This window comes from Hypomesus nipponensis, chromosome 17 (assembly GCF_054491055.1).
Source record: "Hypomesus nipponensis isolate SF chromosome 17, ASM5449105v1, whole genome shotgun sequence".
Taxonomy (NCBI): Eukaryota; Metazoa; Chordata; class Actinopteri; order Osmeriformes; family Osmeridae; genus Hypomesus; species Hypomesus nipponensis.
In genome coordinates, this window is record NC_140377.1 from 9,405,918 (window position 1) to 9,658,750 (window position 252,833).

At 43.1% G+C, this 252,833-nt stretch overlaps 13 protein-coding genes, 1 long non-coding RNA gene and 3 gene segments (V, D, J or C); 6 read left to right on the plus strand and 11 right to left on the minus strand.

The window, feature by feature from the left end:
* Positions 1 to 12,803: 12,803 nt before the first annotated feature.
* kdm8 (lysine (K)-specific demethylase 8) lies at positions 12,804 to 16,642 on the plus strand. The gene is made up of 8 exons (XM_084677129.1): positions 12,804 to 12,982; positions 13,568 to 14,064; positions 14,162 to 14,334; positions 14,421 to 14,553; positions 14,641 to 14,691; positions 14,849 to 14,998; positions 15,086 to 15,178; positions 15,356 to 16,642. The coding sequence occupies exons 2-8, from the start codon at positions 13,606 to 13,608 to the stop codon at positions 15,518 to 15,520; spliced, it is 1,224 nt and encodes a 407-aa protein (XP_084533255.1). The 5' UTR covers positions 12,804 to 12,982; positions 13,568 to 13,605; the 3' UTR covers positions 15,521 to 16,642.
* On the minus strand, positions 15,540 to 18,375 carry nsmce1 (NSE1 component of SMC5/6 complex). Of its 2 annotated transcripts, none has more exons than XM_084677128.1 (8): positions 18,262 to 18,375; positions 17,804 to 17,930; positions 17,600 to 17,647; positions 17,409 to 17,486; positions 16,942 to 17,088; positions 16,723 to 16,839; positions 16,487 to 16,613; positions 15,540 to 16,320 (listed from the first exon to the last, which is right to left on the minus strand). In XM_084677128.1, exons 2-8 carry the CDS (start codon positions 17,864 to 17,866, stop codon positions 16,232 to 16,234), a joined length of 669 nt encoding a protein of 222 aa, XP_084533254.1. In that variant the 5' UTR covers positions 17,867 to 17,930; positions 18,262 to 18,375; the 3' UTR covers positions 15,540 to 16,231. The 2 variants fall into 2 exon arrangements, with proteins under 2 accessions (XP_084533254.1, XP_084533253.1); XM_084677127.1 differs by having other exon boundaries at positions 17,600 to 17,721.
* On the plus strand, positions 18,297 to 20,404 carry LOC146253409 (uncharacterized). Its single transcript, XR_014731709.1, has 3 exons — positions 18,297 to 18,391; positions 19,565 to 19,728; positions 20,201 to 20,404. It is a non-coding gene; the product is annotated as an uncharacterized LOC146253409 (long non-coding RNA).
* On the minus strand, positions 18,872 to 23,783 carry LOC146253410 (UNC93-like protein MFSD11). 4 transcript variants are annotated; one of them, XM_084677124.1, is made up of 13 exons: positions 23,366 to 23,783; positions 22,904 to 22,929; positions 22,425 to 22,480; positions 22,203 to 22,310; positions 22,042 to 22,121; positions 21,737 to 21,833; positions 21,271 to 21,329; positions 21,038 to 21,182; positions 20,798 to 20,847; positions 20,638 to 20,703; positions 20,152 to 20,554; positions 19,929 to 20,064; positions 18,872 to 19,702 (listed from the first exon to the last, which is right to left on the minus strand). In XM_084677124.1, exons 4-13 carry the CDS (start codon positions 22,226 to 22,228, stop codon positions 19,550 to 19,552), a joined length of 1,215 nt encoding a protein of 404 aa, XP_084533250.1. In that variant the 5' UTR covers positions 22,229 to 22,310; positions 22,425 to 22,480; positions 22,904 to 22,929; positions 23,366 to 23,783; the 3' UTR covers positions 18,872 to 19,549. The 4 variants fall into 4 exon arrangements, with proteins under 4 accessions (XP_084533250.1, XP_084533248.1, XP_084533249.1 ...); XM_084677122.1 differs by having other exon boundaries at positions 22,904 to 23,081; XM_084677123.1 differs by having other exon boundaries at positions 20,152 to 20,326; positions 20,429 to 20,554; positions 22,904 to 23,781.
* A 21-nt stretch (positions 23,784 to 23,804) lies between these two features.
* On the plus strand, positions 23,805 to 26,960 carry ubfd1 (ubiquitin family domain containing 1). The gene is made up of 7 exons (XM_084677126.1): positions 23,805 to 23,958; positions 24,677 to 24,958; positions 25,045 to 25,253; positions 25,422 to 25,487; positions 25,696 to 25,801; positions 25,879 to 25,961; positions 26,264 to 26,960. Exons 1-7 carry the CDS (start codon positions 23,943 to 23,945, stop codon positions 26,372 to 26,374), a joined length of 873 nt encoding a protein of 290 aa, XP_084533252.1. The 5' UTR covers positions 23,805 to 23,942; the 3' UTR covers positions 26,375 to 26,960.
* Positions 26,961 to 27,940: 980 nt separating this feature from the next.
* LOC146253412 (adhesion G protein-coupled receptor E3-like) lies at positions 27,941 to 35,244 on the minus strand. Its single transcript, XM_084678830.1, has 21 exons — positions 35,154 to 35,244; positions 34,716 to 34,847; positions 33,988 to 34,134; positions 33,638 to 33,760; positions 33,316 to 33,459; positions 32,814 to 32,960; positions 32,518 to 32,664; positions 32,193 to 32,230; positions 31,767 to 31,847; positions 31,553 to 31,582; positions 31,227 to 31,392; positions 31,029 to 31,142; positions 30,730 to 30,905; positions 30,408 to 30,605; positions 29,849 to 30,052; positions 29,438 to 29,673; positions 29,195 to 29,261; positions 29,019 to 29,110; positions 28,764 to 28,923; positions 28,439 to 28,504; positions 27,941 to 28,185 (listed from the first exon to the last, which is right to left on the minus strand). Exons 1-21 carry the CDS (start codon positions 35,227 to 35,229, stop codon positions 28,117 to 28,119), a joined length of 2,613 nt encoding a protein of 870 aa, XP_084534956.1. The 5' UTR covers positions 35,230 to 35,244; the 3' UTR covers positions 27,941 to 28,116.
* Positions 35,245 to 38,473: 3,229 nt separating this feature from the next.
* gtf2f1 (general transcription factor IIF, polypeptide 1) lies at positions 38,474 to 43,719 on the plus strand. Its single transcript, XM_084678787.1, has 14 exons — positions 38,474 to 38,595; positions 38,983 to 39,032; positions 39,356 to 39,402; positions 40,024 to 40,096; positions 40,520 to 40,713; positions 40,833 to 41,003; positions 41,105 to 41,313; positions 41,557 to 41,713; positions 41,829 to 41,884; positions 41,973 to 42,104; positions 42,268 to 42,341; positions 42,431 to 42,572; positions 42,704 to 42,842; positions 43,044 to 43,719. Exons 2-14 carry the CDS (start codon positions 39,021 to 39,023, stop codon positions 43,246 to 43,248), a joined length of 1,611 nt encoding a protein of 536 aa, XP_084534913.1. The 5' UTR covers positions 38,474 to 38,595; positions 38,983 to 39,020; the 3' UTR covers positions 43,249 to 43,719.
* A 368-nt stretch (positions 43,720 to 44,087) lies between these two features.
* On the minus strand, positions 44,088 to 46,338 carry alkbh7 (alkB homolog 7, RNA demethylase). Its single transcript, XM_084678020.1, has 4 exons — positions 45,951 to 46,338; positions 45,666 to 45,839; positions 45,084 to 45,208; positions 44,088 to 44,615 (listed from the first exon to the last, which is right to left on the minus strand). Exons 1-4 carry the CDS (start codon positions 46,230 to 46,232, stop codon positions 44,495 to 44,497), a joined length of 702 nt encoding a protein of 233 aa, XP_084534146.1. The 5' UTR covers positions 46,233 to 46,338; the 3' UTR covers positions 44,088 to 44,494.
* Positions 46,339 to 66,132: 19,794 nt separating this feature from the next.
* cacna1aa (calcium channel, voltage-dependent, P/Q type, alpha 1A subunit, a) lies at positions 66,133 to 125,031 on the plus strand. 4 transcript variants are annotated; one of them, XM_084678723.1, is made up of 48 exons: positions 66,133 to 66,238; positions 66,505 to 66,644; positions 74,010 to 74,101; positions 74,253 to 74,405; positions 74,716 to 74,903; positions 76,297 to 76,400; positions 76,884 to 76,999; positions 77,239 to 77,295; positions 77,424 to 77,510; positions 77,619 to 77,825; positions 78,030 to 78,142; positions 78,347 to 78,459; positions 78,595 to 78,726; positions 79,048 to 79,120; positions 79,379 to 79,496; positions 79,793 to 79,860; positions 80,077 to 80,183; positions 83,643 to 83,693; positions 84,613 to 84,781; positions 85,166 to 85,833; positions 86,078 to 86,421; positions 86,573 to 86,705; positions 86,860 to 86,989; positions 87,079 to 87,138; positions 87,361 to 87,467; positions 93,634 to 93,733; positions 94,254 to 94,414; positions 94,622 to 94,762; positions 94,947 to 95,148; positions 95,283 to 95,447; positions 96,045 to 96,155; positions 97,775 to 97,858; positions 101,608 to 101,724; positions 101,830 to 101,895; positions 102,077 to 102,174; positions 102,267 to 102,417; positions 102,548 to 102,675; positions 104,310 to 104,406; positions 109,759 to 109,873; positions 110,514 to 110,621; positions 112,161 to 112,258; positions 116,340 to 116,452; positions 116,982 to 117,114; positions 118,716 to 118,829; positions 120,892 to 120,930; positions 122,790 to 123,006; positions 123,090 to 123,364; positions 124,216 to 125,031. In XM_084678723.1, exons 1-48 carry the CDS (start codon positions 66,146 to 66,148, stop codon positions 125,029 to 125,031), a joined length of 7,272 nt encoding a protein of 2,423 aa, XP_084534849.1. In that variant the 5' UTR covers positions 66,133 to 66,145. The 4 variants fall into 4 exon arrangements, with proteins under 4 accessions (XP_084534849.1, XP_084534850.1, XP_084534848.1 ...); XM_084678724.1 differs by lacking the exon at positions 120,892 to 120,930 and having other exon boundaries at positions 74,253 to 74,411; positions 109,759 to 109,864; positions 123,126 to 123,364; XM_084678722.1 differs by lacking the exon at positions 120,892 to 120,930 and having other exon boundaries at positions 66,146 to 66,238; positions 97,775 to 97,864; positions 109,759 to 109,864.
* Positions 125,032 to 130,321: 5,290 nt separating this feature from the next.
* LOC146253416 (histo-blood group ABO system transferase 2-like) lies at positions 130,322 to 146,209 on the minus strand. The gene is made up of 9 exons (XM_084676834.1): positions 146,144 to 146,209; positions 143,910 to 143,932; positions 139,765 to 139,800; positions 139,473 to 139,526; positions 139,318 to 139,356; positions 139,082 to 139,216; positions 138,571 to 138,622; positions 133,209 to 133,466; positions 130,322 to 130,755 (listed from the first exon to the last, which is right to left on the minus strand). The coding sequence occupies exons 1-9, from the start codon at positions 146,207 to 146,209 to the stop codon at positions 130,372 to 130,374; spliced, it is 1,047 nt and encodes a 348-aa protein (XP_084532960.1). The 3' UTR covers positions 130,322 to 130,371.
* A 14,868-nt stretch (positions 146,210 to 161,077) lies between these two features.
* On the minus strand, positions 161,078 to 171,640 carry nacc1a (nucleus accumbens associated 1, BEN and BTB (POZ) domain containing a). 7 transcript variants are annotated; one of them, XM_084677309.1, is made up of 9 exons: positions 171,504 to 171,640; positions 170,406 to 170,565; positions 167,937 to 168,092; positions 167,363 to 167,623; positions 166,591 to 167,227; positions 166,276 to 166,446; positions 165,913 to 166,018; positions 165,595 to 165,692; positions 161,078 to 164,712 (listed from the first exon to the last, which is right to left on the minus strand). In XM_084677309.1, the coding sequence occupies exons 3-9, from the start codon at positions 168,060 to 168,062 to the stop codon at positions 164,408 to 164,410; spliced, it is 1,704 nt and encodes a 567-aa protein (XP_084533435.1). In that variant the 5' UTR covers positions 168,063 to 168,092; positions 170,406 to 170,565; positions 171,504 to 171,640; the 3' UTR covers positions 161,078 to 164,407. The 7 variants fall into 7 exon arrangements, with proteins under 7 accessions (XP_084533435.1, XP_084533436.1, XP_084533438.1 ...); XM_084677310.1 differs by lacking the exon at positions 171,504 to 171,640 and adding an exon at positions 170,878 to 170,966; XM_084677312.1 differs by lacking the exons at positions 170,406 to 170,565; positions 171,504 to 171,640 and adding exons at positions 168,419 to 169,873; positions 170,040 to 170,393.
* Positions 171,641 to 173,900: 2,260 nt separating this feature from the next.
* On the minus strand, positions 173,901 to 201,036 carry LOC146253418 (uncharacterized). The gene is made up of 16 exons (XM_084676836.1): positions 200,985 to 201,036; positions 200,561 to 200,867; positions 185,249 to 185,301; positions 183,661 to 183,960; positions 182,255 to 182,608; positions 181,622 to 181,930; positions 180,879 to 181,281; positions 178,620 to 178,975; positions 178,153 to 178,455; positions 177,699 to 178,010; positions 177,287 to 177,571; positions 176,397 to 176,717; positions 175,903 to 176,214; positions 174,674 to 174,961; positions 174,280 to 174,428; positions 173,901 to 174,038 (listed from the first exon to the last, which is right to left on the minus strand). The coding sequence occupies exons 1-16, from the start codon at positions 201,034 to 201,036 to the stop codon at positions 174,030 to 174,032; spliced, it is 4,113 nt and encodes a 1,370-aa protein (XP_084532962.1). The 3' UTR covers positions 173,901 to 174,029.
* Positions 194,936 to 198,600, minus strand: LOC146253419 (immunoglobulin heavy constant mu). Its single transcript, XM_084676709.1, has 8 exons — positions 198,597 to 198,600; positions 198,198 to 198,254; positions 197,168 to 197,464; positions 196,712 to 196,990; positions 196,506 to 196,568; positions 195,997 to 196,323; positions 195,133 to 195,281; positions 194,936 to 194,947 (listed from the first exon to the last, which is right to left on the minus strand). The coding sequence occupies exons 1-8, from the start codon at positions 198,598 to 198,600 to the stop codon at positions 194,936 to 194,938; spliced, it is 1,188 nt and encodes a 395-aa protein (XP_084532835.1).
* A 519-nt stretch (positions 201,037 to 201,555) lies between the features above and the next one.
* Positions 201,556 to 203,092, minus strand: LOC146253420 (immunoglobulin heavy variable 3-30-3-like). The segment is given in 2 exon segments: positions 201,556 to 201,934; positions 202,042 to 203,092. Coding segments are annotated over 2 exon segments (405 nt in total).
* Positions 203,093 to 205,273: 2,181 nt separating this feature from the next.
* LOC146253421 (Ig heavy chain V region PJ14-like) lies at positions 205,274 to 206,577 on the minus strand. The segment is given in 2 exon segments: positions 205,274 to 206,353; positions 206,505 to 206,577. Coding segments are annotated over 2 exon segments (432 nt in total).
* A 16,460-nt stretch (positions 206,578 to 223,037) lies between these two features.
* On the plus strand, positions 223,038 to 227,772 carry LOC146253422 (uncharacterized). The gene is made up of 9 exons (XM_084677303.1): positions 223,038 to 223,172; positions 223,630 to 223,683; positions 223,762 to 223,874; positions 223,962 to 224,064; positions 224,286 to 224,870; positions 225,024 to 225,152; positions 225,274 to 227,226; positions 227,403 to 227,454; positions 227,559 to 227,772. Exons 2-9 carry the CDS (start codon positions 223,660 to 223,662, stop codon positions 227,669 to 227,671), a joined length of 3,072 nt encoding a protein of 1,023 aa, XP_084533429.1. The 5' UTR covers positions 223,038 to 223,172; positions 223,630 to 223,659; the 3' UTR covers positions 227,672 to 227,772.
* Positions 227,773 to 228,306: 534 nt separating this feature from the next.
* On the minus strand, positions 228,307 to 228,867 carry LOC146253423 (immunoglobulin heavy variable 3-30-3-like). The segment is given in 2 exon segments: positions 228,307 to 228,705; positions 228,790 to 228,867. Coding segments are annotated over 2 exon segments (357 nt in total).
* Between the last annotated feature and the right edge of the window lie 23,966 nt (positions 228,868 to 252,833).

The following is a 252,833-nucleotide window of genomic DNA, read 5'->3' on the forward strand; positions in this document are numbered from 1 at the left end:
ACCCATTCTATTATATGGGTTAACACTCTTGTAGGAATCACCTGAGACCTACCGGACTTCTTCCACATGCTCCACATCCTCTCATTCCATTGATGTGCCGGGGTAATATCTGGTCATGTGGGGGTGTAATGATATACTATACCAGTGGGGATCGTTCATGTTTGAAAAATGGCTGATATAAATCATGGCTCGACATTCAATAAATGTAGTCTAGGTTTAAGTCTACGGTGGTTTAATGGGTAATTACAACGGAATTAAGACTTAACACCAAATTTGCCTTACCTATTAACTTTTACATTAAATCTATTTCACATTCCACGTTTTCAACTGACATAAAAAATGACAGACGCTTAACAGTGAGTTCATAGAGTCTAACGGTAGTTAAACAATCATATTAAATCAAACACAGCAATGATCAATGGCCATTATCAAATGTGGTCTTAGTTTTGTCACTAAAACGAGAACTTTGAAAGTAGAAATGCATGTGAAGTCAGTTTCTTGAGCAGGACTATACAGTAAATTGTAAGACTAGATAAGTATGGGCGAAGATGACACAAATCACGTTGTATAAATGAACATTTAGAAGCTGAGTGAGATGCAATATGAACACTAACAGCTCCCAAATCTAAATGGGAGTGATGTTCACGATCCTCGGAAAGATGTCACCACTCCAGGTATGGCAGGGAGTGTACAGAGGCTGAAGTTCCTCAGACAACAAGACTGCAGGCCACTAATGGTGCTCTGGGAAAATGGGACATCTTGCCAGGGTTTCAACTCCAAACACATAAACAGTCCTGGAAGCCCCAGCAGCTTCAGGCCCAGGCAACATATTGCTTCAATTACAGCAAGCCTCACGCACCAGGGTCCCCCCTGACGCATCCACCGGTGTTCTGGAGTGTGCCTTGGGAAACAGCATGTTGCTCTGGAGTGCTGGGGCCAACCTATACCCATTCTAATCTGTATTCTATTTGAACTCAAAGACATCTCTTTTTAGCCCCGCTTTTGTTTCAAATTTGGTTCAGACCGGGTGTCTGTAGCCGCCAATTCATGTGATTGGCACCCACTCTCTGAATTTAAAACAAAATCAATTCTCCGACAGCATCCCTGAGCACATCAGTCTGAGGGAGATGCCACATCCCCCACCCACTCATTTTAGCTTCACAGGAGTAGTATGGTTTTAGATGAATCCCTTGGCATATCTACCCATATTGGCTCTGTGGATGGTGCTGCCTGCTCCTTTAATTGGCAGCATCAAGTAATGCACAACATGTTAGGTACCAGCAGCATTGGGAATCACTGTGTTAATTGAAGGCCGCAGTTGAACGATTGACTAATTGATCAAGGCCTTTACAGAGGTAGATAATTCATAGCAGCATCGCCAGGCAGGGAGGAGCCTTGTCACTGATGATTCATGTGTCTCTTGGAGGAGATAAGGTCTCTCTGGGCTCTTTTGTTCAGCAGTCCTGGTGTGAAGGGGATTGTATCATCAGCACCTCCGCCCAACCCCTCAGTTATCCCTCTAAATCTGAATTAAAAAGGTGAGCCCAGTGTTGATAGGTTGCCACAAATGATACAGTGTTGGATGTCTGTACACTCCCCTGGATGAAGGCTGGGCTCCCTGTACACCTACAAGAAGCAGGGAAGATGTATCGCTGTGCTTTAATGAAGTCATGAAGGGACCCGACGACACAGAGGAAATGTCTCAGTCACACAGGTAGGGCAGTAATCATGCCCTTGTGTACGTGATGGCAAATGAAAAGTGTGACAACATTGTGAAGCCTGGGAGAGGGGAGGAGAGGCTCATCTCCTCTATAGATTAAGTGCGCCAACTTCCCTCTTAAGGCTACCACAGAGATCAAGGGAGATTTCTTTTCATGCATCTACATTCAAATAAGAGGACCAATAGAGATGTTGTGTATGGTTTGGGTGTTTGCAAGTGGCTAAGCGGCTCACAAAGAGTTCCTTTCCAGAGACTAGAAGTATAGTAGTGACAGGCATTCAGAAAGACAACTTCTTCAGACCCTGTGTTCCTTGCAGTGCTGTGTGGAGTGTAATGTGTCACTATACAGTGGCTTTGGGATTTGGGGTTTGGTTGTGGAAGGGATGAGTCCAATCCAGTAGCAATGATATCACTGCACTGAGGTTATTAACAGTAACATGCTATATGCATGAAGAGTAAACTCTGTGATCAAACATTTTCATATTTTTGTCCTACATAAATTATTTTTAATTGCACATTCCTTTGTGATGGTCTTCTTTTAATTCCCTCGTCTTTATAGTAGATATCCTTTGTCCTTGATAAGATTATCTGACATCTCAGCAACAGAATGGAGTCATGTTTCTTTTTAAGATGCACTGTCACAATGTTTTAAAGACAGTGACTGGGAGCACATTTGAGATGGATACTGCAGATTCTTGTGATAAGGAACTCCTCAAGTCATGTTTTCTAAATAAAATTGATGTTTTTTCTCTTTCTCTGTTGTCTGAAAGAAGAGACATGAAGGCATTGAAAAATAGCTTGAGGGGTATGACTTGAATAATTTTCTTGGTTTTACACAGTCTACTTCAGCACTATATTAGCATTAATAAATCACACTGCATCTATGTTTTACATTACCATCTACATTACCATTCACATCAGTGGATCATCTTTAAAAAATATTTAGTTTATGAGGGGAAAAGTTTGCAAACGTCACACGGGTTAAGTGAATTGCCAACTCTTCATCTTCCTACGATATAAAGGATTAATCTCAAAGTTTTAGGGATGGCAAAGCTTTATGTGGGTTTGGAAATGTCTTCCATGCCCAGACACTGAGTCATGAGGTCTGCCTACTCACGTTTCAACACTTTTGACGGAGTGCATCAAGAAGTATAGTAAAGTCCCCTGGGTATTTTTTCAATATTCAGTACATACCAAATCATGAATTGTTCAGTTATAAACTGTGATCAAAAACAGAATTATTTACATGCTTATAGATGCTTTATAAGGTCACACAAAAACAAACTAGTATTGAAAAACATTTGTTATAGCAATATTATTAAAATAACAATAATTAAAATCAACTGAACCTGAAACAAAGTGACAGCTGCACACTGTGCCCAAACCAGATATCCACAAAAGTTGCAAGAAAATAATTAAATGGTTGGACTTTCATCTCAGAAGAACTATAAGAAGCTTATAGGCTAGTAAGATCGTTCAGCCAGTTCAATTATGTGTTCTCGCCATCAGTAACACATTCTCTCATTTTGCACAGACTGTGGAAACTGCAAAAGATTAATAGCACAACATTTTTAAGTATTATAAGGGAAACATACTTTCATCTGTTTCTCTTGAGCCTCTTACAGTGTGCATATGGTTGTGCAGAAATGGTCTACGGGGAGAGGAACATCAGAGGCCTTATCTTGCACCCAGCGCAATTGAGTTTGTCAACGACGCAACTCACGCAAGTATCATTCCTAGTTTGCACCCGACGCAAAGCGACTTTTCCCTCCACAGACGTACGTCGGTAAATTAGGGAATGACTGAGCTCCTGGCGGTTCAGCGAAAAAAGGAGTTGTGTTCCGGCGCAAAGGTTCACTGTTGCTATTTTGCAGTTTCAGAAAAACAATTCCGCCACTGACCAGGAAAAACTAAAGTCAATGGCGCGTTATTCAGATGCTATTTTAAGGGTGCAATCTTGGTCAGTGAGCACTGCTGGCGAGGGCAGGGTCTTCTTTCTGCGAAGCTACGTTACATTGTTTTGATTTATGGCGTGTTAAACTTCAATGATTATAAAAAGATTTTCATGAGAAATCTCTATGTAGCCTATGTGAACTTGATTTATAACAATTGTGGCAATTTCCTGGGGTTTCTTCTCCCATCTCCATCAGAACCAGAATCAGTATTCGGTGTGTCTATGGAGCTAAACGGCTAAATTCGTCCCTTTTGCCTGATTGTCGTTGAGAAATTTCCGATTTGATTGAAGTTTTTGCATGTTCAACCAGACCAGAGCTTACCGTAAAGCAGTAGCTCTGGTCGTACGATGTGTATGATGTCAATTAAACTTTCAAAGGCTTTTTAGAACAGGAAGGAAACTTTAAAAAATGTTAACAGCCATCAGTAAGGGTTTTTTTTTGCCTCCCCTTTCGAATTCAGAATTCAAATTACTAGACAAAAAATTATATCCTGAGAAAAGTGGATTTTGAGGGGTATAGCTCCATAGACCTCCATTCATTCTGCACTCGCTCGTTAGTGCCCTCACATGGAACTTCAACCAGTTCAGAACCCGGAAGTTTCCCGAGAGTGGCAGTTCTCTCTATATTAGACATTCTCTTGTGCAAACAATAAACATACAGGGCCTACCGTAAAAAAAAAAAAACTGCACAATAGTTAAATTAATTCTAAGAACTAAACAATTAAAAAATAAGACAATTTAAAAAATACAATATATATAGAAAAATAAGAATTTGAATGAGGAGCATGAGCAGGCAATTCAGTGCAATGAGAAAACTGCTCTGCCTTTCCCATACAATGTCACTTCTCTATCTTTTACGGCCCTGACGAGAACGTCGGTTCCCTCGTCTGTGAACCGCTCCTGGCGTGCGCCTGGCAAATCCGCCGTTATAATAGCAATCTGCCATGGAACAAGCGCTGGAACAAACCGAGGAATGTGAGATGACGCTCTGATTGGTTTATTGCACGTTATGCCCAAACCACACCCATTAGTAATGTAGCTAATTCAGACCAACCCATAGATTTAGTCATTTATCCCGCCGCCGCCGGTATAATAGCAACAGCGGCGGAGTCCCGCCCAAAAAGTTACTGGCTTTGCGTTTTGATACTTGCGTTTCAGATCGTTAAAATAGGGCCCCAGGTGTTTTGTAATTCTGTGCTTGCAAATCTGTATAGAATGGTGAAAGGGAACAGTGCAATTCTGTAAAAATTTTCAAAGTTACACCGAAGTAAAACAATTTAATTATATGTGTTTTCAAGTTTCCAATGTTTCCAAGCTTACCACTGATGCAGTTCCATTGTTGAGATCCCGGTAACACTTAAGTCCATTTGTGTAATGCATTATACAGCATCATACATATACTCGTAGTTAATGTGATAATGGAGTATAAGCATAGTAATAGACAGTCTTAAATACTCATGAAGAATGTTGTGTACCATTTGTTGTGTACCATTTATAATTAAAATGTCCTCTAATGTACAGAAACATTATACAGCATTATAATGATGATCATTGTGATTTATTTAAAAGATGGGGTCAATGACCACTTGATTATTTCTCTATTTACTAAATATATCTATCCCATATGCAAGTCCACTGTATCTACCACAAATAGATGGCCACCTTTCCCAAAGATACAGGCTTTAAGAAGCTATGCAGTACCTAATGCTGCAAATTACATATTTTAATTTTGATGTATTTTAAGTAATTTTGATTTCCCTTTATTCTAATGACATTGTTTGCTAGTTTATATATTTTGTATATATTATATTTCTAATAATAATTGATGGGAAGAAAATAAATCATCCATTTATTCATAAAGTTGTAACTAATTGTGATACAAAAAAGAAAGAAACATGGCAGTATGTTTCAACTTGTTATTCAACTTGTGGAATAAACCAGAGTATGAAAGAGTTTGTGTTGTGCCATGAAATGGGCATGTGTTTTCACTTAATGCAAGCAAGGATTACTTTTAAGTGACTCATGAGTATACTAACTCACCACGAAAAAGATTATGATGCCCTAATAGTGATTTGTCACTAACAGTGACCCCGTCTTTTAATTAGTTACAGTGTTGATAATTATAATGCTGCATGATCAGTATGATGCCGTATAATGCAATGTTTTTGTACAGGTCATTATAATTATAAATAGAATGCATAGTCTGCATAGAATGCATAGTCTTTATGCGTGTCTATAACTATGCAATAATTGCATAACCTGTTGTTTTAGATTTTTTGTCAGATGGAAAAACACAATAACAAATTACCCTATTATTATTCAGAAAATATGTTACCATTAATTTGAAGTGGTTTTCTTCAGTCACAAAGATTTTAAGGACTACTTTTCACATCACGTTCCCCTTTTCTATTTTTTCCCCTCAAAACTCTTTCTGGCGAGAAAGACTATGAAAATGAGAAATGATTTTCTCTCTCCACTTATTCTTTTTACTGATACATCTTAAAGCTTATTTTTTTGGCTACTGTTTTTTTTTTACATGTATTTATGCAAATGGTATTCATTTTGCAGATGTTCAATAATAATCTAGTTGCATGACAGGTGTATGGTAATGATTTATTGTAATGGCAATGAAATGGATGCAAATGATCTCCTTAAAGCCGAAAAGTGTCACAGTCAAACAGGCTTAAGTGAGCAGAGTGGCAATGAAATCGTCAAGCCACTCCTTAGATCTCCTAAATCAATAGCAAGTGATGGCCAACACTTGGCGGGGTTCTCCCAAACTCAGAATGGTGGAAGTTCACCACACACTGTTAGAAGTAAAAGTAAGACTAGTGTGACATAGTGCATCCTGTTCTCTCACCTCTGATTTGCCTTGGCAGTTTTGGTGGCACAAACAGAGGCAGGTCACAGGTGCCAGATAAATTATCAATTTCCTGCTTCAACAGAACCAGTGAGTACTCACCCACCCACGTGCAGCCAGACAACTGTATGCATGTATTCACACTGGGCATTCGATTTTACATTCGATTGTACAGCACTAGATCAGAGAATAGACTCCCCTTCACAAACTAAGATGACTGCTGACCTAGTTTGAGCCTGGGTCTATCTCTTAGCCAATCCCAAGGTTACACACACACATAAGAAAGGTTTGTTTGCCAAAAAGTAATTTTAACTCAGGTGTCTACAGGTACCTTGTGTACCATTACATATGTTCTGGTAGAGGTTTTTTGTAGTGTTTTTTTCTGGTGTAGCCAATGAGTAGCCAAAGCATTTTGTCAGATTTAGTAAAAGAGCCTTCATTGCCTGTGTCATTATCTGTTCATTTGTCTTTGGTTATACAAATTGAAACGATTTATGTGGATAATTACAGAAAATGCTTTGGTCTTAAGGACTGACAGGAATATGTGCAATATCTGAAACACTATACAACAATAGGTTTGTAATGTGAGGTGTAAACAACAATAGGTTTGGAAAATATCAAGGGACGAGAGACCCATTCTGTAGGTACAACAGCAGTTGAAACATTTTGTTTTTAATGATTGATTTTGAATGAGTAGGGTTTGCTGCCACACTACTGCCCTCTACTGGTAAAGAGACACAATAACAAAGGGGAAATAGAACCACTGTTATTCGGTCACCTCTTCATCCAAAGATGAGAACAGGGAGGGCATCTCCTTGTCATTATATCCTTAAAACAGAACATTAGATTCTGTATCCAGTCTTTGACACCCTTCTATATTACTAGAGTCTAATTTGGAACACACACATTTGGAATTTCTAATACAGCATGAGAGAAACAATCACATCAACATGATCACATTTTTAAATGTTCGCTTTCAAAAAATATATTATCCAGCTGTGTGAATTTGGGGCTTTCACTGTGTTTTCCCATGGAAAAATGTTGAGCAGGCACCTATGAAAGTCTGTGATCTGTGAATATCATGCTAAGAAATTTTATTTTATTTTCACTACAGTCACCCCATATATTTTCTTCATCATTCCTGTCTCACTACAAACCAAAAGGAATGCAAATTTTAAGAAGTGTATTCTCTTTATCTCAATTGCTTCAGCTATTACTATATGTGTGAGTAACATCAAAGCATGCCCACCTCTCACAGTCCCTTGAGGATATCTCCCACTGATAGAATGAGTAGGAGAATCCTGCCTCACCATTCCTCTCCTATCAGGCCTGGCTAGCCAAGTGAGTCTTTATTGTGAAGAGTTTGATACCCACTTCTTCCCACACAAGCATCCGCCTGAAAAACAGGTTGTCAGTGAGAGAAATATATAAAATATCACTGTTAGAAGAAAAGGAAAAATCCTTTCTTTATCTCACAACTGTGGCACACACACGTGCAGGGAGAGGCAGAACACATACACACCGGAGTGACCAACTGAGACATTTGTTTATGTGTTATTCCCATCCTGTTGTTCTTCCATCCCAGGGCCCCAGCTCAAGTGCTCACCCCATGTCTTGGTCAGGAACATGGGCAGGAGAGACAATCTGTTGTGCATGTTTTTAGAGTGGGGCTATTTTTGGAGGAGGAAACCTATGTGAGCATGGGGAGAGCATGCAAACTTCATACAGAAAATCCCGGCGTAGCACCAATAGGCCCCGTGCACATATTGAACCCAGGACCTTCTTCCTGTGAAGTGGCAGTACAAGGCACTGTGCCACCTTTCTGGCTTCTAAAGATAGTTTTACATGATGTATGGGCCCTATTTGTTTGGGCAAGGGCATTGAACACACTGTGTCTGTCTATGTGTCCTCTAGTGACTTTTACGTCTCTCACTTTTTTTTCTTCATGCCCTCACGTGATGTATCATGATTCAAACCAGTGAATGAGGTTGGGGAGCAACGTGGGACACTATCTCCCTCTGTCTATTTGGAAACAGATGTTTTAGCTCTAATTAAAGGGAAGTAGCAGGTGTCACCTTAGTCCCAACTGTGGGGGCACACCTGGTTGAATTAATTTGATCCAAAGTGGTTTAGACGGAGTGCCTGCACTCTGGCGTTTCACATTAGGCCATGGGAACTGAGCACCTGCCTGGAGTGAGCAGGCAATAGCACTACACTACAGTGTGGAGACATGCCAAGCTGAAGGGAGCGTGTCTCCTGAATGACCCCAGGGAGGGTTCAGTCATCTCTGCCTCTTGAGTTGCAGTAACATCTGTAAACGAGCAAGCCTCTGATTCAGACCTGTGGTCACACTGAGAGAAGGACTGGGTGTACCCAAGATAATTGGCTGTGTTAAAAAGCCACCCTGAGGCTGTAAATGCTGCTTGTTCCAGGTCTCCTCCTGATTTCACAGGACATTTAACTTTACACCTCTCGTTTGTTACATCTTTAGAGTGTGTCCATTACCAGTATCCATGGAACTAAGCAACCCTTAACCTCAAGTAGCTTTATGAATACATAAATTGCCTTTTCTTTGAGACATTTTATGTGTGTTTGTGTGTTTGTATATATATATATATATATATATATATATATATATATATATATATATATATATATATATATATATATATATATATATATATATATATATATATATATATACAAACACACAAACACAAGGTCACACAATGTACCAAGGTCCAGTGACATCTTGACAAAACCTCCAAAAGTGCAACTAGAGACTTATTGCGACTATATTCTGTTGTCACTTGGACAACCTTATTGTCACATAAAGTTTGATATTAACATCATCCAGGTATGCGACCAATTTGACTGGGTACTGACTGAGGTAACACTACTCTTTGTTGCAGTTTCTTTGTACCACAACAATACATTAATTTCATGAGTCAACAGGCTAAGACGGGCAGCGTGTGTGGAACTAAACAGGGGCTAATTGGATTCTGATCCACAGCAACACAACTGCAGGGTCGTTCCAGTCATTTTTTTCAGGAACACCTGGAGCGAAAGGGGGGTGATTACATTCCAACGATGGTGCCTTGGTGGTTCAGTGTAGCAAGCCCCGGGGAACGTTCTGTTGACAGTCACGCTCCATGCTGCCCTAATGCCCGGGCTGGGGCTTGGCATCCCTCACATCACCAGCGCTTAATGCTGCCACCGCTACTGGTGCTGCAGAAGGGGGACAAGCCTAGCATTGAAGGGATTAACCCAAAGGGATTCCAGAGACTTTAATAATTCCAGTGTCTGTGGTAGCTAACACAAGAAAGTAACCATACAAAGTAAATAAACAATAAAAAATGGGGTGGATCATGTGGAGCTGGAGCATGGACATGCTCCAGACATCATCTTTGACTGTTGTCAAAAGATGTTGTTAAACAAGCAGTTAAGTGATCTGTATCCAACACGTCCTCCTCACCATTACACATGAAGTGCAGCCTACAATACATGACTGAAATGGCGGCTATTTTCAATGCTGTACCTTTAACACGGGGTTGTGCAAATGTTGTATATCCATTGTGTTTGGAGGTTAATTATTTATGACATGTTGATCCAGAATAGATAAGAAGTGTAAATGATATGTGAGTGACACCAGCTAACGAGTCCCTGCGTTAAGCAGACAAGGAGATCTCCCTGCCCTGCTGTGTGATCCAGGGAAAGGTTGCCATCCCCTCCCAAAGAGGACTGGCGAGGAAAGCCAGCAGGTGATGATGTCAGTGTTGACAGCCCAGGGAGAAGCAGCGTAGCTGGGCCTCTGACCTTCAGTGTACCCCTGTACCCCCAGCAGCACCAACCCCCCCCCACACACACACACACACGCACACACACACACACACACACACTGAGTGAGACACATCTGAATAATACATTGTTTTCTGCTACAGGGACCACCCCCACCTCCACCAGACCCCGAGATGGAAAACACGGCAGCAACATCACAGTAGGAGCCATGTCTCCCACAGCACCCTCTGCAGAAACATAAACACAATATACACCCAGTTGGTGAGGCCAGGATCCAGAATCTTCATGTTACGCTTCTGCACGGAAAACACAGTTATGACATATTGTGACAAGTTGATGGAAAATGATGTAGTCTTGTTTGTTCTGTCAATATGTAAAACATTGCTCTAAATTAATTCACAACAAACCTGTAAAGCAAAGCAATGTTCTAAACCAAAATTAAAAGAGGCGGTTCCAGCATTATGGGGGGAAAATGTCCTTCGGCTAGAGTGAGTGAACAATGGAAAAAGCTGCCAAATTTCAGCTGTTTGGATAGGCAGAGTGAACAAAAATGTATGAAAAATTTGACAGTCCCTTGTGGTTTCTTGAAGAGCAGGCAGTCTTGTTTCCATGTACTTTACATATGAGAACAGCCCCATGGTTTGCATAAGGATTATTTGAATTTCATGGGGTGTTTGACTGTTGTGTAAGTCTGTATATTATTTCCTGGTGTGTGACATGTGATTCTTATCATGTTTATTCTGGTTTCCCAAAAAATCTGCATGAGATTAAATTAATGGGATTGTTTTAGCTTTAGGATTACTTTCTCACAGAGTAACACATTTATACATTCTGAATCATGAATAATTCCCTGTATTGTCAATGCCTACTATCAACAGAAGTAATGTGCTGAATAAAGTTTCAAATTGTATGTGATCATTCTGAATCAACATGGAGCAGATTTCCATCTGGAATGTCAAAGTGAAAGGTTTTTATACAGTCACCTCCAGAATTATTGGCACCCCTGGCAAAGATGACTAAAAAGTGGAAAGAATAACCCCCAAAAATCACCTTTTTGTTATTCAGATTTATATCATGTTGGAAAAATGTGAACAATCCAGCCGTCAATTGGAATAGATTTATTTTAAGAGAAAACAAACCTGTTTTATCAAGAACACAAAACATTTGTTTGTGAAACCATGTATGCCACCATTATTAGCACCCCTACATTTAATGCTTTATACTACCTCTCTTTGTCAGTAAAACAGCACAAAGTGTTCTCCTTAACGTCTATTGAGGTCGGAGAATACAGAGCTAGGAGTCTGGGAGCATTCCACTTTACAAAATCTTTCCAGATCATCCAGGGTTCAAGGTCCTCCCTTGTGCACTCTGTTCTTCAGCACAACTCACATGTTTTCAATGGGTTTTAGATCAGGGACTGAGATGGCTGTGGCAAAAGACTGTTTTTGTGTTGAGTTACCCCTTTTTGTATTAATTTTGACGTGTTTAGGATCATTGTCCTGCTAAATGGTCCAGCAACAACCTAGTTTTCTATTTTCCTTCAATGGGAAACCATTTCAGATTTAAAATGTCCTAGTATGTCATGGATTTCATGATGCCGTGACGCTTTTAAAATTCAATGACCCTTAAATGGTAGGTTTTCTAGGTTGTTCTAGTTATATCAATTGTGAAAAATAAATCCATTTCAAATAAGAAAATAATACTGTATTTTTTATTAATAAATATGTTTTTGATTTCAATATCAGTCATACCAAATCATACAAAATCAGTGTTGTTTATAACAAAGCATGTAGCCTAGGAGCCCCCAAAGAAGAAGAAGAAAAAAAAAGAAAAAAAAATACTATAGCCAGGACAAAAACTTATCAATTTGTTCATTTACAGAATAAATTGTTTCCACCCAATATCTTTCTGATTTTCAGAACAACTGTCCAACTACAAACGTCCAAAATAACTATTGCAGAAAGACACTGATAAAGCGATCCAATGAGCATATACAACTGGGTTGGCAACATTCATAACAGGGTCGATGTATTGTGAAAAACATTTATGTATTTCTAAATAGGGGGTATAGGCTTATGCCATGTAACAATGTTTTATAATCAGATTAGGCTACCACCAAGTGCACAATGTAGGCTGAAGAGCTTTCCTGTGCTTAATTGCTATATTATTATTAAATACTACGATAGTGAGAATACAACTGATTATCAGAATATTACAAAGTTGCTCTTTCTAAAGGTACAGTATCCAACAGACCGTTTAAAAGCAAAGGTACACCGTTGGCTTTCGGCAGCCTCACACCACAGTAGAAGAGAATCTCTTTGCTCACACTTCGATTGTTGCTTGTTTATTCCAAATAGTTAGTAGCCTACCCTCTGCTGGAGATAGAAGTCATTGCAGCTTTCTTGTCTGGTTGGCTATATTCTATTTAAAGTTTGTATTGTGCAACAAACTATATGTCCTTGTTTGTACGAATATTTATGTCTTTCCTACAGGTTAAAAGGTTAAAAGCAAAATCGAGCATGCGTTTTCTCTGATCGTTCTGATAACATGAGGAACATACGTGATATATGTAGTTTCTAAACGTACCGTTTTAAATGTAACACTTATGAAAAGTCGTAGCACTGCGGCGGTTTGGACACTTTTCAGTCAGGCAAGTGAACAATTAGCAACGTTAACAAAACCTGTTTAAACGTATTGGTGGCTACAGCCAATTCTAATTAATACGTAACGCCAGTATGTAGCTTTTCCGATGTTTTTAAAGTATAGGCCTATGTCATTAGTGAATTATTAGCGAGCTGACTATTAAACGAACAGTTCCCGGTGTTGTACCTAAATCTGTGACCTATCGAAAACTGTGACCAAGGGGTCGCTCTTATTATGGCTCGCCATACTCAGCAAGTATTCGAGTCCTAACCCTTATCCTAACATTGGAAAGCCATTAGATCTGCGACGGTGGTCACAGTTTTAGATAGGTCACCGATGTCTGCACAACAACTTACCTAACTTCTAGTTAGAGCTTTTAGACTAGCCAGTTAGTCAGGTTTATCGTTTGTGTGCAATCATTATAGGTCCTTCTGTGTTATAATACATGTTGGTCTCCCAACATACATAGTACAGGCAACATGCAGATTCATACAATGTAGGCATACTTAGTCGAGCCTAAAACTTGACTGACTCATTGTCTGCACTTACTTTTGTGTCCACTGTATAATCACATGTTACGTATGTTCCACAGAACGTTTGTAGCTAACTAAAGACACTAAGCACACTTTGATGGCTGAGTTGAGATCAACTATCATTTCTGCTTTGCCTCAAAGTGAAGCAGATTTTCCTCTGGAATTTAGTGACAAAGTGGAGTCCAGTGTTGTGGACTTGTTGAAGCGATCCCGACAGCAACTATACAGTGGAACTAAAGGCTCTCTCAGTGGACAAAATGCTCAAATCATTCTGGACTTTACATGGGAAAAGCTGAACACAGGAACCTGGCGTGATGTAGCTAAAGAGTGGAGGCATGTGTATTCATATGGCTGTCTGTTTAAAGTCGCATCCCTGTGCCTTGAGGATCCATCTCATACCATTATACAAGAGGCTATTAGGACCTGTGATATGGGCCTACTAATGGGATCAGCTATTCTGGACAATATTTTACAACGCTTTGTTAACATTTTACAAAATGAAGCAAGGAAGAGACACTTCATAGAGGAAGATCTAAGTACACGGGTCATTACCAAGGTAAAATGTATTAAATGTATAAAATGCTAGTCCCGTACATGTTTTACTCTGACGACATAAAATTTTTCTGAATATAAAGATTCTTTCTTTTCAACAGAAAATGAAGTCAGAATGCCTCTCCATGCCATTGGTCAAACCGACAATGGCCGTTCCAAGGAGACACTGTCCATCTTTAGAGAGTTTCAATACAAATTACCTTCTTCCCCAAACACCTGTTATACTAGAAGGGACTATAGATCACTGGCCAGCCTTCAAAGATCAACCTTGGAGGTATCTTTACTTTTTTTACCTACTACTTCATAGGCCATTTAGGTCATATGTAGATTAACTGTCTAATTTTGTGCTTTTCTACAAAGTATAGAGTACCTGCAAACAGTTGCCGGTTGTCGAACTGTACCTGTTGAAGTGGGTTCAAGATATACTGATGAGGAGTGGTCACAGAAACTTCTTACAGTCAATCAATTTATTGATCAATATATTCTTGTTAAAGTAAGTAAAATAATAATGTAAAGGTAAATTAATGAAAGCTATAGCTACAATTCACTATTACCATCTCACTGTTTTATACTCTCTTAGGATGATGTTAAAGGATTGGGATATCTTGCTCAGCATCAGTTATTTGAGCAGGTAAGTGCTCAAACCAACATATATTCATTCTTACAGATTGGAGCATTAACCCATTGAGCAAGTTATTCCTCTGAATACAGTAACATTGACTGGAGTCTCAAGTAAATAATTAATCAAACACTGTATAATTTCCTATGCTTTATGCAACCGCCTTGAGGTCCCAGAGTTAAAAAAAGACATCCGTATACCTGACTACTGTTCCCTTGGTGAGGGAGATGAAGATGACATCACCATAAATGCCTGGTTTGGGCCAGGGGGCACAGTGTCCCCCCTACACCAAGATCCACAACAGAATTTCTTGGCTCAGGTGACAACATTTGTATGTGAACATGGGGCCAGCAGTCTTTCACTCAGGACAAGGTGTGCTTATGACAAATTTACTTTTTGGGTTAAGGTGGTTGGAAGAAAGTACATACGTCTCTACTCACCAGAACACACATCTAAGCTCTATCCTCACGAGTCACCACTCCTGCACAACACCAGTCAGGCAAGTCAAAATCTTAATTCATGTCAATAAACTAGCCACCAGTACTTTCACATAGTATACTAGTAGTAAATGAAGCATAGATCTCATCTCTGAAGCAGAACTAGAGAAATAGTCTTATACAAGACATATGTCATGCTTTAACAATATTGCAATAACAATCTACAATCTTTGTTGTAGGTAGATGTTGAGAATCCAGACATGAGGCAGTTTCCAGAGTTTTCCAAAACTCCCTATCTAGAGTGTATTCTGCAGCCTGGAGATGTCCTGTTCATACCTGTCAAGTACTGGCACTATGTGCGATCTCTGGAGCTTAGCTTCTCTGTGAGCTTCTGGTGGTCATGAACCAAAGCATGAAAATACATAAACTTGAAAATCAACAAAATGTGTTTATTGCTGCATTGTGAAGTATTTTATCTCAGAGGACTGTGCAGTGTTGTACTGTGTACAATCAATTGTACAAATGTCAATACAAATATAATAGTTTTATGAATATCCTTTTACTTTATATTGGTGATTTCCATAAAATATGTGAAGCTGTTGCACAAGCACTGCATCTGTATGAAAAAGCGCTTTAAACTGTGTACAAATGTATTCCTGCATGTAAAATATTCAGAGTTGTTACCCATTTAATTTAATGGCGTATGCTTCATCAAATCAGCATATTTAATTATGTGTTTCCAAATTATCCCTGCAGATACTGTCTGAGATGATGGCTAATTTCCATAATTTATTCAAATAGGGAAAAGTTTTCTAATTTAACAACCTAATGAACCACAGGTACAAATGATGTAAACACAGCTTTACATTAAAACTGAAAAGGAAATAGTTCACATAAGAATTAAAACCCTCTGAAAGTAATTTAACAAGATTTTGATGATTGAGATTCATGAACGGAAATTACAGCTACTGCTCTCACAAATATGATCGCCATGAACCATTTAAAACCAACTTTATAAATAAGTCAAATTCAACCAACAATAGAAACATTACGTTGGTCCTTCCATAAACACAGATCAAATGTTTTGTCAGATAAGAGTTAGGTACACTGCCATTTTATCTTCTGGATCTCTTTGAATGAGTTGGTGCTGTGTTCTCCTTGGCTGATGGACTCTGAGAGGGCTGGGACTGGGATCGGCTAACCTCTGAGAGGAAGGTGCAAGTGTCATTTTCTGAGAACTACAGTATAATGCATATGGACTGGAGTGTGTCATCATTAAACCTGAGAAACCCATGCATGTAGCATTAACAAGATCTCCTGAGGAACTCTACAACATTCTAACATACATCATCTTCAGTCTACATTTTTACCTGGAATCTCGTGTGGCCAAAAATCCTCACAGGCAGGACATCGAGGATCAGTCCTGCCTTTGAAGTACCTGGCAACGCATGGGTTATGGATTTTGACCCCACAGGATGGATTATCACACGTTTGGCACTGCAGAATTAAAGAAACATGTCAATGAATCTCTTAATAGCAATAGGACTCACTGTTTTTATACCAGGCATGACAAGTTTGTCTAATTAGCTGAGGTTATCCTTATTACCTGTAAGGCAATATTGTGACAGATATGGCAGACTTTGACTTGGTCCGTGTACATCATACGAATGTATGTATCCATCTCCATAATGCAACGGGTTGATAGAGAATAATCGCCATGTTTCTGAAGAGCAGAGTATTTAAGGGTAGAATTACAGTCCTCTGTCGTTTGTAAGTAAATAAAAGGACCAGGTTATTGCATTCATTTCCCATTTTAAGATGGTACCTCGTTCAGCCACTTCTCCTGGACAAGCCTGGCCAGCACATGTTCTGTCTCTTTCTTCTTTAGCTTCTTAGTCTGAAGGCTGTCAGCAGAATTAAGGATGTCTGTGGATGATGCGGTTCCGTTATCAGATTCCACAATCAGATCCATCTGAAACAGTTCAGGGCACCATTCAATCAAAGCACGTTGACATAAACTAATGTCAACTTATTTGGCAACTGAATATCCAGACAATCTTGATACATAAGCATCAAGATAACGTACATACAAACAATAGTGCTAGGATAGGGGAAACAAACCCCAAAACATTGTGCACACTGAGTGAATTACTCCTTAAAATGTCTTAATTTGTATTGTTTTAGTACTGTTATGATTAGACCCATACTCAGGTCACCTGTACAAAATGACATTGTCAATATGTCAAGGGGTAATGATAAACAGCTGAATATAGAAGTAAATTGAATATTTACTGTTTTTCTGAATAACTCCAGTTCATTGTCTGCGTAATCTGATGACATCCTGGTGACATCCGTCTCAGCCATGTTCACCTGGAAGAAAACAATGGCTCCTTGTTAATTGGAAATTCTTAGTCACACAATATTATTCAAGTGAGATCCATACTGGACAGGGCATATTGCTTTCTTCTGCTTGACAGTCTCACCAAGGCATAATGTGTGAGACCATCTTCTTCAGACATCCCTTTTCTGATCTGCATGAACATGGGCTGCAGTTGAGCATTGATGACATCAATGAATTCATCAAGTCTATCGTGGGAATAATGTGCTGGATGAAAAATGGCAGCTGGTTATTGTTTAATAACACTTTTGTCTTTGCTCCAGTTATAAATGTGCTGTGTTCTTCTTACCACTGTGGGTCTCACAACAGTGCCTGTGAAGAGCTCTTGCTCGGGGACCATCAATAATTCCATCGACCATCAATGTTTGCAAGAATCTTCGATGGCTGTCTCCCATTGGTCGAGCCATTGCTTAAACCTTAAAACAAGAAAGACAGAAGGACAAGAAGCCGTATTAAAGAAGTGTTGAATGGTATCGCTTGATATGCTTTGTATCCATTAGCAAACTGATTCGTCAAGGAAATGTCTACCGTTGTCTAGTCATGTAGAAGTAGCTAGAACTAACTAGAACACATTTTCTGGAGTTACCTACTTGAGACTAGCTAACTTAAGTTCTACCGCGATACATTTACGCGCGTATGAAATGCTAGTAGCTAGCATAAATTCCACTCATAACTAGTCATGTTTTGGATATCCTTAAGTTAATAATATAGCTTCTTGATATTGTAAAGTGGCTTGATACAACATACCTCCTGTATTGGAAAAGATAGAAACACCTCCTCATCTAGCCCAACCATCGAACCCGCTTAATTCGTCTTATTCTATTGTTCTGACCAGCTATCTAATGATCGACCGCCCCCTTGCGGACTGCAGCAGCAGGTACGTTTTTCAAGAGCAGTCAAAATATATGTAATTGGTCGTTGTCAGGCAATCATTTTGCTCAGCAGTTTCTGTGTGAAGTGAACAGTGGATGGTGGGGGAATTGGCTGCGATGCAAGGTGCATCGTCTAAAGTCTTGCGTAGGGCACCAAATTGGATTGCTCAAGTAATATATGCAAATATGTGGAGATTGGGTAGCCTATTGCTTTCCGTAAACAGACTACACACACCAATTTTTGCCACCTGAAATAATATTTCGAATATCAAGCCCCCCCCCCCCCCCCCCATGTTCTAAATCCACCATCTTGTCACCCATTACAGTGTATTCATGGAATTTGTTATTTCTGCTTGTCAAACCAGGACACCAGGTCCTACCACCATCATCTGGTCAAAATTTGATTTTCTCTGGCACAGAAAATGCAATCCTAATTTAAGTGCCTCAAATTCAGGTCAAAATGAAAAACTGTGAAGACAAAGATATTAAAGTGTACTAAACTTTTTTTTTTATAGCTTTATTTATAAAAAAGAAAAACATGAATAGTGGGTATTACTGACAGGATATTCATAAAAATGATTTGCTATAAATTATCATTTATACATTGTTGTAACTACTTCTACATTTTAAAAAGAGGATTGTATCAAAGCTAAAAAAGATTTCCAAATAAGTCACAAAGTAGTGGCTGCATTGCAAGGCAATGGAGACGTGAAGGATTGGAAGCTCTGGTGCATACTTCTTAACAATATAAATGGTTTTATCGCACACACAACTGTACAATTGATAAATACACATTCAAAAAGTAATTCCAGTGAAATCTTTGGTGACTGCCACTTGTCAAACATTTTATCAATAAGCTGATATTGATTTATATTAAAGGTTTCTTGAGGAATCATGATATGTTTGATGAATAACAATTTTGCAAAAGTGTAAGGATATCTTATATATCAACCCTGAGAGTGACAGCAAAGGTTGTGTGCATGTGAATAGAATGTCTACATTAATATACATAAATAAGAGCAAGGTACAACTTAGTGTATTGTGTGCGGCATAAAAATGTAAGTTAAAACGCAAAAACCCAGGAAATTGAAATTGATGTTAAACAGGAAATTACTGTTTTACTATACTTAACTGTCAGTAGTGAAATTGTGATGACAAATCTGCTAGTATTCTTGCAGATCGACAGAGAAATGTTGCATTCTCTCCACCATAAAGAAGCAGAGTGTTCCAGTAAAGCCCAAGATCACCATTAGTAGGAGCTGCCATGTCAGAAGTAGATAGCCACTGTAGAAGAAGGCGATTGCTGCGAAGATGGACTAAACAACAAAAATAAAAGTACATGGTAATGGATATTTCATATAAATACAAAAATAAAGTATGGATGCACTTTTGGTGTCTAGTAACAAATGACTACATTCAAAACCCATGGCCTGGTAAACACAAGTACCAGTTACATCTACTGTATATTTAGAGCTTCCAAATGGACTCATGAGGTACAATTGGTATAATTGTCAGGGCGCTATTGTTTTCTTATATAATTACCTGAATGAATTTAAAGATGGCAAAGGCAGGTGCACTTTGCTCAGCATACACACGCCCCAAGATGCTGTATAACTGAGTGTTGAAACAACTGTCGCCAAGGCCCAACAAGAAACTGCACAGCAGGGCAATTGATACACTAGGACACAGCAACAAAAATGATTAAGTTTGAAGTCTATCATGTCAGTCAATAAGTTATATTATTGACCAGTTTTAAAAGCACTACCTTGGTGTGAGATATGGTTTGTGCTGTGTGTTGGTTTTTAACACAATAGGGGCATCTTCTGGGATGTTGAGGAAGATCAAGTAGAAGGCAACAAAATGGACGACCATTCCCAAGAAGACCACAGACGTGCGTCTGAAGCGGTTGTTCTTACATATTAGCCCAAATAAACCTCCACCTGGTTGAAACATTACATTGAGTAAAACACAGCAAAGCAATTCTTGTTGTATCAATGTGATTTGAAAAATAAATAAATTGAAGGCATTAACTGTAAGCTTACCAACTATTTCTCCAACTCCCACTACAATGCCAGAGATGCCAATCAACCCTTTAGATGCTTCTCCAAACTCTGATGTTGCTCCAATACATGTCCCATACACCCCACTGTAAAAGGATAGCTCAAGGCCTAGAAAGGGAAAGCTGTTACTAAAACATTTTAATGTAGGGAAGATTTCAACAGATAAACATGAACAAAATAAACATACTTACCACTGTACGCCATACAGCAGCTCAGGAGCAATATCGTTTTGGTTTTAAGCAGTTGTATAATTGTTTCTTTAAAGAAATAAAACATAAATAAGCAAAAGACAGTGATCAGGGAATTAAAAAATACATAGGTTTGATCAATCAAAGGACCTAACAAACTTACGGAATTCTGATTTTGCATCCTTTACAGCCGTGCTTGCCCTTTGCTTATACCTACAAAGAAAAACACAAGAAATATTTATTTGCAAAAAGCAAAATAACTTTCCCTTTAAAGACATGGAAAGCAGAAATCAAAGTCCAAGTTGTGATCAACTGACATTTGGTGAGCGTTTAAAATCTCGGAAATGCAACAACTGAATATCAAGTGTACAAAATGGGTGTTAGCAAAAATATCTTTACTTACATCATGCGAGTTGGAAGCAAAGACTGCCCTTCCTCCTCAGAAAGTATCTCTTCTGAAGGAAGAGTCTTCCTCAGTACTAGGAAACTAAGGGTTCCTAGTACAGATGTGATCAGCAGAGCAGTGAAGATCATCTTTCTGCTCCTGTCTGAAAGGAACAAAGATGAAGATGGAAAAACAGTAAAAGGTGTCCTTGAAACAATGACGTAACAAAAAAGTATTTCCAGAATCATTACCTGAAATGTCTGTACTTCCATTCCACTCAAAATAAATGTAGAGATTTCCAAACAACATGCTGAAAAAGAAAAACAATTATAAAGAAATTATACAAAAATCAAAGAATCCATTATCCAAATAGAGTACTACATTTAAATATCCCAACACATCTCTAGAACTAAAGCAGTCAAGGTAGGTGGAATGCTCATGTTAGAGGAACCACTGCATTGCTTGTCAGTTTTCATTTGCATTCTCCTGGCTCAACCTTGGGTTCTCTGATTTATGAACGCGTGAATCTTTACGTCAACCAGACAGCTTTCATACTGAGGATTCGGGTGAACCTATTCAACATGTTATGTTGAAAAAGCATATGAAGGTACATACTAATCCATGTTATGCAACATGCATGTTCAACATGACTTGTCATGTCTGTTCCATATACAGTATAGTCAGTGTAATAAGTGTTCAATCTACCACATTACATACCTGCACTGTAGAAGAGCCCAAAACATCCCTGTATTCCTATTAATAGTGGCAGCATCAGAGTTCTCCACAAGGAAGTGCCCTTGAGCTGTCCAAAGCACTGACAAAACATGAGAAACATCTCAGGGATGTTATTGACAATAGACATGAATGGTTCAAATGGAGACACATTAGTTTGATAGTCCTGTCTGATCCTTAAACTCAATGCAGCCTCTCAATGTCATCATGCAATGAAATATGTCATGACAGTATAAAAAACACGAGGACAAATTAACCAGGGAAAGAAGTCTCAGAACAAAGTGACTTACTGGCTGCTCCAATGCCGATTAACACTGAAGTTAAATAAAAGGACCATACTGATGGAGTGATGAATGCGGCTATGTAACCACTAGGAGGGGAAAAGGGATATTAAATACGGTATCTCTGACATAAAACCCCAAATAGTATTTTTACAATTCTTGATACTCACCTGTACAGAATTCCACTGAAGAACATGGTAATCTGTGGTCCAATTACAGCAACAACGGTTGGAGCAAGTACATTTGAGAAGGAAAACACTCCATAGATGATTCCCAGGCTATATTGGAAAATACACGTGTCATAACATGCAGTCATGTTACCGGTGTGATATAAATTAAATTATACTCAAGTGGATTGCGTTAAATAACAGTGGTTACACAATACAACTTACCTGTCGTACCCACTTCCAGTGAAACTACCATTATCCAAGCTCTTAATCAGGGTTTGCTTTAAAAAATAATGAAAATAAAAAAGTTGTTACATTGTCACGTTTTCCGATAGTGTACTGCTAAATTAGGTGGAATTACCTTAAAATACATGAATGTATCTCATTCATTCGTCTGGCATGATAATTTATGAAGCAAATTAGAAGCACGAGATGCGCCTGACTTGTTACAATGCCAGACTGACAGCCTTTTCAGCATCATGTGAGGTTGAATTGCATTGGAAAATAAAATGTAAAACTCAGTGGATCTTTATTTAGGCTCCAATCCCAAATAAGTTTGATGCACTTCGTTTTGGTTAAAACTCCTAACGTAACTTGAGTAGCCTACATGCAAATCTAGCCTCCATCTCCGGAAGAGAGCAATAGATGTTACGCACATGCATCTGATGTTTAAGAAGTCACACATATACTGTTTGTATACTTACTTCAATGTTTCCACACGTTGTAAATGCTGTAAAAATCAACAAAAATCCAACACCAAGAATCACAACGTTGAATGTTCTCAGGTCTGCCATACTTGCAGCAACTTTCTGCCTGGCTTTACGATGTAGCTCGTTATCGATAGCAAATTAGGAAATCATACAATGTTTCCCAATGTAACACCTGTTGCATGAATGAGACATTACCACGGCAACTAGTTACAACGAGTTCAGAAAAATTAAATCCTGCAATGCCTTTGCTAAACGAAATTCCCCCTATAAACTACTAGATTCAAGCGCGGGCAGCTTCGTAACTTGTCTTCTACAATACTCGCTCTTTGGACGTCCTGGCTATACTGTTGAATTGTGTTGGTGTGGCCATGAACTCGTCTATTGCTCTCGTACGCAGATCTTACTGATAATAGGCTACCTCGATTCGAAATTGATTAACATCCAGCAGCCACAAACCTCTTGGACATTGGGCAGAGTTGAGCAGCCATGTGACATCAGTTAAATAGCCAACACAGTTGTCATAAGGTCAATTAGTTTTGCTTCAGACGGACAATGACTAGTCTCGTTGCCTGTCGATTCTCACAGAAATGTGTCTCAATTTAGACTACAGACTATCGACACGGTAGTATATGCTTGTAACAGGCATTTAACAGATTATGGCGGTTGGTAAAATGGTCAGCGTGCGATAAAGGCCTACTACATTGTTCTATATGTAGCGAGAGGTGTAAGCCAACGACCTTGATTAGCCCTAACATCTGGCTGTAATTTCATATCAACAAAGGATTCAGGAATAATTCTAATTTTACAGTCTTGTTCTCAAATTAATTTAAAGTCAAGTACAAATACTATAAGTGATTTATAATAAAAGGTCTACATTTTTTGTTTGCGAACCCCGTACACCGTGGTACCACCCAGGCAAGCTAAACGATTGACAACTTTGATTTAACAATCGCGTACAAGTATGGAAGCCCAGTAGCTAAATCGATGTTTCCAGCAGCAGCCACAGACACTGATCATATTGTACACAATCATCATGGCGACCCAGGATGGTGGGTATCAAGAAAATTTAGTTTCATGCCGTCCCAACTAAATTTCCTGTGTTTTTTTCCTTTTTTACAAGGGATTAGGCGTTGTATTTAATTGGCTTGCAAATTATACTAACTAAAATTGCACTTGTCACTACGATTTTTACAAATGTTACTGTAATATCTTGCTGTGTTTGGTCGTTGCAACTAGCTTAGCTACCTTAGCTAGCAACGTTAGTCAGCCATAATGCGGTCCGCTGCTAGTAACCTAGCTGGTCCTTTCGATTTTGTTTTTGAGGTTACATATACTGTATCTACGGTTACATTAGTTGGCATTTTGTCCATAAATACTGGACCAATACACTACAACTAACAGTACCTAGATGCAATGTTAGCTGCTGTTGGCTAGTTAGCGTTGACAGTGTTTGCTATAATCGCTGACAAATTCCTGGCTAGTCCCAGTGTGGGTTAGCAAGCTAGACAACAGCAGCAGCCAGCTAACTTGCTAGGCTACCTATTTTGACAGCTAGATAGCCAATATCAGATGCAACTTCTAACAGATTGAACTGACTGTTTGGCCATTTCTGAGCAGGTGTCGGGACCTTGACTTGCCGAGATTGGACTGGATTTGTCCAACTTTAGCTACTGCTAACATTGTTTACTTTAGAAGAATGGCATGGGTAACGGTAAATAATGTTCAATTTAAAATGTCTGACATGAAGTGTGTGATCCTTTTTTATAGGGAGTGAAGAGATAACAATGGAAACGGAAGCCAAGCTTAAAGAGCCAGAACCACTGTGTGATTATGTTGACCGAGGTGATGCTGTAGAGTCTGATCACATGTCTCAAGCAGATGGGGAAAACAATTCAACTCAGGACCCAACTGTTAGCAATGGAGATGACACAGATGATGGGAAGGAGATGGTGGATCTAAAGATAATTTGGAACAAGAATAAGTATGACCTGAAAATTCCTTTGGATGGCACTGGTGCCAAACTTAAAGAGAGGATCCATTCACTCACTGGTAAGAGTAAGGTCAGCTAGTTACAACTTTTTTCAAACTGTAAAAGACAGTAGTAGCTCATTTAAAGTATGCTTACTTGTTTAAAGGTCTTCCACCTGCCATGCAGAAAGTGATGTACAAGGGATTGCTCCCTGAGGATAAGACGCTAAGAGAAATCAAAGTTACAAATGGTGCAAAAATTATGGTGGTTGGGTCTACAATAAATGATGTACTAGCTGTCAACACCCCAAAAGAGGTAATGCAACAGGAAGTTAAAGCAGAAGAAAACAAAAAAGAACCTTTGTGTCGGCAAAAGGTAAGACTGGTGTCTTATATATTGCTTTGTAAATGAGCCTACTTGGATGGCTTGGTAGAAATGAGCTTGTTTGTAATAGGATATCCGGTGCAAGGTTTAGGAAGAGGCTAAAATGTATTTAACAAAAAACAACCAAGATCTAACAAGGATTTTAAAAATCCCCCCTAGCAACACAGAAAGGTGTTGGACAAAGGTAAACCAGAAGACATAATGCCATCAGTAAAAGGAACAAAGGTAAGTGTAAACCATGAAGTAATAAAAAAAATATATATACACACGATTGTTTTGTCTGGTGTTCAGTTAGTATTTTGACTGCAAATGTTTCAGCTGGCACCACCACACTGTATTGCAGACTGAGGAGGAGCTAGGAGAGCAGTCGCTGTGAATCATTCCCTTGTTCGTCCACTAATGACCAGCAAGAGATCTTTCATTTGTTAAACAGGAACGCTTACCAACAGTGCCTTTAGCTGGAATGTACAACAAAACCGGTGGAAAAGTTCGACTCACCTTCAAACTGGAACAAGATCAGCTGTGGATTGGAACTAAGGGTGAGATAATGTCTTGGTTTGCCCTGCAGAAAAGGGGTTCATGTCAAGCAGTTCTTATTGTTGTTTGTCTCCTACAGAGAGGACAGAGAAAGTCCCAATGGGCTCCATAAAAAATGTGGTGACTGAACCAATTGAAGGCCATGAAGACTATCACATGATGGTAATGCATTCTCAAGCTGTTCTTGAGAAAAGCTTTAACAGTTGAATCGGATTTTTGTATACATTTGAACAGGAAGAAATTATACATGGTGCCATATATATAATTATATTGTGAACCATATTTTACAATGGCTTAGGGTCAAGGTCAAATGTAAAGCAGGGAATATTACTCCTAATTTCTTGCAGGAGGCCATGAACTAGTATGGATTCTGCATTTGGTAGAACTGTTTTGTAGACTTACTACTTACTAACTAATTTCCAAATCTCTGTGTAAAGCATTTACTGTATGCCCCACTTGCTTAGGCGTTCCAGCTGGGTCCAACAGAAGCCTCCCAGTATTGGGTCTACTGGGTCCCTATACAGTTTGTTGATGCAATCAAAGACACAGTCCTTGGGAAGTGGCAGTATTTTTAATGTGCCTCCATAATTGACATTGAAAAACTGGGATCTACAGAGGAGCACATGAACATGGAAACTGGAGAAAATGAGGAAATCTAAGGAACTTGATATTGCATATTTGAAAAAGCAAACTGAAGGATGCCTATGGACTATTCATATTCTTTTGGGTTTTAAGTGCACTAAGCGGCAGCATTATATTTCTCAGCCCAATTTCATCATTCAAGTTTTTGAGCAAACCCAAGGAAAACAATGAAACAATTGTACAGAGATTGCTAATGCTTTCCCCAGTTATTCTTAAAGAAATAAAACTTATTTAAGGAAATAAATGCACTAGGATATATTCATGTAATGTTTGTCTATCTGAAGACATGCCATCATTATTTTGGACTACATTACTTTCATTTAGTTGTGGCTATCTTGAAATTGGCTATACATGTATGTTCATGTTAAGAGGTCAAAAATAACATTTACATTTTTCACAAGTTTCAATAAGTACTAGTATTATAACACAATGATTTAGCAACTGTATTGATTGAGTGGAGCTGTCTTATGCTGTGAGATTGGCCATGGTATTAAACAGGGGCTCAACTCATTGCAGGAATATCTTGACAGAAATATTACATTAATTTCATCATTTGTACACCAAGCAGAGGTAATATGCCTCAGTAACCATGTGGTTACAAATGTGATCTGATTTTGCTGGGAGAGGGATAAGCAAATTCAATATTTTGCACAATCAACTACTTTACAGGTCAGTGGCAGACTATTGGATGAATAATCCTTTCAATTAATTTATAAAGTATGTCAACACGGCGTCAAGTAGAATCCAATCTAAAAACACAGACACAAGATTCATTTTTAACTACAACAATATTTCTAGGGGATTTGGTCACCATAAATTAATGAGATTCAACACTTCAGGTGACATTGCACAACGCTATCTTGTGAGCTACTATCACTGCTCTGAGACACCAGAGAGAGACAACTTGGCTCACATATGTGGGCATGGATATCCATTGCATTTTGATAAGAACCGGGCTAAAGCGCTTGAATTTTTCTATTGGCTCCACAATTCTGTTATTTAAAAAATTATGTTACTTAGTAACAGTGGATAAGACAAGAAGTTAAAAATAAGGATAGCAAATCTAGATTTTTTTAACAACCTTTGCTTCAGGTCATCTATCCTATGCAAATTTTATGTTTATGAAAGAATCAAAAAAGAAGCCAAGTATTACATATTAACTGGTTGAAAATATGTTGCAACCTGGGAAATATTTCTGCCTTAGACTTGTAATTGTCAATAAAGAAGATAATGCCATGCTTATACACTTCCTAGTGGTTACAGTGTCCAGTTATAGGCCGAGTTGAAGAGGATAAATAAGATCTGTGGGAAATTCCCCATTATTGACTACGATACATGTATTAATTTAGCAGACATGCATTGGTGATATTGCTGCATGTGGAGGTGTGACTTTCCCCTGGTCCACATACACGACAATGTCATGATTGTCATCCACATCAATTGTGTTTAATAAGATGTCTTTTGCAAACAACAACAAAAAAATACATATAATTATGGTACAAAACTTTCAGACAGACCATACATCGACAAAATATTCTACTGCAGTGTGACAATTTATGTATTTGCTGGTAAACTATTAACACGTTTCAGTTAAGCAAATACATGCAAGTACATACTAAAGCAAGGGTAAATATATCAAACACGGACGTTTCTCTCGATCTCATCTTCTATGGATTTAGTCCTTTGCTGTGTCTTTCTTTTCCCCTGTCTTGTCCAAGTCTTCTGAGGTTGAGGGTGTTTCTTTCTGCATTGACCCACATATAAATTAGTTTATTGTAGTCAGGTTTTTGTTTTTCATAGTTGGGAGGGATTACCTGCATTTTATAATATTCACTCTAGCCCTGAGAGTCATGTCAGTCCCATTGATAACCAGCAGCTTCTAGCTTCTAAGATGCAATGCTGTATTAATGTTATTACTTGTTGATGGTTAAAAATGGAAATCTACCAAACAATGACAGCATGGTGGTGTGCTGTAGTAGGAAGCATTAGGATCTTACCACAGAACCATGGGTGTTGGCAGAGCCGGATGAGCATGTGATAAACCTGTAGTACTCCTCTCGCACCTGCAGGGAACACCACAGAACCATCTTCATCTCCACACATATCCTACTTGCAGGCTTAAAGGGGCCCAACTCTAATGACGGAGCTTTCCTCCATCCCTTCCTCCCATCTGATATGAAATGTATCTGCTATGTAGACATGGGTATTATTTGTTCATGTCAGAGAGCACCACTAGGAATGGAGGAAGGAGAAAAGCTATTTTTGAGTATAAACAACCCCAGACCACAGTTAATGGATAGAAATGGGTGCAAAGAGAAGTACCTCTTTGTTGAAAAGACAGTGGACGATGTAGAGGAAGGTGCCCTGCTGGGAGTTAAGGAGGATGAAGAGGTACTGGGAGAATGTGCTTGTCTGGTAGAATCCCAGGATCCAGGTACAGCCCAATATGACAAACTGGGCCAAAATCTTGAAGACTATCAGTCTGGTAGAGAGAGAGAGAGATCGAGAGCACACTACATCAACAGAACATACTGTATTGTACGTTTGGTCTTTGAGACAGACAGAGACTACACTCACCTGGTGTCTTTGGACTGGGAGACATCGCTCCTCATGCTGACCAAAGTGGGTCGTAAACTCCAGAGTGTAACACAAAACAAGATCCAGTTCATCTGAAAGCAAAAAGCTAAGTAAAGTGTGTGTGTGTGGGTGTGTATGTAAGTGTGTGTGCGTCTTGATGGTGCTGAAGCACTCACAGCAAGGACAGCAATCACTGGTCCAGTCAAAGCCCATGTAAAGTTCTTCTCATTTGACAGCCAGCACCTGTTTGTCCACAAATGGTTTGTCCACGTTAAACAACAAATGGCCTCTACTGTTAACCAGAAGACAGAAGGGACAACTTCACACGTATGAGAGTACCTATTGTACTTCAAGTGTCTTTGTTACACCAGATACTCACAGTAGAACTAGATACATGTTTTTTCATAATTACGACTAACTTTGTTGGAGTACCATATCCACCAGAATTGACCCATGCAGACACGCCGACTATCACTGTTGGAACGCCATAGCCAATAAGGTAGAGGTATGGCCTGGGAAGGCCGTCCCTTTGGATGACCTGTACCCTGGAGAGCATCCTGACCAGCAGGTAGAGCTGCAGGGCCTCTAGCAGCATCCACACAAAGCTGGCCACCACCAGGAAGTGCAGAAGACCGGCCATGGCCTTGCAGATCAGCTAGGGACAGTAAGTATAGTCAACTTAGAGCTCTCCGATTGACTCACAAGCAGACTCATGATGCACACACACACGCACACAGCTCAACTATTTATTGATTCACACTTTTACGGACAAGTAACTCTTCAATGCATAACGTTTTCTAACGTTTCTCGTCCAAAAGACGATGCCAGACCTCGGAATCAACATAGGCCTTGTCCAACAGCAGCAGCAGATGGGTCAAGAAGAGACAGATACAGAGGTGAAGGCGGGCTGTGTTGTTGATCTTGGGGTTCCAGCTGCACAGTAGGAAGGTCAGGATGGCCAGAGCAAGAAAGACCAGGCCAATACAAACACAGACTTTGTTCACCCACTCTATAAACGGATCTTCAACGGCCACCTGAATAGAAATGCACAGATACATTTGGTTAAAGCAGAATACACACGTGCACTCAGTTAAAGCTTTTGGTCTACTAAACACACATCCATTAAGAATCTTGTTTCCCCAACCCCTAACCTTAACCATAAGATTCACCTAAAAATGTTACTTGAACCCTAAACCTAGCTCCTAACCCTAAAACTATCCGTAACTCCTAACCCCAACCCTTGATGTAAATCTAGCCCTAACATTCATTTTAACCACAACCCCTCTAAAAATAACAAATTTTCCTTTTTTTTTTTTTTTTACTATATTCTATATCTCTCTCTCACACACACCACACACACACCACACACACACACACAAACACGCGTACCTTCCCAGTTTGCAGGATGAGGGCAAAAGTGGAGAGATGAGAGCAGCTACACACTGTATAGTTCTCATCAGAGAATGCGACCCAGCAGCCCTCCACTGACCAGAACATTTTCATCTCCTCTCCTCCAGCAATTCCCTCTTTCTCTACACTCTTCTTCTCCCAGTATACACAGGTCACCAAGTCTGACTCTGACAACCTCTGAGACAAAAATGTATAAACAAGTTGTGAGATAGGGTGGAGAGAGGATATGCATGTACAGTGGATAAGGGCGATTGATGGAGTGATGGATAAACGGAGATAGGTAAATACAGAGAGACAGCACCCTCTTGTGTTGGATGGTGAAGTTGACCGGCTGGGAGAGCTGGGTGTTATTTGTTTTGGGCAGGGTGGCAGTGATGACATCTGAGTACATCTCTGTCTGGTTCTCAGTCTCAAAGAAGCTGTGGCTCAGGAGACTCTCCATCCTGTCGATGGTCATGAAGACTGCTGCCGCCGACCCTGCCGAATGAATCACACACACACCATTGAATCAATGTAAATGTGAATATACTCCCCACTCCATACCATACCATAATAAACACCTTAATCATACAGTACTGTGCATGCTCCTCTCTATTTTACCGTTGTTGTTTTGGGCCACAGCCTGCAGGTTGATCCTCATGGTGTTTCCCTTGGCTGAGAGAGTCGTGTTATCCCCGCCTTCAGTTTCAGGCCCAACAGCTTGAAGACTGATATCTGACACCACACATGCAAGGACAATATAATCAGTGTCCCACCCATATGAGTATCTTTAGGTTTGGTGTGTAACCCAATTCCTACCTATTTCGTTTGTCCTTAGTGTTATGTTGGTCTGGTTCCGGGTTGGATCCACCAAGGCAGACACCAGACGCTCTGAGATCCCTAGGATCAAACTGCCAGTGTTTGCTTTTACAGATGCACTCGCTGTCTGACTTTTCTTGGAGTCATCCTTAACTCCAGACACCTCCTTAGAGAATGAATAGATGGATGAACAGATGGATGAATGGACTGATGGATAATACAGAGAAAACAAACAAACGAGTACATGAGCTAATTCTTGATGCAGTTTCAGTAATACAATGAAATAACGATGAGATGGTAGAAACTGAGACAATGGTAGACAATACCAGAGTAGCAGAGAAGCCGTTAGTCACTGTCTGCAGAGAAAAACAATGAGAAAGGAATATGTGAAAATGTTACAAGAATGTATTGCACCTAGAAACCAATTAGCACAGTGAGTATGCCATCACTGATGCTTTGTCTGCTGTCAGAGTGCTTGACTGCCCTCAGGTCATCACCTATTTACAAGTACATTGAGAGTAGAACACTCCAAAGACTGACCCCGGTTGGTAGGATGGTTTCAGAATTGTTTTTCAGGTCTTGGTCCATATTATTGAGGAAGTAGGTCTCCTTAGTCTGGCCCTGTGGCATAGATACAGATTGTTAAAAAAAATATGTTCCATACTTCCATTATAATTAGTGACAAGCCTTTTTTCTTTCTTTCACAAAACTGGATAGGTAGACTTTTTCCCCTTTACACAGCTTAGACCTATACTTGTTGCCTGTTTTGATTTCTCAAAACAGGCGACAGAGGGTTGCAATGGGATTTGTATTTATTTATTTGAACATCCTCACCACAGTGTACATTCCAGGAAACACTACTGTAGCTAACCAAATCTACGTATGGGATTAGTGTTAAATGCATTAGTAAAACATACTAAACATGATTTAAAAACAAGACAAGATCAAACTTAAAAAAAGACTCACCTCTGGCGGATTTAGATGGTCCAGAATATCCTGAACACCTGTTGGATGTGAATGGAATATTTGGAGGGAAATATGAGGGCAGGAATTCTCATTACAGATGTGTCAAGGACTCACAGTCCACGAGTACGACACATTGTTAAAAACACATCACTAACACGGTACAATTGGCCTTCATCTGAACCACAAAGCCAGCAATGCTAGCAAAGCACAAAACTCAAATCAAAATATGTATCCTTTTGGCATTCACTGAGACTCATTTCATCTATGAGTGTGTGTGTGGTTAGTTAGGGGTGACAAGGCTGTAACGTTAACATGAACCACTCACTCTGACACACTGAAATGTCCATCTCCCACATGAGTCCGGTGGAGGGGAAGTATCCATCCTGACAGGAACAATAGAAGGTTCCGGGAACGTTATCACACACAGACGCTTGACCACATAAGCCCGGAGTCTCACCACACTCATCTATGTCTACAGAAGGAGAACACAAACGCACACACATACACGCCAGTCAATATGGAACATGCTGAATAGGAAATATATAAAATGTAGGATTTAATGTATTGCTGACACATAATTTTTTTAACACACATTGATACACAGAGTAATAGTTTACAAACCTAGGCATGGGTTCAAGATGCTAGATATAAAGTCTGGGTTGGTCTCACGGAAACCAAAGTTGCAGGTACAGGTGAATGCCCCAATAAAGTTGGTGCAGTTGGCATCTGGACCACAGATGGTGGTGTTTGTCACACATTCATCAATGTCTGTAAGAGTAAAATACAAGGCACTGATCATATAAAAGCATGTTGTGTAATCAGTTATCTAAAAATGACAGTCACCAACAGTATTCATTCATATAACTTCAGCCCCTAGATTCTGCTCAACCATCCATTTTCTCCACAGCAATCAGTACACATCAGGTACACTTACCAGTGGGAATGTGGGTTTGCTGATAAGTTGGACATATCGAGTAATGATACAGGCAGCCATTCAATATGTCCTAGATACCAAGCTTATTGACTAGTTTATTAAAGTTGCCATCTGTTGAATATACCATGCATTTATGGAAGAATAAACTAAATAAGGAAACTGTCTAGCTAGCATTAACGGCACATGTACCGTGGCAGATGTTGGTCTGGCTTGGTTCTGCTTCTAGGTTGGTAGGTATGTATCCCTGTAGACAGGCACAGCTATAGGCTCCAGGTGTGTTGGTACAGATGGAGTCAGGGCCACAGATGGTTGAGTTGAAACACTCGTCAACATCTGTGGAGAAGAACATTTAGCTCCCAACTGCACTGTTCTTTGATAGAATTAATATAAAGTTTGAATTGTTGGACATGGAGTGAGCAGCACACGGTTGTTTGACAGTGTTGATTAGCAATGAAGTACAAGTTTAAACTCAACATTGAACATTGTCTGACTGTAAGAACTATGTAGACACCTAAACATTCTGTGCTGTTTTCATTGATCCTGTAGCCATCATTGCAGGAACAGATGTAACTCCCGATGTTGTTTGTACACCTTCCATTCGTGCTACAGATGCCAGTGGAACACTCATCTATATCTGTATGAGAAAAAAAGAGGTGGGCAGTGTTGTCAGTGTGGGCAGACAATTCAGGTTTGTGCGTGTGTGTGTAAGGGACAGAGTGAGTGAGTGAGTGAGTGAGTGAGTGAGTGAGTGAGTGAGTGAGTCAGTCAGTCAGTCAGTCAGTCAGTCAGTCAGTCAGAGTAATTCTCATTCAAGGTTCCTTCAATCTGGATTCTCAGGAAGAGATACATTCTAAACTGTACCTTGGCAGGCGTTGGAGTTGCTTGGCTCTAACAAGGGGTTGCTAGGTGTGTATCCCTGCAGACAAACGCAGCTATATTTTCCAGGTGTGTTGGTGCAGTTGGAATAAGAGCCACATGCTGAAGTGGCATCCACACATTCATCTATGTCTGTAGGAAAAGGTTAGTATTAAATCATGCCTCTTACTTTCCAGATGACATTTACAGCTGCACTGTTAAAATGGCAGAATATGTATATTTGATGTCAATTCAAGTTGCCAGTTAAGTGTTAAAAACACCTTCATTGTATCATAGTTGTTAGAAATACAGCAAACTCATGATTCTCAAATCAAAGCATGATAATGTTTCTGTCATGTCACATGTGTTTTTACTCAGTACTGGTTGCCACCTCTGTATCTGTCTGCTTGGGACAGTCTAGTAGGCGTTCTACCACCACAGCGAGACATTACAATGATATGAGTTAAGAGTGACTACAGGTCATCAACAGCTAAAACAATTGCTACATCTAATTGCAATTTTGTTTATTCATCATAAGGACAAGCCCTCAGTTCATGTAAACTGTACTATAAGAAAACTGATATAGTGGTCTTCTTTGTGCTTATAGGTTATCATGAATACTCCTTGTCTCTGGACATCTTGAAACACATTTTGCCCCGCTTCCCAGTCATGATTTTAGATTAGGTCTGATCTCCAAATATATGATTGAGGGGTTATTCACAGTTCTGTTTTACCTTGGCAGCCATAGGACTCATTTGTAGGTTTGTAGGTTGGGGGAATTTTGTAGCCCGAAACACAAACACAACCTCCCTCAGCTGTGCACTGGGCTAAAGGACCGCAGGAGTCTTTAGTGCAGTTACTGTGAACTGGACAGCCAGAGCGGGTTAAACCTTTACACATGACACCTTTAAAATCCTTTTTTTATACTTTGGAGATACACGCCACATTTCGAATGTAATTACAATGAACAACTAACAATCCACATTCTAAAATGTCTCTGTCTCAAAGCTAGTATATTACTTTGTGTCAGCCTCGAGGCAAATATACGATGAATCATCATGACCCCTTGTTGTTATAATATTCAATTTGGAATTCCAATAGATTGTATACATTCTCATACTCCTATTACAATTTATGCTTTCTATCAAATGTATTTGTATTATAATACTTACAGATCACAAAAGCCATGTTATTGTACCTGTGCTGAGTTGGCTTAAACACATAGTATCCTCCTGGACAGAGCACCATTTCAATATGGTTTACAGCATTACAACAGTACGCAGAACTTGGGTATCTAGATCCACATGTACTACCCACTGTTGATGATTCAGACTGAGATGTAGGAGGGTTGAAGTTCAGATACTGGGGATAATATGTGCCTCCCAGATACATTGCAACACATGTTCTGATAATTTGGTCTCCTCCAATCCCAACGAAACGCCACCATTTATTCAGTAGACCAACGTCATCTTCGGGGAAGCCAGGGAAATTCATGCTTGTGAAGGCTAAGTTACGGTGTGGTTCAGATATATTAAGGTAGCCGTCACAGCTGCCTGGGTGCAATAACCAGATTCAATAGATTAATATAAATTCATTCGAAATATTGTTTGTAAAAAAGTAATACATTAAGACAAATGCTGTGCCAAGACTATACAAAGCTGACACTGGCCATCATGAGCTTTTCCTCTTCTCTTTAAGCTTCTCTAGAAATATTTATATTTGTGCCAGAACACGAATTTATGAACTTTGGTCAAATGTAGTCATTTTTCATGTTTCTTACAACTGCACACCACCTACACAACAACTGTTTAAACACAACAGATTTAAACAAAATTGTTGACTACTTTCAGCAACTACAACAATTGATTGATGAAACATTTAGATTTTAATTTCAAACAAGATAAAGGTAAATCTACACTTATTTAATAGAATCTTACCACTGGGAAAAACACCTTGGGCAGACAGACACCCTGAAGTAAAAGAAAAGTTCCTGTTACAAAATACGCAGGCATAAAACTCAATAAAACGTATACAGTATGGGGGTCTGCGAAACAGAATACAAAACAAATGTTCTTACAACTGCACACCACCTGCACACCAACTTTTTTATCACAACAGATTTAAACAAAGTCGTTGGCCGCTTTCAGCAAGTACACAAATGTATCTTACCAGGGGCAGGGATAAACAGAAACCCTAAAGAGAAAGATACACTTTGTTATGGACACAGTCATGTCCTTACTGTAAGATTCAGTTTAAACGTATAGTATTTCTTAAATGTTTTGGGACATCAAAAATATTCAACTATCAAGAACAGTCTATCATAAGTTGTAGACCTATAGACCAATCAAGGTGTTTACTGGTCAAATACTATTTGCTAAAAACGTTGGTTGGATTAAGGCCTGGAACTACAAGTGGTTCTTATATTTTAGATGGGTCTATCGCAGGAACAATAACAGTAAATTAAAGCATTGTTGAAAATTAACCCCAAAGAATTTAAAGAATAGTAACTACTGGAATTCACTCACCCAGGAATAGAGATAAAACACAGTATGTCATCTTAACAGATCCCTCTTGAAACCGTGAATACACGAACACTCAATTCACCTGAGCCATACATCACAGGATTTGCACAGCATCCAAAACTCTGTTTTTAGAAGGTTTGAGACATATGCAAACCACCTGACTCAGGTTGAGAACAAACAAGATAACACAACAAATCAACACATTTAGAGATGAGAGGGACAGGAAGCTCTACAGTGCACACTTTTAGAGGGGCTGAAGGAGTCACAGGGATCACTTTGGTTTTTAAGGGAGCTTATTTTGTAGCATCAGATAACTGGTGATGTAGATGAGGCCCTTGAGATCAGGAAGAAACTAGGAGCTACAATATAACTGAATTAAGCCACAGCAACACCTTAGAGCTTCACAGAAAAAAACACAAATACTCAAATTCGCCTGAATGAGTCATGGATAAAATGCTCCATGTTTAATTCAAAGCAAACCATCCATATAACCAGCAGTAGGCATAGGCCACATTTCAACAGAAATGGCCTCTTTGGTCTCTTTGTGGAATTCAAGGGAGGATACAATGTTAAATATACCAGAATGTCATCAAATGGTTACCAAAAGACTTTAGCTTCTCTCTTTTTAAACATCATCAAGTGAGATTTTCAATACATATGATGTTCTGTTCAAAACCCCTCTATGCTCTTGGACACATTAGAGACACATAGGTGACAGGGTATAGTCACACATTGACTTAACTTGTAATGCAAATTTCATAAGAATTTTCAGCATAACCTCATTGAGCTGCAACCATGACCCATATGTGTCCGTCGGTGTCGCTGAAAAGGTCCGACCATTACAGTATAAGATACCTATCTCAAACATTTGAGAATACATGTATAATAACAAATAACTAGTAGATTACCTGGAATATATATATACATATATATGATCATAATATATATATATATATATATATATATATATATATATATATATATATATATATATATATATATATATATATATTCCCTGGGGAATATATAAGCTGATTGTGTTGCAGCAACTACAAGGACACAGGTGTTAGAAATAGCCACTGATAAATGTGTTTAGGGATATTACTGGCAAGTTTCATGAAGAATGTCATCAATTCAACAGGTTGTCATTTGTTTTTTGATGGATTTACATTTGAAAGGAAAACACAAATTTGGTTCCACAAAAGCAACAGCTACAGCACAGGGTTAGGGTTAGCCCTAGTTAGATGTTGAAATGTCAAACAACATATACAATATTTCAAAGACCAACTCAAAGACCAAACTAAAGGTTCCATACACTACAACCTAGCTTAAAATAAACAGATCATGGGTTTTATATTATTCTTGTGTAGAATATCTAAGATGGTAGTAGTGACAAGAAAAAGACTGGAGAAAGAAAAAAGAGCCTTGTTTTGGATTCACAGCCATTTGTCTTGTAAAACTGACATGCTCTGTTGAACTGTAACTTCCATGTAAATAGCTTGCTCTGAAAACATGGAAAATAAAGGTATGGACAGCAGCATCAATTTACCAGAATAGAAAAGAGGAGGGGGGGAGAGAGAGGGAGAGAGAGAGAGAGAGATAGAGAGAGAGAGAGAGAGAGAGAGAGAGAGAGAGAGAGAGAGAGAGAGAGAGAGAGAGAGAGAGAGAGAGAGAGAGATGGTGGTGGTGCGGTTTAACAGATTTGGGGCTTGGCAAAAATGAGTGCGCATTGTTTTCTTTAACTTCTTTCTTCATATTTTCCCCTTCCATTTAGTTGTCATGTCGGCTAGAGAACGTGTGAATTAAATGACCTTTTGTACAAATATTTTTGTTGAGTATTTTTCACTTGGTGTGTTAAAATAGCTGAAAATGGAAGGAGGAATTCATTGCTTTTGGTTTGGTTTTCTAGAACGGGCGGCAAAGCGTAGGACCTATATGCAAGCACCATATGTTTCCAGTCGACGACATTAGATTAGACGAACCGATCAGCAGAAGCGGATGAAGCGCATACAGCAAGCCATCTGATTAAACTAGAAAATAATTTGTCTAACGTCATCATAGGGTTTTACATTTTTAAGTATATTCAGCTAAGGTGAGTCAATATTACAGGACAGCATATCTTATTAGAAGGCAATGCACATTTAATGAATGGTTCAGGAAAAAGCGTTATTAGCGAGTTAGCTTAGCAATTGACATCAAAGGCTAAGAACCAGCCTGCAGTGCAGCTCAGCCCATTTAAGAAAGTATATTTAGATTAGCTATGTGTATGAATTGGCTTGTAGCACTATGCTCTCTACCTTACCATCACAGCACTTACGCATTTTGCATGATCCACATATTATTTTTTGAACTCAATCGCTACAGTAGTGGTTCTTTGCTGCATTTCAGTTCACTGTGCATATACTACCTTAAGTGTGAAACACTGCACTTCTTTTCTAACCTTAATATTGTAACTGTTGTAAATGTCTTGCTTTTTAAGGCTACCGGTGACGCTACCATCTCTGTCCACAACCTATCATGACTTCACTAGTGAGTGTGTTTCGTGAAAAAGTAGTGCATTCATCTTTCCTTATTCATGATTGGAGATAATGTTAAGGGGTGGCTATTTTCTTATGAAGCATCTTGCTAACAACTCAAACAGCTGTAACAACGTTGTGGTAAACTTTCCCCCCTCCATTAATTAGAGGCTAAGGCTCAAGAGCCATTTTCATTGTCTTGGACTCTTGATTTCCTTTGGGGTCTTAATATAGCCTAGTTTATCAAGTTTTTTTTTTTTTTGTAAGGCCAAGGCCTAATATTACTGGAATTGTCCCCCACAAAGCTGATCACAAATTTCTGACTGTGTTCAACAGGGAAGTACCAGTTCCTCCTCCACAGAGTATGTCGTCAGAGTCCCCAAGTGAGTACCATCCCACTTAAGAAGGCAAGCAGCTTGTGGTGACCACAGAGAGCTACGGCGGAAGGAGTGCATGTAATTAGGGTCTGACAGCTTTGTCGACAGTTTTATGCACCAGGGTGCAGGCTTTTGTTCACCAAAAAGGATTTAACAGAAAAGGCCAAAACTGATTCAACAAAGGTTCTTCCTCTCGGAGGGCATTGGCTACTTCTTCAACAACTCGTCACCTTAATCGTACAGGAACTGTGAACAATTTACAGAGTGGAGTTTAGTTGCCTCACCTTCGCCTTGCCTCCCTTTTTTGAGTCAGCTGGCCACTTTTATCCCTTTGCCAGTTACCTCGTTTCTTCAGCTGTGTTCTTTTCACTGATCTTGTGGGGAAAGGCATATAGACGTGGACCCTCTTAAGCGCCTGTGCCGCTGTCCATGGTGCTGCTTGGGCCATGGAATCCCCTTCCCACTCGGGTTGCCACAAACAGCATTTTGTTGCTTTAATAGTTAATCAACAAATGTACTTTTACCATGATCAGGTTCCCCTACCAAAGTATTTGCTTGTGCATCATTTTGAGTCTGTTTCTGCCAATGTGTTTATTTGTGTGTTTTTTTTTCTTCACCTATTGTCAGAAACACCAGTAAGAAGTACAGCATCATGGCCTTCAACTCTGGGGATAAAGTCAACTGTTCCACCTGGACCCAGGTACTGGCAGTATGACCACCGCATCACCTCTGTGTTAATGTAACTGATGTCATCACATCCCTCATCAGAAATGCTTCCTCCCGATGTGCCCATTCTGGAGTTCAAACTCGGTTCTCTGACAAACGAATGTGACGACCACCTCCCATAAACACCGCTGTCAAAGCTATGCCACCAAAAAACTAGCTCTACTCCTGATGTCCCTGCACAATATCTCTATGCACATCGATGGCAACGTTCATTTATACTTAATTTGTTGTTGTTTAATCCATTTTATGAATTTGGTTCTCCTGCTTTGGGGTTTGGTTATCCTGCTCACAACAAGAATATAAATACCAGGCATGGGTAAGAAGGCAAAGCCATGCCCTTCTCCCAAGTCTCCATATCTCCCTCCCTCACTATTCCCCTCATTTCCTCCTCCGTCAGGCCCGCATGGAGAGGGACATGAGTAACAGGAGGATGTACGGAGAGGAGGAGACTCCGGAAGGTGCGGCGGGCAGCGAGTTTGGCAAGAAGCAGCGGGAGGAGGCGCGAAGGAAGAAGTTTGGGATCATCACACGGGAGTTCAAGGTGGAGGATCAGCCCTGGATCCTCAAGGTCAATGGCAAAGCAGGGAAGCGGTGGGTACCCTGGCTGCACTTTGTTACGAAAAAAAACCCGGGGCTACAAATGCACCAGTGCACTGCCGGTGTAAGGGATGTGTGTATGTGCGGTTCATTTGTCTCCTACTCTCTCTCAGGTTCAAAGGTCAGAAGAAGGGCGGAGTGACAGAGAACGCCTCCTACTACATTTTCACACAGTGTCCTGATGGGGCTTTCGAAGCCTTCCCAGTCCATGGATGGTACAACTTTGTCCCCCAGGCGAAGCACCGCACGCTTACTGCTGAGGAGGCAGAGGAGGAGTGGGGCAGGTATGAGGTTGAACCATCCCACACACACACATACCCACACACACACACACGGGACAGACACACAAAGACAGGCTTGTCATCTCATCCGGGCGAATCTTTAGGAGGAACAAGGTGGTGAACCACTTTAGCATCATGGTGCAGAGACGCCTTCGGGAACCAGAGCGAGGGGACGACGACGACGACGAGGGGGAGAAAGGAGGCAAGAAGAAGAAGAAGAAGAAGGGAGGAAAAGGAGGGGACCTGCGCATCACCGACCTGGAGGACGACCTGGAACTGAGCAGTGACGAGAGCGACAGTAGCATGGGAGATGGTGAGATGAGGGGAGAAGCATTGTGTTCGGGAAAATATAGACTCCGGGAATGTGGAAGAGAGTATGATATAGTAGGAAAATACCATTTTTAAAACTAGATTGCAGGATTGGATCTCACTGTATTAAGTATTCAATTGTGTGCTTCTTTCTTTTTTATTTCCACCCTACCATAACTCCCTTATTTCTCATCCCACTCTCTTTCAACACCCCCCCCCCCTCTTCTGCCCTTCCTTGGTCGGGCAGATGTGGAGGCCAAGAAGGCCAAAAAAGAAAAGGCTGCAAAGGCCAAAGGAAAGAAAAAGAAGAAGAAGAGGAAAGGAAGCGACAACGAGGCCATAGAGGATAGTGACGACGGGGACTACGAAGGTCTCGAGGTGGACTACATGTCTGACGAGAGCAGGTGAGCACACACCACACACGCAGCTTTTTTCAGCACTTGCAGATTTCACGTGTCTCACCAGCCCCCCCCCCCCCACACACACACACACACACACACACACACGTTTTGCCCACAGCTCAGAAGAGGAGGTAGAGAAGACCAACAAACACGGCAAAGAGGATGTCCCTAAAGGTAAGCATCTTCGTTCATGTGTCTGTGTGGAAATGCACTTCATTTTAAGTGGTGAATGCTGCTCCAAACCTGCCATAAACATTCACAGGAATCGATGAGGCATCTGAAAGTGAAGAGGAGAGCGAGGAAGAAAAACAAAATGAGGAAGAAGGGAAAGAGGAAGAGGAAGAAGAGGATGGAAAAAAAACACCAGTCCAGGTGGAGAAAAAAAAGAAAAAAGGTAAAGCATTTTTTTTTTATAACCTTTTTATACAAATCTAACACGCAGCGTTGGTTGGTTTACGCCAGTCTCTTTTTTTGCTTCACAAATCTGACACCTGATAACCAGTTGCACAGTTGCTAACGTGTGTGTGTGTGTGTGTGTGTGTGTGTGTGCATTTCAGACAGCAGTGGGGAGTCAGAGAGCTCAGACGACAGCGACATTGAAGGAGAATCGGCATCTGCACTCTTTATGGCGGTGTGTGTGTGTTGTTTGTGAGTATGTGTGTTTACCCTTTTCCTCCCCTGCCTCTCTCTTGTCCTCATGCCCTCTTCTTCATCTTACAGAAGAAGCGCACCCCGCCTAAGAGGGGAGGTGGTCGTGGCTCCGGGGGTAGCTCCAGGACTGGCAGTCGCCCCGGGACACCATCCATAGACTCCGCCTCCACATCCAACACTCTCCGTGCTGCAGCCAGCAAACTAGAGCAAGGTACACGCACACCTTTTCATGTCTACACAGGGTGAAATGCGGAACCGGATTAGCGCACAAGGTGGGTTGCCTTCTCTCAATCTTTCCTTTTTATTCCTCCTTTGTCGTCGTCGTCCCCCTGTCCCCCCCAGGAAAGAGACAGCCAGCAGGTCCAAGCTCAGACACACCTGCTGCCAAGAGGCTGAAGATGGAGCCCAACAGCCAGAGCCCTGCCCCCTCAGGGAAGAGCACCCCTCAGCCCCCCTCTGGCAAATCCACTCCCAGCACCAGGTAACCACACACACACAGCATCAAGCCCTGCTTCCCCCCCCCACCCCCTCGTGTGCTCCCTCTCTTGTACTGTCAAACATTGAACAACAACTTATTTTCATCCAATCAGATGGGAATGTTGACTTGATTTCTATGAAGCCTGTGCTCTTTTTTCGGAGCCATGTTTTTCATGAAATGACATTGTGTCTCTTCTCTCTTCAGCGACGTGCAGCTGACAGAGGAAGCCGTGCGCCGCTACCTGATTAGGAAGCCCATGACGACCAAAGACCTGTTGAAGAAGTTCCAGACCAAGCGCACAGGCCTGAGCAGCGAGCAGACGGTCAACGTGCTGGCCCAGATCCTCAAGCGGCTCAACCCAGAGAGGAAGAACGTCAACGACAAGATGCACTTCTACCTCACAGAGTGAACCGAAGGATGGAGGAGGAGACACAGGACAATTGTTCATCTGCTTGCCCTTTCCGAGGAAGTGGAAGAAGGATAAGATATTCCTGTTTAGTTTTTTTTTTCTACGATAGGGAGCAAGTTCTAACTAAAATACATGAAACAAATCTTCCTTCTCCTAAATAATGTTCAAACAACATTGCTTTAAGCATTCTGGGTTTGAAACAAAAAGCGGGGTGTTGGAGAGGAAGGTAGAAACTGGGAGAACAGGTGCTATTGGAGATTCTGTGGGGTCTAGTCAAGCAGTTAACAAGGCGATTTGCAAAATATGAAAATACCTTTCCATGAACTGAACTGGTAACTTCACAATTTATACAGATCCATGTAATCTTTATGAAACAAATTCTTTGGAACTGACTTTGCAAAGGATATGCAATTGTTTTTGTAGTTGTTTTTGATTGTTTGAATTTTGTAATAAAAGATACACTGTTACTGATGTCTTGGTAATCTCCCTCTGTAGTCTGACAATAACCTTTGCAATAAAGGTTGCCACGTTAGCTAGATAATACCTAAAACAAATTGACTAACAATTCATATCTAGCGACTACTTAAATGCATAGACCACCAAAACATCTGCCAAATGTGTGAGCTGTTGTCTTACCTTGAACATGTTCTAATAGTCTAAGTGAGGAAACCGTTAACAAATTTAGATTATTGGGTGGTCTATGCTTTTACTGTTAGTCAGGCTAATGCCTAGAAGTGTATGGTAGTAACATCTGCCTACCCCTTTGGCATATTGAAAAAGTCAAGAGTTCAACGCACAAATCAGACATTACCTGTCGTCACTAATATGATCATACTGACTTTCAGAATGATATGGCCTCAATTTTATTGAAACAGATACCATGTCTCCTCACAGACACTTCAAAATAAAAGCTAACATTGTTGCCCACCTGGACCTGCACCTGTCATGTCATACAGCAAGCCCAATATGTCATTTGAACACATTTCATTTATTTGTCTGGGTAAAGTGCTGTTTGGCCTTCCAAAACATGTCTGCCATGCATGGGGACAATGTCACAAAGTTTTGTTGGTTTTGGATTTCAAGATTTTTCACTAGAGGAGCATTCCTTGTGATATTTGTATTGTGGGAACAACATCCTTAGATCCACTTCATCCGCTTCCCTTCATATCCATCTCAGGATGTGGGTCTCCAGATCCTGTAGCAGAGGTCTATGTTGCAGTAATACACCCCACTTGGCTTCCTCGTCTTAACTTGGAAGGTTCCGACAGATGACAGAGATTCTTCGTTGACGAGGCACTCTCTGTCCGTCAAAGACCGAGTCCTCGTCCCGGAGAATCTCATGAGTGAATTTGTACCTGGCCTGGTCCCTGCAAGGAGATAAGGGGGAGGAACGTACCAGTCATCATCTATAGTCACCATTAACCCCACGGACAAACTATGGGTAAGACGATGGAAACCATGCAGGGAAGGTAAATCAGGTGGAATAGGGAGTCAGGTGGCTGAGCAGTTAGGGAATCGGGCTGGTAATCAGAAGGTTGCCGGTTCCCCGCCGTGCCAAATGACATTGTGTCCTTGGGAAAGGTACTTCACCCTACTTGTACTTGCCTCGAGGGAATGTCCCTGTACTTACTGTACGTAGCTCTGGATAAGAGCGTCTGCTAAATGACAATGTAAAATGTAAATACTTTTGAAATGAGTGTGACATCAGGATCTTTAACCTGCAAGCCTGTGCTATCCTAGTCATGCAAAGAGATAAAGACTGCAAGTAGCACCTTGTTCCTTCCTTCCTGCTTTGGACTGAGCCCCACTAAGATAAACCTGTGTTCCATCCGTACCTGAGTATGTAGAGGGAGCGGCGGGGCAGAAGCAAGTCCAACCACTGGGCTGCATCGTCCTCCTTTACCAGACGCATGATGCTGTCTGATAGCAGACTCAGCCCTGCTATGGTGGTACCGCAGAACTGATGAGGTGGAATATAGAAAAATGAAAGAAGAAGAAAAATGGAGAGAGAAGAGGTAGGTTAAGGGGGAAAAAAAAGAGTAAAGGGTAGATAAGGGTAGAGTTATTAAGCTAGGGATTGAAAAAGCAGCCAGCATTAAGTGATAGGTGAATTGTCCACTCCTTGCTCAAGATGCAGTTAGAGCAAAAATGGTACTGTGCTGTTGATATACACAATCAGTCCTGCACCTGTTGCGGAACAACTCCCCAGTGTCTCGCAGCAGTTGCGTTTCTCACAATAGTGTCAGCAGCTGCATTGGGTGTCTGGAGCATTATATTGTTGACAGTCGGGTAACTGCCACATGGCAGTTTTGGAATGAGAGAACAGGCTATTCACAACTTGAATGAATCTTTTGTCTATTTTCATTCAAGACAAGTTGAGCTAACAGATGTCACTTGTAAGCAAAAGGACCACGTACCTTCACACTGTCAATGTGGGGTTTGATGTATCCAGCCTTGTCTAGGTCCAGAACATGGACAGGACCCAAGAGGGTACTACCCTTGGGAAAAGCCACAGTCCTTAGTCTCTCCAGCACCCCCGTACACATAGCCCCCCAACTCTCCCGTTCTGTCTCTCTGTAACCATGGATCGCCTAATGAGTGGAAAAGACTAGTCAGAGTCAAAAAGTATATATTGAGGTTTGGGCAAAGTAGAGCTTGCAAAGAAACATATGTTCATATTCGCTAACTAGCCATGAACTTACGTCATCCCAATGGTCAAATTCGTAGCGTTTCTTCCTCAACCCCTGCTCAAGTTCTTTCATGAAGGCACTTTCCTCTTCTTCACTAATGAACTCCGTTCTTACCTCCACGTTACCGCCGAGCCCTTGAAATAGCTCTGCGGTGGAGCAGAAAATCAGCTTTTCATGTCTGGGCTGTAGCAGGCCACTTCCTTCAGATGAACTTGCAATGGACCGTTCACGGGATGCGGCGTTGCATAGTGGTTGTTTATAAATGTGTTTTACAGCTCTAATCAGTACCCTCATGCTTTCATTTAATACGTGTTCTCCTCTTTTAAATGAAGAGTTTGTTTAGTTTTGATGTTGTCACAATTATTTACTGACATTGCTAATGACTACATAGCAGGGCGCCATCTTGAAAACAAGTGCATTGTGGATGTTGTAGTACCATTGGTGACAGTCTCGTATGCAGCCTGTGTAATTCAGGTCAACGAGAGCCATGTACATTTGTAGACATAATAACAGCAAGTACCAGTAATTGTACCATTTTCTTACAATACTTAGATATTATGGAGGACTGAAGTAAAATTAAGAAATAACTTCACTGTATGATGGAAATAACAAGTCAAAATGGATTAGCCAGTGATTTTTTTTTTCATTAATAATTTTGCCTTTACGTTTGTTTTAATCCTTGAATGTTTGTCACAAACTACGCTATCGTGTACATGAAAAGAGAGCCATGGAATTCAGAAAAACAGGTAGACCTAATGTAACGGAATGTAAGCTATTACATATGTGGTATCAGATGAATTAGGTAATTGGGAAATGGACCGTTGTCTTATCAAACATAGTTTGGTAACATTGTCATTAAAAGTGATATTGTGAAAATAATTCAATTGTAACCGAAAAAGAGTCTCAAATTTTGGCAATTTATGTCTGCAAACGTGTATATCTGCCTGTGTTGTTTTGAATGAATTTAACACAACACTTCAGTACCACCTTTGGACACTGAGTGGCAGAATAGCGTTACATTTTGCACTGCTTTTTCTATATAGGAAAATACCATCCATCTTGCAATTTGCAAAGCAAATTAACTGGCAAAAAAATACACACACACACACACATTGGCCTAGACCATAAGTACATAATGACAGGCACACAATTGTGAAGGTCAAATGGCCATTTGTGTTTAGCATGAATCAAAGCGGCCTTTACAGACCGGGTTTCACATACTGCAGCTGCGGATGTTGCTGCTGATCATGCTATTTCTCTTCTGACTTTGGGGTACAAATACAAAATGACAGATGGGGAGAGGGTGGTTGGATGGGGTGGGGGGTGGGGGGGCTAAGATGCAGACATTTTACCCAATACCTGATTGACTGGGGTACATGCCCCCCTCACCACTTAGTCTTCATAGCAGTCTCATTAGTTCAGCCTAATCTCAGCCCACTTTTTTTTTTCCCAATAAAATCATTGTGATTGACTTCCCCAGGTGAAACAGCCGAGTACGTGCAGGAAGTGGGTATTGCATCAGAATGCTGACGAGGCAACAGGCACAATCTCATTGATTGAACACATTATTAACCCATTTTTCTCACTTGTTTTTCTTTGCAACTTCCCTTTGGTTGTCGATCCCCTGGGAGGCAAAGCAGGCAGTAATAAAAACATTAAACAAATTTGAATAATGATAAAAGAATGGAACTACTGTACCACCAAAGCCAATGCATTTGTTAGGCCACTGTGTTGTCCGGATGCACAGATTACATCAAGCCTTTGCCAAAAATCACATAAAAAAACACCAAAACAGACACCTCAATGGAAACTAAAGAGCACTGGCTATTTCTATGAAAAACGAAACGTATTTTGCCAAATGTCGCTTTTGCTCAATATGGAAGAAGAATGGAGGAGGGGGAGGTGGAGTGCTGAGAACATTCTGGTGACTTCACCGTCACCATCCTCCCCAGTAAAGTGGTTGGCCTACTTACACCACAGATTCCTGCTTCCCTTTCATGTCTCCTCTCTCTCAGTGCCAGACTGTTGGCATCCCGTTCTCTGTTGAAGTAGATGTGGACTGTAGTCTGACTGAGCATTTTGTGTATGTAGAATTCCGTAGGAAAATATAATATGAGATTGTGAAAAACAGCCTTGCGTCTAATGCTACATCAATGTAAGGACAAATCCTGTTTGTTGGCATCAGTCGTTATGGGGTCATCTATTTGATGAAGGTAGCTTGCATAGCCTCTGAAGAGAGAGGAATGCGGTGGTACAAGATCTACCCTACTTATGGGCGGGTTGATCATTTCAGCTGTTTAAAAATGCATTGTGCTTACATCAGCATCACTCTTGCTGCCCGTGTACTGCATCAATGCCTAGACAGGCACAGGGCACTGTCTTGCACAAACACACGCACACACACACACACAAGCACACACTAGAGACACACCAGCACACACACACAAGCAGATTAGTAGACCTCACTCTGTGTGCTTGCTGTGAAAGCTCGTCAAGGATCATGGCTAAGATAAACCCCCTATCAACCTAGTACACCCATTCATAACACCCATTAAATGCTGTCTAAACGCACATAAAATGCTATATAAACACAACCTATACCCCATTACTTGTACACACATGCCACATATACATACTGTAATTTCTCCAATGCAAAATGTTATTCCAGATCTGGCTGCCATATTGCTGCCCCTCAGCCCTCCATCCATCCATTCACAATGAGTGTTTGGGTCTAATTCTATTTCCCAGGGCTCAGTCGGTGCACTCAGTTCAAAGTTCTTTTGAATCTGTGCGCTGTCACTGGTCAATGTGGCCTGCGGTCCTTGCAGCTAATTAAGTGATGTGATGAAACTGTGATTAAGTAGGTTGCAATTCAGAAGGCGCCTTACATCGATATATATATCTATCTATTACTGAAATACTGGCAACCAAACTTAATTTCTGGGTTTTTCAGAACAAATATATGAGAAAACAACAACATGACCCAAACTGGCCCATTGTGTCCCTCCCAGCACATGCCATTTCACGTCTTGACTGTGACTTTACATGAAAGGAAACTGGCAAGGTGCCTTAAACAACAATGGAAGCTGGTGAGTATGGAAGCCTGTGGCCCAGTCGACTGGAGGGAGGATCTGCAGTGAGTTTGAGAGAAGCAGGGTTCACCAGGGGCGCTGCGCACTACATGCATCTAACCATTGAATTATTCAGCCTTATGAATCATTGAGTCACGGCACTCCTTTTAGGCCCCTTGCTGCAAGCTAGCCGATGCAGTCACAGTTTCAGAGGCTCTTAAAAAGGAGATAGAGACCCAACCCGTCTCAGTCCAAGATATTACTATTATATTATATGACTATAATAAGTATATGGTTAAACACCATGTTCTAAACCTCTGAAACAGGCATAACTGAGCCCACAGTTGGATCATTTGTAGGTGTGAAGTCCATGTAGTCCCCACAGTACTGAAGGTGCTTTAAAAACTGTATTGGTCCGGTGTGTTGTTTTCCCCCATACTTATAATCTTACATCTCAGACATGCTCAATAGCCAGTTAGCTTGGATGGCATGCCACTTTATTATGTTCCTATGACATGCCAGCAGGCTAAAGTGCACCAGCCTAGATGGGATGTTCCACTGGTGGAAGAGTAACGAGGTCAGAGTAGAGCATACATGTTGTGTTTGATGAGAGGAGAGAGACAGGGTTTCCTGCTGGGTTATGTGGTGAACTCACACTGGGTATCAGCGGCTTACACCAGTGTGCAAGGGATTCACACACATACAAATCCATACATACCTCCATATAGTATACAGTCTACAGTCTATAATAGAGGCAGAGGAACAGATCAGACTAAATGGATTGTCTGCAATAGCTTTTATTTTGGGTGTCAGTGCTTGATGGACCAGTGTTTCTCCAGCTTAGGGCTTTGCTCCATGCTGCTTGGACAGAAGGCTGCTGCTCCTCCTCTAGGGCTCCAAGTCTGAAGGGCAAGAGATAATTTCACAGATCATCACACCTTGGAATGCACACACACACATACACACACACATACAAACACAAATGCACTCTACATGTACTACGTCCTACATGCACAACATACACACAAACAAACTCAAAACCCATTCGCCTTTGTTAGGATTTGTCAAATGGGACCATTCTTGTCCTAGTTTTGAGTTGAGGGGAGAGAACTCCATGCAAGACAGACCCATGCTGTATCCCACCAACTTAAAAGGAGTTTGTCAGGTAAATTGAGGCGGTGGATGAGGGCACTCATACCAGATTATTCCGTCGTCTTGACAACAAACACATCTGCTCGAGAGCATGCGGTGTTCAGCATCAGGCGGTGGTCATCCACCCCAGCTGACACGATGCAGCTCTCGTTTGCCAAGAAGAGCAGACGAGTGCCCAGCCCAGGCATGCGAGCACTGGCCACATCCCTCTGACCCTCACCCTAGCACTGGCTCCTCTGCTGATACGAGAGAAGAGGGAGTTTCATGATCCAATAGGCCATGAGCCTGTGTGGGTGTCATTTGCTCAATGCTGAAGCATCAGACCTCTAGTACATGGCTGTGGCCAACAGTGGGCACAGGGTCACTTGTAACATGGCATTAGTCTCAGTCAGTCAGAAACCAGTTTGAGTGCCTGAGAGGAAATCAGAAAGCTGTAGGATTTTATGTTTATATGACCTGGGACCCAGATTCTCAATCAATATCAGGGTTATGCCTATAAGTTAACTTAGGAAAGTGAGTTATAGAGCTCAAAGAGAATGAAACTCAGCTATAGGCTCACTTTGTGGTCATACTTAAAATATTGTGTAAAGCAAGCTGGTATTGTTGCTTTACAATGCAATGTTGAAGTTCAATTGAAATTTTCGAAAGAAGAAGTCAGACCTGTAACCAATAGACACGTCACATAATGGATATCTTAGAAAAGTATTGGTTTCTGTGATGCGTAATCAAGTGAGCTGTCCATGGTACTGAAACGTCTATGGTGCAAACGTTGAGAACCGCTTTACGACTGCTTCAGTTCATGTTCCCATGACCACTACAATGTTTTATGATCTGAAAAAAATCGACATTTGCTTCAATTTAGTCAGGTGCAACTGTATGAGACAGCCGTCTGCCATCTTGACAAAAATATTTATCGCAATTGCCACAGGGATTGCCATTTGTCGATTGATTTTTTTGAGAGGTCAAGTTCATGGGAAAGCATAATTGTTTGCATGTCCTGTCTGTGAGGACGGATCTTTCTAAGAGCCGGAAGCACATATAAAAATGACATTGATATGTCAACGACCCATTTCTCATGAAATCGAATGCAGTAAACTATCGGTTAAGGTCGCACCGCTATTGATCTTCTCACATCAGTACTGTTTTGTTGACTGCCTAGATGTCTTCACATTTGGAGTAATTTGCCGGGTGCCCTGAAGTCCTTGTCCGCTAGATCATTTCCCATTCAGTTAGACTTCTATTTCGGGCACTAATCAATTAATCACATAATAAAGAGTTGGGCGAAATTGCGGACAGGCTGTTTCTCATCACCGGACCACATCCTTCAGCATGGCATGGATGCATTGTTTTTAGCCTGTCCAAATGCCATACATAGTCTGCAGCAATCAATGAGGACATTACCGGCACCTTCAAAGTAACGGTAGCCCATACCGTGCATGGATGGAAAAGACGGAGGAAAAGGAGTCGTCTTGGGTGGAGTGAGGATGGGAGAGCTCCGTCCATTAATTTCCAAATGTCTGCGGCTAAGAATAGCCTGTCGCGGATTCTCTCTCCTCCCCCCCCCCCCCTCTCTCTCTCTCTCTCTCTCTCTCTCTCTCTCTCTCTCTCTCTCTCTCTCTCTCTCTCTCTGTCTCTCCCTGTCTCTCTCTCCCCGACTCACAAACAGGCTGCCGCACATCTCCCCTGGGATACGCGCACATGCACGCGCACTCGCTCTCACGCCAGGGGGTGCAGCTGTATCCCCGCGCAAGTTACATCTGCCCCCCCCCCCCCCCCATATCGCCTAAACACACACATGCGCGAGCATACACAGCAGAACACCTGGCCTGACAAGCAAATACTTCAAATCGTTTACAAAATACATTGTACCCAAGCGTCTTTTTGTAAATGACATACATTCTTCCAAAGCTTTATTACATCTTACATGTAGAGGTATCCTCTACTGGGCAGGGCTTACAGAAGGATGCTATGCATGCGTCTGGAAGTTGGACGGGGTGTGAGTGTACGAGTGGGGGCTGCGTGCGTCATGTGCTGCAGCGGCTAGCCTCGCGCACATTTCTGCACGGCAGTGGTCTCATCCTTGAACGCTGAATTGATCACTAGCCCATTAACCGACAGAGTAAAAAAAATGCTGGGCGACAAGAGGCAAATTATCATTCAACGCGCTTTTTGATATCACACACTGGCTGAATTCTGAAAATCTGAATTATTTCCCTCTTCATCCATCTATGCATCCATCTTCCTCCCCTTTCCTCCCCTAGGGGCCGCTGGACTGGGAGAGACGAGGCCGAGGAGCGCACTTGTCGAAGGAGAGAAAGAGGACGGGTAGGACACTGGGATTTTCAGTGAGCGAAACACGCTGCGGGGCGGGGATGGTGAGATACTTTGACGGTTTTATACAATGTGCTCAACCGGGTGAAGAAGAACATGAGTGATTGTGAGACACGGGAGAGGTGGCTGTCCGCCACTCGGCTTTGATGATGCACTCCGTGTCCGTATGCCCCCTCCTCGGCGTAGAACACGTATGGATGCCCGTGCAGGTGATGGAAAGAAGATGATGATTGTGGCGAGGGGAATACCGTCTAACATATGAGAGAATTACGCTACCATTACCATAACGCCGACGTTTGAGGACGAATTACCAACGACTGTGTCTATCGAAGATGGTTTACTATAAATAAGGATCATCAACAAATGTCACATTTTTTCTGGTGTCAAGATGCTCGATTGTCAGTGCGCGCATGTAAAACGAGTGTGAGGTGGCGGGAGACCGATTATAGCCACACTGTACCAAACATTGCGGATGCTACTAAATAAATAAATAATATAGGGTTTTTTTCCCTTCTCTTCTGCATTTTTAGTCTTGGAAACGTAAATCGGCAACTACCACCAACATGTCCTGTCAATCGTGGTAGATTTTATTTTATTATTAATTTTATTTAGTTTGTCTGCTTGATTTATTTCGGCCTACACTTGTGAGTGTTGCTGGCAATGCAGAAGTCATGACAGTTTAAAATGACAGAATTGAATCGTCAAGAAAAGCACAAGAGCCTTCGGACAAGGCTATCACGCGCACTGGAGATGATAAAGACAGTGGAGTCATGGAGAACAAAAACCATTCATTTGAACTCATTCTGAAATGTGCCCAATGTGATATTGGTTTTGTTGCAAATTTTGTGGACATTAAAACGCAATAGAGAGACATTCTAAAGCCTGTGCTCTGTGAAACATAGCCTGCCAGGCAACCGCACGTTTAATTTTTTCCACATCGCACTTGGTCATTAAACCCAAAGCACAGCGAAGAAGCCGATACATGGGCGTCTTCATTTTCTAATTTAAAGGCCGCATCGCTTTCTCCATGCAGGTGTTGAAGATTTAGGAAACAGTTGTGCATATGAAAAGTCCTCAGGCAGATGGGATGTAATGTTGTGTGGTTGCGCTGAGCATTCGCCTCCTTTTCCGCTGCTTTGTAAAGATTGGCATTTGGTGTCCAGAGAATGCGAGACGAGGTGCCGTCCAGGTATGGTGGAGGGCCCGGCGCAGGGGGCCGCGGTGGAAGCAGACAGGGCGGCCCTCATGGACATGGACACGGAGCCCCCGGAGCTCCCGGAGGGCCCGGAGGCCAAAGGATGTACAAACAGTCTATGGCGCAGAGAGCCCGGACTATGGCCCTCTACAACCCTATCCCGGTGCGCCAGAACTGCTTCACTGTCAACCGCTCGCTTTTCATATTCAGCGAGGACAATTTCGTGAGAAAATACGCCAAAAAGATCACCGAATGGCCATATCCTTTTACCTTTTACATGTCACCACTGTAAAAAATTCAAGAAATAAAGGTAGGCCTGTTTAGTTGTCAGCTGTTAAACTGATGGCTCCCCATAAAAACTTGTCACTAAGTGATAATTTGGTTGGCACGGTGATGGGAAAGGCAATATAGGATACCTGATGGTAACCAACGACATTTCTGGAATTAGCTCAGTCATTTCAATATTTTAATGGAAGGCAGTGAGGATTCATTTTGCTGTGTTATGGTGGAGAAAATGTGAAACTCTGGAGGTAGTTTACATAAATATCGTATAGGTTAAAAAGGCCTAGGCCTATTGGAGCACTGTAAATTATCACTACTGGCCTCAACATTGTTGCCAATGCTATTAGGTGTCGCTCACCTGTGACCAGCCTGTTACATGTTCTTGAAGAGAGAGAGAGAGAGAGAGAGAGAGAGAGAGAGAGAGAGAGAGAGAGAGAGAGAGGAGGGGGCGAGGCAGGTGGTGTGTAGCGGCACTGCTGGTTGCTGATGTCAGCATGTGCAGTCTCAGCTCCGGCTCCTCACGTGGTAGGAAAAACTGAGAATTAGGGTAGGGGATGGCAAAGAAGGGAGGAATAAGGATGGTGTGGGGCCAGCTAGCAAAAAAAAAAATAGAGGAGAGCTTTCATAACCACAATTCCTGTAGACTCGGATTTGAGTCATCATAGCACACCAGAACATCAGATTTTCATGAGCATTGTGGAAGTGACGCTGTGTGTGTGCGCACGCGTGTGAGTATTTCAAGATTGCAGGATGTAGTAGCCACTTACATGAACCATGAGCCTCCAGAGAGTACAGCAAAGACTAGATTAGTTGCCCATTATTCACAGTGCATGTGTATCTGGTACACATGTCCATACGTGTCCATGTGCACGTGTGTGTACTGTATGGGCATGTGTGGGACCGACTTAACTGTGCCTTTTACTGTCAGTGGGTTTTAGCATTGCACCATTTTGGAAGTAAAAGGCGAGTCAATTGAACAAATGCTGCTCTTCTATAAGAGATATGCCGTGATGAGAGAGGAAATCAGAATAACGATAGCATTGATCTGCCCTTATGGTTGAAGAATGATTCAACTATACACGCTAATTGGGCAGCCCTGGCAAGTGTGAGGGATATTTTAATGCACTATTTCATGATCTCATTTTAATTTTCTATTATCGCATAAATGATGTGTGTGCAAGAGAGGCAGTGTGTGTGTAAACAAAGTGGTAAAACAAATGACTTGATTGAAAATTGTGTGTGTTTATGGGAACGTGTGTCTGTGAAATCGCATTAGATGATTAGATGTTTGACCACTCGCATCACATCATCTCCTCCCCTTTATCATTTTTTCTCCCTCCTTCTCTCTTTTATCACCCCTCCCCTCCATCAGCCATTCCTTCCTAATTTGGTCTCCCACTCTTCTACATGTCATCACTCCCTCCTCTTTGTCTAGTCTCTCTCTTCTGTCCATGCAGTCTAATCATAACGTCCCCCTGGCATGATAATCATCCTGCATGGACCTGTAGGGTACAACCCTCTTGGTCACCTGGTACTCCAGGACTCCTAAAGCCCTCCTCTCATTTAACATGCGATGTAAACATGCAGATCTTTCTTTGTCCCATCAGGGGGGTATTCCAGAAAGAGGTTAAGTGACATATCTGGGTAAGTTAACTCCCCAGCTGACACCCAGCGTTGTAGCAGTATTGCCAGTAGGTTGCTGCAACATTGTGAATCAGCTGGTGGGTTAACTTACCCGGTTATGTTGCATAACCTGCTTTCTGAAATACCTCCCAGATGTATGCCCTTAAGATACAGATGGCTTAGGTCTGTCACATACACACAGCAAGGGGTTGGCATTAGGTCTAATGTAGGCACGACCACGATATCTGCCTGATCTGATTGACTGACGTGTTTGAGATGACTGGTGTGGAGAGAGGGACTCTACTGATCTAGGAATGGGTTACATGGAACGATGAGTGGTGGTTCGGTTAGACCAGGGCTCAACAACCCTGTTCCTGGAGGGTCACCTGCCTACCTGGAGTTTTTTTTCTTCTCTAAACCCAGTTGTAACCAACCCAATTCAACATGTCAACCAGCTAATTTTTAGAATCGTGTGGCAGATCAGTATTGAAAAACCTCCTGGAAGGTAGCCCTTCGGGAACAGGGTTAGAGACCCCTGAGTTAGACCATTGACTTTTGACTCCTGTCACATGCTATTACGCGTACTGACATAGAACAGTGTACTGTGGCACCTTTCAAAAAACTCAGAAAAGGCTACACAGTATCGCAAAACAGAAGCATAAAGAACAAACAAAATGATTAACCTCTCATGTGTGATCGAATACATTTGCCTTGTAGATTCAGTCAGTTGTAGATGTAGTATGTAAAAATGTGATTAGATTTACGACTTGGCTGGTTGAAAATAGATCTAGTAGATTGATGAGTGAGTAGATGGATGGTCGGGCTGACAGATCCCGATGGTTAGTGGTTCCAGTTGATTTACTGGTCTCCAGTGGATTTACGACCAGGGCTGAAGATGGAGGGGAGAAGCGACAGGAAAGGGGGTGAAGAAAAGGAGATAAAAGGATAAAGACGAGGCAGACAAGGAAGACGAGTGTTTGTGAGTGCATGTGCATGTGCAGGAGGGATAGGGGGGCAGCAGTAAAACTGTAATTTGACATCTATTCAGTAACATTAACATTGTACGTCATCCAAAAGATACGTCCGATCCCTGGTTCATGTGCATTTCCTTTTGAACACAATTACTAAAGTTATTTTCATAGCTACTGGAGAATGTTGAGTCCTCTCCTGTGACCTCACATCTCCTCTGTCCCAGATCAGATGCCCTGAACTTTGACCCCCCCCCCCCCCCATGCGTATCTAGTGTCATCCATTTACTGTAAACCTCACACACACTCTCCCTGTGAGACCTCATGGCTAGAGGGCAGAATGTCGATTGTGGTAGTGTGCTTGCATGTGTGTGTGTGTTTGTGTAACTCTTTAGCACAGAAGACACACTTTAGGACCGCCCATAGGGTTCAGCATCATTATTCCCCTTTGTAAGTGGAGACTAAGTCAATATGTGTTCCTGCTATCTATACTTTCATTGACCTCTTAATGAAACACTAGACTTGGGCACTGGGTGCCCTTGTGCATGTGTGTGTGCTTGTGTGTGTGTGGAGTATATATATCCTCTTCATAAGACTTTGTAATTATTTGAAAGCGTTTTATAATATTTGCCTGTCGTTTGACATGTCAGACAGTAATTATCATTGAGTCCAGCTAAGGGTACATGGTGATACTCATTTTCACGGAAGGCCACCATCCACAGATGGAACGACTGGAGAATCAGTCTAAAAAACACTCATAAACACTCCAGAGTGCAGATTTAGAAACACTCCAGAGTGTAGATCTAGAAACACTCCAGAGTGCAGATTTAGAAACACTCCAGAGTGTAGATCTAGAAACACTCCAGAGTGCAGATTTAGAAACACTCCAGAGTGTAGATCTAGAAACACTCGAGTCTGTATATCTAGAAACACTCCAGTGCATAAACCTAGAAACAATTCATTGTGCTTCCTGGTCTGGTGAGGAAACCATTGGCTGTAGTATGAGTCATAGAAGCTTGTAGACAAAGTGCTCCAAAAGAGCCCAAGTCAGAGACAGGGAGAGAGGGGAGAAAAAGACAGGGGGGACAGAGAGATGATAGAAAGATTGTGAATAGAGGGGGATAGAGAGATGCAAAGCCGGGATGAGGGACGCAGAGAGGATGAAGGAGAGCAATGGATGAGAGGAATGGATGGAGAGAGAGAGGCCCCAGTGTTTTCTCCTGTGTGGAGTCAGTGATCTACATTCACTCTGCAGAATCTAAATTATTTATCGGCCTTTCTCTCTCTGGCAACCGTCTGCTGTTAACTACATGGACTATGCTTCATACACACTGTGTTTTGGCGTACATTTGTGTGAATTGGGGGTTGGTTGGTGGATAGGCAATGTATTTGTGTCACTATATCCTCCTCTGGAATTGAGTGTGTCGTGTGTGTACTTGGTGCAGGAACGTTAGATGATCACAGATCACAGGCACACACACATAGAGCCATGGCACACACAGGGCTCTGGATCCTGTCTCCCTCACCACCTCGTCACATTTCTGTGTCAGGATCACTCCTGTCCCGCCAAGAACTAAAAATAACAGTAGACGTTGCTTTTGCTTGAAAAAAACCCCAGACTTTTAACTGTCGAGTCCTCATCTCTCACCCCCCCCCCCCCTTCGCCCCCCTTCCACCCCACTCTTTCTCCTCTACTGTCTATTTCTACCCCACTCCCATTCGCTTGACATTGAGGTTTGTTCTTTAGGGACGTGTGGCCTCATAATGTATTGCATGCAGTACAGTAGGTTGGTGTTTGGGTGATATACTGTTTGTGTGTTTGTGTGTGTGTGTGTGTGTGCGGGCACAATTGTTTGGAGCTCATTAAGAGGGGGCTGAACTGGTCAGAGATTCGGGCAGACGATTCTCGACCTTTTAGAATGACTGATGTTTGCAGAAATGGGAGGGATAGAGAAAACCGAACGGGGGGAGGAAGTGCATGATAGAAGTCAATTGCATGATATGGTAGAAAAGTCCAGAGGGTGAAAAGAACCAAGAAAGACAAGGACTGAGGTAGACAATTGAAGGAGAGAGACAGAGTTAAAAACCCAACTGCCTGTCAGTGTATAAATCAAACAAAATGGCATGAAAACTCTCTTTGCTGGCTAAAGGGGTTCTCTGTCTCTCTCTCTCTGTCTCTCTCTCTCTGTTTCTCTCTCTGTTTCTCTCTCTGTCTCTCTCTCCGTCTCTCTCTCCGTCTCTCTCTCCGTCTCTCTCTCTGTCTCTCTCTCCGTCTCTCTCTGTCTCTCTCTCTCTCTGTCTCTCTCTCTCTCTGTCTCTCTCTCCATCTCTCTCTCCGTCTCTCTCTCCGTCTCTCTCTCTACCTGTCTCTGTTTCTTACTCGGCACACTGACTGATAGGATGTGAAGTTTCCTCTTATCCTTTCGTGTTCTCCTACCTGTACTTTCTCTTTCACTCAAATCCAATCCATCACTTTCGAACCTTGTGCATCTCCTTTTCACCTTTCCTTTTTCCCATCTTTTTGATCCCATCCCACCCTTAAATGTAGGGTATTTGCAGTTTTGTGCTAATCACATAGCCAGACGTTGTCATACTCATAATTCTAGTCAGAATATTAGTCTGAAAACTCTCCTTTGGGCTTTGACTATGGGGCATGTTTCAACTGAACTCATAAAACAAATGCTTCTACGCTCGATTGGATAGACCTACAACCAATCAGAGCAACGTAATATATTGTTTGTTGAAAACGAATTCAACCCAAGGGCTCTTTCGTGACGTTGTTCATTACGTTACTGTTGATCATCTGTCCATCATCGTATAAAGCCCGCCCCTGGCAATTTCATTGGTCCGCCCAGATCCTGGTTTTATGTTGTTGTTCCCAATACAAGACCCTCCAGACCCAACTTCCTGACCAAATTTGTTTGTGGGCGGGGAGAAGTTGGGCTGGCAGCCAGGCTACCAATCATAGGCATTTTGTATGAATAACCAAGTGCATACTGGATCTGCACAACGTGTTTGGCAATTTTGCGTGTGTGGTTTCTCGTAACTGTATAGCAATTGTGTGTGAACGTGTGTGTGTTGTTGTGCATCATTGCTTGCATTCTTGTGTATGTGATTATAATGCTGCATATTTGTGTGTGAGTGTGTCTGTGTTTGTGTATGTGTGTGTGTATGTGTGTGTGTGCCTCCCAGGCTCAATTTGCCTGCCTCATACAGGTACAATGCCAGTTCAGGTAATAGATGGGTGAATTGATCCATATCCTGATTCCCTTGGGCTGAATCTAACCCAACAGACACACACACACACACACACACACACAAGCAGAATTTATCAAGCTTTTTTTTACCTCTTTAAACTGTTCTCAGGATAGATCTCTAAAGCTATTAACAGTAATCTAGAGTTAACAGCCAGCGCTGAACTAGACACGTAGTTATCAATTGAATATAGTTATTATTATCCTTATCGTGCAGCTTTTTCTAATCCATTTCAGTCCAGTCCAGCTCTCTTTGGTTCGATCTATTGTTGCATGTGTCACAGGGACACATATGCACTGCGTGTGTGATGTCTGCACAGACCGTATTTGTGGAACTTGTACATTGGAGATGTGTGTGTGTGTTCATGGGTGTGTGTGTTTTAGCTGTAAATAGAACCTATCTTCCTCCCACGGTGTTCTTTAGCGAAGCGGAGGTGGAGAACAGAGAGGTCAGCAGAGGCCATGTTCTCTCCTTCCTTCCTCTCTTCACTAGAGACACCAGAACCCTCTAGGATGGAACAGCATCTGACAGATGCCTCCTCGCACAGCCCCTCCTGTGGAGAAAATAGAATACAATGAAATGGAAAGATTGAAAATTGTGTGTCTTTGGTATGACTAAGCTGGGATAGCAGCAGTTTTCAGATGGATATGTCTCACTCTTTCCCTCTTGTGCTCCATCTCCTCTCTCTCTCTCTCTCTCTCTCTCTCTCTCTCTCTCTCTCTCTCTCTCTCTCTCTCTCTCTCTCTTTGTCTCTCACCATCTCTCTCTCTCTCTCTTTCTCTCTCTCACTTACTCCCTCACTTTTTCTCATCTGTCTCTCCCTCTTCTTCTCTTTATTCTTGCGTTCTGGCTCTCTGTTGAATAATTCAGTTTTGGTGGCATGCTGGTGTATGTGTGTGTTGGGGGGGGGGGCAGTGACTTGAAACAATTCTATTTTTGGGAGAGTTGAGTACAGCGTGTTGAGAGGGAGAGCAAGGGGTAAAGAAAAAAGACTGGAAAGAGAGAGAGAAGAGAGAAAGAGTGAGGAGACAGATAGATTGATTGAAGCATGCCTCTGTTCTTTAGTCACAGAGTGATGCTGGTTCTGTTACTAGATAATCCTGCCAGGCACCTGCCCGGACATGCAGGACACACACACTCACAAACCTACAGCCACAGCCGCACAGTCACATTCACATGCACAAACCTACACACACACACACACACATAACACCCCCCCACACACACATACAGCAGCAGCTGATATTGTACTGTTTGTAACAACATTCACTCACAGACACACGCACACACAAACACTCAGTGAAGTAACTGCAGCTTCTCTTTCAAAAGGGGACGAAGCAGCTTACTCGGTGACAGTGACAGACATGACACAGAGACATGAGACATGCGGGCTAAAAAGGGCCAGAGGGAGGACAGACACTGGAATGATGGACACTCTGGAAAATAGGGCCAAAGAGGGCTAAACAGGCCTACAGGCACCTACATTTGTCAAGAAATACAGCTAGAAATAGCCAGAGGGCAGTGGCTCAGGCCTGATGGAGGGTGCCAGTCGACGGGGATGCGGTGAGAGGCTGGAAGAGGCTGAGAAAGACTGAGGGAGAAGCTAAGAGAGGCTATCTGAGGCTGGGAAAGGCTAAGGGAGAGGCTAAGAGAGGCTATCTGAGGCTGGGAGAGGCTAAGGGAGAGGCTGAGAGAGGCTATTTGAGGGTGGGAGAGGCTAAGGGAGAGGCTAAGAGAGGCTATCTGAGGCTGGGAGAGGCTAAGGGAGAGGCTAAGAGAGGCTATCTGAGGGTGGGAGAGGCTAAGGGAGAGGCTGAGAGAGGCCGAGAGACGGCAGTGTTGTGGCCTTTATTTGTTCCATCAGGCTTTCAAATGGTGCCCCAGTCAGACGTGTGCCAGTAAGCAGTTTAACAATGCAGTTGATCTCTAGTCGTTTCTGTTGTGCCATAGTCCCTAGGATGGGTTGCATAAGGACAGGGCATATGAAGAGAGAAGAGCAGAGGGAAGAAGAATACGACAGGGATGTGAAGAAAATGGCAAAGAAAGAGGGGGAGGATCCATCAGCGATGACTCTGGGCCATCCCTGACCATCTCACTGGGGAGCGAAGGACACGAGATGAGGCTCACACAAACACACGCTCTGGAACTCACACACATGCATCAAGACATGCACACGTTCCCAAGGACACATGGAAGCGTAGCTTCGGAAACGGGGGCCATTTTTGAGATTCCGTTCCCTTCTGGAAAGAGACAAACGTGCGATTGGCACATGGGTACAACAAGTAGCGTTTGGTGCATATTGTGTGTGTGTGTCAGCAGTGTGAATCACTGCTGTTGGTGTTGGACGGTATACATGACTTCCAGGCTTGGTTGGTTTTATTAATGGGCATTCTGGCTTTCTGTCAGAGGGTAGCAGCTGGTCTTTGCTATTGGGGAATGTGTGTGTGTGTGTTGGAGGAGGGGGGAGGGCATCTGTGTCCATGCAGTGTTTTGCTGGTAATTGCTCATTTCTGTGTGTTTTCGAGTTAGATTTGGGTTTTTCTTCATTTTTCTTCAAAATGCTAATTCAGTAGAATTTCAATAGAATTCCAAAATTGAGTTATAGAAAGAGAGAGAGAGATAGGAGATAGTTGGTGTTGCGTGTGTTCTGGTATGCTCTATGGCATGTTTTAGTATGTGTGCGAGTGTTCTGCCAGTAACCTACTTTTGGCGATCCCACTCACGGCTAAGGAGGAGAAACGCTGCAATCCTTCTCACACTCCTCGTCCATCCCCCTCTTTATCCCTCTGCTCCCTCCTTCCTCTTCCCTTATGTTTCTCGTGCAGCTACGCAGCTCGTCTCCTCCATGCTCTCGCTCTTCATCTTCTCGTTCACCCTCTCCTCTCTTGCCACATTTTCCTACTTCCTGTCTTTTCACTTTTCCCCCCCTCGCTCGCTCTTTCTCGCCCTTCCTCTCTCCTCCTCTCTCCTCCTCTTGCTGACGCCGCACCGCTTTTTGTCTCTACTGAGTGGAGGTGGCGTGATAGAGATGGATGATAGATGCACAGATTGAGAGAGAGAGACCGTGAAAGAGAGGCGAGCGAGAAAGAGAGAGACACAGAATGAGAGAGAGCGATACGGGAGGAGAGAAAGAGAAATCTGATCATATGGAGGGAGGGGGGGGAGTGTGAGCAGAGAGGAAGAGAGAGAGGTGGAGAGAGAGAGGGGGGAGAGAGAGAGAGAGAGAGAGAGAGAGAGAGAGGGGGGAGAGAGAGAGAGAGAGAGAGAGAGAGAGGTGGAGAAAGGGACGACGGGGTGGCGTCCGGGTGACAGGAAGGGGAAGATATTAGACTGGAGGGGGAGAGGGGAAAGAGGAAGCAGATGGAGGACAGCAGGTAGAAACGAAGAGACAGAGCAGGAGAGGGGGAAAGGGGAAGGGAAGAGAGGGAACAAGGGACGAGGCTTAGTGCCCGAAGAGATACATGAAGAAGTGTATCAGTCATAAACAGACTGGCTTACTGTGAAGTGGGGGAGAGGGGGGGGGGGGGGGGTGGAGGGGTGGTGGTAGGAGGACCAAGGAGCTTTATGGGTGAGGTAGAGGTTAGTGTATTGTGAAGGTGATGTGTGCGTGTACCACATGCGCATCATACTTTTGAAACGTGCCTTTCTTTTACTCTCTCTTTCCCTTTCCAGTCCTTCCTGTCCTCATGAATGCGTCTCCTACTCCCTCCCTCCCTCCCTCCCTCCCTCCCTCCCTCCCTCCCTCCCTCCCTCCCTCCCTCCCTCCCTCCCTCCCTCCCTCCCTCCCTCCCTCCCTCCCTCCCTCCCTCCCTCCCTCCCTCCCTCCCTCCCTCCCTCCCTCCTCTCGCCTCAAGGCTGCATCTCTTCCAGTAAACAGCTGAGAGGAAGAGCGTGATTGAGAAACATGACAGCCACTGTGTTCCTGGAATGCATGTTTGTGTGTTTGGTTTCAGTAGCTAACATAACAGGGATGGTCCAGTTATGCATGCGTCAGTGAGGAACACTCCTCTACTTGGTCATTCTCCTTTGCTGGCCAGACGTCTGTCTCTGACCTCCTACTGTCCCCATTAGCACACACACACACACACCAAATAGACACACACATCCCCGTGCAGTGACGCCAAGGGAGTAAAGGAGAAGGGCAGACAGGGAGAAAGAGAGAGAGGACAAAGTAAAGTGAGAATGAGCGGTAAAAACTGAATGATGGGAGGGGAAGAGAAGATGGGTACATCCTCTCTCTCTCTCTCTCTCTCTCTCTCTCTCTCTCTCTCTCTCTCTCTCTTTCCCATTGCTTTTGCGTCTGTTATGTTGCTAAATATAGCATTGTTGACGATGAAAAGCAGAGGTTTTTATTTAAAGTTTTTTGAGCAGAGAAGAAACACTGACCACATGTTCGTTGGAGAGAGTGTGTGCGAAAGGAGACACGGCACGGTGCAGAGACTGAGGACACACACACACACACACACTGTGAATTTGTAATCCAGCACCACGAGTACAGCCCCACAATGTCCAATGAGTGGGTACACTCACACACATAATCACACAACACACACACGCACACACAGACAGACACCATGGACACATCAAACACACTCATAGAAAGTGTTCCCCTGAGACGAAGGTTCTCACTCTTTCATCTCCCATCAGAGGGTTAGGGAAGGCTACAAAGAACACATAGCTTCCGGACACATCCACACACCCAGAGACACACCCACACATATATACACTCACACTCACAAACATACAAGTGTGGTCACATGACATCACACATTCGAAGCACACACACACACACACACAGTGCTAGGGGGCAGGCAGGCTAATTGAGTGGAGCCTTCGGTTCTCTAATGTGTGTTAAGTATAAGTGCTGGGCCACACACACACAAACACACACACACACAAACACACACACAGAGCGGGCTCAGAGCAGAGCTTGAAGGCAAAGCATCACCAAACCCCAGAGAGCCAGTCAGCCCAACCCCACAGTTTCTTTTGGTCATGATGAGAGCACATACGTGTGCGTGTGTGTGTTCACATGTAAAGGGACATTCACACACTCCTCCTTTCTTTGCTCCTATGCCAAGTGCTCTCTCCCGTTCAGTCGCTCACAGTTTTTCCTCTCCATGTGACCTTAACGAGACAGGAAAATGGATGGAGGCAGAGGCAGTAGGATGGACCGTGGAGAGGGAGCAGAACAGGGAGAGACGGAGAGCGAGGGAGAAATAGACGAACGGCGTGAAATATACAGTCTGATAGACCCCCCCCCCCCCTCTCTCTCTCTCTGTCTGCTAGTATAACTTAGCCCCTAGTCCCTCTGTATACAGAGACAAACGTTGATGTCGCATTCAATCAATCTCATGGGCCAGGCCTCACCCACGCATATTTTACACACTGCGTGTGTGTGTGTGCGTGCGTGCGGGCGTGTGTAGTCCGAGGGAGCTGCATTCACACATCTTGTCAGCGCATACCGTATAAGTAACAGCCTAATGATAACGTATGTGTCATCACTGTGTGTGTGTGTGTGTTTATGTTCACATCCATCCATACAGCATGAGCGTGTGTGTGCAAAATATACACATCTTTGTGTGTGTGTGTGTGTGTGTGTGTGTGTAGAATATGTAGCTATGCCAGTGTGTGTAAACATGCAGTACTGGGAGTAACAGGCTAATGATGGGGCCATTAGGGGTATGCCTGGTGTCTGTCTGACTCACTCATATTTGGGCCCTGCAGCACCCATTACTTCACCACCAACACACACTCGCACACACACACACACACACACACATCTTCCCACCACTGCCTCAACCAGACACTAGGAACAGCTGGCTGACTACTGACCTTGTGTGTGTGTGCGTGCGTGTGTGTTTATGTGCGTGAGTGTACTTGCGTGTGAGTGTGTGTGTGTGTTTACTACACATCAGCAATGTTCAAGTCCAGTGCTGGAGGGCTGCTCTACAGCTGGTTGAATGTCTGGTGCTGCTGATTCGACTTTCTTCATTTTCGAATCTATCTCTTTACTTCTTCACACTATCCTGTCTCCGCCCCCCCCCCCCCCCCCCTCTGTCTCCGCCCCCCGCCCCACCCACCCTTTCGCTCTCTCTTCTCTTAGTCTCTCTCCCACTTTCCCGTTTTGCACTGAAACGTTTGGGGGAATAAAATGTGATGAAATGCATTCAAATGCGACATATCACACGCTCGGCTGTACTTGCTCTCCTGTGAAAGAACAGCAGGTTAGTCATGTGACTGTGAGGGGCAGCCGCCCCCCCCCCCTCTATTTTCCTTCCATCCCTCTGTTTTCGTCCTTGACCGTGCTCCCTCACTCCTTTTGAGTGGATGATCCTGGCCACCATCATCGCCAACTGCATCGTCCTGGCTCTGGAGCAGCACCTCCCAGATGGAGATAAGACCCCCCTGTCCGAACGCCTGGTGAGCCATGCACACACTTACACACACACACACACACACACTTACACACACACGCGTGTGCGCAAACTCACGCACAAGCACTCCAAAGCACACACATGCATGCTCGCGCACACACATAGGCACGCACACGCATTTAGAAGCACACACACCCATGCACACCCTCAGAAGCACACACACCCAACACTCAGAAACACACACACACACACACACACACACACATGCTCGCACGTACATATGTTCCCTCTGTGTTCTCTCCCTGTGTGCAGGATGACACAGAACCCTACTTCATTGGGATCTTCTGTTTTGAGTCGGGTATCAAGATCCTGGCTCTGGGCTTCGCCTTCCACAAGAACTCCTACTTGAGGAACGGATGGAACGTCATGGACTTCGTAGTTGTACTCACAGGGTGAGCTTTGATAGGTCGACGCAAACACGCACGCACACAAACCAACTCATACCTACGGCGCGTTTGCAGGTGCTACTGTGACCTGCGCATGTGGATTACACAACTCCACGCAACCCTTGCACACCTTTAGTCCACAGTCCCTTGCACACCTATACTCAACAGTCCCTTGCACACCTATACTCAACAGACCCTTGCACACCTATACTCAACAGACCCTTGCACACCTATACTCAACAGACCCTTGCACACCTATACTCAACAGTCCCTTGCACACCTATACTCAACAGACCCTTGCACACCTATACTCAACAGACCCTTGCACACCTATACTCAACAGACCCTTGCACACCTATACTCAACAGACCCTTGCACACATATACTCAACAGACCCTTGCACACCTATACTCAACAGACCCTTGCACACATATACTCAACAGACCCTTGCACACCTATACTCAACAGACCCTTGCACACCTATACTCAACAGACCCTTGCACACATATACTCAACAGACCCTTGCACACCTATACTCAACAGTCCCTTGCACACCCATACTCAACAGACTTATGAAGGAACACAGACCCACACACATTCACATATTTCTGTCAGGACAAGACACATAAACAAACACAGTCACTACATAAACACTGCTGGATTTCAGTTACGGCCCGACAGACAAACATGACTCTGACATACAGACATCCACTGAACTATATCTTCCCTTATGTGTTTTGTGTGTGTATGTTGACTGCATGTGTGTGGTGGGGGTTTATGTGTGTTGTGTGTGTGTGGTGAGTGTGTGTGTGTGTTCTCCCCTGGTCCCTAACCCTAATGAGACGACCCAGACAGAGACAGAGTTGGGATCACAGCAGCGCTGCGGGGAGGCACAGCCAGGGCACCGAACAAATGTCAACCCACCAGGGAGGAGGACAAGAGGAAAGGGAGGAGGGCCAGGCAGAGGAGAGAGAGGAGGAGGGAAGAGTTAGAGGCAGAGGAGAGGAGAGGGAAAGAGAGAAGAGGATGAGAGGAAAGAGGAGAGAGGGGAGGGAGAGGAAGTGGAGGAGGAGAGGAGAGAGGCAGAGGGCAAGAGAAAGGAGGAGGAAAGGGAGGAGGAGAGGGAAAGGGTGGAATGGAGAAAGAGAGAGAGAGTGAGAGAGAGGTGACAAAGAAGAGGAGATGGAGGATGAGAGGAAAGGAGTGGGTGGAGGAAAGGGAGAGAGAGGGATGGGGAGAGGAGAGGAAGGAGGGGAAAGGGTGGAGGGGAGGAAGAGAGGGAGAGGAGATGGAGGAGGAGAGGGAGAGTGAGAAAAAGAGGGATGGGGAGATGGAGGAGGAGAGGGAGAGTGAGAAAAAGAGGGATGGGGAGATGGAGGAAAAGAGGGAGAGGGGGAGAGCTACAGAGAGGTAGGAGTGGACAGATAGAGAGGTGACAGGAGGGGTATAGGAAAAGAAGAAGTAGGTGTCCAGGGTGGCCAACAGTGGTGAGGAAGTAAGATAAAGGTCCTTTGCTTTTCTGTTTGATTTTGAAGGCACAATTTCTCTCCTGTAGTGGAATCTGCTTTAAACCATTTGCTTTAGACACCATATGGATAGTATTTCCATCACTTGTGCCTTGAGACACAAGAGGTCTCTCTTTCTCTCTGTCTCTCTCCCTGTCTCTCTCCGTCTCTCTCTCTCTCTCTCTCTCTCTCTCTCTCTCTCCCTCTCTCTCTCTCTCTCTCTCTCTCTCGCGTTATCTCTCCCTCTCTCCCCCACTCTCTTTCTCCCTCTCTCATTATCTCTCCCTCTCTTTATATTTTTCTCCCTCTCTCTCTGTCTCTCCCTCTCTCGCTTTCTCTCTCTCTGCGTTTGTCACTCTCCCTTTCTCTCCCCCCCCCCCCTCTCTCTGTAGCGATATGTCCTCCAGCTGTGGGGCTGAGTGCTCTTTGTGCATGAATTTCTTTCTCCCTCTCCCTCATTTTCTACCCTCTGTTCATGGCCTCTCTGGGCTTTCTTTATCATTTTACAGACTCGCTCTGCAGCCTCCTTCTCTCCTCTCTTCATCCTTTTTTTTTACATTGCCGCCTCTCTATCCACTGTTTCTTTTTCTGAATAACTTTGAGAAGCTGATTTCTGATCATTGTTCTTACATTACATACAGACAGAAAACAGTGGTACAATGTTAGTGTGCATGTGCGTTCCTGTCTGTGTGCGTTGGTGTCTGCGTGTGTGTGCAAGTGGTAGGGGGGGCAAAGGTCACGTAAACATGTTTGTTCACCATTGCTGACATGCAGGAGCACCTTAGACTGGAGTATCTCATCTTCTCCCCTCCTCCCCTCTCTCGTCTTTCTGTATCTCTCTGTTAGCCAGTGAAGACACGGTGAGCTGGACTCCTTGTGACGTTCTGTCTCTACATCTTACATAGCACTGACTCTGAAACCTGCTCTGGTCCAATGTGGAGAGACAGACAGAGCAGAGAGGAGGACAGAAAGAAATGGAAAGAAAGAAAAAAGGATAAGGCTTTGTGGCTAACGTTTGTATCCGTCTCGTGTCTCGTTTAGAGGCTCCGGTACGTCGAACAGTGTTTTTTTTTTTACGTAAGAAAATATTTGAATAATATGGGAAATTTGACAGTCGCAGGGAGACAACGATGGGGGATAGGCGTGACGGGGAGGGAGACAGAGCGGGAGAGAGGGTGGTTCGGGGGCAGCAGCGGACTGGGTGAGCGCCGTGGGTTGCCCCGTTCCTCAGGCCTCGTAGAGAGAAGAGGGGATGGGGGACAGGAAGGGGCACGGTGGGCAGGGGCAGAGAGGTCGGAAAGCTACGGTTGACGTTTGGAGAGAAAAGAGCAAGAACGGCAGCAGCGCCAGTAATCTACTGGTAGAATCTACCGGTATCAGCGAAGGGAAGGATGAGATGGAGAAGAGGCCAAGAGGAACGTGGCGAAAAAGACAGCTGTTTACTGTAATGGAGAGAGCAAGGAGGGGACAGAAGGTGGAGAAGGAAGATGAAAAGGAAGAGGAAGGACGAACGCGGGGGGGAGAGACGAAGCAAGCGGCTGGCAAGAGCGAGGGAGAGCGTAAGAGCGAGCGGAAAGGAGAGAGGGGGAGAAAGAGAAGCGGAGCAAGCCAATGGGAGGGGGAGTGTGTGCGTGTGCTGCTGCTGCAGTAACCTGTTTTTCACTGCTGCAGATGATCAATCATCCCGTACAGCCTTGAGACACAAGAGCTCTCTCTCTCTCCCTCTCTCATTGTGTCTCTCTTTCTATATGGATCCCTGGATAGATAGATAGATAGCTACATAGATAGATAGATAGATAGATAGATAGATAGATAGATAGATAGATAGATAGATAGACAGACTAGAGATAGATAGATTGACAGACACACACACTCGAGGTAGCCAGCTGTGGTGTGTATGGTTGGTGTCTTTCAGCAGCAGTGCTCTTTGAAGATGAAATGCAGCTGCCCTTTCTGCCCTTCTCTCGCTTGGCTCTTTGATAATACAATGACCAGGGAAAACACACACACACAGACTCACTCACACACACACACACACACGCTGTCACTCTCTCAGTCCCTTTCTTTAGACTCTCTTTTTCGTAAATGCACAGGCAGACACACACTGGTCGGTTCCTTTGCAGCAGCCTTTCTAAACACACATTTCCTCTTTCACATTGCCTCTTTCTCCCCCCTCCCCCCAGACCCTTCCAAGACCTCCTCTACTCCTGTACACATGACTACACGGTCCCATTACCCAAGTGTGCGTGAGTGTGAGTGTGTTTATGCAGTTCATTGCATACTGTAAGTAATTTTGCTACCAAGCGTGTTCCAATCATACTATATCAGTGGCATTGATTATTGGTCCTAAGACTTTTCGTTTGGTTGTCCCATCTACTCTCCTCCCCCCCGTCTCACAAACCAGATCAGATGTCGGGAAGGAATGATGAAAGAGATGGAGGACTGGTTGGAAAAGGAAAAGCTAATTAGCAACTCATCAACAACATAGGTTCGGAAGGACCTGAAGAATATCTCCAACTTCCTGGATCGATAGATATTTTGACCCTGTAGGGAAGGGGGGGGGGGGGGGAAGAAGCAAAAAAGGAGGAAAGGAAGGAGAGCATGGGGGAATCTGAAAGACAGTGAGATCAATTATGTCTACGCTGAAGGAGAATGAACACAAGCGGCTTCTAATGTTACTTTCTGTCTGACTCACACAGTTCATGTTGCCTTAGGACAAGATGTCTTTCGTCCCGGGCCGTTCTCACATACGGCCCGTTTTCTCTTCTGCTCCGATCGCAATTTTCGGTTCAGCTATATCGCCCAAAACAGAGGGGCGAGAGAGAATAAGAAGAAGGACAGTGAAACGGGAGAGAGGGGGAAAGGGAGGGGGGGGGGGGACAGGAGGGAGGGAGTCAGTGAGTTGGATGGGCAGCTGACAGCTCTTTTACCGCTGAGGGCAGCAATACAGAGGGGGAGGAAAAAGAGATGAGGGGGAAGGCCAGACAGGAGACAGAGGGGACAACATACATTATCAAAAAGTCTTACAAGATGGATCGTGTAGATGTGTGTATGTGGTGTGTGTGTGTGTGTGTGTGTGTGGTGTGTGTGTGTGTGTGGTGTGTGTGTGTGTGTGTGGTGTGCACTTGCTGTATATGTGTGTGGACACACTGTCCGTGTCTGCATGATTTAATTTCATGTTCTTAGTGACATCAACAAAAATGTTCAGACAATGTACACTGTACATAGTCATGGCATCATATGAAGTGTGTGTGTGACTGTTCATAGTGTGTGAGGTGTAGTCCACACGCCGGGTTAGAACCATCCATACGTGCAAGGTTAGTTTGGACTTTGCCGTGTGTGCATCTCGCGTGAACACAGATGTTTCCACACCACAATATGTATTTAGGAATTCACCCGTGTCTTACGCGTGTGTTTTTCAATGTGGGTATGTGCGTTTGTGTTTATGTGAGATATGTACATGTTTTGATACCTTTAATGGAAAGTGACAAACAAAAACATAAACATCAATCAAGCTCCTCCCTTGGCCTCGTTACCAGGGTGATACTGAGATTCTATCAATGAGCCAAAGTCCCTGTTGCCATGGAAACAGTTATGAATGAGAAGGGGCTAGTAACCGTGGAAACAGTGTGAATGAGGGTATCGCTTTTTAAGGTGCCGTGAAGTGAAACAGCTGACCTGTTCATCAGCGCCTTCATCGTCAGGATCATCATTAGCGTCACTCATCGTGATCGTCTCATTATCACATCCTCTATTAAAGTATTGTTTCTTTCAGAAACAAGCTATTTTTCTTTACCACTCTTTTGCCTATATTTCCCTCCTCTTCTTGTTCCTCTCTCTACTTCTCTTATTCCCTCCCTTTCTCTCCATCTCTATTTCACCCTCCCTCTCTCTCTTTCACCCTCTCTGTACATCCCTCCTCTGTCTCTCTCTCTCTCTATCTCACATACTACTCAGAAATGCACACCTATACTGCTCAATAGCAGATTGGCAGGTGAGTCCCAGTAGAGGCCTTTGCTGTCAGCACTGTTAACAGTCCCCTCACACACACACACACACACAAACACACGCACATTCACAGTATGTGGGTGTGAATTCCCAACTCTAACCTCAATATCCCACTCTGCGTCACCATGGCCCCCCTTGGGCTGACAAACTGGCACCTCCATCCTCCTCATGCCCATGCCTCTCCCCCCTTCGCTGCTTCCTCTCTCTACTCACTTCCCCTCCTTCCCCTCCTTCCCTTGCTTTCCCTCCTTCCCCTCGATCCCCTCCTTCCCTGGTGTGTGTGTGTCTCCCAGACCATCAACGAGGGTAACCGCTTGCGAGCTCCCATGTAGACCCCCACACACAAATGCTGAGTTGGGTTTATCTCAGAGGGTGGCTCTTAGGGGGCTTTCCCATTGATGTCCTTGTGCTGGGCTGGGATTCAGCCTGTTCTACTGTCGGACCCTGCTTGGCTCTTCCAGTATTCCAGTCATGCAGAAGGTGAAGTACAGGTGCCAATGTTGCACAAACAACATTGTGAACAGTACCCTAATTTACGAGTCAACAAGGTTGCACCGGATCCAGTTTGCTCCAGTGGTTGGAGCAGGGAACGTACAGGTTTAGGAGACACTCGTCCTGAATTTCCTGTTTCACTGGAAACTGGTGTGGTGCATCTTTTCTTATGAAAAGAATGCAATGCAATTCTCATGAAATACTTGGACTGCACTGATACCTTGAGAGAAGCACTTGCTTTTCCTGTACATCTCATGTAAAACCTGACCTGAACTTGTCAAGGCTATGTTGTAGACCTGGTCCTGATTATTAGGCTGTGTTCTAGAAATAATGTGTCTACTAGAATGTATTCTGGACCTTTTCCGGATTTCTAGGCTGGGTTCTAGACCTGGTCCTGTCTACTATGGTGTGTTCTAGACCTGGTCCTCATTACTAGGGTGTAGACCTAGACTGGTTGTGTCTCTTTTAGCATAGAGAGGAGCGGGTGGAACAATTTGATGATTCACAGTGTGCGTCAGACGGGAGGATGACTGGAAGTCAGGCAGTGTCAGGGAGCATCTACACCTTCATACATACACATCCATACACACACACACACTCTCTTGTCAAGAAATCTCAGCCTACGTGTATATCTGTCTGTGTGTGTGTGTGTGTGTGTGTGTGTGTGAGTGTGGCGCTGTGTGCTGAGTAGAGCTATGCCAAACTGACTGTGACCATGGCTCTGAGATAGAGAGTGGGTTTATAAATAGGAGGAATAAAGATGGGCATCAAAAAAAGCCAGTCAGCAACCTTCTTTCTCACACATCCTGCCTCCCCCTCCACTCCACTCCACTCTCTCTCTCTTCCTCCCTCCCTCCTGCTCTGCCTCTTTCTCTCACTAAGCAGCAGCTACTCCTCTCAGTCAATGCAGCAGGGCCAAACTACGCCCCTTGTCTCTCTTAACCCCCCCCCCTCTCTCTCTCTCTCTCTCTCTCTCTCTCTCTCTCTCTCTCTCTCTCTCTCTCTCTCTCTCTCTCTCAGCTCTCTCTCTCTTTCCCATTGCTTTTGCGTCTGTTGGCTCTGTTTCCTCGCCATGTCTGTCTTACTGATCCATTCCTCTATCCACTTCTCTGCCTGCTGTATTGATTATCTCCCAGCTCATTCATGCATTCACATACAGTATTCACTCGCTAATGATCCTGGGGGGTTCCTCCCACTCAAGCACAACAGTGATTAGAGTGAGTGACTGACACATGCTGTTGTCCAAAGGTGCTGTAGACATTGATTGTCTGGTGCTAGTCATCCGTTATGTTCGTGTTTTTCAAGGGCTACATGTACTTACATAGTTTCCTTCCCTCCCCTCTCCGCTGTCTCTTGTTCTGCGCAGGATCCTGTCTACGATAGGGTCAGACTTTGACCTGCGAACCCTCAGAGCAGTCCGTGTGCTGAGACCCCTGAAACTGGTGTCTGGGATTCCCAGTAAGTACAACGACCACCCGGACCTTACACACACACACACACACACACACACACACACACGTACACACACACACACATACAGACAGACACACACACGTACTGTACACAATACTGTGAAACGGTACAATTCAAAGTGTGCTTTGTCTTCCAGGCCTCCAGGTGGTGCTCAAGTCAATCATGAAGGCTATGATCCCCCTGCTGCAGATCGGCCTGCTGCTCTTCTTCGCCATCCTCATGTTTGCTATCATAGGCCTGGAGTTCTACATGGGCAAATTCCACACCACCTGCTTTGACAGTTATACAGGTGAGTGTGGATATGTATGTGGGTGTGTGTGTCTGTGTGGCCCTGGCTGTTCCCAGGCCATTGTTCAGCAATCATTTACCATTCAGATATGTAGGTAGCTCTGCGTTATTGGACATCAGAAAGCGACTGACACTGCCAGTCAAAAAGGAACAGAACGTGGACGTGAAACCGCCGTCTGTGGATTCAAAAAGCCAAATAGATCCTTCCACCAGCAAGTCGTTTTACGCTCTCCGAGTCGCTCGTCCCTTCTGCCTCCTCACCATCCCTCGTCTCGTTCTCTCGCCCTCGCCTTCCTGTCCTCCCGTCGCAGGTGAGATCCGGGAGGAGTTCCCATGCGGGACGGAGGCCCCGGCAAGGCTGTGTCCAAACGGGACGACGTGTCGACAGTACTGGTTGGGGCCCAACTACGGCATCACGCAGTTTGACAACATCCTGTTTGCCGTGCTCACCGTGTTCCAGTGCATCACCATGGAGGGCTGGACCGACCTGCTCTACTACGTGAGTGCTCCACCTGAGAAGGTGTCCTGGTCCAAATCTGTGTAGAGAGGTACAGGGGCGATAAGAAACGCTGTAACACAGTGACACTTTGCATACGGGTAAACATTACGGAACCGTAGAAGTCCAAGCTTAAATTTGACACGTGTAGTTGTGAGGTCCAAGGTACGTGATTTAGGTCTCAGGGCTTTCATTTACCAAAGCTTGACGTTTCGCTTCTGCCTCTTATCTGTATTTGTGTTCATTGCGCAAACTAATTAGACTTTTGAGTGGTTCTCTAAAGAAGCATGTCAAGACAAATATACAGGTAGACAATGATTTGGTGTCATGTTAAACAAATATTACCAATACAGTCTACTGACTGCATTATTCTGACTTGTTTTCATTGGTTCTGATGGTATTGGAACTATCAATAGAGATGTATTGACATTATTGACAAAGACTTGTCGCCACAAAGGCTTGATGGCCACATAGCATGATTTACTCCTGCAGTATATCACAGTATGCATGTTCCCAAGTAGGGGCTCTCTCACTTTATGTGTGCCAATAACACGCAAGACTTCAACAGTGCCCTGCTGCCACTGGCAACGGTAGCTATGGAGACGAGAGGCCTGAGGATGAGGGTAGTTGCAGTGTGTCGGGTATAGCCGGTCGTGGATGGACTATACCCCAACACCTCATGCTCTCTGTTTTTCCCTTTCTCCATTTCGCTCTCTGTCTCCCTCCTCACCCAGTCTCAATAAGCCTGTTCCACTCCCCTACCCCTTCTCTCTCTCTCCCCCCAGTGTTCCCTCCATCCTCACCACACCCCGTACACCTCCCCCCATCAGGACCTCTCCGTGCTTCTCTATATTTAACGGGGCTGTTCAGTCAGAGTTCTTCTTGCAGCTGCTGTGGAAGAACGTGATGAAAGTTTAATGGAGAAAAAAGCTGCAGTACACTCAGAACAGCACGACAGCAAAGCCAACTAACATGCAGAGAGAGGGAAGGGGATTACTGAAAAAGAGAAGGATTGGGGGATGGCAATTTTGTCGCTTGGTAAGGCCATTTGGGGAGGAGATTTGTGTAATGAGAGAGGTATTGAAGGAAAGGGGGACAGGGAAGGAGGAAATGAAAGAGAAGGAATGGAGTGACAAGAGAGATATGATAGAGATAGAAAGGGATCATCACGACTTCTTGACTGTTTAGAGTTGAGGTGGCCCAGTCTACACAGACTACGGACTACACTGGCAAACTAGCAATGGATGTTTGTTGTCAACCAGATGATTGTTCATCAGTGTCAAAAAGTTTGATACATTGATCACACTGACTGACTAACTTACAGTGTGTGTGTGTGTGTGTGTGTGTGTGTGTGTGTGTGTGTGTGTGTGTGTGTGTGTGCGTGGGGTATTTACAGAGCAATGATGCCTCAGGGAGCTCGTGGAACTGGATGTACTTCATCCCTCTCATCATCATCGGCTCCTTCTTCATGCTCAACCTGGTGCTGGGTGTACTCTCAGGGTAAGTCTTCTGCCTGTCTGTCTGCCTGTCTGTCTGTCTGTCTGTCTGTCTGTCTGTCTGTCTGTCCTTCTGTCTTTCTGTCTCTCTGTCTTTCTGTCTTTCTGTCCTTCTGTCTGTCTTTCTGTCTTTCTTTCTGCCTGTCTGTCTAGTTGCCTGGTTCTGACTGATTCACTGTCTGTCTGTCTGTCTTTTTGGCAGAATGGTTGCAAATGTGTCCAGTTGTTTGTCTGCTTTCTACTTATTGTTTGGTGGTCTGGCTGGCACTCTGATCTCTGCCTGTGTGGCAGCATACACGTCATGCCTTCTTGCTCGTATGTGTTTGTGTTCTTGTCAGCGAGTGTGTGATTTGTGTCATGTCATGTATGTGTCTCTGTACCCCGTCTCATATGTTAGCCATTATTGAAATGTTTTTACTACGTAATTGCATGTGTGCCTGTGCTCTTTGCCTGCTTGTGAATGTGTGTGTGTGTCTGTGTACCCCAGGGAGTTTGCCAAAGAGAGAGAGCGTGTAGAGAACAGAAGTGAGTTTCTGAAACTTCGGAGACAGCAGCAGATAGAGAGAGAGCTCAATGGATACCTGGAGTGGATCTGCAAAGCAGGTATGGACATCTCAGTGAGCGACCTCACGTGTATGATTTCACATAGTACTACTGTAAAACCCGGCCTTTGATTACCACATGCCCCAGGAGGAGCAGGGGTCAGCTCCATGTATTTTCTGTCGTTTTTCGAATGTTCGTGCGTGTAGTTGATGTGATGTCTTCTGATTGTATACCATGGCACTCACAGTAACGGGTGTATGATTGACGTCTACGGTATGCTTGCTTTGTGTTTTCTTTAGAAGAGGTCATCTTGGCAGATGACGACAATGATGGTGATGATCGGATGCCCTTTGATGGTATTTATCAACGTGTGTCTGTGTGGGTCTGTGTGTGTGTGTGTGGGGGGGGTGTATTTTTCTTTTAATTGGAGGTTTATGTTATTTCTGTTTGGCCATAAGCACAGTGTGCTGTGTGTCCTCTCTAGGCTCCCGTAGGAGACCCACCATGAAGAACCACAAGAACAAAACTGAGCTACTGAACCCAGAGGAAGGGGAGGGAGACTTGGCCGTGGGTAAGACACACGCACACACACACACACACACACACAGCACAACACACACATACGTCCTACTGTACAACGGCAGTTGACCTGACCCCCTCCAACCTCCACACCCCCCAGGCTCACCCTTTGCCAGGGCCAGCCTGAAGAGCTCCAAGCTGGAGGGCTCCGACTTCCACAAGCGTGAGCGCCGTCTGCGCTTCTTCATCCGCCACATCGTGAAGACCCAGGCCTTCTACTGGACCGTGCTGTGTCTGGTGGGCCTCAACACCCTGTGCGTGGCCGTGGTACACTACGACCAACCCGAGCCCCTCTCTGACTTCCTCTGTGAGTGAATAGACAGTCAGGAAAGGAGAGCACGAGTGTCACTCGTGTTCGGTTGCCTTTCGTTGCCCGATTTTCGACCTTCCGTGAATCTTTTGTCTGCTTTCTCTCGTTTCCCTTTTTCCACCTCCTTCTTTTTCTCCTTCTCTCTGTCCTTTCCCTGTCGGCTCCCTTCGTCTCATCCCCCTCCCCGGCCTGTGCTTCCAGACTTTGCTGAGTTCATATTCTTGGGTATCTTCATGTCGGAGATGTGTGTAAAGATGTATGGACTGGGCAAGCAGGCTTACCTTAACTCGTCCTTCAACTGCTTTGACTGCATTGTGAGTCTTGTAATAAACACAGCCAACACACACACACATATACACACACACGCACATATACACTCACACACGTACACAATCACTCAGGCCCCCCTGCACACATACAAGCATGAACACACTCAGACATGAGTAGTATTTTGCCAAATATCATGGAAGTAAAAGTACATCAACGGATATATGTGTGTCTTTGTGTGCGTGTGACAGGTGATCTGTGGCAGCATATTCGAGGTGCTCTGGTCCATTATCCAGCCAGGAACCTCCTTTGGCATCAGTGTGCTGCGAGCTCTTAGGTTACTGAGAATCTTCAAAGTCACCAAGTAAGTCCGCCATATCTGTCTATGTGTCTGCCTGTCTGTCTGGACTATTAATCAAAATCAGAGTCATATTACTGACTTAATGAATTACCCTTGCACCCTCCATCTCCCATCCCCCTTTCTCTCTGTCTTTACCAGGTACTGGGCCTCTCTGAGAAACCTGGTGGTGTCTCTGCTCAACTCCATGAAGTCCATCATCAGCTTGCTGTTCCTGCTCTTCCTCTTCATTGTGGTCTTCGCCCTGCTTGGCATGCAGCTCTTCGGGGGACAGTCAGTGTCTTTCTCCTCGACCCCTTCCTGCTTCTCTTATCCATCTCCCACAACCGTGTTTGTCTCTCCTGCTTATTATCTCTGTGCCGTATCTCTCTCCCTCTCTCCTGCTCACTGTATCGCCCTCTGTCTTTACCTCTCCCTCCCTCTCGGCTCCTCCGATCCCTTTCTCTTTGTCTTTCTCTCCTCTACGTGTACCCTCTGTGCCTCTTCTCCTTTTCTGGTTCCTTCCTTACTGTCGCCTCTCTTACGATCCTCTTTACCCCCCACCCCCACCCGCGCTCCCCACTCCCCCATCTCTCTCATTCTCTATCCATCCAGGTTTAATTTTGAAGCTGGAACTCCTCCGACAAACTTTGATACCTTCCCTGCAGCAATAATGACAGTGTTTCAGGTGAGTGAGGAAAGCGGGAGGGAATGGGATAGAGGGACGGAGAGAAGGGAGTAGAGCGAGGGGGCGGAAGACTAGGAGAGGGGAAGAAGAGGCGCTGTATATGTATATATATGACAGTATCGTCCAGTGTTTGTCTGTGTTTGCTCGTCTATCTGTGTGTGTGGGTTAGGGTTAGGTGTGTGTGTGTGCACATGTGGGCTGACGCGTCGAGGGTTAGCACCCATTAAGGGCGTGTGTTTGCGTGTTTGTGTCCGGCAGATCCTGACAGGAGAGGATTGGAACATGGTGATGTACGACGGGATCGAGTCTCAGGGCGGGGTCAACAAGGGCATGGTCTTCTCCATCTTCTTCATCGTGCTCACACTCTTCGGCAACTGTATCCTCCACGCACGCGCACACACTCAGATACACACACTCACCCATGCGCACTGTACTAACACACAAATGTAAGCCCATACGCAGGCGTACATCATAATTGTGCTCACAGACACACCAGCTTCTCCCTCTCCCCACACTGCCAAAGGTCCAGATTTGAGGAATTTTTCACCAAATGTAAATACAAAATGAGGGGAAATACTGCAAAACGGTCCACGAAACCTCTCCTTCCACTCGGCTGGCTATGAGCCTGCACACATTCTGGGTGTGTGTACTCTCCTTTAACTTTGTTTTCAGACACGCTGCTAAATGTGTTCTTGGCCATCGCTGTGGACAATCTGGCCAACGCACAGGAACTGACTAAGGTACCTGCCCTAATTAAGGAACTCATTTCAGCAAGCTCATGTGTAGTTGTACAGTCCGCCTCAGTCTATCCAGTGAAAGGAGTGTTGAAGTCATGTGATCGCTTGTATTCCTGTCTATACTCCCTTTCTTCATCTCCTTCACTGTATGTTCCCTCTCTTTTCAACACTCTCTCTCCCCGCCTCTCCATCTCACTTCCTCTCTTCTTCCCTCTCCAGGACGAACAGGATGAGGAGAAGGCTGCGAGTAAGAAGATTGCCCTGCAAAAGGCCAAGGAGGTGGCTGAAGTTAGCCCCCTGTCTGCTGCCAACCTCACTATCGCAGCGTGAGTTTCCCTTTCCCTCTCTCTCTCTCTCTTGCTTTTTCCAACTCTCCCGCTTTCTATCTCTCTGTCTTTCTCTATGTATATATGTCTCTCTCTCTTTCTCTCTCTTCCTATCTCTCTCTTCTACTCTGCTTCTCTTGGTGTCTCTTAGTCGCCAGTGTCTGTATTCACTGTTCAATCAACCAAGTCAAAAACAGAGAAACACACAAATGCACGCACATGCACACATGTTGACACAGACAGTCTTTGATATGAGTCAGTAGGAAACACAGCATCTTTGATCTTTTCTCTCTGTATAGAGGTATCCAGCTCTCTTCGTCCTCTCATGGTTACAGGCATGGTGTCCAGTGTGTACACACACATGCATGCACACATACACACAAACGCACACAAACACACCTCTAGCACTATTATAGTCAGTGTTAATAACCTTTTCCCATCCAGTATGACTTCCACAAGTAGACATGGAAACATCCCCATATTTACTGAACATCCAGGCACATTTATATTGTATCCCCAACTGGATCTTTTCTTCAAATGTTTGTTGGTATGTGACTCGTGTTTTGTCTTTGTTTTTTTGGACGTCTTACAGCGTATATGAAAGCTACAAACACGTGCAGCAGATGTCTCTGAAATCTTCCAGTGTTGTTAACTAGCAGGTTTTGTTCTATTACAAAACAGTGCCTGGCATCCAATCCATGTGTGAAAATCCCAATCGGTGTCAGTTAAATAGTTTAACTCCTTGTACACTGAAGACAGGAGGAATGGGTCATGGTGCCCCTAATTGGACTACCCTTCAGAGATGCACAGTGAATAAAAAGCAGATAGATCCAACAAGACACTGAGGACATTACTCCCAGCAGTGCATCATTGGGCCGCAGAAAATCCCCCCCAAATTCCTAATCCTGCCATGGAGTCCGAGGAGGGTTTGGAACCTCAAACCATCTTGTCAGTAGCTCCGAGGCCAGGGACTTTCCATTTGGGAAGAAGGGATTATGTCAAGTCAGCTACCGACCGTGTGTCTCCAGAGTGCGTGACTGTTTTAGAATGTCCCGTGCACAAGATGTACTCTTAGTTCATCTTAGCTAACAGCAGTACAGCATCAGCAGGCCAGGCCTACTGGGTGAGCTGAGGTGTCGTCGCTGTTGTCTGATGATGCTGTGTGACAGGTGTCAGAATTGAGGGAACGAATAGTGGGAGAGACATTGGGTTGGGGGGAGAGAGTAGCAAAGGGTGAAATTGCGTATGGTAAGATATAGAAAACAGATTTTGTGTCTATATCTATGTCTATTGTGTGGGCATTAATCCTGGCTGATAAGTAGATACGTAATGTATGTAACTGGAAAAGCAGTGGTAAATGTAGTGCAAATATCTGTTTAGTAATAGATAGATTGAGACTGACGCAAACTGGTTTTGGTCCACTCTGAAATGAGGCTTGACGAGATAAGGTTTGAGCTAGATTTACAGGTAAACAGTGTGTTTGGTTGATGTAATGGCATGCTCAGAGGTCAAGAAACCGTGGTTGAGTTAGAGCCACGTTACATGTAACTTGACGTCAGTAGCGGACCGTGACTCTTAAACCTTGGCCCTCTGACTTAAATTACTCGTCGGGAAGAAAACACAAGATACAGCGCGCACAGCATTAAGGCCTATTGTGTTGGTCATTAAGCACCATTTGAGCCAGTCCTTGCGGCACTATTTACGTCATTGTGTACAATGACGTTGCGTTGGTACCTACAGATTGATTCTGCACAACACTATAACTTATAGAGGGTTTTCACGGCGCGTCATCAGACCGGAAGTCGCCATATTGGAGGCACTCCGCATCACAACAAAGCACAGGCACTGAAGTATATACCGAACGTCGTCAAGGAAAATGGTTCATTATTGCCATGTTTCAAGTTGGACCAATAGGACAGATCGAGAAAACATTTGCAATATTATCGACTTCGAAAAGTTATTAAAAACTAGGGAGAGGAATGTCTGAGATTATCAAAGTAAAGGAGGCGCTTGTGGTTGGCAATGCTCAACCAAGATCTACCAGGGAAAAAAAACGATTGAGAGTCACTTGGCTACACCTTGAGTATCGCAATGATATCATACAGTTAAGGTTAGGTTGGCTAACGACGTTATTGCATTACTTACTTGGGCCTTCACAACACAATGGTCGTTGATAACTTGATACTGCGTCTCCCTCACCCATTCACACACCATCTGGTTATGCAAACCCTTATCCAAACCCCTTGTAGGATTTGAGGTCTTCCACCGTGTATGGGCTTGGCGAGAAAACCAGGTAGTTGACTATATTGGGATATGCAACTGAAGGAAGAATCACCGGGTCATCACAGATCCAAGAGGGAGCTAACGCTAACTCGTAGAGATCTGCACCACCAATAAATCGTAATTTCTTGAAATATCGCGCATTTTCTTGTGGTCCAAGTCCTTCCCTATATGCTTTTGCATCTTGGACGCTTTTTGATGAGCTTTTCGGTTGTTTGGACATGGCTACATTCACCTAAAGTATCCAAAGTGCATAATACTCCATTCTACTCTGTTCAGTTTTTTACACCAAGTGCCTCCAATATGGCCGCGCATCCGGGTTACCGCCCAGAACGTGACGTCGGTGAAAACCCTCTATAGTTAGGCTCTCAAAAGCTTTGGTTTTCTGCACAAAATTAAATTCTGGTGTAGGTCTTCCTTTGCCGATTAACTCCAACTTATCATTAAAAGTGAACCTAGAAAACGGTGCATAACAAATATGAAACAATGTCCTTCTCACGAGCGGGAACGTTACTCGCAGCTTCACTTGTGAAGTGACCGAACAGGGTAGCTAGTTTATAGGCTTGTGATCGCGGGCGGAACTTGTCATAAAGTTTGCGATAACAAGGCCCACCCATTTAGAGGGAAGATATGATTGGTCAATTTTCCTGTCAATGGAAATAAGTCTTTCATTGAATTTCTATCAAGCGGCCCTCTGTAAAATTCATAGCTAGACCACCAATCACAGAGCTAGCTTCATAGCATTTTCCTCCCAACAACGGAGTCAGCAAAATTCTGATAGGGTGACAAAACAGGATTTTTTCATTTAACTCTTCACATTACAACATAAACTGAACAGGGCAAGATTGAAGGGTTTATTTCAGAAACATAGTCAATTTATGGATTGATAAAATACAATTATAACAGATTACTTTTAAAATATATATTTTTAGAATATATTAGGTCCTCTCTGAGGGCCTAGAGGGCCCTGACGGTTTCCCACTGCTTGATGTTAAGTTCAGGTTAACATTGGATTAAAACAGATGTAATGTTGCTGCAAGGGTTGATGTAAAGTCAGAGTTTGATGAATGCTGAGTTGAGTGTTGGGGGTTGAGGTGAGATGGTGGTGTGTGTTGCTGGTGTGTGTTGGTGGTGTGTGTTCTCTGTGCCATCTCACTCACCACCTGTTTCCCTCCTCAGCAACAAAGTACACAGTGAGTCTCACACCGATTCCGACCCCTTTCTGGACTGGTATTTATTCATTTATACTCGTTCTGTTTCCTTTCTCCTGCTTTCCTTTCCTCCTTCACACCGCCCATTTCCTTGAGTTCCCTTTACGTTTTCCCTTTGACTCAGTAGAGTATTCCTCCCCCTTGCTTTTATCGTTGTATCTGAGTTGGCTTCTTTTGCGTATGATTCTGTTGGCTGTGCCTCGCAGTATGGCTGCAGCTTTACTGTGGTTGACTGTTGGCCCTGTGATAACAGGAAATGGGAAAGGGGAAGCCATTTTGAACTTCCATTTAAGGGCGTTTTTGTTGAGGACTCCATTTTGGCTCTTTCTTTGGGATGTTTCGGGGTGAGGGTTCCTCATAGACTACCGTATGTACCAATCCTGAGCCTGCCTCTGTATCATCCTCCATCTTGTGCCCCGGGGGGGTTTCCCAAAGTGGGGTTCTCCTGCCTCTGCTTTGGAAAACTGTGCTTGGCCATACACCACTCAGTCTGTGTCAGCCCTTTAGGTCCAGCAAAGTGCCCCTTTACCAATGTGTGTGTGGGCATAACTGTGTTTGTTTATGTATTTGCTCGTACTTATATCTGTTGACCGTATGTTTACTGTACATGTACCAAGTGCGCGTGTGTGTGTGTGTGTGTTTGTGTAGGTACGTGTATGTATGGGACCATGTGTATGTGTCTTTAATGCTCAAATACCAACCAGGGATTTGACCTTCTCTTAACCTCCACCCAATCATTCTTATTCTTCCTCTCCTCCTCTTCCATTTCCCCTCACAACTCAAACCTCCTTTCATTTGACACGTTTTGGGACCCTGTCCTCCCCCTCTTACCCCTCTACTCCCCTGTACTCTCTAACCCCCGTTTTTCCGCCTTTCTCATCACCTTTCAACTGTCTCTTCACCCCCCCCCCCTTCCCCACGTGCCCTCCTCCTGGCAGTAAGGAACAGCAGAAGAACCACAGGGGGAGCAACAAGTCGGTGTGGGAGCAGCGCACCAAAGAGCTGAGGAAACAGACTCTGGTTACCAGCCGTGAGGCCCTCTTCAACGAGCTGGACCCCGAGGATAGCTGGAAGGAAAGGATGGGGAATGAGGGCGAGGCGGATGGGGTAAATATGAAGAAGCTTGTGGAGCTATGAGGGTAGCTGCCTTGTTGTTTGTAGGTGACGCTGTTGTACTGCAAGAGTTGTAGGTGCTACTGTGAGATACATTTAAAGGCAAAACTCGCCTGTACTGTGGAGCCACAGTTATTTTGCATCTTGTGTCAAATGTTTGCCGAGCCCAGCTGTATGTTTGAGTGTTGCTTTCACCAAGGAATTTGTAAAGAGCACTTATTCTACGTGTGGTTGTGGATTGATGTGATGGTAAACAAGGATTAAAACCATGCTAGAGCTGTTCTATGTCATCAAACTTCCTTCACTTGACACCTCTCACACTCTGTCTCTGTCTCTCTCTCTGTCTCTCTCTCTCTTTCTCCACCTTACCTCCTCTAGGTAAACTTCTCCCGCAACGTCCGTCCAGACATGAAGACCCATCTGGACCGCCCCCTGGTGGTAGACCCCCACGAGAACCGCAACAACAACACCAACAAGACCACAGCTCCCAACCCCCCAGGCACTGGAACCCCCGGCACCACCCCGGAGGGCGAGCCCTGCCTCACCCAGCAGCCCTCCGACGAGATCCTCCGCAAGGATGCGCTGCTCCACGACAGAGGGCGCGGACGGGGTCCAGGGTCCAGGAGGGCGCCCATGGAGCGCGGTGAATCCACGGAGAGCCGGCGGAGCCGCAAGGAGACGGAGAACCATCACCACAACCACAGCCGCCAGCATCACCACACATCCCACACCCGTCTGGACGCCCCCGTGCCCGGGCAGGTTTCCTCTGAGGACAGGCCCCCCGCCCGGAGGCACCACCACACCCGCGGGGGCAGCGGGGGAGGTCAGGGAGGGGGGCCTTCGGAGCACCGGAGGCCCAGGCCACACCGGCGCGTGGCTGAGGATGAGGAGGGTGGGGGAGGAGGAGGGGGGAGGCACAGGAAGAAGGAGGGAGAGGATGGGGAGCCGGAGGGCGGCGAAGCAGAGAGGAGGCCGAGGCGTCACCGCCACGGCAACCAGTCGGAGGGGGAGGGGAAGAAAGAGAGGACACGACAGCATCGGAGGAGGTTTGTAAACAGGTCGTATACGTGAATACATGTTGACCTTTGTTCCAGAAATATTCCATCTTCTCTGAAGGTTGGGGAAACCTTTCAAGAGATTTGTAACTCGAGGCTGTTCTTTTGTATATCTCTGTACGTCTCCGCTTCACTCTCGCGTAACCATTCTCTATCTCTTACTCTCTTCATTCCATTTCTCATCCTTCTTGGATTTGTTTTCAATCCTCCCCTCCCTTTCCACACTCCCATCCAGGGATGGCCCCAACCTCTCCACCACCCGACCAATCCAAAAGAGCCTCCCCAGACAAGACAGCCAATACAGCGAGGACATGGACAACGTGATGAACAGTAAACTAGCCACCAGCTCCCCCTCGCAACAGGGCACCCAAGACCACCCTATCCCTGCCAGCAATCATACTCCAGCCCCAGGCTTCGGTTCAGGCCTCCATATGACTAAGAGCAGCACCCAAGGAGGCCTAGTGCCTGCTGATAGCTATGGCAATGTCAGCCATCTTGGTAATAGGACTCGGCTACCACACCCAGACTACACAGCGCTGGACATGCCCATGTACCCCTCCAGCAATGCAATTCTACAGGGTGAGGGGGAGGAGAACGAAAGTGAGGTTGTCTGTGCACAAGCTTGGATTACCACAACCTTTGTGTCTCCTACTTGTCTTCTTTCTAACTGTCTTTCCCCTCCTCCCTCACCCTTCCACCTCTGCCCTCTATTCTCCTTTGTCCTCTCAAGTCAATAAGAATGCCAACACAGAGCCTCTGCCCAAGAAGGAGGATATGGATGATGATGAGGATGAGAAGGGCAAAGATGGACGCAAACCCATGCCTCCCTACAGCTCTATGTTCATTTTGTCTACAACGAACCCGTGAGTGTACTTGCAGATACACACACACACACACACACACACACACACACACACTCCTACACATAGACGTTACACCTCGATGTGTTGAAAAATGCAAACCCCCTTTGGTAACACATTTCTCTTTGCATGTGTGTACGTGTTTGCGTGAGAGCAGGTTCCGACGATTGTGCCACTACATTTGCCGTGGGAGCTACTTTGAGTTTACCATTCTGCTGGTTATCGCTTTGAGCAGCGTCGCTTTAGCTGCAGAGGACCCTGTGTGGCCTGAGTCCCCTCGCAACAACGTGAGACAGTCCACTACACATCATGAATTTCACCTACACACACACACATATACAGTATACACTAACATCTGGTCTCTCTCTCCGTGTAGGTGCTGCGTTACTTTGACTATGTGTTCACAGGAGTGTTCACCTTTGAAATGTTAATTAAGGTAAGGTACCCTCCTGGATCTCATAGCCCCAGAATGGAGAGCTTTCCCTGGGCTACGCATTGCTCCAGAGCCCCCCCGCAGACTTCAGACATTTTCCTTTATGAAATCGTCACTATATTCCTTTATGAAATCATCACTATATTGCTCAGTCTAATTTCCTGTCTTTCTTTGATTATCTCCCTCTTTCTGTCTCTCTCTCTCTCTTTCTTGTGTGCCTCGCAGATGGTGGACCTTGGTCTGGTTCTGCATCAGGGATCCTATTTCCGTGACTTGTGGAACATCCTGGACTTTATAGTGGTTAGTGGTGCTCTGGTGGCCTTCGCCTTCACGTAAGTTACCATCCTTCCCTCTCCTCCCCTCCTGCCTTTCTCCTCTTCTTTCCTGTCCCCACCCCTGCACCTGCCCCCCACTCCCATCACCTTCAGCCTGCTGGTCGTCCAGCACTCCGGACCCCACCCTGCAGTGCTCCACACCCCCCCCCCCGGCTCTCTCTCTCTCCCTCTATTCTCTCTCTCTTTCTCTTTCTTTTCCTCTTTCATCATAATCTTGCCCCCTGACCCTGTCCAGTCCAAGCTTAATGCTGGTCAAAAGAGCCCCCCCTACCCCACGCTACACCCCCCCCCCCCATCCTGACCTCACCACCCAACCAACCTGTACCCCAACCCCAACCCTCTATATGCCCCCTCCACCCCCACCCCCACCCCCACCCACCCTCATTTGTTTTTGTGGGAGTGAGGACCACCCCAGGCACCTGTAACCCTTTAAGTGCCCAGGTGGTTCTGGACCGGGGGGGGGGCAGAGATGCGCCCCAGACGTATTCTCCCCAACCCCCCCCCCCCTCTGTAATCTTCACCCCTTCCCGGACAGAGCAGGTATTTGAGCCTCCTTCCTCTGCACGCCTAGTGACCATAGGACAGTCATTTGGAGGTCTTGGCCTAAAGTTGCACTAAGGAACTGAAATTGAGACGTTGATTTCTATAGAGTTTTGCATGGAATGGATGATGGGTAGTGCCGTGTCTGTCATGGACGTTTATTCCATCTGCTTTCACAAAGTGAAAGAATGTAGAAAATGAAGTGGAAAAGTTGAAATAGAATGAGATTTGAGAGACCTAATGGAAATATAATTACAAAAAGCTACACGGATTCTACATGGATCCAATAACATAATATAACAAGATTGGAAGAGGAACATTTGTCTCAGGTATACAGCTATGATGCCTCAGTGGCATTGATACGCATTTGTCCAGATGTATATCCAGGTTTATGAACCAATCACGAATATGCATGCCAGTGTGTCTATGTATTCTCGTCCTCCCCAGTGACTGAGCCATTGCTGCCTGCCTGATAGATACCTAGATATCTAAACACTGTTGTTCTTATGCAGCACACAGAGGACAACAACCGTTTCAATCAAACAATGCACGAATGCACAAAGCTACAGGCAAGAAGCCTAGAGCAGGACCCATTCCCCTTCCAAATCTAGGCGCTTTCAAACTGTAAATGGATAAGTGTACTAAACCATATTGCACTCATCCTACTGGAGAGCGATTGCAGATGCTTCTACCGAGTTGATGATATCAGTTGAGATGTACATTGAGTGCCTGTGGCTGGGGGCCAAAGGTCATTAAGGAAAATGGCGCCTTAAGATCACTCACTAACTCTCTTGGCTGGCTGACATGCAGTTATTCAACTAAGGATGCGATTAGATTGTGGCTTTTATGGTAATTGCACGGATGAAAAAAATAAAAAAGAGTGTTGTAGTCTCTGCCAAGATTATGTCTGATTGATTCATGGAACAAGAAACTGAACTGCTTTAGTATGTAGGGGTACTGTGTAGATCTGTCTGGCTTACAATTTTGCAACTATTGGAAGAAACCTGAAATTCAATTCTTGAAGTGACCCAATGTTACTGGAAAGTGAAGTTTGTTAGCTGCTTTGTTAGTTGCAAGACTTGCATTATGAAGGTGTAATTTATTTTTCACATTTGTGCCATTTGAAAATCTGGTTACCGGTGGTCATGTGCAGTATGACATGGGAATGCTCACAGCTATGATTAGGCAAAGGCAATATTTAGTTGACAAATCGTTTGAAGTCAAATAGACTTGGTGCCTGTGCAGTGTTGAAAGCTATGAGTGAGAATGATGTGCAGTACATACAGCAACTGGACCCCATTTACATGCATACAGGAATGGGAATGGCTGTGACTAACATCAATTAATTAGCACATACGGTAAGAGCATACCATTCTTACTGTATACAATGCTGAATGCATACTATAAATGCATACTCTATTAAATGCATACTATCATGGCTCGGCGTGTATGTCTGGAGGTCATGAGCTGATAGGGGTTTTCCAGATGTAAGCAAAGCCCACTCCACTGTGCACTCCCCCCCAACCCACCTTTATCCAAGCATGTAACCTTATGGCACCCTCGTTCCCATGATCCCTTATCCCCTTGCTCCCTAACAGTAACTCCCTCTGCTTGAAGTCTCAGTGGGCCTACAGCGCGGCGGCTGTAGGCCAGAGGGCATGGAAGGGTTACTCGTCCTCACGGTTGGAGTAATAGGAAGAGAACCTGGCTGTGCCTGCCGAAAGTCCCCCTCCCTCCCTCCATCCATCCCCCCCCCCACACCCCTCTTCCATCCTTTCCCTCTTTCCTTCCCTGCTCTGCTCTGCGCTGACAGAGACAATTCCCTCTCCTTGCTTTCTCTCACTTTTTTGACTTTCACTGACCAAATACCAGCACTGGATAGGCCTCAACTATCCAGTGTTCTCAGATCAGAGGTTGTAAATGAGAGTGAGAGGAGGACATGGCGGAGTAATTGAGCCACCCAATGCACTGTAGACGTTTCCTTACGTGGCTGGTTTAGGATCGGATTCGCTTACCCTCTGCCATGCTGAGTCATTCCAGGGGGGGTAAATCTGACTGTAAGACACCAAGTTCTGTAGCCCTTGAAAGGGGCAAAGTGGTCCTGGGTGACAATGGTGGGACCCCTGTATGTCAGGCTGATTCTCAATATATGTACACCCTGCAGAGTGTGTGTGCTCGTGCATGTGTGTCACTAACTGTCTGTCTTCTAATCTTCAACTGGTGGTGGTGGGTGTGTGTGTGTCTGTGTTTTTGTGCCACTAACTCTGTATGTCCCCTAACCCAACTGGAAGTGTTACATATATATGTGTGTGTCTATGTTTTGTGTTTTGTATATATGTGTGTTCAGGCCTGCGTTTGTTGTCTACGGAAAAGGGGATTTGAAGAATGAGGACAGGCATACTGACAGAGTCAGACAGACTTACATGCAAACAGACCAGCATCACACACACACATATTCACATCGAAAGAGAGAGACCTACAGTCTCATCCAAACTGTACCAATCCACACACAAGTCCAGATCTGTCCACGCACCTAACATCAATGTGTAGTTGGGCCTGGTCTGCTTCCTAAGAGCTGGGCAGGGGAGCTCAGGTGCCCTGATACTGGCTCAGTAGATTACACTAAAACCACAGAGACCTGCAACAGACTCCTAGCAGATACAGATAGCCCTCTAATTCGATTGGCGGAAATCAAACGGCACTCCAGATAGACCGAGCACTCTCATTGGAGATGCGTATCGCTCCTTGAATCTAATTAGTCTGGCATCTGCAGTCTGGTCTGGAGATCAAAGGTGTCTTGGCTTGCCTTGTCATCCTGCATGTTTCTTACTCAAAGCTAGGCCCTGATAGGTCATTGCAGATGCATGTCACCCTCTAACCAGCCTATCGGAGGATGGCTTGGTGACCACAGGTACCAACATGGATGTCCCCCATTTGTTTAGAGTCTTTCGACGCATCGTTGATGAGGTGTCAATGATGGAGGCACTAGTTTGGTGCTGTGTCCTGTCCTGTGTCTACAGTAGAATGGAGGGGTGTGTGTGTGTGTGTGTGTGTGTGTGCATACTAGCACAGCCACCCGTGTGTTGACATGGGATAGGAATGACATTTTCAAATGTTCAAAAAACGTCAGCCCTATTGAAATGTCACAGTTTTAGTCACACACAGTTTTATATACCGTTGTGTCTGTGAAACACAGACAGAGAGTAAAGTGTGCATGTTTTAAAGGTGGAGGGACAATGTAACAAAAACGCAGGCCTGGCACTCTTCTTCCTCTCTCTCTTTTCTGTCTCTCATATTGATGTTTTTCCTCCAAATCCCTCCTTTCTCTACACTCTGTTCTCTCTCGCTCTCTCTCTCTCTCTCTCTCTCCCTTTTTCCCGACCCTTCTGTCCTCTTCTGTCTTCGTGTTTCTCACTCTTTCTCATCTCTTCGTCTGGACACCAACAGAAGCGGCGGCGGGTAAAGTTCTCTCACTTTTTTCTTTTCTTTCCCCCCCCCTGCACTGTCAGTGCTTGTCCTACAGATCACAAGGCTTTCCTCTCTTTCTTTGAAATAATCTGTTCCATCCATCTGTCCGTCCATCATCACTGTCCGACTACTTGTCTAACTCTCTTCATTGTTTATTCTGGTCTGTCTGTGGACCAGCCGTGTCTGAAACACAACGGATGGAAATAACAAGGGGATCTGAATCAAATCGGAATCTGATGTGAATCCTAACTGCATGCAGTGGGAATCAACATGACCTTATGAGGATGTTCACAGAAACGACTTTACCAGTTAGTCAGGCCAAAGGTTTGGCTCAATGGGTATTCTTCTGAATTATAAAAGTTCAGAAGTATGAACAATGCGTGAACTGAATCCAAACACTACTGTCCATATAGATTTGGAGAAGCATGATGGGGAAATAGCTGTCAGCACTAGCAATTCTAAAAGTCCCACTGTTGGATAGGGAGGGTGGTTTGGTGCTACAGTTAGGACTACAGTGCAGATGGCAAGCAGAGAACCAGTGAGTCATGTAAACTGAGCTAATGGACAGAAGAATTCCATCCTGCCCAAACCCAGAAGATGTGTGCACTCATTTACATATGCTGTAGGAGTACAATATAAACACACACACACACCTGCATATACCTGAACACACGCACACAGACACATACACACAGTCATCCACTATCTGCCCCACATCTGGTGTAACAGCTGCTAGACCCAAGCAGCTGTACACACCACAGGGGGTTCTAGAAAGCCTCACACACCCCAGGACCTTCACACAGAACCCTATTCATGACCTATGACCTTGTTCAGGCCACCCTTGGTTCCAACCACCAACGCCAGGGGGAAATACATAGAGCATTATGGGAGCGTTGTTAGTCATGAACAATAGTTGTGATAGGTGACAATATTTGAAACTAGGCTAAGCTAGCTATAGTACAACCAGCCTACAAAGTAACTATTTAAAAAAAGACAGACATCCCCACCCTAATACATATAATATTCCATATCCCTTTGTATCCCCCCCCCCCCAAAAAAAAAAAAAAAAAGAAAAAAAAAGAAAAAGAGGTTTGGCTGGGCATTTCAGTCAAGAAATGCTTGTTAGTATTTTTGTCTTTACTAGCTCAAGACAAAATCTCATGCTGTTGGGATTATGCTATGAAACCAGTTTGGTCTAAGTAGGTATGAAAGGCAGGAAATAATTGCACAAGAGTAATAGTACAGAAAGATAAAAAACACATGGTATACTGAGAGAATTTGGTCATTAAATATGAACAATTATTTAATACATAATAATTGTTTCAGACAGACAAATTGGCAAATATTATTGTCCAAAGAAATAAAGATACAGCCATTACAGTAACGTTCATATTCGTTTGAACCTCCTTCATTATCTTTGTAGCCTTCATGTACCTTTGTTTCGCTCTAAAAAAATGTCCCCTTTATCTTCTGGAGGACCAGCATGGTTCCTGTACATGTAATCATGTGATAGGCCATTGTTTGTACACCATTTTTTTAAGCTTAAGGGCTTTTTATCCAATAAAGGAGAATGGTCCAACTCTCTCTGTAAACACCTCTGAATAAAGTTCACTCTTCCTCCATCTGCCCTAGAAGCAGCTGGTTTATAAGCAGCATGGAGCAGCATTTCAGGGTAGCATGAGTAGACTGCACCATCAATCTGGCATGTGATTGCTACATTTTCCAGTCGCTTAGCAAAGTGTTGAATGCTTTCACATTTGGCAAGACAGTTTAGTTCCGTTACCACACTTTAGTATCAGAACTTTAATTAGCATGTAGTATAAAATATTGCTTATCTACAGAGTTTCGATAGCATGTAGCAACAGCGCTAACAACATACCGTGTCTACGGTAGGACAAGCTAACATGAATAGCAATGCAGCATGTGTTGCTATGTTCTTCCACCCTGTCGTAGTTACTCACATGGAGCTAACTCGGCCGTGCCCACCCTCTAGGAATGGCCACCTATCGCCATTTTGGATTGAAAGGACTGCGCGGGTATTCTCTCCAAACAACTCTCTTTTCTTCTGACAGTACTTTCATGTGTGTGTGCGTGTGTGTGTGTGTGTGTGTGTGTGTGTGTATGTATGCGCACGGGCGTGTGTGTGTGTGTACAGGGGGAGCAGTAAAGGGAAAGACATCAGCACCATCAAGTCCCTCAGAGTTCTAAGAGTGTTGAGACCTCTGAAAACCATCAAGCGTCTTCCCAAGCTTAAGGTACTTTCACAAACTTTTTTGCCATGTCAGCAAATGTTGCCGAAGCAATATGTCAGAGCTTAGAGCCAAGTGTTTGTTGTTAATAGAAAGATTCAAAATTTTCACTTTTGGCCTATAACTACTGTTGTGGCACATGGCACAGCAAGGAATTTCTGTCCCTAAAGTGGTAAGCACTTTTCCTCAAGCATAGGTTTGGATGCCATGTCATTTCTGATGATTGGACAGATGACAACTATATATATCGACAGCGCTGTAAAATATATTCTCAGGCCAATATGTTATTAAGGAAGTGTTCTATGTGCTCAGATTCAGTAAAATGTTCCCTGTTTAGAACCTACACAACAGACCTTTACCGCCTGTGTCATAGACATGGATTAAGTCTAGTCCTAAACGAAGAGAAATATTCCATGACAATCTCCATTGAAAAACGTTTTTAGTGTCAGACAACGCTTAATCCATGTTTGGGAAGTGAAATTAGTTTGAAAAAGGGAGTTTGACAGCATGTTCTCTACCTCTCCAGGCGGTGTTTGACTGCGTTGTCAACTCGCTGAAGAACGTGTTGAACATCCTCATTGTCTACATGCTGTTCATGTTCATCTTCGCCGTGGTGGCTGTGCAGCTCTTCAAAGGCCGATTTTTCTACTGCACCGACGAGTCCAAAGAGTTTGAGCGCGATTGCAGGTTAGGAAACTCACAGTTCATGTATGTTAGATCCCCGTTAGCTCATCTTATCAAGGAGAGATGTTCCACAAGCTGCAGAAAAATAACACTCAGCTATGTGGAAAAACACAGCTAACCTGAGCCAAGAAGCATGACTTCCTCTTTCCCTGTTTCCAGAAGTTGACAGTATAATAAGAGCAATATGGGTGCCTCCTTGGCATGTTTTAGGGGAGAGTATCTGGTGTATGAACGCGATAACGAAGTGAAGGCGCAGAAGCGGGAGTGGAAGAAGTACGATTTCCACTACGACAACGTGCTTTGGGCCCTGCTCACCCTCTTCACCGTGTCTACCGGAGAGGGGTGGCCGCAGTGAGTGTCACACACACACACTCCACACAAACACCCCCCCCACACCACACCCCAAACACACACCCCACACGCAAACACCAAAACACACAGCATGCACACCCACAAGCAAACAAGACACAAACACACCAGCCTGCAAAAACACAGACTCGCTTTCTTCTCACAACCGCTGCATTGTGACCTCCAGGGTGCTGAAACATTCAGTGGATGCGACTTATGAGAATCAGGGCCCGAGCCCGGGGTACCGGATGGAGATGTCCATCTTCTACGTGGTGTACTTCGTGGTCTTCCCCTTCTTCTTCGTCAACATCTTCGTGGCTCTAATCATCATCACCTTCCAAGAACAGGGAGACAAGATGATGGAGGACTACAGTCTCGAAAAGAACGAGGTGAGGAAGGCAGGGAGAGATGGCTACCTCGCCAAAACAGCGAGGTAGCCATTGAACGGTGTTGAATGTCTACCTGTGCCTGCATATCAATGTCTGTATCTCAAACAACACCTTTTTGTTCCGGATCCTTCCAGAGAGCCTGTATAGACTTTGCAATCAACGCCAGACCCCTGACGCGACACATGCCTCAGAACAAGCAGAGCTTCCAGTACCGCATGTGGGAGTTTGTGGTGTCGCCACCGTTTGAGTATACTATTATGGCCATGATCGCGCTCAATACCATTGTACTGATGATGAAGGTACACGTCTGGGTCTAGCATGTATTTACACAATCTGGAGCAAACATACACACACAAACACACACATGGATCATACAGTCAAATGAAGCAAACCATTATACACAGGATTTTCCATATTTTCTTTCTCTCTTTTTCTCTTTTTCTCTCTCTCTTTCTGTCACGCTAACACATCGAATGACACAACCTAATGCATTTGTTGATCTGTAATTTCTTACTGTTTTAACGGATGTTTCTGCCTGTCCACTGGGTGTGTTACTGTAAATCGTGTGAGTGCCTCTCTCTGTCTTTATACGTGCCTACTTCTCTGTCCCTGGCTGTCTGTGTTTCTGTGTGGTGTTGACCATGTTCATCTTTCTTTGCGCCACCGTGTCCTTATTTGTGTGTCCATGTATGTCTTTTTTGTCCTTTTTTTGTGCACTTGTATATGGAAATATTTGTGTGTTTCGTACAAATATTTGTATGCCTCCGTGTGATTGTGGTTGTGTGTGTGTGTTTATATGTCTTTGTGTGTGTGCATGCCTGCGTGTGTGTGTGTGTGTGTGTTTGTTTGTGTGTGTGTGTGTGTGTGTGCGTGTTTGTGTGTGTGTGTGTGTTTAGTACGACGGAGCTTCACCAGCCTATGAAGCTGTCCTGGCCAACTTGAACATCGTTTTCACTTCGCTGTTCTCCATGGAGTGCGTGCTGAAGATCATTGCCTTTGGAGTGCTGGTGAGTGAGTCACTCGGACAGTGTGTGTGTTTCCCAAACCAGTGTATGTATGCTCAAAACATGCCTGATTGTAACAGTTACTTGTATTGCGCCATTTTCTCTGAATGTGTCCATCCAGAAAGGAGATACATTCTGAAAGGCAAGGCAAGGCATTTAGATTACCTGGTAATATAAAATAATAACAAATAATGTGTTCATTTTGCAGAAGTTTGACCTACGGCGGGAGATTTTATCCTTAAACCGCGATCTGCAGTCAAATGCTCTACAACTGAGCTAAACCCGTTCTCATACACCTCATAAATTACCCAAGATGTCTGAACCACAGGATCACAATAACACTGCGCACCAATGTTTTATGCACAGCATCCATGAAACAGAAAGTTACAATCAGTTCAATAGTTTTCCTATTGTACTACATAGAGACAACATATGACGTAGCACTGACCGAGCTGCTAAACATGGCACTGCCATAAAAAGGGGAGGTGACAACCGGAGAAGTGGCCGAGTGGCATGAAGGGCAAAACTTGTGCAACACAGCATATGGGGGGGAGGGAAAGCGAGAGAAAGAGAGGGATGGCTGTAAAAAAAAAGAAAGAAATGGCTGCAGTCAGCTGGAAGGTGTGCAAACATGGAAGAGATAGAGGGATGGGGGGGAGGGAGAGTGAAGAGGAGAGAGCCATGGAGTAGACAGTTTGAGGACGAGTGGTGGAAAGAGATATGGAAGAGAGCGGGAGAATAATTAGAGGAGAAAAAAAGAATGAGTGAAGGAGGGAGGGACAACCCAAAAAGGAGAGTCAGGGATTTAAAGGAATGGTAGACTTAGTGGGACATGGACATACACATGAACGAGCACACACGTACACACACAACGCAGAAAAAAGACCAAAAGGCTTTTAAGTCTTGTGAGTCAGGTGTTTTATTTCTGTAGCTACATCACCCAACCCCCATTTCAGACCCTCCTCATCTAATGCACAGTTTTGCCAACAGGCATACACAGGGCAGCGCATGAAGGGGTCCTTATAGTCAGCGTTTGTGCCACGGCCCTGCAGCGTTTCTTCTCTCTCTTTTCTGTGTCAACCCCCCCACCTCTTCACCGTCTCTTTCTATCTATTTCTCTCTCTATCTCCCTCGCTTTTGTCTTTGTCTGCTTCCCCTATCCTCTCTCTCTCCCTTCCCTTCCCTCTCTGTTTGTCTGTGTCAAGTGGGTTAACAAGGACGGGCGTCGTGGTTGGTAGGAGGGTCCAGTCACATGATGCAACGTTGTGTACTTGTTGTGAAACTGATGTATTGTGTCCTGTGGGTCCTGTCGTCTGTCCTGTCTGGTACTCTCTGTTCTGGCCTTCTGGCCTCCATCCAGCCTGATGGCGGTGCTGGTCAATTTGTATCATCTGATCTTCCGCCTGGGCTTGTCTGACACTGAAATCTTCTCTCTCCTCTTCCTCCTCCTCCTCTCTCTCTTTCTCCCTCATTCTCTCTTCTGGTTATTTTCTCTTTTTCCTGTCTATCTATTTCTTTACCACCACCCCTCCCCCGCCCCCCATCCAATTGATATCTCTCCTATCTCCCTGTCCGTTTTCCTTTTTTCATCCTTGCCTTTCACATCCATTCTCCTCTCACAGAATTACTTCAAAGATGCTTGGAACATTTTTGACTGTGTGACAGTTTTGGGCAGCATCACAGACATTCTAGTCACTGAGCTTGGGGTAAGTGTTGGTTCAGGGGGTTGGCGGGGGTGGAGGGTGGAGGGTGGGTTGTGGGCGTGTGTGTGTTTGTGTCAGGGAGTGTTAAGATGGCTTGTGTCTGAGCTGAGCTTTTTCAACTGCATGCACGATCATGTTTGTAGAAACAATTTAAAGTGTGTGTGTGTGTGTGTGTGTATGCCTGTGTGTGTTGGTCTGTGTATGTGTGTGTATACATCTGTGCATCTGCCTTAGTATCTTAAAAGACTGGGAGAGAGAGAGTAGATGAGAGAGGGAGAGGCAGGAACAGAGACTGAAGAGAATCCTGCATTGCTCAGCGAGGCATGAGCAGCTCCTGAATGGCTTATATAATTGTCCTAGTTGGTGGAGTGCTTGGAGACCAGGATAAGCTAGCCAGTGCCGAGTTTCTGACACCACTCAGGAGCATAGACTCCCCAAACAGAACACTACCTCACCACGTTGCTCCGCCAGGCAACCCAGCAGCCAATCACATGACCAGGCTGGAAGCCAGATGGCCAATCCAAGCATCTCACTAGTCATTCAACCATTAAACCATCCAGTTAGACTGTTGGTTATTTTATCCACCAATGGGAAAGATTAGTTATTTTATATGGTTAGGTATTATGTTGTTCAAGTGTGTGTGCGCATGTTAGTGTTTTGTTTTCTTAATAAATGTAATGTATTACACTGTAAATGTTTCATTTTGTTTCAATGTTTTGTAAAGAGACAGTCCTGGGATCCATTTAATCAAATTATTTCAATTGGCATTAAGCTTCTTGAAACCAATTGATTTTTCTAAGATGTTACACATAATTTCTAACTATTTGGTCATTACTCAAGCTCATGGACAGCTGCAGGGGTTTGACTCCAGCCCAACACCAACACATCCATCCTTCCTCTCGTTCTAGAAAAATTCTCTAATCTATCACTATGGGACGGGTAAAAGCAAGTGCTCATCTACACAGCTGATACAAATCCTGTTACATCAGATCAGAGGTTTTCCAAAGAGGGAAGAAGGAAGGTTGTATTTCTAGAGAACAAAAGCAAAAGAGTGTTGGGCTGGAACGCTGACCTGTCTCCAGGCGTGGGGGCTTTTAACCATTTTCCCTGACCCTCCGGTACCAGGCCTGTCTCAGCAAGCTGTGGACATCAAAGGTTTGAGAACCATGACAGGCTAGACTTCCCCATGTCCTCCAAATGGATCTCAGGTCCACTCCAGCTCTTATTCAAGACAAGGGCACAGTGAACATGAAAATCGAGCGCTGCACTCGGATCAGCTCAACGGCAGCCATGTTTTTGCCAGCCTTTAATTTGAGATTCTTAGATTAAAGCATCTGCTGCCGTTATGCCGGTCTGAAGTGTAACTTGACATTCACGTTCAATCCTCTCAGCCCTTGACAGGAGTGAGGCAGCCAACCTCTCCTGGTTCCTAGGCCTTCATGTTCCTGTTGTATGTATGTGAAGCGGTATTGAAATGACCGCCCATGCTAACTTGTGTCTCCATAATGACAATTCATTCTTTTTCTGTTTTTATCTTTTTTACATGCTTTCTTTAAACTCCGCTACTTAATGGTGCCTCCTACTGTACTTCGCCCCGCCCCTCACTTCTTCTGACGAATCCATCCAATCAAAATGCACTATGAAACCCATGTGTCCATCCATGAAAAACTGGCCTGGCCAATCGCACTGGTTGTTACAATCAACCTCCAAAAATGATGCTATAAACCATTCATCTGCAACATCCACATGTAGATGGTTTGTAATTTTTTGGAGATCTTATTTGAATTTGCATCCACCCCCTCCTTCCCTGGTGTGGCTGTGATGATGCATGTGTTTGACCCCCCCACCCCTTAGTAAACTTTGACCTTTTGACCTGGGACTTGAACAATGACCTTCTCCCAGGAACTGGAAAGACAGAGACTACAACTCTACATCTGTACCTGCCTCCTTTTGGTGCCTTGTGCATCAGAGTGGATAGAATGGGTCTCTCACACACACACACACACACACACACACACACACACACACACACACACACACATGCACAGTGACTGTCAGAGACAGGGTGACTGGACCTAAAACTTTGCCCATGGCAGAGTGGGCATGTGGTGCATGCTGCCCCACTGCATGTCTTGGAAAGGGACCAAGCTAAGACACACACACACACACACACACACAATAAAAGGTTTAAATACACATGTTTCAACACTGTGTATATAAGACACACACAAAAAACATCCCATCAACATATCCACACACATCCACAGACAAACACACAGATTTTGGTGTGGTGGAAATGAGGGGAAACTAATGGTAGCTGCATGTGCCTACTGCCAGCCCCTGGTGGAAGGGGGAAGGACACTGTATGGATCACTAGAACACTTCTGAGAAATAAGAATTCAGCACAGTACATAGCCACAAGGGGGCTTAGGCCCCCTTATTTACATGTCTGGCCCCCCCTAAATTTCTGATTGGTTACACTTAAAAAATAAAGAATTGTTGATATACAGTACAGATATACTGTATATAAAATTATATGTCATTTTAAGATGGGAACCCCCCCCCCCCAAAACGGTTTGGCTACGGCCCTGATACCACATTCTTCAACTGGCATTTTATTAGTAATGTAATTAATAGCAACTTTATATTGAAAAGTATATAAAGTTTTAGTCATAACAATATAGGATTGCACAGTTGCTGTAGACTTATTGCTACAGCCATTAAACCAACAGTGGTGTGTGTGCTCACCGTTAATGGGTCAACTATTAAATTAATTTATGTTCCAGAGAAAGAAGTTGGCAATACCACTTTTAAAAAGGCTTCATACTGTATTAGGTAATCCATTTCACTTTCACAATGTTCTACAATGCAGTTGGTCCTTCAACCAATAAACCACCTTTCTTTATCTTCCACCCAATTATGATACGTGTGTCACATGACTCAATAGCCGGTCCCCTTTTTAGAAATGCTTGCCGTTAATTTGTTGCATCAGTATTAGTGTTAGCATGCTGTGGACTAGCTAGCCCCATAAACTTTTAGAAGTGTTTGCCTTGAGAGGATACCAGTGCATTTGGTTGTGTTTATGAAAAAAACCCTGTTCCCTGCACTACAACTACTACTACTACTACTACTTTGCTACTACTACTACTACTACTTACCCCAATTGGATGAAAATAGCTAGGTTTTATGACCTATATGATTTACCTTTCCCCTGTATCGATTGTTTTGGTTTTTCTTCCTCTAACTCCTTGGATATGCTGAGCCTGTTTGAGCCTTGCTTTTTCAGTTGGTTTGCATTGAATCAAGATTTGGTATTTTGGTTTTTCTGTTATGTTGGGTTTGAATCCTCCTCAGTTTGGTTCTGGAACTTTCCCCTGTTTTTGGTTTTGGTTTGTCTTAGGTAAGGACAAGTTATTGTTGATGTTGCCTGGCCACTGACTTCTACTCTCTACCCCCCGTACCTTCTTGCATCATTCTCCCCCTCCTCTTTCTAAACTCCATCCCCTTTCAACTCAATATTCCTCTCCTCCTCTCTTATCCTTTTCTCCTTCCTTTCGCTTTTCCCTCCTTCCAACTGTGGTTCCACTCTCTCTCTCTCTCTCTCTCTCTCTCTCTCTCTCTCTCTCTCTCTCTCTCTCTCTCTCTCTCTCTCTCTCTCTCTCTGACTCTTTCATTCCTCTCTCACTCTGAATCTTTTCTTTTCTGTCTCTCTCATTTGCTCTCTCACACTGGCCATACTGTGGTTGTTGTAGAACAACTTCATAAACCTGAGCTTCCTGAGGCTCTTCAGGGCAGCCCGTCTCATCAAGCTGCTCCGGCAGGGAGAGACCATCCGTATCCTGCTCTGGACCTTCGTCCAGTCCTTCAAGGTAGTGAGGCACACACACACACACAGACGCAAATACACACACTGACACACGCACGCAGACAAACAATCACGGTACCTTCAACCTCCGTCTCCTGTCGTTCTCCAGGCACTGCCCTATGTGTGTCTGCTAATCGCCATGCTGTTCTTCATCTACGCCATCATCGGGATGCAGGTAGAACTTCTCGCGATGCTCTGTACAGCAATGATGATGATGCAAGACATCCTGCAGTCAGTCTATGATGGACACATCAGCCATGGGGATCAAACCACACTCACACACGCTTCCTCCCTGTTCCACGTTGATAGTGGCTTTTATGGAGGCTGGTTTGTTGATCATGGTTTTGTCTTGGCAGCTCTTTGGTAACATAGGGATAGACGAGGAAGCAGAAAGTGCCATCAACCAACACAACAACTTCAGGACCTTCTTCAATGCTCTCCTGCTACTCTTCAGGTGTGTGTGTGTGTGTGTGTTTGCATAACACACGTGTCTACCTGTGTGACTTTAGAGTCTCACATATTTTTGCGTTTGTGTTTGCCTTCCAGGAGTGCGACAGGAGAGGCATGGCATGACATCATGTTGTCGTGCCTGGGCGGCAAGGTGTGCGACCCTCTTTCTGGAAACACCCTGGCAGAGTGCGGCAGTCAGTTTGCCTACCTCTACTTTGTCTCCTTCATCTTCTTCTGCTCCTTCCTGGTGAGGAAGACCTCTTTCTTTCTTTTCCTTCTGCCTATGTTTCTCTCGCTCTGTCTCTCTCTCACTTTTTGGGGGGCACTGTCTTCGATTTCCTCAGTTTGTTTCTACCTGTGTGTGTGTGTGTCTGTAGATGCTGAACCTGTTTGTGGCTGTCATCATGGACAACTTTGAGTACCTGACCCGGGACTCGTCCATCCTGGGTCCCCATCACCTGGACGAGTATGTCAGGATCTGGGCCGAGTATGACCCTGCAGCTTGGTGAGCCCCCCCCTCCCCCCTGCACGCACGTTTGGAAGCACACACACAGTCATGCGAATGACAAATAACACGTGCACATACAACAAGATACATCAATATATGTCAACATACATTACATTACATTACATTACATACATACATACATACATACATACATACATACATACATACATACATACATACATACATACATACATACATACGTACATACATACGTACATACATACGTACATACATACGTACATACATACATACATACAGACATACATACATAATCTGCACTTTATATGGATCGACTGCTTCCACCTGTTTTAATGTGTTTACTCCTGCAGAGGAAGACTACCGCTCCTCCATGTTAATATGCAGGCCGTAACTCTTCAGCCATGACGAGTCCCGTTAGGCAGATCCTAGGCCATACTGTACACGCCACTCAGAGTTCTGTTGACACAGGCATTGGGGGGGATCAGATTTTTGGGAACCTGTGGTTTTTAGTCGACCAGTTGTTTTTGACATGATAGGTTAGACTTGCATAATGGAACTCTGATCCCATATCAGCCGTAGTGAAAGACTGGGACTTTCACAGGGAAATGAAGGGAGACATGGTGACAGAACGTTCCATCATGGCAAACGCAGAGGGGGGATCATGGATCTGAGGTGCAACCTCCTCAGTCATCCACTTATCCCACCTTCCCCCAATATACACCCCCTTCCTCGTTCACTGTGTGTGGTTGAGACCCCCCCACCCCTACCCTGAATTCCTACAAACCCCCTCTGGAATCTGTATACTGCCAAAACTTACTGTGGTAGTATCACCACCCCCTCCATATCCACTGTGGTCCACTCTGTGGCCCAGAACTCTAAGTTTATTGGTATCTGCATTCCAGTGCCTGTCACCCTCGTGCTGTTTTGTAGTCAGCACTGGAGAGGGATAGTTGAAGGAGGGAGGGAGGGATAAGGAAGAAATTGAGAGATGTGGGAGGGAGGGAGGGAGGGAGGGAGGGAGGGAGGGAGGGAGGGAGGGAGGGAGGGAGGGAGGGAGGGAGGGAGGGAGGGAGGGAGGGAGGGAGGGAGGGAGGGAGGGAGGGAGGGAGGGAGGGAGGTATCTTACACACAGATGGGTATAATTTGATAAGGCGACACACACATACTTGCAAACACACAGGATTTGTGCTGGGTTGAAAGTAACTATTACACATTAAGCGACTTAGGAAGCACATGCATTTCCCTTTTAATTAGCCCAATTCATTAATTACACACTACACACTTACACAACCCAAATAAGCCTTGGCAGACAGTATTGTGAGAGGATGGGAGGGAGGAAGAGGCCAGGGATTGTAGAAAGAGGAGATAAGGAGATGTCTTTGGAATAGGGAGAGACCAGGTCAGTGCGTAGGACCAACACCAAAGCTCCACTGGGTGACGTGCAACAACAAGTGTGTGTTTTTTTTGCGTGTCGAGTGCGTGCGTGCGTTCGTGTTTTACAGTAACTAAAGCGTTCTACTGTATAATCCTGTATTTGTGCTCTTATTCCCCGATGTTTCTGTTATTGATGGGGTGTGTGCGTGTGTGCGTGCACGCGTGTGTATATGTGTGTTTGTGTCCGTGTTCTAACCCTCCCTGTATTCTTCTTGCAGCGGGCGCATTCATTATAAGGACATGTACAGTTTATTACGAGTTATCGACCCTCCTCTTGGCTTAGGCAAGAAATGCCCTCATAGGGTGGCCTGCAAGGTTTGACTTCCATTACAACCCTCCAACACACCTGCCACAGCATCCAGGAATGGAATGAGTGTCGCTTACGTTTTGATTTCTCTTCCTTTATGAATATGTTTCCTTTCATTTTCTTTTTCCTTTTTCGTTTTTTTTTCTTTCTTTCTTTTATAAATACATTTTTTTTTTCTTCTCAACTTTATTTTCTTCTTCACCATTTCGACTTGCATTCTGACCTGAAAGAGAATGTGCAGGACAATGCAGACACCCAGAGAAGCATGAAGTGCACCACTGAAACTAACCCACTCCCCCCGAAAGACCCTGAAGCGTTTGATTACATAAATAAGAACATGAATGTATTTATTATATGGTTCCGGCATTATTATTTTTTCTCGTTGTTTTGCTTGCTGTCGAGCCCCAGCTAAAGGCACTGTGGGAATCTGTACTGTTGCATTGTTCTTGGTTGTGGTGGGGGGGGGGGACAGAAACTGCATTGACACCCCTTCCGTCGTCATCGAACTACCCCCCACGCCCCCCCGTCCACCTGGTTCAGCAGGATAAGAGCTCAGTGCCTGTTGTGAAGCTCTGTTTTGCTTTCCTATGCAACCATGCCCCACCCCAACCCCTATTTCCAGCTTGCATAGAATAACGTACTGGTAGCCTATTGTAAAACTCAACCCCCCCCCCCTCTTGCTCCCATCGTACTTCCTTCCTTGACAAGACACGCAGACTCAGAGTCCCAAACAGCCTCACTGCGACTCTCTCTGTCTCTCTCTGTCTCTCTCTGTCTCTCTCTGTCTCTCTCTGTCTGTCTCTCTCTCTCTCTCTCTCTCTCTCTCTTTCTCTCTCTCTCTCTCTCGCTCTCTCTCTCTCTCTCTCGCTCTCTCTCTCTCTGTCTCTCTCTCTCTCTCTCTCTCTCTCTCTCTCTCTCTCTCTCTCTCTCTCTCTCTCTCGCACACAAACTCCAGATCAGCCAAGTAACCTTTGTCTTTTTTGTTGTTTTTCTCCTTTCTTTCCCTCGTCCTATATTTCTCTTTTCTCCATTCCTCTCCCCACCTCTCTCTCTCTTTCTCTGCATCTCTCCATATCAATCTCCCGATCTCCATCCACCTTCCCTTTTCTCACCCACTCTCTTTATTCCCTCCCTCCCTTCCCATCACTCTCTCTCTCTCTGCCTCCCACCTCCTGGGAGGGCTGTTGTGTGTTTGGGGCCCCAGTGGCAGGATCAGTTGCAGGGATATGTATGAGATGCTGAGGCACATGTGCCCTCCGCTAGGCCTGGGGAAGAGGTGCCCAGCACGGGTGGCCTACAAGGTCAGACCAGGATCCACCACCGGGGGGCGGGGGGGGGGGGGGGGGGCGGGCAGCGGGGCAGGGGGGAGGGGGGGCAGGGGGGGGGGGGGGGGGTGCAGCGCTCACGTTGTGTATCCGTAGTGTTGGTGTTCTTTCTTCCCTCCTCAGTTATCCGTTCCCTGTTTTTCTTTCCGTTAATCGAGGGAGGGGTGGGGGGAGGTGCTGGTTGGTGTTGTGGGGCGGGGGGGGGGGGGGGGGTGGGGGCGGCGGGTGGGGAAGGGGTCAAGGGGGTTAGGGTCAAGGGTCAGACTCAGGTGTCCAGCATATCCACAGGAGGGGGCGAACGGAGGGACCCTCTCAGCCCTTTTGCGCCGTGTACACTGACTGAAGCGCACGGACACCCTCGGACACACATGCTCAGGACTTACAGTCGAACACACCCGCTCGTGTCATTCAACATTGACGGTGGCATTGTACTTTTGCCAGCCAATCAATAATCGTTCTTGACGAACAGATATTGGTGAACTCATCAAGTAACTTATTCTTTTATCACTTTATATTGTCTTTTCGACAAGTGTATGCATTAAAGGGTTGCTTTTAATGTATATCTGTAGCATCATCTTTTGTAGTTAATTTAGAAAAAATAACTAGGAAAAACATTTAAGTTTAGCCATGCTGGCAATATATTGGGTACCGATATCCAATATAATTTTTGCTTGACATGTACACACACACTTGTATCCAGGGACGTTAACACACACATACACACGCATGCGTGTGCAGCAGGGCCTGGAAGGTCCGCAAGACTTCTGTCCTCTGAGTCGCTCCGTCCTGTGGATGGGACACGCACACACACACACACAGACACACACAATGGGTCAGACTTCTTTCAATACACACTTCTTGGGAGGAGGTAGAGAGTAGGACAATCCGGTCGGCGACCGTGTTCTCAATCTCTTTACGTGGTGAAACAAGACATCCGATTGCCAGCAAATAACCAATCCATTTTCCACTACTTTTGGTTTTGTTGTTGCCGTGTAGAACCTCCGGCCCCGTAGCAAAATCTGCAGGTGGACCCCCCCCCCCCCCCTGCCCCGCGTCTCTTCCGTCAATGCAGTTCTACTCTGTTTCCAGCCCCCCTCCTCTCTGCATACTGTCCCCATTCACCCCCCCTCCCCCCGCATACCTGTCCTCTCACTCACACCTCTACTGGTGGGCCGTCTCTGCCCCTCTCTTTCACACATGCACGCACACGCCCACGCTCATCTCACTCGCAGCTAAAGCCGTGACAATGCTAACAACACTCTCTACCCTCCATATGCAGTGTGCCATACTGTATGCATCTCTATTTACCCTTATGAAGCCCTATGCTACTGTCCGCAGCAACATCGGTACAAATAATGTTGTCTCTGTTATGAACAGTATGCTTGCTCCGTTAGTTCAGATGCATTCGACGCCTGCTCCCACGTTCGCGACACAGACATTCGATTTCAAAGTGACGCAATTGTATTTCCCCCGGGACACCAAGCTGGTAATAGCCCCTACGGCTATCCAAAGGGTCAAAACAGAGTGATCCCAGAACCAGATAAGACTTATGTCACCACTACATTTAACCAATAGCGTAGACTTCTGGTGACAGCATTTGATTGGATATTTAGAGTCCAAACCCTTGCCATTTGGAGCCTACAACAAACAGAAGGAAATAAACGAAGTCACTACGTTTTATCATGACACATGCAAATACCTGTTGACGTACAGTAGGAGATCTCTCCATTGCTAGCCATCGCTTTGCCCCTTTTTCTTTTGATGAATCTCTCTTTCCACTCAACCAAATCTCTCTCATTCCTTTCTATGGTTTGTTTGTGATTCTTTCTACTGTTTATGGTGCTTGGTCTCTCTCCCTTCCAGTGCATTACCTCTTTTGTATACCTCGTTTTCTGTTCCTCCTCTTCTTTTCTCGTTTCCCTCGTCATGCTCCTCCTCTCCTCTTCCCTCTTCATCTTGGCACTTGATCTTCTCTATTCTCATCCCTTCATCCTTCGCTCTCTCTGTTTGGTCCGTGGTCCTAACAGCCTCCCTTCTGAAGTATGGTCCCTGTAATTGCCCTCCCCCCCCCCAAATCGCCTCACTCCTCACCAAACCTTACCTGTACACCCATACTGAATAAACAAACTTTATCTGCACTACCTCAGTGAGTTGTAGTGATGTCCATCCTTAATCATAGGTTCAAACCTCAGCCATAAAGATAGATCATCTCAGATAAACCTTTCCCACCTTGTCCCCGAGCTCTGTCCCTGTACTGTACGTCCATCTATCCCCATCTTCTGGCCAATGAGAGTTTGTGGCCATTTTATCTTTGATCTCTGACCTGGGCCTGTGAGGAACAGTGAGGCCCTAGCTTCAGTATGACTCACCTTAGACTTTTCTCTGTTTAGAAGAGACAGTAGAGTCTTCAGGCTGGACCGCTGTGTTGCGGACTTTGACTGGATTAGCGCGGTGGTAGAGTTTTCGTATTCTCTTTCTGTCTCTTGTATTATTTATCATATCTCTCATTTTTCTCACTTCTTTCTGCTGAGCTTTTCTCTCAATTTTTGGGGGTTGAGGAGACCTTTAAGACTCCAACCGCCCGCTTCCCCCTTCTTTCGCTTTTATATCCTCTAAACGCTAAACTACCCCTCCCCCCTCCCCCCTGTTCTTTGTTAACGTTTCGTCACTCACCATCTAGTCCTCAATAGACTATAGGCTACCTGCAACCACAGCCCATTTGACCTTACAAACATGGCTTTGTTGGTGGCCATCTTTTCATTTTCCCCAATTTCTTTTTTTTTTGCTGCCTATATTAACTTTTTAAGGCTGCACCCATTTCTCGTTGAGAGATCAGAGAATCTGGATAGTGCGTCCACTCTCTGCCTATAGCTCCTATCACCATATACAGTGATACTGACCTAGACCCTCTGCAACCTACAGTTTGTTCTGATTCCCGCCAGTAATCACTAACTAACTTGACTCAGAAACCATTTTGTAACATGCCAAACTGAGGATGCTTTCTGTGTACGGCTGTGCAGCTGCTTGTCATGTGAGCACGGCATGATGCATGTGGGCGGGGCCGGCGGGAGGGAGGGGTCACAGGAATGAGGGGAGGTGAATGGATGTGGGGGAGGGGGTGGACGTTTTTTTCCCCGCATGGCCTGTTGCATGTTGGGGATTTTGTCGCCGTCTGACTGTGGTCTCCCGCACACACTAACATCACACCGGCGAGTGTGTGGTTTTCGATTTTGTTTGTGCGGTGTGTGTTTGCTCTCGTCCATATCTGACGAGACCAGCCTTGGATAAACGATAAACAAAAACAATGGGCGCACCCTGTCTCTCTTCCCAGCCCTTCGGTTTTGGTTTATGGCTTTATTTCCTGGTCTCTGTTCAAACTTTGAACCTCCAGGGGGAGCTCAAGATCTGCTGGACAATAGTCTGTGCTGTGTCTGGCAGTAAGACCAAACTATGTGACTCTACAAAACCTGTGAGGGACCTACTTCTGCAAGGAGCTTGACAAGTGTTTCCATAGCACTTGACAGATGGCATCTCCCCTACACCAACGATGCCATACGTTACGACTGTCGTTAATTGTAGAATAGAACATCTAGCCAGTTACATCCTGCCAGTCTAGCCAATGCTTTTCAACAACTTGGCTCTCACAGGCTGTTAGTATTCTCTGTTTGATTTCCTTCTGACAAAATGGGATGTTTTGATTATGGGGTAAGCAAATATTCTTTTACAGACAGCTTTTCATTCACACAATTACCTTAAAATGACCCACTTTCACTATTTCCATGAGGTATTGGTTTTGCCAGTGGATTGACAGAGTCAGACCAATGCGCTTGTCTTACAGCTATGATATCTACTGAGCTCCCCTCTTCCTCCATTCCCCGTCCCAGCCCCCTCTCCTCTCCCCTCCCTTCCCTTACCCCACCCCGGAGGTTTCCACTCACACATCCGACACACACGTACCCACCCCCTATCCGGGACGTGCACACTTAATTCTCACTTCCCCCCCCCCCCTCTCCTCCAATTCGCTGTCTCCCACAGAGACTGCTGCGCATGGACCTCCCCGTTGCCGATGACAACTCGGTCCACTTCAACTCCACCCTCATGGCGCTGATCCGCACGGCCTTGGACATCAAGATCGCCAAGGGTGCGGAAGGTTTGAATCCCCTCCTTCTTCCTGGCTGTTTTTCACCGACTCTTCTCCTTTTTGTCTTCCCCCTGGAGCAGTGTGGGGCCGCCGGCCGCTCCTGCTGCTCTAGCTGTGTTTGTATCCTGTCGACCCTCACTCCTCGGGCCCTCCTCCTCTCCTTCTGTCTCTCAAGTACAGCTCTTCCTCTAGTACACTCATCTGCAGAATAGTACCAGGGCGGTAGTCTTACCCTCTAAGGGTCCAATGGACCAATTACATTCCCTTCTGTCGATTTGAAGGAGTAGATTGTAGTAAAAAAAATCCAATAAACGGAAAGCTAGACTGTATCAAGTGATCAGGTGTATTCGTCTGATTGGATGTCTTCATCCCAATTTCAGATGATTACTCCATGTTTCAGATTATTGCTGGGTGCATACAGGCTTGCGACCATTAACCCAAAATATTTGTGTGTGTGTGTTGTTCGTCCCTTCTTTGGCACTGTGATTATTTGTATTGACGTGTTTGTATGTCAATACGTGTGAATGTATCACATTTGGATGTGCATGCACGTGTGTGTGTCTGTGTGTGCTCGCCCGCATATATGTGTGTGCGTGTGCTTGCCCGCATATGTTTGTGTGCGCGCGTGTGTGGTATTGCGTGTGTGTAGGTGGTGTAGACAAACACCAGATGGACGCGGAGCTGAGGAAGGAGATGATGGCGATCTGGCCCAACCTCTCCCAGAAGACCTTGGACCTGCTGGTCACACCACACAAGTGTAAGTTGCAGAGCGGTTCTGAGCGCGCCCACCGCGACACGCCCCGACCGCGACGCGAGCGCCGGCGTCTTGTCTCTTCACGCCACCCGAGGACAGCTTCTCTCAGCCAGTCTCTTTCACTGCTGCACCCTCTGAGACAGCAGGCACAGCTCCCCTCGCCATGCAGAAGCTCTCCCTCTCTCTCCCTCACACACACACGCACGTCAAAACCCACATAGAACGCCACGATAGAACGCTACATCATAAATTCTGACACCCAGCCTTACCGCAGGACCTACCGTATCTATATGACTTGTCCAACCCTTGCACCCACACACACTCCCCATACCAAAGCTTCTCCAGCCATCACACCAGCCCTCCATGGCTGAGCTCACTCTTCAGCCTCCCTACCCCTACAGCAGCTCCCTCCCCAGGGTCCAGCTCTCTGTGCCTGAGTTCAGGGGGTGCCTTACTATAGACCAACTCTCTATAGAAGTCTTTTCACTCCAGGGTTGATACTATACAATAACTCCTAGACCGGGGCTGTGCTTCATAGGAAAAGTTATATCCAAACACACAAGCGTTGCACACAGTTTAAATGACATGCACGGGTGCCAAAGCACTAGATGCATCCATGGTAGTTGGTAATGGTTTGCAGAAGCATGATATATATAGTAGAGCAATCTAGACCAGTTTTCTGTGGTGCTTCTCACCTGACTGCTCATTGAACCAGATTGACGTGGGTGCTTTATGCTCCTTCTCATGGTTCTTGTCAGCCATGTTGAACTCAAACTGACGAGCAGCTGCTTAGCCTACTGGTGAGTGACGCACAGATATGGTCCCTACTGTAGCAGAATGCTTGCGAATGCACTTTTTTGATCGACTCTCGTCCATTTTATTGTGAGGATTTGATTTGCTGGAAACCTGGCTTCTCTCTGAGACTGTTTTAACTCTTTTTCACATTCTGAAGCTCTTTCCCGTTGGCCATTTCAGGGTCGCTATCAAAGCTTCTTCCCACCTACTATTAAGAAGTAGAGGGGAACTCTTTCTGCTCTTCAGAATGCCAAACAGTATCAAAACAGCCATTTTGGATTTGTTGGGTAGCTCTCAGTCCCCTGCCAGGACCTTGAATTCACACAATAAAGTGGCCCTTGGTCTCATTTTACATGAATTACAAGTCGGTATTTTCTAAATAGCAACCTCTGAAATATGATATAAAAGATCTGTATATTAGACATATCAAAACATTAAATGTATCAGATCCTTTTTTTTAAACAGAGTCTGTTTGTGAAAAGACTATCGGCTCTGTGTTTGTGTATGTGCGTGTGAGAGTGATTCTCTCTGTGTGTAGACTAGATGTGTGTCTGTGTGCGTGGATGTCTGTGTGTAGACTGGACACGAGTGTGTGTGTGTGTGTGTGTGTGTGTGTGTGTGTGTGTGTGTGTCTGTGTCTGTGTCTGTGTCACTGTGTGCATGCCTCTTCCCCTCTCTCCCATCCCTTTCGCTCAGGGTCCCATACGTAAGCGTCTAATCGTGCAGGGTAACTTGTCCCTCTCTCAGCAGCGACAGACCTGACGGTGGGGAAGATCTACGCTGCCATGATGATTATGGAGTACTACCGCCAGAGCAAGGCCAAGCGCTCGCAGGCGCAGGAGCAGGTACTACTGTCACTAGGGGACACACAGCCGCCCTGCTAGCGTCTTTAGCTCTGAGGCCGACTGAGGAGACACCTAGCCTGAGCTGTGACAAGTGACAACTAGCCCACCTGCAGTGAGAAGCTAAATTACAGGGATAGTGACCCTCTGAAATGTTTCTTTTACATTCAATAGGCACATCGTGTCAGATTTATTTGGGGTTTATTTCGGTTTAGAGGCTTTTTTCTTACAGATCAGAAAGAGTTTGAGTGTTAGAGACTGAGGACATTTTAATTTCAGCGGAACTTCCGCAAGGTACTGGGCCCTCTGCTGGTCTAAAAACGAACAGCATACACTCAGATACATAAATATTTTTCACATTTACATAATTTTCATCATTTTGGCTCTGTACACCACCACAAAGGATTTGAAATTAAACAACCAAGAAGTGCTATAAGTGCAGACTTTCAGCTTTAATTTGAGGGTATTTACATCCAAATCAGGTGAACAGTGTAGGAATTAAAATGTTTTATATATGTGCCCCCCCCCCCACACACGGTTGGACAATTGGCTGTTCCATGGCCAGGTGTGTGGTATCTGTTGCTGTCAACTCTCCAGACAAAGTCTAAAGTCTATCAGTGAAGCAAGCCATTAATAGGCTGAACAAACACATTGGAGACATAGCAGAAACATTAGGTGTGGCCAAATGAACTGTTTGGTACATTCTTAAAAAAGAAAGAACGCACTGGTGAGCTCAGCAACACCAAATCAATAGAGACAAGATGTAAATCATTGGTGAGCCTCAATAAAACAATTCCAGATTATAGTTTGCCAAAAAAACATCTAAATGAGCCTGTAAAGTTCTTGAACAACATCATAAGGACAGGTGAGATGAAAATCAACTAGCAGAGTACCAGAATGATAAGAAGAGTATGGAGAAGGGAAGGAACTGCTCATGATCCAAAGCATACCAACTGATCAGTGAAGCATGGTGGAGATAGTGTTATGGCGTGGGCATGTATGGCTGCCAATGGAACTGGTTCCTTTGTATTTATTGATGACGTGACTGCTGACAAAAGCAGCAGGATAAATTCTGAAGTGTTTTGGGCAATATTATCTGCTCATATTCAGCCAAAAGAGTAAAATAGTTTTTTTTAAGGCAAAAAGTTGGAATGTTCTGAAATGGCCAAGTCAATAACCTGACCTGAATCCAATTGAGCATGCATTTCACTTGCTGAAGACAAGACTGAAGGGAAAATGCCCCACGAACAGGCAGGAACTGAAGACAGTTGCAGTAGAGGCCAGGCAGAGCATCACCAGGGACGAAACCCAGCGTCTGATGATGTCTATGGGTTCCAGACTTCAGGCTCGCATTGACTGCAAAGGATTTGCAACCAAGCATTAAAAGTGACAATTGGATTTATGATTGAAGCTTAAAGTCTGCACTTAAAGCACGTCTTCATTGTTTCATTTGTGGTAGTGAACAGAGCCAAAATAATAAATGGTGTCAATGTCCAAATATTTATGGACCTGACTATTTGAGGTCATGGCAGGCAATAGCAAATTTATAGTAGCAGCAGTGACTTTTTACATACATGTGCTTATTTGTTTTTACCACCATTTGTTGCTAAGCTAGTTTTTTTTTCCTTTCAGGTTAAGAATGTTGATGACTAGAATGTAAACACTGTGCAGAACATGCTCTGAACACAAATTGGGTTAGATATGTGCGGGTACAGATTTGTTATTGTCACAGTTCTCAAAGGCAGTATGTCTGGCTCTGCTATGCTTTCCTTGCCAGAACACCTTTAATGTTGTATTCCTTGCCTTGATTGCTAATGAAACCCTTCCCTTATGCCTGTAGCCCTTGACTGTAGCCCTGGATTGTAGTCCTTGACTGTAGCCCTGGATTGTAGTCCTGGACTTTTGACCTGGCCTGTGTTTGCACTGTAGTCTTCCTGTAGCTCTCCTTTATCTTGACAGAAATCACCTTGTGTGTCTACTAGTGTGTCTATCCCTTGGTGGTCAAACTGTGAAACTGAACACATTGTAGCAAAATGAAAGCATTTGTAACACACTTCATCTCATATTTTAAAAGTAAAAACAAGGTTATTAAAAAGTATTTGATGTATATACGTTTTCATTTTTGTCCCTCCCCCCAAAAAACTAAATGCATATATATGTATATGTATTTGCTACCATTTTGAACTCGTACATTTGAACATACACAAACACATTGAAGAGCAGTACACTTTAGAATCCAAACTCCACACCTCCTCTCGCTGCCCTCTTTATCCCTAGGCTCCCTGGCTCTGTGAGTTGTGGATGTACTCTAGAGAGCACTTCCTGTTCCTGAGAGTACTTCCTGTTCTGTCATGACATACTGTCATTCACACAGCCCGCAGGTAGTTGGGCCAAAGCAATGTGTTATTCTACCATGCGCTCATGTTCCTGGCTTACAGAAGACAGATGATGTCACTCCAACACGCTCCATCCCTGCTGATCCATCCTGCAAGATGGTCACTCGTCTCTGCACCCCATATACGTCTCTGCCACCGCCCTCGTCAGTCCACCGCACCCCCACCACCTTTCTACCTCTCACCCTCCAACTCTTCCTCCCCGCCCCTGCCACCACATTCCTCTGCCTCATCAGCACGGCCACCTCCGGTCTGCCACACCTGCCCCTACTCTCTTCACCTCTCCCCACACCTGTCCCCCTGGCCCAACCTATGCTTGGATGCTGTCTACCACCTGCTTACAAGTGGGCAAGAGAAGAGGAGTGGTCCACCACATCTTTAAACACTCCCCCACAGACATTTTGTCTTTCTTCACGTTATTTAAGTCTCACAATATCATCATGAGATGTTTCAACATTTGACAACATAAGAACCAGGACGCTGGATAGACCAATGACATCAATAATCCCTTCCATAGGAATGTTCATGTCATGCATGGGTGCAGATGGAGTTTGCCAGGCTCAGGCATGTGATGTATTTAAGGTCGCTGGTGCACTGTCCCGGACGGGAAATGGCAAAGTTCCATGTCCTGTTAGCTCCACAAGGCGGAGGAATGCTGCAGAGATGTTTGACCGTCAGCCAAAAGGGCCATTTAGTGGAGTAATAACTGTTATATTGCTGCAAATGAGTGAAAGTCTCTGTTATCCATCCACTTAAAGCGCGTAAGATGCATGGACCACATGTACTGTACATTAAACAGCACTGCTCCCCCTGAAGATATCTTAGGGCTGGAATGTAGAGGTTCGTAGACCTAAAAAAAAAGTTCTAAGTGGATGAGGCATAACAGAACAACACTGTATGGGATATTTGGGATACTTTGTTTCTATGAGTTTCCCCACAGGTTTGTTTTTTCCTCACTGCTATTTAACCTCCCAAACCTGGTCATTCTCATGTTCATCCTCGACATCTGTATCTGTCCTCTGTTTATGTTCTGTTATTTTTACTCTCCTTCCTTTTGTTCCACTGTTCACTCGATTATTGGGTGAAGATGCCTGAAGTGTGTCCTGTACTCTATACCTCTACGTGGGGCTCGAGTCACGTAGTGCCTTGTTCAGCTTCCTAACTCCCTACCCCTGGCTTGCTCTCAACCAATGGACTGTTTTACTGCACCGACTGTCATTTCCAGGTTGCTTGATTGAAGGTAACCGATTGGCTGCTGCAGGTCTTAAGATCATTTTAACGTCCAAATAGAACAGAAGAACCTTGATTTTGGATAAAATAGTCCGGAATCAGTGATAATGAAGCAAGGTAGCAGCCAAACGGTCACCACCAAAGTCATGAATGCGGTGAGAGCTGTTCCGGTCACATCTTACGGTCACATCTGTCACTCATGGACTGATCTGGAAGTGAGAGATCCATCGGCATGATCCCTCTGCAAAAGGACTTCAACCCCCAGAGTGCCCTTTGGCTACTCCCGTCAACCCCCTGTACTGCAGAAACCCATTACTTTCTCTCCTCTCTCTACCTCTCCTCCATCTGCGCCCCTCACTTTGTCCTAACCTCCCTTTTCCTCTTTCCCGAACTCCTCCCTCCTTTCCCGCATCTCCTGTTAGTCTGCCTGATAGCTGGCGGCCATGTTGTATCTCACACAGAATCGAACGCCATTACTGTTTCAGCGCGTGGAGCCTCCCTCCCCCACTCCTGACGGGGGTCCAGGCCTAAACAGCCTACCGCCGTCCCAGACGACAGACCCCGTCAACAGCCTGTGAGTAATATCCCCGCCCCCATCACCACCCCCCTCTTTTAGAACCCTCCTCTCCTTTTTCTCCCCCCTCTCTCTCTCTGTCTCTCTCTCTCTTTCTCTCTCTCTCTCTCTGCAGCCAGAGAGGGATGATGGTGGATGGAAACCCCACCTCCTGGGAATATCTTCCCATGGGCAGAAATTCATGTTCTGGCAAACATTGAGTCAACATGCCTTATGTTTTAAAGGACTTCTGTGTGTATGTGTGTGTGTGTGTGTGCGCACGTGCGTGTGCTTAAGGAAGAATGAAGGCCTGTCTCATTCAAGCACTGAATGCAGCTGATACAGAGTGTACGAAGATGTCTGAGCATAGATAGACAAACAATAAGAATGGGTGTGTTCTACCTTGAGAATTGCCTTTTGGGGAATGTGACCAAATGTGACCCTTTACATGTCAGGTGGAGGTGTGTGTGTCACCAAGGTGTTTCACCAGGGTGTGTCAAGTGTTTGCCCTCGGCTGTCGGACGTGTGTGTGACTGTGTGTGTGCCGTAGGCCGGTGGAGGGGGGGGTCCCAGAGAGTCAGTCATGGGTGACAGCCCGGGCCCAGGAGATGTCCCAGATAGCTGGCAGCTGGAGCCCAGATGGGCCACCAGAGGATCACCTGGACAACAGACACAACTCACAGGTAAACACGCACACATCGCATGGAACACAAAGTACCTGACATTAATATTGTGTCAATACTTCCCTCCCTTCTAGACATTCCTGGTCTGATAAGACACGACTGGTTGGGTAGATGAGCACATACGTTTACCCATCTATCTCCACTAATAGATCAGAGATCAGCTGAGGGAATGGAGACACTAAGGATTTGTTTATAGATCATGCCGATGTGACCAGCTGGAGGATTCAAGGAGTGACAGCTGACCCAGGAGCTGTGGCTTGGTGAATGGTTTCAACTCCACCCCGCTCATGACCTGCTTTCCTGCAGACAAACCTGATCTGGCTGTGTCTGGCTTACATTTACATGTATTAATTTAGCATACGCTATTATCCAAAGCAACTTCCACAGAAAGAGCTGTACAAAGAGTGCATAGGTCAATGATCTGAATGAACGAGATAAAACTTTGCTGGTAGCCAAAACAGGAGCATCCATTGTGATAAGCAAAGAAGTGCCATCGGCATGTGCAAATAAGAAACACAAGAGCATGCAGGTAAACATAAACAAATATAACTGCATGACCCTCAAAAGTGCAAGAGTGTACCTGTCGGAAAGCAAGCAACAATAATACAATTTCCAGCGGGAACAAGTAGTTAAATCGGTTACAACTAACCAACAAGTGCAACAGGTCCCTCAATAAGTGTCATTGTGTTCCTGGAGGAAATAAACTAACATTGGATCCAACAAATCTTTCTTAAGTACCATTGTACCCCCATAATAAGAGCGTCTTTAGCCTTTTCTTGAAGGTGGGAAGACAGTCAGTATTTCTGATGGAGCTGGGGAGATGATTCCGCCATTGGGGGGCCAAACAGGATAGGAGCTTGGGTTGGGAGCAGGTGCTCTTTAGAGGTTGGACCACCAGACGGTTGTCAGAAGAAGACCGTAGGTGGCGGGTGTAAGGCTCGAGGAGAGACTTGATGTAGTCGGGCTCATTTCCGTTCACCGCTTGGAAGCTCTGTACCAGGGTTTTGAATCTGATACGGCCATGATGGGTAGCCAGTCAAGGGAGATGAGGAGTGGGGTAAGACCAGACAGGCTCCTGCGTTCTGAATCCTCTGGCTTAACCCACCCTTTTCCATTTGTTATACTTATTGTTCTCTGTTGTCTCCTATGTTCACACGTCTGACTGTCTACAGTGTCTGCAGAGGGACTCCGGACCTCATTACCCAACCTTGTGAACTCATGAGCCTACCAAGGTCTGGGCTCTACCCCCGCGCTAACCCCAGACCCAAGCCCGGCTCAAGGCCCATCAGCAGGATCAACCCCAGTCCAAATGCCAGATTTAGACCCTTAAGCTTATTGACCTCTAAAATGTGCTAGGCGATGTGCTTAGCAATGTTCTAGCCATTGAAACCGGAATAAAGACCCCCCCACAACCAAAAAGAGGTGATATCAGTACTCCTACCTTACCTTAGAAGCACCTTCTCAGTCCGGAAGTAGATTGCCCCCCCCCCCCCCTCCAACCCCCACCCACCTACCTTACTCCCTCTCATCCCCTGGGCCCCCCATCCTCAGTCATGTCGTTTCCATGGCAATCACGCCTGCGCTCTCACTCTGTGTTGCAGACGGTAGAGATGAGAGAGATGGGGCGGGACGGTTACTCGGATACCGAGCACTATCAGCCAATGGAAGGCCACGGGAGGGCCACTTCCATGCCCCGCCTCCCAGGCGACAACCAAGTGAGCACCCTCATCCCCTCATCTTCCCGTCTTCCTTTATCCCTCTCCTACTTTCTCCCACTCCAGAGTCCCTTCCTTCACTTGCCATCTACCTCATTAAGGAGATACAGATTCCAAATGTGCTTCCTTGCTTAAGTCTTAAAGGACATACTGTAGTAAAGGGAACAAGTGTAGTTTACAACATAGTTGAAGTGAGTCATGATACAGAACATCATGTATACTGTAATCTATAAAAATATTTGTGGATTTGGCAATGTTTGCTGAAGTCTTAAAGGACATACTGTAGTAAAGGGAACAAGTGTAGTTTACAACATAGTTGAAGTGAGTCATGATACAGAACATCATGTGTACTGTAATATATTAAATATGTGTGGATTTGGCAATGTTTGTTTGAGTCTTAAAGGACATACTGTAATAAAGGGAACAAGTGTAGTTTACAACATAGTTGAAGTGAGTCATGATACAGAACATCATATATACTGTAATCTATCAAATATTTGTGGATTTGGCAATGTCAATTGACAGTTGTTCCAGGGTAAGGGTTGATACTAAGTATGAACGCTACCCAACAATCCACAACAAGACAAAAATAAACTAAATAGAAAAACAAACTAGCAGAAAAACTGGCTGAATGACAAGCTGGACAGGTTAACGGACTGAACATTGTGTACATTTTCTGACTATAAAAAAAAAAACTTCCTTCTGCCCCCACCATTCGTCCCTCCTTCCTTCATTACATATACATTTATTCATTTAGCAGACGCTTTTATCCAAAGCGACTTCCAAGAGAGCTTTACCAAAGTGCATAGGTCAATGATGATAAAAAACGAGATTGCCCCAAAAACATTGTGGGTAGCCAAAACATGAAGCATACATTGTGAAAAGCAAATAAGTGCCAATGGGAAGATGCCCTTCCTTCCTCATTTCCCACCTTCCTCCCTCCCTCCGTTCCTCAATTCCTCCCCTCCTCCTCTCCTCCTGTCCCACCTCCCTCCCTTCGTCCCTCCCTTCCTTCCTCCCTCCCCTCCTCATGTTTCATTGCATGGAGGTGTGTAACTGTGGTTGTCCCTTCTCATCTGAAACACACTCATCCCTGCTATAGTGTCTCATGCCCTGGTGAGTCCTGTGGTTGTCAAAACACACACATGCACACGCACGCACAAACACACTACTCATGACGATCACTTCTCTGAAGCCCCCGATCTCTCTCTCACACACTTTTTGTCTTTATGAGAAATATCGCTAAACTCAATATTTTATTCTTTCTTCATCAACCTTTCCTTCCCTCCTTTTTAAGGGTCTGACTCCAGAGATGAATTTTTATAAATGTGGGGAATTTGTTTCAACCAGGTTTGGAAGCAGTGCCATTATCGCTGAGAACTTGTAGTATTATTTGACAACATACACTTGTTCATTTTTGGTGTTTTCATGGATGATGGTTCTGGACATAAAGCTGATACAGTGGACACAACCAGGTTGAAACAAAGGTGTCAAAAAGATGTAGTACAGTGTGTGTGTGTGTGTGTGCGTGTGTGTGTGTGTGTGTCTGTTCTTTTTATGCGCCCTCCTCCCTTTGACACTGTGCCTCACTGTACCTACTGAACGTATTGCTGTTGTGTGGTGTTGTGGTGTTGACGGGTGTCGTCATGACTTTGTAGTGTGTTAGTACTAGATGGTGATGTTGCCATGTTGACCCTGTCAATAACACTGTCGTACTCCCCCCCCTCCCCCCAGTGTTTGTTGGCTGCTGTGGTAAGTGCCCCACCCCCACCCTCATGGCTGCTTCTATGTCTAACCAGGTTCTCTCTCTCTCTCCCTCCTCTCACTTACTTTCTTTTTGGGTTCCCCCCCCCACATATTTCCACCTCTATTTAATCCCTCTTTCACACACTTCCAATGTGCTTTTGTTTGTTTTGACATCCATTCCTCTCTTTTGTCCTGCTCTCTTTCCTGTTCTGCCTGTTTGTCTGTTCTGTGCTGTACCTGTGCTACCTGTCTGTTTTGTTTGTGTGTGTGTGTGCGCTTGCTTGTGTGTGTGTGTGTCTTCTCTGTGCTCATACAGCAGCGAAGGAAAGGGAGGCAACGTGGAAATAACCTCAGTGTATGTACCCTGTCTCCCCGTCACAGCCCCGCTTTATCTCTCTCTCTCCCTCTCTCTCTCCCTCTCTCTCTCTCTGTCCGTCTTTCCCTCTCTTTGTCTGTGTCTCTCTCTATCTCTCTATCTTTCTCTCTTTCTCTGTATGTCTCTCAGTCCTTCTCTCGTCATTTTGGCTCGCTGTCTCCATCTCGTCTCCTCATCGGTTTACGCCGCCTCTTTTCTGTTCAGTCAAAACATGTACATGTTCATTTTCCCTCGTCTCCCACTCTGACTCATTTGGGTTCTACAGCCTGAATGTGTTTACCATTTTGTTTTTATACACATTAAGATGTCTTCAGTGATGGGAATATGGAACTTCCACCACTCCCAATTCCTCCAATTCCAATTCAGTTTGGTTTCAAATGTGGCATGCCAAGTAAAACGTCCCCTTCCAAATGAGCTGTTAACTTCCAACCCATAAACCTCATACACACCTGCACCTGTTGTCCAGTGTCAAGGTCAGCCTTACCCTCTCTGATTGGCTGGGAGATCATCTACACCTATCACAAATCTGCACCTCCTGAGCTGCGATCAGGGGCTTGGGGGGGGGGGGGCTACGGTTGGATTCGGAATTGGCTATATCTCTGCACCCTCTGTCTCTCTCTCTCTCTGTCTCTCTCTCTCTCTCTCTCTCTCCTCGGCTGTTTCTATCGTGTGTTCCACACCTTTGTTTTATTGATGCCATCTGTGTGCTGCTGTGTCCCATGTCTGTTCTGGTCTGTGCTGATGTCATCTCTGTACGCATCTGTCCTCGGCACCTAATCCCCTGCATGCGAGGAATTGGTGATAGTGTTTTTGTTCATGTCTGAGAGAGAGAAACAGAGAAAGCGTGTGTGTGCGTGTGGGCGTGTGTGTGTGTGTGTGTGAACGTACATTCAAGAGTAAATTCCCTCAGGACCCTCACTCAGTACTGATCCTCGTGGGCTACACTGTCTGCTGGTGTTTTAACTACCACTTTGAATTCATGAAATGGACATGATATGGACTGCATGACAAAGGGAAGGCAGGCAGACACTGGTGTCCTGAGGAACGGCACTGAACAAGCCTGCTACAGTGTATGCCCAGGTGTACCAACATCTTTATAGGCTGTGTCCTGTGTCCTGGCATCCCAGAATGTTCGAGTGGTGGTGGTGGTGGGGGGCTAGTGGACAGTTCCTATGTGCCTGCATGGCTCTGGAGAGACGCACGCTAATGATACATGGAGTGGATAGTAACATATGGTTGTGTGGCCTGCAATGTAATACCAGAAAGAGGATGGTGGGGGGCACGGTGAGAGGGTGGGGATAAGGGTGGGTAATGGGGGTACTAATCCATTTAATTTCTTCTTTTTTTTACCAAGAAAGTTCTGGTTGCATGTCAGGCATGGCCTTTTGCCGTCGCCTAATGCCTTTTTACCTTCAGTAAATATTTTTCCTCGCTGTTTTTATTTTTCTACTGTCTCCATTATTCGTCCTCTTCTGCTTTTTATTTTTTTTCTATTTATCTTCTCTGGCTGGGGCAGCATGACTGAATCATACATCTGTGTGTGGGTGTTAAGGGCTTATGTGTGTGTGTGTGTGTACTTCTGACTGTGAGGAGGTACACCCTGATATACATATACATATTCTAGCAATTACTCAATCAGTCACACTGGTGTCAAAAGCGCACACCCACTGACCCAAGGCCTTCAGACAACCCAAACAACAGTTGCCTATTTGTCCTGACTTGGTACGAAAATACTTCTCTATCTTCCGCCTCCCTCTCTCTCTCCACATCTCTCTCTCTCCCCCTCTTTCTCCCTCTCCCTCTCTCCCTCTCCCTCTCTTTCTCTCTCTCTCTCTCAGACCATCACAGACAACAGTCCCATGAAACGCTCCGCCTCCTCCCTGGGCCACGGCAGGTCTGGGAGGGGCCAGAGGGACAGGGGCGGGTCTGATGACTATGTTATGGAGCGGGTCATCCCAGAGGAGGGCGGAGCCCCGAGACATGGACACCATCGACGGGACCGGGGTCACCGAGCTTCTGAGAAGTCCCTCAGTCGGTATACTGACGCAGACACAGGTCAGATAGAGAGGAAACACATACACACACACACACAAAATGACTTGACACCATGGTAACCATGCTGACCACCTGTTTGGCAGGGCTGGGCACAGACCTGAGCACGACCACACAGTCAGGTGACCTACCGCCCAAAGAGAAGGACCGCGATCGCGACAGGGGTCGGCCCAAAGACCGCAAACACCACCACCATCACCACCACCACCACGGTTCTATTGACAAGGAGAGATACGTGCCCGACCGCGAGCGCGGCGAGTACGGTCACAGACATTCCCGAGACAGAGACCATGAGCGGGACCGGGAGCGCCGCTGGTCACGGTCTCCCAGCGAGGGCAGGGAGTGCATGACTCACAGACAGGTGGGCTTCATGTGTGTGTGAGTTCACACACACTGGTCTGTTTCCTTTACAACAGGCTTGCACACAGTGATCCAGCAATGAATGTTGAACAAGCGCATGCCAATGAGGAATGTCAAGATTTTGCTTATTCAAATTATTTCCATAGCAAATTTGAATGTTTAATGCCAGTAGAGGTCCTTCCCTTAAACAGGTAATTGGCTGGGTTGAACGATGGGAGAATAGAGTTGATAACTTTTTTTGTTTCCCCTAATATATCCAAATATTTTTTTTTTTTTCAGCAATGTATGGATCGTTGTTCACGCTTACCCCATGAAAAAAGAAATGTCTGCCTTCTGAACATACCCACTTAACACACACACCCACACACACATAATTACGTTAACGGTTGTATACAGACACCGAAAGAAAGTCCCACAAGATCAGACACTTGCATTTTAGGTATCTTCATGATCAATATATTTAGGGTGGACTGCATCACGTTTGAAAGTTTTCCAGAAATCAATCATTTTCCCTTTCTTTTCTCCTCTTATATTTTTGTGTTCTCTCTCTCTCCTCCACGTGACATGTTGCTTGTCTCTGTATGCCCTTTCTGAACCAACTCTGTCACATCCTTTTGCTCTGTTGCTTCTCAATGTCTTTCTTTTTTGGTTTCCTTCCTCCTCTCTCACATGACTGGTTGCTCTACTCTCCTTATTGTTGCCATTGTTGTTATTGTTGTCTCTTGTTCTCTCTCGCTCTTCTCTTTACTTCTCCACCTCTATCTCTGCCTTTTTCCCCTCCTCTCGATCTCTTTTTCTGTGTAAAATGTTGTGGTTGTTTTTTTTATTTGCCTTGTTTCACTTTTCGTGTAGGGCAGTAGTTCGGTGAGCGGAAGCCCTGTCCCCTCCACCTCGGGGACCAGTACCCCGCGCCGTGGGCGTCGCCAGCTGCCCCAGACCCCTGCAACACCCCGTCCCCATGTCACCTACTCCCCTGTGGTCCGTAAAGCCATGACCACCCCTCCTGTAGGGGTCCTGCCTCAGGGCCGTCTGCCGGCCCCAGCCCCACGACGGTTCTCCCCCGAGCCCTCTCAGGGCCCGCCTCCCCCTGCCCCCCATGGCTCTCCCCGCCAGTCCCGACACCCCCCTCCACATTGGGGAGATGGGAGCGGGGGCTCCCTGGAGGGCGACGGATGCTTCTACAACCAGGACTACAATTATGAGCGTGAGCCGCCACCACGCCAAGAACCACCTGCCTACGAGCAGAGCCTTGCTCCACAGGGCAACCCACACCCCCTTACCCACCCACCACCACTGCTTCCACCCCACAACCACAACCACCCCCAGCCTCCGGCTCAGCCGCACCTGGCCGGGAACCCCCACCCCCACCCGCAGCCCCAGCCCCACCCCCTACCCCATCCCCAGCCCCACCCTCAGCCCCAACCCCACCGCACTTCACCCAGGACTTCTCGCCATGCGCCTCCGCTCAACACGGCCATTCCTGGCGGCCCCGGCCAGCCAACCGCGCCACGACGCCTTCCCAATGGTTACCGCTCCTCCTCCCCCTCCTCCCACCACCACGGACCCCCCCACCCTGCGACCCACAAGATCCCCCCGCCCCACCCCAGGGGCCCACGCAAGGGCCTGCACGAACCCTACAGCGAGACGGATGAGGACGAGTGGTGCTAGCCTCTGGGGAACAGGAAACGAGGGAGAGGGGAGGACAGATGAAGGGAAGGAGGGCTTTGGGAAACACAAAGCCAGAGCACGAACTGCCGACAGGGGAAACCAAGGCATGATTCTTTCTTTCCTTTCTGTTGTTTTTCTTTTCTCGTTTCCTCTGCTGCTCGGTGTTTCCCATGGAGGAATAAAGGGGGGATGAAAAGAAGGGGACGACTGCCGATAAAGAGGGATCGTGGGCAAGAGGGGTTAGGAAAATTCAACCCCACACCTCCCCCCCTCAAATAACAACACAGCCCAGCTCTGATGCAAGGCAACAAACCTAACTCAAACCTAGTTTTTCAAAATGGAGGTTGGAGAGGAGGGATACTGCTCTCCTTGTATCACTCCAAGCCTTCAGGAGAAAAAGGAAAGACAGCTACAACATTGAGGTTCAACCAGACGTGGAAAACTTCAAACCTGAGGAAGAACAACTACTTTTTTTGCTTTTTAGAACTAACTGGAGTTGCGTTAGTTGTAACCCCCCCACCACCACCCCACCCCCTCACCCCTCTCCTGCAGGGGGCAATATTGATGAGTTTTATCATCTGTGTTTACTGTTAATAGTGAAATCACTTGACTTTGAGCTTTCCACCTGTGTGTGGTGAGTGGGTAACTGGGGAAGGAGGAAGGGTTGATGGGTGGAGGGTAAGGCATCTGGACTCACCAGGAGGAGTAAGGGGGAAGAGTGAAATGGAGTGGAAGCAGGTTCTCCCTCTTCTCCCTCTCAAAAAAATTAATCCACACCCACCCATGCAACCAAACGCAACCAAGGAGGGAAGAATCACAAAAGTTGATGGAAAAGTATTTAAAGCACACACATGACCAGATACACACACGCACACACACACACGCACACACACACACAGAAACATTTTCTTCAGTATTTCTTCTACTCTTGCGGCTGCTTCCTCCTCCTCTACTACTTCTACTTCTTCAAAACATGAAAGCTTGAATCTTTTGTTGCACCTGCTCAGCTTGGTTTAGATTTGTGGAGTTTTAAGAGAAAAAAAAAAATCTGTGGAATACTGCATGAATGATACAAGAAAAAATTACGTAACAAAGAGAAGCTACTGTGTGTGGGGGTAAATGATTCCTTGGTCTTTTCCATTTATGGTCTTGAGGGTTCTCTCTTTCTTCCAGTAATGTCTTTCTCTCTCTCACCCTGTTGAAGGTCAAATAGTGGGTTGGGAAGGCAGAGAGATGGATATATTTATGACAAACTCACATAAAGCCTTCTTAATGATGAGGCAGAATGATTGTCTACTAATATTTTGTTCTTGTTGGAATGTTTTGTGCCAAATGACTGCCACTGACAAGTATTAAAATGCACAACATTGTTCTAAAGGAAGTCAGCATTTTTGTAGCTAAATTTCAAGAAGGGAAGAGGAAAGGCGTTCACAGAATGTTGAATTTGGTGGAAGGCAAATAACCTAGCCTCCACTTGACCAAGTCTTCACTCCAACCAGTATCGTCTCATGTCTTCCAGGGTTTGAGTTTCTTTGTAAGAGAAAAAAATGTGAGGAAGAGAGAAAGGCAGAGAAATAAGGGAACCTTTTTATTCTTTGTTTATTCTTTGAAAATATTGATAATGGTTATACACATACCATTGACAATGAGGAGCAACAGTGATAATGATCTGGAGGATGACAAGGATGATGATGTCCAAGCTTGTGAGAGTCTCCTTAAATTATGTTGGTTGATTTTGGTTGTTTTATATGAGACAGTACTGCGCATCACCATCTTTCTCGGGTGCGAAGGTTTCAAGTTGACTGGCCAGCCAGGTGGGTGGAGCTCTGTCCCACACACAGACGCATCTTGGAGAAGATGTGTGCTGTTCCTCAAACTATACAACCCGCCTCCAAAGTTTGTTCACTGTTCTAAACAGCCTGTAGTTTCTCTCTGCAGGACCCTAAATTACCTATTTTGCCAAAGAGAGTACTGTAAGTTAATACTGTATTTGAAGCAACAGAGTGTGTGCTCTTTTGATGACTTTTCACTGGCTACCTAATCAAATTAAGGATATACTAGTCCCCTTTGGGCGTTTTCGTTATAAACTGATAGAGGGCTGCTAATGGGTAGCTAAATGTAGCGCTTGCCCTCCACAACTGATAAGGTCATGACAAAGCCATGATAGATGGGAGACAGAGTTCCACCGCCAAGCCAGGCCCCTACGTGGCACTGTATGCAATGCATTGTAATCCCACTCATGCTGTTTCACCCACCAACCCCTCTCCGACCACCCACTCCCCGACCACCCACTTAAATACTGAGTCTGATGTTGTTGGTACCTGTGCCACTGTTAAAGCACCTCGTCTGTGTTCAGGACGTGTAACAGCCAATCCAATTGTACCGGAACTGTCTCATAGCCAATCAAACTGCATGGAATGAACAATGCGGGTGTTTTTCTGACAAATGTCTCAGCCCTGTGTCGCCCTGATCTTTCTATGTGTGTCTCAAACAAAAATTAACCTAATGTTTCCCACTCTGTCTTTCTCTCTTTCAATATTGAGACAGAACAATTGCAACATTGTCATTACATTTAGAAATTCCACTAAAATAATAACGATTATTATTACAGATAGTGCTAGTGGAGTTACAATATTTTGCATTATGAAAATCATTGTGCTTATTCCAGTTACTTCTATAATTTTGATTGAATCTATTATTTACCATGATTGTGGTTATAATTATCATTGTTGTTATCGTTACATGCCAAAACTACTGCACACACCTAGTGTCCATGTTTTTCCAATGTTATCACAAAGTTGGAAGTAAAGACCAATTGGATCTGCATTATCTCCCTCAATGTATGTGCCACACATGACCAGAGAATGCACAGAATACTGCCTAACAGTGTTCTTCCTATGTAGGAATGTCAAAGATGTATATTTGTTACAGTACTACACACAGACAAAGCAGAGAGCCTTAGATACACTCTCATATATGTATGTGTGTATGTGTGTGTGTGTGTGTGTGTGCGCATGTTAATTATTTATTAAAGTTTGTTTTGCCTTTACATAATTTCAGTTTTTGTGTTGCAGTATTTGTTTGTCTATGGGATTGTGAGGGTGTATTCAAGAGTGTGTGTGTGTGTGTGTGTGTGTATGTGTAGGGACAAGAGACATGATGTTAGTCACCCTCCAACATAACAAGAAAAGGCCCAAACATTACTGTCAATATACTGACACCATCCAACATCCACTAACACTTGCTAAATAATATCACAATGACTTCAAAAGCAATGTAGGAGCTGCAAAGAAAAAAAAGAGAAAAAAAAAACATTTAAGTAAAAAAAAAAAGAAAAAAAAGGGGAAAGTATCTACTTCCAGAATTGCATGTGCTATGTGCATGCCACACCGTGGGTGAACAGTCATCTTCAGGAAATAAAAAAGATGAATATGAATTCAGAGAAAAATATATAGAAATAGATTGATGTTTTTTCAAAGCAACATGTTTACTTAATTTCCTTCTATTTTTGAGAACAAAAGAGGTTGAAAATGTAAAAAAAAAATATGTCAAAAGAGCATAAAAGCGACTTTGATGAAAATCAAAGTCTGTTTATTTCTGTTGCCAGATGTTCACTGAAAACATGGAGGTGAGACACAACACACACAAATGTTCAGGACACCATAAAGAGAGGGAACTTCTGTTTAAAAAAAGAAAACACAGTAAAAAGATACGGTGAATATTCCTTCTACTCTTGGGTTGAACCAGGAGCTAGTTAAATCTGAACATGTTCCCATTTATTCTGACTGTCGAACCTTTTATCTCTCTCTCACACCCCCTCTTTTCTCTTTCTCTCTTAGTGTGTCTTTCACTCTGTCTCACACTCAATCCTATCTCACCGCTATTTCTACCAGTGCATTTTGTAATTCCAAACAGAATCTTCCTAATGAATAAAAACCAGAGAGAATGCACACAGGTCGTGTGGAAATGCTCTTTCATTTCTTGGTCTGTGTCCATGTGGTGAGAGTTGTGAAGTGTTGTTTGGGTCCACAATGGGGACAAGTGAAGGATAACAAGAGTTTGCATAATAATTTGACTTACTGTAATTATGTTAGCAGTCTTTTATTGGAAACAGAATGTTTGCTGCTCCCAATACTGTTGGTCAACTTCCCCTTCAAAAACTAGACAGACTTGTTATGTCAAGCACTATTTGTTTTGGTCGTTTCTAATGACACTGCTGGTTTTGTCCTTCAAACAGGTGAGCTCACAGGAACAGGTGGCCAGTCATGCATGACACTTGCTTTATTTCCTTGTTTGTAAATTATAACATGTAAAAACAAAATTAGACACTTTTTGGTACTTTTTATAACCTTGTACAAAAATGTTTACCTATCCAGTAACATTAATTGTGATATTAAACTACCACGATGTATCTACTGTATAAGCTCCAAAGCCATAGCCTGTGGGTCAACTATACAATTCCATCCATGATTATTGTTCCTTTTTGCAATTCCAAGGCTTGAAAACAAATGTGGATGAAGCGGCACTTAGAAGATTTGTTTGTCAACTCAACTCCAACCAGTTCACTTTATGACTGATCTTATCCAATGACGATCTACAACCTACAATCTACAACCCACATGGGGGCATGAAATCTGAGCCTTTGAGCAATAAATCATAATAAAACAAAACATTGCAGTTCTCTACACAGACAATTTAATTATCAAATAGAGCTGCAAGCAGCAATGAAAGGGCCATGCAAGTCAAATGACTCACAAAAAAAGACATTTTGGACATCCTGAGAATAGGGTTCTGACATCCTGAATAGAGCTTTTGCGTGAATACATCCAACTTTGCTGAGATACGACCCAACTTTCTGTTTATATATTGGTTTATTTGTAAGGGACAATGCAGCGCACATTATTACATACATAAATAACATTGAAGATGTGTTGCATAAAAGGTTTTTAAAAGGTTTGGCAGCTAGCCGCCGATTTTAACTGGCTCTACAGGACAGTTTCAAAGATCAAAACTATTTGATAACTTGTGCGGCTTGGTTTTTACACCCATCTATAAAATCTAATATGGCAGCCCCATAAATTTGGTTAACATGTCATGTTAACATGTGTGAGCCTTGGGATCTCCCAAGATCACAAGACAATACAGTAACTTCATTCAGGCAAATACATGAACAGTTATTAGACAAAACCCATTTTTCCTACATTATTTTTAAAATAATAATAATGGCCTCCAATTACTCAATATGTTAGCATAAAGTAAACATATGTTTGGTACAGTATCAGTATTTGAATTTATAAAAAAAAAAAAAAAAAACTATGAAAGCTAAGAACACATTGCATCTCAGATATTCTCCCTAACTTCCTTCATGTTCTTACGGATGGTGGCGTAGCGGATGAGTTTGATCTCTGAGCCTCCAGACCCCAGTTCCTCATCCCAAAGGTACTCTGGGGAGAGGACCTTGGTGGGCTTGTTCAGCAGCATGTAACGGTTGACATGGCTCTCTTCTTGCCACTTAGCCTCAACATCCACCAATTTGTCAGCTTCTAGGTTTTTGCGGCAAGTCGTGACCAGTTTGTAAACATCCTCCACATGTCCCCCAAAGAAGCCCCCTGCGTAGTAGTAGTCCCCCTGTCCATATGGGATGTAAGCTTTGGAGATGAGTCGTCGCTCGTAGCTGAAGTTATCCCGGGTGCTCTTGTGCAGCCAGGGGTTTAGAACTCCCACCTAGAGATCAATTGGGAAGAGCCTGTGTCAAAAATTGATTCTGAATACTGGGGCATTTTTGTTAAATGTGGTGTATTTTTAGGGAGGTATTGTTCTTCATAACCTCATGACTTAGTGTAGTCCAGATCAGGGTTGCAAAACTCCAGGAATCTTCTAAGATAGTAACTTTCCATGGGAATTAACAGGAATATATGGACATTTACAGGAATAAATGTGAATAAACTTGGACTGTGCAAAATTGTAGGTTAGCCTTTAACAGGAAACTTAAATGTAGTTAGAAAAAAAACATTGTGCAGCATAATTGTGGTTTAAAGAACCAGATTTCATAGAAATTCAGTTGAATTTCAGCCCTGCGTATTCCTCAATCATATTAACACAGCACACTACATAATGCAGGGCTATTGAAGACACTCCACATAGATGCTTTTTTGTTGATCAACAAAATAATCAATTAAAGTTAAAATCACAATAAATATTTTGTATTAGTTTGCATGCATTTCAGTTGTTTAATAATGTTTAATGACCAAACAAAATGTTTCATGATTGTATATGATACAGTTTGTATAAATTACCCAACATTTCCCATTAATTCCCGTAAATTCCCCGTCTTTACTTCCCATGGAATGTTTCTGGAAAGTTTCCAGAAATGTACAGAGTATCTTCTGCCCCTTTGCAACCCTAGTGCAGTCCCGCCAGGGAGGCTTCTTGATTGTGTAATCCCGATCAGATCCCTGTAAAAACCTGTTTCCCAAAAAGTCTTTGTTCAGGAGAGCTGCCACAATGCCAGTTACGCATTGGAACTGTAATGGGATGTCATGCATATCACTTGAATAGCCTGTAGCCAATAGCATTGGTTACACTTGCGTAACATACACAGAAAAAAGAGTGTCAGGAAAGTCTATCCCTCATATGAAATCCCTCAATTCAGGAAATAATTTATACCAGTTTTATCCGGGGAGCAATTAAATCATATCATGTCATTTTTTATTACATCTGACACCACCAGTGACAGTAATCGTAGGCTTGAGAAAAAAGAAAAAAAAAACTGAGATCATGGTTGAATGCCCACAAATGATGTCCACTGTATTAAACTACTACCACTACCATTTCCTACCATTTGTGAATATAATGAAATGTTGTTATTATTATAAAAGGTGACATGACATGAAAACTTCATTTTATGAGGTTATTTAACATTAATATGAGTTCCCCTAGCCTGCCTTTGGTCCCCCAGTGGCTAGAATTTTCGATAGGTCTAAACAAAGCCCTGGGTGTTATTCTCCACCTTTGACAAAATGAAGGCTCAAACGCTCTGTTTGAAAATCTCCTCCAAGTGACGTAGATACGAGAAAGGTTACCTCCCCTCTCTCTGCTTTGCCCGCCCAGATCATCTGGCCCGCCCATGAGAAACTGAGCTACCACCGTGCAATGGCAAGTGCGATATTGGGTTTTCCTGGAGAGACATCATGGCGAGCAAACAAATGAAGCACAACAGTTTCTCAGTGCTCGGATGTACAAATCCCCAGAAAAGTCTTTATTTAATTCCTTCATCCGAGCCTCTGCATAACCAATATCTCAATGTTATTTTCGCTGGAAATGCGCCAACACAATTTCCCAAAGTTTTGCATGTCTGCGCCAAACATTTCAGCCATATAAGTAATGAACAGAATCGGTGACAAAGAGCAGCCCTGGCGGAGTCCAACCCTCACCGGAAACAAGTTCGACTTACTACCGGCAATGCGGACCAAACTCTGGCACCGGTCGTACAGGGACCGGACAGCCCCGATCAGGGAATTCGGTACCCCGTACTCTCCGAGCACCCCCCACATGAGCCCCCGTGGGACACGGTTAAACGCCTTTTCCAAATCCACAAAATGTGTAGACTGGTTGGGCGAACTCCCATGTACCCTCCAGGACTCTGCGCAGGGTATAGAGCTGGTCCACTGTTCCTCGGCCAGGAGGAAAACCACATTGCTACTCCTGAATCCGAGGTTTGACAATCCGAAGGACCCTCCTCTCCAGGACCTCTGAATAGACTTCCCAGGGAGGCTGAGGAATGTGATCCCCCTAAAGTTGGAGCACACCCTTCGGTCCCCCTTTTTAAAGAGGGGAACCAGCAACCCGGTCTGCCAGTCCAGAGGCACTGTCCCCAATGTCTACGCAATGTTGCAGAGTCGCGTCAACCAAGACAGCCCTACAACATCCAGAGCCTTAAGGAACTCTGGGCGGACCTCATCCACCCCAGGGGCCCTGCCACCGTGGAGCTTTTCAACCACCTTGGCGACCTCAGCTCCAGAGATAGAAGGGCCCCCTCCCCATCGTCCCCAGACTCTGCCTCCACGTCGGAAAGCATGTTGGTGGAATTAAGTATCAAATATATGATGTATTCATTTTGCCAAATTTGTTTATCCAAAGCAACTTATTTTAACATCTCACTCATGTCTGAGCCTTACCAGCTTCCCCAGGATCTCGGCCCCAACATGGCTATGGAACTTCATGTCTACATCCACGCAGAAGAGGTAGTCTGCTTCGTGGCGAATCCGCTCCTCAATAGCCACCTGGATAAACTCCATCCTTCTCATGGAGATCTCCTGCCAGCGACTGAACTTGGGCACTTTGATGATGCTGATTTGTCTGCCTGCTGCTAGAGTCACATTGGGCACAGCTGCCGGCTGGTCGGTGAAAACATAGAAGTGGACGTTCAGTCCCACCTGAAAACAGAGCCATAGGCTTGAGTCTCACAGTGGTGGTTATTCTCCGAGAAACCTTTTAATTTTACTGTTTCAAATAAGCAGTATGGGTGTTTCAAAGACATTGGGCCTCATTCACCAAATGTTCTTACAAACAAATTTGTTCTCAAACCCCACTTTTCACGAAGATTCTGGCATTCACCAATGTTTTCTTATTTGGGATTTGTCCTTAGGTAAGAAGAGAAGTTACGCACACCCAAGAGTACTCGTACGCACAATTGAGAGCTTAAATGTTTGCCAAAATAAGTAGTTATACCTTTTTCGTCCGTTCTAATTTAAAATTGAATATTTCTCCCCTTTATAATATTCCAACCAATAATTGTCATAATTTTGCAAAAATGTTTTGTTTGTTTTAATAAATACACACACTTATACTTCTGCTGATTTGTAAAGCACTTGGAATTTCCATTGTGTGCTAGGCCTATAAATACAGTATTTTACAAGTATTTGACAGTTTTTTCAATACCTTTAACAAGTTTCCTAAACTCTTATAACAGTGAGCACAACATCCGTTTGTGTAGGCTGTACAATTAACACATTTCTTGTTGCTTTGACACAAAATGCATAGAGTAAATACACATTTTAAATGCTTGAACTTCTTTTACACACAAACCAAACCAAGACAAACCAGTCGATTTTTACTGCCCAATTTACCAATGCTTTCACACTGTCAGCAAAACAGATAACATCTTGTTCAAAACCGAAATTATTGGCTATCGTCAAAGTGAACAGCTGTTTATATTGTGAATTGAAACAGAAATATATCCCCTGTATTTTATTCCATTGCTACTGAGAAACAGCTGAAGTTATGCAAATACTGTACATCACAGCTGATTCCCAACTAGGAAACTCTCAGATGTTGAGGTTCTTTCAATTGCATGACCTTTGGTATAGACAGTAAAGAGGACCTCTTTGGGCTGATCTGGTGTGTAAAAAGAGCAATATAGAGCAACACACAAAAGTAAGAATACAGTAATGCCTGCACAAGGGAGAGGAAAACAAGTACCAGGACAAGGGAGAGGAAGACAAGTACCAGGCCAAGGGAGAGGAGTGGAACAAGGGAGAGGAGTTAGAATGTGTGGTGGCGCTCAGAAGGGCCAGAGCTAGGGTAATACTGTAAATGGAAGCTATATTGCATATTTCTTGTCCTGTTGCAAATGAAGCCTTTACTGCAGCAATTATGTTATGTCTTCTTTTTTAATACAGTAACCGTACATTCTATAAAGCTACTCTGAGATGGGTCACTCAAAAAACTGTAAACTTGCTTTGCCTTCAATTCAAATCAAATATGTTAACAGGGAACTTTGCCATCAAATAATAAGTGACTTATCACTGTATTTATAGACCCAAAGTAGGCTTTTCCGCACACTAACACTACACCACACAATGGCGTATTTATTGCTGCTGCAAAATGTTGCAGATCGTTCCCTGAGGAGGGATTACATCTTCCTTGACCATACCGATGTATTTGCAGAGAGCAACGAGTAGGCTACCTGTTGGAACGCTTTAAGCTACCAAGAGCAGTCCTCATGGATATTTGTAACAGTCAACTAATTTCTATGCTATGTTTTTTTGCTTAAGAATTCAGATTAAAGTTAAACCATTTATTTTTCCACTTTATCAGTTCTGCGCACTTCTCCAGATACAGCGTTCACTGCATGAGTAATTGTATATGAATCGGTTTTATTTACTGCTTTGTATCCACAGCTGACGCTATTAAATATGATGTGTCGTTTGTCGCTAACTTCTTGCAGCTGTACCTCCACTTCAGAATTATTATTACGGTTTTCTGTCTTTTGTCAAGGCCTCCACCGTCTTTACCACATTGTTTTGAAATTTCTCTGAGTGTGCACACGGCCCTGCCATATCGTGCCCTTTTATGGGAATTAACGGGGCATTTACCAATGCTAAATAGGAGCAACGGGGCACGAGCTTTCAACTTACGAAATATTGGGATTCATCATTCTAAGAACACACCTGCGAACAATTCTGCTGTTTAAGAACACTTCATGAATCACGCGTAGATTTTTCTTAGGAACTTTCTTAAGAACAAATTTAAGAAATAACTTGGTGGTATTGGTGAATGAGGCCCATTGTTTATTATACCATGGTCTGGGTGAATACTCAATTATGATTGGCTGCAGGGGTGTCCATTATCGGGTGATAACAGACACCTACTACGTAACTGCAGCAAAACTGTCTTTTCACTGTTATAATTATTCCGCTGGCTACATAGTATATAAGCCTGTATAGATTGTCAGAAAAAAGTAACTATAACAACAGGGACAGAGTCAAAGCCTCCATTTACAATTTTGAAAAAAACTTTAACAAGATAACTTGTATTTACAACAATGAGTGACTTCAATATTTATTTTAACTTATTTGAAAAATGTTACTTTTCTGAATGTAGTGTGTCAGTGTCACGTAACCGCTCATCTCCTATCCCATTTGCTATTCACTTCGCTAGTCAATCTACTTCAGACAGGCAGCGGCCAACACGACAGGAGCAGCTACACATGGCCGATTATTTTCTTCTTAAAAATCTTGATTTTATTTGGGGACAATGACATGGCTCGATAGCTGGCTAGTATTGTTGTTAAACATACTGTCAAAATATAATTACTCTTTGGAGAAAATGTCAACTTTGATGCGGTCATCTCACATCCATTTCCTATTCAACTCGCTCCACAGGCTGCGGCTGTAGAGTAGCCTAGTACTAAACTCTTCAAAAAAAGTTTGGAAACGTTTTTTCGGTTGATTATTCCTCCCCTTCAATAATACCAATTGGTATTTTATACAGTTGAAAAGCCTGATTAGTCACCTTTACAACGAGGTACAACATTTAAGGATCGCGCATTCGTGGAATGAGCAACAAAGCTAAGCGGCGCAATTTTTTTTGCCAAAATCCCCTGCAATATTCTTTTTTTGGTATTCACTCTCGTTTAGAGCTTCAAGTGCTGGCAGGTGTATGCCAGTCACAGACGTTAATTGACCACAGGTGTGTTAATTGACCACAGGTGTGTTAATTAACCTAATTGACAGCACTTGTGACATGGGTCCTGCAACTTTGTTGAGTTTATGTGTGCTCCGAGCTTAAACATGCCATGTTTGTCCCTTCAGGATAAGGCCCGTGCAATAGGGCAACTGGAAGCTGGTGTTCCGGTATGCAGAGTGGCAGCATTATGTGGTGTCAGCCCTGGTACCATTTCCAAACTTAAGACCCAATTTCCGTGAGACTGATGAAGTCAAAGACAGACCGCGAAGTGGCCGTCCCAGACAACACCCCAAGAAAACCGTTTTGTCACCCTTACTTCACTGAGGAACCGTAGGCTTTCTTCCAGAGATTTACAGGCAAGATTTGCACAAAGGTACCACAGCCAGATCTCTGATCAGACGGTGAGGAAAAGACTGCACATGGCCGGTCTTGGTGCTTATAAGGCTGCCAGGAAGCCTGCAATGACTGCCCATCACCGTCAGGCCCGTTTGTGCTAGTGTCTACAGCACGGACAGTGGAACCTAAGAATGTGGGGCCACGTTATGTTCAGTGATGAATCAAGGTTCTGTCTGCGGAAGCTGGATGGCAGCATCAAAGTATGAAGACGGCGTGGAGAACGCTATGCAGATTGCTGCATAGATCGCGTGACACCTTTCAATGGCGGCAGTGTCATGGTGTGGGGTGGTATCTCTTTCACAGGCAAAACAGAACTTGTCATCATTGAAGGAAATCTCAATGCAGTGATATATCGGAATGAGATATTGGAGTCAGTGGCGATCCTATATCTCCAGAATCTGGGACCTAACTCCATCCTCCAGGATGACAACGCTGGCCCCCACAGAGGCAGGATCATCACAGAGTACCTCCAGAATTTGGGAGTGGAGAGGATGGAATGGCCTGCCGTGAGTCCAGACCTCAACCCAATTGAATACTTGTGGGATCACCTTGGGCGTGCTGTATGTGCCAGAGTTACCAACACAAACGTGTTGGCTGGCTTGCGACAAATCCTGGTTGAGGAATGGGATGCCATCCTGCAGCAGTGTTTGACCAGAATGGTGACCAGCATAAGGAGGAGGTGCCAAGCTGTTGTGGCTGCGTATGGATCTTCCACACGCTACTGAGGTCCCTGACGGTGTAAAATGTATAAAGTGTAAAAATGGCCAATATGTATTGTTTTTTCCTTATTACTGTGGAAGAGTGCAATCATCCAATCTACCAAGCAATTCAAAACGAGCGTGAATACCAACAGAAGAATATTGCAGTGGATTTTGGCAAAATAATTTGGGCCGCTACCCACACAGTTAGCTGTGTTGCTCATTCCACGAATGCACGATCCTTACAAGTTGTACCTCGTTGTAAAGGTGACTAATCAGGCCTTCCAACGGTATAAAATACAAGCCTTTCCGTCTCATGCCCTCAAGTCTCATGCCCTCCCGTCTCATGTCTCTACTTTTCAAAATGAAAGCTCATCTGGTCCGCTATTTTTCTTTCCTACTTTGGTGTACGTTTTAGCTAGACTACACACTAAAATCTACAAACTAAAATCCATTCTAGGTATTATTTAAGGGGAGGAATAATCGACCAAAATAATGTTTCCGAACTTTTTTTGAGGAGATTAGTATGGCCGATACTTTGTTAGTGAAAATCTTGATATTGATTTAGGGACAGTGACATGGCCAGTTAGCTAGCAAATCTTATTGTCAAACATACTGTAAAATTATATTTACTGTTTGTCAACCGTACACAATGTTAATGCCTCTGAATCTTGCTAGCATAACGTTAGCTTTTGGGCTAATAGCTCAGCCAAGGGAAAGCCGGTGTTGGTTCTATTAGCTGAGCGGACTATAAAATATCAGAGTAGGCTAACGTTAAAACATTTTAGATTTATTTTGCAAAACGCCGGAAAACATATATTAATGTTTGTTAAAAAGATTGTTGGCAAGTGACCATGGTATAAGCGGGATAATTCCCTTCGAGGTGTCCAATATCAACTGATAAAGGACATTATCTTATTATGTTTTATATTTATATTATCATCCTTTATATAACTCAGATAATAACTTATTTCACCATGTAGTGCTTTTCTGCTGTCTCCAAGAAGTCTTGCAGGTAACGAGTGTATCTGAATGAAGAGAAGGGAAAATTAATAGTAACTTGATGTAGATATGTTACAGTCATTTGTTTTACAGTGTGTTGTGGAATGTTACATTGTAAAAGCTGTACTGTTGTGATAAATACTTTGTAATCCAGACGTGGTGTGTAAGGCCTGCTCAGAGTTTTATCATTGATATAGAACAATTTCATAAACTACAGTATGGAAAATATGGAAAAGTCAACTTTCTGAAACACCCTGACAGTCATTATTATACTCATACCATACACATGAGAAAATATAGAGGATTTTGAGGGGTTGCTAAAAAGTAACCCTATTTTACATGGACAAGTAGCAAGTAAAAATAGTCTAGTCTACCTAGACTGCATATTCAGTGAGTGCATGAAAGAAACAGTTGAAAGCATTAAGAAGATAACGGGCAAAGACAAGTTTACAACCTATAATCAAAGCAAAATGGAGATCACTTACTTGGCAACTGCAAACACAGTGGTTGCTATGGTCCCATTGTAAAACTTGAAAGACTCGTTAATAATAGCCATGTCGAAGGTCCCTTCCCAGACTATAGGTGCCAGCCATGGGGTGATGGTCAACACATCTGGTCGTCTGCAGGGGACAAAGACAGAACTTGAAAACGTCTGAAATATTTAGCACACCAAGTAGTGCAGTAGTGAAGATGAAGTTGAGGGGTTATGAGAGCTACTTACTTTGGTTCCATTATCCTAGCTTGACTTGTATGGTCCTGTCTGACATTTAAAAATGTTTAGATTTAGAATTAAGTCATCACTCTTTTATTCACATCGCCGATGAAGAATGTGGTGTATTCAATTCAAATCCCGGGGGCAGTAAGTAACAGGCTTACCCTTCCTTCAAGACAATCTGTGATGCACTCTCATGACACTTGCTAGAGGTCTCACTGAATCAGAATTGAGATGACATGAGAATACACGTAGATTTAACAACTTGCTGGACCAGTTTGTGTAGACTTAAAGTACCGTAAAAAAAAAACAGTTTAACTGGATTAGTAGAAACATGTAAACATTGACATTTAGATGTGGTAATTCCAGTTCATATCAGACAGAAACTGTAAAGCAGATACAGGCAGATTGTGTGACACATTCTTTTAGGGAATGTGACAGAGGACATTCTCTTACCATGGGACGTTAAAAGACTGTTGTGGACAGTAGTACCTTTGAAAAGACAACAAGGAGTAACAGTTACTTGGTCATTCATTCATTTAATTTTTCTGTTTTGTTTGCAGAGATGGAGTATGGTGTTTTCTGTTTATTATTTGAATAAAATATAAATTCAACTTATTCCGATCTCCAGAGCATCCCTGCTAGCCTGGTCCTAACCAGACCCTCGTACATTACATTTGTACAGAGGGTCTGGGATCGCTCCATTGACAAACGTTAACTTCCTTGAAGGCGGGTCCTCTGTTGAAGTTTAAAACTATTGGATCTGCCCAGAGCCACTCTGATTTGCCATAACCAATCGCAAGCGTTCGCCTTAGCCAACTCCTTCACCACTACTGTAACGGAGCTAGTTGTCGTAGCTGGAAAATCAAACTTTTCCCGGGGCCACAACATCATGGCCACCAACAAAACTCAGCAAGGATTGTCCTTGCTCCGACTTTAATTTATGGATATTCGGCAGCGTTGCCACAACGGACCTAATAGCTTCGCTCACATCTTTCTCCGCCGACATGACTGAACTACAACTCAAACTAGCGCACGACATTAACGTCATCGTTCTCAGCCACTCTCTCTGTTCGCTGATTGGACCGACAATTTTATTTTTTTCTGGAAACCGACTTCAGAGCAAGCCCCCACCTCTCGACTCTCGGCTTGAGGCAACAGCCCCGGTGGATGTAGGTGGTTTTGCATTTCCGATTTTCCACCCGACTTGTCGGGTCGTTTTTATTCTATTAACTCCAGTCAACATATCTAAAACTATCTCCCCCAATAATTTTTGTTCGATTCTCGAACCTGGCTCAAACTACTAGCTTTTGCATAGAATGATTTTTCCTGACTTTTGCTAAGATTGAAACCAATCCGAAATGGGTAAACTAGCAGCCAATTTATTTGCTTACGTCAAGAAAAGTTGCCTGGAAACGTGCTCGCGGATACGAACAATTAACGAGCACAAAAAGGAGCATCAGCAAATCGCTGATTTACCTGAGCTGAATGAGAACAAGGAGAAAGGATTTGATAATCTACAGCTGCCTGCCTTTATTGTAGCACGTTTTACAAATGGTTGCACATACATGACGGTTGTTTGTAGAGTTAATTTCAGTTATTTTCAAGCAGATTTAACAGATTTTGTAATGAACGCTATTATGCTCATGGCATGACAAACGTAATTATGGCCTAATATAATTAGTTAATATCTATAATAATATGTTAGATTATATCGTGGCATGTTACGGCGTCATTATATTTTGTTGACATGTTATTCTGAGGCAAAGACAAAGATGAATAAATCATGTCTGATAACGTCAATATTGTTATGGTCGTTATATTGTTAGAACTTTAAGTCAGTTAACACCACAACTATGGCATTAACAACAAGCTAGTAATAGTAAACAACACTCATCATTATTATATTAGTTAAAGGTATAGGCTTGATTTGCTTTGCAAAGCTAGAACAACGACGGAGCCAGATATTCAGGTTTACAGTTTATTTATCCGACACAATACATAAGCAGTTAAACTATAAACACGAAGCAAAAAGAACAACGAATAGGCCCTGCACGTATAATACTACAGTACTAATATTGATTTTCGTAAAGTTCACATGTAGGCTATCTGCTTCTTGATCGGACTTGTACCACATTCTGACAGTTTTCTGCAATGCCTTAGCTCCAGCTCACAAGCTCGCGACTGGTTGTCGCAAAGTCTGACGTATACAGCTAGTTGCAAGCATACATGAGTTTCGGAGCTAGGAACAAGCTTCTGCGCAAGACCGGACGAGTCGGTCTGGAAAGATGGCGCGGCCCATTAGGAGCTCTCGCTTGCCTCACTGCGCCACTGAGCACTTTTCATAGAAATGAATGGGGACGCCATTTTGGAAGACAGAAGTAGCTGTCTCTAGTTACATTAACTCTATGCTTCAGAGCCTAACTCCCAGACCTACTACTGAAGCTAAATCCAAATTGAGCGGAAGTACGTAGGAGGGCAGAGCCAGGCTACATCCCTGCACCCATTCGAACACCATTTTTCAAGTTTCTCACATTTATCCTCAAAGTTTGTATCAGATGAGTGGGACATCATTACTTGCAATCTATTAGAAATTCTTATTAGGGGCAGTAGCGGAGCCGGAGGGGTGTCCAGGGTGGCACTGGACACCCCTGACATCTGATTGGCCACCCCGGGTGCCACCCCAAAATGTAATTTGCTGCTGGAAATGTGATGCTGATTGACATCTAATTTTACCTCTTGTTGAAAAAATCATTTATTTTTCTGCGTTACGGTGTATTATACAAATCGAAGAGACATGTTTGTTGCGAGATATAGAAGATTAAGAACAGACAGCAGAATAGAGAATGTTTCCACAGCTCCACAAGCTCTCTTCGCGATTGAAAAAGGCATAATATTTGAAGTAAGTTTTAAGGTTTGCATTGGGGTTATGTTGATTAGCCTACAGTAGCTGTGTAAGTTCATGTTAGACCTTCGTCTCCAATAACAGACAAACAGACAGTCAGTAATTGTACTCCGATTTTACAGTTGTTTTCATATGCTTGTGCGGCTTCAATTTTGAAGCAGTTTATTATCCGGTTTTAGAACAAAAAAGTGTCTGTCTCAAGATCAGACCGTGCAGCTAATGCTTAACACTTGAACGGGGGCTTATAACTTGAAAGAGGAATTATTTAGGCTACCGTGTCGTTTCAGATACACTATCAGGGCTTGGAAATACAGTGACTTGCTAAAGTAGGCAAATGGCTAATAGAACATAACATTTCATAATAACTTCAGTTAATCGAACCAATAGGGTCCAAATGCAGTGCTCCCTCCTCAGGCCCCTCTAAACCGGAACTCTCTCCTCAGGCCCCTAGAGCCGGAACTCTCTCCTCAGGCCCCTTTTTTCATGTGTATCCGAGGTATTAGCGCCACCGCTGGTCGGAGGATACTGTAGGCTATTTATATTAATAGGCTACCTTACATTGAACTTCGGTTTTAGCATAAGTCAATAATGTTTAACAAAGCGGAAATTAGCATTGCGGCTAGCGTTACGTATTGCTAACATTACAAACATGATCACTGTTCTAACCCTGGCAAGCATAGAAAATAGGTTTGGCAGTTTAGCGTCATCTAGTGGTCATTATAGAATATCACATTTTTTCCGTTGGTCATTTGCAGCAGCAATAGCTGGCTCGTGTTATTGTTTATTGTTTCCACGGCAACAAGAGCCGGCTCTGAAATAATTCATTTTTTAACGTTGATAATACAAACAACACTACTCTCTTAATCTGAAATCAATATCCATCCTTGTATTTATGTTAAATGTTGCTTCATCAATTACCACTTCAATCATAAAGATGTGTAATAGCACTAAACATATATTTCATATTCCAATAACGTAGGATTACGGCACGGTGTTCATGGGAAATTTAGGCTACTGCAGGGGGATAAATTAACAATAACCATGCCGAGAACATAGCCTTATGTATCGTTGATGAAATGCCTCATTTAGGCTATCACCGGCCAAACTGGCTAGCGAGTTTTTATTATGAAAATGAAATTTAGCCCGCATTTGGCGGGTGTTAATTTAGAACTCTGTACCTAACGCTAGCCGCAATGCTAATTTCCGCTTTGTTAAACACTATTGACTTATGCCAGAGCCTGTTTAAGGAGAGCCTTGCCACTCCCTATTAAGCCCCATTGTACCGAATTTGGCTGCAGTTCCACCAGAGTTCCACTGGGGGTGATCGCGAGCGAGTGCATGTTGAATGGGAGTCTATGGAGCTAAACGGCTACATTTGTCTCTTTCGCCTAATTGTCGTTGAAAAATCTCCGATTTGATTGTAGTTTGTGCATGTTCAACATGGATTATAGGTCGAAAGTTGAATGAACGAGTACTCACGTCCTTTTGATTTCTTACATGGTGAGTCGTTGTTGCACATAACACGCTAGCATTCTGCTAATAAATGCTGATTGGTTAGTGAAGGACTGATACGACCAGAGCTCCCGCTTGATGGCATCCGAAGCGGAATCAGAATGTCAGAGCATAAGCAACATTAGCAACAACATTAGCAAGCCAGAACTCTTTCTAGCATGTGTATTGACAGGGAGAGCCTAACCTGTCAGCTGCGTTGTCGATGCCCTGAAAGAAAAAAGTAAGTGACCAGAGCTTGCCGTCAAGCAGTAGCTCTGGTCGTACGATGTGTATGACGTCAATGACATTTTCAAAAGCTTTTTAGAACAGAAAGGCGACTTTCAAAAAATCTAAAACCCGGCAGTGTGTATTTTTTTGGCCTCCCCTTTCGAATTCAGAATTCAAATTACTGGACAAAAAATTATATCCTGAGAAAAGTGGATTTTGAGGGGTACCGCTCCATAGACCTCCATTCATTCTGCACTCACATGGAATTTCAACCAGTTCAGAACCCGGAAGTTTCCAGAGAGTGGCAGTTCTCTCTATATTAGACATTCTCTGCTTATGCTAAAACCGAAGTTCAATGTAGGTTAGCCTATTAATATAAATAGCCTACCATATCCTCCGACCAGCGGTGGCGCTAATACCTCGGATACACATGAAAAAAGGGGCCTGAGGAGAGAGTTCCGGCTTCAGGGGCCTGAGGAGAGAGTTCCGGTTTAGAGGGGCCTGAGGAGGGAGCACTGCATTTGGACCCTTCTCAATCGAACAGCTGCAAGACCCAGTGAAATGTTATAGGCTAGCTATCTCTAGCAAAATAACGCTAGCATTGCTAACAACATTACTAATTCAACTTTGGTAGTGTAACCGAGCTCTTTGTAAGTTTGTTTTCCCTTCTCAATCGAACAGCTGCAAGACCCAGTGAAATGTTATAGGCTAGCTATCTCTAGCAAAATAACGCGAGCATTGCTAACAACATTACTAATTCAACTTTGGTAGTGTAACCGAGCTCTTTGTAAGTTTGTTTTCCCTTCTCAATCGAACAGCTGCAAGACCCAGTGAAATGTTATAGGCTAGCTATCTCTAGCAAAATAACGCTAGCATTGCTAACAACATTACTAATTCAACTTTGGTAGTGTAACCGAGCTCTTTGTAAGTTTGTTTTCCCTTCTCAATCGAACAGCTGCAAGACCCAGTGAAATGTTATAGGCTAGCTATCTCTAGCAAAATAACGCTAGCATTGCTAACAACATTACTAATTCAACTTTGGTAGTGTAACCGAGCTCTTTGTAAGTTTGTTTTCCCTTCTCAATCGAACAGCTGCAAGACCCAGTGAAATGTTATAGGCTAGCTATCTCTAGCAAAATAACGCTAGCATTGCTAACAACATTACTAATTCAACTTTGGTAGTGTAACCGAGCTCTTTGTAAGTTTGTTTTAGGTCTAATTGTATATGATCATGTGGACAAAAAGACACGGACGCGGTCTCTTTTCATAACTTGTATTTTACCACTGCTCTTCTTGACATCGTTATTTGAACAGGCCTCACTGATTTCACAAATGCGTTCACCATCAAGCCTACGGCAACTCCCGAGGGACAAAACACCCTTGTCCATTGTCACATAGAAAGGTCTGCCACAGTAGGCTATCCTCAGGATTTGCAAGTGAGCTCAACCTATAGTATATCTAAAATAATTTTGTAGACATAACAATGGATTCTGCCACTAAATGAGTGACTTGGCTTTATTGGCTTGGTTGGGCACCAAGTTATTTATATTTTTCAAGTCCATTTCTGCTTTTTGGGGGGGTGTAAATTCACTTTGTTTTGTAAATAAACTATGCACTGTGTTATTTCTGTAACACAGAAATGCTATTATAAGTCCCTGGTGCTTGAGCTTTTTTTCCAAAAAATATTTATGATGTTCCAGCACTTATAGACCCAGATTATGCTGTATATATAAATGAAAACAGTGACTCAAGACTCTGGACTATGGACCCCCTGAAGTAGCCTTGGTAACCCCTTGGCCACCATGTTTAAAACTCTAGTTCCGCCACTGATTAGGGGCCACCCTCACAAAAAATAAGTTTAACGTTTTTGCAAATTGACGTAGGACCAGGGACCGCCCTTTTTGGCTCTGGTCTGTATCTTTGCCACGCCCCAAAATTTACATCCAAACCTGCTCTTTTGACTGTTAAGGGGCCAAAGTAATCTGCTCCAACTTAAGTGAAGGGTGGTAGATCCGGTGTTGTTCTTTCTTTCGGCAAGTCTGCCATCTTTTGCTCTCCTAGGTGGGAATGTAAGAGTCTGCAGAACACACACTCAGAGCGGATCTTTCTGGCCAGGGAGCTTGCTGTAGGAATCCAGTAGCGCTGTTGCAGTTTGGACAGCATATGGTTTCGCCCACAATGGCCTAGTTGTTCATGTATGTGTTTCAGTACCAGTTTGGACACGTGGTGGCGCTTTGGAAGGACCATGGGATGTTTCTGGTCCTCTGGCACAGACATTCTGCTTAATCTACCTCCTGTACGAAGAAGTCCATCCTGCAGAATAGGATCAAGCTTGCGAATATGGCTCTGACGACTTACGTGAGCACCTTCCATTTGTAATGTTTCGATTTCATCTGGAAATTCTTCCATTTGGATGAAGCATACGACTGACTTCTCTGCTCTTTTGACATCATCCAGTGTGAGGGGTTGTGCCTTCATGCATTTCCTAGCTGTTTGCATTTTTCTGTTCACCAGGTATCGTGTCTCTGCATCTGAGTTCTTTACACTCATGTTGGTTAGTATTTCCTTTCTTTTCTGGCTTAGGTGCAAGAGTATGTCTTTGAGCTTAAGAAGCCTTGCTACCGCTCCGGTGAGTTTGTTCCACTTTGAGTGATACTGTATGAATTCATGGGTTGGATTGTGTTGTGATTTAACAACTACATTCAAGATGAGAACACCTTTTCTCACTTCTGCATCATCATCACATGTTTGTAAAACGAGGTCAGAATTGGGCCATTCTGATTCGTTATCTCTGAGAAACTCTGGGCCATTCAGCCAAGTGTGTGAGTTCAGAAGTGTGTTGGCTTTAAGACCACGGGAAGCACAATCTTCTGGGTTTCGTTTGGTGCAAATGTATCTCCACTGTTTGATTTGTGTTGTTTCTCTGTGTTCACTGTTTGCCACAAATGTTTTGAATCTTTTGTTCTCATTCTGAATGTATTTCAACGTTGATGTACTGTCAGTCCAAAATACTGAATTCTCCAGTTTAAGCTGCAATGCTGCTTTCAGCAGTCCATCCATGCGAGCTGCTAACATCGCTGCAGTGAGTTCCAGTCTTGGCATTATGGTTTGTTTCAATGGTGCAATGCGTGATTTCTCCATTAGAAATGCGGTGTGCACTTCCTTCTTTGCATTTTTGAGTCTGAATTATGTGACACATCCATAGCCACTTTCAAAGGCGTCACTAAAGTGATGAAGTTGGGCAGATATTAATGGACCAAAGCCCTTTGGTTTAAAGCATCGGTCTACACTGAGCTCTTTGATGTGACTTAACCCTGCCATCCATTCTTGCCACAGCTTGACATAGTGGTCTGGTAGCTCTTTGTCCCAGGCGTAACTGTGCTTGCAGAGGTCCTGTAGAATGTTTTTAGCAGTTAGAATGAATGGACAGATAAAGTCGAGAGGGTCGAAGACAGAGGACATGACGGACAGTATTCCCCTTTGTGTACTTGGCTGCCCTTTCAGGCTCACTGCGAATGTGAGTTTGTCTCTCTCAATTTGCCACTGTTTGCCAATACTTTTTTCTGTTGGAAGTTCACTGTATTCCAGATCTAGATCCTTGACCTCCCTTGCTCTGTCTGCCTGTGGAATGGACATCAGCACTGTTCTGCTGTTAATGATCCATTTGTGCAATCTAAAGCCTCTCATTGAGCAGGCCGTTTTGAGCTCTTTGCACAACATCATAGCATCAGATTCAGTGGCCACAGGCAGGTGGTTTCAGGCAGAAAGGGGTCCAGAAAGTCCTCAGCAGTTTGTGTAGCGCAAAACTAGCACAACTTGGTGAGGATGTTGCCTCGAATAAATGTACGGTCATTCTGTATTCCTGTAACTGTTGTTTTGTGTCGCCATTTGGCCACCATAGGAATTGGATAGGAACAAGGTTGCTGGTGAGGTTCGGACCATGGATCAATTTGCTGTTCAAGGATGTTCCCTCAAAGGATGCTGAGCAATCAAAGACGACTCTCAGTGAACCCATCTTTGGGTGGTGTACTCCGTGATGTGGAATGTACCACTTATTTCCGCATTGTGTTTCCAACTCGTCACATGGCACCACTTCTGTATGTCCCTTTTTGATCACTGCTTCTAAAAAGGTTGCATATTCTTTATGATATTGTTCATTCTTTTCCAATTTCCTTTTTAGTGACATGACACGCTGCTGTGCCTGTTGATAGTTGTTTGGCATAGTCACATTATCATCTTTAAACGGTAACGGTAAGTAGTAATGGCCTTTTTCCTAGTTCCTTTGAACTTTCCATCATTCAATCAATCATCATTATGCCAATCAACAACTCAATGTCGGCATCCAATTGTGGAATTGTCACTTCCTGTAGATATTTCCACTTGTTTATGGAGTGTTGAGTGGGTATGTGCTGTTTTGAAACAGGTCATTTTGATTGTGTGTAGACCTCTGGGAGCTTATGGTACAGCAGGCCTTCCATACCGCTGACTATACTACTGTGGACCCTTTTCTCCTGTCCCATCGTGCACAGCAGAATTGAGACGTGTTTACTGGTGGCATTCAATTTTCTTTTTAGTGAATCTGTACAAAACGTAGCAGAGCTACCTGGATCCAAAAACGCATGTGTGTTTAACAGTGCGTCTGAATTTGACATCTTAACTCTCACTGGTACAATGGCAAGAGTGCATTGCTTTGACTGACCGGCCCCCATTGGGTCATCATCTTCCACAGACACCACAGTGCTATTCAGCGGTTTATTTCCAGTTCGGACTTGGTCACCTTTGTTCCAATCTTTCTCCCTTCTGGTATGAATGTGTAGAATTGTTGGGTGTAGTAAAGAGCATGTTTCACATTTCATTCTACATTTGCAGGTTTTGCTTACATGTCCTTTGGTCAGACAACCAAAGCACATTCCATTTGTTTTCAGGAATTCGATTCTTTCCTTTTTTGGTTTCTTCTGAAACACAAATGTCTTTCACAGAATAAACAAGGCAGTTCAAAGGCATTCGTTTTCTGCTTGTTTTCCAATGATTCATTCCCTTTAAGTACAGGTACTTGGGCAACTGTAGTAGCAATGCTGGAGAATCTACTACTTGTATTGGATCTTGTAACAGGGTTTTGTGGTTTGGGTTTTGGAACTTTATTCTCAGTTGGGGTTTGTATGTCACCAAAAATCGGATCAAGCATTGCTCTTGATTGCCTTTCGGTAAATTCAAGCAAGTCCTTAAATGTTGCTCTATGTTTGGTTTTATCCTGCAAGCTACACACAGTGGTTCGCAATTTGTCTTTCATCCTGAATGGTAATTTAGATACAATGAGCTTTAGGTTGGTGGAGTTTTCGAGTTCCCTCAAACCATCAATGTCTTGCATAGTGTTGTAACAGCTACGTAGAAAAAGAGCATAGGATCTTAGCTCTCTGCCATCTTCTGGCTTGACGGGTGGCCAGTTCAAGGCTTTGTTCATGTAAGCTGATGTAACCTTAAAGCAGTTTCCAAAGTTGTACTCAAGCTGTTCTTTAGCCTACGCATATGCAACAGCAGGATCCATGTGCAGTAGGCTGCCAACAAGGTTTCTGGGCTGACCCCTTGTATATTGTTGTAGGTAGTACAGTCTTTCACTCATATCGTTGGTTTTCTTTTCAACACACTGTTCAAATGCTTTCGTGAATGTCCTGTATTGTAGCGGGTCACCATCAAAGATGGGGATTTCTATGTTTGGGAGAAGTGCCATCACTTGCTGTTTCACTAACATTTCAGTGATCTCAGTTTGTCTTTTCAAAACAGGCGGTGTGCGTGCGGTTTGCGCAGAGAGAGTTTGAGTTCCAGTTGGAGGAGCTGAAGTGTCCCCATGACGGGTTCTCCCAGGCCTTACTGGGATGTACTCTGGTGGTGTACGATACCCTGGTAGGCTAGGCAATGAGCGCTCTTCCTTGGCCTCTCTGTATACTCTAGCCTTAGCTTCTGCAGCAGCAAGTTCACTGTCAAGCTCCGCCCTTTCTCTTTTTAACTTTTAACTTTGCCTCCTCGAAATCAAGCAGGTGTTTGGTTTGGAGTGCTTGCACTTTGGCTCCGATAGCCGCGCATTCGGCTTCGGCCTTTACGTAGGATGCTTGCGATGCACCACTGAGAGCGCTTCTCGTTCTTCGGCTGTGCGTAACACTGGGCGCTGTTTGGGACACGCTATCTTGAGGGTGGATATCGTCCTCTGTGTCCAGCTTATCCTTTTCCTCTCCTGGCCGTTCTTCCTCCACGTGTTCAGACCTTTCATCGTCCTCGTTTTGAACATCATTGACCCATTCCATAACAGACTCTAGGTAACGTTCGAGACTTCAAGGCGATCGGCTTCCCTTTCGTGCTTGTCTTTTAACGATTGTTGCACAGATGCTTGCAAGCTGACGAATTCTTCGCTTGGCTGTTTGTCAGCCATGTTAAACATCAACTTAATTGCTTTTATTCTTAAACTTACATTTCAGGGTTTAAACAGCAGGGTCCATTGGAGAACCAAACGCGAGCGCAAAGGCCCACTTAGTAGTTTGGATGAGCGCAGCGGCGTGAGTTCACATCAGTGTACGAGCACGGCGGCCCGTTTTACAATCCAACAGTACTCACGACTGGTCGAGGTAAAGGTTAACGAACTGTCCAGTATTCCAAGAAATCAGCAATCCCCATTCTCCTGGATTTCTTCTAGGTTTCCAAGCTTGTCCAAAGCATGCGGTTCCAGACTTCTCCAAAGCATGCTGGTTCTTCAAAACTGTAGTGTCCTCTAATAAGTCACTTCCATATGACGCCGTAGGAGTTTCCAATAGTTCAGTTGTTTATTAAACTTGGGTGTTGTCACAAATTATAAATACAATGATAAAGTAAATGGTACAACTTGATGCGATTAAATAAAACGGATAGATGCAAACAAAACAGACGCAATTGAAAAACCATATGCCTGCTAGCGTCTCTAAAGTTAGTTCCAACGTTCCATACGACAGGCTCTCTACCAAACGCAATGCCCAATGCTTTTGTCTAGTAGTCACCTCCTGATTCCCACAGGTGAGGTGAAACCAATCAATCTTGCAGGTGTTAATACACAGTTCTACCAGCAGGGTCATAGGCTTAACCTTCAGTCAAAAGAAAAACCAACAAAAGGTACAGATGGCTCCTACACCGAGGTAGCGTCTATCTCCGATACTAGTGTAGCTGCGCGCTGCTCTGTTTAGGCTACTTATAAGCATGGGCGTAGATTTAGGGGGGGACGCTAGGTACTTGTCCCCACCAACATTTGAAAATGACAAAATTGTCCCCACCAATATTTTAGCGAATTGTGCTGCTATTTGGATCGATTCCGACGGCCAGTCCGCGACAGTACAAGAAACGCCATAATTTGATTGGCTGAAAACCCGAAGGGAGAGGGTTATCTGACACGCGACACGCACGCGAAGAAGCACATGCTACTTTGCTCGCTTGCACTGGCAGTCGCAGACAATAGCGGGTGTGTTGGCTCCAGACTGAGACCAAATGGTCACATTTTGCGCTCGCGCATGTGCGACCTACACATTTTGAATTCATTGGGTGTGTACAATGTCAGCATACGTTAGCAACAACGCATAGATACGACGTTGTAGTAAGACGGCGATATCAGCTTTCCTTCTGCATTAGTACCGTAGCTTAAAGTCTAGGAAAGTTGAGGCTATTTTTCGCTAGGTTCCTACGAACATGTCTTAATCTGCCAGACAAGTGGGTGCCCCTTCGTTCTTTTGGTGAGCAGTTTCACGAGCCCTTCTTACGTCATGGAGCCTATCAGCTAAATACTTATTTAGCACGAGCGTTGCTACTGTATCCCTGCCTGTGTTTGACTTGCATGTACAGTACGTAATGTCACATTAAATAATGTATTTAAACTCAAGCTTATATGGTGCGTTGCAGGGGAGATTCTAGAATCAGACCTTTAGGGGTGCTCAGCCCCCAATGAGAATGTGACATGAATACAGTGCCTTGTAAAAGTGTTAAACGTAAACCCCCTTACTAATATAAATCCCTAACTTCACTGGATAACAATTAATACATTTATGTATTATTATGCAAAATATTTAATGAAAAAACTAAGGATGTCCCTTTCTTCATGAACTACCAGCATCAAATGATAATAAACAATATATTTAAGAAAATATTTAAAAAAATATAAGGAGTGCTTGAGCACTCCTAAAAAGGATCTAAAATTGCCACTGAATTGTACCCTCTCCAGTTACATGAATAAATGCATTGCAGGTCAATATAAGGTGTGCCCCTTAATTTTCTGCTTGCGCTCCTAAAATGTTCAGTCTGGGGCTACTGTGCTCCTAGTAAGGAAAGTTAGTCTGGAGCCCTGGCTTAGAACCCCATAAAGGCTTGGGCCGGTCCTGGCTAGGACGCTCCTGTAGTCATGCTAATACTGCTAAGTGCGTGAAAGGGCGAGGCTTATTCAAACATAAAACGCTGTATAATTGTATATAACTTAGTTTTAATCAAATAAGGTTGGATTATTTATATGTTGAGCTGCCTGTTAGCTGAAAGTGCACGCAATAAAATAATATTGATGCAAACAACAGGAATCCTTACTTCTTCTGCTCTATTATGTTTGTTTTATGTGGGTAGGGCCCCATATTAGTTTTTGAAACGGGCCGCCAGATGCTTAAGGCCGCCCCTGCCCATTACATACCTGAGGAGTGAGTTTCACCAGTTCACACCGGTTACATGCTAAATTCAGTTACTCTGAGTAAAATAATGTGTTAATAAGTCATTGAGTGATAAAGTCTGCTTTACATTAGCCTACAGTCACACCATTACACTATGCATATCTAAATCGACTACTTTTTATGCTGAGCTTGTAGTGAGATGTCAAAAGTATGGTTAATTTATATTTCAAAAATAAAAGTTTAGCCTGTTCTCCTCTTATGGCCGCGCGGCAGCTAAATCAAACAAAAAAGCTTCAAGACTCCAATGCAACAGCCACTAGAGACACGTGAGTTTGGTAAAGTTGGCATGACATTCACAGATTCAAACTTCCGGGATCAATAACTCCATAGCGAAATGTTATTAAATCATAAATTTACTTAAAAAAAAACAAGCATAATCCTCATTTATGGGAATATTTTTTTGCTAGAAACGTTTAATAGTTTAATCATTGAATACAGTTGTGTCTTTAAACTTTCCTCACACATAAATAGTCTTCTGTTGGTTGTACTAGAGCACTTACTTTTCAAAAATAAGCATAATTATGTTTTGGGGGAATATTCTTTGCCCAAAATGTTTAATAGTTTAATCATTAAATACAGTTTGTTGGCAAAAACATTTAATAGTTTAATCATTAAATACAGTTGTGTCTTTAAAATTTCCTCACACATCAATGGTCTTATGTTGGTTGTACTACAGCACTTACTTAAAAAAAAAAAGAAGCATAATCCTATTTTTTGGGAATATTTTTTGCCCAAAACGTTTAATAGTTTCATCGTTGAATATGGGAGGGAGTCAGATGGCTGAGCGGTGAGGGAGTCAGGCTGGTAATCAGAAGGTCGCCGGATCCACACAAATTATGTTGTGTGGAATATCCTGTACTTGCTGTAAGTTGCTCTGGATAAAAGCGTCTGCTAAATGACTAAATGTAAATGTCCAGGGTGGGAGGAGTCGGCCTCAGTCTTCTTCACTCGCCTCAGGGTCCTCGAGGTGTGCAGGTCCTCAAGGGAAGGCAGATTACAGCCAATCACCTACGCTGCAGCCTGCTCTTGTCCTTGGCAGTGGCAACAGCGTACCAGATGGTGATGGAGGTGAGGATGGACTCAATGATGGCTGTGTAGAAGTGCACCATCATTGTCTTTGGCAGGTTGAATTTCTTCAGCTGCCGCAGGAAGTACATCCTCTATTGTGCTTTCTTGGTAAGGGAGCTGATGTTCAGTTCTCACTTGAGGTCCTGGGAGAGGATATTGCCCAGGAAGCGGAAGGACTCCACAGTGTTGACAGTGGATTCACACAGGGTAATTGGGGTGAGTGGGGCTGTGTTCTTCCTGAAGTCCACAACCATCTCCACTGTCTTGAGAGCATTAAGCTGTAGGTTGTTCTGGCTGCACCAGGTCACCAGGTTGTCCGCTTCCCACCTATAATCAGACTCGTCTCCACCAGAGATGAGCCCAATGAGGGTGATGTCGTCCGCAAACTTCAGGAGTTTGATGGACGGATGACTGGAGATGCAGCTGTTGGTGTACAGGGAGAAGAGCAGAGGAGAAAGGACGCAGCCCTGAGGAGATCTGGTCCTGATGGACCGGGAGTCAGAGACTTGTGTTCCCAGCTTAACGCACTGCTCCCTGTTAGACAGAAAGTCTGTGATCCACCTGCAGGTGGAGTCGGGCACGTTCAGCTGGGAGAACTTGTCCTGAAGCAGGGCGGGGATGATGGTGTTGAAGGCAGAGCTGAAGTCCACAAACAGGATCCTGGTGTAGGGTACTGGGGAGTCCAGGTGCTGTAGGGTGAAGTGGAGGGTCATGTCAACTGCATCGTCCACAGACCTGTTGGCTCTGTAGGCAAACTGCACGGGGTCCAGTAGAGGGTCTGTGATGGATTTAAGGTGAGCCAGCACAAGGCGCTCGAAAGCCTTCATTACCACAGAGGTCAGGGCGATGGGTCTGTAGTCATTAAGTCCTGTTGGCCTTGGCTTTTTGGGCACAGGGGTGATGGTGGAGGACTTGAGACAGGCTGGCACATGGCATGTCTCCAGGGAGGTGTTAAAGATGTATGTAAACACCGGAGACAGCTGGTCAGCGCAGTTCTTGAGGGTGGCTGGAGAGACAGAGTCCGGCCCAGCTGCTTGGCGGGGGTTCTGTCTCTTGAACAGTTTGTTCACTTCTCTCTCCTGAATGGAGAGAGTCGTCACTGTAGAGGGGGGGAGGGCAGAGGCCTCATGGGTGGAAAGGGGTTGTTCAGGACTGTCCAATTTTCTTTCAAAACGACAGTAGAACTCATTCAGGTCGTTGGCCAGGCGGGAGTCGTTAGTGGAGTGGGGGGCTCTGGGCTTGAAGTTGGTAATCTACCTGAGCCCTCTCCAGACATCGGTTCTCCAGAACCGTCATTAGCAGAGAATTGATGTTCTAGTCTCTCCGAGTAAAGTTGTTTAGCCTCTCTCACCGCCTTGCTAAACCTGTTCTTCAGACAAGTGAAGTACAATAGTGCAATGTTGCTGATAGTGCAACCAGTAGCTGAAAGTGACAGTGTGTAAAGTGATTAGTGAGAAGTGTATCAGTGTCCATATCAATGTCTATTCAGAAGCCTGATGGCCTATGGAAAGAAACTGTTGTCCTTTTTACCCCGTCCTGCCAGCTTTTTTGAGGCATCGTGTGGTACGTGTCCTGTAGGGCTGGGAACTACCTGCCGATTATGACCTCAGCAGAATGGCTTTGTCAACCAACAACAAAGTATGGAGTAGTGTTGGATACATGACGTCTTAAAATTAATATTATGCCTATTTTTTTTTTAAAGTGCTGTAGTACAACCAGCAGAATACTATTGATATATTATATATGAAACTATTAAACGTTTTTGGAAAAATATTCCCCAAAATGAGGATTATGCTTATTTTTGAAGTAAGTGCTGTAGTACAACCAACATAAGACTATTGATTTGTGAGGAAAGTTTAAAGACACAACTGTGTTTAATGATTAAACTATTAAACGTTTTGGGCTAAAGATATTCCCCAAAATTTTAATTATGCTTCTTTTTGAAAAGTAAGTGATGTAGTACAACCAACAGAAGACTATGTGTGAGGAAAGTGTAAAGACACAAATGTGTTTAATTATAAAACTATTAAACGTTTTGGGCAAAAGATATTTCCCAAAATTATAATTGTGCTTCTTTTTGAAAAGTAAGTGCTGTAGTACAACCAACATAAGACTATTGATGTGTGAGGAAAGTTTAAAGACACAAATGTGTTTGATTAAACTATTAAATGTTTTTGCCTACAAACTGTATTTAATGATTAAACTATTTAACGTTTTGGGCAATAAATATTCCCCCAAAACATAATTATGCTTATTTTTGAAGAGTAAGCGCTGTAGTACAACCAACAGAAGACTATTAATCTCTGATCAATCATTGATGTGTGAGGAAAGTTTAAAGACACAACTGTATTCAATGAATAAACTATTAAACGTTTTTAGCAAAAAAAATATTCCCAAAATTAAGATTATGCTTGTTTTTTGAAAGTAAGTACTGTAGTACAACCAGCAGGTGACAAGTTATAATTGAGGCAAGTTTGGAAAAACTACCTTATTTAAACATTACATTTATAAATATTTTTGTTGTATCCGTTTTCGCTGTTGTAGTTTGTAGACGGTCCCTAAGCGCTCGTCTAACTGCCTGTTGCTCGTCGAGACCGATGTTATTTCTTCAGGTTGCAGGACGGCTAATTTTGATGGAAATTACTTTGTTGCTCGTTTTTTACCTTACTACAATACGAAATATGTGTTATTTGTGATTTAATAACATTTCGCTATGGAGTTATTGATCCCGGAAGTTTGAATTTGTGAATGTCATGACAAGTTTGTGTTACTTGGAAAAAGAACAATAGGCTATAATACACATTTATAATATAATTGTAATGTTATGGAACTTACCCATAAAAAAGGATCACTCCAACAAATAACAGAAGACAAATAAAGAGAAATCCTGGAAACCAAAAAGAACCAAATTAATTTGTAAATGTAATAGCTTTCATTTACAATGTTCGGTAGATAAGATAAGCAATAGGCTAATAACATTCACTCAACACATTTTGTTTATAGCTCTACTGTCCACTTGGCGTCATGCATTGAATTGCAATCATGAATTACTGTCAGTTGTTTAGAACTTATCGGTTTATAAATTACATGTATTTGTGGCTAGGTTTTGGTGTGCAGCTGTGTCTGCCATTTAGACCAGCGTCTACAATGCCACAATTCCCAGTCAAATTAATGCAGGCTTTAGTACACCTATAGCCTACTACCCGACTGTAATCTTTAGCCACCCCGTATTGAGGGAAACCGCTTTTATTCTATATGCCGCTTTTATTCTTTAACTTCCATGTGAGAAACCAAATTGAAAAACCTTCAAATAGGCCACAGCAGCTGGAAGTATCAGTCGATTTTAGGTAGATACTCACGAATAGGCATCCGTGTCTGTAGGCTACGGCACATAAGTCTACACGCTACCATTTCCTGATCAATGATGAACACAATAAGTCCTCGTAAGCTACAATTCCCAAGTCAGGCTAATGAGCGGCAGCTCGTAGAACCGTCAGAACAGGAATGTGCGTGAGACAATGATCTTTAGTCTAACTCAGTGCTCGAAGTGGCCGGTACTCACCGGTACTTCTACATTTTACTCTTAAGCGTACCTGGGGACGCCTTTTTCCTCCAATCAGAAATATGCTAGCGTGATCAGTCATGATGCTCATGAACTCTCAGTTAGACCATTCCCCCACCAAGAAGACAGAACACATATTCAACACCTACTGCTGCATTTATTGAATACAACTTGTTTTGGAGGTATGAGAGTACAGCTCATTTTTTCATGACCTGTATTTGTGTCATACTGTCATTAACCTTTGTATGAATTAATCAAAACGTACTTAGTTTTGCAGTTTTGTACAATAAATACATGTTTAATTAAAGTTTGTTGCACTGCAAATAGTTCAATTCTTGCTTGTCTGAAATGGAGAGATTGAATAGCGTCTGTAACACCTGCACACTGAATCTATGTAGGCCTATGTTCTACACAAACAAACAAAACTCAAAAACTTATTTGATAAATGATTAAATAAATAAATAATACTATAATATTATTGTAAAACAGTTATTATGTTCAGAATTCTATGCTCATTGAGACAAAGCTAAAGTTAATTAGTGAAATTTAAGGTATTTAACATGTTGTAACCGCACCTGATTGAGTTGCCACTGTCCCCTGGGTGCCAGTGGTGGTAAACCACAACTTAAAACAAAGCTGAATACACAGCTATGACGATAACTGTTACGCATCACAGGAGACAGGAGTAGACCCAAGCGCAGAGCGCAGATTTATTTAGCAAAGGTACAAGAGGGAGTAGGCTAGTCGTATCCAGTATTCAGGCAGGAGGTCAAAATCCAGAAGCAGGTAGAGAAGTGAAGGTATCGACAAGGATCAGGCAGGAGGGAACAAGGTCTGGAACAAACAAGGATTGTCAACAAGAGGCCAAACAAGAAATAGGATAAACGCTCAGAATGTGACGGTAAACTAACACAAGACTTCACAAATAACACAAGGGCATCAGGGGTATATATACAGACCAGCTTGATGGGTAACCAGACACAGGTGTGTAGGGATAAGTGGGCAACTCAATCCAAGGAGTGGGCGTGCACAACAGAAACAGAGTGGAACAAACCAACTAGACGGTAACCAGGGGGGGGAATTTGGGGTCCAGGTTTGAAGTATTCAGGGGAAGAGGAGCGTTGGATCTTGACAATAACCATAGGCATAGGCCAACAAAGTTTGACAGTGAGACCACAAAAAAAGGCTTTTAGTATCGGTGGACCAGAACTAGTAGTGTGCTGTAGTGAAGCATGTCAAGCCTACTTCCTTTTATAAGTATAATTCTTATTACGCGGGGGGTATCTGGTAGCCTGGCTGCCAGAGCCATAGCTCCAAACATTGTATTTTCCACCGTGAATCACTTTCTGCTTAGAATCACTTAACTCCACACCAACGAACACCAATAACTAGAACTAATTTGACAGACTATAAACCAACGAACTTCTGGTTATGATACAGGTGCTCTCTAGCTAGCTACAGTAAAAGTGTTGCTTAGCTCTAGAAAGTGATTCTGTAGCAGAAACTACAGACGTGGACAGCATTCAATCGAAATACAAATTTGAAAAAGGCAAAGGAAGACAGCAGAAAATGCAGGCTAGAACATATGATAAAAGCAGTTATCAGAGACAACCAGGTAACCAGACACGGTGCATGTGGTGTGGTAGAACACCAGCACACAGCAAAAACCAATGCCCAGCTAGAGATGTAGCATGTAACTTGTGTCAGAAAAAAGGTCACTATGCAAAAGCGTGCATGTCAGGGGCTCTCAACGAAGTTAACACAGCAGTGTCAGATGAGGAGGGGATAGCTTTCTTAGGCACAGTTAGTTCTGATGGTGAACCCTGGCTAATCAACCTTAGAGTGAATGAGCATACAGCTGTATTCAAAATAGATACGGGGGCAGATGTAACAGTGCTAGCTGAAGACATATTTCAGAAGAGGCAGTTCCCAGAGCTAGAGAGATCCAAGAGAGTGCTACAGGGTCCGGGTCTGACGCCTATCACAGTGAAGAGGAAGTTCACAGCTACTATAAGAACAGACAGTAAAAGTACCACACAGGAAGTGTATGTAGTCCCGGGTCTGAAGTTTAGCCTACTGGGACGTCCAGCTATCCAGGCATTAGGGCTAGTGGCTGGAGTAGATACAGTGGTGTTGGACTCAGTCGAGAGAGTCAAGGAACAGTTCCCCGAACTGTTCAAAGGGCTAGGCAAGATGGACGGTGAATACAGAATAGAGCTTAAAGCAGACGCCCAACCATTCTCCATATCAACCCCACGACGAATCCCACTGCCTCTCATGTCTAAAGTAAAAAATGAACTTGCGCGTATGTAAGAGATGGGGTAATCTCAAGGGTTGAACAACCTACAGATTGGTGCGCTGGTATGGTCACTGTACCAAAGCCCGACAAAGATGAGGTACGCATCTGCGTGGATCTGACCAAATTGAATGAGTCAGTCAAGAAGGAAAGACATGCGCTCCCGTCAGTCGAAAAAATACGCTCAGATTGAGAAAGAGGCTTTGGCAATCACATGGGCGTGCGAGCGCTTCTCGGACTTCCTGGTGGGCATCACGTTCCACGTTGAAATGGACCACAAGCCTCTGGTTCCGTTACTAGGCTCCAAAAGCCTGGATGATCTCCCACCACGCATTCAGAGACTCAGAATGAGCCTGATGGCTTTCTGCTTCTCCATCTCACATGTGGCCGGCAAGAAGTTGGCCATGGCAGATGTGCAGTCAAGGGCGCCGTTGGGAGACAGAGGGCAACCAGAGCAGGAAGAGGAAGTCAACCTGTATGTACACATGATAATGTCAACCCTCCCAGCCACAGAAAAGAGGCTACAAGAAATAAGGGAACACCAAGAACTGGACGAGATTCTGAGCCAAGTAAAGAAATACTGTACTGAGGGCTGGCCAGACAGATCCACAATAGACAGAGCTTACCTGCCGTATGCACATTTCGAGGATGAGCTATCAGTGGAAAATGGCTTATTACTGAAGGGATGTAGGCTAGTTATTCCCAAGCTGCTACAGACAGACATCCTTCAGAAACTTTACGCAGGACACCGAGGTATAGCAAAGTGTCGTGAAAGAGGCAAACAATCTGTCTGGTGGCCGGGTCTTTGTACACAGCTTCAGAAGGTGGTTGAGGGCTGCGACACGTGTGCAAAAGAAAGAATCAACCCCAAAGAGCCACTGCTGCCCACATTATTCCCCGATAGACCATGGGCAAAGGTGGGTGCTGACTTGTTTCAGTGGAACGATAACCAGTACCTTTTGGTGGTAGACTACTTTTCCCATTTCATTGAGGTAGCTAAACTCACATCAACAACCTCATTAGCAGTAGTGGAACATTGCAAGTCTATCTTCGCCCGGCACGGCATACCGTCCGAGGTCATGACAGATAATGGACCCCAGTTCTCGTCTGAATACTTCACTCAGTTCGCAACACAGTGGGGGTTCACACACGTTACGTCCAGCCCCAGATATGCTCAGAGCAATGGAGAGGCAGAGTGTGCTGTGCGGACAGTTAAAGGTCTCCTACAGAAAGGAAAAGACCCTTCCAAGACCTGTAAAAGTATTCATGTTTTTGTATAGCGTATGTTTTTTTTTACTTGCTTGTTTCAAGAGCGCCGTTTTGCATATTGTGCAGATTATTCCGTTTTTACTGCTTGTTTTTTCTATTACTTTCCATTATCCATATATTTTGTATTATATATTTATTTCATTGTACAGTATTACCTATGGCCTCTAGAAACTATACAGCAGTGCAGTAATACTGAACTAGTTTGAGAGAGAAAAAGAACAAAACCAAAGTAATTTGTTACAAACCTTTTATTAAGATATTTCTTTTTTTAATCCATGTTGACATGTTATTTTTATATATTTCTAATATATATTTTACAGTTGTTAAATGTGCAATTGCCTTGAATAATATTGGGTCACAGTTACAGGTTTCACAAAGTTATTGGCACTTGGAACAACAAGATGAGCAGAAGAGCACTGCGACTACAGGGTGACTAAGGGCTAGGAGCATGGGTAAAGACAAGTAGATGCCACTGCACTGTTTATTAAGCGTGTTCTTGGTACATATACACCTCATGCTATGGGTGCACAACTAACAACCCAACCCGGTGCCTCCATGTTTATTATACAGTGTTCATCTATACATGTACAGTATATACTCATATTTATATATGTACTGGAAAAAGACTTCTCCATGCCACATTATACTTGACACGGTCTCCACTGGCCCATAATCTCCAGTGTGTGTGTGTGTGCCGGGGCAGTGGGGGTATTTTAGGGAGCAGCTGCAATGCTTGGAGGTACCAGTCTCTCCAACACACATCAGGTACTATGGGGGACACACTGCTCTCTAGTGGCGCATCAGAACCCACTCAGTGCCATCAGTCAACATCAGGGGGCGTACTTGAGTTTTTAAGAGGGTTTATCACGTGTCATGAGTTCACCTTATTCTTTGAAGTAGCCCAGAGTCTGTCTGCAAGACACATATCATTCAGCTGCATGGCACTATCCTCAATGAGCACTTGCCAGCTGTAAAAATGATCTAAAAATGCGAAAAAATACAATTTGGGCCATGGCAGTTTCTCCATGCCACTTCATCAATGTTCTCACTCTGAAAACCCAATCAGGCCCCAAGAACTTCTTTAACAAAGCACACCTCTCATAACCATGATAAAAAGGTTAGAAAATCAACTTGAATCAGAGGTATATTTTATAGTTCAGTAGGATTTTATAGTGTGTGCATGAGGAGATACAGAGGAGTGACATCTATGAAGTGTTGAGATTCCAGGGTTGTGGGTCAAAAGTATGCTGAAGAGCTTTGACAAAGCCTCCCCATAAAAACATTCGGAGACAGACTTGTATATCAGGCCGTCATCTATTCACTTCCCCTGTGGCTAACACCTACATGTGTAGACATGAATGCATGCAGGAAGCCGTTTTCACCCACATCAATAAACATCTCTGTGACGTTTCAACACAATCAGGTAAAAAATATAATAACCAAACAAATAGAAAAATCAGCTCCTCACATCGATTGCAAAGTTACTAACATACTGTTCAGTCTGAAACACGAGATTCAACTCAACAGTCTTCTTAATATTTACATCAGGTGTCAGTCACTTGTGAAAAGGAGCATACTGCTCTTCAACAAATAAATAGTGACCCTACAGGGTTAACTTCCCATACAAGCTCTCAACCCCTTAAAAAGGTGCATAACCACTGGTTCATCTCATGTAAAGATGCACAAACTACTGGTTCATCTCATGTAAAGGTGCACAGACAACTGGTTCGTCTCATGTAAAGGTGCACAGACAACTGGTTCGTCTCATGTAAAGGTGCAACCCCACTCATCTTTCCTGGGGGTGGAACATTTTATCAAATGCTTTTAATCAAATTTTAAATACACACATTTTGGACTTTCAATGCAATAGGGTTGTGATACAACAACAACCTTTACATGTCTACAGGGTTTGTAGGTGTGTGTTTTTCAATGATCGTGTAACGTGTTGGTTAGGGGCTGCAATGTGTACATCAACTTGTGAACACAAACTCAACCACACTCAAGTAAACAGAAAACCACTGACATTCCCCCTTGAAGCAGACCCGACCTCATGCACACAATACACCCTACCTCGTCTCTTTCACTGGGACAAAGGCTGCAGCGTGCAATTCATGTACTGAACAACAGCCAAAGTGAAAGATTCCATCAGCCAATCACAAATCTAACCCTGCACATCTCCAGTTTGCAAACCCTGCATATAGAGCGCAATAAAAAGGCACATCCCACGTATTATTTCACACCTATTTCCCCAAATCTTTATACCTTGCACAATGTCAGTAGTTAGCTTCTTTGAAGGTTATCGGTTCAACATTTTAAGTTGGTCTAGAAAAGTAGTCATATAGTCAGCCATTTTGATCAAAGCTTTAAATATAGCTAGCCATGATTCCCAGCAAGCAATTTAGCTAGAGTAGCGACCACCATCAATAGTTGCCATTAAACAGTCACCAGTCATGTTCTCAACGGACCTCATTGTACTGTACATTTACACAATCGCAGAAAGAAGAGAGGAGTAAGATGTAGCCTCTGTCTAATACACAGTGGGTACAAATCTCTGTGAAACAGATATTCTATCACATTATTAGTTTGGTCTGTTGTATTAAAACATGACTGATGGGTCCCAATGTTAAGACTGCTGTAACGGTAAGTGTATGCAAAAATAGCACTTTCCTTAATCAATATGACTCCTTAGAAACACTGCTCTTGAAAATATAATAAAGCAACATGAAGACCTTAAAAACAATCCCTCTTTTCCTCTCAGTGCACTGCGCTGCATGTGCTTCTATATAAATATCTATATTTCTTTTTTATATGACCATATATCCTGTACGACAATCATAAAGCACTTCCGCCACACCTTTCCATTCATTTGAACATGTTACAAGCATATAGGGCTGAAATTTGCAAAATGGGAAACCGACACAAAATGCAAAATACATTTCTTTTGTTTTGTAAAGGGAGGTTCAATTTTGTTCTGGTCAGAGGGAGAAGCAGGTGGGGTTGGAATACTATTGAGGTGGAGTGAGTGGCGTAAGGGGGACTACGGATGGGAGAGCAGAGGGAAGGAGAGGGGATCCCCCCCCCCCCCCAACACCACCCTCAAATCATCTGTACTGGAGCAACGCTGGCACTGCCCATTTACATTCAGTATCGGGACTTCTCCCCTTAGTCCCTCGACCTCCACCCTCAACTTCAGGGAATGCATTTCAAATTGGGGGCTGGGTGAACACCGACAAAAACAAAAAGGTTCAAGGGAGTTCAGTGAAAAACAGAACCCTCTTCCCCTTTCCCCACCTTTCCCCACTCCCCATCACTCACCACTGGATCAACATCCAGCAAGCAAAAGACCTTCAGGGTCTGGTCTTTCACACTAGGAACATCATAAGCGCCAACTTTGTGGTTCCACCTGCTTGCTTGCAATAACAACCTCCCAGAGTCACACATTGGGACAGCAAGGTCAAAAGAGGCTCAAGCAGTCAGGCTGAGGGGGGTGGTAGAAGATGGAGCAATTACAAGTAAGGGGCATTGCCACATCACAGCTAACCCAATAACTGCCCCCAACGCTAAAACAATGGCCCACCATCCCCACCCACTGCCTGCAGCGATTCACCCGTGGGGCCCCCTGCCTCCACATCGGCCCCGCTCTCCAGGGAGACGGGGTCAAAGTTGGGCTCCGCCCCCAGGCCGTCATCTTCCATCTTGACGGCTTCGGGAAGGAAGGCGGAGTAGGCATCGCTCTCCGCCATCAGCAGCTTCAGCTTGGGGATCCAGCTCTTTCTCACCACCCGCCGGGCATTAGTGCACATGTCGGCGGCTATTGCGTTCATCTCACTCTCCTTGAAGCTGGTGGCAAAGTTCTGGCAGTAGACTAGGGGAGGGAGAGAGACAGAGAAGGCTAATTGGATAAGGACAGACAGGCACAGAAGAGGTTGGGAAAAGGGTTACAAAATGTTCTGGCATTTCCAAAGTTGGAAACTTTCCATGAGAATTATCTGGAATATATGCAAATGTAAATATACTGGAAATGTACAAAATATAAGTTAGCCCATAACAGGGAACTTAAATGCAGTTGGGAAAGGATAATGGAATAATCTTGGTTGAAATTCAGTTGAATTTCTACCATGCGTATTCCTCAATCCTCAATCACATGCACCCAGCACTCTACTTCCTGCAGGGCTATTGAGGCCACACCCCCTGCATGAAATGTGCATTCCTCCATCACATGCACAGATCATTTCTAGAATCCTGCACACTACAGCAGGTCTATTGAAGCCACACTACCGCATTTCAGCCCAAGGAGGAAAATAAATATTTTCAATTAAAATAATCGATTCAAGTTCTGCTCACAAATAAGTAAAAATGACATAAAAATGTATTATTAGTTTGCATGCATGTCTACTTATGACCAAACAATATGTTGATTTTTGTATATGATCACTTGTATAAATTACCCCAAATGTAAAATCGATTCCCTTTAAACTTGGTAGTATTTCCAAAATTCCCTAGTTTAACTCCCCAAGGAAAGCTTCTGGAGTTTCCAGATATGTCCCACCCTTTACAACCGTCAGTGGGAAGGGACCCAAGGAACAGTGATAAAGAGAGGAAGAGAATCAGGATGAGAGAGAACGAAGAGATGATGGAGAGGGCAAGGATGCATGCTGCCATTTCACAATACCAAATGACTGTGTCTGTAAAGTTGTCAGCAGCAGGGATTTCCAGTATTCCACCCTACGACCCACCCCACACTCACATTTGACTGCGTGAAGCACTCTGTTGTCCAGAGGTTTGCGGCTGGGATCATTAGTGGAAGACCGTATTCCTGTTCCACAACTATTGGCCAGAGTGTTCCTGAAAGTGGAGAAACAATAGTGTAACGTGTTTTGCAAAAGCATGCAGCACCTTTACTAGATGGACATGCACACCATTAAGTCAGACAAAATGTCAGTGTTCTTTTTTTTTTTTTATATACTCCACCACATTTTACTGTCTGCATTCAGACAAATTCCACATCACAAGGTGAGGTTTGGCAGAGAACATCACACACACACACACACACACACACACTTACCTGTCAAAGAAGGCAGCCAGCAGTCTCCTGAGCAGCACCTTATGTCTCGTCCCTGCACTCACATGACAGTTCATCAGCTGGGCTCTTGATATGAACACACACGTACCTGTTTAAACACACACATCATCATCATCATCATCATCATGTCAGCCAACCACCAAACATACCCATGCATTTCTACAAGCACACATTCGAATGATTTTTACCAGGGCAACGAGAGGAGGATGGTGGTATGTCGTGTGCGTCATTTGACCACTCCCAACCTGGGAGTACGATGTGGGGCAGACCAATAGCACAGTGTGGTACGAGGTGGTGCACAATATAGCTTCGTTAACATCCCCCCTGCCGCCCCCTCCCACCAACCTGAGACCAGTTCTAACTTCTCTGCAGGGTCTCCCTCCTCGTACAGTTTGGGGTGGCAGCGGTTGCCTATCTGAGTGACGAGTTCGGCGGGGAGCGATGACAGGTCCTGGCGACCTCGCATGCGACCCCGAGTCTCCGTGTGGTCGGGCAAGGCCTCCACACGCTCACCTGCTGGTAGAAACGCATACACGCGCACACACACACACATCATCATAATACTGACTTCATCCTCTGGGCATCAACAGTTTGGCGGCCTTGGAAGACATTCATTCACGTGTATGCACGTTTACAAACACACACACACACACAGTGTACCTGTGGCGCCTACGTTGAGCATGCTGTACATGGTGTACATGTTGCAGATCTGCCTGTACTGCTCCTCCGTGCTCTCGTCAGTCACCTCCTCCTCCTCTTCCTCGTCGTGGTAACTGATGGGCGAGTCGCTGGCGTAGGCGCTCATGGTGCCCGGGCTGGCGCCCTCCGACGTGGCGTTGCCCGAACCCGCCGAGCTGCCGTTAGTGCCACTGCTGTGGGCCCCCGAGACCCCCATCCCCGCAGCCCCACTGGCCCCCATGCCCATGGCTAGGCCCAGAGCACCAGGACTCTGTATGGCACTGCCACGGACTGCCTCCTGGGAGAAGCGTGCGGCCTTCCTAATCCCTCCTCCTCCACCCGAGCCGGCCCCATCTCTGCTGCTGCTCCCCTCCCAGAGGCGTTTGGCCACGGGCGTGCATACCACGGAGTAGGGCGAGGCCTCTGGATGGCTGGGCGGCGGCGGCTGCTGCTGCTGCTGCTGTTGCTCGGTCTTTACCCGGGTCACCAGGGGAAGGGGCGTTAGGCAGGCAGCAGGACGGGCTCCGCCCGAGCCGGTCTGAGTGACGGGGCTCTGGGGCTCGGAGGATGGGGCCTCCTCTGGATGTAGGCCCTGGGAGTCACAGCTGGGGGAGGACACCTGGGAAAGTGGGGGAAGGGTGCACAGCCTTCATAAGCATTTAAAGTGCAGGGAAGGCAATCCCCGAGGTGGATGGTAAACTAATCTCAGATCCACACCTCCAGGGACTCCTCCCAAACGGGTGTGCCGCCCTACCTTGAGGAAGAACTCGGTCCCCTTCTCCATGATCTGCTGGATCTGGAGGAAACCGGCGGTGTACATGAGCAGGAACTGGTCTCCAACCGTCATGCTGAGGCGGCCGGTGTAGCAGAAGGCCAGGATCTGCTGGAAGCTCTGGGGCTGCACAGCCGGGGGCAGCTCCACCACCACGGGGCTCTTCCCCGCCGTGCTGTTGATGCTGCTGCTGAACAGGTCTCGGAAGTAGGAGCTGCTGGCCGCTAGCACGGCACGGTGGGCCTGGGGGAAGAGGGGGAGCGCGGAAATGCTTTAAAACGTTTCTTCGGACGTCCGAAGAGCAGAAGGACCTCAATTTTTAACATTAACATTTTTGAAAGAAATGAATAAAAACAGGACGTCTTCTGTTCTTCTCTCAACACTCACCAGACCATCCGAGAGATGAATGTACAAAGACAAGGATAGATCATCATCTATGTGCCGCTCATACTAAGCTGAGCTCCTATCAGAAGTGGGAGGACGCTTTGAATGATGGACAGATTATAAAGAAGGCTCCCTCGGCCATGTGTCGAAAAACTATGTCTGGACATCCCACCTTGAAGGCGTGTCCCTTGACAACCACGGACACGTCACAGTAGAGCCCTTGGAGACGTTGCTCGTTCAGACACTCCAGGACGTTGTTGCCGAAGTTCGGGATCGCCATCTGAAGGGTCTGGGCCATGGTGCGCCTGCGCACACCACCTTAGGGGGTCTGGAGAAAAGAGGCCGATCGAGTGAGGCAGAGCAAGGGAAAACAAGAGGAAGAGAAAGGGGAGCGAGGTCAACGGTGTTATTCGAATGACAATCCCGGAGTATGTTAAATGGAGCGGCGCAGGTGCCCGGGGGAGCAGTTCAAACACCCAGAGGAAACCCAGTCAGCTGACATCACCCAACGCAGCACCGCCCCCTGGAAACCACGGGAACACTTTCAATTATGTGTGTACTTCACTAAAGGATCATTGACTAAAAAGGAAACGTAGGCTGATAAAAACGACACTATGTACACATTTTCTGAAGTACCATGTAGTTCTGAAGTACCATGTAAAGATTCTGAGGCGTAGTAGACGAAGCTTGCGTCGACCTTGGGCTCGTCTTTTTGCCATCTTTTCGTCATCTATTTCAGGGGTTGTTTAATCCTGGTCCTCTGGGGTCTACTGTCCTGTATGATTGAGACGTTTCCCTGCTCTAGCACACCTGATTCAAATGAATGGTCATCATTAGGCTTCCACAGAGCTTGATCACAACCCATTCCTTTGAATCAGGTGTGTTGGAGCAGGGGAACATACAGGATAGTGGACCCTGATTTGATCTGAATCATGTTTAAGTTCATAGCGCATTGACATGCATCCAATTCATTTGCTAAAATCTATGCAACATAGTGAGCTTTCTGTATTTATTTCTCCCTTGGATTATTCAAAACCACTAACAATGCACTCCTGCCTTGATTTTACATTGTCTCTGCTATTCAAGCTTCATTTAAATGTTTACCAAAAGAAAAACTGTAGTACAGGTTCACAGTGAATTGACTTTATGAACTCTAAAAACAGTATCATCGGCCGGCTCATAATAAACACTAATCTAGATCTCAAAGGTCACACTAACATTTTATAAGCCATATATCCAAAGTGTGCATCTCAATGCTGTGTTGATTTTGTCCTGTCTTTTCATTTGCTCAGGATATGTATCAGGTCACGGAGTCCGGTGGCTGAACGGTTAGGGAATCGGGCTAGTAATCTGAAGGTCGCCAGTTCGATTCCCGGCAAAAATGATGTTGTGTCCTTGGGCAAGGCACTTCACCCTACTTGCCTCGGGGGAATGTCCCTGTACTTACTGTAAGTCGCTCTGGATAAGGGCGTCTGCTAAATGACTAAATGTAAATGTATAAATAAAACCATGAGGGGGGAGGCATTTCTAGGATTGAGACGCACCCATTGTGGCAGCGGTCAACTGTGCAACACTTCCACCACACCCACTTTACAGTTTAAAGCCACCTTATCAAACCCCGCATTGACAATAAACTACTGGTACACTGATAAGCACGTCAAGCTACCTATATTCATATGAATCAGTATGCATAGCTGTGTCCGCTTGCTATCAGAGCACATAAAACATGTACGTAAAGCAAGACGCATACAGACATATTAGTGTCACTGACAATTAACTACGCTGGCCACCAAGTTCAAAGCCAACTCTATGAGCACTTCAGATGATTTTACCAATTTAGGTCTGATTTAGCAGATTAAGCCTGCAGTAAGCAGCCCATCATATCCAAACTGCTTCATTTGGGATCAAGCCAGACTCCATGGTAAAAAGAAACACTCCCTTTGTCTCTCCCTCTCTCTCACACTAAAACCCAGATGAGCACACACACAAACCAAACAAACATAAAGAAACTCTCACACACACACTTAGACAATACTGCTTGTTTACAGTTTGGCAGGGCATAGCAACGCAGAGACAAGAATGAAAGTGGGGTGTGTTGCAGAGTTTGGCCTGTGTGAGAGAGAAAGGGTAAAACGGCAGAAAGAGAGTGAGATGAAGAAGGGGGACTTGTACATGGGGCTGTCCCAAAGGAAAAGTAATGTCCAACGTTAACAAATATATAGGTGAAAGTGCAGCAAAGTAGCCAAGCTCACTGCCCCGCTTATTTTATACAAACCACAAAAGCCATGGAGGGGGAAATGAGGTCAATCTTGCCTACAACATAAACCCAAGGAGAGTGAGGAATGCCAGAATTTCAGTTTGAGTTAATAGCTACCCTATGTATCTGTGTTATAGTATAAACTATCGACATCAACTGCTAAAAAATATGCTCCAAGTAGTTCGCTATTGACACTGGAAGACCAGGCTGGCACAGTACAGCTCTCTAGGCATTTCCTGGTTTTAATGCTCCTCACATTTGATTGCATCTCTCGAGCAAACGATTTTTTCCCTTGTCTTCTGGAAAAACAAATATTTTACAAATGGTAATTAGAATTTCATTTTTCGACGTTAATATGGCTTATATACTTCACGTCTGTCTCACCCTGGTAGCGTTTGACCAGACGGGATGCAGGATCAAACTGGGTCGGTAATGCTGTAGCTGCACCGGGGTGACCGTGCCGCGCAGTGTGCCAGTCTGCCCGGTTGGAGTGCTTCACTGGCACGGCCCGGGGTCGAGGGAGGATGGCAGTGAGCGTTGCCGCCTGGTAAAGAAGCAGGTTTCCGTGGCGTCAAAGCGCGCAAGTAATAACAATACCTCAAATTGATAATTTTCACATTTATCGCTCAAGCTATCTTTTAGCACTGTAAGGTTCGTTTCCCATTCGAGCACACCGCGCAGGCCTGCTTGACAGGACGCTAAGCTAACAAGCTAACAGCAAGCTCTGCAAAAATAATTTGGGTTCGCCCCGGCACACCATCTACTCTCACAGGCACTTAATATCCTATGCTTTCGCGACAGTGCACGGAATCAAATACAACTATTTATTATAATATTATCTAAATATAATTGTCACCGTTTTTTCGCGACGTCCGCTACCTAACTTATTTAAATATTTTTGGGATGGGGAAATCGCTCCCCCTGCCATTTTCCATTTTACCGACATCAACAGGTCATCCCAGGACACGCAGCAGCTGAGGGCGAGCCAGACGGAACCAGTGCAGCACGGAGTGGGGGGTGGCGGTAGGAGACAGACAAGACGAGCTAGCTATTTAGCTTGGTAATCATGCAAACAGTGAATTTCCGAACAACTTTGCGAGAAAACCTAAACACAGACTAAATAAATCACTACTGCTAGAATATGACGGATGTCAGCCTGACAGACTTGTAACGTAAACTTGAAAGTTACGTGCCTTGAACAGAAAAACTTTTGTAAGACGCGACTTTTTCCTGAGTCGTGCTTGTGCACATGGAAAAGAATACGCAGATGTATAAGCCAAGTGTTAAAGTGACGCGGCCGGTAACTCTACCAACCCTTTCCTAAACAAAAGTCTTCATACTAAGACATTCAAGACGCTAACGTTCATTAGCTTTATCAGCCCCAAGTTACTATGCCATCTAGGAACGCGGGCACCACAGTGTATTCGGACATCCTCTTTCGCCCCTGAATCCTTACACGACCCCGGCAGTCGGCACACTCACCGCTTGCTTAGAAACCGTTGCAATTGAGGAGACTTCGGTAGCAGCGCTCTACTCGCTTTTCCTTTACTACAGGCAGCCATTCATTGTGGGCTATGGCGAGACACCGATCACAGAGTTATCGAGGACAGTATGTAACTACAACGTCCCAGGAGACTGTGGAGCTCAGAGCAACCGATCAAACGCGTTAGACGGAGACAGGCATGACGCGCTCGTCATTCAATCGCATGATCGTCTCGAGCGCAGCCTCAATTTGGGGAGATCTATCCCACGGCGTGGAGTGTGCGGATTGGCACAGCAACCGCATCAGACAGTGAACAAAAACGGCCTCTTATTTTCTCTGCCTCCCCGTGTGCGAGTGATAAAAAGTAGGCCGTGTTTGCTTGCGTGCGTGTGTGTCTAGACTGTTAACTTAGGTGAACCTGGTGCGCGCATAAAATAGCAATGAACTTTCAACGTCTACAGAACTACAACAGAACCATGCAATCAAATACCAAAATAAGACCTGTGTCAATAATAGGAGGCAAAAACTCCCAATTAAATACGTGTGTCAATCAAATACAATAATTTAGCATTCATCACGCTGACATTAATGTGTATTTTATATGTATTTATGTTTGGGCATAAAACACAAATACACCCCCACCCGCCACCTACGGTCTTCTTCAGACAACCGCCTGGTGGTCCCACCGCTCAAGACCACCGGGCCCAACACAAGCTCTTCTCCTGCCTGGCCCCCCAGTGGTGGAATCAACTCCCCACCTCCATCAGAGACACAGACTGTCTCTCCACCTTCAAGAGAAGGCTCAAGACGCACTTGTTCCGGGAGTACAACGGTACTTAGGAATGGTTTGTTGAACCCAATGCTAGTTTCCTCAAGGATCACAATGACTCTTGTTTAGAGACTGTTGCTCTTGTTGGTTAGTGGTAGCTGATTTAAACTGTTGTATTCTATTTTAGTTTGTGTTTAGTTGTATCTTATTTTTATTTTACTGTTGCTTGCTTTTCTACAGGTACACTTGCACTTAGAGATTCATGTTGTTTAATTGTAACTTGCTTAACTACATGCGCTTATGGTTTTCCCCTTTTTTTGTAGGCACAGAGACCTCCATAGTAGTTTACCTGCACCAGGAAGAAGGGATCATTCTTGTGCACATCATAGATTAGGTGAGCATAACAAGCATAGGGGAGGTGTTGATTATACCCACAATGAAGATTGACTTTTGATGGCTCATAATTATCACAATGATAATGTTGTTGTTGACAATGATAATGTTGACAACAATAATGGGAATAATTTGGCAGTTAAATATCTGTTATTTGTGTCCAATCAGGTGAGCATGTTGGGAAATTATTTCTGGTTTCATGGTTAGTTATTTAGAAAGGGAGTGACAGAGAGAGAGAGACATAGAGAGAGAGAGACAGACAGAGAGACAGACAGACAGACAGACAGACAGACAGACAGAAAGAGAGAGAGAGAGACAGACAGACAGAGGGAGAGACAGACAGAGAGAGGCTTCAAGGCAGCCTGCTGGGCTCCATGCTTTCCCTCCCCATCGCCATTCTGCTTGGTACTTTGGCTGGCATGATGTTATGACTCTGTCCCAGCAACAGCATCACAGCTCTGGACCTCAGCCATGGGCTGCTAAGCCAATCAGGATACTGCTGTTGCCAAATCAGACAAGAAACAGCCAATCAAAAAGTAGAAGAGCTGAGTTGGCCCTCCCAGCTGTAATTACTTAAAACCCACTAGGTACACACACATGCACACATTCACAAGCACACAGATGTTGGACAAGCATTCACATTTTCATGATCTTCCTATCTCTCATTTATTTTTCTTTCTTTCTCACACACATACCTCCACATACCACCCCCACCCACCCGACACACACATACAGTATAACCTCCAAATATACACGCTAATGGCTAATCCTAGTCATCTAATGTTTCCAGATGAATTGTGACCTGTGAGCATCTGCATACAGATCAGTACCCATGGCTACACATGACTAGCCTTGGACATGGGGAAACCGCTTCCCATGGCTAAATGCACATCAATAACATGGCACTCTCTAGTGGAATATGTTGGTATTGCAGTGGAAAAACATGTTTTATGTTGTGATCTCTTATTACTCAGTGATATATATATATATATATATATATATATATATATATATATGTATATATATATATATATATATATATATACATATATATATACATATATATATATATATTTAGTTACAATATATATATTGTAGCTAAATAAATAAATATATGGTTTCTAAATATTTTCTGTGTACTAATATCAAACAGCATGGCATGACTTTTAATAATCTTTTTATTTGTAGCCATATTAAGCAGAAAACGGTAACAGAGAACAGAAGCAATCAAAACAGACAGTAATCAAGCGCAAAATCACATACATTTAAACAATATGCTATGATATTTGGCATAATTTTTACCAAGCTATATCTCAACAAATTATTGATCAACTAAATTGATGTGCTGCAGAGTCTGAAGTCATCATTTGGTCTGCAAAGATAAGTATAGAAAATTAGACATTTATGACATTTTATTTTTTTAAGATTTTAAATTTGTACAATGCTTGATGTCACAACACCGGCTGTAGTGTAATTACACTGAAATTGGCGATGAAGTGAGTTTAAATTAAATATGGCCAAATTGCTTACAAATAAAAAAAGACCAGATGTCTTCTGTTTAATTTCAACAACTGTTGGTAGACCAAACCATTAACAGAATTGATCTCTCTTACCTTTACATGAGTGACTAAGATCCCGTAGAGGAGAGAGATAAGGAAGAGGGTGAGGAATATGCATGTGATGTACCAATTGTCCTCTATCATGTCCAGCACAATAGGCACATGTTTGTTCTCATCAAAGTAAACAGCCTCTTCAAGAATCTCTGAACAGAGGATGGGGGAGAAAAAGTGAATGAGATTTGAATAGTATTTTTTTTTTTACTTCAGTAAATCCAACCCAAACCCTTTTAGGAGCCATAATGTGCATGTGTTTATTAGTTGTTTTGGCTGTTTATGTGGTTTCGATTACTGTCACTCCGGTAATTATCACAGGTTAGTGGTTTCACATTTTTTACCTGTTCATTGGTATGGAGGGGGGGGGGGGGGGTTATAAAAAGTAAGCAGGAACCTGGTTTGGATATGTTGAGGGTCAACGTGATGGTGGAATGTGTCACCCTGCAGGTGTACACTGCCCCTGGTAACCAATCTTGAGCAGGCAGAAACAGCTGGCTCTTGACAATGAACTTCCCCCCGGGTCCTTTGTAGGGAGTAGAGGTGCTGTGGTTCCAGAGCTCGGTGAGGCCATCAAGCAGCCAGGTGATGTTGATGGGTGCAGGGCTGAAGCCAAAGGCCAGGCACACCAGCTCTCCAGAGCCCTGGAGGAGGTTGGCGGTTGGTGGGCTAGGGGTCACTGAGGCTAGGGAATGGAGGAGACAAGTGACGGAGGGTGGGTATGTAAGAATGGCATCTGTGCACAATGTACATAGACATAATCGGAACATTCTTATTGATGGGTTGAAGGTTGTAGTTCAATAATTGAGAAGAAAGGGAAGGTAGAAAGGTTTTTAGTCAGTAGGGACAGAGAGCTATTCAAATCATCACTTAAGGACATAAGGACAATGTTGTTTTAGATTTTTTTAATCAAATGAACACAGGCAGTTCTTTCTAAAACTGAAAACGATCTTGCATCCAAGCAAAGTCAAATTATAACCTTTTACTACCATCTAGTGGAAAATGTCTGTTACTACAAATACAAAAATAAATGCAATATCTCTGGTCACTTCAGTACTTATTCAGGGGTGTGTCTGAAAAAGTGGAAGTGGTCAACAGTATTTACCCTTAGAAAATCTATAATGAGTCAAGTGATGTTAAAGCTAACATTATGATTCACAGGCCATAGTGCTGTGGCAGAAGTCGTATTTCTTCAGTGCTTATGTTCATCACAATCAGTAGATCGGCAATTGTAGTTTTGATCTGTTGCATTCCTAATGTAACCTATAACGTGCACTGATGACATTCACAGGTCTATGATGTAGTGTCTGATTAAGGGTGTAACAAACTGTTGACTGCTTGCTTGTTTTCTTTAATTATTTTAACTGTCCTCTGGCTTTTATGCCTCAGAGAAAGACTTTGCTACCATGACCGTGAGTTTAAACTGGTCCTTATTCTTTTTGTGTGTTTAGAGATAGATTAGAGATTAGATCTATAATCAGCTGGTTATCTAATACTCCTACAAACCCTGAACCTAAACCTAAACACCATTTCCACAGCGGTACTCATGAAACAATGTGATCCCAAGACTTGTTTTTTCGGGGGTAGATTGCAGAGTATTACTTATGTTTGTTTTAGTCCACTCACCAAATACATTCCTAATGGAGCTTGTGACTGGGGCATTGGACGACTCGTGTTGGACCACACAAGAATAGGTGGAACCCTGGTCTTCCTGGGGCTGAGCTATGTTCAGTCTGCTGATCAGGAAGAAACTGCTGCTTTCTGTGTCATGGGCTGGAAAGCTACTGGTGTAATACGATGAACGTAACCTGTTGGCATTATGTACCCAAAACACCATGACTTCTGATGGGTAGAAGTCAGATACTAGGCAGAGCAGTGTGGCGTTGCCAAACTCCAGGTCTGTCGGTGTCACTATTTTCACTTTCGGTGGCTTGGCATCTAATGGATAGAAAAGAAAATAACTCAATTTTGAGACCTTAAATCAATTGATCAAAAATCATTGTAATACAAATAGCATGGTTGACATCAAATACTTGAGGCCCTGTTTATCATCTATTTTGATATTGAGACAGGGTCAATAGGTTTATTATAATTTGGCTTTTCTGTATGTGTTGCGTTACCTCTCGTTTTACTAATATGCTCCTCGTTCCCCTGTTTAGAACAGTGGTGCTTTGCCTCGCAGGATACACGTGTGTGAGCGTGCCAAGTAGTCGCAGACACGTTCAAAATGCTGACAACCGTCTGTGTACCATTGTTGTGGTCCAGGAGTTGGTGAGAAAATCCAAGGTTTGTCAATCCACCAACCTTCCAGCCCACAGAGAAGTCTCCAAGATTTTGACCCACCAAGAGGCAGGTTATGGGCACCTGTATATCTGTCCATAGTTTCTGGAAAGGGGGTCCCTGGATATACACTTCAGCCTTCTGAGAGGAAGCTGGAGATACTGAGAAAAGAACAGATTGTCTCCTATTATTCAGAATCCCATGTGATTGATCTAGCATAACTGTGTGACTAAAATTCCTAAGTATGATATTCAGTTCTCAATGTGGTGCTGTAACTCAGTTGTTATTCAAATTATGTATTTTACATGTTTTTGGCAACACTTTATATTTAGATTTGAATAAAAACAATGTAACTAAATATAAATAACTTGTAAAAACAGGGCAGGTGCATAGGAATTGTTTTGTATTTAAATTGTAGTAAGTGTTGGCTGTATAGAAGATTACAAAAAAGTAAGCTGGCATATTTTGGGATAAGAGTGTAAATAAAAAATGTATGTTGACATCCATTTGGAAAAGCTCAACCTCCCCTATACCAAATTGTATGTGTGTAAAAAGTGTAACAATATAGCCATTTCTATGTACCCACAATGTCGTTGCTATACTGTAAGTATTTCTATGTAGATACATGGTTGTTTGTGTAATCTTCATGTGTTGCCATGTTTGAAAAAAAGTTGTTTTCAGAATCAAGACTAATTGTTAGAACATGAATTGTTAGAACATGACAGTCTACCTGCACACATATTGATTGTTCTGCGGATTGTTTTCTTGAAATCTTTGACCTCACAGGTGAACTCTGACCCCTGGTTCCACTCTTGTTGAGGAATTGTGATGAAACTGCTCACAAAAGATCGTCCATTTTTACTTATCCTGGTCTCACTGGTTGTTGAAGACTTCTCTACAGACCCAGAAAGCCATCTGATCTGAAGGTTAAAGCCCTCACTATTACACAGGAGGGTCTGCTTCCCTGAGCCTCCCTCCGCACGAGGCGCTAGAAGAAGTTCCATAGAAGGGTCACCTGAGGATAAAGGAACAATGTCATATGAACCTCTAAAGCGTTAATGAACCTCACAAAAAGGGTGTCAGTCATAAATCAATTTTACACAAGGAAATACATTTGAAAAGTGCTACGAAGGGTCACACACCAAATATTTTTCCGGTTGACATCGATATCCAGTTTTTAGAGAAGCCCTGGGTCACTTTGCATGTGAAAGTGCTGTCTCTCTGCTGGTGTTGCTCAGGGACGGCGACACGTCTGGTGATTGACTGAAGGTCTTTGGAAGCTGACATTTCAACAAATTGTTTCTCCCCAAAATCTTCACCATCAACCTGAAAGGTGATGTAGAGGTCATGGGAAGAGAGTTGTGTCACGTGACATTCCAGCACAGCACTTTCACCCTTCAATAAATCTGGAAGAATCCTTCTGATCTGCACTGAGGGATCACTTTCTGGCAGCCCTGGGCAGCATATATAAAGAGAGGGGGACAAAAAACATTCGACAGAATGGTGAGATGCAAAATGTACATGGTTAGGTATTTGTGTGCATTTTGCCCTAATTATAATTATTGATACACATGATCTCATTTAGTTAATTCTTACCTGTCAAGCTGATTGTCGTCTGGGTGGATTTTAGGCATTGATGTTCAGCTTTGCATGTTATAGTGATTAAGTTCTTCCATTGGCTGGAGGGAACATTCAGGCTGCTGCTGATACTCTGGCTCGTGTTTCTGGTCTGTGTCACTGAGCCACTGGTGGGATTTCCATCCAGAAGCCAGGAGATGTTGGCGTCATACTGAGTTTGGACCACACATGTAACTGTAACCTCATTCTGAGTCATCACGGTCCTGAATTTGGGGGTCTCCAGAATAATGGCAGGCAAAGTAGAAGAAGAAGAAAGGTGGGCTGCAAGAAAACAAGAGAGAGACAATATTATACATGTTTTTCCATTTGGATTGTTTTATAAATAGAGGCCTGGAGAAAGATGTGTAGAGCATCAAAGAGAAGAATGATTAGTCAGAGAGGGTGAAAGACATAGACATACATATGAAAGAGACAGAGAGACTCACCTGAGCAAATACTCGTGGTTTTTTTGAAAATAGTTGTGCTTTGAAAAGCTTTGCACTGAAACTTTGACCCCTGAGTCCATTTGCCAATGTCCAACTCAAGTTGGCTGCTTAGGCTGAATGTTTTTTCCTTTTCTTCAACACTCTGTAGTTTCCTCTGGACTGGTGAGGTTGTAACGACCTCCCCATCCTGTAGCCATTCCACTCTCAGATCACCTGGATAGAATCCACTCAAGGTGCAGAGGAGGCTGATTTGTAAGTCCCCATTGTCATCGTTCCAGATGGGATATAGGGTCATGTTCGGTGTGACAACACGCTGAACTGATTCAACACAAAAATAATGAAAGAAAAGAAGGAAGCTGTCAAGTAAGGAATCACCATGTAGAGATGTCATTTTAATTCATACATAAGTGAAGCATTTTGCTGACAAACTACACATTCATTCTCTTTGTAACGTCAATTAGAAGCATTTCAATGTTTTTTTTATTTATTCCGTCTACATTAGGTGGTGTGAATAAAGTGGACTTGGAAAGCTGTCACGCAGATGTTAGAGAAAGACAAGCTTCAGTGAACAGAAAATGCCATAAGGGGAAGTGTTGTGTAAGATTCTGTCACCAGAAAAAACCCTAAGTACTGAAAAAGAGAAGTGAAAGGTTTTTGGGGGCAACAGTGCATTTGGAAATCCAGGTGTTACTTCTGGTAGGGCCCGCAATGGAAATTAGTGTTCATGTAATTTTTCCTGAACCATTTAAAGTTTGTTTTTTTGTACGTTACTTCATTTATATTTCATGTTGTCCAGCATAATTTATTTTCACATTGAAGACATAAAATACATTTATATTCATTAATCATCAGAATCAAGACAAATAAAGAGATACAAAAAAGGCTAAACGTTTTTTCCCTCAACTTTTATTTTCAGAATGTGGTACATGGATTAAAACAGAATTCATATTTACAGTTCTGCAACTATTGTTGAAATGACATTGTTGATAAAATTATCTGAATACCATTAAATGAACAATTATCATGAACACACATTTATTGTCTGTTGTTTCTTCATTTGACCTGAAATGATAAGCATAATGAAGAATTATATTCAGAAGAACATTGACATTAATCAACTATTATATATCCAACTGTTAGTACAACAGTCTTCATTAGATCGATCAATCTACAAGGAATTATTGTCATATTTTGGTGTCATTTATTATATTCTCTTTATTCCTTGAATCCTTACCTTGATGGCAGTGGCTGCAATGCTATACAACAGAGTGATGAGGAAGAGGATGATGAAGGTCAGGGCTGCTCCCATGCTGTCTCTCTCTGTGTCCATATCATTGCTACATGGACAGTCTGTCTGTATGAGACACTCTGTGAAGAGGAAATCTTGTCATTCAGTAGTCTTGACAGTTCTTTACTGGTTACCTACCCAATAGAAATTAGCAGTAAGGTTTGAACTCAGCACATTCATTTCAAACACTTCTTGATGACCATATCAGTTTTGTTTTAGGGCATGGATATTATGCATTTTTTCTGTGCTCCATTTAAGATTATGAAACATACAAACCAGCAGTGAAGGTGACCTTGACTTGCTTTGGTAAAAATGTATAGAGTGAGTTTCCTCTTGACAATCCGAATTTGTGGTTTATTACAGAGACGTAGCCCAGTAGAGGAAACAGATGTACATATATGGCAGGACAAATTCATGGCACTACATAGATCACACACAGTAGAACAAGAGGCCAAAAGCTGAACTGTGACACAGATTTGAAATGGTATGGTTGTAAAATAATATCCATTAACTAATTGGGTCATAAGGTTGTTATTTCCCTCAGTTGAATGGAAATGTATGCATGTATAGCTTGCATAAAGGTATGCTTTTAAGTCATGAAATTAATCACTTTATTTACACTGCTACTGCAACTGAATGCCTACACTGAATGCCTACACCTGGTCAAGTTAAAAGAAATTCATGACCAGGAACACTTAATCTGTGCTTTGCATAGTCCAATATTCAGGTGTAATGTACTATGGTAAGAGTTTGTCTACAGATGCACCCCATAACGGAACTTTCCCTAACACTATCCTAAGGGCAGGAGTCCAGAAACAGGAACAGCACAAGACATAAATCAACATAATTATGAATTCAACTTTTTATTTGGTTTTTGATACTGCACTTAAAAGACATAAAACATGTAATTTCATAGACAACAAACACAATAAGCAGAGTATGACACACATAGCACACAACACAACCTCTACTAGGCTTTGCAGGAGGGAGGGATGTTTAGATTGAGGTTGACTAGATTGGGTTTGTTTGAAGTGCTGTCCAGGGTTCTGACAAGCATATTTGTTGTCTTTGGAATGGTTTCATGGTAAACTACACAGCTGAATATTAGATTATTCTTCGTCCACACATCAGATTCCATAGTGAGCTGACTGTAGACAGAGTATATGCTGTTTGTGCCTTGCCTTGCCTCAATCACGCTTGTGGTGTTGAACGAGAACTTGTCTGAACTGTCTGACACAAGCTCATCATCAACGAGCCATACAACTACAACCTCTTTGGGGTAGAAGTCTTTGACGTAGCAAGTCAGGGTCACATCACTGTTGATTTTTTCTGCTGGAGCCAGGACAAAAACTGATGGACGCTGCCATGTTCCTCCTAGAAGTGTGAGAAAACAGTTAAACTATCTTTTTATACCAATAAGAGGGTGGTGGATATGTGCTTTAGATAATGTACAGCATCTATGCAAATTCCATCTAAATACTTTAATCGTCAACCTTTTTTTCTAACCGAGTTGAAGGAAACCAGCTTTAATTCTGCAATGAGAATTGTCTGAACACTAAAAGAGACCTACTTGGGCCTCTACAAAAACATTTCACAAAGTGGCCATTTTCCTTGTTATGAAACACAAGCATTTTCAAAGAAGTGGAAACATTGAATTTCACACAACAAATAACATTTAGTAAATTCTGCTAAATCGTGAGAAAAATTGTCTTACCGTTTTCTCTACTGTACATTTTCATGAATTTATCGCCAAGGTTGTCTATTGCGACACACTTAAATACTGAACCATTTTTCCATTCTTCATATGGAATGAGTAGCTTGGCAATGTTATTTTCCTTCAGACTTGTAAGTGGATTTCCTTTATTATCTTCCCATGTAACATTTTTCAGGCAGTTGGCATCTTTCTGTGTCACTTGACATGTAAGCTGAACCTTCTTGTTTTTAGGGTCCTCATTCTGGAGGAACAAATCCTCTGCCGAAGGCGGGATTATCTGAATGTCTGCCTTAGGACAATCCAACTCACCTGTTGAGAAAGTATAGAGATATCATCATATTATCAGCTAAGATATATGTGACCACATAAACACAATATGATTGTGTAGGCTATTCCTGTGTTGTACGTCTTTCTACTGATTTATATCAGTAATAACATGTAGACAGCGAAATAAAAATGAGAGTGCCATGTAGCCTATATTCATTGCAATGACAGTTATTTAAAGTTAATAGCCTGATAATATCTTTATTTAACAATAGAGAAGGGACCAAATACTAGTGTTTGGTGTTTCAGGCATGGTGGCATGAAAAGAAAATTAAACAAGAAAGATATATTTTAATGTGTTTAACTTACCATCTGGGGATGAATACTCCACCAGTTTTTCTTGCATTGGAGATTGTGCTGATTTGGGGTCGAAGACACATGTGAACTTGACATTTGCATCTGTCCATTCAGTGTCTTTGACCTGGAGATAGCTGGCTGCTCGGTACAGAGTTTTCCCTTCCTTTTTAATCTCAAAAGTTGTGCTGAACTCAGATATCGTCTTAAACGCTATGTCTTCATCATTCTGCTTTTTTATCCATTTGATCTCGTGATTTTTGGGTGAAAAGTCAATGGCAAAGCAGGCGAAGGAAGCCGTCTTATTGTCTTGTATTTCCTCTTTTGAGGGGGCCATTATGTAAAGAGACGGAGACTGCAGGAATTCAACTGAAAAACAAACACACATATGTATGCAGAAGCTGGAAAACTTGCAGAAGCCAAAGAGGAACATGACAACACGATAAAGAGGAGGGGGGGTGATTTACAAATTCCCACTGTATATATTAAAATAGACAGTATTAATAATTGTAGACACGAAATAAAGCGTTAACACAGGCAGCTGAAAGCAGATAGACCCGAACATTTCACAGATTGACCAACATGAAAGGAAATTATGAGCAGCTCCCCAAAGTAGCGAGCTAGAGCATCTTCAATCCTTATATTAGCATGGCCCCTAGGCAGCTTGACTGAACTCGACAGAACTTTATTTGCAACTCCAACATTTCAGAAACAAGTGGAATGTCTGCTACGATCCTGCTGCATTACGCATCTGTTCATAGTTCCAGTTCTTACGATCATGATGATCCATTTTTTCAGATTTCAAATCAGATTTATTAGTTCTCCGTTTTTGTCTTTGAATTGTTTTAACAAGTAGGCTAGGCATACGGTTGCGAGGCTTTTAGCTACTTAAGTAGCCTAATTAGGCCTATTTAGCCTACTAATATCTATATTTCGCGAAGCACAGCTGTTACTTCAAGATACCTACATTTATTACTAAATGCAGGAACACATTTAATAAATTATGTAGTTTGGGCTAAATAGCAATAATAGGCGATTGACACTTTATATCCCGCCAATCAGAATCAGAATCAGAAATCAACTGACACAATATTACACAAAAAACAAACATTCTGCTCTGATGTTACCTATATAAAACCCAAGCCAATTTCAGGCTTTCAATTTGATTTAATATAGTAGGCTACACGTTATTTTTTTGTTGTCAATTTTATTTAATAAAGAAGGCTACAAGTTAATTTGTAGCATATTAATTGAATGTAGGCTAATAATAATCCATATTACCCAAGTAATTGCTCTATATGGCTACACGTTCATGAGATATAGAGTGACAGTCAATAAATGTTTTATATATCAGCACATCTTAATCCTAATCCTATTAGGTTGATCTATTAGAACGTTCATAAAAACAAAGCCTGTCTTACCTTTTTTTTCAATCCCAGCAGTTTTTTTACCAGTAGAATGATCCACGGCACACTGGAATTGCTTTTTCGATTCCCAGTCTTCCCTCCGAACACGTATCTGACTGACTCCAGAGTACTTTCCGTTGCTCTGTACAACCGGGTATTGAACGAAGTCCGTCATGGCTGTCCCGCTCGCATCGGTCCATTGGAAGGTCAAAGAGGCCGGCGTGAAACCGGTGGCAATACAGCCCAGAGTCACCATATCTCCGGTTGCAGAACCACATTGTGCCAGTGGTAACACAGTCGGGGCAGTTGGAGAGCCTAGAATATAAATGTTTTACCATCACCACAACTTTGCCTCACAAAGTTTACACATCAGATATTACAGAAATATACAAACAAACACAAGTCTAACTGTCTTTATGGCAATTATTGAATTAAACGTTATTCGAATCTGATGAGACTGCACTATTGTGTCCTTAGGCTATAGCCTACTCATCGTTTGACGGCCATAGGCATTACATTTTAGTAGGCTAGCCTATAATACCCATTGTAGCTCGAGGAAATTAAAGGAGATTTCCACTTTTAGATCTCGATAGTTATAATAATAGGCTATTCATAGATTGACGCATAGAGCCTTTTAAATTACGTTATCAATTACGCATAATTGACTAGCTCAAATTGACTGATATAGTGTCCGTTTGTCCCCCAGTCATAAGCTATCACAGCGCAAACCCATACAAAGCAAACAAAAAAGTAAGTTTAATAGGCTACTTTAGACTACATATATAAGTATTTGTATTTTTTCTTGCATTCAAATTTTAGCTATCCCTAATAGCTACTTAGAATGTCTCCATACATTAATTTGCTGTTACCGTTAGTCTGATGAAAAAATTTATCAGGCTATGTTAAAAGTCATCCTCAAATATTTCGCCATATAGCTTAATTTAGAAATATTTTTTTCTGAATTGATTGTCTTACCAGAAGCAACCGTAACCCCGGTGCCTTTTCCCCAGTAGTCGAAAGCGTTGTCACAGTGTCAATAACCCATACATACTCAGCTCGAAAACTATCAATTCAACTGTTACTAATATGTTGAGCCTGTCGTATCATGAAGCTTATTAGGCTACTCATGCGTTATGGCATAGTTTGTGTTGGCCTAAACGTAGGCACATATGCTATATAGTTATTTATTTAATATAATATCAACGTAATTCACGTAATCTACCCCACTTGATTAAATTGTATTTCTTACCTGATATTACTGTAACCATGGTGCCTTTTCCCCAGTAGTCAAAAGCACCATCACAGTGTATTGTCTGATACATGCCTCACACCTTTATCTTGTGCAATGACTAATCCACGTTAGCCTATTGATTCATCCGTTTTTATTTTGTTATTTTTTTGAGTAACAGTAATTAGGAATTAGTTTAGAAGCATTTTACAGTTCAGACTAAATCCTGATTACAAGAGGCTCTTCTGATGACTTAATCTGTTTTTGATGTGTGTTTTAAATTTGGTGTCATTTTATCCATAGTTTTCTAAAACAATAATTTTCAACAACAAAAAAATACAATATCAGTTTGAAGAGCAGATTTTGACCACTTACCAGAAGTTACTGTGACTTGCGTCCCTTTCCCCCAGTAGTCAAAATAGTGATCACTGTGATATTTTTTCTATTTTTCTTGCTCTAAAACCCCAAATCCAATGCTTCAGTGATTTTTAAGTAGCCTAGTTTGTTGATTGGCCCCAGGCCCCCCATCCCACTCAAATGTGTGCTTAACATAACATAGCATATAACTTCATGAGTTTAAGCTTCCTTTTCCTATCCACGGTCTCACAAACACACGTGTCAAAGTCAAGGCCCGCGGGCCAAATCCGTACTCTTGTGAATTTTTATTTGTCCTGCATGTCAATTTAAGTAGGCTACTTAGTTTTTGGCCTGCTGAGCTTTGGTTAGTCTAGCAGCTGTGCAGTGGCGGTTATAGACACATTTTACTGGGGGGGCCAAGGGGGGGGGGGGGGGGGGGGCAGTGTTTTTTTTTTGTATTCTGTCAGCTCAGGGGGGCCACAGGGGAGGCCAGGGACTTTTTTACAGGGGCACTGGCCCCTGTAGGCCCCCGTGTAGAAACGCCCCTGCCGGGACGCAATCAGGGCGTCTCGACCAGAAATTACCATTGGACAGTCTCTCGCTCGCTCTAAATACAAAATCCCCGATTTCCGGGAGATTGGATAGCATTTGTGGGCGTCAGGGAGCCGCTTTTGAAATGCGGGAGAATCCCAGAACTTCCGGGAGACTTGGGATGTCTGACATTAAAGGTCAATTTTCTTAAACAAGGCCCCCTTGGCCCCCCCAGTAAAATGTGTCTAGAACCGCCACTGCTGCTGTGTATTCTAAACAATGTCTGTAGATGAGGCACAACTGGGAATTATGCTTATGTCTTGTGTTGAATGACTTTTATGGGGACAGTGTCTGCCTTGGTTCTTCGCCCCCTCTGTTTTGGCTCGGGTGGGAACGCAATTGATCCACATCTCCATGTAGCGGGAGACTTCCAATGCCCCCCCCCCCCATCTCCATGCAGCGGGAGACTGCCGATTCCCCCCATCTCCATGCAGCGGGAGACTGCCGATTCCCCCCATCTCCATGCAGCGGGAGACTGCCGACCCCATATCTCCATGCAGCGGGAGACTGCCAACCCCATATCTCCATGCAGCGGGAGACTGCCAACCCCATATCTCCATGCAGCAGAATGCTGCCGACCCCATATCTCCATGCAGCGGGAGACTGCCGACCCCATATCTCCATGGAGCGGGAGACTGCCGACCCCATATCTCCATGGAGCGGGAGACTGCCGACCCCATATCTCCATGCAGCAGAATGCTGCCGACCCCATATCTCCATGCAGCAGAATGCTGCCGACCCCACATCTCCATGGAGCAGGAGACTGTCAATCCCACACCCACCTCCCACACCCACCTCTCGTTGATGGTTTGTGTATACTTGCAGTGCTTGCTAGTGTTGTTAGCTGGGCTATATAGACATCCTATTTATCAGTGGCACTAGCCGTTGAATACCTGCCGTATGTTTTATTATTATAATAAACTGACTACTCTTTTTGATAACTTGTGAAGTCTACCGGTTGTTCACCGAAGCACCATTCCAGATCCTTAGTTCAGACCATTCAATCGAACCATTACACAATGAGGAAACATTCTTAATCAGAGCCCCTGTCCCCTGGAACAAACTTATCATTTCAATCAAGGGAGGCTGGCACTGTCTTGGTGTTTAGGGCTACATCAAAAACCCTTATATATAGTCTTAGGACCAAACTGCTGCACTAGTTCACAATTAACCAGTGTGGACCTCACCCTTACTGTTCCAATAACTGTTATCAATCCCTTCCCTCCTACTTTCTCTTCTCTCTACTCCCCTGTGGTGTGAGGGGTTGAGCTGTTCACATCTGCCAGGTCACCGGTCTGCCAATGTTGGATCTAGTCTCCATATGGACATCGGTCTTCTATGATGGACCATGCAGAATTCCCAGTCCTTTAATGTCCATCTACCTGACTATGCTGTGATGTGCTGATCTTACACTTCCCAACCCTGTGGTTACCACTGCCTAAACTGACATTCGCCAACTCGGAGCACTGATTTGGAACTCTGTGTTTCAATGTCCTTTTGCACATTTTTAATTATATCTCTCCCAAGGTTTCTTCCATTTTCCAGTTTTTTTTCCCTTGTCTTCCTTGAGGGTTTAAGTGGTTGAACTGCAGTTCTATGGGCGTATTGGAAGACGTCTGTGACATTGCTTATAAAAACGACAGTACAAATGCAATTTGATTTGAAATATGATTTGATGTAGTCTGGACGGTTGTTGATATTTTATCAAGGCCTCCCTTTCCAACATTCTCATGATTGCCTACATTGCCTGCCCTGCCAATACTGTCCTTTCACTGATCTCAGTCAGATTGTTAATGAATCAACCTCATTTGGCCCTATATTACAGCAGAAATTGAGTTATACACTGCCAGCTAATGGTGTCAAATTAAGAATAGCTGGCTCTTTTTAGTGTGGAGTACAGCATGTGTACATGTACTGCAGACGTATGAGTCTAATGAGTTTGATGAGTGTGTCTGTGTGTGGTTAGGATATTTGAATGATGGTGTGCGCTCTATGTGTTTGAGGCCTGTATGTGTCTCTTCAGTCAAGGCTGGCAGAGTGACTAGAAGATTGATGATGTAGACAGGTTTAATATTAAAGGCATACTATGAAAAGATTCAGGACACTGTGCTGGAGTGGTTGGGATGACACTAGATCTGGGTCTACACAAATATTAAGTTCGCTTCTTCCCTCGTTCAACTAGCTAGCACAGTATTCTCCTGCTATCCTTCTCGTCTTGGTCAGGCCCAGAATCATTAATGGTAACCATGGGCATTTCATTCATTTTGGTTTCTACCCACATCTCCTGAAGGTCTGTCAGTATGTGAAAAACTGAAAATAATCTTTGCACAGTGATGTAAAGAGGAAACACCTGTTCTGTCAGTGTTGAATTTTGTCAGTAACTTCCTCTCTGTTACAGCGTATTGCATAAATAGTTACAATAGTTAAATACCTATAAACACATTGTATTGACCTTAAACTAGAATGCAAAAACTTATTGAAATTTGTAAAATTTGATTCATTATGTTTTAGGGTTCACTCCTAATTTTTAAGTTTGACTTATAATGCACGTTACTACAATGTTTTAAAAACTGCGTTTTACGTTTTTCACAAATTATGTTTCAAGATTCAAGTTTACTGCCAAATGAAACACATACAGGTACAGGTACATTGGCAGTCTTTGGTTGTGCTTCTCTTGACAGTTTAAGGAGACCTAAACCTCAAATTACAAATATAAACCTTTAATAAATACATCCTATATCATCCACTATTTTTCTTCTTATGCTATTCTCACACTGTGGTTATTCTACTATACGTATTCTACTATTTGATGTATTGTATTCATGTGTAAGCCTCCATTTTCTATGGCAGGACTCATTTGCAAAAAAAGAAGCATGGTGTCAGAATAACTGAGTTTCAATAAAGTATGTATAAATTGTCAAATGTATCTGTAAACAAAAATACCAGATCATTGTAGTTAACTAGCATTTATATTTCAAAATGATCTAGTTCATACTGTATTTCTTCTGTTTAGTTATGTCCATTATAATTGGTAGTGTAAGCCAAATATGAAATTAGATTTCCACACATCGTAACATTAAATAGGCAAATAGGCCGTTCAAGTTTTAAGCATGCTGCCATGTAATGATCAGGCATGCCATTGAGGTTTTTGTTATGGTATGTATCACTGTGGTTGCCCCCATACACAGTGACACATACCATGACAAAAACTCCTGTGTTTGATTAATGCCTTTGTTCCAGCTTGTCATTCAAATTACTTTCAGTTTTCACAAGTAGAATGTCACAGTAAATGCTTGCTTAAGATATTGCATTTCAAGTTTTACATTTGTGCCTTGTCCACTGAGACTGTGAAAGATAGTCCTTCACAAAAAAAACTAAGTTCATCTAGGCGATTGCAGCATAAGGGGAACCATACTGTACTGTATAAAGAACATGACAGTTGCCAGTAAGCTTGTCCATTGGACACAATGGAAATCTGTGTCCTTTCTTTCATTGTTATTCTGTAATGTTTCATCAATTTTTAAATTACATTTACATTTATTCATTTTGCAGACGCTTTTATCCAAAGCGACTTCCAAGAGAGAGCTTTACAAAGTGCATAGGTCACTGATAATAACAACAAGATAGCCCCAAAGTATTGCGGGTAGCCAAAAACAAGAAGCACACATTGTGAACAACCAAAAAATAAGTGCCAAAGGAAAGAGAGCATGTAAGCAAGTTACAATTAAACAACATGAATCTTTAAGTGCAAGTGTACCTGTAGAAAAGCAATCAGCAGTAAAATAAAATAAGATTCTCTAAAATATAATACAACAGTTTAAATCAGCTACCACTAACCAACAAGAGCAACAGTCTCTAAGCAAGAGTCATTGTGATCCTTGAGGAAACTAGCATTGGGTTCAGCAAACCATTCCTAAGTACCGTTGTACTCCCGGAACAAGTGTGTCTTGAGCCTTCTGTTGAACGTGGAGAGACAGGCTGTGTCTCTGATGGAGGTGGGGAGTTGATTCCACCACTTGGGGGCCAGGCAGGAGAAGAGCTTATGTTGGGACCGGAGGGTCTTGAGTGGTGGGACCACAATATTTAGAACTGTTAGTACAATGCTGACACAAAGCATTATTTCATATAGCATGTTTCATTACTGGTCAACCAATTAAGGCCAAAACTGTTAGTTGCACTGATGTAAGCAGTTAATCAACAATCTATTTGTTCTTCATGTACATCAATGATTTTCACATTGGTTTCATCATTGCGCTTGTTATTGTATTGTTTAACAACTCATCCAAAACCTTACATTGCATTTTTCCTGTGGGGAAATGCAGTTATACATTCAGATGACCGCTCAATAACACTATTTCTTTCTTTAAACATTATCAAAGGAAACATGTATGCAATTCTGTGCTACAAGGTTGCTGAACAGTATAACAAATCTGTAGGGCCTGATATTGTAATGATACATGAACACCGTTTTATTTTAAATGTTTCTCAAAAACCTAAAAAGGCTCCACAAATGCTCAGTTTATGAAATGTAGTGTATTCTCAAAGACTTTGTAAATGATCTAAGGCCTTTGCAAATCACAATAGTACAGTTTGTTCATCTGCAACAACATGTTGCTCCATGAGGTTTTTGTATTGGGGTTTATCACTGTGGCTATTCCAGGACACAGTGACTCAGCCCATTACAAAAACTCCTGACACGGACTCTCTCAGATTTCTACTGCCGCCATAACTTTTTGCAGCCATTTCTACATGGATGACTGTGCCGTGCATACATTCAAGGTATGTCATACATATTAGAGGATTTCTTCTTTTTTTAACACTTTGAAATGCCATACAGAAGCTAAATGTGAAGTGCACATCTCTAAATTAGTTAACTGCATGTTAAGAACTTACAGTACTGCTAAAAGCAATGGTCATTTTTGTAAATTTGAAATTGTAAAACATATACATCCAAAGTGTGCTGAAGACTTCTTAATGTCCCTGATGTCTAAACCTGCATTTTCTCATTTATAATTGTTAGTTTTCATCAAGTCAAGTTAGGGAAATATGTTTTGGTCATAGCCTGTACAGTATCATTGTGTATCATCCCAATTTATGTGGTTGAATACTGGACAAAAACTCTACGGTAGTATGATTCACTGTCTCACCATAAATTCATTCCAGTTGTGTACATCATGGTTAAAAGGCAGTATTTTGATTAAAGTGGAAAACATGCTTATGTATACTCATTGCTACAGTGTACTACCCACCAGAAAATAATAATAATAGTAGAAAGTAGAATGTCTCAGCTGCAGAGGTAGAGGAGAATGTTGTGTCTGCTGACCCAGCTCTGACTGCTGAGGTTTTTGTCATGGCATGTAGCACCGTGCCCCCGTAGTTATCACAATGATACAGGCCTGTACAAAAACCTCCTCTATCACACCACACTGCTGCTGCACCACCATGAAAATACCGTTAACAGTTTAACATTTTTACGGTTTCAAGGGAGTTTGACTAAAATTAGGTATTCACTTTTACCTGAGAAATTTGTTGCACTTTTGTTCAGTTGACTCCGGTATTATTCAAATGTATATAGCACACACTGATGTTTGGAGCCTTGGATCAGAGACGAGTATGTTGTGAAGATAATAAGAATGACCAACAGTACAGTCCCTATGTAGCAGTTTTCTCTCTTTTGAAGACATACTCTATTTGTGGCATACTGTAACATTCTAAACCTAACATACTGTGGATATTGCAGTCATTCTTCTGTAAAATATGGGTAACATTGTAAAGTGTGACACCTAGGGGTGTTAGTATTTTATTGTTGTAACAAGCATAGCTGACATAAAGGAAATGATCTCTCTGAGGTCAGAAAGCTCATTTTATGAACAAACTAAATACAGAGATAAGAAACAACAGCTGGATTACAGAAAAGCAGGGGGTTGAAAACCAAAGGCAGTCCTCATCTGTTACATCATATATGTTCCTGAAAGCTTTCTTTAATTATTTAAAAATAATTACAGTAAATTAGAATAGTCATGTGAAGATAACAATGCATGTTATAATGTAAGATATAAATAAGGAAATATAAGGTAAGATTTGGATTGACATGACAATGAAAAGTGCTTCCATTTCTCCCAACACACCTTATTACTCTGACACCATGGCCAAGTGATTGGCTGGTGGTTTTAGCACTAAAATTGAATGAAGGAAGTTAAGCTGTGAGTGGGCATCTGTGTTAGCCTGGCTGCCAGCCCAACTTCTCCGCGCCCACAAAAAAATTTGGTCGGGAAGTTAGGTCTGGAGGGTCTCGTATTGGGAAGAACTACATAAAACCAGGATCTGGACGGACCAATGAAATTGCCAGGGCAGGCTTTATATGATGATGGACAGATGATCAACAGTAACGTAATCAACAACGTCACAAAAGAGCCCTTGGGTTGAATTCGTTTTCAACAAACAACATATTACGTTGCTCTGATTGGTTGTAGGTCTATCAAATTGAGCGTACAGGCATTTGTTTTACGAGTTTGGTTGAAACACGCCCCGTAGTCACAGCCCAACGGAGAGTGGGCTCATATTCTGACTAGAATTATGAGTATGACAACGTCAGGCTACATCTGTGTACTACTACAGCAGTAATTGTGAATACCCACAATCTAGTGGCTACACACAATCATCATCACATTATGATCAGAATGATCTGGTTCCCACCTGGGCTAGTTTCTCTTGTATTTCCCTTGTACATGATTACATGTTTACATGTACAATGTACCGGTATACCTGCGTACTAATGCTTGACTGTGCATCAAGGCAAGCAAGTGGACTCTTCTGTCAGACTCTTGTGGAGATTTCCTCATTCAGGATAAAGTGATCTTTATAGAAAATTGCTCTCCATTCCCTCAAACTATTCCCCCAAACAACATGGATAGCCTACATTAGAGGTAGAGGTGAATGTTGTGTCTATGACCTAGCTAAGACCTAGCTTCCCCATGGATTCTGCCTTATCATGTGACTCCAGTTGCCACGCCAATGTATCCAGTAGGCCTAACCACTTACACTTTGAATCTTTGAATCACACAGTGAATTGCTGTTGGTGCCGGTGATGTTTTTTGATTGGCATTTAACTCTGTACAACTATCATCCCTGCAGACATATTCCATCAGTATGCCTGCGCCTCATCCAGTAGGCTAATTGTATATTGAGGGCTAAGTTAGTTACTTCTCAGTGTGAGAAATGGTTGAAATGCGTGAGAAATACAATAGGTTCCGTGAGAGCGTGAGAAATGGCTTAAATGTGTGAGTCTCACGGCGAATGCGTGAGACTTGAGAGCCAATTCTAACCGTTACAGACGATAAAGGGAATCTGAGATGGACCTGTCTACAAGGCAACGTATCTTTTTCACCACTAGAGGATAGTGTTTACCTGCTATATGGTTTAATTTTACTGATCAGCTGGCAGCCAAGGATAACGAGCCAACACAACCATGTCTATCTCCTTCCTGTCATGTGTGCTTGGGAAGTGTAGGGTTAGTTGGTTTTAGTTTCTAGCCTAATGCTTAAGTGTGCGCAGGAAGGAACTGCATTGGCACCGGTGTAGCTGGTGGTAGCTGGTGAATGGTGTAGCCCCCCCAATTATTTTAGCTATTTAAGTTTCTAGAAAAAAGCAACAAAATGCCCCCATGGTGGAAACCAAATGACCCCCCATCCAATTCATTCTGGAACTGAGCCTGGTGCCTATAACCAGTTGTCCAACTGTTCAAAATGTGGAACTGTGTGTGAAGAGATGAGTATGAAGTTGAGATGGACGTTCGCTGACGTAGAGATCCCCGATCCGAGAGGCATTTTACATTTTCATGCAGCCAAATACTCTTTATTTTATACAACTTAGGACGTTGACAGCATTGACTGATTGGCTATTATCTCAGACAGAGGCGATGGTTTGTTATGTTTTAGTCAAATGTGGGTGGGAGCGCTTTTTGGATGCGGCTTTTACATTTTGGATGCGGCCCTTGCGAAACAAGAGGTTAACTCACTGACGTCTACTGTATTACCTTGGCCCAGTAGGCTACTTATTCTTGAGACATGGGCTGGGACAAAACACGTCCAACAATCGAAACTGCCTTTAAGTTAAACATTTTTCAATTGTGAGGGATTCGTAATAGATTTAACACAATTTCCCCCTTCAATTTCATTTATTCATCATTATATAAAATCTAAACCAATTAGATGCCGATTGAATAATACTTAATAAAGCATTATTGGCTCATTGACGCTCTGGATAAGAGCGTCTACTAAAGGACTAAATGTAAATGTCATTGCAAGGGAGTTTATTTGTGGCCCTGACAGTTTCTAGACAGTTTCAGTGCCGCAGGTGCAGCCACAAGGGAACAGCAAAGGGGAAGCTGCACTCACAGAACTCTATTATTAGACAACCTAGAAACCATCACAGAATGACTGTTAACAGCCCTGCTGCTGTACATTCTGTACATTTGCATTTGTCTAATTATCTAAATATATAATACCATATGTAAATGTGAAATATTTTAGTTAAATTATTAATAAAAGCAAACTATTGTATTTTTCCACTTGATGTTGAAGAAGATGAAGAGGAATCAAAGGAGAAACATGTTCTGAAGCTTTATTTCTGATTTATTATATATTTGATTAAAAAGTGTTTTTAAGGCATCAAAAGCAGAAGAAAGGCATCAAAGAATTGCACACATAGATGGTGAAGCAAACATCTCTTACAATAAAAAAGTTATCATCCAGTTGTATACACAGATTACATTCAGTAAAGTGCTCTATTCTGCCGGCAACACACTTAACAAAAACCTCAGTGGTGTTGATGCAAAAGGAAATACATTAAGATTAATACAGCAAGTCATTTTGTCACGTGTAGAAAAAAATACATTATTTCATGGGTCATTGCCGAATAATTGGCAATGGCAATAGACAACAAAATAGTAAACTACAAATACTTTTTCCAAATTGTTGCCAACAAAACTTTTACCAAGTGGTTGATATCATAATGTGTTGCATGACATGGATATGATATATTGCATAATGTACTGTTCATCGAGAGATCAAAGACTGATATCCTGGACAGTGCACATGGCCATCAACTCCAAATTCACTTCTTCATCTGGAAAATAAATACAAACTCAATTTAGCCATACTGTACCAGAAAGATGCTCAGCAGTTGATCTGATTGAGTTGATTAAGAATCAGAAGATCATTATACAAATACAAATACATATGGCACAAAACTGTATTTCAATTAGAATGTAGTGTTCAGTTAAACATTTTTTTCAGTAACTGTAGCAGTACCTTGGCAAGACTGAATAGCATGCTGTAAGTGAAGGAGAGGAGGAAGAGAAAGATGAAGGTAGAGGTGGTGGACCAGAGGCTCTTGAATTCATCATCTTCATCCCCTTCTTCTCTGCAGCTTAGTGCAAAGGCTGTCTCGGGTTCTGGAGCTAATGATCAAAAAGGGACAGAGAGGTCACGAGGAGGTCATATACTGGGAACACTTTGTTTTTGTGTATGTGCAACTGCTTCCTTTCATTTAAAGATGTGACATTTATTTTGCAGTAGCTATTTACTCATCGTCAACATAAACTGTGCTACTGTACATATTAAAGTATTGACAGAAAAGCAATGTTCTAGTATTCTTAGTATTTCTGTTGTTGCATTGATTAAGATGCTTTGCAATAGGATGAGCAACTGTCTTAATAACTATGTCAATTTGATTTACTTTAGATTAGTTGCTCTAGGCTAACATTATCTAAATGTTTTAGGTATTAGTTGATAAAAGTTTTTTTCTTATTTTTTTGTGTTATTTTAAATACAGTATTGTCATAGTCATTGCAGCATGGACTAGATAAGACATAATCACTGTGATTGACATGAAACAAAACAAGTATTATGCAAAAACATTTATTAAAAAGCACATGCAACAAAGACCCAAAACATCAACTTACTGACACCATATAAAGCCAATATCACACACAATAAACATAACAATGACAGTATACATTTTTGGTTAACAAAGACTGTAAAAAGACACAAGTGGTGACTAGATGGTGACAACATTAGTAGCTTCACAGGACAGAAACACATGCAGACAGATACTTCACGTTAGAACATTCAACCACATAACCATTGTATTATCTTATTTTTCACAAGAGTTACCCTGAGCTTTGGACACAGTTTTATGCTTTGGGACAGAGTTGTCATCTGAGCCATTATGATGGGCAGCGCAGGTCACATGCACGTCTTTTTTTTCCCACTCATCCTTGGTTATGTAGAAAACACTGGTAACCAAATACTTGGAGCCGTTAGGGATTTTCCGAGGCCAGCTGGTAATTCCATCCTGGTATGTTTCATCGTTCTTCCTCCACTTGATTTGGTAGTCACATGGAAAAGAGCTGGTCATCAGGCATGACAGAGTCACGTCCTGAGTCAATTTCAGCTCTTCTTCTGAGGGGATGTTGACAGAAACTGTAGGAAGTTCTCCACCTGATAATGACATTGTTGTTAGAACCGTCTTTAACTCAGGGTTGCCATTAAGCTTGGATGGCAGCCCTCCAAATGTTTTTAGCAGTTGATTATTTGTGAAGTCATTTAAGTTTGCTGGTGCTGGGCATTGTGTTGTGCATATTCAGTTCAAATTCAGTTTGGTAGTAGGTGAGATAGCATACTTTCTGCTTTTGGAGACTTAGGTGTTGAGGAGTCTTCATTTTCATGAGGAGAGAGGCAGTTAACTTTTTACAGGGAAAAAAGTAACGTCCATGTTAATATCAAGGTGATAAACATACAATAAGGTAAATAATGATGTGTGGGTGAGTGACTTTAATGAAGGCACATGCATATGTAAGTATTATAGCACAACATCATTAAAGTGTACCATTAGTGATCTTCTCAGTGATGGTTTTTCCATGGTGGTCAACTTCACAAGTGTATTCAGGCTTGTTCTTCCAGTCTGTCATATTGACCTTCAGAAAACTGTTGGCAGAGTAGTGCCCGAGCTTCTTTACTCCAGGCCATGTTGTGCCTTCAACAACTTTGTTGTTCTGCTTCCACTTGACTGTTAAGTTGTCTGGAGCAAAACGTTCGATCATACACAGCAAGTATTGGGTGCTTCCATTTGATACGGCCATCAAAGTCACTGTGGGAGACTTGATCTCTAAACAAGAGAAAGTAGCAATGAAGTTGGCCATTTTGTTAATTCTGACAAACTTTCAACAACATTCTAACAAATCCTAACACAGAACTATAATATGATAATACATAAGATCGTTTGGGGAATAAATAAAATGATTGGACCATTTTACATGTAATCAAAAATAAACAAACACCTCACCTATTTTATTGATGGTGACTGATTTGCTACCACCTGGATGCTCTACGGCACATTCGACAGTCTTGGTGTCTTGGTCCCAGGTGTTCTGTGGGATGCGAACATGACTAACTCCCATGTACTTTCCTCCACTCTGGACAGCGGGGTATTGAACAAAGTCCGTCAGGACACTTCCTCCACTTGTCCATTTGAATGTCACAGTGCCCGGACTAATGCCCGTAGCAAGACAGCCAAGAATGTATTCGTTACTGACTTTGTCTCCACATTGCCTGAATGTAAGTAGGGAGGATGGAGCCGCATCTGCAATATGAATAAAATATCATCAGCCTTTTATTTACTCTCATTGGTTGGTCAACAAATGAAAACCAACAGTGTTCCCAAGTGTTCACACCTTTAGGTATATACATAATGTAGTCTTAAAAGTCAAAAATAATGTTTTTCTGGGGATTTAACTTGATGCTCCACATTGTAATTATACAAGTAACTATAGTAAATATAACATGTAACAGAAATATGAGTTAGTAAGGAAAAAATTCACATTACACATGCTATGCATTGTTTTATGTACAGCAGGTGCCTACTAGATCAAGATATCAGCCACATGCATAACATCATCAATCCAACTAGCGAAGTTCAAGTTGAGAATACCTTTTTACAGAACTATGAACTTAGTGGTGATTCCAAAACAGCATTCTACACTTCACTTTTCAGTACAGATACTGTACCATATGATACAAACAATAGCACTGCTGTAACTTTCTGAAAAAGCATTCCTGAACATGTTCTACAAATACAACGTGACAAACAAACCACTTCTGCTTTATTATACAGGATGTTAAAACCTAGAAATGTTGAGAAATATCTATATTTTAAGGAATTGTGAAGACAAACATTTCTTATTTTGCTGAACACAATCTATTTGGTCGACAGGTTATGGTATAAACAATTTATATAAACTTTGAGGATACTCCTAAAAATACATTTTTCTATTGAAAACTAGTAAAAACGAGTTAAGGAGTTAAAGTGAACTTACCACTTAAAACGGTGACTTGAGTCCCATTACCCCAGTAGTCAAAAGCATCACAGTGCTCTGTCTCCACTCACTGCCTGTGCAAAAACCTTCCTCACATAAAATAAGTCCTATAACTCATGAAAATTATGGAAATCCAAATAATTCCAAGATATGATCCCTACATTTCCAGAAAATTAATTTTAAGGATATATATTCTAAAATGAATGATTGTTTAAATAAACCTTTTTTTGTTCATGTTTAAAGAACACCATCAACACCTACAAATATTGTATTAAAAGTTCATTTCCTTCAGGGACTTACCCTTTAAATGGAGTTAAATGGAGTAGTCATGTCTGTTGACTGTTTGCACACGTTCAGCTTGTATTAAATAATTGGTTTTACACCACGGTTTTTGAACACCCATGTTTCACTGTGGCCCCCCACCCACCTATATCACCGTGATATACACGAGAACAAAAACACCCAACTATTTTTCAACAGAATCCTAACTGGAGGCTGCTCCTTGCAAAATAATGTATTCGAAAACAGTGTGCCTGCAACAAGACACTGAAGTCCTGTATGTAATTACAAAATACAAATTTGACATTGTTGTTTAAGCTGACATCTTTTTTGACTAGCCACAACCTTTTGATCAACAATGTAAATTTGGTTTGACAGGAAGGTTGTTAGCTGCTGATCACTAATTCCTTTTATACAATAGCAGTTGTGTGTGCATTTGAATTTGAATTGATAATTGTTAACACTGTCAGAGGAGCAGACAGTTTTTGTATGGTGAAAAATCACAGTGCGCCAAAATACGCACAATGATGCACACCAGGACAAAAACCCGTTCCTCTCACTAAAAAACCTCAGTGGACACAAAGACAAAGTTACAAGATATTTACAGCATACTACCTGTTGTATATGTATATTGTATGTGTGTGTGGATCAGGCATAAACAGGATGGATACAGAGACGTTTGTGAGTATTAATTGTTGTAAGATACAATATCATTGTAATTCCCTATGTGCAGTATCTTAGTTATGGTATATTGCACTATATACCTAAATGAATCTACAGGGGCATGTGTGATCTGAATTCCAAGAGATAAGACATCTAACTGGGTTTGAATTATTTATTTTTTAGGTCACTCTGTAACAAGTTGGTTTAAAACAAATGTAGAAAGAAATCCAAATGTTTCTAAAAACTAAATATTTTATAATATAATATATTATTTTATAACATATTGCACAAAATAAAAAATATATACACAATTTGTGAATGCATTATTGTGTCGAAATGAGCTAAGACAGTCCCCTATAGTGATTCCACAGGGAGTAAAACATCACATTTACAAGTTACAGTATATTGTATGCATATATCTTTTGTCATGGGGAAAAAGCAAAGACAGTGAAACTGAAAGCTCTCCAACATGAATACTCATGTATAAAATACTCGATGTAGAGACCAGTTTGAGAACAAAACTCCAGTAAGTCGTAAATCGATCTATTGATCAATCTATTGATCTATCTTTTGTATATAATTTAACAGTCAGGATAGAAACATAACATACAGTTGTTTGTTAGTCTTTGTGATTGCTATCCAATACCAGCCGTGAAATGTAGAAGTGATTTGTAATTGTATAACTGCTAACTAAAAAATTGACAACGAACCACCCTAATATTGGAAGCAAAACCTGTCAAACTTTAAATCTCATAACAATAGGGATGCATTGAAAGGAGGAATGTCCTTATGAACTATTTTTGCTTCTTAGTGGACCTCATATCCAAATCAAATCAAATATTATTTGTATAGCCCTTTTTACAAGCAATGTCAGAGTGCTTCAAATACTTCCATAGAACTGCCCCTTAGCAAACCTAAAACCTCAAGGAAAACAAGGAAAAGTCCCTGGAAAAGTTCAGCTTTCTATGCATGTACAAATTATTTGTTTATCATTAAAAAAGGATTGGTGGCATGTATTGATTGTACAAAGTGTTCTTAAGCATGATCGTTTGTACCTTTGAATGATGGTGTATCAAATGTTTTGTTTAAAAAATATGAGGTGAATGGTGAGTGGCTTGCTGTTCAATAGTATCCAGCTCAGTCATACAGACTGAGATAGAAGGAAATTATTTAGTTTTTTTATTACAGTAAGACTTATTTTTGACTGCTCGATTCTCCATGACTCAGAGATTCACTTGGATTCTCACACAGAGACTGTTCATAGGGAGTAGTAGCAGGTCTGTGAAGAGGTGGTGAATGTGTAATGAGTATTTATGTATAGAAGAAGCACATTCAAACAAGTTTGCTTTGGGATCAGACATTTTCCTTCCCAACTCATGTAGGAAGAGTTTTTGTACACATCTACTGTTGTTTTCAAGAACAGTGTATGTCGGGCACAGTAATACGCAGCTGTGTCTTCAGTCTGTAGACTCTGTCCTGTTAAAGTCAGAGTGCGACTGGAACCCTCTGCTGTTAAACTAAACTTATTTTTTAAGGAGTCTTTGTTCTCTAAGCCTTTTGTATAAATGCTCCCAATCCATTCCAGTCCTTTTCCTGCAGGCTGTCGAATCCATGCAGTCCAGTAGCCACCAGGACTAACAGAGTAGGAGACCTGACAGGTGATGGTCAGTGCTTGACCTGGCTGGACAGTCATAGAGGCTGGCTGGGTGAGTTGTTCACTGTTCACACCTAACAAAAAGACATGATAAGACAATGTAAAAGTAGGTAAAAATAACATATTTTGTTTATATCAGATAAAATGTCTTTTATGAGCTGTTACTGCCCCCTAAATTCTAAGAGACTCACAGGATGCACCTGCCAGCAATAGCAGCAGCAGCAGCAGAGAAACAGAGAACATGGTTGATGGTGTTGAAGATGAACAGGAGGGAGCTGGTCTTCTCTACTGATTGTGAGACCGTGTTCATACTCTCTTTATACTGTATGCAGAGAAGGAGAGGAGTGTTGCCTACTTTGCATCCATAGCACTTCTTAAAAACTTAATGAAAACTCAAAAACTCAAGAACTTCAGCACTGAAACCAGAGCAGTAAAATAATGTTTAATAACTATACTTCATTGCAATTTACCACTTAACTTTTTTGACAATCAGATATTTTCCAGTAGAAAGTGAACACTAAATACTCTAGTCGCTCTGGATAAGAGTGTCTGCTAAATGACTAAATGTAATGTGTGTATATATATATATATATTTCTAAACTGGTTATTCCCATCTTTGATTATGATTGGCTATATCACGTTCCATGTATCGTGTTCCATATATATATACATATACACATTCGAGCAATGGGACAGGACAAATGATTTTTATTGTATTGTGATAAGCTCAAATGCTCTCTTGTGGAGATGTTTTTAGCGCAGTCACACTTCATTGTCTCTCATGTGAGATCAGTGTTGATCAGTTTTTGAACAGCTTTGCAGCCTCCTGTGTCACTGTGGCCTCGAGCACAGAAATAAACAGCAGAGTCTTCAGTCTTCAGGCTCTTCACCTCCAACTTCATCTGGTTCTTAGAGCTGTCTTTAGTAATGATGAACTGGCCCTGGAGAGACTGTGCATAGTAAGCACTAGTGCCAGTGTCAATGTATCCAATCCACTCTAGTCCTTTCCCTGGTTTCTGCCTTATCCAGTGCATCCAATAGCTACTCATAAAGAATCCTGACACAATGCATGACAGAGTGACTGGGTCTCCTGGTTTCTTCACCACTGGTTCTGAGGAGGTGAGAGACTGGGTCTGAACAGCTGAAAAACAGAAAAAAGAATTGAGATGAAGGAGCTCAGCCATCAGATAAGGACAGCTCCTCTCCTCTTTCCTCCCCTGGACAGAGACACCTTTGTTTCTTACTTACCTGGAATTAGAACCAGGAGAAACACATATTCTAGAACTCTCATGATGGAGACGTTCTCAGGATCTGTCCACTGAGGAGAAAGGCAGGTGTATTCTGGGAGTGGTGTCTGTGGAGACTGAGGGGGGAGTCTGTGGAGTCTGGTTATATCAGAATCTAAGAGCAGTGGGAGGAGAGGAGATCTGGATCTTCTTAGAAAAGATTTGCATATTCACAGACATAAAGTGATAATTAATACCAGAGGGAAAAAATAAGTAATTGGACATTGAAGCAGCACTGGTGCACCATCACTCTTTGGGCCCTATCTTGCACCCAGCGCAATTGACTTAGTCAACGACGCAAGTGTCGTTCCTAGTTTGCACTTGACGCAAAGCCAACTTTTCCCTCCACAGACGCACATCGAAATAACTTTGCGCTCCCGTGGGCGGTTCAGCGAAAAAGGCGTGTTCAGGCGCAAACGTTCCCTGGTGCTATCTTGCAGTTTCCGAAAAACAATTCCGCTACTGACAAGGAAAAACGTGGTTTAAAGTCAATGGCGCATTATTCAGATGCTATTTTAAGGGCGCCAACTTGGTCCGTGCGCACTGCTGGCGTGGCCAGGGTCTTCTTTCTGCGAAGCTACGTTACATTGTTTTGATTTATGGCGTGTTACATTTCTTCAATGATTATAAAAAGATTTTCATAAGAGATTTCTATGTATGTGAACTTTATTTGTAACAACTGTGGCAATTTCCTCCCATGACTGTTTAACCGAAGCTAATTTGGTTAGGTTTCTTCTCCCATGCCCATCAGAATCAGAATTCGGTTTAGTCGCATTGAAGCTTATGTTACACAAATATGCGATAGCATATTATATTATAGCAATTCGCCATGGAACAAGTACTGCTTTTAAAGGGAATGTGAGATGATGCTCTGATTGGTTTATTGAACATTACGCCCAAACCACACCCATTAATAATGTAGCTACTTCAGGCCAACCCTTTTTAGATTTGTCAAAGTCATTTATCCCGCCGGCAAAATAACAACCAAGCTGAAGTCACGCCCACAAAGTTACTTGCGCTTTGCGTTTTGATACTTGCGTTTCAGATCGTCAAAATAGGGGGGTTTGACATATCCTTCATTGTTTAGCCGTCAATCATGCAGGAGTGACACGTATGTTGTGATTCATGCACAGGATGTACATACACAGCATTGTCTTCAGTCTTATTATGTCCCTGTACAGCCATTGTGCTGCTATAGGATTCTGTTCATGCTGAACTTGTACATCAGAGGGTCCTCCACCCCTCAAGTATGAATTATCCACCCCAGTAATGTCCAACTGTGGAGTAGCTACAGTATAGCATCATGAGATTAATTGACAGAATATCCAGGACCCTTGCAGGTGAATCTCTTAATAATGCATACCTTTTTAAAATAAGACCATTAATAACCTTCTGGTTAGAATGAATGTACTGTATAATTCAGCCATAGCTAGTTTATTTAGTATACTTTAGTTTTGTTTGTGGATTGTGTTTTGTCCTTCCCACAGGAGTTCATAAGAATGGAAAAAAAAGAATGAAATAATTGAATGGGTTGGTTGATGGAAGGATGACTGGCTGGAAAGGTTGAATGGATGGATGGATGGATGGATGGATGGATGGATGAATGAATGCATGGATGGATGGATGAATCAATAACTACTTAAAAATACATATAATTTAAAAACAACTATTACCATTATAAACACTTCACTTGTGCTGAAGTGTTTATTACATTTTTAGAACTATAAAAGCAAGCAAAATGCACCATATTTATTTCATGTTAGGATCCTTTAACAATTTCAGTGCTATATTATTTGTTAAAAAACATGTTCACTATAACTTCTCTCAATTTAGATAGTGTTACACCAGCAGACCATGTTGTGTTTCTGTACAGCTGCTTCACCGTCTCCTGTCACTGTGTCTTTCTAGCACAGTAGTAAACAGCTGAGTCCTCTACTGTCAGACTCCTGGCCTCCAAGTACTGTGTGCTGGTGGAGACATCCTCAGTCAGGGTGAAGTGATCTTTAAAAGAGTCTGCATATATTATATCAGAGCTAGTACCACAGTTTACTCTCCCAATCCATTCCAGAGCTTTCCCTTGTTTCTGCCTTATCCAGTGCATGAAGAAGTCTGTCATTGTAAACCCAGAGGTTTGACAGACCAGTTTAACAGTGTCTCCAGGTCTTTTAACTTGAGAGGCAGACTGACCAAGCCTGACATCTTCACAGCAGACACCTAAACACAAATAGAAGTGTAAAACATTATAATTCTGTATATTGTACAGACAGTGACATTTCAGTCCAATTCATAATCTCAGTATGTTTACTTACTCTGTGTGAACACAACAAGAGCTAAACTCCAGACAGTCCTCAGCTCCATGTGTAAGCAGGGATAATTCCACACGGCTCAGCGATAAGAGTAGAGCAGTGCTGTGATGTCAGTTCAAGCCTTGTAAAATGCGAGGAATAGAGATGAGAGTATGGTTATAAGGAGTTTAAGGGAGGGATGCTTTGCATAGACAGCTCTGTAGACGTTCAAATAGGAACTGTGATGATGAGATCACCTAAACTTCTCACTATCCTGCCTCTTCATATCTTTGTCTCTCAGTCTCCCTCCCCTCTCACTCTTTAAAAATGTGCATGTTATTTTAAATGTGTTGAATCCTTGACAATGCATTGCATTACATTGATTTTAAATAGTTATGAACTCAGTATCATTTTCCATTGTTTCTGTTTTGAACTAGCTGGCTAGTATAATAAGAATAATTGGACATAAATGAATATTCATGAGAAAATCGCCTACCTCATCTTTTCACCCCCAATCTGTTTTTGAAAATAGAATGGGGTGGGATCAGACTGACATTGTCAAGTTCAGTTATACTTTGGCCTTCACTTTTAAAAGGCCTTTTACCTAGATCTCTTGTGGATATGTTTTCATCGGTCTCACCTCAGTGCCTCTTACAGTGAGGTCTGTGTTGATCAGTTTTTGTACAGTTGTGAAGCCATCTGTATAGGAACTACTCATGTCATATCCAGAGATAGTGTAGCATCAAGTTGTTAATGAATTATTATTGTATTATTTTCATTGTTGTGTATTTGAATTTGTTTTAGGGAAGTATCTGTGTGGTTACTAAACGGTTATTGTCTCTCCTTCCCCTTTATCGCAGGTTACACAGCTTTGGGGGGGGGGGTGGGATAACCCAGATCTTGGGGCTATTCTGGATACAGAGATGATAGGTTCCATTTTGTGCTGTCACGCCGATGCTTCGTATTAAACAAAGAAAAGTTAATAAGTTAATGTTTCACTGTTGTAACCTGTGTCTTATCTAATGTTGCCCCCGCCAAAGAGATTGGATAATTTGCTGTGATGGCTTCAGAAAGATAGGGTCACACAGGTTAGTTTGTGTGATGTTCCAGGTTTTATGACTACTGGACTGGTTCAGACTCTATTCTGACAATGAACACTTGCGGAAACAAAGTCATCCATACTCTATGGATATTCATTGATATTCATGTAGTCATGTCCTTCACATATGATGTACTCCAAAGTGTGTCTGTGTGTAGCTGAGCAAGATTCCATAGCCACAGCAACATTCATTTTATCCTTTTATCTGATTCTTACCATCAAATGTAATGATAAAAAATAAATGATTTCACTCCTACTTTTCTATCAATGGCTGGACAACAATACTGGTGGTCCTTTACAATTAAACTAAATGATCCATTAACGTACAGAATAACAGCAAACTATGTCATTCTTTCTAGAAATTTCAGGTATGTCCCATTCCACAGACGACATAACTTATTTCATAACAGTCCCTATTGTCACTCCTGTTGTCCTCTATGTTCCTACAGTCCACGGCTCTACATTTAAGTTTTATTTGATTAAGATCGCCCCCTCCAGGTTGAAACATATTCATCTCTGTCTAGTGAGGAGAGGGTTTATGTACATGTCTGCTGTACGTTTGTATCCATGTGGAGGGCGGCGAGCACAGTAATATACTGCTGTGTCCTCAGTCTGCAGATACTGTCCTTTTAGAGTTACTGAGTTGCTTTGGGTGTCTCTAGAGATACTGAACTTGTTTGTTAGTGCATTATTTTTGTAGGTATCTCCATCATCCCATATGTGGAAAATCCACTCCAGTGCTTTCCCTGCAGGCTGTCGAATCCATCCAGTTGCATAGCTGGCACTATTGTCACTGACAGAATAACCAGACACCTTACAGGTGAGAGTCAGAATCTCTCCTGGCTTCACAACCATTGAGCCTGGCTGGCTGAGTTCAAGACCATGCACATCTGTGGAAATGAAACACATGATCATTGATTTTACAGATAACAAGCATGAACTGATTATTTCAACATACATTTAGTTTCCTCTAGGTCATTAATATAGACAGTTTTCTTAATTCCCAATGCATTTTCCATGTCCTTCTACCCAGAGACGCACATGAAGAAGCTGCCAGCAGCAGCAGCAGCAGCAGCAGAGAAACAGAGAACATGGTTGATGGTGAAGATGAACAAGGGAGCTTCTCATGTGTACTCTCCTGGACTCAGAGACTCACTCAGACTCTCACATGAAGGCTGTTTATATGGGGAGGCGGAGGGAGAGAAAGTAGAGAAGGGGGAAGATGAAATTTGCATGGAGAAAAGATGAATGTGTGGGAAATACAGTAACTAGGTGTTAGGCTATATGTAATCTGTAATCATTTCTGGATATTTAAGCACAGTTATTCTCCACAGACAGTGTCTGAAAAAACAAGAACAATTTTCACACCCTCAACATGGGATATTTTTCTATTTTATAAATGTGATATTAAGATAGGTGTTTTTCAAGTACTCCTTCTCACAGAGGAATACATATAGGCATATGATTCAGGTTGATAAGAATTGTATTATATATCAAAGGCATGAGTGGGGGAGCTAAGGGAAGGATGACTGGCTGGATAGATATTTAGGAAAACCATACATTTTGATCTGTTTTCTTTTGCCATCTGTAACCAGTATCTAGATTTCATTTGAGCTAAAGTATTGTATATAGGTTTTACATTCATAAAAGCAAATGACCATCTGTACAAAGGCCATTAAATGAAGGGGGGTCAGTTGGGGGGTCAATCCTCAGACACACCATTGCTCTCCATCTATTTTGAAAAGGCTATGTATGTGCTATAGCATTATTAGCTTAATTGTAGATTGGACATTTCATGTATGAATGTATATGTAGGGGCAGGACATGGCTGAATTTGATGAGTTTAGTTAAATAAGACACAAGGAATTCTGCTGCTATGTCAGTGGTATACTCAAACATAGAGTGATAATAACGTAACAGATCTTTCTCCTCTCATAGCTGTCTTGTGGGAGATCTTTTTTGTCACACTTCAGTCTCTCATGTGAGATCAGTGTTTATCAGTTTTTGTTCAGCTCTGCAGCTTCCTGTGTCACTGTGGCCTTCGAGCACAATAATAAACAGCAGAGTCTTCAATCTTCAGGCTGTTCATCTGGAGGTATACCTGGTCCTTGTCATTATCTCTGGAGATGGTGGACTGACCCTGGACTGACTAGGAGTAATATTTGCCGCACCATTTGGAGCAGTAATATGAGCAATCCACTCTAGTCCCTTTTCCTGGTCTGATCCAGCTAATATCAGCAACATCGTCTGATTTTCCAGAGTATGTACACGTCAGTTTGTGAGATTCTCCTGTCTTTAAAACCACTGGTTCAGACTCTGTCAGTATCTGACCGTTAACACCTGTGGACACAAACAAATGTTTCAGATCAAACCTCAGACAAAAATGTCAAATAGTTTAAGATCCAAAGCTTGCTCAGCACCCTACATTATATCATTGAATGCATTCACCTATCAAACATAAAGCTATGAGCAGAACCACACCAGGAGGTAACATGCTGAGAGGTTCTGGTGTAGTATTTGTTCCTTAATCTGGTTAGTTCTTCAGTCCCATTTCTCAACTCTGCAGTCTATAAGTAGAGATTGAACAATCAGTTTTGCATTGACTCCTCCTTACAGGGAGGGGATAGTACATACAAACAGTTAAAGAAGACCAAAATGTATTTTTTTACGTTACCTTTAGAGGTGGTGGTGTGGTTGTTCTGCTGAAATGCTGAGTTGTTTCAGGCCTCTGCTCATTCCGTTTCTTTGGACATTTCTTTTTTCTTTCCTTGTTGCTGTTGTGCCTGTCTGCAGTTTGTCTCATTTGTGAAGTGTGTTCTGTCCATTTTATTAAAAAAAAAATGTCCCCATGATAGATCTTTTGTTTATTTGCCGGGTATTTTATGTAAATAAGACAGTTTATACATAAATAGAAGCAGTTGCATCCCATATTAAGGAGCATTTAAACTTTTTGCACAGTGCTTGTCTAGAGACATGTCGATTTTTTACCGTCAATGTCCATACAAACATTAAATTGATTTATTTTCACTTTTGTGTAGAATAAAACAATGACCTGTCTTCTTGTTGGGTTAATCTAGAGTGCCACCTATAGGATTTAGCAGGTATAGTTGGTCATCCCAAACTTGCAGATACTTCAGGGGAACAAGCATATTAAGCAGTGTGTCTGATTACATATTTCACCAGCATGCTCCCTCATCATGTCATACTTATTCATTCCATCTGTTCTGACTGGAAAATACATGTGTACCATTAACAGTGTGACTCTGAAAATTGGTCAAGCTTCATGCACATCTCATCTGAAACTCATACACATCCCTTTATTTTCAGAAATACAGTACAATTCTAGTACATATAGAAGTCCATATCCCAAGTATTGTAGTTTGAATACATTTCTCCAAAGGGTTTTTAGACTGGACTTGCTTTGGTTTGTATCACTGTGTTCGCGAGCACAGTAATACACAGCTGTGTCTTCAGTCTGCAGACTCTGTCCTTTCAGAGACACTGTGCTGCTGGAGGTGTCTCTGGTAACACTGAACTTGGCTCTGAGAGAACTTTGAGAATTTGAGCTTCCATCGTAATAGATCGTCCAAATCCATTCCAGGGTTTTCCCTGCAGGTTGTCGTATCCAACCTATTCCATGAACATTGCCGCTATCAGTTAGAGAATACCCAGAAACCTTACAAGTGAGGGTCAAAGACTCTCCTGACTGGGCGACCATTGAACCTGTCTGGGAGAGCTCTAGTCCACAGTGCACGCCTGCAAGGAGAAAGAATCAACTCAAACATGTAATCCCAAAAATCTAAAAGCTTTACTGGTTAGAATGAATGACTACATCTTTAAAAATAATATGAAACATTGAATATAAGATAGCACGTCATTTTCGAATGCCGGAATCCGGAGGGACTCACTGGAAGCAGCTGCCAGCAGCAGCAGAGAAACAAAGAACATGGTTGATGGTGTAGATGAACTGGAGGGAGCTGCTCTTCTCTATTCCTACTGAGAGACGGAGAGACTATTTATAAACAGAGAAGGGGAGGAGGTGTGTTGACTACTTTGCATAAGTAGGAATGATCAGTTCTTAAAAAAAAAAGAAGAGTAAAAAATACTGTATGTTAGAAATGACCTTATGACCAGGGTAATATTATTACAAATATAATAATAAAACACTGATGATGAGACTTATGACAAGTCTTTCATTACCATTATATTTGAGAATGATTAAGACAATGGGCCATTTTGATATAAGGGTGAAACTTGATGTAAGCTAGCATGTTAGCGTAACGTTGTGACATTTGGATGGTGGTGAGGAGGTTTTATGTTGTATTTGTCAGAGCACTTTGAATAATGTTTTTTTTAACATGGTTAGACAGCCAGAGTCAGAGAAGTAGGTTTCTGTACAGCTGCTCAACCACCTTCAGTCACTGTGGCTCTCGAGCACAGTAATAAACAGCAGAGTCTTCAGTCTTCAGGCTGTTCATCTGGAGGTACACCTGGTTCTTGTTGTTGTCCCTGGAGATGGTGAACCGACCCTGAACCGACTGAGAGTAGTAGGTGCTGCCACCACCTGTGCTTATAGAAGCCATCCACTCCAGCCCCTTCCCAGGAGTCTGTCTGATCCAAGCCATCCAGAAGCTACTGAATGTGAACCCAGCGGCAGTACAGGTCAGTTTGTGGGATTCTCCAGGCGTCAAAACTACTGGTTCAGACTCAGTCAGTGTCTGACCTTGAATACCTGTGAAAGAAATCAATGAAGTAGTAAGTTGTTCCCAAAACATAGTGTCAGTCTTTTAATACTGAGTAAATCTCCTCACCTATCACACACATCATCAGGTAGAGTATTCCAAAAGTAGGAAACATTGTGAGGTGATTAGATCTGTGCAAGGTAGCCAGGACTACGCAGTGAGGACAGTTTGGACACAGAATGAGCCTCGTGTAACAGTGAACTATATACAGTGAAGTTAAAGTATCTGTTTTGCATGATCCCTTCCTCTTTACCAGGAGAACCAATCACACGCCTTCTATAGACACTTTAAATTCACCTTCTGCGTTTATTGTTCAAAATCCCTTTGCTTGTCGAGAATGTGTTTTGGACACTCATGCACCTTTCAAGTAACAAGAGCAGCATTTAGGATATGAGTCAGCATTTAAAATAACAGACATTTTCTGTGATTCTTTGGGGGGGGGGGGAAATACATTTTAGATGGTTGTCATCAATAAACACTTGTGTTAGCCTGCCCTGTACGGGGTTCTATTGATACACTCAGTTGATGGAAACTGTTGTTTCTTTCCTTTGAATCCTTCTTGCTCTACACTTATACTTCTTCCATCTCTACCCTTCTTATTGTGGAGAGCAGGAGAGGAACAGAAGCCCTGACCAGACTAAGGAACAAACATGACAGTAGAACTGCTGACAATCCATCATGAGGTTCTGGCGCTGCTGTCCAAGTTGTGAGAAAGGTCTGGTCTCAGCCCTTTTCCATGTGCTTATTCTGGGACTGAACTACACACAAACAATATGATTGATTACATTTACATTTAGCAGACGCCCTTATCCAGAGAAACTTACAGTAAGTACAGGGACATTCCCCTGAGGCAAGTAGGGTAAAGAGCCTTGCCCAAGAACACAACAGCATTTTGCACGGCCATGAATCGAACCGGCAACCTTCTGATTGCAGTAATAGCCCGATTCCCTAACCACTCAGTAATCTGATTGAGGGATTGAATGGAAGTTCAGGTGTTGTGTTGTTCAGAGTTATTGTAAGCTGCTGAATTCCACAGAGTCAACACATCAACCAGCTAAGTATTAGAATCAGGTGTGCTAGATTAGTGTTGGAGCAAAAAGGTAGGTAGGTAGCTCTCCAGGACCAGGGCTGGAGACCCCTGATTTATATTACGTTCAAATTTGAATCGCAATTTGGATACTGAGGTGTATACAGCTATGGCGGTATTGTAATTCTTTTCATTTCTGTGACAATCCTACTGTACATTTTTAAACTATGATACATTCAATAATTGAAGTGACTCCCTTCTGGTGGATTCATATAAAGTAAATACTTCAGAGGGATCAGGCATACGTTTTTGTACAAGGCTCCTGTTTGTGTGTATCGCTGTGACTCTCGGGCACAGTAATACACAGCTGTGTCTTCTGGCTGAAAGTTGTTTCCTTTTAGGAACACTGTGTTTGTGGCGGTGTCTACAGTGAAACTGACTTTGTTCTTCAGTGAGTCTTTGGTACCAGAGCTCCCTCCACTGCACTTGTATCCCATCCACTCTAATGCTTTACCCTGAGATTGTCTTATCCAGTGGATACAGTAGCTTGTCTGAGAGATCTGACAGGAGATGGATAAACTCTCTCCTGGCTTCACAACTATTGAACCAGGCTGGGTTAGGGTAGCACCCTGAACACCTGTTGAAATAAACAACATCAATGCCATTCATCAGAAATGTTCAGAGACTTAATATATTTGACACACATTTTTGTCACTCCAAGTCTTGACTTACAGTGTGCAGCTGCCATCACCAGTAGTGCTGATAGAGTGAACATGGTTTGTGTTGAAGATGAACTGGTGGGATTCTACCAGAGGAGAGGAAGTCTTATAGACCAACAGGTGGACACACCCTTTCCTGGAAGAGGATCAGAGGTAGATTTGCATGGATATTATGCAAATCATGGAAGCCAGAAGGTATAAATGGATACGGAAAGGGGTGATGATCATATTGTTGTGTTTAAAAAATTTATTGTTTGCTTTTAATTCATGGACCATGAAATGTTTTAGAAGTCTGTAGTTCACATTTAGAAATAGTTGAAACGGATGAGGATTATCTTCGGTATTTACCTCAGAGCCACCATAATGGACTTTTACTCAGAAATTAAATCAAACAGTTCCATGTGTGTGAATGTGTGAGCAATGGTGGGTGGGTTTGTCTATGTATGTATGTGTGTGTGTGCAAGGGTGGGTGGGTGCGTATATGAGTTTGTTTTTGCATGTGTGTGTGTATGTGTGTGTGTGTTGCCAGGTCATGAGAATTGCACTGTCCTGATGATGTTATGCTCTTCGGTGCATGTGACGAATATAAAACTCACTGTTTGTGTGTGTTTGTGTGTGTGTACATGGGTGGGTGGCTATGTGTGAGCACACTCTCCACACTCTCTGCCACTTGGTTTTTGTGTGATGGTTCCAAAGAGTTATTTTATAGTGCGTCTCTAGCACAATAATACACTGCAGAGTCCTCTGGCTTCAGCTGGCCCATGTGCAGATAGAAATTGGAGGTGTCTTTAGAGGCTGTAAATCTCCCCTGGACCGCGCTTGCACAGCCATTGTCACTGCTGGTATAGTAGTGAAAGATCCATTCTAGTCCTCTTCCAGAAGCTTGGCGGACCCAGTGCATCCTGTAGCTTGCCAGATTGAATCCACTGCAGGCACATGTTAGTTTGATGGATCCACCAGGGGTTGCCATGAGCGACGGTTCAGCCTGTGTGAGTGTGACCTGACCCTGGACACCTGAGGAGAAGGAGAGAAAGACAAGGAAAAGGTGGTCACATAGAGGTCATCTCTGGATTGGTACAACAACAGTGGTCAAACTGATCAGACTGAACATAGACTCACAGGAAGCAGCTGCCAGCAGCAGCAGAGAGACAGAGAACATGGTTGATGGTGTTGAAGATGAACTGGAGGGAGCTGGTCTTCTCTACTCCTACAGTTTGGCACACAAACAGACAGTCCTTGTATTTTATTGGGGAGAAGATTTGCATACAGGTGGAAGAGATCATTATAGGAGTATTCGTCAAGTCATCCACGTGTTTGCGTAATCCATGGGACAAACGTCTAATGTATACTTTCTTAAAACATATGCTGATTAAGTCCAAGGACCAAAATCAACCTGGGAGCTTCATTTTATTTTCTTTAAATTTAATTCTTCTAATTGGATAACATTTTCTTTGTTGTGAATCTGTGGTTGAATGGCCAGGTTGCAACACCCACAACAACATACTCGCTAGTTGAAAAGAACAATACCGTTTTCTGTGGGTCATCGTAGGGTCTTTTTCTGGACGACCACCCTGTGATTATTTACAACACCAGGATATATGTTAAACTTTATGTTTCACTGCAGCAGTATTGAAGTGTGTGGTGTTCAATTTAATTTGAAAGCACTTCTAGAGGTTTGTGGAAACTCACTCCACATTGTCCTTAATTCATAAGTCTACTGCTTGACATTTAACTTAGACTAAGATTGCCCCTTCTAGGCTGATACATTTATCTCTGACTAGAGAGCAGAGGGTTTATGTACAGGTCTGCTGTTGGTGTGTATCATTGTGAGTCTCTAGCACAGTAATACACAGCTGTGTCCTCAGTCTGCAGACTCTGTCCTTTCAGAGTCACTGTACTACTGGAAGAGTCAACTGTTAAACTGAACTTGTTTTTAAGTGATTCTTTGTAAGCTGTCTCTCCTGTATAAATGCTCCCGATCCACTCCAGTCCTTTCCCTGCAGGCTGTCGAATCCATGCAGTCCAGTAGCCACTAACAGAATAGGAGACCTGACAGGTGATGGTCAGTGCTTGACCTGGCTGGACAGTCATAGAGGCTGGCTGGGTGAGTTGTTCACTGTTCACACCTGTTGAAAGACAAGAGGGAACACCAAAATGAAGCATAACAGCACCAGAATAACCTTACATAAAAACTGTACTCCTGTTTCTTCCACCTGACTACAGAGAGACTCACAGGATGCAGCTGCCAGCAACAACAGCAGATAGACAGAGAACATGGTTGATAGAGAAGATGAACTGGAGGCAGCTGCCCTTCTCTACTCCTACTGAGAAACAGATAGACTTGATGGCTCAGACATTGGAACAGTGTTTATAAGGGGAAGTGGGGAGGGGAGAAGGGGAAATTTCATTTGCATAGTGGAAGGTGTCAGGTGGACATATTAAAGGATGATCAAATGATGGTGTGAAAGAAAGATGCAAGTCCACTCTCTTACTTCTCTCAAGCTCATGGGTTCTTTGCGTGGACACGCGTCATGCATGTATGTATAACAGCATGTTTCACTTTGTTACATTGCAGTGTGGGGTGTGATGAAGAAAGTGTTTTGTCCGTCTCTTCATAAACGGAGTGACTAAGTTCAGTTGAGTTCTGGATTTTAATAAGTATTTATCAATCTGCAGATTGGGTGAGAAAACCAGACCTCTGACAATAAATGACAACACAACACCAGGCTTAGGTCTCAATCATGTCTCTCTCCTCTCTGAAGGCCGGAGGACCATCTTTTATAGGGCACAAGAATGTAAACATAGATAGTGACAGTCAGGCAGTAATGACGTTACAACGGTCTCAGAGAAAGAGATTCACAGCTCCCAACACATGACCACTCAGACTAAAGAGTTCATAGTTGGAGCTCGCCTTGTAGTCATGACAAGGAACATTTAGCCAGTACTTTCTCCTGATCTCGATCATCTATTAACCCTGACACAATCTACTCTTTTTAATAGCAAGCTTACATGAGAACATACCAACTAGTATCCAATGACTAGTTCTCTTGATTAGTGAATAATGTAAGCACACAGGAAATCTAAATTTCTTCCACAGGTGTCACATGTAATATGTAATCCCTTATAGAGGTTCAAGGAAAGTCACTCTAAGGATAAACGTATTCCCTTCCAATTGTTCTCATTTCATGGGTTTACTACTATACATTTAATTTTAAGACCTAGATGGCCCACTGAAGTTTGATACATATTCATCTACAACTTGTGAGGAGAGGGTTTATGTACGGGTCTGATGTTGGTTTGTATCAATGTGGTTGCGAGCACAGTAATATACAGCTGAGCCTTCAGTCTGTTGTTTCCTTTGAGGAACACTGTGTTTGTGGTGGTGTTTACAATGTACGTACTTGGTTCTTCAGTGAGTCTTTGGTACCAGAGTTCTCTCCACTACACTTGTATCCCATCCACTTTAATGCTTTACCCTGAGATTGTCTAATCCAATTGATACAGTAGCTTGTCTCAATGATCTGACAGGAGATGGATAAACTCTCTCCTGGCTTCACAACTATAGATCCAGGCTGGGTCAGGGTAGCACCCTGAACACCTGTTGAAATAAACAACATCAATGCCATTCATCAGAAATGTTCAGAGACAATGTTGATTTGACACACATTTTTTGTCACTCCAAGTCTTGATTTACATTGTGCACCTGCCATAACCAGTAGTGCTGATAGAGGGAACATGGTTTGTGTTGAAGATGAACTGGTGGGATTCTATCAGAGGAGAAGAAGTCTTATAGACCAACAGATGGACACGCCCTTTCCTGGGAGAGGATCAGAGGTAGATTTGCATGGATATTATGCAAATTATGGAAGCAGGAAGGTATAAATGGATACAGAAAGGGATAATGATCAATTTGGTGTGTTTTTTAAATGTCTTGATTGCTTTTAATTCATGGATGATGAAATGTTTTTGCAGTCTGTAGTGCACATTTAGAAATAGCGGAAAATGATGAGGATTATCTTCGGCATTTTGCCTCATATTCACCAAAATTGACTTTTGCTCTGAATTTAAATCAAACATTTCCATGTGTGTGCGGGTGTGTCAATTGATGGGTGGAGGTGTTTATGTATGTTTCACAGACTTGAAAGTGAGGTACAGGGTGTATTTGTATATTTACTTAACTGGGTTATTATTTGGTTTGCAGTAGTGTGCTTTGTTTGGTTGCTGTGTGGTTGTTTTGCCTTTCTCTTTTTGACAGTGGAGCTGTACCTCCGGAATCACCGAGCCTGATTGACAATAAGGGAAAGGATCAATTGGAGCGCAGTTGGGCCTAATTGACAATGAGGGAAGGGATCAATTGGTGCCCAGTTGGGGCGGTCTACCTGGCCTATAAAACGAGGAAGTCACGGGGAAACAGGCAAGTCATAGACCACCGACAAAGTCACGGAGAAACCGATCGGGACAATCAAGGGAACGGAGGTAATAAGAGGACCGCAAAGGAGTGATCCGGATTACGGAGGGAGATCTAAGGACGTGGCTAACAGTCGGCACACCCGGACGACGCTGTGTGCGTGAGCACACTCTCCACACTCTCAGCCACATACAGAATTTGCTGTGATGGCTTCAGAAAGATAGGGTTACAATAGCACAGGTTAGTGTTTGTGATTTTCCAGGTAACAAAGTCATGAAGTCATACATATTCTATGGGTATTGATATTCATGTGTGTCCTTCACATAGGATGTACTCCAAACGGGACACTCCAAACATCCCATATGTTGAAAATCCACACACACAGTGCTTGGCCTGCAGGCTGTCGAATCCATCCAGTTGCATAGCTGACACTATTATCACTGACAGAATAGTCAGACACCTTACAGGTGAGAGTCAGAATCTCTCCTGGCTTCACAACCATTGAGCCTGGCTGGCTGAGATCAAGACCATGCACATCTGTGGAAATGAAACACATGATCATTGATCTTACAGATAACAAGCATGAACAGAATATTTCAACATACAATTAGTTCCTTCAAGGTCATTAATATAGACACTTTTCTTCATTTCCAATGCATTTTCCATGTCCTTCTACCCAGAGACTCACAGGAAGCAGCTGCCAGCAGCAGCAGAGAGACAGAGAAAATTGTTGATAGTGAAGATGAACAAGCAAGCTGCTCTTGTCTAATCTCCTGGACTCAGAGACTCACTAGGACTCTCACATAGAGACTGTTTATATGGGGAGGCAGAGGGGGAGAAAGTAGAGAAGATTAGCATTGAGAAAAGATGAATGTGTGGGAAATAACTACAGTATATGAGAGAACATAGGATAATATGATAAATCGAGAAATGTTTTGAATGAGAAATCTTTTTGACCAGTTTTATGGTAGATTTTGAATATTTTCTGTGGGTCGTGATCATTGTTGAGAACACCATCCTAGTATATATCTTTGCAGTCATACATTGTATATGTTTTTATTTCAGTATGTTTCACTGTATTTCATTATGTGGTGTTAAATGTAATCTGTCATCATTTCTAGATATTGAAGGACAGTTATTCTCCACAGTGTCTGATAAAACAAGCAAAATGTTCACTCCCGATTGCTCATTATTCATATGCCTACGGTTTTAAATGTTATTGGAAACTAAGATGGCCCCCTACAGGTTGATAGAGGTCAATTTATTTTAGAGAAGGAGGGTTCATGAACAGGTCTGCAGTTGGTGTGTAACAGTGTGACTGTCTAGCACAGTAATACACAGCTGTGTCCTCAGTCTGCAGGTTCCTCCCTTCTAGAAACACTGTACTGCTGGAGCTGTCACCTCTGAAACTGATCTTGTTTTTAAAGGAATTCACAACATCAATGTGCCCATCAGTACATCCATATCCCAAATACTGCATGTTTATTCCCTCAGCTTGTCTGATCCAACTTGGACAAGATGCCTTAAAATGTTTACAAGAGATGGTGAAAGACTCTCCTGGCTTCACAATCACAGGACCAGACTGGACAACCTCAGGGTCACTGTAAACACCTGTATGTGTGAAATAATAATACGAAACTAATTTAGACCACAAATGAAATGAATTCATGCTATACTAGACACTGTAGCAGTACGTATATGTTAGTGTATGTTAAAAAAAACAACTCACAAGATGCAGCTGCCAGCAGCTGCAGCAGCAGCAGAGAGAGAGAACATGGTTGATGGTGTTGAAGATGAACTGGAAAGAGCTCTTCACCTACTCCGACAGAGAGACAGACTCTTTATAAACAGAGAAGGGGAGGAGTGTTGACTACTTTGCATCCATAGGACAAATTAAAAACTGATTACAAAACAAGAGTAGATAGAATGTACAGTATGTCAGCAGCTGCATAAGATAAGAAAAGATCATCCTTTAATAGTCCCACAGTGGGGACATTTGCAGGATTACAGCAGCGCAGAGATAGTGCAAACTTTAAAAACAAGTAAAAAACAACATAGTGCATAACAACAATGTAGCAAAAAAAGTAAATAAGTAATAATACAGTAGTAGGTGTACATATTGCACAAATGTTTGTGTTTGGTGGTCTACTGGGAGCACAGCTGGTTGTACAGCCTGAGAGTATTAGGAAGGAAGGACCTGCGATACCTCTCCTTCACAGACCGGGGGTGAATCAGCTGGTGGCTGAAGGAGCTGCTTAGAGCTGCCAGGGCATCCCGCATGAGGTGGGAGGTGTTGTCCATCAGGGATGATAGCTTAGCAGTCATCCTCCTGTCTCCCACCACCTACACCATATCCAGTGGACACCCCAGCTCACTCCTGGCCTTCTTGATTAGCTTGTTCAGTCTCCTCCTGTCAGCAGCCATGATGCTGCTACCCCAGCAGGCCACTCCGTAGAAGATGGCTGATGCCACCACCGACTCAAAGAAGGTCCTCAGGAGTGCTCCCTGCACTCCAAAAGACCTCAGTCTCCTCAGCAGGTAGAGTCTGCTCCGTCCCTTCTAGTAGATTGCATGAGTGTGATCAGTCCAGTTTATTGTTCAAGTCAACACCCACTACTTATAAGATCTCACAATCTCAATGTCCATTCCCTGGATGTTCACTGGTGCCGGAGGAGAGTGTTTAACCCGGCGGAGTTGATCTGGAGGCGGAAATGAGGCCGACGATTTCAGAGTCGTCCGAGAACTTTTGCAGGTGGCAGCTAGCAGAGGTGTATCTGAAGTCCGAGGTGTAGATGGTGAACATAAATGGAGCTAGAACAGTACCTTGTGGGGCTCCCGTGCTGCAGGACACACTCCCGTATCCACACACGCTGTGGACGGTTGCTGAGGTAGTCCAAGATCCATGCAGTGAGGTGGTGCTCCACTCCGGCCTGCTCCAGCTTGTCCCTCAGAAGTAAAGGCTGGATCGTGTTAAAGGGACTGGAGAAATCAAAAAACATTATCAAAACAAAATAAAAAAAACATGATTCTCACAGTGTTTCCAGGATTTTCCATGAGAAAAGCATCTGTGTAGCAGGTAATGACAGCGTCATCCACCCCGATGCCAGATTAATGACCAGTACAGCAATCACAGCAACCATAACGACCAGCACAGCAATGTAACATGTACAGAAATATAATTACATGTAGGCCTACTGATGAAACACTGTATTTTATCATCTAAAAATGTAAAACGTGATATTTTTCGATTTTATAAATGTAATATTACAATAGTTTTTTTTTTATGACTCCTTCTCACAGATGAAAGATCACTTTGGCATATGATTCAGGTTGATAAGAATTGTGAAACTGGTTCATTTGTTCTGTTTACATTTCAATCATATAAATATTGTAACATAATATGAAAGGCATAAGTGGGTGAGTTGATAGACGGATGACTGGCTGGATATATATTTAGGAAAACCATACATTTTGATATGTTTTCTTTTGCCATCTGTCACCAATATCTAGACTTCATTTGAGCTGAAATATTGTGTATAGGTTTTACATCCATAAAAGCAAATGACCATCTGTACAAAGGCCATCAAATGAGGGGGGTCAATTGGGGAGAAATCCTCAACATCCACACCATTGCTCTCCATCTATTTTGAAACACTTATGTACTGTAGCATTATTAGCATTATTGGACATTGTACATTTCATCTATAAATGTATATGGAGGGTATGATTTTTTTTTTTGACATAGTTACAATGTATGTGTTTTATGACTGTAGGCTGTAAGCTCCTTTGTTCATTGATAAAGGATAGACAGTGAATAAAAGAAACTGAAGCTCTGTTGGATACTTTGCTCTGGAGAATGGGTATTGAATCTTATATGACTTTTTGTCTTGTAGGGAATGAAGTCATATTGTCTTAAGGCAATTATGACCTGTTGTTTTATGATACCTAACTAGGATTCAGAGACATGGAGTCTGGGGGACTCTTGAGTTATTGTGACTTGAGGGAGTCGTTTTAGAGAGTTAATTGATGCAGCTGCTCTGACCTTTTGGCCAAGGAAATGGTGTCCTGTGTCCTGTTTGTGTTTAATATTTTTTTGTTTGAGGTTATCTTACTATTTCCTCATTTATAGAGAGATGTGACATCAAAGAACTTTGGGACACCTGGCCTGGGGTTATATTGTCTTAGCTGTCACCAGCTAGTGCTAGCCAATCACAGACACAGCTAAATTCATTGATTTAACATATAGAGGACCATATGTACTAAGTTTATATTAGGCAGTGTGTGTGTAATGTTCTGGACCGCTTTTTCGAACAACTTATAGTTTATGTGTCCTTCGTTATGACGGGTCCAGGGTATTCGGTAATACTTGTGTTTTGTGTAAACTAAATAAATTGTATTGAACCACCATCTTGACTATTCAAACTACACAACACCGTCAGAATTTTCTTTCACAAGGGACTGGATGTGTCGGGATTTGACGAGTTTAGATAAATACTGCTGTTATATCAGTGGTATACTCAAACGTAGAGGGATGATAATGTGGAGGGCCTTTCTCCTCTCGTAGCTCTTTAGTGGGAGATACTTTGCTCAGTCACACCTCATAGTCTCTCATGTGAGATCAGTGTTGATCAGTTTTTGTACAGCTCTGCAGCTTCCTGTGTCACTGTTGCATTCGAGCACAAGAATAAACAGCAGAGTCTTCAGTCTCCAGGCTGTTTATCTGGAGGTATACCTGGTCCTTGTCATTATCTCTGGAGATGATGGACCGACCCTGGACTGATTGTGTAGGCCTATGGCCTGATGCTACCATATATAATGGGCCTTTATATAGGCTATCTATGGATGCGACGATGTCGACATTGTGGATGTCAGTTTTCACTTATTCAAAATGTTATATCAAAGAGGAAAAGCATGCAATATCCTGATTCCTCTGTGTTAATTGATAAGCGTAAGCATACGTAAAATTTGGTGACCCATGAAATACTGGTTCAAATTATAATTTGTTATACCCTGTTCAGTACCACAGTGTATTTCAAAGCTTGTTTAGCATTCCATTAAGTGAGATGAGGAATAGGATTCCACGCACCTAAACTGAATAAAACATATACATTCATCTTGTGATTTATTTGGGGTTCGCAGTAACCCCATAAGATTCTAGCAAGGCACCTGGCAAGGCAGATGACAAGAACCTCAATGGTTTCTTTAGACTTTGCTCGTCTAGATGAAAGATAGCCCACCAACTCTTTGTGATATATTTAATATGTTTAACACATTTAACATTTACACATTATACAAATATCGAGGAGGATAGGTGAATACATTCAATTATATATTGTCTCACAAACTGATATGTACATATTCTGGAATATCAGACAGTAATGCTGAATTTAGCTGGAACAGACAGACCACGGGAAAGGGACTAGAGTGGATTGCTTACATTTCAGGTCCAAGTGGTAGCACCAAATATTAGTGCTACCTCTTGGACCTGAAATGTAAGCAATCCACTCTAGGCCCTTTCCCGTGTTCTGTCTGATCCTGCTAAATTCAGCATTACTGTCTGATATTCCAGAATATGTACATTTTGTGTACAGTTTGTGAGATTCTTCCTTCTTTAAAACCACTAGTTCAGACTCTGTCAGTGTCTGACCTTTAACACCTGTGAACACAAAGAAACGTTTGAGATCAAACCTCAGACAAAAACTTCCAATAGTTTAAGATCAAAACCTTGCTCAGCACCCTACATTATATAATTTAATGTATTCACCTATCCTCCTCGATATTTGTATAATGTGTAAATATTAATGTATTAAATATATTAAAAGAGCTGAATATATGAAAAAAGCTAAATCACAAAGAGCTGGTGGACTATGTCTCATCTAGACGAGCAAAGTCTAAAGAAACCATTGAGGTTCTTGTCAAATCTGCCATGCCATGTACAGTATTAGGCAAGAAAGAATTTGTCGACAACTCTCTTCTCCACTTGGTGTGCATGCATACAAATCAGCTGAATACATTTGAAAATACATCAAGAAGCACTGAAATCACCAGAACAGCAAAGTAGACAAAATTAAATAAGGTTACTCTGTTCTCTTCCTGTAACCAGCAAGGGCACTTGATGGCAGTCTGGAAAAGGGAGAGAGCATTTGCCATGGAAACAGGTCTGCAGCCACTAATTCAAAGTTTGTTTTTCTAGCTATTAAAGTGATGAAAATAGACAGGTCTGCTGACTAAAATGATAAAGTGATGTCCATTTTCCCCTCAATGGGTACATTGCTGAGACTCCTAGCCGGGGGCGCAATCCCAGTAAACATGCCCAAAGGACCCCTAGAATCTTATGGGGGTATTACTACGAACCCCAAATAAATCACAAGATGAATGTACATGTTTTATTCAGTTTAGGTGCGTGGAATCCTATTCCTCATCTCACTTAATGGAATGCTAAACAAGCTTTGAAATACACTGTGGTACTGAACAGGGTATAACAAATTATAATTTGAACCAGTATTTCATGGGTCACCAAAAATTTTGGTATGCCTACGCTTATCAATTAACACAGAGGAATCAGGATATTGCATGCTTTTCCTCTTTGACATTATCCACAATGTCGACATCGTCGCATCCTCACGGATCATAATAAAAGTGTCACAATGCTACTCAACATTCCAAAAACTGCATCTAGAACTTTGATACAATCGGTATACTCGCGTTCACTGGCGAATCAACACCGTTAAACGACCTATTTAGTGCACTAACTGTATTTAATCGAAAAAAGTTACCCCAAATCAAAGCTTTCCGTTTGCTTCTTAGTGTGAGGTACATATACTCTCATTAATCACATAATGTAACGCTGAATTATGTTGCGCGGTCTCATTTATCAAAGGACAATTAAAAACACAAAGAATTATGGCAGCCTAACACAAACTACTTCACCTGTCGACTATTGTAGGTTTAGCACATGTGACTACTCTGACTTCACACACATTTGACTTTTTCATTGAGGTATTTCGAGTCGGTTCCCAATACTTTAGGCGTGGTTAACCTAGCCTGGAGGATGATCTTTCATACAGGCTCAAACATTTCTCTATCGCGCTCAACATAGCCTATAACCTGCGTGATCGGTTGGGTTTGACCTACGTTGGATTTCCGAAATTTTACAGATCGTTTTCATATCGTCAAAGTGTATATTTCTAGGCCTACGTCTGGTCTAATGATGTTTAACGTTTCTGTAACAAATTTTTATTCAAAACATCATTATTGTCTTATTCTTTAGGGCAGTAGTCATCTGCTTGATGATGAATCGATGATGAATTTGTGTAAAGGACAGGTGAGATTGTACTATTGCACTGGTAGCATGAGTATACAACCATCCCAGAGACCAGTAAATTCAGTATGTATCTTGCAGAAAATTATCGTAAGACAGTTCTTGATCCTCAAGAATCTGGGAGATGTTCCTGACCAAGTCAACTTGGAACTTGTTACTGATTTGCTATTGAGATCGGAAGGATTCAGACCAGAGTAAGCAAGCTTTACGCTTCTCACTTTTGACAATTCTATAACATTCAGTGGAAATTTGTGTCCAGTCACACATGTCCTCTTCTGTAGACCTCAACATGTCCGCAGTCATCCTATGCTGGAGGAGGTTGAGAAAAGGGTCCTTACAGAACTGGAGAAGGAGCGACGCCTCTCTAAGCAGTTTGGGAGGAAGGTAAGCTATGAGACTACATCAAGACTTATGTCATGAAACACCCTGGAAAATCCTGGTATTTGATTTCATTCTCTCTCTCTCTCTCTCTCTCTCTCTCTCTCTCTCTCTCTCTCTCTCTCTCTCTCTGTCTGTCTGTCTGTCTGTCTGTCTCTCTCTCTCTCTCTCTCACTCACTCTCTGTCTTTCTCTCTCTCTTCCTCTCTTTATTTCTCTCTCTTCTAGGTTACTTTGGAGGGACTTGAGATGTTCCTGTGCATGATCAGGCCATCAGTCGAAGCTAAGGTCAGGAATCTCCTCCTCCCCCTGTTTTCCAACCTGGCGTGCAGCACCACGCCTAACACTAAGGGCGACCGAGAGTCCTCTCCACCTGCTGGGGATGCAGGGGCTCCAAACGTGCAGGTGCCAACAAGCACATCAACGCTGCTCCAAAGAGCCGAGAAGCTGGTCCCTGAGTTGGTGACAGCTACTCTCAACTACCTCCTGGAGGACAGAGAAGAGCAGCTATGGGGATCCCTGTTCTGCTCTGAGCAGCCAGGCCTCACCTCCATGGAGGCGCCGTGGGCCAAGGCAGCCATTGTAGATGTCGTCAGGCTTGTGGAGGATGCAGCCAGCTCTCTGCTCACTCCCCAGGACGTCTCAGCAATGGCTTCCATCACTCACAGAGTGGTGAAGAACGTGGTGGTTTCCATCTTCCAGAGGTTTGAGCATGCCTTAACATCCTTCCAGCTGATTGGACATGACAGCACAGAATTTGATGGTCTGGATGTGACTCGTTCTGTGATATCAGCCATCGTGGATGACATGGAGGTATTATAATTGTGGCTTGTTTTTCAATATCATACAGTACATAAATGTAAATAGATCTCAAGATAAGGTCTGCCTGGCAGTTGATATGTGTTAAATTCAGAGAAACCTGCAGCACATGTACTTAATAATACTCCTAATATACTTTTGCTGAAGATGGAAAACATGGGGACTGATGTACCTGAGGACTTCCCCAACCAGATGTGTGAGATCGCCACCACAGCTGCTACCCCCGAAGCTTCCATGAAAGATATTTTCCTCCTGAAAACAGTTAGAGTTCTCAAGGTAAAGGCCCCAATTGCAGATGTTAAACATCTCACTATTTCCTTGTGAATCCATTGATGCGTATTGCCAGACACAGTGTGTAATGTGTGCCAAAATGTTTTATACTATAATGTGTTAACAGAAAAACAACATCAGCGAAGGCTTATCAGTGGAAAATTGCCTTCCTGAAGCTGCCCTTGAGATGTCTGCCCAGGCCAGGAGTCACAAAACTGCCCTCGAGATGTCTACCCAGGCCAAAGGTCCTGAGGCTGCCTTCAGGATGTCTGCCCAGGCCAGAGGTCCTGAGGCTGCCCCCAAGATATCTGCCCAGGCCAGAGGTCTTGAAGCTGCCCTCGAATTTTCAGCCCAGGCCAGAGGTCCTGAGGCTGCCCTTGAGATGTCTGCCCAGGCCAAATGTCATGAAGCTGCCTCCGAGATATCTGCCCAGGCCAAAGGTCCTGAGGCTGCCTTCGAGATGTCTGCCCAGGCCAAAGGTCCTGAGGCTGCCTTCAGGATGTCTGCCCAGGCCAGAGGTCCTGAGGCTGCCCCCAAGATATCTGCCCAGGCCAGAGGTCTTGAAGCTGCCCTCGAATTTTCAGCCCAGGCCAGAGGTCCTGAGGCTGCCCTTGAGATGTCTGCCCAGGCCAAATGTCATGAAGCTGCCTCCGAGATATCTGCCCAGGCCAAAGGTCCTGAGGCTGCCTTCGAGATGTCTGCCCAGGCCAGAGGTCCTGGGGCTGCCCCCAAGATGTCTGCCCTGGCCAAAGGTCCTGAGGCTGCCCCCAAGATATCTGCCCAGGCCAGAGTTCTTGAAGCTGCCCTCAAGTTTTCTGCCCAGGCCAGAGGTCCTGAGGCTGCCCTCGAGATGTCTACCCAGGCCAAAGGTCCTGAGGCTGTCCCCAAGATGTTTGCCCAGGCCAGGAGTCATGAAACTGCCCTCGAGATGTCTGCCCAGGCCAAAGGTCATGAAGCTGCCTCCGAGATATCTGTCCAGGCCAAAGGTCTTGAGGCTGCCCTCGAGATGTCTGCCCAGGCCAGAGGTCCTGGGGCTGCCCCCAAGATGTCTGCCCAGGCCAAAGCCCCGGCGGCTCTCGTCGAGATGTCTGCAAAGGCCAAAGTTCATGAACCTACCCCTGAGATATCTGCCCAGGCCACAGGTCATGAAGCTGCCCTTGAGATGTCTACCCAGGCCAGAGATCCTGAAGCTGCCCTCGAGATGTCTGCCCAGGCCAAAGGTCCTGAGGCTGCCCCCGAGATATCTGCCCAGGCCAGAAGTCATGAAACGGCACCCGAGATATCTGTCCAGGCCAAAGGTCCTGAGGCTGCCTTCGAAATGTGTGCCCAGGCCAGAGGTCCTGGGGCTGCCCCTAAGATGTCTGCCCAGGCCAGAGGTCCTCAGGCTGCCCCCAAGACATCTGCCCAGGCCAAAGGTCCTGAGGCTCCCCCCAAGATATCTGCCCAGGACAGAGGTCATGAAGCTGCCCTTGAGATGTCTGCCCAGGCCAGAGATCCTGAAGCTGCCCTCGAGATGTCTGCCCAGGCCAAAGGTCCTGAGGCTGCCCCCAAGATGTCTTTCCAGGCCAGGAGTCTTGAAACTGCCCCCAAGATGCCCACCAAGGCCAAAGGTCCTGAGGGTGCCCTTGAGATGTCTGCCCAGGCCAAAGAATCTGAAGCTGCCACCAAGATATCTGCCCAGGCCAAAGGTCCTGAGGCTGCCCTCGAAATGTCTGCCCAGGCCAGAAGTCATGAAGCTGCCCTCGAGATGTTTGTCCAGGCCAAAGGTCTTGAGGCTGACCTCGAGATGTCTGCCCAGGCCAGAGGTTCTGCTGTATCCGTGGAGGAAGTTCTCCAGGAACTAGCCATGGCTCACAACAATAAAGTGATGAAGGCAGTTATCACTGAGGTCACCTCAGACCAGGTTCAGCCTTCCCCCAAGTCTCCGAAGACCACTGCCGCATCCAGATTCTCAGAAGAGACTCTGACCATCCTCCTGGAGGTGGAAGCTCACAAGAGGGAGCCTGAACTGTCACATAAGAAACCCGGCGAGGTCATCGGCTGTGTCCAAGCAACCACTTCTGGTCTCCAGCACCCCATGGTGAGACACAACAATCTATTGATATTCTGAAAAATTATTATCATTATTTTTGTATCAACTTTTGTATCATGTTAAATAGCATTACAACGTATTGTTATTCACTCTTGATAATGTCTATGGTTCCTACTGTAGGGTAGTTGTTGTTTCTGTTCTCTTACATGGTTCTGTGTTTCTAGAACATTCAGGTTCTGGGAGATATCTGCAGAGATGTGGCAGAGAAGAACCGTGGTGAGTATGAGCCTCCTTGCTGACCTCGACATCCAAATCATCTCTTGTTATTACATATATGTGTTCTCCGGTGGCATGCAGAATCAAAGAGTTGACTTTTTCAGATGTCAGTGAGGACCTTGCAAAAAAGCCTGAGAAAGGAGGCTTCCGTGGATTCTTACGGCGTGTTCATAAACTGTTTTCCTGCTGCTGCGGCCTCCCCACAGAGGAAGACTAGCACCCTCCCATGTGGACCCTCTGAGTCATCACACCAGCTGACCAACATATTTACAGATAATTAAAATGCAGGTGTAAAGATGTGTATTTTTAGAGCATATTAAAGAGTTAATCATATTCAAATACTTTGACAGTGGATCACATTTGTTGATGCAATCATTGATTTATAGGGCATCTATCAAATCAGCCAAGCTGGGTAATCAATCTTATGCTCGGATCTAAATGCTAGTTAAATTTACATTTACAGTTTACATTAATTGATTTAGCAGACGCTTTTATCCAAAGTGACTTCCAAGAGAGAGCTTTACAAAGTGATAATAACAACAAATACAAAAGCAAATGACTATTCGTACAAAGGGACATTTGGGGAACAATCCTCAACAATTTTCTACCACAAATGTGGCTTTTAAATTTTACAGACACATTGCTCTTCATCTATTTTGAAACAACTATATATGTACTGTTGCATTTCTTAGCATAACTGGACATTGGACATTTCATCTATATATGTATATAGAGGGGCCTAGTTTAGTTAAATAGGACACAAGGAATTCTGCTGTTATGTCAGTTGTATACTCAAACATAGAGGGATAATAATGTGGAGGGACTTTCTCCTCTCATTGCTCTCTTGTTGGAAATATTTGTTGTACTGTGAAACCTCATAGTCTCTCATGTGAGATTGATGTTGATCCGTTTTTGTACAGCTCTGCAGCTTCCTGTGTCACTGTGGCTCTCGAGCACAATAATAAGTGGCAGAGTCTTCAGTCTTCAGGCTGTTCATCTGGAGATACACCTGTTTCTTGTTGTTGTCCCTGGAGATGGTGAACCGGCCCTGGACTGACTGGGAGTAGTAGATTCGGTCACTGTCATACTTAATGATCGAAACAAAATCCAGCCCCTTCCCAGGAGCCTGTCTGATCCAAGCCATCCAGTAGCTACTCATGTCAAGATTTGAAGCCGTGCAGGTCAGTTTGTGGGATTCTCCAGGCTTCTTAACCACTGGTTCAGACTCAGTCAGTGTCTGACCCTGAACACCTGTGGAGACAAAGTCATGAAGTCTCACATGGAGTCTTTGGCTTGTAAAGGAGAGAATTCCCCAATAAGAGTGCATCTACTTACCTAGTAGATAGACAGACAACAGAAGTAGTTTGGTCAGAGTCATGGTTACAGGCTGCTCTGTATGGTGTCAACACTGCTCCTACGGGATCAATGACAGATTTATAAGAGAGAGAGAGAGACAGACAGACAGACAAACAGAGAGAGAAAGAGAGGGGGGGGATGTCATTTGCATAGTGAAATGTGTCAGGTGGCACATTGCATAAGCTCCACCTCTTCATGTGAGCATGTCATATAGGGTTCAATGATCCTACACTGATGGATTGTCTATCTGAGCATGTTACCGTAACCATGACAACATACATACATGCATGGGTTTAACCTCCAGTGATCTGGGTCAGTGTTCTGTCTCTCCCTGTTGATCCTATCATCCATTTATCCGATATACCATCAGTCAGAACCAAAGGTAGAATAACTTTTTCCAGGAGTAACCTGCGAATCTTCCTTTCAGCATAATGATACATTAAGACTTTACACATGAATCATTTATGTTTGACAGCAGAGTGCAAATTATACAATGACAATGGGGGGGGGGGGTCAGCTTTTTCTCCAGGGGGTAAAGTGATATTTACGATTACAGGCAAGAATACACATTTATCACATGTGATACACATGTATCAACCCCCGGCATGTTGTTCGTACCTCTTTTTGGGGGGGGTCCAAGTCTTTATTAGGGGGGTCAAACCCCCCCCAAGACCCCCTGTAATTTGCACACTGTATAACAGGATGTTTCACCTCATTAGGTTTACAGTATATGGTGTTAATGTAATTGATCGTCTATCATGTAATCTCTCACAGTTTGTAGTAGAGTCACTCTCTACATATTGTGTATAACTACTCAAGGCCTTCGTTGGTTAGATTGGCTAGGTTTTTAGCGCGAGAACTGATAATGAGCCAATCATAGGCAGAGTAGGGCGGGTCTTAATATGAATTGCCCATAGACAAAGATGTTAATTTACTTTGAATTTTTGGCCTTTACAGAAATGTAATGAACAAGTAAGATGAAGCGAGCCATTCAAAGATCAATTTCCTTTTACAATTGCAAAAGTCCACGCAAAACTCCATCAGCCAGCAGCTCAGCTACTGATAGTGAGGCTAAACCGGAGCTGTTAACTGTTAGCTCCGTTAACATCAGCCTAGTTCCCTGAGGTCAAGCAGCAGGAATCATAAGGCAATGTGTAAATCATACTGGCTTAATCATTTTTTGGGCAAAATAGAGTATGTCACTATTTATAAAACAGGGCGTTTATCATTTGCTGTATGGGTTGGTTAAAAAAAAAGCAAAATGAAGAGTATACCCACTTCTCTAGGGACCACTACGCCACTGGTCTGGCCAGACTGATTTACAACAGCTGACTAATTCACTCCCTGTTGTCTTCAGTATTCATAGGTCTTGCTCTGTATTTTATTTGGAGGCTAAGATCGCCCCCTTTAGGTATGTACATATTCATCTCTGACAAGTGAGGAGAGGGTTTATGTACAGGTCTGCTGTTGGTTTGGATCAATGTGGTAGCGAGCACAGTAATAAACTGCTGTGTCGTCAGTCTGCAGATTCTGTCCTTTTAGAGTCACTGTGCTGCTGGAAGTGTCTCTGGTGATGCTGAACTTGCTGCTGAATTGGCTGCCATAATATGTTTTACCATCAGAACAAACAAATCCAATCCACTCTGGTTCTTTTCCTGCAAGCTGCCTGTTCCAAGCTGTACAGCAGCAGGTACTGGTTAGAGAATACCCAGAGACCTTACAGGAGAGGGTCAAAGGTTGTCCAGGCTGCACGGTCAGAGAGCCTGGCTGACTCAGTTCTATCTGACAGAAGACACCTGCAAAGTAACATATGATTAGATACTTTCACAAAGCAAGACATGAAATTAAATAAACACACATTACAATGGAATATTTGTACACGATTTTTGCAGCCTGGTTTATTATTTGTCAACTTATAACTCACCGGAAGCAGCTGCCAGCAGCAGCAGAGAGACAAAGAACATGGTTGATGGTGTTGAAGATGAACTGGAGAGAGCTGGTCTTTTCTACTCTTACTGAGCAATGGAGGGACAGATTCACTCTTTATACTGTATACAGAGAAGGGGAGGAGTGTTGCCTACTTTGCATCTATAGGACTTTTAAGTTCTGAATTAAAAAACAAGTCAATGAAAGAACTGAAAATCTTAAGCATTGAACTAGAGCAACAAAATAATGTTTAATGAATATACTTTACAGCAGCAATTTATTACATCATATTTTTGAGGATCGAAATCCACTCAAGTCCTTTCCCTGGTTTCTGCCTTATCCAGTGCAGGTAATAGCTACTCATAGAGAATCCAGACACAATACATGACAGAGTGACTGGGTCTCCTGGTTTCTTCACCACTGGTTCTGAGGAGGTGAGAGACTGGGTCTGAACAGCTGGAAAACAGAAAGAGTTGCCATTAGATAAGGACAGCTCCTCTCCTCTTTCCTCCCTTGGACAGAGACAACTCTTACTCACCTGGAATTAGAACCAGGAAAAAACATATTCTAGAACTCTCATGATAGAGACGTTCTTGGGTTCTGTCCACGGAGGCGGAAGAAAGGTGTATTCTGGGAGTGGTCAGTGGAGACTGAGGGGGAAGTCTGTGGAGTCTGGTTATATCAGAGTCTAACAGCAGTGGGAGGAGACATGGGTCTTCTTTGAAAAATATTAGCATATTCACAGAAATAATGTGATGATTAATACCAATGGGAACAAATAAGTAATTGGACATACACAACTTTGTCTTCATTCTAATTATACAGTACAGTACAGTCATGGTACTGCTATAGGACTCTGTTCATGCTGAACTTGTTCATCAAAGGGTCCGCCACCCACTCAAGTAAGAGTTATCCACCCCAGTGTTGTCCAACTGTGGAGTAGCTACAGTATAGCATCATGAGATGTACCTGGATTAACTGAACCAATCACACGCCTTCTATAGACACTTTAAATTCACCTTCTGCGTTTATTGTTCAGAATCCCTTTGCTTGTCGAGAATGTGTTTTGGACACACATGCACCTTTCAAGTAACAAGAGCAGCATTTAAGATAAGAGTAAAATGATAACAGATATTTTCTGGGATTCTTTGGGTGGGGGGGGGGGGAGCGGGGGGGAATACATTTTAGATGGTTGTCATCAATAAACACTTGTGTTAGCCTGCCCTCTACGGGGTTCTATTGATACACTCAGTTGATGGAAACTGTTGTTTCTTTCCTTTGAATCCTTCTTGCTCTACACTTATACTCTAAGTTCTTCCATCTCTACCCATCTTACTGTGGAGAGCAGGAGAGGAACAGAAGCCCTGACCAGACTAAGGAACAAACATGACAGTAGAACTGCTGAGAATCCATCATGAGAGTTACAGTGCTGGCGCTGCTGTCCAAGGTATGAGAAAGGTCTGGTCTCAGCCCTTTTCATCTGCTTATTCTGGGACTGAACTACACACAAACAATATTTCAGATTGTTTATATTTAAATTTAGCAGACACCCTTATCCAGAGAAAGTTACAGTAAGTACAGGGACGTTTCCCTGAGGCAAGTAGGGTAAAGAGCCTTGCCCAAGGACACAACGTCATTTTGCACATCCGGGAATCGAACCGGCAACCTTCTGATTAATAACCCGATTCCCTAACCATTCAGCAATCTGATTGAGGGATTGAATGGAAGTTCAGGTGTTGTGTTGTTCACAGTTATTGTAAGTTGCTGAATTCCACAGATTCATCACATCAACCAGCTAAGTATTAAAATCAGGTGTGCTAGATTAGTGTTGGAGCAAAAAGGTAGGTAGGTAGCTCTCCAGGAACAGGGTTGGAAACCCCTGATTTAAATTACATTCATATTTAAATCATTATTTGGACACTGAGGTGTATACAGCTATGGCGGTATTGTAATTTTTTAATTTCTGTGACAATCCTACTGTACATTTCTAAACTATGATACATTCAATAATTGAAGTGACTCCCTTCTGGTGGATTCATATAAAGTAAATACTTCAGAGGGATCAGGCATACGTTTTTGTACAAGGCTCCTGTTTGTGTGTATCGCTGTGACTCTCGCACAGTAATACACAGCTGTGTCTTCTGGCTGAAAGTTGTTTCCTTTTAGGAACACTGTGTTTGTGGCGGTGTCTACAGTGAAACTGACTTTGTTCTTCAGTGAGTCTTTGGTACCAGAGCTCCCTTCATGGCACTTGTATCCCATCCACTCTAATGCTTTACCCTGAGATTGTCTTATCCAGTGGATACAGTAGCTTGTCTCAGAGATCTGACAGGAGATGGATAAACTCTCTACTGGCTTCACAACTATAGATCCAGGCTGGGTCAGGGTAGCACCCTGAACACCTGTTGAAATAAACAACATCAATGTAATTAATCAGAAATTGAGACAATATTGATTTGACACATGTGTTTGTCACTCCAAGTCTTGACTTACAGTATGCAGCTGCCGTCACCAGTAGTACTGATAGAGGGAACATGGTTTGTGTTGAAGATGAACTGGTGGGATTCTCCCAGAGGAGAGGAAGTCTTATAGACCAACAGGTGGACACGCCTTTTCCTGGGAGAGGATCAGAGGTAGATTTGCATGGATATTATGCAAATTATGGAAGCAGGAAGGTATAAATGGATACAGAAAGGGTTGATGATCATATTGCTGTGTTTTAAAAATGTCTTGTTTCCTTTTAATTCATGGACCATGAAATGTTTTTGCAGTCTGCTGTACACATTTAGAAATTGTTGAAAAGGATGAAGATTATCTTTGGCATTTTGCCTCAGAGCCACCATAATGGACTTGTGTGTGTATATATGGTTGGGTGTGTGCAACCACACAGGCACGCACTTCCACACTCTCAGCCACCTGGTTTTTGTGTGATGGTTCCTAAGAGTTATTTTATAGTGCGTATCTAGTACAGTAATATACTGCAGAGTCCTCTGGCTTCAGCTGGCCCATGTGCAGATAGAAATTGGAGGTGTCTTTAGAGGCTGTAAATCTCCCCTGGACCGCGCTTGCACAGCCATAGTCACTGCTGGTATAGTAGTGAAAGATCCATTCCAGTCCTCTTCCAGAAGCTTGGCGGACCCAGTGCATCCTGTAGCTTGCCAGATTGAATCTACTGCAGGCACATGTTAGTTTGATGGATCCACCAGGGGTTGCCATGAGCGACGGTTCAGCCTGTGTGAGTGTGACCTGACTCTGGACACCTGAGGAGAAGGAGAGAAAGACAAGGAAAAGGTGGTCACATAGAGGTCATCTCTGGATTGGTACAACAACAGTGGTCAAACTGATCAGACTGAACATAGACTAACAGGAAGCAGCTGCTATCAGCAGCAGCAGAGAGACAGAGAACATGGTTGATGGTGTTGAAGATGAACTGGAGGGAGCTGGTCTTCTCTACTCCTACAGTTTGGCAGACAAACAGACAGTCCTTGTATTAAATTGGAGAGAACATTTGCATAGAGGTGGAAGAGATCCTTAGAGTATTCGTCAAGTCATCCACGTATTTGGGTCATCCATGGGACAAGGGTCTACTGTATACTTTCCTTAAACATCTGCTGATTATGTTTATAGAATCCTTTCTCGGATGTAAATTATGAATAGTGCTATCATCAAATTGAGTCCAAAAAATCATCTCCAAGAACCAAAAACAACCTAGAGCCTCATTTTATTTAATTTAATTAAGTTGTTCTTGTAATTAGATAACAATTTCTTTGTTGTGAGTCTGTGGTTGAATGGGCAGGTTGCCACACCAACAACAGCATTCTTGCAATTTTAAAGAACGATACTGTATTCTGTGGGTCATGGGTTCACAGGGTCTTTGTCTGGACACTTGTCATGCTTGTATGTAGAACAGCATGTTTCACTTTGTTACATTGCAGTGTGGGGTGTTTATGTAATCTGTTATAATTTTTAGAGGTTCAAGTAAAGTCACTTTAAGGAATTCCCTCCAATTATTCTTATTTCATGGGTCTACTGCTCTTTTTGAAGACCTAGATCACCCCCTCAAGGTTGATACATATTCATCTGTAACTAGTGATGAGAGGGTTTATGTACAGGTCTCATATTGGTTTGTATGAATGTGGTAGCGAGCACAGTAATACACAGCTGTGTCTTCAGCCTGCAGGTTCTGTCCTTTCAGAGTCAGAGTGTTGCTGGAGGTATCTCTGGTCATGATCAACTTGTTTTTCAGTAGCCAATCCATTCTAGTCCTCTCCCTGCAGGTTGCCGTATCCAACCTGTGCCATAGCTAGTGACAGAGTAGGAGACCTTACAGGTGATGGTCAGTGCTTGACCTGGCTGGACAGTCAAAGAGGCTGGCTGTGTGAGTTGTTCACTGTTCACACCTGTTGAAAGACAACAGTAACACCAAAATGAGGCATAACAGCACCATATTACCCTTACATAAAAACGTTATTCCTGTTTATTCCACCTGATTACAGAGACACTCACAACAAGCAGCTGCCAGCAGCAGCAGAGAGACGGAGAACATGGTTGATGGAGAAGATGAACTGGAGGGAGCTGGTCTTCACCACTCTCCTAAGAAACTTGATCGCTGAGACATTGGAACAGTGTTTATAAGTGGAGAGGTGGAGAGGGGAAGTGTCATTTGCATATTGAAATGTGTCAAGTGGGCATATTAAAGGATGGTCAAATGATGGTGTGAAAGAAAGATGCAATTACACTTTTCTGCTTGTCTAAGGTTCATGGGGTCTTTGTCTGGACACTTGTCATGCTTCTGTGTATAACATGTTTTTTACTGTCTTACGTTGCAGTGTGGGGTGTTACATGTAATCTGTAATATTTTATAGAGGTTCAAGTAAAATCACTCTGAGGATCAACTAATTCCCCTCCAATTGTTTTCATTTCGTGGGTCTACTGATCTACATTTTATTTGAAGATCTAGATCGCCCCCTCCTCAAGGTTGATACATCTTAATCTCCAATTAGTAAGGAGAGGGTTTATGTACAAGTCCTCTGTTGGTTTGTATCAATGTGGTAGCGAGCACAGTAATATACAGCTGTGTCTTCAGTCTGCAGACTCTGTGCTGTCAGAGTCACTGTGCTGCTGGAGGAGTCTACTGTGATGCTGAACTTGTTTTTCAGTGAATCTTTGTAATATGAGCTTCCATCACCGCGCTTATAGCCAATCAACTCCAGAGCTTTCCCTGCAGGGTGTCGTATCCATGCTGTATAATAGCTACTTACAGCGTAGGAGACCTTACAGGGGATGGTCAGTGCTTGACCTGGTTGGACAGTCATAGAGGCTGGCTGGGTGAGTTGTTCGCTGTTCACACCTGTTGAAAGACAAGAGTAACACCAAAATGAGGCATAGCAGCACCATATTACCCTTTGATAAAAACTTTACTCCTCTTTGTTCCACCTGATTACAGAGACACTCACAGGAAGCAGCTGCAAGCAACAGCAGCAGATAAACAGAGAACATGGTTGATGGTGTTAAAGATGAACTGGAGGAAGCTGTTCTTCACTACACTCCTAAGAAACTTGATGGCTCAGACATTGGAACCGTGTTTATAAGTGGAGAGGTGCAGAGAGAGAGAGAGAGAGGGAGAGGGAAAGAGAGAGAGTAGGAGGGGAAATGTCATTTGCATATTGAAATGTGTCAGGTGGCCATATTAAAGATTTATCAAATCTTGATGTGAAAGAAAGATGCAATTTCACTTTTCTGCGTGTCTAAGGTTCATGGGGTCTATGCCTGGACATTTGTCATGCATTTATGTAGAACAGCATGTTTTACTGTGTTACATTGCAGTGTGGGGTGTTACATGTAATATGTAATAATTTATAAAGATTCAAGTAAAGTCACTCTAAGGATCAATTTAATTGTAAATTGTTTAACCACATGCTCTTATGGTTCTTCCCTTTGGCAATTATTTTGGTTGTTCACAATATGTGCTTCATGTTTTGGCTACCCGCAATGTTTTTTGGGGCTATCTTGTTGTTATTAACAGTGACCTATGCACTTTGAAAAGCTCTCTCTTGGAAGTCAATTGGATAAAAACATCTGCTAAATGAATAAATGTAAAATGAAATGTAAATTTAACTAGCATTTAGATCCGAGCATAAGATTGTTTACCCAGCTTGGCTGATTTGATAGATGGCTTATAAATCGATGATTGCATCAACATATGCGATCCACTTTGTCAAAGTGTTTGAGTATGATTAACTCTTTAATATGCTTTAAAAATACACATATTTACACCTGCATTCTTATTTATCTGTAAATGTGTTGGTCAGCTGGTGTGATGACTCAGACAGTCCACATGGGAGGGTGCTAGTCTTCCTCTGTGTGGAGGCCGCAGCAGCAGGAAAACAGTTTACGAACACGCCTGAAGAATCCACGGAAGCCTCCTTTCTTAGGCTTTTTCGCAAGGTCCTGACTGACATCTGAAAAAGCCAACTCTTTGATTCTGCATGCCACAGGAGAACACATATGTCATCACAAGAAACGATTTGGATGTCGAGGTCAACAAGGAGGCCCACACTCACCACGGTCCTCCTCTGCCACATCTCTGCAGACATCTCCCATAACCTGAATGTTCTAGAAACATAGAACCATGTAAGAGAACAGAAACAACATCTACCCTACAGTAGGAACCATAAACATTATCAAAAGTGAATAACAATACGTTGTAATGCTATTTAACATGATACAAAAGTTGATACAAAAATAATGATGATAATTTTTCAAAACATCAATAGATTGTTGTGTCTCACCATGGGGTGCTAGAGATCAGAAGTGGTTGCTTGGACACAGCCGATGACCTCGCCGGGTTTCTTATGTGAAAGTTCAGGCTCCCTCTTGTGAGCTTCCACCTCCAGGAGGATGCTCAGAGTCTCTTCTGAGAATCTGGATGCAGCAGTGGTCTTCGGAGACCTTGGGGAAGGCTGAACCTGGTCTGAGGTGACCTCAGTGATAACTGCATTCATCAATTTATTATTGTGAGCCATGACTAGTTCCTGGAGAACTTCCTCCATTGAAACTGCAGGACTTCTGGCCTGGGCAGACATCTCGAGGGCAGACTCAGGACCTCTGGCCTGGGCAGACATCTTAGAAGCAGCCTCATGACCTCTGGCCTGGGCAGACATCTTGGGGGCAGCCTCAGGACCTTTGGCCTGGACAGATATCTAGGGAGCAGCTGGAAGGATGTTAAGGCATGCTCAAACCTCTGGAAGATGGCAACCACCATGTTCTTCACCACTCTGTGAGTGATGGAAGCCATTGCTGAGACGTCCTGGGGAGTGAGCAGAGAGCTGGCTGCATCCTCCACAAGCCTGATGACATCTACAATGGCTGCCTTGGCCCACGGTGCCTCCATGGAGGTGAGGCCTGGCTGCTCAGAGCTGAACAGGGATCCCCATAGCTGCTCTTCTCTGTCCTCCAGGAGGTAGTTGAGAGCAGCTGTCACCAACTCAGGGACCAGCTTCTCGGCTCTTTGGAGCAGCGTTGATGTGCTTGTTGGCACTGCTTGTTTGGAGCCCCTGCATCCCCAGCAGGTGGAGAGGACTCTTGCTCGCCCTTGGTGTCATGCACGGCACTGCATGCCAGGTTGGAAAACAGGGGGAGGAGGACATTCCTGACCTTAGCTCTGGCTGATGGCATGATCATGCACAGGAACATCTCAAGTCCCTCCAAGGTGACCTAGAAGAGAGAAAAATAAAGAGAGAAAGAGATGAGAGAGAGAGAGATAGAAAGAGAGTGTGTGTGAGAGAGAGAAATGAGAGGGAGAGAGAGAGAGAGAGAGAGAGAGAGAGAGAGAGAGAGAGAGAGAGAGAGAGAGAGAGAGAAAGAGAGAGAGAGAGAGAGAGAGAATGAAATCAAATACCAGGATTTTCCTGGGTGTCTGATGAGAAAAGTCTTGATGTTAACTCATAGCCTACCTTCCTCCCAAACTGCTTAGAGAAACGTCGCTCCTTCTCCAGTGCTGTAAGGACCCTTTTCTCAACCTCCTCCAGCATAGGATGACTGCGGACATGGTGAGGTCTACAGAAGAAGACATGTGTGACTGGATACAAATTTCCAGTGCATGTTATAGAATTGTCAAAAGTGAGAAGCGTAAAGCTTGCTTACTCTTGTCCGATTCCTTCCAATCTCAACAGCAAATCAGTAACATGTTCCAAGTTGACCTGGTCAGGAACATATCCCAGATTCTTGAGGATCAAGAACTGTCGTATGATAAGGGAAAATGTCATTTGCATAGTGAAATGTGTCAGGTGGGCATATTAAAGGATTATCAAATGGTGGTGTGAAAGAAAGATGCAATTACACTTTTATACTTGTCTAAGGTTCGTGTGGTCTTTGTCTGGACACTTGTCATGCATTTATGTAGAACAGCATGTTTCACTTTGTTACATTGCATTGCGGACTGTTACATGTAATCTGTAATCATGTAAAGAGGTTCAAGTAAAGTCACTCTAAGGATCAACTAATTCCCCTTCAATTGTTCTAATTTCATGGATCTACTGATTAACTGACGACATTTTATTTGAAAACCCAGATCGCCCCCTCCAGGTTGATACATATTCATCTTTAACTAGTGAGGAGTGTGTTTATGTACAGGTCTGATGTTGGTTTGAATCAGTGTGGTTGCGAGCACAGTAATACACAGCTGTGTCTTCAGTCTGCAGGTTCTGTCCTTTCAGAGTCAGGGGGTCGCTGGAGGTATCTCTGGTCATGATGAACTTGTTTTTCAGTGAGTCCTTGTAAGATAAGCTTCCACCAGTGCTCGTATAGCCAATCCATTCCAGAGCTTTCCCTGCAGGTTGCCGTATCCAACCTGTGCCATAGCTAGTGACAGAGTAGGAGACCTTACAGGGGATGGTCAGTGCTTGACCTGGCTGGATAGTCATAGAGGCTGGCTGGGTGAGTTGTTCACTGTTCACACCTGTTGAAAGACAAGAGAAACACAAAAATGAGGCATAACAGCAAACTATATCACCCTTGAATAAAAACTTTACTCCTTGATTATTCCACCTGATTACAGAGACACTCACAGGAAGCAGTTGCCAGGAGCAGCAGTAGAGAAACAGAGAACATAGTTGATGGTGTTAAAGATGAACTTGAGAGAAATGTTCATTACTTTCCTGTACTCTGAGAAACTTGATGGCTCAGACGTTGGAACAGTGTTTATATGTGTAGAGGTAGAAGGAGAGAGAGAGAGAGGGGGGGGGGCGGAGGGAAAATGTCATTTGCATATTGAAATGTGGGCATATCAGTTTGCATAAGCTCCGCCTCTTCGTGTGAGCATGTCATGTAGGGTTCGATAATCCTTCACTGATGGATTGTCTATCTGAGCAGGTTGCCGTAACCGTGACAACATACATGCATGCATGTGTTTAACCTCCAGTGATCTGGGTCAGTGTTCCGTCTCTACCTGTTGATTCGATCATCATCCATTTATCAAATATATACCATCGGATTCATACTGTTAGAAACAAAGTAGAAACATTTTCTCTAGGAGTAGTCTCTAAACCTTCCTTTCGGTACACCGAAACATTAAAACTTGAATTTACACATGAATCATTCATGTATGACAGCATGTTTCACTTTGTGAGGTTTACAGTGTATATGTAATGTAATTGATCGTCTATCATGTAATATATCACATTTTAAAAGGATTGGAATGGAGTCACTCTCTACGTCTTGCGTCTGGCCCGACTGATTGAACAGCTGACTAATTCACTCCCTGTTGTCTTCGGTCTTCATAGTTCTATGCTCTGTATTTAATTTGAAGGCTAAGATCGCCCCCTCTAGGTTGTTACATCTTCATCTCTGACTAGTGAGGAGAGGGTTTATGCACAGGTCTGCTGTCGGTGTGTGTCATTGTGAGTCTCTAGCACAGTAATAAACTGCTGTGTCGTCAGTCTGCAGACTCTGTCCTTTCAGAGTCACTGTACTACTAGCGGTGTCTCTGGTAACACTGAACTTGGATCTGAGAGAACTTTGAGAATATGAGCTCCCATCGTAATAGATCGTCCAAATCCATTCCAGGGTTTTCCCTGCAGGTTGTCGTATCCAACCTATTCCATAAACATTGCTGCTATCAGTTAGAGAATACCCAGAAACCTTACAAGTGAGGGTCAAAGACTCTCCTGACTGGGCGACCATTGAACCTGGTTGGGAGAGCTCTAGTCCACAGTGCACGCCTGCAAGGAGAAAGAATCAACTCAAACATGTAATCCAAAAAATCTAAAAGCTAAGTACATCCTTTAAAATAATATGATACATTGAATATATGATAGCACGTCATTTTCAAACGCCGGAATCCGGAGGGACTCACTGGAAGCAGCTGCCAGCAGCAGCAGAGAAACAGAGATCATGGTTGATGGTGTAGATGAACTGGAGGGAGCTGCTCTTCTCTATTCCTACTGAGAGACGGAGAGACTATTTATAAACAGAGAAGGGGAGGAGGTGTGTTGACTACTTTGCATTAAAAGGGATGATCAGTACTTAAAAAAAAGAAGAGTAAAAAATACTGTATGTTAGAAATGACCTTATGACAAGGGTAATATTATTACAAATATGGTGATAAAACACTGATGACGAGACTTATGACAAGACTTTCATTACTGTTATATTTGACAATGATTAAGACAATGGGCCATTTTGATGTAAGGGTGAAACTTGATGTAAGCTAGCATGTTGTTGAACGTTGTGACATTGGGATGGTGGTGAGGAGGTTTTATGTTGTATTTGTCAGAGCACTTTGAATAATGTTTTTTTTAACATGGTTAGACAGCCAGAGTTAGAGAAGTAGGTTTCTGTACAGCTGCTCAACCACCTTCAGTCACTGTGGCTCTCGAGCACAGTAATAAACAGCAGAGTCTTCAGTCTTCAGGCTGTTCATCTGGAGGTACACCTGGTTCTTGTTGTTGTCCCTGGAGATGGTGAACCGACCCTGAACCGACTGAGAGTAGTAGGTGCTGCCACCACCTGTGTTTATAAGAGCCATCCACTCCAGCCCCTTCCCAGGAGTCTGTCTGATCCAAGCCATCCAGTAGCTACTGAATGTGAACCCAGAGGCAGTACAGGTCAGTTTGTGGGATTCTCCAGGCTTCTTCACCATTGGTTCAGATTCAGTCAGTGTCTGACCCTGAACACCTGTAGAGAAAAAATAACATTAAAGTGTGTTTCTGAGATTAAACCATTGAACGTAACTTCCCGTATCTTCAACAGTTAAGGTCAGCATGTCCACCTGTCCAGAATACGATCATCAGCAGCACCAGAACTGAAACTGTCATGATGATGAATTATTGGTAGTCCTGTCGAGTTTGTTCCTCAGTCTGGTCAGGCCTTCTACTTCACTCCGCAGTCACATAAATAGAGATTAAACCATTCAGAGTTTTGCATTGACTCCTCCTCACAGGGTTAATCTGGTACAAGGGGACATTCTTATGGCGTAAACATTTAATGTGATGTAAGTCAATAATCTAATCTCAGAAATCCCCATAGAATCCTTCTCACAGTATACACAACCAACCAGTTCATCAGTCACCATGGGAAAAATTTCATGAGTGCGTGACACCATGTTTGGTAAAATGTCAATGTTTAAATTGCAATATAGATAAATAAGCATGAGCAATAAAATGCATAGCTTACATGCATAATTTGAGATGACCATAATTCAGCACAGGACTGTAATTGAGGACAGTGATCTGTTGTTTACATGCATTTTAATATTTGTATTGATATTGGTGCCTTAGAGAGAGAGTGGTAGCAAGCACTTCTCTCAGTCTTAATGCAGCAGAATCAGGCCATTGAAAGTGACAGTGTCCCTTGATGTGTCACTGGTCAGGGTAAACTTCAGGGAACAGCAGTAGTCTGTCCCCAGAAGGATAGACGTTCATAGCCGGTGTGTGCACTGCAGACTGTCAGAGAACTGGGGGAGATCGGTGAAAAGGAATCAGGATCAGGCTTTTGCTTACGTAAATAAAACGTACTGTATTTTGCTAAATTTCTGCCTGCGTCCTGTTGACTTCATAATAAGTGGAAGTCAGGGTTTGTCACAAGTGTTATCTTTAAATTTAGACTGACAAATCATCAAATCATCTCCAAGGACCAAAAACAACCTGGGAGCTTAAGTAATTGTTTATTTATTGGATAACGTTTTCTTTGTTGTGTGTCTGTGGTTGAATGGGCAGGTTGCCACACCCACAACAACATACTCGCAATACCGTTTTCTGTGGCTCATCATAAGGTATTTTTCTGGACGCCCACCCTGTGATAATTTACAACACCAGGATTCATGTTGAACTTTGTGTTTTACTACAGCAGTATTGAAGTGTGTGGTGTTCAATTTAATTTGAAAGCACTTCTAGAGATTGGGGAAACTCACTCACCATTGTCCTTGATTCCTAAGTGTACTGCTTGACATTTAACTTAGACTAAGATTGTCCCCTCTAGGCTGATACATTTATCTCTGACTAGAGAGCAGAGGGTTTATGTACAGGTCTGATGTTGGTGTGTATCATTGTGAGTCTCTAGCACAGTAATACACAGCTGTGTCCTCAGTCTGCAGTCTCTGTCCTTTCAGAGTCACTCTGCTGCTAGAGGAGTCAACTGTTAAACTGAACTTGTTTTTAAGTGATTCTTTGTAGGCTGAGCCTCCTGTATAAATCCATCCAATCCACTCCAGTCCTTTCCCTGCAGGTTGCCGTATCCAATCTGTGCCATAGGTACTCACAGAGTAGGAGACCTGACAGGTGATGGTCAGTGCTTGACCTGGCTGGACAGTCATAGAGGCTGGCTGGGTAAGCTGTTCACTGTTCACACCTGTTGAAAGACAACAGTAACACCAAAATGAGGCATAACAGACCATATTATGATTCAAATAAAAACGTTACCCCTGTTTATTCCACCTGATTACAGAGACACTCACAGGAAGCAGCTGCAACCAACAGCAGCAGCAGAGAAACAAAGAACATGGTTGATGGTGTTAAAGATGAACTGGAGAGAACTGGTCTTCTCTACTCCTACTGAGAAACAGAGATACTTCATGGCTCACACATTGGAACAGTTTTTTATAAGGGGAGGTGGGGAGGGGAGAGGGGGAAATGTAATTTGCATGGTGAAAGGTGTCAGGTGGGCATATGAAAGGATGATCAAATGATGGTGTTAAAGTCCACTTTTTTACTTGTCTGAAGCTCTATTCAGCCAGGTGGACACGCGTCCACCTGCCGTGTGGACACGCGTCATGCATGTATGTATAACAGCATGTTTCACTTTGTTACATTGCAATGTGGGGTTTTACATGTTATCTGTAATCACTTATAGAGGTTCAAGTAAAGTCGCTCTAAGGATCAACTAATTCCCCTACAATTGTTATCATTTAATGGGTATGCTGATCTATATTTTATTTGAAGCCCTAGACCGCCCCCTCCAGGTTGATACATATTCATCTCTTACTAGTGAGGAGAGGGTTTAAATACAGGTCTGATGTTAGTTTGTATCAATGTGGTAGCGAGCACAGTAATATACAGCTGTGTCTTCAGTCTGCAGACTCTGTCCTGTCAGAGTCACTGTGCTGCTGGAGGAGTCTACTGTGATGCTGAACTTGTTTTTCAGTGAATCTTTATAGTATGAGGCTCCAGTATATTTCATTCCAATCCACTCCAGTCCTTTCCCTGCAGGCTGTCGAATCCAAGCTGTGTGATAGCTACTGACAGCGTAGGAGACCTTACAGGTGATGGTCAGTGCTTGACCTGGCTGAACAGTCATAGAGGCTGGCTGGGTGAGTTGTTCACTATTCACACCTGTTGAAAGACAAGAGCAACACCAAAATGAGGCATAAAGGCACCATATTACCCTTGAATAATATCTGTACTCCTGTTTATTCCACCTGGTTACAGAGAGACTCACAGGATGCAGTTGCCAGCAGCAACAGCAGAGAAACAGAGAACATGGTTGATGGTGTTGAAGATGAACTTGAGAGAACTGCTCCGCACTACTCTCTTGTACTCTGACAGACTTAGTGGCTCAGACATTGAAACAGTGTTTATATGAGGAGAGGTAGAGAGAGAGGTAGAGAGAGAGAGAGAGAGAGGGAGAGAGAGAGAGAGAGACAGAGAGAGAGACAGAGAGAGAGAGAGAGAGAGAGAGAGAGAGAGAGAGAGAGAGAGAGAGAGAGAGAGAGAGAGAGAGTGAGAGTAGGAGGGGAAATGTAATTTGCATATTGAAATGTGTCTGGTGGCCATATTAAAGATGTGAAAGTAAGATGCAATTTCACTTTTCTGCATGTCTAAGGTTCATGGGTTCTTTGTGTGAACACGCGTCATGCATGTATGTATAACAGCATGTTTCACTTTGATACATTGCAGTGTGGGGTGTTACATGTAATCTGTAATCACTTATAGAGGTTAAAGTAAAGTCACTCTAAGGATCAACTTATTCCCCCCCAATTGTTCTTATTTCATGGGTCTACTGCTTTACATTTAATTTGAAGACCCAGATCGCCGCCTCCAGGTTGATACATATTACAGTTTTTCTGAATTGCTAAAACACTAAAACCCATTGGCTGAACAAAGTTATCAGTTGGCTAAACTCATGTAGCTAATTGTGCAGTCTGTTGTCAATACCTTAAACCATTTCACATGGTAAAACACAATTTGCAAATCTCACATAGACTTTTCAGCAAGACTCTAAACACATTCTCATTCTCAAAACACATTCTGCACTCTAATGCACATGTCATTCATACTGGTAAACACAAATGGCAACAATCAAATACAAATTGAAAAAACACGTCATTGACTAAACACAACCACTCAAAATTGATTTAACTTGTTTTTAAATGATGTGACACAACCAATATAAGCCAGTTCAGAGAGCAAACAGGTTGTTGAAGGTGGGAAAATATTCCTTGTAATGTCAATGACCCTGACCCAGCGCAAAGACAAGAAGAAGCACATTGATCACATGTTTACTCCTTTGATTTTTGTCCCTTTTACTGTATAGTATTGTATACTGTAGTACAGTGCATTGTAGGCTCTATACTGTACAATTACGTAACAAATGGTATGGCCCTGAACATTGCACTTCCCATTTGTTACAGTAACAGTACTGAATGCTCAATAGATTTAGACTGGTTGCAGGTTTATATCAACAAAGAACAGGAGTGAGTTGTGGGTAGTGAGATGCAGGGTATAGTACTCTGATATATCGGCCGATATAGAAAATTACTGTAATGAAATAAAAAATCCAGAAACGCATAACAACACAAACAGATTTCCCTAACATTCTGCCCCACTCGTGTTGCCAACAGGGACGTTGTAGAGTGCCCTTTGGTGACAAACTATGCAAGGCCAGTATAGTACTGTATAGGGGTACAAGGAGGAGAAAGAACAAGAACAATTGCAAAGAGCAAAGCAGAGTAGTAATTTCTGATAAATGTTGAGCTACTATGAAAGAACATGTTTTCGTTCATCAAAAGACAATGACGGATAAATATGAAATTAGTTTGGAGATTATTTGAGATTCTCCTTGAGAACTATATGTTTTGAACAATGTGTTTTCAATTTTTTGGTGTATTGTTTACTGACTGCTTGATAGTGTATATCATTTTGATCACTTTGTTTATGATTTGAGAGCAGTGTTTGATTTTGAGCACAGGTAAATCTGTTTTGAAGTGAAAGTTTGATTTTGAGGACAGGTAAAACTGTTTTGAGGCGAAAGTTTCATTTTGCAAGAGAATTCGAGGTTTTGTAAATAGTGCTTGAAGATGAGGTTTTGTGTTTACAGTTTTGAGAAAATGGTTGACTGTTTCAAGAATGTGTTTTAGCAATTGTGAAAAACTGTAATCTCTAACAAGCGAGGAGAGGGTTTATGTTCAGGCCTCCTTTAAGTTTAAATCAGTCTGACTGTCTAGCACAGTAATACACAGCTGTGTCTTCAGTCTGCAGGTTCTGTCCTTTCAGAGTGTTGCTGGAGGTATCTCTGGTCATGATGATCATATTTTTCAGTGAGTCCTTGTAATATAAGCTTCCACCAGTGCTTGTATAGCCAATCCATTCCAGAGCTTTCCCTGCAGGTTGTCGTATCCAACCTGTGCCATAGCTAGTGACAGAGTAGTAGACCTGACAGGTGATGGTCAGTACTTGACCTGGCTGGACAGTCATAAAGGCTGGCTGGTTGAGCTGTTCACTGTTCACACCTGAGAAAATACATGAAAAGAAAACAATAAACCAAGGAACAAAATCATACATGTTTTTGTTTGTCGTCAAAACTTAACTTACATGAAGCAGCTGCTAGCAGTATTAGCAGCAGCAAAGAGACGGAGAACATGGTTGATGGTGTTGAAGATTATCAAGAGGGTGCTGTTCTTCTCTGCTCTTATTGAGAGACAGAGAGACAGACAGTCAATGTAACATATTGGTGGAGAAGATTTGCATTAGGGTGGGAGAGATTATAAGAGAAGAATCTACTGGGGTGATAAATGGAACAGAGGTCTGTAGTAGGTTCTTCACAGTTACACTGATATTTGTGTATTTTGTGTTTATTCCTTTTCATGAAAAAGTTTCTCAAAAGATGTATTTCCAAATGCAATCAAACTTGGGGTCTAATTTCACCAATTATTTATCTTGGTCATCTGAAGTTTTCTTTTGCTGACATTTTTGGAGTCATGTTTTGTTACAGTTTTTCACAATTGCTAAAACACATTCTTTTCTCAAAACTGTAAACACAAAACCTCATCTTCAAGCACTATTTACAAAACCTCGAATTCTCTTGCAAAATGAAACTTTCGCCTCAAAACAGTTTTACCTGTCCTCAAAATCAAACTTTCACTTCAAAACAGATTTACCTGTGCTCAAAATCAAACACTGCTCTCAAATCATAAACAAAGTGATCAAAATGATATACACTATCAAGCAGTCAGTAAACAATACACCAAAAAATTGAAAACACATTGTTCAAAACATATAGTTCTCAAGGAGAATCTCAAATAATCTCCAAACTAATTTCATATTTATCCGTCATTGTCTTTTGATGAACGAAAACATGTTCTTTCATAGTAGCTCAACATTTATCAGAAATTACTACTCTGCTTTGCTCTTTGCAATTGTTCTTGTTCTTTCTCCTCCTTGTACCCCTATACAGTACTATACTGGCCTTGCATAGTTTGTCACCAAAGGGCACTCTACAACGTCCCTGTTGGCAACACGAGTGGGGCAGAATGTTAGGGAAATCTGTTTGTGTTGTTATGCGTTTCTGGATTTTTTATTTCATTACAGTAATTTTCTATATCGGCCGATATATCAGAGTACTATACCCTGCATCTCACTACCCACAACTCACTCCTGTTCTTTGTTGATATAAACCTGCAACCTGTCTAAATCTATTGAGCATTCAGTACTGTTACTGTAACAAATGGGAAGTGCAATGTTCAGGGCCATACCATTTGTTACGTAATTGTACAGTATAGAGCCTACGATGCACTGTACTACAGTATACAATACTATACAGTAAAAGGGACAAAAATCTAAGGAGTAAACATGTGATCAATGTGCTTCTTCTTGTCTTTGGGCTGGGTCAGGGTCATTGACATCACAAGGAATATTTTCCCACCTTCAACAACCTGTTTGCTCTCTGAACTGGCTTATATTGGTTGTGTCACATCATTTAAAAACAAGTTAAATCAATTTTGAGTGGTTGTGTTTAGTCAATGACATGTTTTTTCAATTTGTATTTGATTGTTGCTATTTGTGTTTACCAGTATGGATGACATGTCCATTAGAGTGCAGAATGTGTTTTGAGAATGAGAATGTGTTTAGAGTTTTGCTGAAAAGTCTATGTGAGATTTGTAAATTGTGTTTTACCATGTGAAATGGTTTAAGGTATTGACAACAGACTGCACAATTTGCTACATGAGTTTAGGCAACTGATAACTTTGTTCAGCCAATGGGTTTTAGTGTTTTAGCAATTCAGAAAAACTGTATTATGATATTTGTAAATGTGAGTAAGGTGGTGTTGTTAGTGAGTAACAGATGAGCTCAGCACCAGACACTAACAATAAGATAGATATTTGAGGAAGTTTTGTGTAGCTTTGCAACCTCCAAAAGTGACTTATTTTGAGCAGGTATTGTTGTAGCACAAATTAGAACAACATGGTCCATAGGGTGCTCCCTACAGTCATTTGTCTGAAAGTAACACTGGCGTATATTTCCACTGATGTCTGCCTTCATCTATTTATTAACATGGGACTTTAATGGCCTAAATTGAATTGAACAGGATTTTCCTACACAAAGTTTAATTTGAGATGTTGTTGCACAGAGTCCTCTCCTAGTTCTGTAATATACGGTGTTATAGAGCCAAAGTCAAGCCTCAGTGCATCTCCTTTGAGATCCAAGTTGATACGTTTTTGTACAACTCTGCTGTCTCCTGTGCCACTGTGGCTCTCGAGCACAGTAATAAACAGCAGAGTCTTCAGTCTTCAGGCTGTTCATCTGGAGATACACCTGGCCCTTGTTGTTGTCTCTGGAGATGGTGAACCGACCCTGGACTGACTGGGAGTACCATGCTTTACTGGAATCAGGTCTTATGTGGCCAACCCACTCAAAACCCTGTCCAGAGACAAGCTTGTTCCAACCAAAATAGGAACTACTCATGTCAAACCCAGAGGCAGTACAGGCCAGTGTGTGGGATTCTCCAGGCTTCTTTATCATCGGTGCAGACTCAGTCAGTGTCTGACCATGAACACCTGTGGATACAAAGTCATAAAGTTTCTCATCCATACTCTAACTTGTAAAAAGGAATGTTTCTCAAGTTGATGAGTGGATATAACATACCTGTTACATAAACAGCCAACAGTAATAATTTCGTCAGAGTCATGGTTACAATCTGCTCTGTAGGCAGTAAACACTGCTCCTACTCGATCAACTACCTATTTATATCACATAGAGAGAGAGAAAGAGAGAGATGAAGGGGGAGGAGAGAACATTTGCATAATCTACACCTCTTACGAGTGAGCAGGGCGTATAGGTTTCAGCTGTGCTTCACGTATGATGTGCTTTAAAGTGTGTCTGTGTGAAGCTGAGAAGGTTGCCATAGCCACAAAAACATACATTCATGTTTATGCATCACCTTCATGTATCCTCCTCTAGGAATCCTAAAATCAAATCAAATGATGTGAAATAAATTGTTCCACTGTCAAAACTTTCTTTCATTTGCTGGACAACAGTACTGGTGTTCCTTTACAATGAAATGAAATGAGCCATTCATGTATAGTTGCACCGTATATCTCACTGTGACAGTATAACACTTTGTGGTGTTACTTGTAATATGTAATCAACTCTAAAGATTTGAGGAAGGTCACATTCCACAGACTTTGTCTAACCCAATAGCTGACTAATTCACTCCCTTGTACATTCATTGGCCTGCCACTCTCCATTTTATTTGAAGACAAAGACCGCCCCCTCTAGGGTTGGTACATGTGCATCTTTTTCTAGTGTGGAGAGGGTTTATGTAAAGGTCTGCAGTAGGTTTGTATCAATGTGGAGGGTAGCGAGCACAGTAATACACAGCTGTGTCCTCAGACTGCAGATTCGGTCCTTTTAGAGTCACAGTGTTGCTGGAGGTGTCTCTACTGTAGCTGAACTTGTTCTTCAGATTGTTATTTTCATAGAAGCTTCCACCGCCCCACATGTGAAAAATCCATTCCATTTGCTTTCCTGCAGGTTGTCGGATCCAAGCTGTGGCGTAGCTACTATCACTGACAGAATAGCCAGACACCTTGCAGGTGAGAGTCAGAATCTCTCCTGGCTTCACAACCATTGACCCTGGCTGGCTGAGTTCAAGTCCGAGCACATCTATTGAAATGAAACAATTTTGGAAATATGTATTTAGTATATGAAGATGGTACATTCAGATGGTTGTTCTGTCATATTTTATACTCAGAGACTCACAGGAAACAGCAGCCATCAGAAGCAGCAGAGAAACAGAGAACATGGTTGATGGTGTTGAAGATGAACTGGAGGGAGCTGCTCTCTTCTCCTCTCCTGGACCCAGAGAGACTGTTTATATGAGGAGGTGGAAAGGAAACGAAGGGGGAATATGTAATTTGCATAGAGAACAGATGGATGTGGGCAGATACATATATCTGAGGAAATATCTTGATAATTACCTTCGAACAATTATAGTCACTTTTTAGAATCACTCAAAGTGAAGAACTCCTTTTGACTATTGTATGGTAAAAAAAATATTTATATTGGGCACATGTTCATTGTCTAAACAACTTCCCTGATCTATCTTTGATGATACACCCGGATAAAACACTCAAATGATACACTCAGTTAAAACATTTTAGACTAAGGTCGTCCCCAACAGGTTGATGAATGTCAATCTATATTAGAAATGGGATGGTTTATGTACAGGTCTGCAGTTGGTTTGTATCAGTGTGGGTCTCTAGCACAGTAATACACATTGGTGTCTTCAGACTGCAGATTCCTCCCTTCTAGAAACGCTGTGCTGCTGGAGCTGTCATATCTGGAGCTGATCTTGTTCTTGAGTGAGTCTACAGTAGACTGGCTGCTAGTGCAGGTATACCCAATGTAACCCAAAGGTTTGCCCTCAGGTTGCCTTATCCAGCCAATGCAATTAGAGGACACAGAAAACCCAGACGGTTTACAGGAGATGGAGAAAGACTCTCCTGGCTTCTCAACCACAGGTCCAGACTGGAAGAGTTCAATGTCACTGTAAACACTCTCTCTCTGAGAGAGAAAGAGGGGAAATGACATTTGCATAGTGAAATGTGTCAGGAGGGCATATTAAAGGATTATCAAATGGTGGTGTGAAAGAAAGATGCAATTACACTTTTATACTTGTCTAAGGTTCATGGGGTCTTTGTCTGGACAATCGTCATGCATTTATGTAGAACAGCATGTTTCACTTTGTTACATTGCATTGCGGACTGTTACATGTAATCTGTAATCATGTAAAGAGGTTCAAGTAAAGTCACTCTAAGGATCAACTAATTCCCCTCCAATTGTTCTAATTTCACGGATCTACTGATCTACATTTTATTTGAAAACCTAGATTGCACCCTCAAGGTTGATACATATTCAACTTTAACTAGTGAGGAGTGTGTTTATGTACAGGTCTGATGTTGGTTTGAATCAGTGTGGTAGCGAGCACAGTAATACACAGCTGTGTCTTCAGTCTGCAGGTTCTGTCCTTTCAGAGTCAGGGTGTTGCTGGAGGTATCTCTGGTCATGATGAACTTGTTTTTCAGTGAGTCCTTGTAATTTAAGCTTCCACCACTGTAAATATAGCCAATCCATTCCAGAGCTTTCCCTGCAGGTTGCCGTATCCAACCTGTGCTATAGCTAGAGTAGGAGACCTGACAGGGGATGGTCAGTGCTTGACCTGGCTGGATAGTCATAGAGGCTGGCTGGGTGAGTTGTTCACTGTTCACACCTGTTGAAAGACAAGAGAAACACAAAAACACAGCACCATATCACCCCTTGAATAAAAACTTTACTCCTGTTAATTCCACCTGATTACAGAGACACTCACAGGAAGCAGCTGCCAGCAGCAGCAGAGAGACGGAGAACATGGTTGATGGTGAAGATGAACTGGAGGGAGCTGGTCTTCACCACTCTCGTAAGAAACTTGATGGCTCAGACATTGGAACAGTGTTTATAAGTGGAGAGGTGGAGAGGTGGAAAGAGAGAGAGAGAGAGAGAGAGAGAGAGAGAGAGAGAGAGAGAGAGAGAGAGAGAGAGAGAGAGAGAGAGAGAGAGAGAGAGAGAGAGAGAGAGAGAGAGAGGGGAAGTGTCATTTGCATGTTGAAATGTGTCCTTTGGGCATATTAAAGGATGGTCAAATGACAATGTGAAAGAAAGATGCAATTACACTTTTCTGCTTGTCTAAGGTTCATGGGGTCTTTGTCTTGCATTTTTGTATTGTCATGCATTTATGTATAAAAGCATGTTTCCCTTTGTTATATTGAAGTGTGGAGTGTTACATGTAATATGTAATCATTAATAGAGGTTCAAATAAAGTCACTCTAAGGATCAACTAATTCCCCTCCA

Coding starts and splice junctions, on each gene's coding strand:
- alkbh7 (XM_084678020.1), bottom strand. CDS start 46,232: ATGAGGGTACTGATTAGAGCTGTAAAACACATTTATAAACAACCACTA. Junction 45,840..45,950: donor AATTTGACCATTGGGATGAC/GTAAGTTCATGG, acceptor TCCACTCATTAG/GCGATCCATGGTTACAGAGA. Junction 44,616..45,083: donor CGCTCCCTCTACATACTCAG/GTACGGATGGAA, acceptor ATCTCCTTGCAG/GGACCAGGCCAGGTACAAAT.
- LOC146253419 (XM_084676709.1), bottom strand. Junction 196,991..197,167: donor AGTCACCATCAATAAAATAG/GTGAGGTGTTTG, acceptor TCTCTTGTTTAG/AGATCAAGTCTCCCACAGTG. Junction 196,569..196,711: donor CACTGAGAAGATCACTAATG/GTACACTTTAAT, acceptor CCCTGTAAAAAG/TTAACTGCCTCTCTCCTCAT.
- gtf2f1 (XM_084678787.1), top strand. Junction 40,097..40,519: donor ACTGTTCCACCTGGACCCAG/GTACTGGCAGTA, acceptor CTCCTCCGTCAG/GCCCGCATGGAGAGGGACAT. Junction 41,004..41,104: donor GCAGAGGAGGAGTGGGGCAG/GTATGAGGTTGA, acceptor GCGAATCTTTAG/GAGGAACAAGGTGGTGAACC.
- nsmce1 (XM_084677127.1), bottom strand. CDS start 17,921: ATGGCTCGACCAATGGGAGACAGCCATCGAAGATTCTTGCAAACATTG. Junction 16,614..16,722: donor GTCACAATATTGCCTTACAG/GTAATAAGGATA, acceptor TTAATTCTGCAG/TGCCAAACGTGTGATAATCC. Junction 16,321..16,486: donor TTGGCCACACGAGATTCCAG/GTAAAAATGTAG, acceptor CCTTCCTCTCAG/AGGTTAGCCGATCCCAGTCC.
- cacna1aa (XM_084678723.1), top strand. CDS start 66,146: ATGATCCTGGCCACCATCATCGCCAACTGCATCGTCCTGGCTCTGGAG. Junction 104,407..109,758: donor CTCATAGGGTGGCCTGCAAG/GTTTGACTTCCA, acceptor TGTCTCCCACAG/AGACTGCTGCGCATGGACCT. Junction 112,259..116,339: donor GCTCGCAGGCGCAGGAGCAG/GTACTACTGTCA, acceptor TATCTCACACAG/AATCGAACGCCATTACTGTT.
- ubfd1 (XM_084677126.1), top strand. Junction 25,488..25,695: donor CATCAGTAAAAGGAACAAAG/GTAAGTGTAAAC, acceptor TTTGTTAAACAG/GAACGCTTACCAACAGTGCC. Junction 25,802..25,878: donor GCTGTGGATTGGAACTAAGG/GTGAGATAATGT, acceptor TGTCTCCTACAG/AGAGGACAGAGAAAGTCCCA.
- LOC146253416 (XM_084676834.1), bottom strand. CDS start 146,209: ATGTCTGTGCCAGAGGACCAGAAACATCCCATGGTCCTTCCAAAGCGC. Junction 139,357..139,472: donor CAGATTGTCTTGAAGGAAGG/GTAAGCCTGTTA, acceptor TTTAAATGTCAG/ACAGGACCATACAAGTCAAG. Junction 138,623..139,081: donor ACTGTGTTTGCAGTTGCCAA/GTAAGTGATCTC, acceptor CTCTTCATTCAG/ATACACTCGTTACCTGCAAG.
- LOC146253410 (XM_084677122.1), bottom strand. CDS start 22,993: ATGGCAGACCTGAGAACATTCAACGTTGTGATTCTTGGTGTTGGATTT. Junction 22,122..22,202: donor TTCAGTGGAATTCTGTACAG/GTGAGTATCAAG, acceptor TTCCCCTCCTAG/TGGTTACATAGCCGCATTCA. Junction 21,330..21,736: donor TGGGCTCTTCTACAGTGCAG/GTATGTAATGTG, acceptor TTTCTTTTTCAG/CATGTTGTTTGGAAATCTCT.
- LOC146253412 (XM_084678830.1), bottom strand. CDS start 35,229: ATGGTGCTCTGTCCAGGAGGATACTATGTGTTTAAGCCAACTCAGCAC. Junction 32,961..33,315: donor CCAGACCAACATCTGCCACG/GTACATGTGCCG, acceptor TTACTCTTACAG/ACATTGATGAATGTGTGACA. Junction 31,848..32,192: donor ACCATCTAAATCCGCCAGAG/GTGAGTCTTTTT, acceptor TCTATGCCACAG/GGCCAGACTAAGGAGACCTA.
- kdm8 (XM_084677129.1), top strand. CDS start 13,606: ATGGCTGAGTTGAGATCAACTATCATTTCTGCTTTGCCTCAAAGTGAA. Junction 14,065..14,161: donor GTACACGGGTCATTACCAAG/GTAAAATGTATT, acceptor TCTTTTCAACAG/AAAATGAAGTCAGAATGCCT. Junction 14,335..14,420: donor TTCAAAGATCAACCTTGGAG/GTATCTTTACTT, acceptor TTTTCTACAAAG/TATAGAGTACCTGCAAACAG.
- LOC146253422 (XM_084677303.1), top strand. CDS start 223,660: ATGATGAATTTGTGTAAAGGACAG. Junction 223,684..223,761: donor TGAATTTGTGTAAAGGACAG/GTGAGATTGTAC, acceptor TGTATCTTGCAG/AAAATTATCGTAAGACAGTT. Junction 225,153..225,273: donor AAACAGTTAGAGTTCTCAAG/GTAAAGGCCCCA, acceptor ATGTGTTAACAG/AAAAACAACATCAGCGAAGG.
- nacc1a (XM_084677313.1), bottom strand. CDS start 168,062: ATGGCCCAGACCCTTCAGATGGCGATCCCGAACTTCGGCAACAACGTC. Junction 167,624..167,936: donor TCAAGGGACACGCCTTCAAG/GTGGGATGTCCA, acceptor CTCTTCCCCCAG/GCCCACCGTGCCGTGCTAGC. Junction 167,228..167,362: donor GGACCGAGTTCTTCCTCAAG/GTAGGGCGGCAC, acceptor CCACTTTCCCAG/GTGTCCTCCCCCAGCTGTGA.
- LOC146253418 (XM_084676836.1), bottom strand. CDS start 201,036: ATGTTCTCTGTTTCTCTGCTGCTGCTGCTGCTATTGCTGGCAGGTGCA. Junction 178,976..180,878: donor CCTCCCTCCTGCAAAGCCTA/GTAGAGGTTGTG, acceptor CTTACTTGACAG/CTTCCTTCTTTTCTTTCATT. Junction 176,215..176,396: donor GCATATTAGTAAAACGAGAG/GTAACGCAACAC, acceptor TCTATCCATTAG/ATGCCAAGCCACCGAAAGTG.